This window comes from Anomalospiza imberbis, chromosome Z (genome assembly GCF_031753505.1).
Source record: "Anomalospiza imberbis isolate Cuckoo-Finch-1a 21T00152 chromosome Z, ASM3175350v1, whole genome shotgun sequence".
NCBI lineage: Eukaryota > Metazoa > Chordata > Aves > Passeriformes > Viduidae > Anomalospiza > Anomalospiza imberbis.
The window spans coordinates 62,108,488-62,317,743 of NC_089721.1; the positions used below are offsets into that span (position 1 = coordinate 62,108,488).

General features: G+C 43.4%; 3 protein-coding genes and 2 long non-coding RNA genes across 21 annotated transcripts; 2 read left to right on the top strand and 3 right to left on the bottom strand.

Annotated features, from left to right (window-relative positions):
• Positions 1–2,308: 2,308 nt before the first annotated feature.
• LPL (lipoprotein lipase) lies at positions 2,309–20,987 on the bottom strand. Of its 2 annotated transcripts, none has more exons than XM_068176256.1 (10): positions 20,831–20,987; positions 13,894–14,060; positions 13,597–13,776; positions 12,881–12,992; positions 10,909–11,142; positions 10,428–10,670; positions 9,234–9,354; positions 8,329–8,511; positions 7,037–7,141; positions 2,309–6,079 (listed from the first exon to the last, which is right to left on the bottom strand). In XM_068176256.1, exons 1-10 carry the CDS (start codon positions 20,892–20,894, stop codon positions 6,034–6,036), a joined length of 1,455 nt encoding a protein of 484 aa, XP_068032357.1. In that variant the 5' UTR covers positions 20,895–20,987; the 3' UTR covers positions 2,309–6,033. The 2 variants fall into 2 exon arrangements, with proteins under 2 accessions (XP_068032357.1, XP_068032358.1); XM_068176257.1 differs by having other exon boundaries at positions 13,894–14,057; positions 20,831–20,986.
• Positions 20,988–32,855: 11,868 nt separating this feature from the next.
• On the bottom strand, positions 32,856–174,716 carry PSD3 (pleckstrin and Sec7 domain containing 3). Of its 16 annotated transcripts, XM_068176218.1 has the most exons (18): positions 174,584–174,680; positions 173,868–174,342; positions 161,878–161,986; positions 148,124–149,192; positions 145,710–146,090; positions 131,549–131,755; positions 131,364–131,444; positions 121,536–121,648; positions 118,648–118,706; positions 114,228–114,317; positions 92,061–92,104; positions 83,682–83,875; positions 81,201–81,271; positions 75,161–75,318; positions 74,136–74,280; positions 70,862–71,005; positions 64,389–64,529; positions 53,102–53,221 (listed from the first exon to the last, which is right to left on the bottom strand). In XM_068176218.1, the coding sequence occupies exons 3-18, from the start codon at positions 161,879–161,881 to the stop codon at positions 53,117–53,119; spliced, it is 3,006 nt and encodes a 1,001-aa protein (XP_068032319.1). In that variant the 5' UTR covers positions 161,882–161,986; positions 173,868–174,342; positions 174,584–174,680; the 3' UTR covers positions 53,102–53,116. The 16 variants fall into 16 exon arrangements, with proteins under 16 accessions (XP_068032316.1, XP_068032319.1, XP_068032313.1 ...); XM_068176212.1 differs by lacking the exon at positions 173,868–174,342 and having other exon boundaries at positions 174,584–174,716; XM_068176215.1 differs by lacking the exons at positions 53,102–53,221; positions 161,878–161,986; positions 173,868–174,342; positions 174,584–174,680 and adding exons at positions 32,856–32,909; positions 149,358–149,532.
• LOC137464694 (uncharacterized) lies at positions 41,470–51,639 on the bottom strand. The gene is made up of 3 exons (XR_010994363.1): positions 51,537–51,639; positions 44,124–44,231; positions 41,470–42,759 (listed from the first exon to the last, which is right to left on the bottom strand). It is a non-coding gene; the product is annotated as an uncharacterized lncRNA (long non-coding RNA).
• On the top strand, positions 167,672–169,072 carry LOC137464759 (uncharacterized). The gene is made up of 2 exons (XR_010994403.1): positions 167,672–167,800; positions 168,094–169,072. It is a non-coding gene; the product is annotated as an uncharacterized lncRNA (long non-coding RNA).
• Positions 174,717–197,110: 22,394 nt separating the features above from the next.
• On the top strand, positions 197,111–205,758 carry NIPSNAP3A (nipsnap homolog 3A). The gene is made up of 6 exons (XM_068177464.1): positions 197,111–197,225; positions 199,223–199,424; positions 202,381–202,542; positions 204,117–204,266; positions 204,647–204,733; positions 204,844–205,758. The coding sequence occupies exons 1-6, from the start codon at positions 197,151–197,153 to the stop codon at positions 204,918–204,920; spliced, it is 753 nt and encodes a 250-aa protein (XP_068033565.1). The 5' UTR covers positions 197,111–197,150; the 3' UTR covers positions 204,921–205,758.
• The last annotated feature ends 3,498 nt before the right edge of the window (positions 205,759–209,256 follow it).

A 209,256-nucleotide genomic window follows, 5' to 3' on the forward strand; every position in this document is an offset into this window, starting at 1 on the left:
TTGTTCTTTAATCTTGGTGATTTTTCTATAATGGGTCTATACACATTTTTCTTTAGGATTAGTTTGTTACGGACTAAATATTTTTAATGGATACCCACACAGTGTAAAGCGCTTAAGTGTATACCTAGTCTCTGGTACACACTTCTGTTTTCCTGATGTCAAGAAAATGTGTATTTAAAATCAAAGGAATGCTTAACAGCTCTGTTTTGCAAGTCCTGGTATGGTTGTTTTCACCATATTACAGCATAGTACTGTACAACCTCCTGCAACATCAAAGAGCCCTCCTTCCTTCTTGCCTTTTCTTAGACATTTCTGCTCTTGCTTTTTGCTTCTTGTTTTGATTTTGCTTTGATTTCACTCAAAACTGATGCTGACATGTAATAAAATTCTCCAACATTTAGATTTTTGTCAAGCCTCCTGGCTGATCAAGGCTGTCTATCTGATCAGCCTACTGATTCAGATCCAGGAACCAAACACTCTAGCCACGCTGTTCCTTTTTGTGCAGCTTGGCAGCAGTGAGGAATCTAAGAATCAGTGTAACCATGCCTGGCTTCAGAGCAAGACTCAGCAAGGATCTGAAAGGACTAAACCACCTGAGACATGTGGCTAGTGCACCACACAGAGCAGTGAGCTGGAGCTGTGTGAGAGCATTCTGGAGATGTTCCCACTGCCCCCGCTTGCCTGCAAGAAGGGCAAGGGAAACACTGGAGTTTGACTGGGATTGTGTTGGTCTCATACCTTCCTAGGTGATATATGAGGTACTGAGTATTGTGCATGTCTTTCTCTCAGGTTGTTTTTTCTGGTAGTTGATTTGTTTTAATTTTTATTGGATGCTAATTACATCACTGCAATTATGTGGTTTGTTCTGATGTCCCATAAATACAAAGGTTTTTACTGCCAAGAGATGCTGGCAATATTTGTGAGAAGACATCCAGAGCCGATATTAACCCAGTACCTGAGCAGATCGTGACCTGACATTTATATGCTCTCAGTTTGGAAAAACTGCATAACAGTATGAGAGACAAGAAAGTTGTAGCTGTGCTTTCATTTTAAATCTGGGACCTTGTGCCAGGTATTAGGAAAGCATTCAGAATTCCACAATGTCAACAAAAAGATTATGCCCAACCTCAGTGGAGTTTTGATTGCGTCTCTCATTGAAGGCAGGGTTGGCCCTTTCATCAGAAGCACAGGACTGGTAGCCCTCTCCTTACATACACAGTTACCCATGGGAGAGGTTTCTAATCAAAAAGATTAGAAGTGACTCCAAAGGTAGTTTTGCGCAGCAGCAATTTCTCAGGCTCTGGGAGCAAACCTCAAAATCTCAAAAGCCTGCCAGAGGAAAAAAAAACGAGGGCTGACCAAAGCCTGAGGACCTGGCAAGAAGAACTTCAGAAGTATTTTTTTTTCTAAGTTTCTTTTGAAAAAATGTGAATATTCTTAGCATCTTTTCAACCTGTCCTAGCATAAGAATCTGTTCCTACTGCTCCTAATTTCTGTATTTGGAGTGTCCTTCTTTCACTATTTAGAACATTCCAGGTTTACAGCTAATTGTGGGGTAAAAAAGCCTTTGGTAGATGGAAAAATATGAGATATGCCCTCACTTCCTGGCTCTTTTGAGGACAGTAACCCACAGCCAGGCAGGCTGTATTACTTCTCACTGAATGGTTCTACATGGTGGGGTGATGCACAGCAGCAAATACTCTCCAGTGTTATTGGCAAAAAGCGGGACTGATGATATTGGGTCACTTCCCACAGGAAGGGCCTACAATGAAGAACATGGTGTTTATCTTACATGAATGGTTGGGAGATTATGTCATTGAAAATGCGCTGCACCACATTAACACATGCAATAGCCAAAGTGGTCCCCATTTAGCATCTGCATTTCTGATGTGGATACATTGTTCTACCTGAGTTAACTTGAGCTGTTTCAGGGAAGCATTCTGAGTGTTGCTGAGCAGAGATAGCAACACACGCGGATATAAAAGCATTGTTAAAACAAGCTTTATATGGGATGTTCCGCCATATGGTTCCCTTCCCTTCCTCTTCTCATTTCCTTGTTCTCCTTTAGCCACTGGAGAATGGTAATCCCTTTATTTGCTTATGCGTAAACTGGTGACTTTCCAGACCTGTCACAAAAGACATTTGACTAGATGACTTCTCTGGAAAGATGCAGCAGGAGGAGATGGAAATGTCTTTCCTGAGGATTTTAATACTGCTATGCTTGTACTGACAGTCCGAATACAGAGAATTTTGCACTGACAGCTGTAAATAAAAAGGAAAATACTAGAGCTAGTTTCATTCTTCCCTCTTTCAATATCTGTATTTGACCTTTAGAAACAACACATGCACAATGTCTTGCTCATCCCAAGCAGCAAGATTTGACATTTTGTTCTTAACACACAAAAGAGCAGGCACACAACTATATCTGAATGGAGAAAGCTTGGAAACACCTACGGAGAGCAAAGTAATTTCTGGTTCAAAACATTTCTCAGAATTAACTATGAAAATGAAAATCTAGGCATTAGAAACCTGAGTCAAGATTTCCTCATCTTGCAGGAACACTGGCTAAAATCCTTTTTCTTCACTCTTTCCTACTAGCCAGGAATGTCTCTTTATGTCTGTCTACCCACTGGTTCACTGCTGGACAGTCTACCCCTGCAGCCCATTCCAGAGACTGTTGGCAGGGTGAACAGGGATCATCACCTTTTCTGATGCAGTTAGGCATTGCAGAGCAAGAGTAAAGGGGCCCAGGCATGGCTCTAAAGATGGCTCTAAATGCTCACAGGACACACCTAGATTCTTGTCCCTCCACTAAAAACCATTTCTCTGCTTTACCTAAGAACATATTTAGTGTATTGTGGCTGCTGTGATGTTAAAAGAATAGTTATACCGTGGTGTTTTTAGGAGACGCGATCCCAAGCCTTGTCTTATACAACTGTAGGAGTCCTTCTAGTTGCCTTACACAGACACTGACACAGGGGATGAGCAATGTCCCTAGAACACCCAATTTCAAAGCATTCCAGTCTGCAGATTGGGTTCTTCCTTCTTCCACTGATTCCCTTCCCTCTCCAGTTCTTCTTTGGTACCTCCCTCCATTCATCCTCTCCAACCATCGATTTTCCATGGCACAGCTTCCCTCGGCTTTCACAAGGAATGAAGCTCTGCTCTAGCCAAAGAGCAGTCATCTTTCACCAAGGAAGACTGTTGGAAGAAGAGTTCCCTAGGTCAACTGAGAACTGCTCTAATTACGCCTAATATGATCCCCCATGTACACGTCACTACAATTCTCCTTAATTCCAGCAAACCCTCTCCATTTTCTGGGTGGAGCCTTGCTGTATATGACAGAGCAAACTGTTCTGGTGACAATCACTCTTGAGCTCAGCTGCACTCATGACACATAGTTGAAAGTGATTTTTCACTGTTATTTCCTTAAGCAATGGTGGTGGCAAGAGCCTGGTGCTTTCCTCATGCACCCACAGGGTCAGAACAACTCCATTTTGATAAAACATGGAGCAGAAGCATAGTTCTGACAGCTGCCAAAATAAAAAGAAAAAAAAAAAAAAAAAAAGGAAACAAGCCCTTCAAAGTAAGGAGAGTTCTTGGACTGTTCTCAAGAGGGCCTGAAATTTAAAACCCACAAACTGTGAAAAGCTACTTATTTTATGATGTGGGATACTTTGTTCCACACAGTGATTCCTTGGTGTCTTAATACATGAGTTTTGCATTTCCAAAATGATATGGGGGAGAGCAGTGTAGAAACCACACATACCTTTTTTTCCTAGTGTCTCATTCCATCTTTTCAGCCCAGAATTCAAGGATAAGCTCTGGCCTTCACATAAAAGGTATACAGCAGATGGTTTAATCAAGAGGAAAGTAGTGACTTCAGATTCAGTTTGAGAATTTTATTAAAACCATAGTTTTCTGTTCTATACAAAACTGAGGACATTGGAAACAGTGCAATGTAAGTGGCTTGTTGATAAAAATCTCTGAAAGCTATGTACAGGATTAATACTACACAACTGTATTAATGTAGAGACTTGTCAGCAACTTTAGCAATATATACAAACTACTTTTACACTCATAAATATCTTATTTACAGCTAATAAATAACATTCAAAGCTAAATCTTGTTTCCTTATGAAAAGAACCCTCACTATTTTGTATCCAAATTCTAAATGTGTTTGTATTTGATCCTGTATTAAGAGCTGTCCAGATACTTCACTTCTGAAGAATTTAACTTCGAAGAGAAAATGGCAACAAAATGTGGAATCTATAGGGAATAAATCACTGTATTTATTTTTAGAGGTCTCAAATGCAGTGGCTCAGTACTCAACCCCACCCTCAGTGACTCATCACATCTCTGCTGTAGTTTAATCAAATTTGAAATCAAATGTGAGCAAATTCAGAGCCATTAATATTCCAACATATTGCACTGTTTAAGACTTTTATCCCCAAATATATTAGCAGCTACAGTTGGAAATAAGAAACAAATTGTGCACATAAACACACACACTTTTTTCTTTGCTTTTAAGATGGGATGATATTGGAGAAATCACCATCTCCATGCTGTCTTGGACATGCAGGAAAAGACTACAACACCCAGCATCAACAGCTAACATTACACTTCTCCAAATGTCTACCTTCAAGCCCTTGTACCTCCCCCACATTTTCTTTACTCTCTAGAAAGTTAAAAGAGGGCTATTGCACCTTATATGTTACTTAAAAATGTGGAAGCAGACTGCCTTCAATATACCTATATTTTTAAACTTGCAGCGTGGCTAATTTGAGTGTTTTTCAGAGTACTTCTTGTAGAGCACACAATCAGGCTGCTTTTAATTGGCTCAGCTCCTGCTTCCTGCTGAATTTTATCTCATGGCAGAAAACTAAGCAGCTCCTAGCACTGTACCACAGCCAAGAAACAAACTGAGATGGATCACTGGCAGTCACAGTTCCAGTACAGGGAAGTATGAGCATCCTTGTCAGCTATCAAGTGGATTCACTTGCACTGAAAACTGCATACAGCAGCCACGCAGCTGAATGACTGACACTTGGCGTCAAAGAGCAGAGAAACTGTGACAGTTTTGGCATACATGACGCAAGCAAGCAGGGAGAGGGTGGAGGGTGGGGGGAGATATCTGTTTCCTGCATTTTCTAGTAGCTCAATTCCTCTGCAGTTCCATTTTCACAGTGTTGAAGGCTAGACAGTTGCATTTGCAATAACTGAAAGTATAGATAAAATATTAAATGTCTGCATAAGACACTGGCATTGCTGCCTTCTCCTAGAGCTGTTATTTATTCCAGGGTAAGCGGCATAGAAGTATATAGCTTAACAGATCATATCTATCGCTAAACAGCACTGGCATCTACCCCCAATTAAATACATTCATAACCACAAACTAAAAAATTCATCCCCATATTAAGTCAGTCCCTGACACCTTCTAGTATTACACACAGCAAAGGTGTTTTTTTTTCACATGGGAAACCTACTTATTTGCTAAACACACACTTGAAAAACAATGAACTCTCTCCACTGAACTGCCTGAAAATTCAATTCGCCAAGACACAAAAAAATTGTTTCAAATGACTTGTGAAAAGAACACAAAAAACCCACTAATAAAAAAAAAACCAAAACCAAACAAAACAAAAACAGCAACATAAAATAAAACCAAGTACAGGGCTTTGTTTCTTTTCAATAAATATTAAAAAATTGCTATATAGGATCTGATGTCAAGAAACCTTGTCACAAGGCACCATGATTAAGCAGAATTGCCTATATCTTTTCATCACTCCAAACTTTGGCAATTACTTGTGCAGGTTTCTTTCGTTTTTAACTATTTGGATAATGTATCTTTACGGTTAGTAACTTCATATGCTGAGACTTTTTTTACAAGAAGTCTCTAAAATAGCTAGGAATAGCAGGCAAAAATCCAGCAGCAGATAAATATTTCTATATATTTGGTTCTGAACATCCAGTCCACTATGGGATGAAAAGACTCTTCTCCTTCCCAGTGTGAAAAATCTTTTTTCTTATCACTTAAGCAGATTCGTGAGCAGAATTTTCTTTCAAGGCTTTCTTGGTACTGTGGAGAAAAAAAAAATAAAGGTGATAAAGAAGATGTAAGATACTTGTTCCCTCTTGTCTTATTTTTGAGAATTAAGATTTTAAAACTCCCTACTTAACAGGAAGAAAAATTACATGCTTAGGCTTCTCCTGGCTTCTGCTTGATTTTATGTCAGATGCACACACAGAGGTCTCAAGGCCTGTCCAGTCATTGCCCCAGCATAACAGCCAGCACATGTGCATATTTGTGCAGAGCTAGATCTCAGTCCAGAAGTGTCCCCATGAGGCCATTCACACACAGTAATTGAACTAAAATAAATATAACCACTTCTCTATCTGAAACTTTAGTGGGTAAAGTCCAAAGACTGTCCCCACATCTAATCTGGGTCAGGAAAATTATCGTTAAAAACATTAAAGTGCACCAAACGGCTATTAAACAAAGGCAGAATCTCTGATCCATAGAGATGAAGCTCTCAGGAATTCACTCACCAGATGGCTGCCATCAGAAAACTAAGAAGAGCACCTTCATAAGCCTGCTCTGTTCCTGTACCAGCCTCCAAACCTGCTGCTGGCTGGTACAGAGGGAGGGCCAGTGTAGAAGTATAGAAGTATAGAGCTGACCCAGTATAGAAGTTTAAATGTTCTGTAGCTAAGGGTAAGTGTTGAGACAGAGACTTGTTGTGCTAGTGCCTTGTCTGTAACCCTCCCTAACAGTCCCTCATACTTGGCCACCAAGTGACTGTGAGACTAGCACTTGCTTCTCAGATATGCCAACAACCACACAAGGATAGTGAGCAGAGAAGCAAGCCAAGAGCTTTTAAGCTGCCAAAGTGGCCATAAGCAAACCTCTGGTTAGTCTGAGCAGTGATGCTTTTGAAGCCTTGAGAAGTCTAGTGCACAAGTCAATTAAAGGGGAAATTTAATTACCACTCAAGAGGTAATAAAACAATCTAAAACCAAAAGTGATTACTCATACCCTCCTCTCTTCCTGTTGACGGGCTGCTCCGAGCATTTCACAAATATTGCTGCTTCTTCTCCCTTACTGAGACGCGAGGTCCCATCTCGAGAACAGAACACCACTCTGTGGAATAAATATTGGAAAAATCACAAGACTGAGCCAAACACCCCTTTTTAATCTTAGAAGGAAGACTGGTGCTTGGAAACAGTCTTTATACTTTATCACGTGGGGCACTGCTACTTTGCAAGCCTGTGACAAAGTTATTTTTAAAAGAGAATTCTGTAACAAAAGAAATGCTGTGCAAAACTGGTAATTGAATTATACATGGGCATCAAAGCATAGCCATAACTTCCACTGATCCTTTGCAAAATATCTTCTTGTGGCTAAGACAGCAGAAGTTCTATCCCAAAGTCTCTTGGATCTTTATTTACACCAGTCTTTATGTGAGTTTTTTGTCAGGTGAATGAACTTGGAAGAAAGCCATACTCCCTCACATGTGTGCAAATGAAGTAGGCTGCAATTTCCAGAAAACATGAGCACTCGCTTTTCTATTTATCAGAACTTTCCCCCCCCATATTTGTTCAGCTCTGATAACTGTTCTTTGATCAAGTGACTGACCTGTTTATTCAAAGGAGGAACTTATTATTATTTACTATACTGTGCATAGGACACACATACTCTGTTCTGGGCCCATGTTCTGCAAACAGATCTCATGTTTAGTGAATATGAGTATTTCAAAAGATTCATGTCAAAGCACTTCTGTTCAGGCTTTGATGTTTCAACATTCACGCATTACCAATGTCCTGCAACAGTCACGTGTTTCAGTTTTCACCCAACATTCAGGTATTCAACCCCTAAGAAAAGCTAACTTAACTAAGCAATAAATTCTTGTGCAAGCACACTTTTGGAAGGATCTCTAAAAATCTTCATCTAAGCATGCTCTTTGTGACAAACCTATGCAAACACCCAGCATGAAGAAGTAGGACAGAAATTGCAAATACAATCACTGATGCTCGTTCATGGAGATACTCTCTTGCATATTATAACTAACCTTAAGTAGATACAATAGTGGGATACAAATTAATTACGTGGGAGGAAGACTACAAACTGCAGATCCCAGTGGAAGTAAATGACTGAACCTAGCTGATACAAATGGTGGTTTGATATCACCGGAGCCCTGATTATCATTTATGCTGCACCTATTTGTAACCGTAAGCAGTTACATGTTTGTCCCAGACTGTGAGATACCAAAAATCAGGAAGCACTGTCAATTAGAACTAATATAGCTTATAACAATCAAAAAAAGTTACTTTTTCTGAGTTTCCCCTGACTTCATTCTGATTCTCTGGATGTCAAATGTAAAAGGAGTCCACCAGTCTGACCAGCTGAAGAAGGTGTCTTTTTCCCACAGCAGCTTCACCATGAGCAGGTCTCCAATATCCACTTCTGTGTAAATCAGGAAGGAGAAGGTCTTGTTTGAGGAGACTTCAGGCCTGTGAGGAGGAGAATAAGAAAGCAAACAAATAATAATTAAAAAAACCCTGAAATTCTTGGACAGACAAAAAAAAATAAGGAGCAATAGAACCTGGAATTTTTGTACTCCGGAGAAGGAAGCAAAAACACCTCTACCTTTTGTAGAGGCAAAAGGCTGCAAGGCTGGTAAAATCCTGGGACATCTGCCAGGCAAGGGTTGTCCTCCCCTGTGCTAGTGACTCTCAGAAAAGCCAGACAACCACCACCCATAACCAGTTTACATTCCTCAGAGCAGAAAACAATCTTTGATGTTTTCCAGCTCCATTCCCTGCCAGCCTGTGTCTAGGGGTGTACACACAAGCTTCTGCTTATTTGTAGAGCTGTCAAAGCAAATCCCAAGTCTCCTTCAGCTTCTGCACTGAGACCTTCAGATGCATAAGTCTACTTTTAGGAAAATTTAGCATGGTATAAAGATACTGAGAAGAAAATAAGAAAGCACTGGAAACAGTCTTATTAGGCTGAGTCATAGGTCAGACTTCACATTTCCGTATTTCAGACGTCTTATCAAGAAGAGCTCCTGTAGGATTTGGTTCATTAGCTTCAGAAGTGAATGCAACTCCTTGACCAAGGACAAGAGCAGATTCTGGGACCCAGTAAGTTAGAGTAGCTAAAGCCAGAACAAGTTTTTCAGTTCAGACTAACAAAGTTAGAGTACTTTGCAGTTGTTTCTGTAGCTACTCACAGTGTGAAACCAATGTTCTCACTCTCATCTAGAGTGCCATAGAGAGAGATCAGGAATGGCTGGTTTGTCTTGGTCATGTTAGTCTTTCCAAAGAAATGGATCTTGACCTGGTAATGAAAGACTGAAAGAATACAAAAGAGAATGCCATTAGGAAAACTCAATTTCCAAAGAGATAGCTGGTGACAAAACCACCCTGCCTCACCTCTGAAAATTCTAGCTGGAATATGCCAGCTTCACTAAAATGAGTTTATTTCCCTGCAGGTGTCCAGGGAGCTATTTTTGTGAAAATGTAAATATTAGCAAACAAGCAATCACCATTAAAGGACACCTTTGCAGTTCTTGCAGCTAAACTTTGCACTCAAGCTGCCACTATAATAACCCCAGAGTATGCAGTATCACCTTCGAACCTGCTACTGAACCTTGCAATACTTGATCCCTCTCTTACAGGAGGTTTGGTAAAAGGAAAAAAAAAAAAAAAATCAATTCACTGACACGGCAGGTTAAGCACCAAATGCCAACAGAACACCAGTCTTGCAGCTGCTCTAACAGTGCAGGAATGTGCCTTTTGATTGCTGGTCCATCACACAAAGCACGCTATAAGAATACCATGGTGTATAGCCAAAGCTAAGGATGAAAATAAAGTGGTAAAATCCAACATTATTTTCCTAGCTGGGAGGAAAATATTTTCCAAAATATTGCCAGTTCTCTCTGGCATTGTCCTTCTCAGTCCTCCCACAGCAGCAACTAGAATCAAGAAGTGCTGTGATATTTTAATGAGGGCTGGTGCTCCTCTAGCAAGTGCACTACCAAAGGCACAAACCTGATGCTTGCATATCTTTAACTAAGATGCTCACCAGACTGAGTTCTGCTGATTAATTCCCAAGCAGAAAGAAGTAATCATTTGGATGAAGAACACTGAAACATTTCCAAGTGACCAGGCAGCAGAGGAAGTCTAACTTTTGCTACTTAGAAACTTGTTACAAAATACCTTTCTTCTTGCACTCTACCCACACCTCAAGTTAAGACAACACTTTTCTCCGAGACTTGCATTTAATGGAAAACTACCGGCCAGCTTCACTCCTGCTCACCACAGGCACCAAAGCAGCAATATGCTCATCTGCAGCACCTGCCCATCATGACACACAGCTGAGCACAAGGACCGGTCTTGCTCATCAGTAAGCAAGGAGTACCTACCTTTATAGGGCATCTGAGCACGGGTTTTCAGATACATTTTGGTGTTTCTCTTTGTTCTCACTCTGTTGACCTTGTAACCCAAACTGTTGCAGCGGTTCTTGCGGCAGCTCAGGCAGAGGCCCTTCTCAAAGGCCTCCTTTGTGTTGCAGCGGTAGGCCATGCTTGGCTTTTCTTCATTGAGGAGAGAGTCAATGAAGAGGTGGATGGATCGCTCATGGGAGCATTTCACCAGCTGATCCACATCTTGAAAGAATGAAAATGTGTAATATGAATACACCTGTTCATATAATATTAATCCCTAAGCAATGCGGTCAATAGGCATGATCCACTATGGTGGAACTGGGCTTTACAAGATGACTTTTAAAAGCACTTGAAAGAATATATTCCTGCGCCTCTCAGAGATCTTTCCTTGCAAGACACCTTGCAGGGCTATTCAGGTTTCCCTCAGAATGTTATACGGTTTGTTTCAGAGCAACCTCACCTCCAAGCCCTTTCTCAGCAATCAGACGCAGTGCTTCTCCCAAATTGCAACCTGGCTGGAAACCTCCACCATTGGGATAAATATCAATGTGTCCAACAGGCTTCTGGATCCCAATGCTGCGGTCTGGAGAGCCTCGAGTGTAGGTGTGTAGGACATCCACAAACTCAGCATCATCCGGGGAGAGGCGAGTGAGTTCATCAGCATACTCAAAGGTAGGACCAGCAGGATCCAGCCCTTTATGGGGCAAACCACAAAGAAAAACTGGTATTATTGTCTGCCAAAGTTACTGACATTGATGACAAATGCCAAACTCAGCTGCCACATTGGACCAGAATATTGAGTTTTCCTGCAGACATTACAGATGGATGACTTAAATATGAATGTATACAGGAGAACCAAATGCACTACCTTGAAATGTTGTCACTGTTTAAAAAAATAGAAGTGTATGCAAACACATGGAAGGAAGCCCAGCTGACTTCCTCAGAGCTGTAGCATTTCAAATGGATGGGAGAAACAAGCTCCTAAGTATTTTCTCAGTGTCTTTCTTTCTTGTCAAGAAATGTAGAACTTGTATCTGAAGTGTCTGAAGTATGGAAAACTCTTGCTGACAACTCCATGCCAGGGGAACAAGCGGGAAACATAAATGAGGGCTTCACTGTCTACATACTAAAGGAAAGGGGATTATTATGGTAAACTGTCAAGCTGCAGCAACACTAACATCAAAAAAACCCATAGCTATTCTGCCAGTGAACAAGTACTATCTCCTGTTCAGGCAACTACCTGAGAGTCGGCTGAAGGGACATGTCTTTTCTGCAGCCCTCAGCTGGGGACAGGTACCTGTGCTGTTCACCCACTGTTAGCTCCACTCTGAGCTGCCTCCCCTTCAGCTGTGAGGGCTTCAGGGGCCACATTATATTTCTCCCTGTGCTTTTCCCAGGGAACGGTTCATCCTCAGCACCAAGAGCAACCGTGGAGGCATAACAGAGGGCTACTGACTTGTCAGTAATTTGGCAACCTCAGTGAAAGCAGCAAAGCTGCAACTTAGAGAAAGAAAGGGCAGAGGGACTAGCACTTTGGCCTCTTGAATTTAATCTGCCACCTCTCAGGACTTGACCTTTCCAGATGGGACTGCTCCCTAGCCCACCTCTCAGCATGCCTGTGGATCTGGGATCACAGTCAGGCTCAGGTGAAAGAGTAAAGAGTGCCAGGTGCTAGGATCCCTTCTCAATGGTACTCCCAAGCTCTCTCAGCAACAAAGACACCACAGATGAGCAATTTTCTTAGCCTAATTTGCTGATGCAGGCAATTCCTTTGTCAATGAGATCAGTGCTAGTAGCTCAGCTCTCGAGGTGCTGGCTTGTAAACCAGCCCCAGAGTGGCCATGCACTCTGCCTTGTCTAGCAGTATTATTTCCAGCCTAGAATATTTCTTGAGCCTGTTATGATAAACTTTGTCATAATCCACACTGGATCTCTTCTGTCTCCCTTTGAGCCCATATAAACTTCTTGCATCTACATCATCCCATGGCAAAGGGCTCTGCAGGTACTAAACTTGCTGCAGCAGAATTTAACTCCTGTTCTGTTTCAATGACTCCAATCAGCTGCAAGGAATGACTGCCTGGATAAAGGCAACCCACTGAACTTCTTATGCTGCAAGAGATACTGTGACCTTTGCCAATCCATGGTTTGGTCAGTCCCCACCACAAGCCCCCAAACTACTCCTTTATCAGGGCCTACTCACTCATTTCTTGTAAAGAAGCAAAGATTTTTCACTCACCACCCTTGCTGTTATTTTCTGAATCTTTTTCCAGTTCTACCCCAGAAATATCAGCCCTGTTGTCTTATTAAATCATTAATACATAGCCAAAGTACTGCCAGCAAGCAACAATTATTCTGGTGATTTTTCAATGGAACATCATATTTCAGTATGGAATAGATGCAACTCTCCAGTCTACAGTCACAGGTTTTCTTACCAGTAATTCTGTTGACCTTCTTTTTGGTCAGATTCCCAGCAATCCCAGCAACATGAGCACCTAGACTGTACCCCAGCAAGTGGAGATTGTGGAGAGGATAATTGAATTGCTCCTACAGAAGAGAACAATTTGTTTAAAGTTCAAAGCCAAACACAAAAAACATAAGAAGACACAAAAACTGTTTTGTTAATACTGGGGTTTTTGTTTGAGCCATGAATAACAGAAGAAACACTATACAGTTATCATAATTTTGTGCCATTGTAAATTTCTTGATCTAACTAATTTATGGCCAAAATCAAAACAGGGGAATGCAAAATAAAGGACAGAACACAGGGCTATTTATTTTAGAAGTGTTTTAAGCCACTCCCTCCCCACCAATTTCTGGATCTCCTAAGGCAGAGCACATTTCCAATTGCCAAGGACTGGCTTCTGTATAATAGATACGAACCTGTCTTTCATAGCTACCTCTCACAGAGCCCTCAGAAATACTCTAGATCCACGGGACCCCACAGTAAAGTCTCTGGAATGCAGTACAAAAGGCCTCTGAGTAGGAAATAGCCAGTAGACCAAGCTGGAATTTTAACAGTTCAGCAAAACTACCGTCTGCAAGAGTTTTACTCCATCTACCCAACAGGAGATGATTAACATAGCTGCATCATTGCTGTTTTGTCTCCTATGGCATTACATAGAATGTGAGACATGTCTCCATGTCTTACCTCCATCCAGTCAATAAACGTAGCAACATCCTTTCCCACCAGCCTGGTGTATGCAGCTGACACCGGATAGTGCTGCTGAGCTCGAACTAGCCAGTCCACCACAATGACGTTTGAGTCTGGTTCCCTCTTGTACAGAGCATCCACCAGCTTCGGGACCCAACTTTCATACATCCCTGTCACCTGTTGGTTTTGGTGATTTTAATTAAAATAGGAGATATATTAATATGTCTGTGAGATGCTTCTGCATAGTTTATCATAAGTGTGGCTAAAAGGGAGATTCCTCCCACTTTATCTTACCGTCCACCCATGGATCACCACAAAGGTTTTACTGGTATGATTGAAGTTGCACTGTGCCAGGCTGTTCACCTGCCCAGGAACCAGGTAGCAGACATCTTCATCGGGCTCTGCAGGCGTCCGTAAGGAAAACTTGCTCTCAATTCCTTCAAAATTGTTTTTGCCTTCTGCTATAGGAGCACAAAAAACATAGTAGTGTTTTAGAAGTACTAGGGCAAACTCAGAAGGCACAGGTGCAATATTGGAGAGATATCTGGAACAGTCAAGGAATGGGACGGGTGGTTTTAATTTCCTACGGCACTCAGTGGACACACAACAGCCATGTAAAGAGGAAATCAAAGGGTGAAAATTGCTCCCCTTCTAAGGTCCTGCTAAAGCAGTAAGAATCTGCTGAGCTGTCAGAGAGGTGTGAATAAATTTTGAGAGTCAGTATTTTCCCCATTACATTAAGCAGGAAACCTCTTAGGTATCACAAGAGTACAGAAAACTGCACACAACAGCCACAGATGGTCATCCAGGAAAGCAGAGAGTTACCATACTATTACATATTTTGGTGGTGTATCTTCCACATCACCTGGCCAATAATCACTGCCTGACAAGGCCTTTTATAAATCTGTGTAGTTGTAGTGCATTATAAGCTGTGAAGCTACCACTGTTTTACAAAAGACTAGTTTTAAGTTTCGACCAACAAACAGCAGGTGAGAAGATCAGACACACATCAGAGAAACTGAACTAGCAAACCAGAAGTCTATTTTGGAGTACATTTTCAGGTCATCTGATAACCTACATAAAAATAAGTTGCAGAAAAAAATATCTTTCTCTGCCTGAAGCAGAGGGAAGGGGGCTGGGGAAGGAGGTGCTGATCTTGTACTGGTGGTAGCAAAGTATGTCGTGGCCTGCAAAGATCACTCCCTCCAACTTCCAGCTTCAAAATTTGAAGCCTGTTCCTGCCAAGACAGAGAAATTACTTTAGGCTTCATACTCACCATTTCTTTTGGGAAGAAACTTAAATGTCTCCTCTTTTTATGTCTGATTGAACGCCTAAATGCCTCCATGTATAGCACACCCTGTAATTAACTTCTCAAAACCCAGGCCCCTGTTTGGCAACTTGAGTTACGCAAATATTGATTGCCTGTTTTTCAAGTGCAGCTGAACTTAAGCCAGCTCTGTCCTCCTCAGCGTTGTCTTTCCTGGCATCAAGACCAAAACCTTTCACAAACTACTAAACACACATAAATGAATGGCTCTGAGCCACCATAGGGAACACGTATGGACAAGATAAGGACCTTATGCTAGCATGCAAAACAGATTTCCACTCCCTTTTCCCATTGCAGAAGAGGTTTTCTATGATAATTGGTAGATTTGCATAAAGTTGTGCTGCGTCACTCAGGTGATAAATAACTAACAATTCATTTTTTTCCAAAAGACTTTTTCTGGTCGTGTCATTCAAGCTACCATACACAGCAGGGCACTGACTTATGCCTGGCCTCACTTCAGGGAGCTCTAAATAGTCTGGGAAGTTCTTCATGTGCTTGGAGGGTCACAAAAAATCAGGGACTAATCTCCCTCATCAGGTCTAAAACCAGCACAGAGCCTTGCAACAAATGCTTAAGTAGCAGTCTCAGAGAAACTCATCAGCCATAATCATGGCTTAAAATTGCCCAAGTTCAGCAGGATTATCTCACCTGTCAAAGCACATGCAGGGAAGCAAGAACCATTCACTGAACAGAGGCAGTACTCAGCTTTAGGTTTGACTGTGCTAGGCTGGCTAGCTAATCCAGGATAATTACACTGAGGGCCCCCTTCCTGCCTCCTTCCTCCTAAAGAAAGATGTTTTTCATAGATCTTGCCCATCCTTCTACAAGTACAAGCACTCACATAACAGTAAATATAACATTTTACCCACTAATGAAAGCTAAATTTACCAAACAAACCAAATGTTTGCACTTTTTCTCTATTTCTGCATGTTCAAAATTTCTTTTTGTCACTAACTGACAGTATAAAACACTTTTTTTGGAAAAAAATCTTTAGACCTATATTATTTACTTTTCAGCCAGAAAAAGAAAAGTCCCAAAGGCTGTTTGGTTAAATATCAGCTATAACTTTTCACTCAGCTGTGAGTCAATAAAACCTTGAAAGGAACAAGAACAGCTTTCAATTGTAAGGCATACAATGCTAGGACTTTCAATTATGTATATTCCCTCCTAGTACAGGAAGGTGAAAAAGAATAGTCCACCTGCTCACTAGTTAATAGCGCTTCCTTTCATACCTAGATATCATTTCCCTTCTGGATTAAATTATCTGACAATCATCCAAAATCTGAATTACATTGATATCCTGTCTTGTAGTGTGTTTTCAATTACAAACACATGCTAGAATTTGCATGTAAGTTCAGACCACAGCTCTTTTGAAAACAAATTCACACGAAATTTACAATTCAAAGTGTAGTTAAGGGTACACTTGGAAAAGTGCACCAAGCTTAGAAAGACTGAAGTACAGTGGCACCTGCCACTGAAGATGTGCTAAGTACTTCACACATATTTGCGTGTTTTAATCTAAAAGTCTTTGATGGGGATTTGAGAACAGAAAATCACAGAGATACAGTCACCACCAAGAAAGAAGCAGCTGCAAAGCAACAGCCCATGAGTTAGGGAAATGGCTGCCTGCCATTTCCCTACAACTATGTTGTATGAGGATTAGAAAGTCAGAAGAAATTACTGTTATCATCTTATGCCCTCAAAAAGTGTCATGTTATCTTATGTCCACATATGGTCAGTTCCAGCAGGCAAGAGATACCCTTTGGATGAGGGAAGTGTGTGTGTAGTGGAGTTTATTACAGACTTCTTCATGGTGTGCTCATCAAGAAGGTTTCCTCAGAATTTGCCTGAGTTTGGCTTTGCAAATTCTATACAGTTCAGAGCAGAAGATATCACAACACCTCATGTTGTGCTGCACACATGCTGCAGTACCACCTCACATCCCAGCTTCTGCAGAATACAGGTACACACAATCTGTGCACAGTCACCACACAGCTCAACACCTATATGTACCATGCTTTAAACCTGAAGCAGAGAAGTTCAGCATATCACTTCAGAAAACAAGCATTTCCCACTTCTGCTTTCATAACTCATTGTATTTCTTGGTCTATTAAAAAAATTATTCAGAACCGAACTTTGTCATTCATAGACTTTTGCCACAGACGTTTTCCTCACAGATCTAGAGGGAGAAGTCTCCTTGAATCATGTCCTGAGCCACTGAACCATTGGGCCTCATTCTTACAGTCTTACACAAAGAAGTGCAAAGACAGCCAATGTACACACTCACCACAGTTTAGTAAATAAGATGTTTTAACTCAAGTTAATTAAACCACGGAAAACCCCATAATAGGTAGTTTTCAGCATGTTTCTGAAAGGTGAACAGAAATTTATCTGAATTAAGATCGCATTTCTCATAATATAGATACAGGATCTACATATCAAGAAATACACGTACATCCATTTGAGAAACTGAAGTAGCTTTTTATGACAAAATGCAAGTCCCGTTTCTAAACAAGGCCTTTGAATAAAATAGACTGGAAGTAAACACATGCAGACAAAAAAGAAATCCATGCTTTTGCTAAAAACTACACTTTCCCAGACATAGTTCAGCAAAGGTACAAAGGCATGTGTTGTGTATTGCCAAAGCTTCCAGGCACACAGTTACAAATACAAGTGCCTGTTGGAAAATAAAGTTTTCTGTCTACTACTATGTGCTCACAGTTAGCATGACCGACAAAGGGATTATTTAGGGAACTGAAGCAGAATTAAGAATTAAATGACCAATTCCAGATGGAAGCTGGCTTTTCAGGCTGCATCGCCAAAACTTCACCATTTTGTCACGCTACACAAAGTTTTCTGGTGCTTTTATTACACCCCTACTTGCGCAATATGAGTTTCCATATTTAAAAAAAATAAAAAGCTGTCCTGTGCAGCAAGGTCTTGAAAAGTTCACAGAACTCAAAGAAAGTGGCGGGGTGGGGGGAAGCTTACAAACTGGGAAGTCAATAGTTCTGTTTTTCCTGTCCAAAGTTTGTGACACTTTGGACTTGCAACTTGTGAAATTCAGTTCAGTTAGGGACTCCTATCAATTATCAGTTTTGAAATTGATGACTTGAAGTCAATGATGAAGTCATTTGAAAATGACTTCAGGTATTCTGACACATCAATCAAGAGAATTCAGTCTCAATTTTCTTTCACAGGAATCCAAACACAACTTGGCTTGACTGTGAAACTGTTTACCACTGGTCAGCTGGGTGGAGAATGTGAGTCTTGAGGAAGTAACAACATCTGGAATATTAATCAAAAGTTAAACTGCCCACATCACACCGGTTGCCAAAATAGGATAACAATGCATTTGCCAGAATGAGTGCACCTAAGCTATGGTTTTAAAAACGGAATCTTTGATAAACAACAATTTCCTACCATTGTGCACTCAGAAATGGAAATAGTATTAGCTAGCTGCAAAGATCCTTGGAAATTATACTGCTAGACTGTGTCTTCTATAGCCCACAGAGACACAAATGCACATACATGCACAGCAGCAAACATCTGCACATAACATCAAATATTTACTAGTGTAGTTAATTGGGCTAAATCTTCCCTCAGCCGACAATCAGCATTAGGAACACCCATCAATCAGTCATGCTGAATTCCTAAGAGTTCTGAAGCAAACTCACAGTCAGCTGTAGTAAAGGGCTTATATCACAGAAATGGTTATTGTTCAGTTTGATCTACACTATAAACTGAAAGCAGACTACTGTGTGTTGCAATCCCAGGAAACCTACCTCACAGGTCAGATTACTGTTTAACCTTGCTGCAAAAATATTACAACTTCATGTTTATTATGTATTCCTCAATGGCAGAGCCCTGAGAGTATGTTCTGCTTCACTTCCCAGGTGGGGCCAATAGAAAGGGCAACAACTTTGGGAAAGCTACTGGGCACAAGTTCAGAAGCTAAGTAAGAACGTCCCAGCTCAAGTTTTGCAGCTGGCAAACTGCTGTTCTCTCACTGTACACAGAGATGCCCACCCCTCTCTGTGGTACTCCCTGACAAATCTTTACTCAGCTGCAGCTGGGACACTTGAAGCTCAATCCAGCACATATCTAGCCATCCCTCTGGAATATCTGGAATTAGCTGAAGACAAAATGCAAACACTGTCAGACTTTGCAGTAATACAGAGGTAAGGATGCATGAGAAAGTCCTATCATGCAAGTACTTCTGCACAGAGGAGATTCCAGCAAACTTTTAGGAGTGCTAGTGATCATGCTAATCTCCAGCACAACTTGAGGCCTGAGAGCCTCACCTCTGTGCCTCCTCAGAAATGCATTGTTTCTCAAAAGGCCATGCCACAGCTGCCCTGGTATGTCTATCCCAAACACAAACCATAAAAAAAAGCCAGCAGCTCACATCACACAACAGTGTAAATATGTTGACTCTGGATTTACACTGTTAAAAATAAGGATCTGTACGTACTTCTAGCAATGTTTTTATCTGTTCCTGGAACACCAATGTTTTCTTCACCTAGAAAGTATTTTTCTATGTTGTTTTTTAAATACTCTGGATTCCTGGAGGGCTAGATCATGTGTTTTCTGTGGTTTCAAAAAAACTTTACTCTAGTGTGCATGGAAAAATGTGGAACTAAAGGCTTGAATTGCTTTAGGATGAACACACAACCTGCTTTCATATAACCTATTCCTTAAAAGAAATAATGAAATTATTAGTAAGTCTGTGGCAAACCAGTTCCTGCAGGGATGAAAGCTTTCTTTGGGAAGACAGTTATTTTAATGTATAGAACTTGGATACTGTGATGAAAAGTGGTTTTAATTGTCTGTAATGGCACAAGATTGGATTCAAAGCTAGAATACATTCCTTTCGCTGTACCCTAGCACCCCATCCTCTTACTTTTGAATACTTCCCTTCAGCTACCTTGTATGCAAAGAAGTAACAAAGGCGCCCACAGCAGAAAAAATGGCAGTTTATATATTCCAGTTTAGGACCACAAAGCAGCTCTAAGAGCTGAAGCCACCCTTTCTTCTAAGGCCAGAAAATTTTAAAGACAGATACTATGTGTGGGAGATCAGTGTAAGAAAGTAAGCCTGTCACAGGGCACTGCTAACAATATTTTAAGCGCTTTTTTCAAGCTTGAGGAGTAGTGGTCTCCTGAAGCTAGTCAATTTGTTCATAGCAGCTTCAATTACATTGTGATTAATTGAGAGAGCATTATGAAAATCTAGCACCACTTGTACATCTTCCACTTCCTCTAGCTTGGACAGGATGTCTGTGCACAAGTACGGGTACAACAGGCAGAGCACAAACACAGCTATAAGTGAAGCAGAGAGAGAAAAATCACCCTGTTCACTTTTCCCCTTGTGGATTCTGTTCATTACAGGCTTAACTACAGCTCGAACACATTACCACAATGAAACTCAGCCTTGCCTTGTCTAGGAACAAGAACTGTACGAAGCTGGGATAGATGAGTCCCACAGAGGAGGAAGCCGAGGGACCTTACCGTGGTGCTACTGCTGCGCAAATCCCTTGCTGGGGCAAGGGACTCTCGAAAGCCACCTTGTCTCTGGGAAAAAAAACACATCCCAAACCTCAATACATCGAGCCACCAGCCCGGCAAGTTGTGCCTGAGTTTCGGCTGGGGAACTGGCTCCAGGACTCCACTAACATGATGGAGGTTCCCCCAATGTCGTTCTCCAGCGCCTTCCAAGCCCACTCCGCGATACCCGGGTCCCGCAGCACCCCAAGCTCCCCGGGATAGCTTCACAAAGGAAAGATTGCAAACTGCCCTTTCCCGCCACGCCGGCAGCGCTTCCCCCAAGCCCCCTTTCCCAAAAGCAACAGGCAGGCACGGCAGCTCCCGGGCGCAGTCCCGGCCCCCCGTCCCGGGACTCACCGCCCAGAGCAGCCACCCAGCGCAGGCAGAGACACACGGCGACCAGGAACGCCTTCCTCCACATCTCGCCTCCTGCCGCGGGCACGAAAGTTTCGGCGCGAAAAGAAAAAAAAAAAAATTAAAAAAAATTAAAAGTAGGTTTTTTTGCTCTACAAACTTACGATGACTAAAACAGAAGCGCAGCGGTGGACAGGGCAGCCCGGGGAGCACCCAGCGCCGCCGACGCTGCGTCCGCCCACCTTTATGGCCCGGGCAACATGCAAATATACAAATAAATATGCAAATATGCAAACTACCCTGCGCGCCCATTGGGCGAGCGCAGAAGGGGCGGGGCGGGGCCGGCGCTGCCCGGGGCGGGGCGGGCTCGGGGTCGGGGTCGGGCTCGGGGTCGGGGTCGGCGCTCCCGCGGGGCGCGGGATGGAGCGGAGCGGAATGGGACAGGATGGAACGGCACGGCCCGGCTCGGCGCGGCGCGCACAGAGCCCTTGGCTCCGAGCCCTCCTTGGGCCTGGCTCCCACAGCCCTCCCAGACCCCTCTGGCCAGCCTTGTCCTCGCAGCCAGGATGCGGCTCCGGCGTTTCACCCCCTAGGTCCTTCCTGCCTGCGGCGACCTAGCTCTGCTATGCCTCTGGTGGGGTCTTCCTTCCCATTCCTGCTTTTGCAGCTAACTGCATTTTCTGTACAGTGTTTGCAAGGGGCCTTCTGCTGTTCCCTTGAAAAATCTTTGCCAAGACCTTGTTTTGCCAGCACTCGAGGGGATACAAGTTTGGAGAAAAAATTAATTCACTGGAGACTGCATCTGTGCTCCTGAGAAATAAAAAAATTATCCCTTGAGCTCTTCAACTCTCTCTGCCCTCCTCTCAGAAATGTGGTTTGCACTGAGATCTGCGTTGGCAGCCACTGGATGAAAGATCACTTATGTAAGGACATTAATTTAATAACAATACCAGTTTTCATTTCATTGTGCAGTTTGTTGCCAAAGGCGCAGCTTTATAAAGAAGCTTCTTACACAGGGAATGAGGACTCCCTGGGTTTTGCAATGTGAAGCAAATGGGATTCACTTTAAGGGTAACAGATCTTTTTCATACCAGACACCTTTGGAGACTAAAACATATCTGGCTTATATTAGTGAGATTGTTCAATAAGAGATTGCTGATGCGTAGAAGTAGTTCTGGCTCACCTTTCCAACTTAAGTTTCCACTAAAAGACCAGTAAGATCTATAAGTGAGAATACTTTTTTCCCTATGACACAACTAGAGTTTCCGCCATCAGCAATCCCTATTTATATCCAGAAGGCATCAGAAGAATTTAGTGAGGGTACAAATTGTTCGTGCTGAGACTTTTCGAGACAACTGAGTGGCAGGAAGAGGAGGGGGCTAACACAGTGGGTGAGGCAGGGAGAGAGGCTGGGAGTCTGAACAGGGGATTGGAGGTGAAGGAGCAGAAGAGACCAGCCTTCCTCCCCAGAGGATGGTGGTGATGTGAGCAGGGAAAAATATTTGTGCTGCAGCTTGCTAAGTACTGAGCATATCCTCTGACACACAGTGTTTGAGACCCTCTTGTCAAAACAATAGCAAGAACTTCTTAATGTCTTTCTTTTCCCCAAGTGTGGACTAAACAATGCATTTCTCTTGATCTAATTTGGTTGAAACTCCATAGGGTAATTTCCCCCTTAGAAATCAGCCTGACTCTATCTCGGGTCAGACATCCTTCCTAGAAAATTTCATTCCCTGATGGCAGCATACAGCAAACTAAAATAACTAATACTTTGAGGCAGGCTGTGTCAGGTCACCCTAATCACAGGTGATGCTGCCTACCCATCCGAGCACAACAGAATATGAAGTCTCCTGATTTGCACAACTACATCCATGTCCATGCAGAAAAAAAAAAAAAAAAAACCCTTACAATATTACATATTACATTAAGTTTGTGGGAAAAGAAGTAGCGTAGTTTTAATTGCTTATAGGGTCAGGTAGAAAGGAGCAGTGGCAATGCTTGGCATACCAGCCCTGGATAGATTGCTGGCCCTGTCTGTAAATGCACGGGGCCATTGTAAATCTGTAATCAGATTTACAGTTAACTACCAATACAGTTTGTGAAACCCATCAATTGCAAGGGCAGGCAGTGGATTTACACAGAATGAAATCTAATTTGTTACACTGAAAAGGCTTGTTTGCATAATTTTTTCTTCATGCCCATGCCTCACTTCAAGACATAGTTACATATTTAAGAAAGGGTTATGCAAAGTGTCCAACAAATTACAAAAAAAAAAAAAAAAAAGAAAAGAAAAAAGAAAAGAAAAGAAAAGAAAAGAAAAGAAAAGAAAAGAAAAGAAAAGAAAAGAAAAGAAAGAAAAGAAAAGAAGGAAGATTAAAAACAAAATGCTAAAAAAACTTTTCAAGTGATGAATGATCGAGGAAGGGGATAATTCTAGTTTCTTGGATCTTGAACAAATTGCCTAAGTCTGTTGTAAATGCAGATGTAAAATAATCTGAAATAGAAGGGACACAGCACATTTTCCAACATTTAATAACCGTTTTTTCCCTTGCAGATAATCGTGATTAGATGGAAAAGAAGCTTCATGGCATCAACTCAAGGTGCTTCAGTGCAATCACTAACTGGACTTGAGTTCCTCTTCCTCTGTGAAATACATAATCCCAGAGGGGAAAGCAAAGCTCTGTCTGTAAAACAGAGCCTGATTTATAGTATTCATGGACTCCAAAGTGGGTAGAAGGTACTATACAGTGAGAGCTAAAATACATTGCTTCTAATAAAGACTGGGGAAAGCCTGAACAGTGAAGAGAGAAGTTGCATAACTAGACTGGTACTTGCACCCACAGACCATGTAGAAGGTTAAAGTAAAAACAAGCCAGAAGTGTCTCCAACACAACATGGGCAGCATTGCGGTGCAGCTGTGCTAAACCCCCAGCAAACTCACTGGCCTCACACAACAACAAGCAAGGGGAGAATCAACCAGAAAATTTCATTTCCACAACAATGCTCCAAAGACAGCTTGAAGCACAGTGAGAAGGGAAGGGGGCTGACACAATGTGACACTTCAAATATTTTTGTACTGCTTTAACATAAAAGATTTTATAACTAAGGGTGGGAAGTCTTCCAACAAAAGTATCTTCTTAGAAACAAGTAGAAAACATTCTGGTCTCTCTCTTACTAGGAAATACAAGTATGAAAACTTTTTTTTCTTTCTGTAAATATTTGAATTTTTTCTTTCCTCACTCAGAAGAAAAATAGTGAAAATAAAGCCAAAACCTCAGCATAAGCTTCCATACTGTTTCTGTACTTATAAGTTCAAGAAAACAAAAAAAAAGGATCCTTTTCTCCTACTTTTAATTTTTCAAAGTTATCAGTGAAATGTTTTTTTTAAATGTATTTTTCTGAAAATCAGCCATTTTTAATGAAACTCCAGTTTGAGAATAAAAAAATTATTCTTCCCTGCCTGTTTCAATAAGCCCTAACTGGGCTACAGTAATAACTTTATATGCAGCAGAAGTCCTCTTATCCTGGGTTGAGCTTCTTTGCTTCAAGTAAGGAGCAACACAACATCAAGACACCCAGAGGCTTGAGGGTGACTACTGAGCCTGTCCCACCTACACTCATCAGCAGGTCCTTTTGGTGGCTCAGGATTTGCCTGCTTTTCCACACTGGCAGTGAGCAAGGACCGCTGGTACCTTTCAGAAGGGGCAGGGACAGCCCAGTGACAGGCAGGGGTGAAGGTAGGTGAGAGCTACAGTCGCACCAAAAACTGTGTGTGGTGGTTATCCTGAATCTCCCTAAATGGGCAGATGGGAAAGGTGGCAGCAGGAACAACCTGCGTGTGTGCTTAGGAACATAATATGTGCGCCTTCACTAGCAGTATGTGGAAGAGCCCGGCTGAAGGCATAGAAATACAGGGAGCTATGCAGCAGCTGCATCTCTCACTGCAATAGACAGGACACCTGTTCCTCCTGCTAACTTTTCTGCTTCGCAGTCTTTAGTGTCACATAGGAAACAAGAGGAGGCTTGTGTAAAACAGCCCTTAGCTGTTATGTCTTGCCATATTTGTCCTTTCTATTGCTGTGATATCACTTGCTGTTCTGTTCCCAGGTTGTCTTATCTCACAGACAAGGTCCTCTCACTGATTAGCACAAGGATTAACTCCTCTTCATCCCACTCCAGTGCACTATGGAAGCTACTAACTCCTTAAAAAAAATAGAGATATGGAATAGAGCAGGATGCCTTGCTGTGGTAGTGAGTTGTAGATCCGGTTGTGGATTAACCTCATGCTGTCATTTTCTCAACTGCTCTTTAATTAATTATCACATTAATTGCAGTGCCTGCCAAAGTCAGCTAGTTGTCTTGCCCGACACATCTTGCAAAATGCAATGCCAAGGGAGAGACATTCCAGCACCCTGTTTGGGGTGGCGTGTAGGGGAGTGTAGTCCAAGTCCCCCATTCATTGGCCATGGGGATGGTGTTCTGATCTACTGTGGTCTCCCCTCGCTATTCCTCACGTGGGTGCCAAGTCCTGCCTGCAGTAGGTTAAAGATGACGTTGTCTGAAACTTTTGTGAGGTTACGAAAATGTGCAAGGGCATGGGGGAGAAGGAGAGAGAGAAGGCATTTTGCTTGACTAAAAGTGCTCAGTACTAGCAGTGCTTAGGTGTCTGTAAGGGCAGAAGCAAGTTCCTGCATTTTGCCAGCAGTGTGCCTAGTGGAGAGACTTCAACATCCCCTGTTCTCTTCTGTTCTTCTCCTGCAATTTGCTACATCTATATCTCTAACCCTGGAAAGAGAGCCTTCTCACTCAGGTCCCAGCCTGGCAGTCTGTGTTCCTGCTTGCCAAGGGGAGAGTGAGTAGGATTAGAGAGCAATGCACAGCAACACCACTGTGGGAAAATTAATCTGTCATTTCCGTCGCAAGGAATGTATCAGGGAAGAGAATCCACTTCTCTGGCCTCTGGGCTATCCAGCAAGGGCGAGAATAATTGCAGGCTCTCTGCTTTTCCTTTATTTCAATCTACAAGGGTGACAGATGGTGTGTGGTGCAGCCAAGGCTGGATTCCAACTTGTATCTCCTTCAGTTGCTTGCAACTTACTGAGAACAGATTCATCCTTGGACTGACATTTCCATCTCATCCCAAAGGGGATTTGTTTTAATCTTCATTTAAAGTTTCGGATGACTTAGCATTGCTTCTTTGGAATTTTGCAACTGGTAAGTAAAAACGGCCCCTTGGCCCAACACATCCAAACCCAGTGCTCATGGAGTGAGGGGTGTGCTCCCCAAAGGACAGCTCAGCCTGCCTGCAGTCAAAGCACACTTGTGCAGTGCCTCCAGGAACTACAGAGAAATCCTGCAGTGATTTTGTGCTCCTAACCTTTATAGGTATCAATTTTGCTTCTCATGGACGTTTAAAAGATTTCAAGCAAAGCCTGAGCACAGTAAGTGATTTGCCTTCAAACTATGACCAGAAAACAGGCTGAGTTTACGTACGCACAGTAAAATTTCCATGTCTGATCTATTCTATTTGCCATAAGTAAGCAAACAAGAAATAGTATTTATTTCCACCTACTTCTTTCATTGCATTACTTCACTATCTTGACAAGTATGCTGACATTTTCAGGAACACAGGTAGCTGTGGTCATTGTCCCAGAGATACTCCTGCCAAAACTAATACATGGAAACAAAAAGGAGACACAAAGAAGAGGAGAAGGGGAGAGGAAGGACAAGGGCTGCAGCAATAAGATCTCACTATTCATCCATCAACTCCAAGCACAATGCAAACTATGGGAGAAACCTGAAAAATGGCAGACCTGAGTCCCTGGTCATGGAGGTCTTCAGATCCCACAGACAGGATTCTCCAGATTGGAAAATCATATTTTCCCTGGGGGCCTTTTTTTTAGACAGTTTGTGAGGGAAGTACATCAACTTGGCCTCCAGGTCTCCAAATAAGCCATGATTGTCATCCACAGCCACAAATCTGGCAAAGCTTTTTTCAGTTTTTAAAGTTGCAAAGTGCTCAGTTTGTCACATTTACTGCGCAAGTCATGTGCCTGTCATTGAAGACATTGCCAGAAAACACGCCATAGAAAAGGCATGTTTCCAGCTCCTGCTGGAGTCCAGGGGCACCAGCTCTGCGTACCAAGGGCAGCCTTGGAAACGGGAAATACAGCCAGTCCACTTCAGGGTCCTCTCCACTAGCCAGAGCAGACGCAGAGCAGGTGGAAACTTGGCTGTTTAATGGTCTCTGACACCACCTTCCCCCTGACTCACTGCGGCTGTGCCTCAGCACTCCCGTGGGATCCTACAAGGCAGCAGTGGGGACCCGGGTGAGAGGAAACCACCCTCTGCAGTCCCTAAGGCCACGTGTACGCATTTTACAAGACAGTGAGAAGCTGAGGCACCAAAGATTGAAAAGGCTTGCCCCGAGGCTGTGTCCAAAGTGAGGTGCATAAAGCAACCCAAAGCACAGACTGCCCTCATCAGGGCAGGCCCTCCACTTAATGTCCTTCCTAAGGGATGTAAAACCAGGAAAAAAATAACCAAAAATAAGGAAAAGTATTTTTTCCTCCATCTCCTCTGGAAGACACAGATATCAGACTCTACCACTACTTTTAATCTCCTCTACACTCCCATCTCCCAGAGAGTCTTGGGTAATTTTTGTTTTCACATATAGTGATGAAAAAGTAGTCATGTGTGTTTATTCACAAGTCTGCAGTTGTGCAGATGGCAGGACATCAAACAAAAATGGTTATTCTTATACACCTTCATGTTTTCCTACTATGACAGCCACCTGACTAAATGTCCCTGTGTGTAAAGTTATAAAGAGGCCATTCAAGGGATCACTAAAAGGCTTAGAAATCTCCAAGGATCAGACTCCAGGCATGAATTAGGTAATGGTCACATTAGCAGAGCCTGTTTTTCCAAGGCAGCTGATAACATTGTAACTACCAAACTGTGACATAAATTTGCCCCAGGAAACAAGCAAAATAGCTCAGTGGGTTGTTTCTGTGGGAATTTTAAGAATTCCTGTTAAATAATAAAGGACATGTGAACTTGATTTTTGATCTGTCTGATGCCATGAGAACTCTGGGAATGCAGCTCTTTTAATTTATTGGTTCCTTTGTTATTGAGTCCATTTCTTCCTCAAATTTTCCAGTGTTAGGATTCAAAGTTGTTCACATCCTTAGGTATTACTTTATATTGGTGTAAGAACTGAGGCTTCCAGTCCATTGCATGCAGGAACATAAAAATGCATTTTTCGACCTAAGGCAAACAAAAAGAATTTTTTTTACCTAAAACTCGTGGGTAAATAAAATCGTATGAAGTTCCCAGTGAACGCAGTGAGGGGACTCAGACAACTGAGGTGGGACTGTGGAAGCAGTGAAAACTCGCTTTGACTAAGTAGGAAGGTCCCAGGAACGTGTCTGCTTTGCTGTTGGAAGTGGACCCTCGCACCAGCCACCCACCAGCCCCCTAGACCAAAGCTGAGCTTTTGCTGGGCAGAGGAGCACACCAGAGGGTAAGTGCTGCTTCAGCCAACACAATCATGGTGCACCAAGGCCTGTGTGCTGGAGCTAGGCTTTTCCTCTCCAGTGAAAAGAAATTGTTAACTCTCCACTGCTTGGAGGAACATTTACATGTTCCTCCAAGCACTTTCCTGAGGCTTTCCTGAGGCCACTTTGATGTAAACCTGTCAAAATTTTCTTTTCAACAAAATTTCCCACAGACTACCAAGCAGCCCCAGCCTTCTTGGTGCTCAGTCTTACTGCTCAGCTCCCGCTGGATGCCTTAACTTGCCTCCCGTCCAGGACCAAACAAGCACTTTCCCATCTAGGAGCTGTAACACAGAGTTTTATGCAAAAGGCACTTTCTAGCTCTTCCACATGCTCACATTGTTCCTAACAGAGGTGACTTTTTCGAAGGAAATCTGCATTTACCAGTCACTCTGGAGATGCTTGGCTGCTTGATGCTTATGCACCATGAAGGCCAAAATGAGAACTCTCTTCAGTAGCAGTCTTGACCTAGACGTGATCCTGAGTTCACCTCTTGGAAATGTCACTAAACCTACACTAAGTGCTGCTGCAGAAAATGTGACGAGAGGCTGGGAATGGGGACACTGCCCCTTCCCACTGGACAGGCTGGCTGTGCATGGACCCAACCCATGCATACCTTGTGGTCATCCACCACAAGGAGAAGCAGAGGTGCATGCAACTGTAGTCATATCCTGTGGTTTTCTAGAAGTCCTACAGTTGAAGTATGGGGTTGAACTGACTGGCCTGAAAAGAAACTACAGACACTACAAACAGCAGAAAGAATAAATACTACTGAGTCTAGCTTAAAAACTGCTAGGCTTTCTTTGTTTTGTTTCAAAGGACAAATGCTAGGGTATTTTTTATTTGCCTTCCGGTCTTTAAGGTTTAACATTCTCAACATCAAACCCTCCTTTGTGGCCATGAAGGCTAAATATTTACTCATCTGCAATGCAAGCTCTGAGTCATAAGCAATTGCGGGACTGGAAGGAGAGTCTTACATAAACTACCTGCTTCTATGAAATATGCCCTCATTCCTGAAAGATTCAACCCCTTTTAGGACTAGTGAGCAGTTCATAAGCTGCCACTTTCTCTTGTTCGCTAATCTCTGTCTTTTATAATTTATTTATATTGGTGAGCAAATTAGTGGAAAGCCACTCTCTGACTCCTTCAGTAGTTCATATCTGGGTATTGTGGTTTGTCATCTCAGCCAAGCAGGGTTGGGGTTTTTTTAATTGTTGTATTTATGCCTGTATTTCTTTTCCTTAACTGTCTTGAGAGAAAAGAAAAGAAAAGAAAAAAATTCTGAAAGGAGCTTCCATTATCGAACATGGGAAAACCAGTTCCTATATAAAGTTTTCCTTTCACAAGGGAGATCTTAAAAAATTCTTTCCTTGTGTTTTAGGGGCATTACAGGACTTTGATTAGAGGGAAAAACTACCCTGTGAGTTGCTTTGCAAGCAATTGAAGAGGACAGTCCTCCACTGTTTGGTTCTGGGCTGTCACCTTTATTCCTTCCCAAGATAAAGAAGAGACAGACAACAGAGCAAACAAAGCTAATGGATTAAGGCAAATTTGGGGCTGATTAGGCATGGTAAAGGAAGGACTCAGTGCTCCATGGATAATTCCCGATGAAACAGCTGCAGGCTTCTCTTTTGAGGCAGAAGTAGAGCTCAGCAAAGTATTTTCAGCCTAAATAGTTCTTGGCTTTGAAAAGTTAGCTATGACTCAATCACAGTATTTTGCACTTTTGGGTTGAATTAACTAAATTGCTCAAGATTAAGAAGTAATTCCATCCAACCTTTTTGTTTTGACACTTTTAAAGCAAAACACAGCTTTTAAAAATTTCTGGTTTATAATCTTCTTTTAAAATTGTTTTTAAGGAGTAAAAATGGAAATGATCACCCAGCCCTTGAAATTAAATTTGAATAATGAATTTTTTTTTTACTTAATTAGGCTTTATTTTATTGATCACTGGTGGTTTTAAGAAGTATTTATGTTTGGTCTTAGACAGGAATGTTGGTTCTTTTTTCCAATTTTCGTTTTTCTGAAGGAAAAAAAAAGTAGCATTTGTAATTTTTGATATATTTTTTTATCAAAAATGAAACCTATATCCCCAAAAAGTAATTTCCACAATTTTATAATATCAGCATAAACTTTAAAATTCTGGAAACAGAATCTGAAAATGCAAATATATGAAAAATATAAATTATAATTTATAATTTGGCATCTGTGCAATTGTTGCACTGCTCTCTGTGAAAAAAGTATTTTCTTCTGGAATAACACACTAAATACCATTTAAGTCAGCTCTAATTAGCTACTAGTACTTTGCAATACGTGGCAAAGAAGGTTTCCTTACAGTGAAACAAGACCTTCTACTATATGGCTTTTTTCCTGGCCAGATTGCCCTCCTTCTACAAAGATGGCTTTACATGTGTGGAAACAAAGTCTGGTATCTCCTTGAAGAGGAATTACTGATTATCCCAATATGGTTTGCAAGGGAACAGGCTCATTATTCCCAGCCCAGCCTGTGGGTAGGTTTTGGTACTGCTGAAGCACAGGGCTGGGAGCACAGATTAACTCGAGCAGGGAACAGTGTAAGTTTCCTACTGGGGGTCTGCTGAAATATGTCATTGGGTATATCTGTGCATTGTTACTCCTTCTGCTGACTTGCTGATGCTCAGTGAGAAATGCCCTTCCTCAGTTTTTTTACCATGCTGGATGCAAGCATAGAGAGCAAGAGACTTACAGCAATTGTATATTTCCTCACTACCTGTCATCGAATGATCACACCATGCATTGTGGAAGCTAAGTTTCCAAAACCTCTGTAGGCTGGGTTGCCGCAGGAACAGGAGAAAGGAAACAGTCTGGAGGAAGAGACTCTCGAATCCTGGAACTGTAAGTGAAATTTATAAGGACAATTCCCTCAGAAGTTATGGCCTCCAGGATCACGCGAAGTGTGTAAAAGCTGATGAATCCAATGTGTCTAGAGGCACATATTCCCACGTGTCAGCCAGCAAACTAGTTAGTCAAGTAGAGAGATGTACCTGCCAGACTTCCCCACAGCACCTATTCTGGAGGCAAAATTTTGGAGTGTACTTAGAGTGGTATACCCTGGTCCATCCATCAGCCCCTGTTGTTTACAGCACTCCTGTAACATCCAAACCAAAATTCAAAGTCCTGAGGTGCATACACCAACCCTTGTGAAGCATGCCATGAAAAAAAAGATTCTGAACTTCCAGTAACTCCAAACCTACAAAAGACAGAGCAGATTCATGCAGATGATTGCCACTTTCTATGGAAAATAATTCTTACATATTACTATGACATCTTCTTACACTTTTGTATACCACAAAAGTGGCTTCCGATCTACCTAAAAGGAATTCAAGCAGGATTAATTCACTAGCTCTGTGTGTAATGGCTGTGCAAGCTGGAAAGATGTCTCATCTTTTAGAACACTCCATATATGTGGTCAAACCAGGGGACATGAAAAAAGATTTGTTTCTCTCTAAATTTAAAAATCCTGCTGAGAATAAAAATATATACATTGTAAATTCATTTTTTGAGTTCTCCCTCATGTGACAAAGCCTTCTTTAATCTGCTCTCATAGAGGTCTGTATTACAGGAATACACCCCTTTGTCTAATCTTTTCTTGTGCTGATCACTTTTTTCCTGCCTCATTCTCATTTAACATCCCTCTATTTCAACACAGTAAAGCCAAACTTGTGCTTAGGGGTCTTTGCACTTGGGTAAACCATCTCAGTAAATAACTGCATAATAACCCAAGAGGAGAATCAGGCCTATTCCCCTCTAGCCTCAAACTTGCTTAAACCCCAGCCTGATGTTTTGTTCCAAGGCCTTACACCATCCTTTCTCTATCTACACCCACATTCACTGGAAAATTAACCTCTTCCCCAAAGATAGAAAAGGGCTATCTCAGTCCCTTGGGGGTCTAATCATGACCTTTTTAAAAGTTAGAGACCTTTCCTGCATGACACAATACCCTGGAGAGTGTACACAGTTGGAATTGTATGAACTGTGCTTGCACTGCAGCCAGCCTTGCCAAGTGATTGCTAAATGGAACTCAACATCCACCGCAGATGATTATCTACATCCTGCAAACACCATCTCTCTGTGGTGAACCTGGGAACTGGTGCGGCTTTGGAGACAAGTATTCGAGACAAGGTTGATGTGCACACCACAGACTGAAAACACTCCATTGTAAAACTACTCCTTGAATACAGCTGCAGCATGCCCTCACCACCTTCTGAGACTTCCCATTCATTTCTTCGGTCTGGGCATTTTGATTGTCTCCAGTGTTGGTATCTGTTTCCACGTAGGCTTATGGGGGCAACTCACTTGACTATTGGATACCTTTCCTGTGAAACCTCATCATGAGTTTCAAGGAGGGCCTTTGAAGTGCTTCATGCCCTTATGCAGAAATGTCCTGATCCAGCACAGACTTACTACAGTGAAGCATTTCTGTGCATCTGACTGGAAACACATCAACCTCATAAGACTTTGGCTGACTGAAGACCACCCAGTGAGGTCTGCTGAGAAATAAGCAGAAAACATGCCTGAGTATCGTATTTTGCATGTTTTACCCCCTCTTCCCCCACAGAGGGCCAGTACTCACCACTTTAAGCCCCTCCAAGCCCTGAAATGCCATGGCAATCAGCCAACATGGCAACCCTTCCCACACACATGGTCAGCCCTGCAAACCCCAAGAGAGTCAACTGGAACAATTCTCTGGGAGAAAGATGACTCTGCTGCTATTCCTCCACCTATTCAAGTCCCTACCACCAACTTTTGGCAGTTGTCTTCTAAATTTTTCCCTTGCTCCTTGTCCCTTAAGAATATAATTCAACTCCCAGAAAGTCAAACACAAGCTTTAATTCAGTGAGAAGAAAGTTCCAGTTGTTTTTCTTAGATTACACACAGGATCTGATGATCTGGAAAACAAAGCAATTTTAGGGCCTCATCAAAATCAGAGAGTTATCTCACTGTACTCTATGTGAAATTGGATGTCAAGACACACATCTCATACTAAGAGATGAGAGGTTTCACAGTTTCTTACAGGAGTCCTTGACATGCATTTTTTTCTAAGCTGGGTAGCTAAATCCGTTAACTATTATGGATGAACTCCGCATCACTAGACAGTATCAAAGGCAAACAGGCCATTAAGGAAGGAACTGTCTGCAGGAAAGGCATGGAAGCTCCTGTATGTCTCAGGCTGGGTGTTCAGACATGACTCTTAAAAGGACACACAGCTCTAGAAAATCTGCTACTGGTTTTCCATGTCCTCGATAAGGAGCTCAAGAGTATTTCTTTTATACCAGGTGAGAGTGGGAAATACTGAGAAATTAAAAAAGAGTTGGTAGCCCCAATACATACATCATTAGGTACAAAAGATAAAGGAGGAGCTCTCTGGCATCTACTGACAAGAAAGCAAGTTAAAGGTAAAGGGGGTGCAGGCAGTCCCGTAAGTCTGTATCATAAGCAGTGAAATGTGAAATGTGAAAGAAGAAACAAAAATCTTCAGACAGAGGATCATCATTGTGCTACAGAAGCATCCAGACTGTTGTGAAAATTCAGGAAAGAACAGCATGAATTGGTTAATTTTGCAATAGGACATAAACTCCTACCATTCATCCCTAGTGTACAGTTAGGAAAAAGACAGTATTACACAAATTACGAAACATATTGCTAGTCCTGATCTATTTTAAATTTTCTTGATTATTACTTAAATTAAATGCAAGCTAAGAAGTTCAGAAATATTTCTTAATATGTTTTTGCCTCAGGAAGGTCATCTGCTGCAGGAGAATTTATTCCAATGGGGTTCATCAGTATCTAACAAACACACTGTTAGAACAATTTACTATTTTACATCCTGTACATCCTTCTCTTTCAGCCATCAGGTTCTCACTATAACCAAGTTGACCCTAGATAAATTACTATACTGTAGATAAAACAAAGTCTTAAAGCTACTTGAAGTAAGCAATCCCTGTCCTAAAGCAAGTAATCCCAAATCCTACCCTCAGTTCAGATATAATGTTCAATATTGAAATTGTAAAATACTCTGGAGTAATTCTTTTTAATATCTTTTCTCAGAGGCATCCCCTGCAGGCCGTGGTTATGGGCATTTCAGGTCTGCAGGAAGGAACAGATGTGGCCTTTCAGTGAATAGTGGGTATTATTTTTGTGGTGAGCTGTTGAAGAATTTGTGGCCCTCAGGAACTGAAACACATTTGTACAGTCCTACTGAGATGCTGAAAGACTATATGACATGATCCTGGAAGGAGAAAGGATAGCATAGGGCAAATCTTAATTTTAAACTTAATCTGAAAGACCTCGGTCACTAAAACTGCTAATGCATGACACACACGCTGACACAAAATGTTCATTATGGACAAAAGATCTTGTACCACTTTCTCCCGTGCTGGGGCCACAAGCACTATCAAACGTGGTGAAACATTTCTCTATGCCTCAGTTTCCTCCCTTGGGTCTTTCATCTGCCATACTCTGTGGGAGTCACGTTGAGATTCACAGCACTACACAGCTGAGGTTCTTGGCCAATTGGTATTTCTAGGAGAAGAGCAATCACAGGCATATTCAATGTACATTCTTGCACTGCTCTGAAAACACACAGCTCCTTGCCAAACACAGCCATGGCAACTCCTTACCAATAGCTAATATGGCCTTAGAAGTACTTACTCCTGAACTGAAGGAGAAAACCCTTGAAACCCAGTTCAAAGGAACTCCATTTCTCATGCCATGATTTGATAAGAGGTTGGGTCTCTGGTTTTGTGCTCAAGAAAACTAGACTGTGGCAGCAGCTCTCTGGCTACAGAGGGCAATGCACAACTTTCCCAGACATTGTCCCAGGGAAGGCTGTGAGAAGATCAGAGAAAAGAATGATGAACAATTCTTATCTTCACTTGCTGCACGGGTTGTTGTGAACATGCAGAATGTGTTATGGAGATTTGTTTACCAAAGGGTGGTTCTTTGACTGGCCAATGGTGATGGTGTTTGGACTGCAGTTGTGGCTGTTGGTGGAAGCAATGGGTTTCTTAATAGGTATAGTATAATAAAGAGATTGATCAGCTTTCTGAGAATCATGGAGTCAGTGCTAATTATTACCTGGCTGGGGGCCTGCGATGACACTAGACCTCATGGACATTGAAAAACTCTTTCACTATATGCGTAGCATGTGAAATAGTAGAAGGAGGACCCTGGTCTCAGACAGCACTTCCAAGTTGCTGGCGCAACCAGCAGCATCTGGCACAACTCAGGTCAATGGCAGTGCGTGGTAAGAGGCTATAAATGGAGGAAAAGATTTCTGGAATTCATTGACTAGAGGTACAAAACAACCCCAAGGCCCTTCTCTGTGGTATATGCTGACCAGCTTCTTCTTTCTTCTAAAGAAGAAATACCCATTGGCTATACATGCAATAATCACATAGTCTTTCAGGGACACACACCATGTTAGAACAATTTGTCATTTTGTATCCTTTTCTGCTGCTGGGTGGGTTTTTTTTTTAACTTTCAGTACTCAAGAGAGGTCCTAAGGACATATCAAAGAGCTGAACAGGCACCCAGCCAAGTCTGAAGAGGAGACATCACATGTTTTGTGCTGCTGCTGCCTCAGAAGGACTCTCTTAATCAAAGGAATAGGCCTGTCCACAGCAGACTAACCAGTGAGATTTGCAGCCAAGTCCATTATGGCCACAGATGGAGGAGCTGAATTCCCTAACTGCAGACAAAAAAAAAAAAAAAAAAAAAAAAAAAAAAAAAAAAAAAAAAAAAAAAAAAAAAAAAAAATTGGTGTAACATAGAATATGGAAATTATGAGCCCAGAGGGCTAATTTCCTCATAACTCCTCCAATGTCAGAGAACAACAATATGCAAGAAAAAAAAATACATATCAAAGGGCTAGCTACCAAAGCTGTACCCTGCAGTCAATAGTCTGTGAATCCTGTGGGCCCACAGGTGCCGCACCAGATCTGCCTATATTGAGTGGAGAGTTTGAACACCCTAGAACCATCTAAAATGTTGCTGGGTACATGTGTTTAGGAATCTGAATCACTCGCAAATTTTCTTTGAGAGTCTGCAACCAAAAATGGTAAAGTGACCACGTAAGAAGGCAGTCTGAATCCGCTCAGGAGAACATCCCACAGCTTGTCATACATCGCTTTCTGAGAAGAATAGATGCTAGTGCTTTGCCACAATTTAAAAATAAATCACGAAAATGTAATGTAAGTAGGCTCCCTAGAAATTATATATAATGGAAACAAAAATGTTTTAATTCACAGCGAACATCACATGATGCTTATTATATTTGTCACTCAGAAATCTTCATTCTGGAACAAAGGAATATTATGAAACAACCTGAAAGGTATTTAATAACAGTCATCTGATACAGAAATGTATTCTCCATGCCTTGCTCTTGCTGCACAGCTGATGTTCAGGGGCCAAAATCATCACTTCTAGTCAGCAATTTGAAGCAAGAAGTAGAACATATAACTTTTCAGGTATGGGTGAAGAGAAAAAGGTCCTAAAGTCACTGTCTGTGTCCTCAGGAGTTCCTGATGGGGTGTTTCCTACACGGCTTAGGTTCCCTGGCCAGATAAACCACACTCCTACTCCAGCAAGACCAAGAGTGGCATCTCACTGGATCAAGGATCCCAGTGGCACAGGAGAGACTACATAAGGTCTGGTCCATTAGAGCTATTTGAACTCCTGAAAGAGCAGACATGCACCCTACCAAGCTGTTCCTAACCAGAAAATAGGGACAGCATGTAGTAGGAGATCACTGTAGAGCCAGGAATGGCTTGTTTGCCTTTGCCATGGGAGATTGCATGATATGCAATCAATATTCCGTATTTGCCTGATATTCCATATTTGTGTCAGATGCCATGCATAGTTCAGAAAACAGTGGTTTACCTGCTGTGCAAACAAAGGCAGAGTCATCCTGGGTACTGGAGCTAAAGCACTGGCATGTGGTGCTGTACAGTGTTCCAGAGCCAAGCTGCTCAACATTTCTGTGCACTGTCCTCTGGCAGCAGGTCTCCCCTCAGCGTGGTCAGAGCATAACACATGAGGAGGCACAATGTGCACATCCCAACCTGCTATGTGATGACACAGAAATGGTTGGATAAAAGATGTTCCTGGACCTCCACTTCCCTGAGCCAGCATGAACAGCAAGATGGTTATCCCCTTGCTTCAGACAGGTATCCAGGGTGATCTTGGGCATGTTGCATATCCTACCCATTTCAGCAGTCCTCTAATGAACACAACAAGGATATGTCTTCTGCTCATAAATCTAATCTGGTGGTATTGAGCACTCTGAGTCCTCCAGGAGACTCCTTGCCCAAAAAGAGATAAGAGAGGCTGAAGTTTACCCTGGAGTCATGTATGTGTCTGTGTAATTTTTCCTGGATGCAAGACAACATTGAAGGCATTTTGCATTTAGATTTCCAATTGCCTTTGTGCTGCTTGCCTTTCTCCTCATACACCACCCCTCTCCCAGGAGCCTGTAGGGAGTGATCTCCTGGGATGACACCATAGCCATCCCCTGCCTGCCAAGCCGTCTTTCCTGGAGTGCTGATTCTCAGCAAACCTGCATTTGCAGGGCCAGGAACTTTCAACATCCACTTGGGAAAATCTCTCCAGTCTTATTATGATGAAGAGATGATGTCCCATGTGCTATATTTTCAGGACAAGAAATGGTTATCCACAGGGAGAAAGATGGCAAGGCCCCATCTTTGTCAATCTGTGCCACGGAGTGACATAACATGACAGCAATCAGGGTTACAATGCAGCACAACATGGAGCTGTAATTGCCAGTGGCACGGCTCCGTGGAGCAGACTGCATCAGCACACCACTGCAGCAGTGCCAAGGTCACGGACTGCTGTTCTATCATATCATATGTAATCTTACCATGCCACCTTGTTTTGAAATTTATCATGTTATGGCATAAAACTACCTAGTTCTTCTGCTCCTGTAATTTCACCAGGGAAGCACTAACACAACTTCATTCTTCTTCTTCGGGCTAGAAACAAGGCTGATTTCCAGCCAAAATTTAGATGCTGGATTTGGAAGCTGTTGCAGTGTCGGGAAAAGCCGTGACTTTCAAACTAGGTACTACTTCTAAAGACTTGGCCAAATGTTTCGCTTAACTTTTGGGCATTTAAGAGAGCAAGCAATGCCACCTACTGGCACCAAAAAGGAAAACTTAACTACTCCAGTGGGTTGGTGTGATGAGAAGATCATAAAGGAGAAGGCTGTCAGGGTTCTTCAGATGGTCTTTTGCAGCCAAAAGTGAGGCAGAGGCCAATAGGAACTTTTCTCTTCACAAGTGTTACTTGGTTAAGTTCAGTAGGAAACACTTAGAAGTTGAGTCACTTGCTTCCACCATTTGAGAATGAATAATGAGAAAAGTAGCAACTAGACCAGGTCTTGATGTGGAGCCTGGATGCCAAGGCAATCCCTGAACTTCCCCAGAAGGTGAACATGCAATGATTAGGTGAAATTACACACTTGCCTAGCAATATCTGTGGATGAGTGCAAACTGGGCATAGGAGAAGCCTCTGAAGAAGGCAAGAATCTCATACAGTTTCAGGGACTGAAGGATCAGGACTTCATTTCAGAAGGAGAAGTCATAAATGGAAATTTTAGGCAATGTCTCAAACACTTAATGGCTTGGTGGATGGGCAGGTGAGTAATTCACTCTCATAATAACAGAGATGCAGAGAGATTTGCAAATGATAGGCTTAGAACACATGAAGAGAAATAACAAAGCCTGTAATTAAACTACAGGATATCCTTGAAGCAACCACCACTGTTTGTGCGGGTCCCCCCATCCTGTGTCCAGCTATAAGGTGCACCGAGGTAAGCATTTACACAAGAGTTAATGCATCAGTGGAGAACAATTCCAAGGTGTTGATTATTTCCCAGTCCAGCTCACTCTGACATCCAAGGAGCAGAGGATGCAAAAATCCAAGAGACTACTGCCAGGAGCCAAGCCAGAGAAGGTCAACTGGTGTCAGAAATGTCCTCTGGCAGAGCAAAGGAGAGTGCCGGTACTGAAGAAGCCCTGGCAGGGCAGACTCCCTACCTTTCCCTCAGCAGTGGCCATCCTGCTTTTCCGTGACCCTGTTAAAGGTAGCTCTGACCATTGTGTCAGTCCCTGTTGCAAGCACAAGTGGTGCCACAGACACCCACCTCAGAGCCAGGCCTATGCTCCTGGCTGCACTCAAGAAGGACTTTCCCCCGGTTTGTCAAAGTTTCCTTTCCCCATCCTCCTTTATGCCCATGGCATGGATAGTCAAGCTGTAGCAGGGATATACACAAAGCCAGTATGTTAGCACAGGACATGAATGGGTCCTTCATTCCTACCTCTGACTCACTGGCTGAGTGAAAGCACAAAAATATTTGTCCAGTTTCTGATGCAAAAAAATGAGTACAAGTTCTAGAAAAGGGTGTTATTCTTTGTCTATCTCCCATCTTCCAGGAGATGCTGCTCTCTAAGTACATTATCATAAAACAGGGCTTTTGGTGGGTGTATTAAAACAAGGTCTACTGTTGCTGCACAACCGTACCCTTCTGACTATGCCCCATGCTCAAACAGAGACAGATAGCACCATGCAATTTGCAAAGATCTGAGACAACTAGACACACACAGGGAAAGGGGCTGCAATGACCCTAGGGCTGTGACCAGATTGCTGCAGAGGTGACACATAGAGCACATCAGTGCTTGGACTCAGTGATCCTAGAACTCAGTGATTGTAGAGGCCATTTCCAAACCTAATGATCCTGTGATTCTATGCTGGCTTCCAAGACAACATACCGGCTTTTGTCTCTCTCAGTCAGAGGCTTGTCAGCATTTGCCACAGCATGCCAGAATTCCTTACGCCCCAGAAGTCCTTCTGGGCGGCCACCATTCTTCCAGTGCCTTCAGGTCCCATTGCTTTCTGTTACTGTCACCAGTGGGGTGACATTGTCAGAGCTGCCTAGAACATCTGGACTAAAGCAGCAGCCAGTGATGATGTACTACCACCAACAGGGTCTTTTTCCCAAAAGGTTTTCATATGGTGAGCACTGGGAGTTCACAGCCTGAACAGCACTGCTTATGAAACCTTATGATCATAAACCTGTAAGGAGTGCTCCATCTTTTGTGTTGAGTCCCCTGTCCCATACTCTCCTTGTCCACTTCTGTGGCCTAGCCAATTGTACAGCTGGAATAATCAGTAAAAGTGCTGCTAGGTCCATGGAAAATCCTTCTTGTTGCATTTTAGACATACAGAAGATCAAGCCTTAGGACATCTTGCTAATGGTTGTTTGCATTGACATGGAACAGGAAAAAGCCCTGAGGGGTTGCAAGTAGCAAACTCAGAAGCGCATAGAGCAAAATAAAGCACCGAGCTGTGACAATGAGGTGGTGCCACAGAAGCAAAGCAGAGCAGTATGTGGTACATGAGACCCTACCAGCTGCCGTCAGTCCTTGCAGCCAGTGTATCTTTGGCTGCCGGTGTACATTCTGCTCTCTTTCCTGCAAAATTCACGATAGAATTAAAACATCAGTACTTCATATGTACAGGTTTTCTTCTTCCAGTACCCAGGCTGGATCCTGCCCTGTGTTTTTTCATAATTTTTCTGCCTGTCCTTAATAGAAGAAATCAATACATGAGCACTGAAGTAAAACTGGCCCCAAGGAGAAACAGAGAAACACTGAAAGACCTCAGTAACTAGAAAAACGAGTAACACATAAGAGGTTACATCATTTTACACAGTGCAGTGTCTTAAAATTGTACTACAGCCATAATTTAATAAACTGAACTCTAAGTCAAGTGCATACAGATAGTTTGTTGTTGCTGAATTCCCTGCTCAGGTCTTGTTAATATTTTGTGATACTAGACCCTACAGAAGTTAATAATAAATTAGAAAAGAGTGCAATTAATTGCTGTTTAAATGGCTGAGATTGAAGACATCTGTATAGAAGCATTCACCTTCTTCCCTACCACCTGTTCCTGAAATAATTAGTTGCAAAGGAAAAAAAAATAACAAGCAAACAAAAAAATTACAAAATCTGAAAGAGTACAAGTCACAGCTTTGCTAAGACTTGCTTTATTTTCATGTCAGGTTCAGTTCAAATTCATTTAAGCATAGGCTAAAATTACATTGAAGCAAAAGGAGTTGAAGTAATTCAGAATCAGCAGACAGAATCATTGTAATAAAATAATTTATCCATGACATGCAGTGGATTTAGGCAGTGGTTTAGAAGAGACGGATTCATTTTCCTTCTCTGCCATATTATTTCCTGCATAGGCTAACACTCCTGGACATAATAGGATATGTACCTCACAGCCTAGATGTTTTAATGCTACTTCAAGTCATTGTGGTACAAGATGAACCATGCCTAAATGTACTGCTTCATTTCCAGTCCAGAGATGGACTGGGCATCCAACTGTAGTAATGTGGTAAGTCACCTAAACCTAAACTAAAACAATATCATACAGAGAGTGCAGGTTAGCAGGTGTTTACATACTGCCAGGATAAGAAATAAAGTAGTACAGTAGTAAAGAAAACCCAGACTAAGACCCTCATGAGCAATGGAGACAGCATGCCATCAGACACAAAAAACTCTCCCTGGATGCAGGGGGAAGAGGAGCAGAAAGATCCCCCTTTTCCTTGCCCGCAAGTCAACCTGGCAGAGCTGTGGCTTGTCTGAGCCACAGCAGAGCCCTCCACTCAGTGTCACTATCCAGGCCCTGGGTGATGTGCCTTACACACGCCAGTCTCCAGCAAAAGCATTGACTCTCAACAGCATTTAGGCACAGGCTCCACACATTTAAACAACTGTCTCTTTCATGATAGCACGTTGTGGGTAACCCAAAATGTTTTGTATTCCATATCTATCTGTGCCCAAAAATTTTTAGTCTCTCTAAGACCCTGCAGCCAGGACATGAACAGGTGGAACAGGTGGAACTGTGTGGGGGGAGGGGGCTGGTATTGCAGGCACTTTAAAAGTCTGCTCAGGCAGGCAGCTCGGCTTCTTGTGCCACATTATTTTTGCTTTCTCACTTATATTAACTCATATTCGTTCCTTATTGGTGGAAAGGGATTGGCTGAACCTATAAATGGAGGCAGCTCATTTGAGAATATTCTCCTTTAAATTGTCTAAGACCAAGACATAGCATTATGGGCATGAAAACCCAGGCTATTCCCCCAGTATTACCTCTGCCCAGCTGTTGTGCTCAACAGTCCATCAATCTTGTTCACCTGTGAGGCTTGCCAGTGTACTGCCTTGTTGGGCTGATGTTTATGGATGTGTTGAGCTGCTGACAGACTGAGCACAGCACCTACTGCAGTTCAGGAACTCACTTATGATCTGACAACACCTAATTAATTCCAGGAGGAATCAGCTGCAAGCTATCAAGTATATACTGCCCATGGAAAGACTGAAAATCATACATGTAGACACCAAAAATCATGCATGCAGAGATGTCTCCAGACCTAACGGGCAAGCCATCCAGCCTTTACAAACAGCCAAGCATGGGCTCATGCTGATTGTTTCACCACCACATATTTTTCCTGAATTTGGGAAAATATTTCAGTTATGATGTAAGAACAAGAAGTTCTTTTCCAAAGAACTGCATTCCTCAGTTCTTTGAAAAAAGCCAAGGAATAAGTAGTTCAACGCAGTGCCAGCAGAAATAATATCACCTACATATTTTCATTGCTGGGAGCAAGAAGAATCTCAGGGTCATCCATCTGGAGCAAATTCACCCAAAGACCACTGTGGAGCCCAGAAAAAAATGCAATGTTCTGTTCTGGCTATCAGCACCAACTATTAAGAGCAGTTTTTCTGCCTCTGCAAAATCTCTGCACAGAGGCAAGGGGCAGGACAAGAATTGTGTTTCTGCACCCCATGTGAAGGAAACCAAAGGTGTAATAAATGTGTCTGTCCTTTAATGCCCATGAGTAGGAACATCGAGAAAACTAGAATGAGCATTTGAGGCTAAAATCAGAGCAGGTGCCTGGTACTGAGAAACGGTGAGAGCTCAATCTGTTTAGCTCTTTGAGAAATAACTAAATAGGCTGTGACTGCACTGCAAAAGCACCTCTGCAGGACAGAAAATTCTGGACTGGCTGTTTAATCAAGCAGAGAAAGGTACAATAGGAACCAAGGCTGGAAATTAAAGTCAGATATTTACAAGGGTGAAATTAACCATTTGTGGGAGGTAACAAGAGCAGCACATTTAGACCCCTTCTGGGAGTGCAAAGCTTGCTTGGCTTATCTATTGTAAGGACATGCACACTATTGAGACAATGCAGGCAATGTAGTGCAAGTCCAAATGGTTGCATAGCACCTCCATTGCACCTTCCCCACCTTTGATTTCATTCACATTAGACACCACAGGAAGTGAGTGAGACTGGACTGTTCAGTAGCACCATTACCAGCAAGCTTCTCTTTAGCCATTACAGCCCATTGTAGCATTTTTCAGTTATAGCACGCTATCTCCCTTATGGGAATTTCTTGATTTCTCTTCTTACCTGCTTTTTTAAAATGATAGAACACCTCCTGGAGCACTGAAATCTTACCCATGTTTTTTTCCCCTCATGGCTCTTGCTATGCTTTCCACACTTCTGCTCTTAGGAGAGCAAACCTTCATTCCCAGTTCAGCCCAAAAAAGTGAGAGGACACCTACAGTTAATTTACATCTAAGTGAGCATTTGTGAGAGTAAAGAATAAAGGTATTACTGTGCAAAATGGTTCCTGTGGCAGCACTAATCAATAGTTGCTTGATGGATTGCCTGCCAGGAGTCTTTCAGGCACATCATTTCAGCTGCTAGACTTTCTGCTTGCTCACTGCTTAACAAAATAAATAGACATGAATCATGATATTTAACATAAAGCTCCAACTCAAAATCAAAGCTGTTTAAAATGCACAGTGGTTTGCCCCACTCCATCCCTCTGTTCCTTTGCTCACAAACAATGTTAAGTCCCAGCTTTTCTGGAACAGGCACAAAGCTTGAATGATAACCTCTTCACCAAGAACTGCCTTTTCTTCTGCAATCAGTGATTGCATTCTCTAAACAGCATTCCATTCCTCATTGCCTCCTGAAAAAGGAGCCATTTGGAGAGAAAAGAATGGAGATGTAAGTCCATGTAGCTGATGGGAGGCTGGTATTTCATGTATGGCTTTCTTAGCTGCTGTGATGCAATGGCACAAACTGTTCCTTCTACTCCTGCACCCATTGTGCTACAAATCTGAAAGCTCCCACCACTGAACTGTCTCCACATGCAACTGCATCAGATTTCAAAATATAAGAAGCAGCAAGGAGCCCAATTTTTCAGAAGCAAATGGCTTCTCAGTAATAATGAATAAGTGTTTGGCTCTCCAGAAGATCCTGTTTCTATTCAGAAACATAGTTTGTTTCAGATTTTTTCTTAATCTGACTTTTAAATGGATAACGCTTTTCTTGAAACCCTGTACGCCTACAGACCACTAATAGCCTCAAAAAGGGTGAATAATCATAGCATCAACTTTTTTTGGCCAAAGAGCAACATCCAGCTCCATCTAGCAAGTTCTGCCCCCTCTTCTATCTTGCCAACCCCATCAACACCCTCTGGCACAACTTGATCAGGTGGGAAGCTTGAAGTGATGTAGGATGAATATTCAGGCTCTGAATAATGATTCATGTCTTGCTGGCACCAACACCAACAAAAGACTTCCAGGCCAAGGCTTGGGGCAAAGGATGGAGGTGCCACTGTTCCTCCCATCCACCTCCTGCTTCACCTTCCCCCTGCAGTCTTTGTAAGCCTCCTCTCCCACTCCCTTGTCCTCTGAGAGCCAGGAAAACTTGTCATGCTCCTCTGATCCAGATTTTTTCACAGCACTGAGTTTTGATTCTTGCCCACTGCTCAGTCCTTCAGCCCATTCTGCCTTTCAATCCCTCTAATGACAGATTTCCCTTGCCATTCTCCCAGAGCACCACCACCCCTTGGACTGTGACCAGAGTTTTTGTATTCTGTCAGGACATTTTGAGCTCTACTCTGGCCCATTTAAGGGGGTCCTGCCTTTTCCCCCCACTCCCCATGGGCATCCATGGCTGCAGTCACCAAGTCCTCATCCCTGCCATGCAGCCACCCAGAAGGGAGGTGAGCTCTTCATCTACCTCTGGGGAGCATTGCTCACTACTGTTCTGATCCTTCTGACTCTTCCAGCAGCATTAGCAGAGCAGCACAGGCAAGTGCCAGGCAGGGTACTTGTTCTGCGAATGGCACAGATCACACAGTCCCCTCCCTGGCAGCTGAGTTTGGGGGAGACTTCCCAGTTCTATGCAACTCAGGGCAGCCAGGAGACTGCCACTAGTGGGAAAGCTAACAGGGAGAAATTTGGGTGCTGAATGTTGGAGCATCAACAAGGATGAACCCAAATAATCTGGGCTCAGATGAGAGCAGATGTCTAAGCAAAACAGCATTGCAGCTGGGTACCCACAGAGAGAGTCCAGGTAGCTGGGAAATCCACAGAAGAATGATGAAGAGTGAGTTTGGTAGGAAAGAGGTAGTGCGCCCTGTTGCAGCTCAGGATTTTGGAGCACAGCACTACACACTGGCATGCTGTGGGGCAGCAGAGGCATGCAAGACCTGGATGTTTCTGGGGCGATGCATGCTTAGTGCCGGGGGCAATGTTATTTTGGAAAGTCAGAGGGGAAATCTGACTTGGAAAAGTTGATGGGTTACAGACATAGCTCAATTCCGTGAAGAAGAAAGAGGGACTTTCAGCTTGAAATCTCTTCCTCTGCAGCCCCACTTCACTGTCCTCCACTTATAAGGGAGGCACATGGAAAGCCAGTAAGAGCATAGCACTGGGAGATATCAGAACTATACACTGCTGGATGGAGTTCTTGTCTTATTTTTGACAATGCTACACATATCTTATGGCTACACGGTGCATGAAGAGCACAGCATGGCACCTCTTTTTCAAGTGAAAAGCAGTTTAACTAGGCACAAGATGGGTCCCTTGAGAAACTTCCACTGGGGCTTTCCAAGCTCAAATGTTTGGAAACTACAGGGTGATGCTCTCTGGAACAGCCTTTGCAAAAGCCATGACTGCACGAAAGCACACAATGCAGTCAGTCAGCAAATCTGTTGTCATCATGCAATGACAGAAAAGTGCCAATAATAATAACCCCATCCAGTGCTTTGCAGACTGAGCAGTGCTGGCTCTATCACGTTATCAACAAGGTCATTCCTAGCCATAGTATTAGGGATTATTTCTTATTTGCACCATGCAAGGAAAAATCTTGCATTCAAAACATTTTGTTATAGTTTTGGAAAATCCTTCCATTTCCAGTATTCTTGTCCCTCTTCTTCAGCTTAGTTGTCATCTAATGTATTAATGTTTAATAATTTCTGTGTTAAAGTCTTTAAATTATACATAAGAATTCAAAACCAAACAGAAGAACTTGAATATTTCATGTTAAAACTAAATGCTTTATCATTGCTCATAGAGTGAAATTAATAAGGAGACTGTGCCAATGCTGTATAATTTACACTGTGCTTAAGCGGAAAAACAGAAAGGCTCTGGGGCTTATCTCTGTTTGAAGTTGTGCTTTCCTTTTCTTACCTGGCAGGATGGAAGTGCTAGGGCAGAACTGCTAGGGCAGAGCTAACTTCTACCCCCAATCAAAAGAGCTCCTATTTTTGTTTATTGTGAGTAAAATCAGCTTTAAGAACAGTTAACAGTAACAATCATCTGATCAGAGGCAAATAGTCACAGTGTTTTGTTTTTCTCTCTTTACTAACTATTTTGTCTGCTAATCTTCATGCTCTGCAGCCAGTCAGTGCGCCCTGACCCTACTAAAATGTAATGGCAAAAAGTCCAATAAACCTCCACCCCTGAATTTCATGGGCAGTTTGGGCATAAATCTTTGAAACAAATCCACAGTCTGGAGGTATGGGAGGCCTACACATTGCTTAGCATAGCAGAACTCTGAACTCAGATGATGACTGCAGTACTGGTGACCACAAACACATCTGTTGAGTTCTACCGCTTGCTCCAAAAATGGGGTTCTGCACTGAGCTAAGAGAGCTGCACATATAATAGAAGTGTTAGTCAGAATTGCAGAGATTCAGACAGTTGCTGAAGCCTTCCCTGATGACAACTCATAACTAAAAAAGCTGAAAGCAATAATGAAGGATAAGACTAAGAAGGGATGATCTTCATAAAGGAGGTAAAGCTGTCAAAGTACTGGAGGCGGCTAAAAAAGGAGTGTGACACAAAGTAATTCATTGCTTTTTCTAGAAAAAGGGAATTCACCTTCCAGATATGCTCATAAATTCCTGTGTGACCCAGTTACTTAGGCTTTATGTGCTTTGTTTTCCCTGTAGAGGACATAGGGACAATAGCTCACAGAGAAGATACAATTTAATGTGTTCAGTTAGAACAAAAACAAAAGCACTAAGGGGCACAGATAAGCAAAGAATTACATATTCCAATGACACCAGTAATACCAGCAGGCAGAACAGTAACAGCAAAAACCACAGTAGCATTACACCATTCAAGGTGAGACAGTGCAAGGACTACAGAAATTTATCAGGCCTCAAGGCATACATGCTGAGGAAATATGGAATAAAAGTTGTACTTCAACAGGAGGTACCTGAATAGAAAAGAAGGGGTCATGGGCTTTTTTCCTCCCTTCTCATTTTAGCATCCTGTGGCAAAATCAGGGTTCCATGGAGTCAAATGAGAAACCTGAAAATCCCATTACTTGGTGCAGGATTTGGTTCTCTTCATCTTTTTAAAGCCATTTAGATGAGAGACAGAACAGAGAAAATTAACAGGGGAAGTTTTTGGGGTTTGGCACTCCAATGAATCAACAAGTTTTTTTCCCAAAAATGCTCAATTTTCAGCTGATGAAAGCTAGTACATATTCTCTCTCTTCAGCACCCGAGTGATCTTTCTTTAACTTTTGGAAGCTGGGGTCAGTTGCCCCAAATGTGATTTCACCAACTAGAATTTTTAAGTCAAACTCCTTAAATGCTTGAATCAAGTGGACATTTAAACCCCTCAAATTCAAGGAATCAGCCTTGGTGAGTCAGAGGGAAAAGACTACTCCTGTGATTGATCACATTAATGACTCAAAGCTCAAGTACACATTTGAACAAACTAAACTGTCCCCAGGGCTCATAAAACACCATGCCAGGTGTTCTGCATTAAAGTCACACCAATCTATGAAAGCCAAGCGGTTTGGAAAATATTAGGATTAATGTTTATTGGTATTGAATGTACATAGCCAAAGCCCCTGCCCTGAAGACTTTACAGTTTAAATAGTACAGGCAGAACTGGCAGGCACACATGCGGCTCTGGCCCTGGTCTGCTCCTGGGAAGCTGAAGGAGGTGGGGAACCTCTCAGGCTCCTGGGCACAGAGGCAGATCACAGTACAGCTGTGCTGGAGCTGATAGCTAATAGGATATTACAGACCCTTCTCTGTAATCATGAGAGGCTGGGCCCCAGACTGCACCATCAGCACATAGGAACTCCCTGCAGGACTTTTGCAGCTCCTTACACTTGGCAGATGAGGCCCTGTCAGTCATGCTGCACACTGAACTAAGCATCAAGACACATTTGATGATTCACGAGTGCAGCAAGAACTCAGAGGGCTGCAAAATACCTCCAGAGACTTGTTTGTGCCAAATTTCTTAAGTCTGAATTAGCTAAAGACGTGAATCAAATTGCTGTGGAATTTAAAAACGAGATTGAGCTTTTATGTCCATATTTTGAAAAGGGAATTATCTTGTATTGCCCTGGAAGGTACATGGAGGCCACCCTGCCTCTGAACTGGGAGGTCCACACCAGTCTTCAGTGCAGTGCAGGTCATCCATTTTAAAAACAGAATTACCTCACTTGAGGTGTAGCTATCTAGTCAACCCTTTGTGGTAACATCAGACATGGGAGTGGGGCAACCTTGACTCACAGTGGAGCTCAGCCGTTATGTTCACAAAAATTTTCTCCACTAAATGCCATTGTGGGTTCAAAGGACAACTCATCTTACCTTCCTGACTGAGTTTTATCAAGCCCTAATAGAAACAAGAAACCAAATAAAAAGTGAGCAGGCAAGTCAGTGTAAACCAAGGGTGCCCACCATAACAGGCAGATATATATCCTGGAAAAAATGCAACAGTCCCCAGTCTTCACACACACGGCAGTGTAAATACGATAGCTTTGAGATCTAAGCACCAGATTGATTAGAAATGTGATATCTCAAAATCCCCAGTTCCAATGCTTGACAGCTGGATGGAGCCCAGTGCCCCAGAATGGAGAAAGGCACAGTAGCTCACTGACGTAAAGCCATACTCCAAGAGGAGCTGTTACAGATGGAGCTCCCAAGAAGACTGAAGCTGGACCAGAAGCATGTCTTATTGGCTGACTGGGTTCTTCACAGAAGAGGTCTCCCATCTACATGCAAAAATTCCCTTTATATTGCTAACGCCCAACACATTGGTCTCTCAACCACCTTCACGGCACTCAGAGGGTTATGTGCTCACCTGCAAGGGAACAAGCAGCTAGGGATTATGTACCTTGAGCAGCTACCTCTGTGGCTTCATGCCTCTTCTCAGTTCCCAAAGTTGGATGTTCAGACCCCAAAAAGGATCTAGTGAAGGATGGCCAAAAAACTAGCCTGAAAGGAGTTTGGAGAGAGAAAGAAAGCAGCTGAAAAGGAAAACACAGCTCTGTAATGTTTCAATGTACCAAGTCCCCATCATCTGCCTACATTTTGCCCACACACCATTTAATCAGCGTGCCAGGAAGCCTGGCTCCCTGCCAGTGGGTATGTGGATTCTGACAATTTGTCCAAAGTGCAGTCAGAAATTGCAGCTAAAAGGAAAGAGCACTTCATTTTTTAATTCTGCATGTGTATGTATATGGGCTTTTTTCCCCCCATCAAACAATTACAACCTCTGACTGCCGCCCACACTGCAGTTGCCTGAGAAACGCAGCGTGGGTATGGCTGTGGTAACAGGACTCGGGTTTTACACCATTCTTGCTATCATTGGCTGGCTGCAAGGCCCCCACAAAACTGTCCCAGCAGCTAGACATGGAAAATATTCCTGTCCCAGGCACAGACCACTGCAAATTTCTGCCAAGGTGAACATCTCTAATGTCTTTATTACTCAGGTAATTATGCTGCTAATGGCATTGGCTCCATCCAGCCCTGTCTCAGTACTTGTACTTAAAGGGTGCTCAGCACAGTTCAGCCCAGCATGGGATGGAACAGGAAGCAGAGCACACCAAGAGCTGAGTGTCACATATACTGTGTGTGGTATTGGCTGGACAGGAGCATTTTACACACCTGCCCTCACAGCAGCATCCTGCCACCTCCTCGATCAAAATAATTTCTTCTCAAAGGACAGGGCACATGTCTGTGCTGAAGACTGCACTCAAAGCAAGTGTTCAGCAACACACATCTTGGTTTACAAGTCCTGAATGGAATTACCCTGAAAAGAAGAAGTGTGTTTTTTTTATGCTGGACATTTGGGCAGAGGAGAGGGTTGCCCAAGCTCACTAAAAATATTCACCTTCCAAAGAGCTGACGGGGCATATCTACACTGCACTTCTGAGTGAGGTAGAATAGAAAGATGATTTCTGTCTGAACAAAAAACATTTTCTTGGAGAGGAAGAAAGCAAACCATATCCACCCCCTTGAACCACTTTGAACAATCGTAGTATAGTGATGGTAGAGAACAAGCTTCAGCTGCATTTTGGGTTTTCTTTCTGTCCTTTCTGCAAAGACACACCCCATCCATCATATCCATCAGACAGTGCACAGCCCCAGAGATGCTGCTGTCTTCCAAGCTACCAGGTGCAGGAAAGAATATCTACCTTGGCTAACTCTGAGAATTTCACAAATGAAGGCCAGTGCACAGCATGCTTTCCTAAACCTATGGCAAGCCCTGGCAGTATTCAAAATGCCTCTGCAAGCAATGGGGGAATAAGAACTTTTCACCAAAGAGCACTCTAGTAAAGGGAGTGGTTAGGCAGCCTTCAGAAGCGCCTGGTCCTTTCCTATTAATGGATTGTCTTTTACAAGTGGTAAATGAATCTGTGTACTGTTCAGTTGCCTCCCATGCTTTTTCTTTATAGTCTTGTTCAGTTTTTATCTTACCTCTGGCTTTCAAACAAATCCTCTCCCTTTGAGCAAGCCCTCCTCGCAATCTTCTTTTCCACAGAGTTTTCAGTCTTTGATGCTATATTCTGCTCTCTTCTGCCATCTGTAAGTTTCCCCTGCATTTTAAGACTGTGCATCATGAAGATAAAGGCCCTTCAGTACCTTTACACATGCAGACAAGCAGTGTTAGCTGAGAAAACAGCACTTGTACACTATGAAAGTCTTTCCCTGAGATTGTAACTCACAGACCTCACTTTCCCAATATGTCATTTCTATGCTGTTTGCATTCTCGAGACTCATCTTATTTAGCTTGTGGTCTGTGGTCATTGGCATAATTCAAATATTTATAAACATTCCTGTAAGCGTCCTTGCAATGGTCAATGTGTAGTGGCTGAAGCAAGTTAAGACTAGGTAGGAAATGTTGTTTCCCTCAATGTAACTGCTACTTCAGGAAGAACTCCCTCCATTTAGATTGCAAGGTCAACATGTAAGTGCTGTAACAAAATTACAGGCTTTAGTGATTATGTGACACACTACTAAGGAACTGGTTAATCTATTAAGTAATCAATATACTGATTATCAAACAAACACACCACTACTGCTAATCTGCAATTATACTATTTTCCACCCTATTACACACAATTACTAAAAGTGCTTATTTCACACTCTTAAAACTTATGAATCACATACATCAACTATTAACTTACAAATCCATCATTTTACCTCTTTATATGACATATCACCACAGTGGAAATCTATCCCTTCGAAGCCTATGCTCTCACAGCAAGATTTTCAGACACGGTCCTCCTGAAGGGAATTCCTGCAGCAATGCATCTGTAGGTGCCTGCACTCCTCCTTTCAGAAGGTTCCCTCTTCTTTTGTTCTTTATCTGATTTTTTTTTTTTTTTTTTTGCTTTATTCATTACTGTTTCTATTTCCTGGAACAACTTTTTTGCCACTCTTGTGCCTCCCCTTCTCTGACCAGGTTCCTCCCTAAGACACACCCCTTGTTTGTTTATTCTCACTGGCCAAATTCAACAAAACCAGTCCCAAAGTCTGAACTTCCCAAGGCTGTTTTTGGGCAAACTCAGCCTTTTATTATACCCTGCCTGGGAAGAGGGGACAAAAACATCCCCACAAACTTCCAGTTAATAACAGCAACATATTACCTCCACATTCTCCAAGGCAAATAAGTGTACTTAGTCTTGATTCCTTCATCTGATCCCAGTTTAGCTCCTTGTCTTTGCATCTTATTGTGAGGTGCAAGCCATCAAAACAAAAACCCACATCATTTATGTACTGATCTATCCAAAAGCTAGCTGTGGAATGGGACCAGAAAAAAAATGTCCTAAAATGAATGTGACCATGACACAGAAAACCTGACAAGGTGGATAGCTGTTTTGCAGTAATTCATGTTTTCTAGGATGGCCCCTTTTCTGGAAGAAATAGTTAACATAGTGGCTGACATCATTTGAGAAACATCAATTTAGTAGCAAATATGGAAAGAAATAGATGCAATGTGCAATGACCTGAAAAATGAAAACCTGGGTTATCACCACGTGATTTCTCTTCCAGCTCTACCTTAAAAGCCACTGTGTATTTTTGCCCTTACCTTGTAGATTAGGAGGCCACTGCAGCACATCAGTGTTCTGATGGGTAGGAACTTTCTTCTCATTTCCAATCTAGAGATAATCATGACAATTTCAGACCAAACTGTGCATTACTTTAGGCTAAGTCTCTTTCTCATGCTACATTATTCATAAATATAAAAAAAAAAGTGTAGCTGCTGTAGATTGGGGAGGTTTCTCCTGCATACACAAACTAGCCTTTTCAGTCTTCCTTGATAATTATATCCTGTACTTGGAAACTTGAACTGAAAATGGACAATGAGGAGAATATAAATGCATTTGTCTTTCAGTTTGCACCTGTTCTGTCATTTTGTTCTAGCTCACTGCATTGTGAGAAACGTGATGTGACTAATGATTCCAGGTAGAAAAACACCAGAAAATGCTCAGTGTTGACTCTGTCAGCTAGAAAGAAATAATAAGAAAAGATGTGGTGAGCAGTACTGACATTAACATTCAGACACAGTTCAAACATTCATTTGTGCTTGGAGAAGGCATTTAATACATCTTTGTAAAATACTCCCACCCATCCTTACCACCACTTTGTTTAGTCTTTTCATTAAAAACGTATTAATCCAGAAGACTGCATTGGAATAAAAGATCCCAAGGGCTTTGAAGCAACCAGGATGGTACAACAGTGAAAAATCTGATACCCTAAGGCATAGTGTGAAAAAAACAAACAAACAAACAAACACACACAGAGCTATCTCAAGTGTGAAAGTCTTACCATTCATCAAAGGCAACATGCTGAGGAAAAATATAAAGAAAACAGTCACCTCAAGATAGTCAAACATTCACAGAAATCTTGGTAAGAAACAACATGTCTTCCTTATTACTGTTGCAAGTACAAGCTGCTAGCCCTATTGTAAATTTTAGGCATGCCCCACCTGTACTGAACACCTCCATCTGCCCTGTGACCCACTCTCCACACAGCGGACTAACCCCCCATGTTGAGTTATGTCCAACCCAAGAACTGCAAGCACAACACTGTTTCCTGTGTGTTGTACAGAGTGCTTCTCCTCACTTTCAATAGGCATAGTTTCTTAACCAGTCCCACCTCTGCCTTTTTACACTCCATCTTTTTTTAGTGTCTGACTCTTCTGCCTTTCAGGGGTCCTTTCTTCCTATGTGTCATGTCAGCAGCAATTCCCAGCCTCAACAGTGACCTCCTCATATAAATGTTGAGATCAACTCCCAGTCATTTCTGAACAGCTGTTTGCTGCAGCTTCACTCCTTTATTCCACATGCTGGTAAACCCATTTTAAATCAGTCAATTCTCTTGCTGTCTCTTCACAGCAAGCAGTGGTAGCTCTGCAGGCTACACACCCTGACAAAGCTGGAAGGGATGCCACCTCTTGTACAGGTGCAGAAAGAAGAAAGATGTGCTCTAGCTGCCCTCACACAGGACTAATGTGCACAAATTGGCACTGGCTCCATTGTTTACCCCAACTGCAGGTCAGATCCAGACTGTAAGGCAGACAGTACACATATGCTTCAGCTCAGGAAACCGTGAGACTACTGACTTCCAAGAGTCAGACATAGGACAGCCAGCCACTGTAAAGCCACCTTTTTGTTCTTACTTGTAGTAGCAACTGTCAGGGTTCAAATAAAAAACATTCAGCTGCAGAACGTGAAATACATTTGGTTTATTTCTTTCTAAAGTTTGTACATATACATATATCATTATACATATGTGAGATCCTTCAACAGGGTTGCTTGAGTTCAATGACAAAAATTATTGGGAAGCTTGCAGGCTCTTTGTTGCCCGTAAGCAACATTTATTCCAACTTATAAAAACACAGAGGAACAGAGTTATAGTAAGGAACATGGACACAAGAGAGAAGTCTACTTTATATCTCACAGTTTCAATACATCAAAGGCAAATTATTTGTCTGTATACTGTAGGCTTACTTTATCAGCAATGATAAAATAGAGGAAAATATTTATATACAGTCACCTCAAGTGAAAAATAAAGCAATGTAAACTTAAATTCCAAAATATTATTTTAAATGATATAACAATATCCCCAAAAGTCCTTCTTCCAAGGGGAAGAGGACTGATTAAGTACCTTCATTTATCAGGAAATAATCACTCTAGTACCAGATACATGAAGCAGAATAAGGGAGGGCATCCTGTGATACCTGTAGGAAAGAGTGACAACTCTGCTTCAGGAAAGCATCTCTGTGTAAGCAAGTATATGTTTGAGTCCTTATGGACATCAGCAGCACATGGAAAAATCTTCCCTGAACCAGGGCTTGACTTAAGTCTGCACAGTTCTGACTCCATCCACCTAGTATGCTTTTCTGGCCATGCCTATTCCCAGGGACAAAACAGGGTGTCCTGGTGGTAGGATAGTGTCAAACCTGAGATGATAACCTCCTCAAGAGTCAGAACAGCAAGTTCCATGCTGCTGGGAAAGATTTAATGGCTACCTCAATGTTGTTGCTTCACAGCAGACCAAGAAGTTACCACAAAGCGGTGAGACTGGGACTGTCTCTAGTGTATTACATGAAAAACACTCCAGCAATTCAGTGATGAGGGTGAACTGAATGCAAGAATACCAGAAAGAAGGTTCCTACACATCACAGAAGCGACTGGAGACCACCCAGAGGAAAGGTCTTGCAAGGACTGTTATCAGGTCCTGTAAGGTTAGTTCTGCACACAAGAGATGTATAAGGTGTATGTATACGCATGTGCAAATTGTTTTTCTGCATCACCACTGCTTAGAGTTATGCTTCCCATTGGCTACCAAGCAACATTGACTGAAAATTCAGTCCTGCTTCTCAGCCTAAGGGAAAACAATATAGCAACAGCTCAGGTGGAGGGTAAATGACACTTCTTAACCACGACTCTGAAACTGACAGTGCTCACCCACATCTTTCCATCACCATGGAGGGCAGGAAAACTAAGGGAGAAGCCCAGTACCTGAAAAAAAAATTACTGGACTACAGCTTGCCCAAAGGGTGGTCTCCTTAATTTAATTCTGAGCTGCAGTTCTCCGTTCTGCAAGGCGCAATCACTCTTGCTGTGTTCCACTGAAGTGTAAAGGCATAGTTACACTATTGAAGTTGCTCAACTGCTTCAACCTAACTGCATGACAAAGAGTTTTACAACTCCAGGTAAGAATCACACCCTCAGCTTTTGCTCTCTCTTTCCAAGAATAATGCAGATCATACTATTGTTGCCCTTACTAGAACGCAACAGGAAAACTCACCAGGTTTCCCTACATCTTTTTCCTCAGACCAGCAACTTGTTAAAAGGTTGTTCAATGCTGTCAAAAGAAACCTCTGGGAGGCATAGGAGATGCCCAAGACAGATATTTCGACCCTTCTGCTCTTCTCTTCCCTACTGATGAGCCACTTGTCTGGAAATTTGAACAGTTGTAGAAAATAAACCCCTCACTACTGCTGTACTGCTGTATCTGTAGGAGACATCACAGGCACCTGTCCTTCTTGGACACTTCGGACATAATGTCCCTTTGCTGAATTTTCACAGAGCAAGGTCAACATTTTCAGAAGTAAAGCTGTGTATTAGATCCCCAGAGCACGATTTTCAGAAGAAGTCAGCATGGATGCTCCTTGTACAGGCATCAGTTGATATAAACAGGGAGAAAGTCAGCCCCCTCTTAAGCTAGCAGAAATTTCCAACCAGTAGCTCTTGCTTAGACTCTCAAATACATGCCTTCCTTTCAACATGCAAAACAACAGGCAGCCCCTGGTGGACAACACATGAAGATCAAGGCAGCTCAAAGTATACCTTAAATCTGCAAAAGCTCTGATAGCTGTTTAACCTCATTTGAGAACAATTAGAACAACAAGCATCCTAACAATATTTGCAGCTGCTGAAGTGCTTTGACCAAATAAGCCTCAGAAAAGAACAGCAGGTTCTGCAGTGCTGAGCCATAGAAGCCATATTATACTTAGGAATACACAAATCTATAGGCATCACTTAAACATGTTCACCAAGTAATGTAAGTCTCAGAGTGTACCTCACACAGAGGAGTGATTTCAAAGTTTTTCAACAGCCAAAACACTCTGTCCTTTTAGCCAAATTATAATTCTAGACTCAATTAAGAGGACACAGTTGTTATGAATATGTACAAATTTTAAAAAAAACCCAACCACAACCCACCCTTGTTCTCATCCTACAGTCTTTCAGAATCTGACAGCTCTGAGTATGAGATTTTCATAAGTGTGTAAGTTAAGACTTATATTGCCAGTAGAATTTGCCCTGTGTGGTGACATAGACTTGATAACATTTATCTCCCTCTTCCCAGCAAGAGCCTAAGAGGAGTTGGAGGATTTTGTGTCAAACAAGTCTTCATGGCAGCTTAACTAGCTGCTCTGTCACTACACCATGATACTCTATTGGCCCAAGCTGAAACTTTGCCTGTTTAGACAAAAATTATCTTCTTGTGCTAATCTCATTCAGGTGAGTTACAGATAGGATCACTGCTAGAGTGGCTACTAATTACAGTGGTTTATGTCAGAGAAAAATTCTGCCCTTGTGGCATGTTGCACTTTCAATGCTTGCACTGCTAAGTGATGTACCTTTATTGGCCCAAATAAACCTCTGGCCTGTACCCCAGCTAGTTCCTGGCTTGCTTTAAAAGCAGATGCCATGGGAGGCCCCTCATTGATTAAACATCAATAATTTTCATGGAATAATTAAGTGTTCAAAGGCAGGCAAGAAAGAATGCCTTGGACTAGCCTAAATTTGCTCCTTCTGACCACAAGGGCAAAGTCAGGTCAATGATCCAACCTTTATGAAAGTTCTTGCTTGCATTTGGTAAGGGATGGGCTCTAATAAATAACTAAAACACAACCTTAATTCAGCTGACAAAATATTTGAGCAAGGGACATTCTCTCAGGCAAGGCTGCGCCTGCCTCCTTTCAATGTTCAACTTTATGTTGCCATCAGCAGAGCAGATACTCCCAGATGGCATTCAGACTTTTTCCAAGGACCTCTCCTCTTTGCTCTCATTTAAACCAGTCTTCTCACAAAGGGACTGTGGTACCCCTGGATATGGGTGCTGCTGTCACAAGGGAGAAAAGCAGCAGGTGGTAAAGACAGTTCCTCAAGCAGCACAGACTAGAGGGAAAAGGAAGCCAGCATTTCTCATTACCTCCAACACTGAGGTCAACACTAGAGCTCACAGTCTCTAGCAGGTGACCAGCCATGGAGGGTGGCACTGGCTTCTTCATATAGCATCATTGTCCTGGGCACTGATGCTCAGCTCAGGTGGTAGCATTTCTATGAAGGCTGACAAAGCCTCTTCGTCCTGGAGCTCAGGCCTCCACAGTGAAGCTCCAGGTAAAGCAACCCACTATGCTACATCTGTGCTCTCTATGGGAGAGAGGAGAGGAGAGGCCAGACATACTGCTTTTATATGCACTAAAAATATCCTTTAAAAAACACAAGGCTGCACACTATCTTTTTCTGAGACAGCTTCTATGGTTCATCCCTCTAGGCAGTCTAGATACCAGATGCTGAGAACACATGCTGACGCGCAATGATTGTGCTCTGACGAGAAATGTGGACTTCTTACCTGGCCCCACAGAGCAGATGTGACATCCCAGAGTCTGGGGAGAGCAATACTGGAGAAAATTTAAACAAGCAGCAGATGGTTTAAGATTGTAAGATTGCTTGGCATAAGATGTGTATTCTGCCTTTGACCCTGCAGAAGCAGCCAGTGTTTCCAACAACCTGGATTCTAGAAGAGTAAGAATATTGCAAGTGTCTGGTCTAAGTGTGGGAAGGGGGACTTTGCATCTCTGCAGCATACAACTAGAGGATCATGGCAGTCTAAAATTCAGTCTCACACCTCCCAGCTATAACTGTGGCTGGAAACACAGGCTACTGACAAGCAGAGTGTAAAAGCTGTTCACAGGGTTATCCATTCAATGCAGCACTGCTTCAGAGAAGGTTTTCTCAATGCAAGATGGGAGAGTCAAATTTTCTGGATTTCTGCAAGGATGGAAGGAAACAGACCTGTTATACAGAAGCAGCTGAGGTGCTAATATGACAGATAAGAGCAGCTTGTCAGAAAAGGAGGAGGAGCTGTCAGACTAACTGCAATAAGACCAAAATTAATTTTAAAATGGAGAATGCAGACACAGTAAGCAGTAAGCCATCTGCAGAGAAAAGCCTTTCCCATTTTCAAGGAGAACATTGCCATACAATGCCCCCAAGAAGCCTGATGATAAACATGTCATCTCTAACTTCTTCCAATACCATAACCACATCTTCACTGAAAGGCCTACTCTAGTCAAGCAAGAACCTCATTTCCCCATTGGAGAAAGGCAAAAGTTTTGGCTTTTTCAAGACAGAAGAGCAACCAGCCTTGTTATCTGAAGGCATTGGAGCTGTGAAAAGTCACTGAACAATTCCAGTCCCTGGAGGTCTGTTAGGCAAAACTCCTCCACAAAGTAGGGCTGTGCAGAGCACAGGTCCCCAGGAGAGCCCCTTGACACAGACAGACTGCAACCTGGGAGCAGGCAGGATCAGAGAGAAAGTATTTTAGTGAGGAGCTGTAACTAATTATTAGAAAGTTTCTGGTAACCATTTCCAAGTGACTGGCTACAGATGAAAAACTCTGAGTCGGCAACACAGCTGAACAGCATTCCCACACAACTCTGCTGCATTAATCACTCTGCTGGATGACTTATCTCTCTACATCAACTAAAGACACAACATAAATACTGGATTTAGAAGCTGTAATCATGTTCATGCGTGATTTATCTGCAAGATGCAGACAAACACACAGCTAGTCCAGGGAGTCTTTTTGCCGCCGCTGATGAACAGAATCCATCTGAAACAGTCCCCTGCATCGTGCTGAATCATAGAGGAGAGTATGGTTTTGGCTTCAGGAGAGTTTTTACCTGCTTTGGTTGCTGGGTGGGGAAAGGGGAAGGAAGTTTTCCCCTTCTCCATCAGCCTTCTGCTATCAGATGCAGACTAGTGGGGCCCTTTCCTGTCTCTCCTTCCTTAGTTGGGAATAGTAGACAGTTCAGCCGCAGGAGCCAGCAACGCTTCAGAGTCAGGTGCAGAACCACTGCAGCACCTTAAGAAAGGGGAAGTAAGGAGGTGATAGCCTTAGCCTGCTCCCCTCTTTGGATTCCTGCTCTCTACATGCAGGTAGAGGCCTCGCCTGAGCAATGATTGCACACTGGAGCAGGAAGGGTGACAAGGAAGGATGACACCTCCCTGCATCACCAATGCAAAGGCTCTCCCACATGCACACATGCTCATGGCGGCCAGCCAGTAACTCCTTACACTGAGCACTCCCAGGAAACTGCAGACTGCTCCAGTGATTTGCAGCTCAAGTCCCAGGGGCGGGCTGGAAACCAGCAGAACATCCTTACATACTGCAACCAGAGCTCCTGAGTCACTGCAGTCAAGCACTGATCTCCCCTAAAGGCAAGTATTTAAGCAAAGAAAGGCAGGGTGCAGGGTACCATGCTAAGCTACCTTGTCAGACTCTTAATGGTGCTACTCAAGGAGATGTACCACTTAGACCACCTGAGAACCTGCTCTATCCCTTACAGTATCATCAGGAGGGAAAAAATGAATTACAGGACTGATTGGTAGATGAACCTATTCCCAAGGGAGGGCAGGAGTCTTAGACTTTCACAACAGGATCACATTTCTTTCTTGTTCCCCAAAGTGTGCATTTCTACACAGGTGTCTGGGATGCTTATAAATTGTAAAGCAACAAAGGAAAATGGCATTAATTAAAACTGGAGCAGAAACTATAAATTTTGGGTAAACTGATTTGCACACCTCAGCAGCCTCAGCAAGACTGCTCTAAGCTCAACAAATGTTTAAAGACTAAAAAATGCAGTGAAAAAATGCACTTGATACACTCAGATGAGACCTAAAAAAAATACCCTATTGGTTTACAAGTATACATGGAAATAGATAATAAATAATGAAAAAACATCTCTTTTGCAGTTCACTTTTTGATTTTTCCTATTGCTTCAAATAATCTTTTCTGCAATGATTTTGAAGAGGAATTACTCAGTTTCTGTGTCAAAGCTGGAAAATGCATTTAACAGAAGTAATTTCTTTTTGAGCTCAGCAATTTAACTGGAATTTTCAGCAACGAAAATATGTTTAAAGCCAGGGAAGAAGAAAGTTAAATGTCACCTCTTTGCCTTTTGAAGCACTGCACTCCATAAATACAAGAGGTTTGCCAAGCATGTTGTAGCCTGCCTTCAAAAAGATCATCTACTCAACCCAACCCTGACAGCCAAGCAGGGCCATTTATGTATCTGCACCTTTTTTGGGTTTTGTTTCTGCTGCATGTATCCTATTGGTATATAAAATAACTCACAGAATGACGTACTGGTTCTAGCCTGGATGGAGTTAATTTATGCAGTAGCTCGGCAGAAGCATGGCTTGGACTTGATGGTTATTCTATACTATCTCATGTCACTTTCCAGGAACAGGAGAAGATATCCCTTCTGGGTCTGGGTATAGGGAAGTAAGTGGTTGGGTATTGTTGGGCTCTGTGTGGTGAGCATTCTTGAACACTCTGTTTTTAATACTGTTGTTGTTTACCATTCATTTTCTTATCTCATTGCCGCTTCCAGTAAATTGTTACCTCAACCTGTGATCTTTGCCTTTTAGGCCTCCAATTCTCCTCTCCAGCCCACTGCAAGGAAGAGGAGGGGAAGGAGGGAGTGAGCAAGGGCCATGTGGTTTGGAGAGTCTCAGTGGGAACACTAAATACCACTCCTTAATCATAACAGAGAGGTCTACTTTTCTTCCCAAAGGTGCATTCAGCATTCCCCAACTGAATTTCGTATCTCTGTTCTGCTTGTTCGTTTTCAACCTCCAAAGCATGACAAGCAGCTGCAGGGATCTGTGTTTGTTTCCCCTCCATGAGCTGTTGATCTACCACTCTTAATTACTCCAAATAATCCCTCCCAATGAGCACTATCATGCTTCTCTCCACACCGAGTCTCCCCACACAATAAGCTGCACCACATAACTTTGGCACCAACAGCAGAAGACATCTCTCTTCAAGAAGAGAACTAAATGTTAAGTCCACCTCAGTCAGAATGCACAACTTCTAAAACCCCAGCACTTGGGAAGCACTGCCAATTTCTACTCAGGACTCTGCAGCTTTTAGCAACGCTGCCAAGGTTAGGAGCCAACCTCCTGACTTTTAGCACAGAATGGCCACTGTCAGTGGCAGATGCTAGATGAATGCGCATCCCAACATCACTCGTGAGAACAGTCTCATCTGGCTTTGCTGCTAGGCTGCAGCTGCAAGGATCAATTTGCCTCAGAACCTCACATCTGAGAGTGGAACACCATTGTTACAGCCAACAGTCAGCACAACACCAGGAAAGCTGTTGCACGATGATACTCAGTACTGGAGGCAAGTTATGCAGTGCCTGTTAAGGGCCTTTTCTCTTTAATCACTCCTAGTTCTGCCCACTGGACTGGCAGCTCAATAAAACTAGATGAATTGACTTGGACCCTTGGGAAGCCTGACAGAACACACATCCACTCAGGCAGCAATTTTTTTGATGTGTGGTCCTTTGACTACTTGGGCTGAAAGCACCAGTGCATTTCTAAACAGTCCTTGCATGGATCTTGACATTTCTCTATGCATCAAGAATTGCATTCAAGAAGAAGGCTGTCCTTGTGCCAGGCACAACAGAATGAACAGCAAGGAGCAATTTTCAACTGGCCCTCAGCATTATCTCCCAAGGTGCTCTGTGGTAAAGACCAGTTTGGTAGTACTACTTCATATAGGGAATGGGTGACACAAAATGGGAGAGACCTGTCCAAGCACACCCTGGGGGCCAGTATAAAAATTGAGATTAAAATTCAGTAACAGGTTAGGTAACAGAGCCATGACACTGCCCAGACAAGAGGGGCTGAGAAGCAGGAAAATTATTTCTATGTAATCTTTCTGCTGTCTGTGCCTGAAAACTGCTGGCCACCCCAAGGGTCTTGCAAGTATGGAAAGACCTAGCCATGGTGGTGTCTCTCAGACCTATATTCCCCTTGGAAAGCCTGGTACAGGGTATGCAGGAACTGTGAGGAAGCACCAGCCTCTTCCACCTATATATGAGCTAAAGAAGGAAAATGGAGAACTGAGGAGAATCCCATTCTGAAGAAAAAGGGCAAAGTGCTTTGTCACTACAAGAGGAATTGAAAGCAGCTCTCTGTGCACACCAACAAGGAAACCCCTTGAAGGGGAAGCAACAGGACACAATATATCATAAGGCTCTATATAGCAGCTAAGTGAGAGCGTATAGTTAAAAACTACACAGAGGCCCTTTGTCTTTAATATATATAATTAATATATAATGCTAATGGCTGACATCTACAGCAGCCTTCTCTGCAAATAAATGTGAAGCCCAGATAGCCATTCCAACTGGGTAATCCCTAATCTTCCTGACTGCAGAGACAGCATGGTTTTGGATGCCTTCCAGCCTGCAAACTCAGGAGAAGGCTCTCTGCTTGAAAGGAAGCAAACAAATGATTCCAATGCCGTTATCTTGGCATTGCCAGAGGTTTCCAGGTTTCATTCCTTTACACTCGCGAAGTGTCCAGGGTCAATGCAGTAACAATAAGCAACACTGACTATTTACTGCACCACCTGCTGCTAAGTACCAGTTCCAACATGCCCCACATTGTCAGGAAACTAGTGTTCCCTGCACCCTAGCCTCCAGTCAGCCTTCTGCAGCTGCATGTTTGCACAGCTTTTCTCACAGCTACAGCTCACATTCACAGCACTGCAGCACTTGTCCAGTTATTTTTCCCACCCACCACGTAAATAAAAGTGACTTGAGAGATGAAAGCCACATGCCGATGGGAGGAGATAAATGGGGAGGAGACAGAATAAACGTCACAGCGCTCTATCCCTTCCCCAGCTCCTTTAGAAAGAGAATAACACAAAAAAGTCCCAATGCTTCAATTGCTAAATGATAAATTAACAAAGCAAAGCAAAGCAGGAGCAAAGACATCTCCCACAATCTGCACAGAAACAGCAAAATATACAATAGAAAATGTCACTAACACCCCATTCAGGCAGATGCACTTATTTTTTGTGAATGACAGGTTATTAAATGAAAAATTTTGACCACCAATACTTTGCTGCATGGCTGTTCCCCTAGTTGTCATTTCCACCCTAAGTGACCTTCTGCTTAATGCTGGGTGTTTCTGGCCTGTAGTCCTTCCTCTCTGAGACATTGCGTTTCACCTTGGCACTAACTGGAGACTCCTGATTCAAAGAAGGACTTGAGTGGGATTTCTTCAGTCCTGGCGCATCGTTCTCTCCTCCGCTCAGCAGCTCCTTCACTCCTTCTTTCAGTAGGCCAACATAAATCTCATAGCGATTTTTCTGGGAAATGAAAAGAAAGGCTCAAATCAGTCTGGAAGAAATTCTGCAGGGGCACATGAGAAACCACTTAAGTAACTTAATGCTTTCTGCTGGCCTTGAAAGCCAGGAGCACAACATGTATGTGAACAACGGTGCCTAATGTGGATATGAACAACAGTGGCTAATGTAAATTAAACAAAGAGGATTTCAGGCAGACTGAGGCCTGGGGTGCTGTGTAATTAGAGGCACTCAGTTCTGCAACACACAAATTCCGATGCTCTGATGAGTGGTGGCTCCCATTCCAAGTAACACCACCAAACGAAAGCTTGCTATTTTAGTCATGTTGAGACCAAAGCTGTGCTCACACATACTGAGATCCTATGTGCTCAGGCACACATGGAGATGCACTAAACTAAGGGACAACAAAAATCCTGCTCTGCCGCAATCCTCCAGTCCCACCAGCAGGTCCCGCTTTTCCTGCTTTTCTTATCAATGGACGATAAAACCAAAGTAGGGTCTAAGTTCAGCCTGTATCAGCATGGCCACCACTAGGCACGTGGGAGAATCTTCTAAAAGGCCAGACCTTAACAAGAAGGAGCAGATGAGAGGGCTATGACAGCAGCATGGCATGTTTCTCTGCTACATCACTCACAGGGAATGATGAAGGTTGCTGTCTGGCCAGACACTTGTATTTTTCAACTGGAAAAAGTTCACTTTACTGTCCCCTCTGCCCAAATGGTCCTTTCCTGGGCCAGAGTCTTCCCTCTCCAACAGGAAAATTTCATTCTGTTTGCTACAATTGCATCATTTTCCAAGAAGCAATTCAGCAAGGAAGAAAATGAGGGTACAGTAACAGAAGACCCCTGAAGGGTCTCAAAAACAGATGTTGGGGCAGGAGGTCCTGAGAATAGAGCAATCCACTTCATAGGATTTATTTAATAATCTGTCCCTGATATATCCACTAAAGACATGGTGCAGACATTGTAATTACAGCAATCTCAGTGTGCTGGGAGTCAGGGAAGGTGGATGTAAATATCTGTACTGATTGTTAACTTGTATTTGAAAGTGGCAAAACAGCAGCCAAGCTATTATGTTCCTGACAGAGAAACAAGTATTTAAGAAAATATTTTACATTTTCTAATAAAATAATAAAGTTCTGGTAAAAACATTTATTTAAGGGCAGGAATTCAAAAAGCTTGGTAACCACGTTGAAGTGTGGAATATAAAGGGAGAAAAAAAAGAAGAAAATGTGACTGGCTTTTGAGAATCCTTTGAATAAACAAACCCTGATAGAGGAGAATCATAACAGAATCCTCCTACAAATTAAATAAATAAGCATTCCTATGACTTCCATATCTGGAGATGGAGCTCCACAACGTGAGAAACAAACACATGAAGCAGGTAAGATGTGTCATTTAATAAAAATGGAAATAGAGAAACAGCAAGAAGAACCCTGACGATGATGCACTGAGCTGATGGATGATTCATCCCAAAATGAACCAGACGCTTCTGCAAAAGGCCAGCCAGTGCTCTTAGCTTGGGAACGGCATAATATCATGAAATTGAGAGGGGGGCTTTACTGTTGTACGGATTTATGCTTTTACTGGTCCAGTAAACATTACCAGAGTCTCAAGACTCGGCAATCAGAATGGAAATCCAGGACCTGCATGTGTGCAAATGGCCATTTTTCCCTGGACTTTGTGGGCCCTTTATTTCTATTACAATTAATCAACACACTTCTACTTTGATTTCAACCACAACAAAGTTGGTCTTTTAGCGACCTGACATTTGAAGTTAGGTAAATGCTAGTGGAAATTTTGCCTTGAAAGAAATTAATTTGGAAATTTCTGTCAAGAAATAAAACCACAGAAATTGAAACCATTCAAAAGCTTCTGCAACATTATCTCTAAAGAATGAATGCACATAATAAAGAAGTATTAGGTAGCCACACATCAGTATTCTGGCTTCACCTCTCACTTGACAGCACTCAAAAGATCTTTCGCTAATTATAAATTTTCTGCAATAAGCAACAAATTTTTTGCAATCTGATGCAGTACTTCCTCAAAGAGAAGGCAATGAGAGCTGTTCCTTCCATTGTGTGTATAAGCAAAGACACCATCAAAAACAAATGCTACTGGCTGCATACCTGAACAAGGACCAGTTACCTCCTGGTTCACCTCCCCTCCATCTCATTTGTCATTTGTCAGGAACAAGAATGAAGGCATCACCAGTGTGTAAACAAAGAGAAATTGTACAGAAAAGGAAAATGGCATCTTCCTTCCTAATGGTACTGTGCTGCTACCTTAGGGACTCACAGGCCCTTTTGGTGTGTTTCCCAAGATGTGTCAGCATGGCCCTTTGTACACAGACACTAGGTTTAGCCTGCTGTCTCAGCCTGAAAGAGACAGCTACAAAATCCTACCTCACCTGCCCCTTGCCCTTTTCATTTAACCTCATGCAGCAAGCTCTTTCACCACTCCTGCCAACCCTGATAGGGCATTGTTCTAAAGGGAAGTCTTCCATTCATGAAGTTTCCATTCACAATTTTCACACAAATCAACATTTAGGTTTGGTTTGGGATTTTTACTGCCTCGCAGAATAACAGAATAAATTGAGCTGGAAAGGGCCCACAGGGATAATCCAGTCCAGTTCCTAGCCCTGCACAGGATCATCCACAAAAATCACACCATGTACCTGAGAGCATTGTCCAAATGCTTCTTGAACTTTGTCAGGCTGGTGCTGTGATCATTTCCCTGGGGGACCCTGTTCCAGTACCCAACCACCCTCTTGGTGAAGAAGAACCTCTCTCCAATGTCCAGCCTAAATGTCCCCTGACACAACTTCAGGCCATTCCCACATGTCATCACAGACAGATCAGTGCCTGTCCCTCCTCTTCTCCTCACAAGAAAGTTGTTGACTACAATGAGATCTCCCCTCAGTCCCTCTCCTCCAGGCTGAACAAACCAAGGGACCATAGCTGTTCCTCATACTGATTCCCCTTAAGGCCCTCCATAATCTTCGCTGCCCTCCTTTGGAGGATTTGGGGCTTCATATCTTTCTTACACTGAGGGGCCCAAACCTGCCCCCAGCACTCAAGATGAAGCTGCCACAGCTCAGAGCAGAGCAGGACAATCCCCTCTCTTGCCCGGCTGGTGATGCTGTGCCTGATGCACCCCAGGACAGAGCTGGCCCTCCTGGCTGCCAGGGCACTGCTGACTCATATTCAACTTGCCCTTGAACGGGTCCCTTTCCATGGCACTGTTCTCCATTTCCTCATTCCCAGGTGGTCCATACACCCAGGGTTGCCCCATCCCAGATGCAAAATCCAGCACTTTCCCTTGTTGAACTTCATACAGGTGGTGATGGCCCAGACCTCTGATTTTTGAAGGTCTCTCTGCGAGGCCTCCTTGCCTTCAAGGGAGTCAGCAGCTTCTCTCCATTCTGTATCATCTGTAAACTTGCTTAGTATCCCTTCCAGTCCTGTGTCCAATTCATTTATGAAGCTGTTGAAGAGCACAGATGGAGCCCTGTGGAACCCCACTAGTGACAGATCACACCAGTCTGTTGTCAGTCCCTTTGTGCCTGACCCGTGAGCCAGATGCTCACCCACCACATGATGTGTTTAGCCAGCTGTGGGCTGGACATTTTCTCCAGAAGGGTCCTGTGAGAGACAGTATCAAAAGCTTTATGAAATCAAAAACAGATTGCATTAACTGGCTTCTATTGATTAACTAAGTGGGTTATCCTGTCATAAAAGGAAACCAGGTTGGACAAGCCTGACTTTCCTCTCATGAAGCCGTGCTAGCTGTGATGATGGTTCCAGTGTCCTCCAGGTGTTTTCCAGTACTTCCCAGAATAATTTTCTGTAATTTTACCAGGCACTGAAGTGAGACTGACAGACCTGCAATTTCCAGTGTCATCCTTCTTGCCCTTCTTGAAAATTGGGAAAACATTAGATAGTTTCCAGCCAACGGGGATCTCTCCAGACTGTTAAAATACCATCAAGAGTAGTTTTGTGATGACATCAGAAAATTGTTTGAGGTTTCTTGGATGAATCTCATTAGGCCCCATATATTTGCAGGGATCCAGCTGGAACAGCTGATCCCACACAACTTCAAGGTTATACGGGAGCTGATCATTCTCACAGTCATGGTCCTTCAGCTCAGGGCACTGAGATCCCCCTGACATCCATACTGCAGACAGAGGCAAAGACTGCCTTGCCCATGTCCCTGTTTGTGAGATGACCATCCCAATCCTGTAAGAGGCTGATGTTACTTCTACACTGCCTTTTGCCATTATTATATTTTAAAACACTCTTTTTAAAACACTCCTTTTATCCCCCATAGTTCTGGCCAGATGCAACTCCAACTGAGATTTGGCCACATGAATTTTCTTGTTACAATGGTGAGCAGCATCTCTCTCTGATTCTTCCCATGCCACTTGACCTTGCTTCCACTCAGCATACACCTTACTTTTTTGCCTTAGCTCCAGAAGAAGATCTCTGTTAGCCTTCTGCCTCATCTGTTTGACTTCCAACATTATGGAATTTCCTGCTCTCATGACCCTTGGAATGGTGTTTTGGTAGTTCAACATGGCCTGTGAAATCTGTGCTTAGTGTGAAGGTAACACAGCACAGCAAACCAGCACCTTGAATTACCATTTCTCCCACATAACTGAAGCTGTTGCCACAACTTGCCTGCTTAGATGAGCACTCGTGCAGAGCTGATCACTAATCTGAACTGCATGGCTCAAATGCTGTTCGAGACTCTCACTCGTGAAGAGGACACCTTTGTTTCCTGGGCTATACTGGTTCTGATTTGTAATGAGGTACCTGAGGAATATCCTTAAAAGATAAAGGATATTAGCCCTGGTAAAATTCACAGAAACAGAAAAAAACCCCACAACAATCTATTCCCTCATCAATCTTTCTATAAACTTTTAACATTCCAGCCTACATTTCATCCTAACTCGCCAAGCTTTTAAAAGTGATAGAAAATAAACTTTATGTCAAGAACCCAAAGCTAAGAAAATGCTTGATCTTCCAAGTTTTACAAGATCCCCTCCAGAGAGAAAGTGTGTGGCTTACTCTGCACATCTGAATGCTCTGTTCAAAACTAACTGACACTGTGCCATTGATCACAATCCTTTGATCTTGATTGTTCACCTGTCAACTTCCTAATCCACTTCATCAGCTTGACTACAAGGTTTTTAGAGGTAACAGTGTCAGAATTCTTGTCAAAGTGAAGAACAAACAACATCCACTGCTCTCCCCTCGTCCACCACACTAAACATCACAACATAAAAGACTATCATGTTGGTCAGGTTATGAGTCCTCCTTCATAAAGCCATGTTGATGGACATTCCTACAGCAAAGTGAAACTCAACACAGTGGTTACACAGTGGTTAACTTTCCATAAAAGCAAAAGTATGCAATGATTTAAGTCCAGGAGTAAAAAAAGTCCCTCTACCAGAAACTGACAGCATGGGGCAGAAGGCTTACTTCAGCTCTGGAGGCTTGTGCTGTGCTGCCTCCAGCATCAGCTCTGGTGGTCTCATCTGTCTTACCTGCTCTTCCTCTTTCTCAGACTACATATTTTCCTTGCCAGGCAGTGCCTATTTAGAGTAGGATCCTTTCAGACCCAAGGCAACATTGACTTGCAGTCCTGGGGGAAACAGCTCAAAGGTGTAGTCATAACAAATACCAGACATCTGCTGGGTTGCCGATTCATTCTCACAGTCCTAAAATGTGGCATTCACCACTACAGATAAAAGCTGCTGTCAGATACTCAAAACAATCCCCTAATGCATCTGCCTAAGTTGCATCACTCAACCCTGTGATCTTTAATTCTACCATTTTCCTTCTCATCCTGACATCCATTTCAATGGTATACAACACATATGGCTCTGAGAAGGGAGGCATGCCAATGAAAATAACTTCAGCATATCAGTTCCTTCAGAACCTACCAACGGAAGACAATTACCATTATCTGTATTCCCGCAGAACACAGTCATTCTTTAGAGACTGAGGTTCCAATACACTAGGCAACACAGTTTTACAACACGAGACACTTTGTGCATGAAGATCTTACAATGTCATCAAACAGGTACATCAGGAAGGACAGGAATCTTGTTTCTATCCTCCATATTACAGACTGGGAGCTAAATTCACTAAGGAAATTCTCATCAGAAAGAAGACCCACATCCCAGCATCTGCAATTGCTGTGACTTTTCTGCCTAGCAAGAACACACTTCCTGGGGATATAAAGTGAAAAATGCAGAACTTCAAGACTGCACCCCAAATATAAGACCATCCATACCCAAGAGGTAAAAGTAATAATGTTTCCCATATATACCTCAAACTCCAGATAGTGGTCCTTCAGTTTGTAATCATCTACCTCCTTGCCTTTGAGCTTCTTGTCAGGAGGATAGGAGCGATGTTCAGCAAGCTCAGTGGCGATCTGCTTCAGCTTAGCTTCATGGGACTTCAGCTGTTCATCCTTCAGAAACATATTAGGCACTTAAGTGACAGAATCTAAAATATCCAATAAGCAAAGAAAAATAGAAAGGTTCCTGTACAATAATACCTCAGTTTCTTTTTCTTAGATTGATAAGGTCTGTCATCCCAGAGTGCTGCTACCAAAGGCATGCTCTCTCAAAGGCACTCAAAGTGGCCAAGCTTGCAGAAAAACTCAGCAGCTAGCAGATGCCACGCGGAAGGAGAGCAAACTTGTCATCCATTGCCTTGCTGTGAGCAACGGAAGCAGCTTGCTGCCGAGCAATACTGACAACATGACACTTTTGCTTTAACACATTTTTTGTAAATTAATTAAGACTGTTGTGTATGCAGACATACCAAGGGCAGAATGAGACAGGTGAAGGCCCTGCCTCAGGTCATTACAATGTAAAAGGAATTCCTTCCAGGATAGAAAAGACATAGAGCCAAGGCCCCTCCTTCTATTTCTGCACTGCCAAAATCTCTCTGGTGTGTGGTTTCTATTTGTTTAGAACAATACAATGCATTCAGAAGAGGAAGGGCTGTCTAGTCCCCAAAAAGTATCTCATTTTGCTAAGCTGCTACCAGCTTTTATCTCACTGTACAGTTGGAAAAAGTGAGGAGCTGCTACTCCCACTTTCTAGGCAATTTCCTTTATCATAATCCCAGGCCCACTCACTTCCTCCAGTCCATCTGTCAGCTAACCTTCCCTCATCTCAGAAGGTTTCCATCTCCTGCAGGATGGCCTTCTGTCCATTTCTAGGCTTGGATCTGAAATTATGTTTGAATTAGGTAAGTCCAAAATAGAAAAATGATCATGCAGATATTGGTGAATTAGCCAAAAGCTAGTACCCAGGTCAGCACCTCGCCTCAGAAGACGGAACAGCTGACAGTGTTGTCCCTCAGTGGTGGGGTTCTGAGCACAGCCCACAGCTCAAATGAAGCCCACAGCTTCAAGCCTAGCTCAGATATGTCTGCACTGCACTGAGTCACACTGGGGACTGAGCCTCTTGGCTCGCTGAGCTGAAGCTGCGGAAAACAGCAGTAAGGGGGAAAACTTCTACAGATGATGATAGCAAAGACCCAACTAATCTTGTGTTTCAATTCTTTTGCAGGAGTACTGAAGAGAGAAACATGTGGGATAATTTGCCTCTGCCTAAAAATGGTAGGGCTCTACAGAAAGACTGCCAAAAATTCTTGTTGCTGTTAGTTACTACCCTAAATGTGCATGCTCTCTCATTAGTGCTCAATCACTCTTTACATTGTGCTGATTCCCTGGTCCCAGGGACATCCTGTGGTAGTGAGTTCTACAGCCTGATGACAGGAGGTCTTTGAGCAGCTATTAATACAGCACTTGTCATTTCCAGGGCACCAGCTTTGGAGTTTTTGTGTGTGCTGCGCATGTTCAGAAAAAAAAGAAAAAACCCAAAACCCTAGTAGGTCTTTTCTAGACTGGTTGCTCCTTTATATATAGCTTTGTCACATCCCTCTTTTGGTGGACTAACCAAGATCATACAGTGCTCTGTTTCCGAAAGAAAATCTGGTACAATGATCTTGCACAACCTGTCATCATGTCCAGCCTCTCTTCCTTACCCATGCTAGGTCCTCACTGCACCTCGACTTCTGGCTGACCAGGAACAGACCCTTTGAAGAAGTAGTGTCCATCATGATTCATCCTATAAAATCCTAAACATCAACCACAGGCATCTGACAATTTGTATTTTTTTTTTCATGAGAAAAAGCCTGCTGGCAGCTTTTCCACACTGACAGATGAAAGCAGACATGTTTCTACTTGCCTTTGAATTTAGCTATTTTGAACACTTAACATTCTTTTACTTGTCTAAAACAGCTTATCTTATTCCATTTTTCATGTCTCTCCTTCTTCAAGATACAAACCACAGGGTTGATCTATCTTTTCCCTTTCCAGATTAAATGGAAACAATGAGACTGGAAAACAACATGCTAAACGGAACTATCATACAGAACAATGAGTAAAAAAGCTTCCCTTGGTGACTGGGAGTAAATTATGGAAGCCCCATACTGTATTTTTTAAAAGGTATGCATGAGCAAAAACTAAAACCAAAAGGATGAGACAAGTTAGTATCATTTTTTTACATAACATGCTTTAAACTTTAACCCAGAACAAAAAACGGTAAGTCAGTCACCACATTGTAAGAAGAAAGGCTACTGTCATGGAGAGAGAAAAAGCACAGGCAACCTAAAACCCCCACACCCTTAGAGAAACACAGATTTTGAGACAGTGGTTTCTAAGGATAGTTGCTAAGCTTTGAAGACAGTTAAAAAAAACCCAACAAATGCATTTAAGAAGCAATCCACCATGGGCATATCACTTTAAAAGCTACAGGAAGATGTCATGAAGTACAATCTCTGTCACTCTGTCAATCTCATCAACACAATCAGTATCATGTTCCTGCCAATGCAGGAGGAATTCCAGGCAGGCATTGCATCTCCCAAAATACAAAAAGCTATGGGCACAAGCATCTGACACAGTCACTCTGAGACAAGCAGAAAATACATGCGTTTGTGCAAGAAGCGGTAGAGCTGTGAAACTCCTTGCCACGGGATGCTAAAAGCTTATGTGATCACAAGAGAGACTGAAGAGATTAATGTAAGACACAGTTTATAAATATATATTATACAAGAAATTTCTGAGCTGATAAATGGAGTCTGGAAAATCTAGTGGGAGAAATATAATTGATGCTTGTCTGATGCATCAAAAGCTTTCACCTTTTATCAATTCAATAAGCCAAAGACCAGGAGTACGTCCACTTCTTCTGAAATGAGTAGCTTTCATAAACACTCAAATCCAAAAAACCCCATCAATCAGTATCTGAAATATCCTCTGCAGGGCCATAAGCACAAGAAGAAAATTCATTATCTAATCCTTTATCTATTTTCTTCAAAAACATAAATCAATTGTATTTGAGTCTGTTCCTCTTCTCCCCGCCACTTCGAATCTTGCGTGAGGAAATGAGCAGAGATTTACTATGCAAGCCTTCTACTCCTAGGACTGCTAGTGGCAACAGTTATAAAACAGTGACAAGGACCACCATCCAGTGTCCAGCCAGAAAGAGAAATCATCATCACCTACCCTCTATATAAAAATGTCTCACCTGAGATAGCTTTGTTGTGGTGGCTGGCAGGAGTGGGCGACTGAACTTCTTCTGAGAGCCAATGGCTGCTGGAAATGGTGGTGCAGAGAAGACAGCAGCCACACAGTTAATCTTGTTGATCCAGGTCTGCATTTCTTCTTGGCTCCTGAGGAAGCAACAAACATTAGGCACTCAGCCTTGCTGACTCAGCCTCATCTACCTATTTCCATCCCTTCTATAGTATTCTAAAAATTCAGAATAACCAAAACTAGGCAAGTCTTGAGAGTCTGCTCTGTCTTCCTGCCTATGTTTGCAAGCAGTTAGTGCTAAGTAACTCGGTCACAGGCTGGCTTGTGGTTTGGTCCATACCCTAGCACACATCTTTCCCTAATCCAATCCCAGTAACACAGCTGACAGAGCCAACTAATGCCCTGATTCAGATATATGTCCTAAGGTCTCAGTTGTGCTGGACACCACAGATCTCTAGGAGGTTTAATACGGATCTCAGTGGAAAAGGGCTCAGAAGCAAAAGGTAGGTCATCTGTTATGTCTGGATATCACAGCATGAAAAATCATTCTGTGTATTCTATGTATCTGAATCAATCATTTATCAAATCATTCTTGTATTAAGTAGTAACTTTGTTTCTAACCACAGCATAGCTTCTAGAAAGCCATCCAGCTAGGACTTGATGACATCAGGAGACAGACAATCCAAGGCTACCTTTGGTCATTTGCTTCAATGATTAATCATCCTGACAGTTATAAGTTTATGCCTTGCTTCAAAATTGAATTTCCTGGAGCTTCAGTTTCTAGCTGCTGCATCTTGTTATGCTTCTCTCAGCTAGATTAAAAAGCCTCTTAAAACCTGATGTTTCTTTCTCATGCACCACTTGTGCACTCTAATCACATCACTACTTAATCTTATTTCTGATCAAATAAACAGATTGAACCTCTTAAGCCTCTGTTTTAACCTGCCCAGGCAGGAATTTATTCCTCCTTCAGCACTGCTTTCTTTCCTCAATGAGTGGCATGAGGCAAGCACTTACTGGGCTTGGAAAAGCAGGACTCTCCAATCTGCTGTTTTAAGCTTGAGGACATTGGGTTTCTTCTCATAGTCTGTTGCCTTGGATGCCAGCGCATGGTGCACACTAACCGCATTCTTCAGATCTTCCTCCGACAAAGCCTTTTCTGGCTTATATTCATCCTGCAGGAGATAGCAGGGGAAAATTTAGGGCATTTAATTTCTGCATGTACTATTCCTTTTTCCTTAACCTAAGGAAAAAACTCTTATTCTAGAGTTCAGAAATAGTAATAGAGTATATGAACTAAGTGCAACCTGACTTGTGGTTTCCACTACCCTTAACATGTTTTACTTTCTCTTTCTTTCTTTCTCTGTTTTGATGTCTTTCCAAGGGAGAGAAGTAGTTCTAGTACCTGCATGACAGGAAGAGATGTAAGCAGAAAGTATTTGACTATGACAACAGCTGTGGATTATTTGTCTTCAAGAATCCTTCATAATCAGCTCCCCACCTCCACTGCTCAGCTACTTGTGTTCTCAGCCTCCACTGCCTGATTTTAATTTTTCTCAACCAATTACCTTTGTAGATGCTCTTAGGCAAGCCCTCACACACCACAGAAGACTCCTTACCATGTGCACAAAGAAAATTACAGCAAACTCCCTTACATCTCTCTAATGATGGTCTAAAAATGGCAAGCACAGCTCTATCTGGGTTTCTGACACAGTAACTGTACCACTCCTAACACCAGATGACAAAAGCAGGGACTCTTGTTTGCAAGCTTCAGGCTCTAAGCAATCTTTGATCTTCTGAGTGACGGAAGCTGGACAAGGGCATAATGTAGCCACAAGCTCCATCCAAAGACCACATGACTATAAATGGCTTGGGAAAGCCAGGAGCTTTTTGAAAGAAAAGTGATTTTCAAGTAAGGCTGCATCACTTTTTTTCTGAAGGGCAGGCCAAAGCACTCTGTATTTGACTGCATTTCTCCCCCTTAGTGTATCACGGAAATCAGTCTCACCTGGAATATGCACTGAGTGTGACAGCTGCAAAGCAGTGAAGTAACTCCCTGCAGGCATTGTAACTATTGATCCTGCACTTGAACACAATTTATGAGATGAGGTTTATCAGGAAACACAGTGCAGGATGCAGAATGTGTGCAGGGATTGGCAATAGCTTCAACATCCCGGAAGGTGCCCGCCTGAGAGAAGAGCTAGTTAATGTGCATGAATTCATTTACAGAACTTTTCTGGCAGCACACCAAACAGGATTGCAGCCAGAGGAATCCACACCACTGCCAAAGGTATCTGAACTTTCAGCCATGCTGGTCTGGGGCTCTCCAGGTTGAGTTTCAGTGGATAGGGAGTCACCAGCTGTGGTGACCATATCTTGGAAGATGGGAGAAAACATCTTGCTCCTCTGCCATGTTGCATCCTTTCTGATGGAGGTCCTGCTAGTGCAGGCAGGCCCACAACTTCCCACACTGCTGCTCAGACACTTAGAAGAGGCAGCTACCCAGCAGTCCTGCCACACCACCACCTCTATCTGGAGCTAAGGAAGGGCACAACCCACCATGGGTCTGGCAGGCCCAGCAGAATGGCAGAGCATTACTGCACAGGTGACCAAAGGGCAGCTGCCAACCTAAAGATCTGTGATATGAGGGGTTTACAAGGACTGGCAGTGAGCAAAGCTAAATGTCCTTCCTCTCTCATCATTTGAGACTCAGCAAGATTTGGAGGCATCTGTCTGTCTTGAAGGATTTTGTCTATGCCCACTTAGGGCATTTCTTTAAACCTTATTCAAGAAGTCTGGCATACCCTGTCTTGAAGATGGAGGAGGCAAGGCCTCAGATCAAGCCCTTTCCTGTAAGGGGTCACAAGCTGATTTATTTGGTGGTAGTTTTGGGGGAAACGACTGGCTCCATTGTCCAGGAAGACTGCGAAAATCTGAGAGCCAGGAAATGAAATTAGACAGGCCTCAGACATATGATACTCTATCTTACCTCATATTACTGCCTAGAGACAGTGTCAGCTATCACTTAACTTGTTGCCTCCTAGCCTCCTCTGTGAGTTGCATCCCATGTCTACAACTTACTCTGGTGACTAAACCTGTTTCAGAAGAAGTCCACATTTGGGCAGTCCCAGAAGCAGCCCTGGCTGATAAGCCCTCCTTTCCAACACAAAGCATTCATGGTAATCTTTGCTAATCCCACCAGATCAGTTGGCTGCAATCTACCTCGACAGCTGGGCCTCTGCCAGCTTCTCCAAAGGCACTGATCAGCATACCGGAAATGTCTCCACATAGTTTGCGAGCCTCAGAGAAAGCTGCAAGGACATGAATTTACTGCCAAAATTCCTTCTCCAAGGCCTTCAACTCTTTTTGACTGGTAGGGAATGCTAGGGGAGTAGGAACATCCATTTTTGCCTAAGCCGTCAAGGACAGTCTGTGTGATGATGTGCTGATGTGAGCCTTCAGACTGAGCTGAAATGGAAGGTAAGTCTCTAAAGTTAGACCTAGACAGTGGCAAGAAATATATGGAGCCAGAAAGAAACTATGATTTGTCAGCTGAAGGCTGATGTGAGTGCTGCATATAATGCAATGGCATGCTGAAATCATGTTTCTCAAACTCCTGGAGAATGACTTTCCCACATCTTGATGACCCAGAGTAAGCGTATTTCTAAATACATTTTTGGTAAACCAGAGAATGATTTGTCTTTTCTTATCAGTTACTGTACTATAGATGGATATCTCCATGCAGCTGCATGTGACAGCTACAAGATTCTCTTTCAGAAAGTGTCACTACCAAACACTTTACATCAGTCTGGCCTTTCTCTATTTTTTTTTAATTTTTAACAGAGGAAATTTGACAAAATTTATATAAAAATACCTGAAGCCTGTGAGATTATGAGGTGCCATATCAAAGAACAAAGATGTTGCAAACCTCACAGAAGAGTCCAAACAAAACACGGAGGTTTCTGTCATGCTCTGTTCGCCCAGAAGCAATTTCTAGAAAGGAAGTGAGGTCAGCCTTATGTCCTCTCCTTATAAGCTTCTATTGTGTATGCACATCACATCCCATGTCAGTCCAGTGAACAGACATTCTGTCAAGCTGCTACTTTGCAATTTCCTCTTGCCATGAACAGAGGGCAGGAAATTAACCTTGGCCTGAGGATGCCCAGAGATACAGCCGATGTCCCTAACATGTCAAACTTCTTATTTTAGATGATACTGCGCAGGCATGTTTAGTTGGCTAATTGTGAACATTTCCACTGAGCTCCTCCAGTGCCCTCTATGCTCACTAATTCAGAAACCATCTCTCCTAAATCACTTATTTAAGAACAAAACAATACGCACCAGAGGAATTGGCACTGGAATAAATCCAATGGGAAAAAAAAAGGTGGGCAGGGAGACAAGGCTGTCCAGAAAAATCCTCAGTAAATCTCAAGTGACCACCATTTACAAAACACTCTCATACATGGCCTTTGACAGCAAAACAAGGAAAACAGCAATGCAAGCAGAGAGACAGCAGAATTGGGATTACACTGCTCACTGGGGGATTCACAGCTGCTATGAACACTTAATATTTATATTACAATAGTGTACTGAGGGAACAGCTGAGTTACAGATGAACACAGAAAGCAATACTGCAGAGGTTTGTACGTGTGTTTTTGTGTACACAGCACCTGTACACTGAGATTTCTCTCTATCCCACTTGAATAGTGCAATGAAGCCACCATCACAGATGTCATCTCCACAGGTATATAGGGAATGAGAGAAAGAGGACGTGCTTGTGAATGCACCCCACCCTACTGCATTATGTCAGCTTCACCTTCTCTATAATCAGGAGAGAAGGTCAACCGATACAAGGCAACCCTTTGACCAGGACTGTTGCCAGGACTATTTCCAGAACTACACACTTCTGCAAAGAAATTAAATTGTTCTAAAATGCTTCAGTACTTCCTAAAATTAGGATAATTTCAGTCCCTACAGAAGGAAACAGCAGCTCAGCAACCTTTACTATATCTACTTGGCCTAGCTGTGTATTTTTAAACTCTGGCACCTTCACCTTCTATGATACTACATCCCTAGCAGAGTAAAGTTTATTTGAGTGCTGAAGGAAAGCCCTGGTGGACCCTCTAAAGCTGAAATCACAGGCTTTTTCACAGCTGTAGCATGTGGCTGAGCAGGGGCCAGAGGCACCCTGGGGAGGCTCACAGCTGCCCCATCACTCTTGGAATGAGTTACCTCCCATCACACCCTTCTGTCAACCTCTCACAGTGCAAAAGCCTTGCTTGGCAGTGTGCTACAGTTAGATGGCTTCAATGCAATGGATGGCTCCCATGCAAATGCGAAAATGCAGCTCTGCAGAGTACTGCCCCGTAACCACTGAATTCAAGTGCTCTGACAAGTGCAAAATACACAACTAACAAACAAATATGACCAAGAATTCCAACAATTCATTTTGTTCTGCAAAAATGCGGTCATATGTGGAATTACTCCCTGCTTCTGAAAACATGGAGGGTTACAGGGGGGAGGGCAGCATTCTGAAGAAAATGTGCATGCTACATCAGCATCTCTACATTTTATTAAACAGAAAGCATTTTCAACTAATATGCCAGCAATACTCATAAAAATATTTAATTAAGGTGCTAAAATAGACAGTATACTCAGTTCTTTCCCTTGAATATCAAATAAGAAATTAATTCTTGTATCACAAAAAAAGAGTCTTCTTTCTCAGAGAACCATGCAGTTTTTTCAGGTGAACATTAAAGATTACTTGTTTCAGAAACTGAAGCAGATGAATCCACTTTGGTCATAAAAGGGCAAGTACAAGCCTGCCATGAAGGCACTTTAGTAATACCTGAACGTATTCCCAGCAAAAGGACTTGGGATTCAGCAGACTTGGTTTTAGTGTCTTGCACTGTCTCTGAGCATATCACATCCAACTTTCAGCCCAAATCTTCTATCCTGACTGCAGATTGTTTTATCTGTTTCAAGATTTCAGCCCCCTCAAAAAGGTACTGCACCCAGAGCATTCACCTTGTAAACCTCATGCTATAATAATCTGATTCAAATCACTCTTTATTCTCAAGAGACTAATCAGGTTGGCTCCAGTGAAACCAACAACTTCAGAAAGCCACAGCAGGAGAGGAGGAAACAGCAGTATGTATTTGCACTCCTGATAGTCACAAAATTGTCAATTTTTGAGTGAGACTATAGAAGAGCTTTCAAAGAAGCATACTTCTGCAATATAGGGCAGTCTGGACAAGCAGCACCTATTCCATGAATATTTCATCTATACTGGAGGGCAAAAAGCCTTAACAACCTACTTAGCTGCTGCCATTTATTTGATTTTGACAGTTCTCACTCATATGTTGCATTTTATGTTCTAACATTGGAGTTAAAAATGTACTATATTATATTTAAGCTTGCAACAAAAGGCTTGAAGGGTTTAATCTGACTTTTTTTTTAGACATTTAGACATCTTGCTGTCAGGAAGCACATTTTGTTAGAAACCAGTCCTTTCTTGCTTTGTGGAAAAAAAAGTATCCTTTTATCCTTCAATTTGGCAAAGGAACAGAAGCTGCAGATTCATACCAAAGCCAAGCTGTTGTTCAATTGTTTTGCAGCTCGTCTTGCAGGCATTGCAGAAAAGTGTACTGTGAAAAGGTGGGAAAGGAGGACAACCTTACAGAAGGGGAAGTCATATGTATGAAATGCAAAGTTAAAAGCAGCCTAGAGGAATGTGTGCACAAAACAGAGAGGTGACACTGCTGGTGAAGCTGGCTGTTATTTTCAGCTGTGTGAGACAGCAGTGGCATATGCTGGAACTTACAGGGTGCACATGTGGATGCAGGCAGTGGAACTGAACTCGAAATTGTGAAAAGGGACACGGTGTCAATGCGAGGATTCACGCCTGAATGTCTGTGTTAATAAGATGGGGGTAGGGAGAATTGTCATGCTGTGCATCCGAGGCAAAGGAGCCTGGAGGTGCGCTGAGAGAGTGGAGAGGATGCGTGCTGCTTTATCTCTCTTTAATTAGTTTTCAAAAGACAGTGATTTCCCCTACCTTCTGCAAGTACAGGACTGTTCCCTTCAGCACAGCGTAAAAGGTTTTCCAGCCTCGTTTTCCCCGGGGAGCTGGAAAGAAAACAAATGAAAACCCATTTAAATCAGATCCATTTTTATACTTTGTCTACGCTACAGGAGAGCTACATTAGTCCTATGTTAAACCTCCTTTGAACTATCTTTTCTAAAGGACAATGCAACTTAGCACAGCGCCTGCATGTACCTGCTGTGAGAGAGAGTAATACAACAGCCCTGATGACAGCCCTGGACTCGATCAGAAAGGAACAGCAGCAATGCAGAAAGCAGGCCACAGAGAGCCACAGAGATCCAGTCTTTGTGCTCTTGAAGACAGGCAGATATTGCCCCTGCACAACTACATCTGAGCTCTGCACCACAGCAGTTTTCAGAAAGAACCAGTCTTTCTACATGCCACAGCAGGCTGGCAGGAACTGCTCAGAACCAGTGGGATACTACACAGAAAGCAGTGTCTCCCCAGAGCATCATTCCCCTTTACTGCTGCTGCAGTCCCAAGGTGGCATTAAGAAAGGATAAGGGTGCCAACCAAAATCATATGTAAAACACCCAACCCCACAAGAAAGCCAGTTTGATGTTGAAGAACGTAACAGAGACAACATATCTAGCCCATAAATTCCTAGAGACAAGCAGTGGCGGAGGGAGGGAAGTAAATTCAGCCTCAAGTCTGAAGGATCCAGTCTGAAAATCAGGTACGACAGAGGGAGAGAATTAGGCGCAAGCTGTACAGTCACAGCACCAGAGACCAGAAGCCTACATGTAAGCTCACTCCCCACCAAGCATACATCGCTGACCAGTATCCATATAGTATATTACTGACACTATACTGAAATTAATACACAGACAACTAAAGAATGACACTCAGAAAGGCATCCCATTCTGATCTGAAGACAGAAAGTGAAGATGAAGAAGTTACAAGTCTCTTGTCCCAGAAGTGAATCATTCTCATCTTGTAAAACAATTTGTAAAACAAATTACTTCTAATTGGCATTTGTTCAGTTCAGTTTCCAGCCACTAGCCCGTTACATCCTTCTCCTCTAAGTGCCTAAGTGCTTTAGCCCTCAGAACTAGGTTCCTGAGAAAATACAGATGAGCATTCTAGCACATCGCTTCATTAGAAATCCCACACAAGCTAATCTCTGCCCTGCAAGGACTCCATTAGAAAATGAAGTATGAAAAGGTCTAACTAACAAACAAACAAAAGAAGTTTTATTAGCACCTGGAAAGCCAGAATGCAACTTCTTTGAAGAAGACAGACCTTTAAATTGTACAGGAACTTCTGAAAATGTGGCCCTAATTACATTACTCATAAAAGAGTTATCTCCAGAATGCCAGTGTCCAGTGTGCTAAATAATGAGCAATTCTGGTATTTATAATTAAAGAAATAATTTAATAAAGGCAACCAGATACAATTACTTATTATGGTTGAATAAGAAGATGTTTAATAAAGACAAGCCTATTTAGAGTATCCAGTCATCACAAAGAATTAGGTCAGCTTGATTTTGACACCTCTGTCTGAATCCAGTTGTCCAGCTGTTAGCTTCCATCTTGAAAATACTGACCTCCAATTGTACCTTCTGAAATAGACTAGCAAAACATGTGAACACCAAAGAGCTTAGCCTAGGAGAGACTGGCTGTTACTGGAAACCTATCATGAAGCTAGACTTTGTCTTTGGGATTTAGCCTACCAATGTGAATCATGAGTAGGCAATCATCAACAGTTACTGGGGAAAACACAGATGCTCTGACTAACCTCAGCTTTTTCCAAGATCTATAGACAACAAATGAAGATATATAAACAACAAAACACACACAGGTGCATCAGAGGCCCTTGATGATTAGTGCCCCACAAACAGAAGATAGCTGAAGTAAGAGACACAGCAGGATTATTACAAGAAAGGGGCAGGGAGGAACTGCATAGTAAAAAGCTGGCTGTTGCCAAAAGCTGCCACCGTTCACTGGATATGTGATCCAAGGCTGGGAAAGTATGGAAGGGAACAGTATCTTCAAAACAGAGGTAAAGAACAGCCTTTCTTCAAAGACAGACCCAGAGAGGAGAGGAGAGGAGATCTGGAACAATCTGGTGTCACATAAGGAAAAGGAGAATTATCAAATTACTGCAGAACTGCTACTGTAATTCACTTGAAAATATTTTCTATCTGTAAAGCACTATATTAAGTTTCTTTTAGCCCAAAAATTCACACTGCTTTGCTGTATCACATTACTTCTTATACTTATGCATTAGAGCTTCTGCAAATGGGACTGAACATTGTAAATTCTAGCCTAACAGTGAGAGTGTGATAATCCAGTTGTTGTGTTGCCTGTTACTGCTGCTATTTCCCCTAATGAAGTACCACTATTCACCTTTAGAAGTACATGGGCTCATTGGTAAGTGGCATTGTGAAGACATAACGAGAAAGTAACACATTAGGATTGAAAAATTACTCACTTTTTTTTCCATCCATATCTGCATGGATTTTCCGGGCCAGAAATCCAGTTTTATACACGGCAGCATTGGGGTCATGAGGGATGTCCAGGAATGGGTTATTTGAATTGCCAATTCGACTGACAGCCTTTGTCTGGTTCCCATTATCCTGTTCAGCGGTACCATCTGAGTGAGATTTTTTTTTCTCTTCTTCATCCCTTAAAAAGCAGTGAAAATCATGCATGAAGGACAGACTGACGAGCAAAGTTTCATTTCAGCATTTTTTGTCAAAATATACCTCTCTCCTTATAGGGGGCCATATTTAGGGAGAAATCTAGAAATATATCAAAATATAGACATATTATAGCAAAGCTTCAGTTCACCTACTTCACCAGCACAGGACACAGATTTTCAAAAAGCCCAAGTTTCCATTATTGTCTTGAAAGATAAGACTTCAAGAGTGTTCTGTGTCCTCCAACTTTGCCTATTTTTAATTCCATGTATTTGAGTGCTAAAGTGGGAAATATTTGCCTGCTGGGTTAGGCAGAAAAAAACCCCAATTCCTTCATGAGCCCATTGTAGAGGAATTTCTGAGGGAAATGGGTCACGATCTGGATGTGTGTGATTCATATGTTTAAAGTGAAGGTTGAGCTACCCCAGCCTAGGCCTCAGATGTGGGCCTGGGCGAGGCCTGGAAGCCTGTGGTGCAGTTAAGAATAAGTTTGTAGCGCAGTCAGAAATTATGTCAAGGTATAACAGAAAGTACTGAGCTATCTAGGTGTGAATTAGTATAGGTCTGCAGTGTGAAACTTTGTCCACCTTAAGACAGGAACAAACAATGTCTGCTTGCCAATGAGAGTGTGCTCACGATTGTAAACTATCTAGAAGTGTATAAAAACTACTGTCTGTAAACAATAAAGGGAGAATGTCAGATTAACCATATTGGTTTGGATCTGCGTTTGTTCCTGTCCAGCCACCCTTTTATTATTAGTCCCTGTTGCCCATATTTAGATGAAAATAATTTGAATACTACAGAGCACTGCGGTTTACCCCTTCACTTAGCATATGAAACACAGACTCTACCTCTTTTCTCCTGCAGACTAGTATAAAATTAGTAATTTAAACATAAAAACGACACTAGGTGAATTATGTCATCTTTACTTTGGAAACAAAATGCTGCTGAAAATGTTACTTTTAGGGCAATGTGTTCCACAGAGCTCCTGGGGACAACAATGGAAGTCACAAGCGTTGCCTGACTAATAAATACCTTTTTGCTTATCACAGGCAAAGGCTAAAAAGGACTAGGCAACCTAGAAAGTAAAGGGTGTCCATCACAAGAGTAGGACAACAGTTTTCAGAGAACAGGCCAGATTACAGAGTAGCCCTTTATCCTTTGAAATCTGCATACATTCCCCTCCAGGTGCCTGGTGTGTCAGGGAGTATGAAGGCTGTCATTGGAAAGTGGTAGCAACGCCTCCTGAGATCAGCATCTGATTTAAATTTTTAAAAAATCATTTGAGCATAATGATGGCTAATATTGCCAACCCATTGGGGGTGGACCTTAACTTGATGCCTCTCACTCGCAGATGACTGGCAGAGAGAGCAAGCTCAAGCAGATCTTCCAAACACATGTCTGTGCTCAAAGGCTTGTATTATGTGACGATTAGCAAGGCACACATCAATCCAGAAGCTCCTTTAGGAATACACTGCTACCATGGTTGCTTATGGGAATGACCATTCAAAAAAAATGTCCTCCAAGACCGCAGGCTACAGCAACGAATCTATCTTATCCTCAGTTCTGCTGTTGCTGAGGCTCATTATCACCCTCGACAACTGCCTGAAAGGAGGTTGTAGCCAGGTGGGGGTTGGCCTTTTTTCCCAGGCAACCAGTGTATGATGAGAGGACATAGCCTCAAGCTGTGCCCAGGGAGGTTCAGGTTGGACATCAGGAGAAATTTCATCACTGAAGGGTGGTTAAGCACTGGAACAAACTTCCCAAGGAGATGGTGGAGTCACCATCCCTGCAAGTGTTCAAGAAACAAATGGATGTGGCACTTGGTGAAAGGGTGATGCTCAGTTAAAGATTCCACCTGGTGATCTTGGAAGTCTTTTCCAAACTAGATGATTCCAAACAAAATTATTCTATGAAATGGTCTTCAGGGAAGTAACTAAGTCTAAGGAGGTAAAAAGGCTAAGAGACTGGTTTGACACTAAGGCAAAAAAAAAAAAAAAACAGAAACCTGGGGGCTGTATTAGTGAACTGTAGTAGCAGGGAATGTTCTCAAGCATTTGACGTTGATCACCTCATATAAATTATTGAAATATAGTCAGGAGGTGCACCATATCTTCATGATGTTGTCTTGCAAGGTCTCCTAATTAAGAGGAATGAAACTTTTACTTGAAGATTTGATTCCTGCAAGGAAGAGCAGTCCTTGCATCTTTAGCCTACTGATGTGTGCTTTCCCACTCCAGCATAGAAAGTTCTACAAAATTTTTTATTAGTCAAAGCAATAAGGACTTCTTCAAGTATGCTTTAGTTGAAGCCCTCTCCCAACTGAAAAGGTGTAGGCATTTCTGACAATTCTGTTTGTCCCCACCCTACACGGGTCTAGTCACTGGCGGCTGGTAAGTCTGAACCACTGTGTGTTATATATTTCTTACATATATGTCCATTCCAGAAGCAAATTCTCTAACATGACTCTGAGACACTTAATCCAGACTAAAATCTCTCAAAGGGCATAACATACAGGCTGATTTGTCCCACAGAAATGCCTTGTGAATTCTGGGATTTCAGCCAAGGACACAGCAGATTTCTCCTTGTCTGCAGAGACGAACTGCAGTAAAAGGCTTAGCACTTTCTTGGAATAAGCTATCTGCTTTGGAGCTATAGGAATGAATTACTGTATACTGATCAACTGTCCTGTGGGAATATACTAGTGCCCTTAACCAAGCAGCCACAGTGGTGTGATAAGCAATCCTGTGGGGGATCCTGGACACCACTAAGAGCTGGGAGCAGTGCTCTTAAACTCAGCAATTCTAGGGTAGCTGTTAAAATAGGAATTCCTCAAAATACATGGTGGAAAGGACAAAATAGCATCTGCTGTCACAAAAGCTGGGACCACTGAACAAACCTTCAACTGGTTTTTTGTTCTATCATGAAAATGGGACTTCTTTGAGACTCAGAAGCTTCAGGCATTTCTGAGAGCTGAGTGTTCTGACAAGACGCATGATGGCAAGATGCACAAATCAGTCTGCAAGAGGCAATGAAGGGAGACAGAGGGGCAGGAAGGACTCATTACAAGCAGGAAGTGGATGAAAACCAGGGGATCCAGGACTTGCTCAAATGCTCAACTCCATGTTACTTCAGTGGTCAAACATAAGAAGAAAGCAAGATGATTTGGAGGAATGTCGAAGTAGCAAAAAAAGTTCAATTAGCTTTCCCTCAGGTATATTACAAAGCTGGCTGAATAGATAGGTCCCAAATACTGTTTATCAGGAATTTAACCATCTGAGCTTATTTCTAACAAGCCTTTAGGGTACTTTTGCAAGAAAGAACTGCAGAAAATCCTGGGGGGTGCCTCTGGATAAATAAACCTGAAATCTGATCTTTCTTTAAAACCCTAAACTGTGGGGAGTGTACCACCTCACCTGTCCACCCTCAGATGGCTCTCACAGATCATCCATGTGCTGTAACATCCCCAGTGTGAAAGCCTCCAGTGAGGTGGGTAAGAGTCAGTGGCAATCTCTGCGCAGGTATGTTCAGAATCATGGACACGGTGTCACACAGGCATTAGCTCAGGTCCTTTTGAAGGGCAGGACCACTACCTCTCTTTTCCATTTCATACAGGAAATAACACAATCCTTGTGCCTTTAGGGGAAAACCCCACAATAGTCCCAAAACACCTTTCAGTATGCAAAACATCATCATGAAGGTTCAATTAGGCTTGCAGAATTCTTACAAGATTTTCTGCCCCTGATCAGCAGAGGAAAATCATTCCCTCCTCTGAGTCTGGAAGCAATTGTTCTGGTGACTCCTCCCTGATGACTGAAAAGGGTTGATAGCTGCAAAACTTCTTATAAGTCCCACTTCCCATTCATAGGAAATGGGACCAAGAGTGTCTCTTCTCTGCAGGGTACTGGTGACAGGAAAAGGTTTACAATTTGTAGAGTTTCTCTAAGATTCTGCTTATGGCACATGATGTTTGCAAGACTTCCCAAAACAAGAAGCTTCGGTTCCACTTCTGTAAGCTTGTCTCATTGGAAAAGGACCTAAAGAAAGAGCAGCCCTCTGGCTGCCCATGAGAACCAGCACACCAAACCCAGGACCTGATTGTGCTATCACTTGCAGTCACAGCATTGAAAAAGCAATGTTTTCCTTCCCAAATACATGATAACTGACAACTAGAAAGAGTTTGTCCCTTATTCTTAAACACATAGATGTGAAAAAAATGAAAATTCAGATGTTGCCATTTTGGTAAAGAAAAGCATTTTCTGCCTCTCCCAAGAAGACTCTATACAAGGAAGCCCCATTTCTGTCTCCTGGGAGAAAAGCATCATCCGATTCTCTCAGTAACAAAATTATTTCTGTACTATCTATGGTCTGATTTGAGGCTTTGCCTCAGAAAATTCTGAAATGACTGATCTAGAATGATGTGGTCAAGCCCTTCATTTTTAAAACTGCTTCATCTCTGCATTTGTTCAAATAGCAACCTTATATGACACAGCAGAAGTTTGAGTTCATCTATTTAAATATTGCAATTGAAAAAAAACCCTCAGGTTTGTAACATGCATCCATGAAACTAACAGCATCTGTATTAGGAAATTGACTTGAGAGAAGTTTTGGTATCTTTCCCAGTGGGAAGAGGGAAGAAAGAGAACCAGGTTGAATACCACCTGACCCCACCCTAAAATCAATCAAGAAGTTGCAAACAGGAAACATCCTAGAAATTAGGAGACAAAAGTTAATTATAATAGGGAGAGATGTCTCAGTCTGACCTAGAAAAAGGTGAGCTTCAGCAGAAATGTCTTTATAACTACCCTGATCTCAGCATCACAGTTTGATTTGGCAGCATCTCTTTCCCACCATCACTATCTGAATTACCTGTTTTGTTTTGGCTGAAAGAAGATAATTTTTCAGTGTAGTTTAGATAAACAAGAAAAGAATATACCATGTCCCTGTAAACTTCTCTGGTTAGAGAAGTATATAACTGGCTAGTTAAAACCCAAGTGATTCTCCTGAAAACTACACTGTTCTGCTGAGAGGAGGCTTTTGGGACAAAACCAGCTTAAATGCAGTCATTTGGCTTTAGCAATTTTGTAAGCAGTCCTTTGGGAGTTCATGTATTAATTCTAGATCACCTATTTCAAGATGATGATTTTTTTATTCCTATTACTTTCAACAGTAAACAGACACACTATTACAAACAAAGGAAAACAAAAATGGCCAGCATGACATTTTCATGTAGACATCATGTAAATAAAACATAACTTAGCTCTGGCACTTTTGTAACCAAATGGATTTTTCTTTTTCAGCTTAAAGCTGACAATGATCAGTGTGGAAGCCAAAGAATGAGAAACACCTAAAAACCTTGGGATACAGTATTAGAGACAATGAAGGGATGTTAGGAGGCTAGGCAATCTATCTCTTTCCCTCTATGGCTGGATCCCCTCTTCTTAACGCATTCCAGACAGAACAACCAATTCAAAGAAACCTCCAATGAAAGCATTTCTGTACTTTATCCAGGCAAACCTGTGCCTTGGTTTAAATACATAGAAAACCTTTTTAAAGGCTGATTTCAAGTTTCCCTTGTTTCAAATTTAAGCCCATCCACAACAGACATGAAGAACAGCTCACACCTTTGGGGCTTGCAGTGTGGAGCAGAAGTGCGCTTTCAGGAAGCCACATTCACCAGTTCAGTGTAAATTCCAGGTCAGATCTCTTTATTTTACAGATTATGGTATGTGATTCACTTTTAACTTTGTGGAGAACTTGAACCAGGCACTACTGCAGAAGAACTGTAATGCAATTCTCTCTTCACAGCTGTACTCGTGCTTTCCTGTTCAAAAAAGATAAATGAACGCTCCTACTGAAAGTCTCTGGAGCACATCTGCTGATTAAGGTGTCAATTCTCGTGATTACAAAATTGAAGTCAATAGTAACCTTTTCTCTGTGTGGGCTTTGGATCAGACTATAATTCTACTGGATATGTACTGCAAACTGTATAAGATAACACACATAGCTCACAGCTAGTAAGACAAGGATTGGATAGCAGTCCTTCCCCATCTTATGTTTCATCATTACCCTTTCCTGCCTATGGACTCACTGATAGCCATTAATCCACTAAATAATGTACTTCCAGAGCAGCTCTTAAACCTTTGCTTAGCTGATGAGCAAAGGATCCTAAAGGATTTCTGGCTGGAGGAAAGGCATTCATTCCTTCCAAATGCCAGCATTGCAGGAGAGCTTGTACTGGGGTTTGCAGTCCTATCTTCACCTTTGCCTCACCTCCCTCTTCTTACCCTGCCAAGTGCATCAGGGAAGCAAAGGAATCATCTTTGGAAGGGAGACAGGATTTTCTTTGGTCCCACCAGAACAAAACTGACCATGCTTCCCTCCTATTCAGCTTTTTTTGCAGATCACAACAGTAGAGCAAGAGAGATATGTGCCTCCACCCTCAAGCTCAGGCAGTCCCAGGGCTTCTTGGAGTTACTACTTTAAACCAACCACACATCTCTATAAAAATGAAGAGAAACATCTTCACACTTCCTCTTCCAGCCAGTACTCTCAGCTCTAAAGGTACTGACTATGCCCAGAATGAGCTTTGTTTCTCATCATGAAAATTAATTGTAACATTAGTACTAGCTACGTGTCAGTCTCAGACTGAAGCAGACGATTGGCACCTTTCAGCATTCTCCTGTAAGAAAGTAGCTTTATATCCACCCAAAGCCTTATTTAAGAAAGAGTCTGAATTATACCTCTTCCAGCCTGCTTGGAATTTTCCCCCAAACAAAGGACACAGACCAGACTATGTAAATGTCAAAGCAGTGACCACCTATATAGGAGCAAGATCTCATAAATCACCTTGACTGAGGTTCATGGGAGCAGAGCCAGTCATAAGCCAGTTCCCACCTGGAGGCTGCCCAAATGTATTAGACACGGTTTAGCTTCTTGGCAAGAGCTGGAGGAAAATTCTGACATTGAGAAAGTCACATAATGGATTCTGCTGGTTCTAAAGTACCTGTGACAGTGTCTGGCAAACAGCTTTGGTGTGACATGTAAGATTCACACAGCGTGTTCTAGGTCCAAGACACAGTCTGTGAAAATGTCTCCCACTAGACTTTTAATGCTCATCAGAGATGGCACTTCTTGCTGATTCTCATTAAAAGCACACCTTCTTTACTACTCTGACACCACCTAACACATTTCTGAATTGGGACAGCAATCCCACTTGGAACCAGCTGCCCTTGTGAGGCTGCACACGCTAACAAGAAATTTGTTTGCAGATCATGAACTTAAAACAATGAAGATCAGAAGCCACTGGGCCTGCAAGACCTATGGCACTTGCTAGAAATTCTAGCACAAGAGATGCAGGAACATGCATTCCAGACATATATTGTTCCCAAGAAGGTGAGGTTTCAGATATGTAAATATGTGTAGGAAAATACCCTTGTATAGTTGAAATATATATAAGACATAATTTTCCTATTTTATACCAAAATCCACTGCTCTGCAAGTGCCAAATCAGAAGCAGACACTTCTGCACTTTCCTGGCATAACTAGACCACATGAAACCTAAGCACAGAGAAATGTCAGTTTAACACTATCAGAAACTGAAGCTTTTTCTTGTCTGCAGCATTTACATAGTTAACAAGTGTTAGCCTGTCAAAAGCAACTAAGGATTGGAGGGAGTGATATCAGACTTTGTCCATTTATCATCTTTCACATTAGGTTGTTTTCAAGTTATCCATAGTTAATCAGGAGATAAACCAAGACAATAAACCAACAGCAGGAAACTCAATCCAAGAAGTGTGTTTCTATTCAGCAGTTCTGACACAATGAACAGAAAGATAAAGGGAGACGTCAACTTCTGTTTTATTTATGCAGCCATAGAAAAACAGAGGATTTAATTTCTCTCTTTTCAGGCTGAAGTTTCCTACTAAATGAAATGTCCTCTTTTCTTACAAATGCAGTTGGCTCCTATTATTAACAACTCCCCTTGCTGGAGAAACAGATGAGGTTGCATTGCCAGGTCATTCATTAGCAAGAAAGCAAACTCATTATGTACGTTGGCTATCTTCTACAGGTTTTGGAGCCCACACAGACAGTGACACAGGACGTATAAACAGATTACTACACAGGTACTACTGTTAAACTTCTAATTTCTACAATAGAAGTATACTTACACTGCCCATTCCAACTTCTCATTCTTGATTGAATTGTAGAGGGCCTACAAAGGGAGAGAAATGAGATGGAATTATTGTTTGACCCCTCCTACACATACATTAATATGCTGAGGAAAGATACCCAGCTAATATCAGCAAGCAAGTGGTCTCTGATCAAGAAAGTCCTGTACTGCTAACGGTAATGTGAAAATCTTCAGCAGAAATTCCACCTAAGAAAAAAAAAACTGAATGTGTGTTTTGAGATTACAGTCATTTTCTCAAGCAATATTTTGGGGTCTGTGGTTTGTGCCTTTTTAAGAACACAGAATCATGAAATAGCCATGGAAGGGACCTTAAAGACCATCTAGGTCCAACACTCCTGCCATGGGTGGAAGCACCTTTTACTAGGCCAGTTTGCTCAGAGCCTCATCCAACCTGGTGTTGAACACTTCCAGTGATGGGCATCTACAGCTTCTGTGGGCAACCTGTTCCCGTTCTCACCACCCTCACAGTAAAGAATTTCTTCCTAACATATACTCTAAACCTATTCTCTTTCAGTTTGAAGCCATTGCCCCTTGTCCTTTCCTTATATGCACTTGTAAAAACTACTTGTAGGCTGTCTTCAGGCACTGGAAGGCGACAATTAGATTACCTTTATGCCTTCTCTTTTCCAGGCTGAAAAAAAACCAGTTCTTTCAGCCTGTTTTCATAGGAAATGTAGTCCATCCACCTAATCATCTTGGTGTCCCTGTTCTGGACTCACTCCAACAGGTCCATGTCCTCCCTGTGCTGGGACCCCAGAGCTGGATGCAGGGTTCCAGGTGGGCTGTCTCCAGAGCAGAGCAGAGGGGCAGAATCCCCTCCCTCCCCTGCTGCCCACACTGCTTGGGATGCAGCCCAGGACACGTTTGGCTTTCTGGGCTGGGAGTGCCCATGGCTGGGTCATGTCCAGCCTCTCACCCACCAGCACCCCCAAGTCCTTCTCCCTAGGGCTGATCTCCATCTGTTCATCCCCAGCCTGTGCTGACACCAAGGGTTGTTCTAACCCAGGTGCAGCACCCTCAACTTGGTCTTGTTAAACCTCTTGAGATTCCCATGCACCCACTTTCCTATCTTATCCAGGTCGCTCTGGATGCCATCTCATCCTTCAGCTGGGTGTCACCTGCAGATTTCCCGACCGTGCATCTGATCCCTTCATCCATGTCATTAATGAAGATATTAAATAGTACTGATCCCTGGATGAATCCCTGAGGGACACCACTTGTCAATGACGTCTATCAGGACATTGTGCCATTGACCACTACCTTCTGGATGTGACCATCCAACTACTTTCTTATCCGTCTAACAGTCCATGCATAAAATTCATCTCTCTGCAATTAAGAGGCAGGCTTGTTGTGAGGAACTCTGTCTAAGGCTTTACAGAAGTTCAGATAAATGACATGTGTCGCCCTTCCCTTGTCTACTAACATGGTCAATTCAAGGCCACTGGGTTGGTCAGGCAGGACTTGCCCTTGGTGAAGCTGTGCTGGCTGTCTTGAATCACCTCCCTATTTTCCATGTGCCAGAGCACAGCTTCTAGGAGGATCTGCTCCATGATATTCCCATGCAGGTGGTGAGGCTGGGAGGTCCCTGGTTGCCAGGGTTCTCCTTTCCACCCTTTTAAAAGATGGGTACCATGTTTCCCTTCTTCCAGTTACCTGGAACTTCACCAATACAATGGTGAATTCATGACTACAGTGATTTTACAAATACCATGGAGAGTGGCTTGATAACTACATCAGCCAATTCCCTCAGGACTCTGGGATACATCTCACAGGTTCTAATAGACTTAGGTACATTTTAGCTCTTCAGGTGGTAATGAACCTGAACTTTACTTAGTTTGCAAAAGCCACAAGACTATGGCCTAGAAATTCGAAGTCCAGTCTAATTCCTGACAATCAATGAGATCTTTTGGTCAATGACTTTAATGGGGACTTTAAGATTTCACCATATGGGCCAATCTGTGAAAATCTGCCAGAATAGCTATCCAAAGTCCCTGAGCCTCACAGACACCTGAATGCTTTCTCAGTCACACACCTAGACATAAACATGTTCCGTTTCTAAGTGCAAAACAGCAAATTAATGTTAAGCAACTTTTGTGCTTGAAGATCACTATCTTGGACTGCTGTCCACTAACACCATTCCTCTTTCAATTCATAGGAAAGGTGCCCAGTAAGTTTGACACCAAAGGTAACAGGTCTGTTTTTGATACAAGCCTGCAAAGAAAAGGGTCTAAAACCTGACTTAAGACTGGATGAGTATCAGACAGCCGAGATGGATTTTTTTTTTTTTTGAAAGAAAGTACATATATCAGGTGGATAAGTATGCCTTATTTCAGCCCTCCACAAGCTGATGTATACAACACATAAACCCCTGGTATTAACAAGCTAATGAGTTCTTCAAATAGGTCACTTAACTCAAGTGAAGTATTTTGGTATGGAATGTCCCTGATTCTCACACGTATAATCTGCATTTGTAATTCACCTTATATACATAGCTAGATTTACTCCCTCTGGCACATAACTCCTACACAGCCTCAAAATATGTTAACGTGTAGAAGAACTGTTGATGCCCATGATTAGCAAAAAGTAGCACATCAAGTATGAACAAGGCTGAAAATCACATACTATAATAGCTATGACATGATGCTCAACAGAAACAATAACATTTAGATAGCCTTCATGCTGACCCAAACCAAAAATAATTTGGAAACTGAAGAGTTGAAATTAGTCTTGTGCGTATGCCACAGCTGAATTCACATGAGCAATACCATGAGCATATCCCACTCTTCATCGAGTCACCCACTGGCTCCTTTTTGAATCTGGAAGTCTTATTTCAAGATCCTTAATATTCAGTTCTGTAGAAATCTAGCTTAACTGAACCATACACAAGCAGGTCAAACATTATGGTATAATTCACCTCATGCTGATGCTACACAGGCAGCAACTCTTGGTCACAATGTTCCAAGAAAGTAGGTTTCTCAGAGTAATACAACAGATATGAACACAAAGAATATTTATGCCTCATCCTACTGACACTGAGCTAACAAAGAGAGGTCCTCACCACTAACTTGAGCTTCACTGTGCCATTCAGAGAAATAAGATTAAGTATTTCCAAGTCTGGAATTTTCACTGTTTCTACAGAACCCATCTTCTCTGAAGTTTTATAAGGCGCTCTGAACCAAAGGCAAACAACCAAAGGTGAACAGATGGGCATATCTGACAATTTGCAGGCACTTGCTTAATTTTCAGGTGAAAGCTATCAAGAGATTTTAAGACCACTCTGCAGAAAGAAAGCAAAACAAAGAGTTAACATTTTTCCTGCCAGTTCAGCAGAATAAGACACAACTCCATTTTTGTACACAAACCAAAGCTGATACTGGTTTCTGCAGTCACAGAGCATTTCTTACATGATTTGGCCAAAGCCGCTTGTCTTATTCTTAGACTTGCTCTTTTCTTCCTGCTATCACTAAAATATTCTCTTATATTTTGATCCAGAAAATGACTCCAAATACAAAGCAAAGAGGTTGCATACTTCCTCTAGCTTTTCAGAAGTAATATTTTTTTCCTCATCTAGCTCAATGTGTTTCAGAAACAGCAAAAACCTGGCTTGAGGAAACACATTTGTTGCCCTCTGGCCCAAATGCCAACACGACTGGGTCAAAACCTCTGAAAATTAACATCTGCCCTGTGCAGGTTTTTATGAGACTTCACTGCTAAGCACATCTCTAGGGATCATTGCAGCCAAAGAGCAGAACACACAAAAGCAGCAGTCCAGATTGGTGCAGGGATAACAAATGCCCCAGGCTTTTGCCTTGTGAAAAGAGAGCTATGTTTGTCCCAACCTTTACTAATAAGCCAGACATCATCTTCCTTCTTTAGGGAGTAACAGACACCAAGCCAGTCATATGGCACACATCTGACCAAGGACATGGTGCCCCCCACAGACCATCAAACAGAGCCTGTAAAAAAGTTTCTGGTATTTACAAAACAGAAAGAAAATTAGAGAGTATGCACAGCTTAGACAGTTGTGTTCTGTGAACCTGTGCATATTCTGTGTGTCTACCAGGCATGTTCACTGGGACCTCTGCAAGCAGACCTCTCCAGGGATGCAAATACATGAGTTTTCATGCCTGTCCCCCAACCTACCTCTCTGGCAGAGACTGCTGGCGAGGCTGCGCACTTGCTGCTGGACTCACCAACCTTTCAGAGCTGCTGTATGTCACTTCTCCAAAACAATTTCTATTTTAACATTTTCCTTATGTCTACCTGGGCTCTCATATGTTCCAGAGAAGCAAAATTTCCTCCTGCCATGTTTTGCAACCAGAACCATACATGTACAGCACAGCACCTGCTCCCTGATTTACCTCATGGCTACTCCCCAATGGCCTGATTTAGACAGTAGCTCTTTTCAATAGACATTTTTCCAGAGTACGACTAAATCAAACAAACTTGGAGACAAGCACTTAAATACTTCACTCAATTGCAAAAAAGTTCATCAGAGATTATGGCATGGTCATGACTCTCAAGGTACTTAGCTAGCTGCAAGGACAGATTTTATTAACTCGTGTTTACTCTCTGGGAAATGAAAAAAAAAAAAGCAAAAATAAAGCTCTAATTTAAAACACTCTTACAGATTGACAACAATCACTACTTCCTACCTGCTAGCCTGGGAAGTGTTTGGCAAATTTGCTGTGTAAGCCAGAAAACAGGAGGTTGAACCACAGCAGTGAATGACAGAATGAATATTGCATATATGTCATCTTCCAAGCTGGACTGATACCAGTCAGAAAGAGGAAAGACCTTCTATCTCCTTTGTCACCCAAGGCTATTCTGAACAGGATCTAAATCCCCAGATATCAACTACTCAGCAGTGTCTGACTTCAGTGCTTTGACTTTTTGTCCCTGCTCCTTACAGCTTACAGCTTTCCCCTTTCTTGTAAGTGTTGATGTCTAGGTACAGCATACCTCAGGCTCTGCATGGCTATAAACTCCGAGAAACAAGTGCGATTCTGAAGGCAGAATAAGAGAAATTGACTGCCGCATAAAGCAGAACAGTAGGCAAAATCCTAGGCACCTTCCTTGTTTTAACTCCAGTGCTGTTTCCTACAGCTCCAATCTGACCCTTAGAAGACTGGACTGTAAAAAATGAGATTTGTTATGTGTTTGTGGGATTTGCTTGACTTTGTTCATAAACTAGGCAAGAAACACTTTCCTCTTTAAGTGGAAGGCTGTAACTCTAAAAAACTGCTGAATTCTCCCCACCCCCATTTCCCCTTTGGTAAGCAAGTAGGTCCACAAAAACCCCAGATTTTCACAAGCTCTCACTAGTTGGTACTTTTATTCCAATTGGAAAGAAAAGCAAAACTATGGAGAGTGTGCTCCCGGAAACTCTGGTTAATTTCACAAATTTACCAAGGTAAAAAAAGCCATTCACCACCCTCATCTTCCTCAAAATCTTGTCACATGCACGAACCACTGGACCCATTTAAACAGGCTGCTCTTGTCACCTGCCGGCTGCCAGTGATGCTGTGAGTCAGCCTCTGCATGCAGAAGCACTGCACAAAAGAAAGGCACAACCAGGTGTGTACACAGGGACAAAGACATAGCAAATTATGCAGATACTGAGAGTGGTAAATCATCTAAGTTACAAGTAGACACAGGGCCCCCAAAGCCTGGCCAGCAGGGTGCAAGATGCTTGAAGAGATCCCAGAGCACTGTACAATTCCTCCCCTCAAAAAGCAAAATAGGGCTGGCTCTTGAAGAAAGCTACTGATTTTCTGTTTGAAATAGCCCATGCAGAAAAGGCTGCCAAGAGGGAAAGGAATATACCACATGTTTTTTACACCTGCTCCACGCACAGAAGAGGAGCCGGAAACACCTGCTGTGAGCCGGTAAATAGGCAAAACCAAAACTAAGCTCACAGAGACAGCAGGGATGACCCAGACTGTCTTTTCCAGTTGTTGTCTCCCACAGTCTTTGCTTGCATCCAGCTCCTCCCTGATTTTTGGAGCCATTGTTGGAGGAATGACCATCTGATCATTGCAGAGGGTAGCCTGGGTAGCTTTTGATGCCCTCAGAACAGGGATGCACATGTGCTCTGAGCCAAGCCCTTGCCACAATTCCCTGCTGCCACTTCCAGAAGCAGCCCTGCCTGGATACATTTCTTCACCTCCAGCTGATAATGGCATGGTTGACTTCAACCAGCAAGGAAGCCCCAGAAACACCTGATGGCAAAGACATGTTCAGTCTTTGTAGTCACAGCACCTCCCCCAGTCACTCAGCACCTGTCCATTGGCTTTGCCCTTTGGAGCTGAGCAGTCAGATAGGCATCAGCTCCGGCTGCTGCCATATGTGCTTTACTGGAGGGAGAAAAAACAACTGAAGTAGTAGAACTCTACAAAAATAAAACAGGTTCTAGAGGCAACAGATACCAGACATCACAAATGTCTGCATGGAGTCCTAATAGCTGTTAATGTGCTCATCCTTTGGACCGGGGCATAGCTCTGTCTCGTTGCCTTCTGCCAAGTCTGCATGCAGAGCTATATTGGTTGCTATATACCATTCGTAGCTTGCTGTTTAGATCACTATCTGAAGGCCAGCCCTCACTTGGAATACAGATCTATACTACTCCACCACCTGCTATTTGCCACCCTCCTTCAAAAGCCAGATCTTGACATTTTCTCCTGTCCTCATGCATGGATCTGTAACACCTGGCAAAGGGAGGATAAGATCACTGAGTGCCTGTAGCTCGTTGCCAGATTCAAAGCCCACACACCCTCAATTTCACATGCATTTCCCCCCCTTCTGATGGGGATGCAGCAAGGATGCCAGAATAGTACGCCAAGAAGCCTGTGCATTAGTGCATGGCATCACATGTCTGCTGATATTGCTCTCAATTTTAAATTCCACTGGTTTGTACAACAAACGATCTTCTAACAAGCCAGCATACATTATTCATAAAACAGCACAGAGCTGTTAAGCAGCATATGGAACTGATGAATGCTGTTTTGGTGTAGGAGGAGATAGGGTTGATAGGAATGTTTTAGAGGGAAGGAAAGGAGATCATTTCACCCAGGGAATTTCAAGTGCGTCACCAACTGGAGAACATTTTGAAGAGAAACTCCTCTGTTAAAAATCTGGTTTGTATAGAGAAGGAGGGGGAGGGGGAGGAAAAAAAAAGGAAATAAAGATTGTGCCAGATATATTATCGTAACACAGAAAAGGATGGTTAGGTGTGGCTCCTGAGACCCAAGAAATTAATGCCACACAAGAAATGCATCCTCTGTATTAATACACACAGCTTGCTTGAATAGATTTTTTTCTGTACTTGCTGAAGTGTTTCATCAGTGTTATTGTAAAGGCAGCATACTAAATTATTACAGAAAAATAGCGAAAAGGCTATAGAAATACTTCTTGATAGTGGAGCACCTCCACAGCCTATTTTTACACAGCCTATCTCAAGCTGTTTTATTGGCCCTGTGCATTTGCAGGCAGGACAGGTGCAAAGTACTTGGCAATTCAGTCCCTGCCTGCAGGAAAAAAGTCTGTCAGAAAAAGAGACTACAGAGCATGCTGGGTCACATGGATGATCCTAAGATCCTTTGACTCACCTTGCATGTAGTCTGGACTTGAGCCTGCCCTCCACAGAACAATGGTACAGAATTCATAGCATTCTTTTCACAGGTTCTTCTGCTGGCCTAAAGCTTTGGTACCTGCCTATAAGACACATTCAGGATGTATCCCCCTAGTGAAGCCTGTCCACATAGAGGCACTACCTGATGTGTGTCAAGGAGATAAAAGATACTTGGGCTACCTAGCTTCTCTGACACTGGCAGCAGGCAGACCTCATCTGCAGGCACCATGATGGCGCTTTGTTCATACTAACTAAAGCATGAGGATACATAATACTCTCTTGCTTACCAAAATAGGCTGAGTCATATAAGTGAAAAGTAAAAGAGGAGTATGTTTCTGAGGCACAAATGGTTTAAATCTATCTCCTGTACAAAGTCAGCTGAAGCAGTCACAGAAACAGGTCTTGAGCATTGTAATCACTTTATATGAGGAGCTGATAAAATACAAGGCAGTCCAGACACAAAGAGGGAGACACACCCACAGAAACATGAAGTCTACAAACCAAACCATACTTAAGACTGAGGAGATCTACATGGCATTGGTGTCCAGGAAAGCCCAGCCTAGAACTGAAGACATTTCCTGAGAAGTGATGCACAAACACATATGCACAGTTACACTAATAAAAAGAGCTCCTTTGCCATACTACAGATTAACAACCTCGAGGTTCTTCCACCAACACAACAGTATCAAAGAGCCAAAGCTCAGTTATAAATTGGTTCTCTAAATCAGCAATGTCTTAGCAAAAAAATGGGCAGACAAAGATCAGAAGGGGGAACAGAGAGATGGAAATAACAGGACTGTCCAAAATTATGACACCAATCTCTTGCAGAGCCACTTGTCATCTTATCAGCCAGGCAAGCACCACTGAAGGGAATGCAGAGATCTTCTCAGCCCTCCATAACACAGCTTTTACGCATCTCAGACGCCCTACATATACAAAAACCTTTGCTTGAAATATGGAAACAGTACAATAAACTGAAGCGAAGCTGCAGTGTTCTTCCCAGCATACTGAGAAAGGCAGGAAAAGAAGTGGATATCTCTCAAATAACAACCTACAGCACCTAGAAGGAAGAAGAGTGCATTCCACAGAGGAATGAACACAGAGCTTTCATTACTGCAGTAGTTAACTGTGTCAGACACCATCCGTGGGAGAAAGTCCCTGCCCTGAGGATGCTACACCATGCATAGACAGTAGACACAAAGCCTGGGAGAGGAAGATAATAGAGGTTAAGTAATTCATCCAGTGTCAAAAGACTTGAGTTCTCTTTACCATATGCAGGAGAGTTTTCTTGCATAAATCCTCCCACCAATTACCGTGCAATTATTCCCATGCTTAGGGTGAAAGTGATCATGGGAACAGGGTCCCAGAGCACCTGCAAGATGCAGCCTTTACTTTGATATTTGTTGGAAAAGCATGTGCTGCATCAGCAACAGCCTGAAAATGATGGCCACGATATTTCTCTGCCCTAACTCAGTAATACACTATTTCTTAGATATAGTTTATAATGTCCTGAAAACAGAGGCTCACTTAATTGAACTGAAAAAAATACTTGACATTTATTTCTGGTTGCAGTACCCTGTGATTTAAGTTACACAGCTCAGGCTCTAAAATGTCATACAACCTGTAAGCTAGCAGAGAGTGTTTTGCTAGGAACTACTGTGCAGCACTAGGGTCTTTTCACCATGGCAGAGGAGGTTTCTCACAGAACAGATAGGAGATTTAGGGAAGGGACACCACAGGAAGATTCAGGCATGGTACCTGCTTTGCATGCACATGGACCCAAGACACAGTTAAATGGTTGGCTGATGCTTTGAAATATTTCACCCTGATTCAGCACACCTTTGCAAATGGTTGCATCTTTTAATACCAAGGTCAGAATCAACCGGCAATAGGAATGAAATTAGAAGCATATTTTTGTCACTGCATAAAGTTCCTCTGACCCTTGGAGACATGGAGCACCTTTGAGAGGGAGACAGCTCTTAAAGCACTTGCCAGGGGTTCCTGGGTGCCTCTCCATTATTGTGTGGGAGAGAGGGATGAGGAAAAAAAAGAGATGTTGCATGGTGTGGGGGCTGTTTGCTTAGGAACTGAATAACTGGGCTGGGCTGGGTGAGGAGATGCTGCACACAGTCACTGTAGCAGCTGGGAATAGCCTGTGCTACCAACCATTACAATACACTAATGTATTCCTATAAATGCACAAGCAATGCCTTCCTAATAAATACTTGACAGCAGTTTAATCATGCATGCAATTTAGACAATATTTTCACTAGCACTCACACCTACTAAACCACAGGGCTGTAGATAAAGACTAAAAATTATTTTTCTATAGAAAACAATTCCCATTAAACAAATAACCCCAAGGACATCACCTGCCAACTCTGGCACATTTCCCAAGAGTAGAGCAACAACTAGCACAGTCACTAGCAAGTTCTCCCTGTTTACTACTGCACCAAGCTCAGTGACAGGGCATTCAACCAAGACCTGATCATTATAACACCAGAGCTCTTTCACCTTCAGGTCTCTCCTCATATGCAGAGATTTTTTTCATGACCTGACAGCAGTTTTGTGATCACTGCAGATCATCCAGAGCTCTTAATTCCTGAAAAGCGTAACCTTTTCCCAACACCAACCCCAAGCCTAAACAAGCAAAACACTACTAATATTTAGTCATTTACCTTGCTTTCTTTAGTAGAAAACTCAGAGGAGTTGGAGATTTTCATAGATTTTGACCGATGGGACTGCCGCCAGAGAGATTCTTCTCGGGAGTATTTCACCGAACCTGTGGCTCTCACCCGGACTTTGCTGGTGCTCTGAACACTGTTAACTCCAATCATTTCCAAAAGTGAGTGGATGGGATGGGAAAGAAGAAAGCTAATGAAACTTCCCAACTGCCAGCAGAGGAACTGGAAAATGTTACGACTGGACAGCCCAAGTTCAAGCAATCAGTGTTTGCTTAAAGCACACTAGGCTGTTTTCTCCAGCATCTTCAGGCACAGTGTTTGGAGCTAGCCTGATTGTTCCAGGCATTGCTCACGTCACTGGATGGGAGAAAAAAAAAAAGAAAAAGAAAAGGAAGACGCTGATAGAAACTCCTCCCCTGCTCTGCTCTGCTCCCCTCTCCAGCATCAACTCCCCCTTCACACACACACCAACAGTGAGAGGGAGAGAGGTGGAGAGAAAGATGCTGGTACAAATGCCAGTAGATCAAGCAAGATATTCATTTTCAGTTCACGCAGCCACACTTCCCTGCCTGCAATAGCCTGCCATGCTCATTATTGCCTGCAATAACAAAGAACGCTGTAAAAAGAGTCTTCAATCACCTGCCAGAAGCTACAGGCTTCTGGATGTAAGAAATACTGATGGATTCTCAGAGCACTGGAGAAATGAGTGAAAACCTACAGCACCATAACAAAGTACTGGCAAGCCCCAGAGAGACAAATCAGCAAATTTCCACAACTCAGTATTTGCACTCACTAGCCAGAGTCCTTGGGGTGCCTTTCCAAAGTGCAAGACAGAGCAAGACCACTTCCACACTCTTAAAGGGGCTCAGGGGAAAAGGGATGATTTTCCCAAGGTGATAAGTGCAAACTAGCGGCAGAGTTGTGAACAAGCACCTAGGGACTCATCTCCTCACTCGGCAGCCAGGAGAGCTGTAGCCATACCCCCACACAAGCAAACCACATGCTCCAGTGGCTAACCCCACAAATTATGCAGCTCCCAAGTGGCCCTCTGTTTCTCCCTTGTGGCAAACTCGTACAGCCTAGTGATGGGAGGGCCACTACCACTGCCAGAGGCACCACTCCAACCCACATGAGCCTGGCTCCAGAGGCTAGGCACGCTCTCTGTGCCTGAGCCACCTGCCTTCATGCAGGGGGATAAGGGGAAACCGATGCCAAAAGGAGCTGGTACTCTTACTGAGGGGTGGATGCACTAAAAACAGGAAAAGAGAGACATTTACCTCAATGTTGCAAAAGCACCATCATTTCTGGCTCCTGGAGACCCAGAGTGCAGCAGACTGTGCGTTGCCATGGCAACGTGCTCCCATGTGAGAGAGAGAGAGAGAGCGAGAGATTGCTCTGCTCTACTCTGCTCAGCACAGGATCGTGACAGCTGCCGACACACACTGGACAGGTGGAGCAGCTTGTGTGAGCAGCAAGGGAAAAGTGGACAATGGGGACATTGTGCCAAATCCAGAAAAGGCAAACAGTTGGTGCAGAGGGTGCAAGAGGAGCTGGAAGACTCTGCAGTAAGGCTAACACCAGGTTCAGCAACCTGCCCCATACCACCGTATCACAGGCAAGAAGGCAAGGACAGCAGCAGTGGTGCTGGGTTGTGGAGGACATGAGGGCTCTCATCCCATTCACACTGACACACACAGGGAGCAAGTCTGCACACAGACAGCAATAAGGCAGCAGTGCCCTGGCATGCTGACATGAATGATAGGTATGTATCCCGTGCTGAGATACTTCAGACAGCCAAAAGCTGGGTGAAGAAGCTCCAGTCTCTATTCACATCTGAATCCTGTTCCGTGTCTGCTAAGCCATGTGAAAGCAAAATTGCTTACCCATTGTCACGTGCCCAACAGCACCCAGGGGTAAATAAGATGCATATGAATTGAGTGGACTTTCCCCTGGTTACATCTTCCCAAGAAGATGTACAATCAGGAATTTACATCCTTACAGGGCAAATAGCTAGACAGCCACATGATGGTCCTTTGTGCACTTTTGCTCATAAAAGATGCTGCTGTCTCTCCAGCATGCAGCAGCCTTTCTGATAGCATTAACCCTTTGCTAATGTTGTTCCCAATGATGCTACAAAGTGCGTATCATTCTCACAGACTAAAAGGTGTGGCCCCTGCTGAAGGACAACAGTGGAACAGGTTATCTAAACAACAACATAAAAACTGTCCCCAGGGTAGGAAACTTCTAATTCCTCACACAATCTGCCTCCATTATGCTTGAGGCACAGATACCTTCCCTTCTGGCCAACAAGAAAAATACATTTTCATATCCACCACAGTCAGATCTAGCAAGCCTATCCCTACCTCACACATTAAGATCAAATCCAAAATGTGCCCCTTTTTTACACAAATCTGTCATTGCTAGAGGATAACTGAAAGGAACCTTTTTCTCTGGCAATAATCATGCTCTGAGTTACTTCTGCCACTTCACTAAAAAGGTTTTATATTACTTAACCCATGTGAAATTATCCACTGCTTGTGCGAAAGCTCTTCAAAGAAAATCTCTTCTTAGAGTAAATTTGCACTGCAGTCAAACCGCTCCAGATGAGCTAAGCAGCAGGTCCTGACAGGTGCTATGTAAATGGCCACAAATGAGTCTCTATCCTAGCAGCCCCCTGCCTAGCAGATTATTCTTGCTCTCAGATTCATAGGGCCAACTCCCCAAGCACTCTCATCATACCTGAAATAATTATACTCTCTAAATATCACACAGACCTAAGCCAGTGTCAATTACACAAAGCAATTTTATTATTAAATACAAGCTAGACTAAATCAAAGTAATATTTCTTTTCTCTTGTGTTACCCACAGCACCATCACTGCTGCCTAACTGCAGCAGTTCATCTAGCATTCTCTGAGCTGAAGTTAGCAGATCCTCAGGTAGGACAGCAACCTTACTTCAGAAAGGAACAAGTCTGTTTCTGCAGATTCTCAGTATCCTTGGAGTCCAAAACTCCAAGGATATTCTTTATTCTTCTTTCTTTAGTGTTTTCTGAGAAAATACTTCTCAACTCACACTCTCCCGAAAAGAGCCTCCTGAGAGAACATATTTGAAGCCTTAAATATCTTCAGACTAGGGATTCAGTCTTGATTTCATCAGTGTCCCTGATTTTCATCTGCAAGTAATAATACAATCTTGTACTCCTGACTGAGCCAGTATTCTGTGTACACACTGACTGTTATTCTGGGGAAAGGCCAGACATTAGAGAAGACCCACCATTTTAGAAAGCAGTATGCACACAGGATTGATTTATGTCTGTAACTGAGCAACAGGAATTTCTGAGGGAAAAGTGTTTTGTTAACATAAATAGAGGGATAGAAGGGACATTTTTAAAGAGGGGCTGAAATAGCTGTGCAGTATCAGAAAAATCAGAGCTGACCACACCCAGGGGACCCTCCAAGTGTGTCAAGAATTCAGAATCTTCCTCTTGTTCAGAGGTCAAGCAAAGAGGTGGTAGGAAAGGGGTAGAATGTAAATATTCATTTAGTCAGTGACACAACTGGGGTGACCAAAAGGACTGTGACCCCATATAGAGACCTTCCCTATCAGTTCCTCTAAGGAACAAACCATAAACCAGCAGGAAAATTTAAAACTTTGAGTAAAAACAAATGCAGGAGCAGAAAACCAGAGTTACTATTATTCCTTCCATCCCATCCTTTTAAAACTATACAAAAGTCTTTCTCTTGTTGTAAGGCACTATGTCAGACCCCATCACCCATAGAGGAAATGGGCAGCTGTTCCAGCTTACCCTGAAATAAGCTCCTTCCCATCTGTCCCTCCCACCAGTCAAGTTTCCCTGGGAGGCAAAACATACTCAGTCCTCGCTTGGTCTTCCTAATGTCATTCAGCGAATCAACAACACAAGAAGAAAAACTGCAGAATTCAAAGTAAAATTCAATATTGGCTTTTGGGGTACAAACCTAAGGACCACATTACTGTATCTAAAGAACTCCAAAGTCCTCAAACAGAGTCACAAGAATCCATTAGAATAATTTAAGCCTGATGCCAATAACAAATACAAACAACACAAGCTGACAAAATACATAAACACATGCATATCAATTACTTAAAATATACCCTCAAAAGCCAGTAACATATTTGTGCAGCACAGAAAGGCAGAACTACTTAATACTTCCAATAAATGCTGTTTGTTAAATAAACAACATTAAATCTTTCCTTCATCCTTCATCTTTCCTTCTTTCATGTTTTTTTTTTCCTTCTCCCCACAACAGGAAGGAAGGGGAAAGTCAATTCTGATGGATAAGCTACTCTTATACAATGGCTACAGAACTAGAGCTTAAAACTGATCAACAGTAAAATTCCTGTAATATTAAGATAACAATTTCCGAGGTTTGCTGACTAGGGGGAGCTGACAATCAAGATTAAATGTCTCCTGTGAAGAGCAGAAATACTAGAGCAACCACTTAATTTCTACATTCGCGAGCAACCAGATCAACAGGAATCCTAGCAGGGTAACAGCTGGAATGATGGGAGAATGATAGATGACTGTATGAGGGCAACAGAACTATTTCTGGTTTAAGTTACATGAGAAGAAGGCTAAAGGAGCATCCACAGCCAGCAGCTCATGGTCACAGCACAAGTCTTTACAACTGCCTTTTTACATCAATAAGAACCTAGAAGTGAGCAGAATGACAAAACCATAACAACTGTTGGAAGATCAAAGAAATCCTGGTATCACTAGATCTCTGGGATCCACACTGCATCTTGCGCCAAAAGAAACCACTCCTAAGGTAAGTGCCCTACTGAGAATTACAGGAGATCACAGCTTTAATGAAAACAAGCCATTGGATAATAACAGGGATGCAAAGAAATCATGCACCCTGTAATCCTGATCAGCACTGCAAGTGAAGAGATGTCTTCAGCCATCTTAATGTTCCTTGCAGCAGATCTGAAAACAGCTGTTTCACAGACTAGCTGTTATACTTCCTGGCAAAGCACTATAGTATCCGAGGGGAAAAGTTCCTCTTCTTGAATTCCTCCTTTTAGGAATTATCATCTGCTGTCAACAGAGCTCAGAAAATTAAGTGAGCCATACAGTAGGCAGACTAACACAGACCACCAAGTTCCTTAACTTAAAGCTGACAAATTTAGCTACAGAAGAGAGCAGCACTTCGAAAAAATCCATAAAAGCATCAAACCCCTAAAATTCTGCGTAAGTGTGACAGAAACCCACAGGAAAGTGATTAAAGAAGTGATGCAAAGTCTACAAACTATCTCAGATCAGCTGCAAACAATCTCTGCCTCTGTCCCTGCAGTAAGCATGCTTTGAGTCAACATCACTGAAATAAACCACTCACCCTAGAGATCTGCATTAAAAACAAAAAAGGGAAGAAAGGGAAAAACAACCACCCTCCTAGGCTTCTCTCTGTCTCAAATAGCAAACACAACATCAAAAAAAGGAAAAGAGGAAAAGGAAGGGGAGGACAAGGAAGCCGGGGAGGAGAGGAAGTGGGCAAAGGAAGGAAGAAGGCAAAAGGATGGGGGCTAAAAGAAAGGGAGGGGGCACAATAGGGAGAAGTGTGAGAAGTGATGGGGAGAAAGGAAATTTCAGGCCACTCTAAGATCCACACAGTTTATAAGTCAGTGTCAGGTGCGGCTGTAGGCATTGCACTATGGAAGGGGGAAAAATAGGCATAGACCTTGACATACCTTTTCTCCACAATTCCATATACCTATGTAGTCATGTCCAGCTACCTTGCCCCAAGAGCAAATTAAATCCTTCCTACTCTCTTGACACCTTCCAGAACCCATCTGCCAACAGGACAGAAAACTAGTGCCTTGGATTTGCCCCATATTTCTTCAAAGATCTTGTGAATACTTAATCATCCAAGAAAGAGTGACTTCGGAAGGAAACTAAATATTCCATTTAACCTCACAGGAAAGGAGAAAAAAAAATCTGAATTTAAGGAGCAGCCTAATACTCTTGTTTGAAAGAAAATATTGTAACTGGGTCAGAGAGAGAATAGTCCAATACTACTTGAAAAGTGTGGTGACAAACAGAAGGAATACCAAACATTTATACAGCAATAATCCTAAAGCTCATGGACGGAATGTTCTCTCTTTTTTTTTTTTTTTTAACTACGGTATAAATTATATTCGTACTCTTCCTTCCCTTGAGATGCAGCACAGAACTTAAATTTCAAGCAGATCAGTGGGTGGAAGATCAAAGAATGTTTTTCAGAATTTGTTTTCTACCTACATGGAGGTGGGAGTAATAAGTCATAGGGACCAAAATGTATGTATGACAGTGTATTAGAGAATTCCCAGTCTGAAAAGAGCCCAAAATTCCTCTTTTAACATGGCAGAGTGCATCATTCCTGGAGACTACCAGTCTGTATCCTCCACACTTGACAACTGACATTCATCCTTGGGACCTGCTATGCATTTCAGTTATAGCCAGAGACAAGTTGATGGTCTTGGCTAACAGACTGGAGAAGTCAAACATCAAATAATTCCCTTGTGTCTGATCAGCCTGGACAAGACACTACAGACAGCTTGACTCCACAGATGAAAATTAACCCCTCAAATGTTCATTAAGAGGCTGGTATTGAGCCACATAATTGCAGCCAGAAGCAATGGAAATTCTTAGCTGACTCTGCTTGGGTTTCATTCCTTGCTGACACCAAAGCCTGGTAGGCTAGGTGAGATCTTTTGAATAACAATTAGAAAGTAAAGAGGTGAAAGGTTGAAGGAGCAAAAAAAAATTCAGAGAAATGTAGATTGTCAAAGCAGAACAGGTCCATCCTGAAATCCAGCCTGCTTCCTAAAATAAGCAATCCCTTGTAACACCTCTAGATTATGCAAAGCAATCCTAATTCTTGGATCACCTTAAAAAATTTTTGTTTTAAGCCTTGTTCAAAGTTCTGCTTTTCCTGCTCAGAGACAGCTGGTATTAGGCTTTTGCTATTATAAGGCTTTCTTCAACTCAGTATCTGGGTTTGACTTGAGAAAAAATATATAGATTATAGATTTTTCTTTTATATGCACTGAGGTAAGTTCCTGAAATGCAAAAAGAAACTATATTTGCATTTCAACAAGGCAGGAAAGTGTCAGGAATCGCTGTAATTCAAGGGACAAAAGCAATACACACACACATCATAACCTGGTCCAATTCTCCGTTCTGCACAGGCATGCTTTAAATGGTTTTTGCTCCTGAATAGGACAAATGACAACACCCAAAAAACCCCAAGCTGAAGGAAACAAAGGTTATGATGGCAGGAAGGTTCTCAGCAAGGATGGAGAAGAGTGAAGACAAGCCAGGTGTTCCCTACAGTCACCTACAGTTTCCTATAGATCTGTGGCTCCTCTGAAAGCAAAGTATGCTTTCACAAACAACTGTTTAAGACAAGGACTAACAATTTCATCCTGCGTTCCCTGACTTTCATACTGCCAGATTAGACTCTGCTGTCTCCTAGCAGTTGAAAGGGGCCTTCCGTAACCAATCTTCTATTTCATACAGGTAAGAAATGGCCCAAAAATACTATTTCCAACAGAAGTATGTTTATGAGAAAAAACTTTATTTTGGGGAAGAAACAAGGAGGCAGAGCTCTGTCTTATTCAGTGAAGCAAAGATACTTGGTCCTCTCCTTCCTCTGCCTGCTGCTGCAGGGTGTTACAGCAGTCAATGTGATCCTCCTGGGGTCATTCTGCCATGCTGTCACATGCTCTCATTTCCTCAACTTCATCAGGCTTCCCTCAAAGGTGGAAATTTCTTGCCAAAAAGCCACAAAATGGATGAAGTACAAAGACTGCTGATGAAAGAAATTAGGGTACACACAACCGTCCAATTAGTGTGAGTTCCTCTCTGTAAAGGGGAGCTGAGGCTATGTAGGGAGAAATTAGCCACCTGATGCTCATTCTCTCTGTAAAATACCTGAAATGACTGGAATGGATGAAGTAAGATGCCAGTAATTCTCTTTAAATTGAGTATTTGCTTTGGAGGGCTTTCAAAGGGAATTAAAAAAAAAAAAAAAAAGAGAGGGAGAGCGAGAGGAGTCAGAAAGACAGTGGCAAAAACACCCCACAATTAAAGTGCAGGGAACTGACAAAAGTAGAAAAAAGTGCAGTAGAAATTAAAGTGCAGTAGAACTGACTACTTTGCAGCTTCTATAGAAAATTGTATATCCCAGGAATCCTAATCAAGAATTCAGATCATTTAGGAAATTAAGGAGGATGGTGGGTTCTTCAGAAGAGTTCAGCACCAGCAACTCCAAGTTAATTTGGTCACTTCATTACAGTGCTTCTGCAGGAGATAAGGCCTACCCAAAAAACAGCCTTTGAGAAAAAGCAGATCTTTTATGCAGGATTGGCATCTTACCTCCATCAGCAGCCCCTGAAAGGATGAGTCTAGCCAAGTGCATCCCAGGTACCTCAGCATGATGGAGGTTCCCAGATGGTACAATAGGTCAGGGAAGAGCTACCACCTCCTACCAAAAGACACGCAGCCATTTCCCTACTTCATGTCATGAGGCAGCACCACCACCAGTCAGCCCATGTCAGAGTTTGGGTGATGCCTGTGATTCCATGAATGAAGTGTGTTGGACACTGTAAATGCAGAGGACATTTACTTACACAGGACAGGTGGTACTTTACACACAGCCTAACAACAGAGTACTCCTCCCACAACACTGCCTAACAAAAGCAGAGATCCATTTCCTCAGTGATGCCTTCTTGCAGGCTCTCTGAAGACCACAGAAGACATCTTCTCTCTTTACATATGAGAGACCTTGTTAATGCTACCTTCCTGGAGTGGATTTCCACACACCTTGTCTCAAGATGACAAGAGGAAAACATTGTGGCCAGCACCATAGCAGCACTTTATTTGTGGGGACCACACTGCCCTCATGCATTGAAGAAAGAATGTACAGCCAAAATTAGGCTCTTTCCAAGCCAATCTCCTCCTCATTCCAGAAAATCTTGTGAAGCCCAGCTCTGAAGAAGGCTGCAATTACACAGTACAATTCCCTAGCATATAATTGTGAAGATGGTATCACTACAGAAGATTAAAGCTGGTGTGAGCATGTGAGAAATAAACCACTCCTACACTGTCATCATGAGGTTCTTGACGCTGCCAAAATGTCAGACTGATTTTGTTTTCTTTCCAAGGAGGGAGATCCTAGCCATGGCTTCCCTTTCTACATATATATGTGTGATGAATACATGAATATTACAAGTAGACCCCATGAGGAGAAGTGCACTTTTAATCACAGTTTGGTATATTTGTCTTTATGAGTCCCAACTGTAAAAGCAATCTCGGATCTGACTAAAGGAGTGAGGAAAAAGGCAATGAATCTTTGCGTAGACAGGTGTACAAAAGCAAAATGTTTTTCCATGTTAAATGAACAGACAACAAGACACAAGGTGAGTAAGATCACATTAGCATTTCTCATTTCTACTTTCAAACCAGAGTGAAATAATTTGTTCTCAAGGTACAACTAGTGACACACAGAGAATCAGGTCATGAAGGCCTTGTGATTTGTACCTAAAGTGTTCTCATTGTTGGAAAAAAACTTAATAAAACATAGAGATAGCTCTCCTATGGATGTGATTGATCCAATGTCCCAAGTTTTCTGAGGATGATCACACAAAAGTGTGTCCCTCCTCACACGTTAATATCTGGCCCTTAATGTGCTATTTTCCTATCCAGACAAAACACTCAGAGACACACTCCACACTCAGGGTGAAGGGATTGACTGAAGGCAACGTCTGACTGATGCCTGTCAACCAACTGTCCTGGATAGCACAAGCATTTGCCTTTGCACCCCTGACTCTGGGAACTGGATCCACAATAAATGCTGCACAGAGCTTCACAAGCCCTGGATGAACACTCAGCTCTCCACAGCCTTCCTTCCTCTCCACCACTGCTCAGGTTTGCTCTGGGGCTCAGCAGAGTTCCAGAGCCTCATATAAGGGTGCAGCAGGGCCACAAGGAGAACACGGAGAGACTGCAGAGGCAGAAAAACCCACTTGCTTCACCACAGGTCTACATTAGTCACCAATGGGTGCTCAGGACCTCACTCCCACAGGGACACACTGCCACCCTGTGGAAACCACTCTTCCTCTCCCAGGCAGCTGGGCAAGGATGCAGGGAGAAGGTTTGCAACCTCACCCATGCTCAGTGGCTACACAGCTAATGCAGCAACAAGCCACATGCAATTTGGTGCTGTGCTGAAGAGGTGATGTGAATTTAATTTATTGAGACTAATGCAAAAATTTATTTCCACTAATTCTTTCTAATCGCACATTTAGTGGCAGCATGGCTGCTGTGAACACAGTAGCACAATTACTGATACTCACTCCGCTTCCCTTCACTAATAAAAAACAAGGATCAGTTTATCAAATCTTCTTGGGTGCCAACTCTATCCCCAAAACATCAAGGCAGCACACAGAAAAGGGCAGAAAGCCTGAAGCAACATGGGACAACAACTCCAAACTTCTTCCGTCCGTCTACATCCAAAAAATCCTGAGCCCTGGTATTTGCTTTGGGTGAAGAGTCAGACATCCCTAGCATTAGCAGGTGAGCACTAAACACGAAGGTACAACCCCAATTGCATAATTCTGTCAGCAGGAAAACAAACAGCAGGTGAGCACCATTAGAAGTCTCTTGTCAGTACACTCAGGTTATTTAAACAGGTTATTTAAAATAGTCTGGAGATCTATTTATTCAGTAAGGGCTGTAATTAGCCTGCAAATTAATCTCAACACATCCTTCTATGGCAAATGGAGAAATGAGATTCCTTGGGGGAAAAAGTAATTTAAGTGTAGCTGCTGACAGATATACAGATTCAAAAATTAAAGACATTAAATCTAAAATGTAATATTGCTTAGTAAGAACTGAAGGAGGAGGGGCCAACAAAAATCTCCCTGAAGAAGATGAAGATGATGAAGAAATTGCCAGTACTAAAAGACAAACTCCGCTCCTTTCAACTATGCAGGTATATCTGTATTTCACAATGATCATGACACAAAACTCACACAAGAGATAGTAACTCATTTGGTTCGCTTCAACAGGCATTGGGTCAGCTCTCAGATGTGGCAGCCTCTTATTTTTATTTCCATTACAAAAAAATAAAAAAATTATGAACTCCAGTGTATGCACACCTGTCTTCATTTAAACACAGTGCTGTTTCATGCTAGCAATCAGACAAAAAAGAAGCGAAACATTCTCATTATTACTGACAATAAAACAAGGTTTGTCCTGCTCAGCCTCTTCCCCCATTCTTCAGATTTAAGTCCTGGCACAAACTTAATGAACAAAAGCTGAAGCAACGCAGCCTGTGCCAGATAGAACATTATAATCTGAAATTACATCTCCGGCTCTAATGTGAACACCCCAAAGCACCTTTGATGAAAAAACACACACACCTTCCAGATTGTACACAGAGATCAGGCTTAGCCTTTAATGTATTCGCATTCAGAGCCAACTGGCTGCTTCTGTCTGTTGTAATCAGGAGACAGCACTCTGGGTTGGCATAACCACAGGAGTTTACAAAGCACACAACTCTGGGGCGAGACCTGCCGCAGCTCAGTTTCACCCCTCTGTGCTGCAGAGAGTCTTCTTCACTGTGAAGTGAAGGCAAGAGGGAAAACAAAAGAATAAACATTATATATATATTATGTATGTTCTGGGAGGAGAAACGTGCCCATCACTTGTCATGTTTGACAATTAGGATTCAGAAAATGCAAGATGGGTTTTGTTTTGAACCATCTTTCAGTAGAAATGAAACCCATGTTCTGCAGTTAATTCCTTACCTTCAAGAGCCCTCTCGGGAAGTCTTTGCCATCGTTCATCCCCTGGAGGTTAGCAACGAACTCCTGGCAGGTCATCTTTTTCCCAATGTTCTGAAAGGAGTGTCAGAGAAACACAACATCATATTCCTGCTGCTTTCCATAATGACAGGAACAAGCAACATCAGATTAAATGCATCTTCCTGCTCTCCCTTAAACCTAAGGCAGGCAACACTAAGAACGCATTCAAGAGATTACTCACAGATGAGCATCCTTGTATGCATATAGCTAGAAAAGGGAAAGTACTTTTGTACCCAAATGCCCACATACATCCCCCCAAAAAACCCCAGCTTAATACTGGGGGTAATGAAGAGGACAATGATGAAGATCTCTGGTATTTGTATGGTGCCTTATATCCCCATGTCTTCAGAAGCTCTCTCTGATGGAAAAGTCTCTGATGGAAAAGCTCTACTTAAATCTGCTGTGGGGCACTGGGAAACACGTGACTGAGGCCCTTTCTACACCCTTCTCTTACAATTTCAAATGCCCCCTTTCAGTGGCAACTGCCCTGAGGTGGAGTGCAATGCCCAGACGTGGCCATTACTTTTTCTAATTCACAGGCTGAGGCTGCTTTGACATTTCTATAGGCTCGCTCTCTTTTCTCTCTTCCTGTCTAAGTCTCAGACTGAAAGTTGCCCAAATAAGCCACAAACAGAAAGAACAGTTTTGCTGTTCCTACATGTTTGTGTAAGAGCCAAAGTATAACCAGAAGTTTGAGGCTGCCCTAAACTACTCTTGAATCTCTGCCTCCATCACTCCTCAGAGAAAGTGTCTGTACTCAGTCCCCAGGAGCTAGAAGGCCCCTGCTTAGCATGCGGGGAGCCTTGTGAGTAGGCAACAATTATAACACTGCATTGATGAAAAAGGACACCAAAGACATCTGAGAAAAGGAAAGAAACCTGAGATGAGCTGTGAAACGCGGTATAGACAGAGGGGAAAATAGGATTCTGTGACAGTCATGGTATCTTTGATGATAGCACCACTATCAGTCAGAAGATGAAGTGAAGACTTTTCCACTGTCAGGGCATGTTTTGTCTGTAGAAATACAGCAGAAGAGCTCTCTGTGAGCTTTGTCCTCAGCTAGGAGTAGGAGCCCAAATTAACACAGGACTGGAGCCCAAAGAAGGGCACCAGTTGGTAATACAGGCCATTCGATGTTATGAGTTACATGACAATTTAAAGTGCATATTCTCTATTTCCCTTCCATAATGTATAATCAGGAAAACCACCAAATCTTGGCCATCAGCCTCACCCTGCCAATAAGGAACAGCCCATAGCCTGCAGCCAGCACAAACCCACAGAAAGAAGGCAAGCAGTAACCCTGGAATAATTCATGGCTTCCCACAACAGGATGGCTCCTGACAACACAGATGGCCTGTAACCCTGGCTCTATGGCTGTAAAGCTTATAGAACACAGCTTATAACTTCAGTCTTCAGGTTCAGGCTGGAGCTAATCTAGTTGACTTACAAGTGCTTTCCTTTCTTTCTGCAACTTCAGCCTACTTCTATTTATTTCCTCCAAGCAGCAGTTGGCAGCTTTCCCTTGCTGACCAAAGCCAACAGCAATGTGGCATTGCAGACAAATGGCTGTTTTGCTGTAGGACCAAAGCTTACATCTCCATACAGTCCCACAGAGGTTCCAGAAGATATGCCTGGTGGTCTAGTGTCCTGGCTTGTAAGATAAGCATATATTCTATTTGCCATCTTTTGGAGGTGGGCAGCTTTCTTATCTCGTCCAAGAACAATGTCTCCCTCCAGGGAGATATCTTCTGTTAATGGGCCATTGAATGACTCACTGCGTGACTGATGGGGTTGCATCATCCCATTGTGAGATGCTCCACCCAGAGGGAGGAGCCGAGCATCCCTACCTGCATAAAATCAGCATTTTTTGAGACATGAACTCAGCCTCTTCACTGGATTCCCAAAGAAGCAGCTTCTTCTCTGCTGGATTCCCAGAGGAAGACCAGGCCCATCTACTCTATCACCAGACCTTCAGAGATAACTACACCCTTCTACAGGACCACCGCTTCAGCAGCATTTCATCTGCCACTCCAGGACGAGCAGCCACCACTTAATTGGAGTATCACCAACACCCTGACTCCTCAGGGTGTCAGGCTTCTGACTCTATCAGTAGTTTTGTTTGTACTAATTACATTTTTCTTTATTTAGCTTTTTTTTCCTAGTAAAGAACTGTTATTCCCATTCCCATATCTTTGCCTGAGAGCCTTTTTATTTTGAAATTGTGGTAATTCAGAGGGAGGGGGGTTTACCTTTTCCATTTCACAAGAGACTCTAGCCTTCCTTCACGGACTCCTGTCTTTTCAGACCAAGACATCTAGAGATACCTCAAAACTCTTTAGCACCAATGTGGGTGATGACCTCTGTGCAGAGAAGCAAGCGTGCATTTCCAAGACACACCTCGCAGAAACTGTTTACTTACAAATAGAAGTGTGGCAAGACAGAGAATATAAAGGGGATTAAGTAAGAGTTTTTGTACAAGAGTTAAAGTCAAGTGTGAACTGAAGGCAGAGCAGCTGCATTACAGCCCTACAAGCAGTGGAGCTGATTGTCAATTAGAAATGTCTGTGCTTATGATCAGTATGTCACTAACAAATAGAGCTCAGTGTATAGACGAGCCCTGTGACTCATTTGCTTCCTGCTCTAGCAGAATCCTGGTAAGGATGGGGCAAAGCGTTATCTTTGTTAGGAAACAGGCAATTAGGCATATCTGCAAGAGCTGCATTCCAAGTCAAAAATGCCAAACTTACCACCTATGTGGAAAAATGCAAAGGAATAAGAGGAAGACCAAATTTAGAGGAAATCAGAAAGGTTTGAGGGAACATGATGACACACCCAGGGACATAATACAAGTAGGAGTCTGGCAAATACTGCAGCTGCATATACGTAACAACACACTGCCAATTTCCAGTGGGATAAGTCTCCAGAGTTACACACTGCAACAACCAGAGTCAGCAGCAGCAGCAATGATGGGTCAGAGCCAAATCATTTATTCCAGTACCTACTGAAGACAGTACAGCCCACTAAAGCATCACAGGGAGCAATGGGAACTGCTGTCAGGCTAATGTGTGACCATTATTTGGTCTCCCTCCCTGGACTGTGAAGCGAGACAGACTGTAAAGCAGGAGCCCCAGGCTGCTCACCACTCTGGGGAGTGGGATACCTGTGCAGAAAGACTCAGGTGTCCTCAAGAGAAGCCAAGTGTGCTAAGAGACAAACTGCGGCACATTCCTGTACGCCCCACGTCCAGTCCTGTCACACATGACTTGCACACCCTTCAGTAGGGAAGGCTAAGCCTTCAGAGAAAAAAATTCTTCACAACTCCCTAGCACCTCTTGCTTCCACAACCTTCAGACAAAGTCATTCAATTAATGGGAGGTGGGTCTCAGAACTCATTGTGAACATTCAAGTTTTGGTTTTATTACCTGCACCCCACAGGGGCTAAGCAGCCCTTTGAGACAGACCCAGGATGCCTCCATGTCCTGCTGCCCAATCCAACACCCTTGATGTGTAAGCGTTCCCAACAGACACCCTCCTGGGAGAGCCCTTGCAAGTGCAGTGAAGGGCCAGATAGAAGTCCCACAGCCATGTGGCGGAAGCCACTGCTTTTTCATACTATATTGCCATGCTCCCTGTGTTTTTACACACTTCATCCTAACTCCAGGGCAGAAGAAGCCTCCCATCAGCATGGGAATACCTTGTATAGCAGGTGTATTGCACCATGGGTGCTGAAATACCCATCCTAAGGCTGCTGGCACCCTGCAGCAGAGTGACTAAGAGGACTGACTCAAACCAGAATACTATTTCACCCAGGCAGGCAATGGGGAGAGGTGTGCAGTACAGGAACACAGGGTTCTCACTCAGCATGCACACATCCCCTCTCCATTCTCTTGGCTCTGAGTAAACCCATCATTTGTCTGTGCAAAACTCTGCTTCCACCAGACGTGCCCCCTGCAACTGAATGCCCACAAACATCACTTTCGCTTTGTCACCACCTCGAAACTTCTTCACCTCCCATCTATATTCTCCCTTCCCATATGTTTGTACATATTGCGAAGGGGAAGCCAATCCCAGCTTCCCAGTCAGAGCCTACTGCAGGAAGGACGGTAAGCACGCCAGAAAGATGGCCCTGAGGTCAGGGAATATGCTCAGACATTATGGCAACGCCAGGCAAAATGCCAGCTTACACATGGCTAATCAAGGCATGCCAGAAAGGCCTGCCCAAGACAACAGCCTGGGAGTACAGCCTTCTCACTGTTTGCTGTCTGCAGGAGCTTCAGAAAAAGGCCAACAGTGCAGGGACTGCCACAATACTATCCAGCATGGCATGGATAGGAGCGGTCTACACAAAGCTGTGCATACTCACATGGCCATGGAGGTCTGTGTTCAGCAGCATCATGGCACATGTGAGACAGTGAACTCCATCTGCAGAAAGAGAAATAACCAGAGTCACATGCAAAACCACATCTGGACCTTTAAGAAGCTGAAATTGAGACTCATAGACTAATTGAGTCTGTTCCCTTCATAAGAATCTGTTTTAGCAAGAAATATACATAATTAAATAAATGAACAATGAGGTCATCACACAGCTGCCAAACCATAACAGTCTTTCTTTCATCTTTTAGTAACTGTCAAAACTGTCTTGCAGCACCCATGGATGAGGCAAGGAAGACAGGAAATCACGCTATCACTCTTAGCTTGCAAATAGCAATATTACAGTCTGAATCAACACCTTCTTCTTCATTTACTTTAGTGCAGAAAGGGAAAAGTAAAATACACTAGTTCATGTGTAGAGGCATGGGTGCAGCAGGGTATCCTGTTTTTCTCCCCCTCTGGCTTACTCCTCATTCAGAGCTCAATTAGACCTAATTTTGGAGAAGTACAGTCAGTTACTTATACTGCCTTGGCTGTTGGGTAGAGAGTACTTCAGGGGTTTCTAAGCTGGTCCTGCGGCCAAGGCCCTCAGCAATAAGCCAGATTCATAGAACCACAGAATCGAGTTGGAGGACTGAGAGACTGAAAAAAAGATTACTGGCTCAAAACAACTGGAATGTATGTGTAGAGGGAGCAGCTCTGCAGAAAATGGGATGGTGCACTGCTCCACACCCCACTCTCTGGAGCCTCTAGTTCAGAACTGCCACCTATCACTGGCACACTGAAAGCAATGCCCCACACTCTGCCCTGGAGCCCCAGTCAAGCCCTGGGGTGGCCAGATGACTGGAAGCACTTCCAGGGGTTGCTTGCCACAGGAAGCCAGCGCAGACTCCAGGACGTGTGGTTGTGTCCCTATTGTCTTTGGATACCTGAAGCCACACTAGGATCCAGGGTAGTAGCTGTATCTTGTTTTTTTGCTCTTTCATCTCTTTTTCCTCTTTTCTATTCCTAATTTCTGTTTTCTGAAATGGAATGAGTAATTAAGATTGGATGAATAAAGTCATCCAATTGCTAAGTCAATGCTCTGTGAAATGCTTTATTTTGATTGAATGTTTTAAATTCCTGATTTTCTAGGGTTTGCTAGGAAAGTTTGGTTGTGAACATTCTGTGAACTTTTGTCAAGTTCTTCTTTGTGCCCAACTCAGGAAAAAAGTATTAGTAGTACTTTAAACCCTTTTTGAATAAAAAGTAGTAGTAGTAGTACTTTAAGCCCTTTTTGAATAACCCTTCCAAGCAAGTTTAGAAGGCACCCTACAAGGATAATGGAGTTCAACTTGTGGGTCTGCACAAAACATCCCTACAAATCACACCATGTGCTTGAGAGCATTGTCCAAACACTTCTTGATTTTTGTCAGGCTGGTGCTGTGATCACTTTTCTGGGGAGACTATTACAGTGCCCAACCACCCACTGGGAGAAGAACCTCTCTCTGATGTCCAACCTAAACCTCTGCTGACACAACTTTAAGGCATTCCCTCAGCTCCTGTCACTGTAACCACAGAGATCAGTGCCTGCCCCTCCTGCTCCCCTCCTGAAGCAGCTGTAGACTGCAACAAAGTCTCCCCTCAGTCTCCTATTCTTCAGGCTCTGCAAACTATGTGATCTCACTGCTCCACGTTTGGCTTCCCCTCTAGACCCTTCTGCATCTTCATATCCTTTTTCAGGATACTCTCTGATAGGTTTGTATCTTTCTTATATTGTGGTGCCCAAACTGAGCATAGTACTTAGATCCTCGGTTAAGTGTGAAGGATTCAAATGCTTACTCAGTGTCCGAAGTCACAATATCCCTCTTGCAGTCTTGACTAGAGTAAGGCAGCCACATCATCAGGCAAGTCATTATTTCACTCTGGACATGACGCACTCGTTCTACCTGACTGCCTACAGTATCTTGAAATAAGAAAGGCAATAGGCAGTGTACAGACACAGCACAGAAGCAGATCCTGTCTTACTCCCAACTCTTTCCCTCCCCTGCATGACAGCCAGTAAAGGTGAAGAGGTGCGAAGTGCCCAAACATTATCTCACTGCAACAGGGGTAGGTCACAAAGCAAGGGGTAATAGGGTGCAGTGGTACCTCCAAGTGTAGCAGCTCTTTCTCACATTTGAAACTAAACGTACAGCTAAACCGATGACTGTCTTCTTTTTCAGCCTCCTCCTTCAGTGTGTGATCAGCATGTGCTACAATCACAGGGCCACAAGGCTCTGCCAGCATGTCTGTCTGAACACAGCAGTTACGCCAACAGACAGTTTGTCCTCTTCTGCAATCCCAGTTTTCTCAGGTTTGATCTATTTGCTTATTTGTTTCCATCATTTATTTCCAAACTGACTGAAAACATTGGCAAGGGGGAGCACTCTGACTGATGTCAGCTAGTCGAGATGAAACCATGCCAGGGTCTGCATACAGCACGCAAAATTCACCCCCACAACTGGCAAGAACTGGCATGCCTGATGCCAGTGTATGCAGATACAAGCGCTGAATGGAGCACGGAAAGCGAACAGCCTCTCTTTCACCTGACATGTAACCTACTCCTGTCCATATGAGTGCCGCTGGAGTACAAGCATCCACACACCAAAGCCAGCAAGACCAGAAACTACAACTGAAGACAAATCTGGAGGTGCCACAGTTGAGGATTTATACTGAGGACCTATTTATATTGAACACCTTTCATGCTGAGAGTTTTGATGCTTACCAGAGTCATTCTTTAAAGTGGTACAGCAACTAGACAGCTTCATTTTCCAGGCATACACCATATGTGTGCTATTGAAAGTGAGAATAAAGGAAGACAGCAACAAGCAAAGACCTCAGTATCAGAAACAAAGTTACCTTGAGAAGAAATGGCATTTGGGTTGCACTGGTAGTATCTGCTGGAGAAGTGGATTAAAACTCTCTCTCGCTCCTGAGTTTCTCCAATAAGTGAAAAGGCTTTAAAGAAACTCCTAAAAGAGCAGTGGAAAAAAAAAGTGAAATTAAGGTAATAAATCTCTTTTTGCTTCACACAGTATACAGAGCAAAGCAAGAAGCAAGCATCACAGCAAGAAGTACATGAACACACATTCAGTTCCAAGGAGCCTTTCTAGGAAATTGGGCTATCATTCTTCGTGTAGTTAACTCCAACATTTTAGTAATTGAAAGAAGATTTAAATTACCATTGGTCTCAGCCACCGAATATACAAAATAATAAGTAATTCCTATTTGAAAGAGCTGTTCTTTTAATTTTTTTTCTATGGGCAAGGGATTGGAACATGTGTTTTTTATGCATTATAAGATATCCAGGATGTTCCCTATTCTCTTCTAATTGCCCGCCACCCCTGCACCTTTTAACTTCACTCATTAGTACTGATCTCCAAATCAGAGAAGCTACTCCAGTGGTGAAGTCAAATAAGCGCACAGCACTCACAGCTAACACCAAATGTGTGGTCATTTTTTCGAATGGCCAGGACCACATCAGCCGGGGAGGAGTGTGACTACTTGGACCTGCAGAAAATATCTGAGCAAAAGGGCAGAAGACTTGCAACATCTTCCACTGAGCTTCAACAAGAGGAGGAGGCCCTCCTGAGGTTCTTGCTCATGAGAGCCCAGGGTGCAGGGCTGGTGCACATGTGGGCACACTCACTGGATACAGACATCAAGTCTGTGCAGAAAGGTGGGGAGGACACACATCTTTCACTTCTATTCTACTTGACCACACCTCCTCTTAACCACACTGCTGTTCTTCACGCATAGAAAAACGCATCTCACAGCCAAAGATGACCTCGTACATTCATTTATCAGGATGCTTCTAAGAAAATACTGAAAACACAAAACTTCTGTTTCTGAAGTAAGAAGACATACAGAATGACTAACAGGCAATTTTTAAATATCCCATTAGACGGAAACTAACACCAAATCTGAGAGGAATGGAATATATTGCTGGAATATTCATATCTATCTAGTCTTGATGCACAAACTTTAATTTTTTTTCTCTCTGATATAAGGTCAGAGACAGGCTGTACTTTCAACAATCTCACACCCACACAGAGTGTGATCTGCATGGTAATACCTTAATTTCACATGTAATGTATTTCAAATAATCCAGTGAATCTTGACAGGGTTTCTGACCTTCCTACTTTGTGTTCCTTTCCTGGTTCTGGCCAAAGTTCATTTTTAATATAAGGGCTGATGTTACTTCTGATCCTCTTGAAGGGACCTCCAGGTCATATTTACAAGAAGTGAACAACATGTACTATTACTAGAACTACAGAGGCCCCAGCCAGGTAGAAGAAAGGGCCTGCTGTATTGTGTTTTATGTATTTTGGTTATCATGTTCTGTATAGTTGAGTTTGACAAATGGCTCACTCCTGTACCCCCTCTTTATCCTAATGGTATTACCCTTGTCAATCCCTCTTAGGTCTGCCCCTTGGCTCAGCAGAAGAGCTGAGTCATTCCCTTGTCCCCTCTCTGGTGCCTTGTCCGTCACCCGATGCCCCATCCTAATAATCTGGAAGCTTCCATCAAGGGCGTTGAGTGATTGGGCGAGGGCCAGGGGCCCCTCCTCTAACTTCCTCTGATATGTTATTGTTCCTGTCTTTCATCCCAAGAGTCACTCCCCAAGCTTTCCCCATTGGTTGTTAGATAATCCCTTCCCCTTTCCACACCCCCATTTATAGGTTGCTGCTGAGGCCCTGCCGAGGCTCTCGGTTGGTTTTCCTTGGAAGCAGTTGGGCTCATAAGAGCCGCCAATAAACTTCTGGACTATAAACCCCTGAGGAGAGTCAGCCTCCTTGCTTCAGTGATCGCTGTCCACCACTCCTCCGGAGGCTCTCCCAGAACCCTGCGGGAGCACACAGGAGAGCCCTCTGCCGCTTGTTGTGCCCTTCTAGCTGGGCCACTCAGATGAGCTCTGAGTGCGCACAACAGCAAGGGCCAATCAGATCTACTGGACTGTGTGGCTCCAGTGCTCTGGCACATCAGACACACCAGAGTGTAAGGCTTTAGTTCACACCGGCACATGATGTACCCTGATGCCATCAAGATATGTGGGGACACAATCCATCTCTTTCTCAGCGCCAAGGGGATCCCAACAGCTGACAGCACTGGAAGGTGGAGAGAGCATGACTTGAAATGAATGGGAGAAGCATCCTACTGGCCCAGAGGCCCTATGCATCCTTAGCATAGGTTACCCCAAAAAAGTGTATTCAAGGACCCAAAAATACATTATTAGGATTTTTGGAGTAGCTGCTGTGGAGACAGAGGAAACGAGACAGCTGAACACCTTGCCCGGTGTCTGAGAGGACCCCTCTGTTCAGGGACTGCTGAGGGTCGAAGAACAACAGGTACAATCGCTACCACATCACTACTGCATCATCAACAATACTGCACCACCTGGGACACTGTGACCCCCAACCAGGAGATGATCCATGAACTGGAGATCCAGGGAGTGGTCAGAAAGACTTGTTAACCTTTTAACAGTCCTATACGCTCAGTGTGTGAGCCCAGGGCCCGATAGATTTTCATGGCCTGAATGAAGTCACACCACCACTTAGTGCCACTGTGCCCAATATGCCCAACATGCTGGGACTTCAGTATGAGCTGGAGTCCAAAGCAGTGATGCGGTGCCACCATCAACATTGCTAATATGCTGTTCTCCATTCCTTTAGCAGCAGGGTGCAGGCCTCAATTTTTTAACTGGAGGGGTGTGACATACACCTGGAACTGACTTCACCAGGGGTGGAAACAGAACCCCATTATTTATCCTGGACTAATCCAGACTGCACTGGAAAAGAAAGTGAGGAGAAGGGTGAGGTCCTGGAATACTTGCAATATGATGCAATATGACAACATGATCATGCAGGGCAACACAGCAGGAATTTTGAGAAAGGGGAGAAGACAATCCAAATCCGCCTGAAGGCTGGTTTTGCCACACACTGAAGTAAGATCAAGGGACCTGCCCAGAAAACTCCATTTTTTTAGGATTTAAATAGCAAGATGGATGTCACCAGATTCCAATGGACATGGTCACTAGAACAGCAGCTATGTCCCTTCCAACCATCAAGAAGGAAACACAAGTTTTCCTAGGCACAGTGGGATTTTGAAGGATGCATATTTCAGATTACAGACAGATTTTAAAACCTCTCTATCAAGTGATACCAAAGAAGAACGATTTCAAGTAGGGTCCTGAACAATAATAAGATTTTGAACAAATTAAACAGGAGATTGCAGTAACCAGTCAGGACACTACAAGATGTAAAAAATATGCTCCACAGTGCAGCCAAGAAGAATGGTCCTTCCTGAAGTCACTAGCAAAAGGGTACATGTGGAGATTGGACAACGACCCCTGGTGTTCTGGGGTTGGGAATACAAATGTTCCAACATACAAAGGATCTGAGACCAGCTACACCCCCACTGAAGGAGAGGCACTGGCAACTTATGAAGGGATTGGAGCTGCCTCAGAAGTGACTGGCACCGAAGCACAGCTCCTCCTGGTGCCCCAGCTGCTAGCACTGGGCTGGATATTCAATGAGAAAGTCCCTGCAACACATCATGCCACTGTGGAGTAACTGGATTACTCTGAGCCCACAGTAAGCTTGAATAGGAAACCCCAATCACCCAGGGATATTGGAAGTCATCACTAATTGGCCTGAAGATGAAAATTTCAGACTACCACCATCATCAGAGGAGGAGAAGATGATACACTGCTGAGGAGGCCCCACCATAAAATCAGCTACCTACAAATTAAAAGGAATACAATCTCTTTATTGACAGTTCCTTTTGTATCACAGGGACAAAACAAAACCAGAAAGCAGCCAGACAGCCCTTTATGACAAGTCATAGAAGCTATTGAAGGAGAAGGTGGATCAAGTCAGGTTGCAGAGCTGAAAGCCATCCAGCTGGCTTTAGGTATCACTGAACAACAGAAATGGCCAGCAATCTACCTCTACACTGACTCGTGGATAGTGGCAAATGCTGTGTTGGAGTGACAGGACTGACAGAAAAAGGCCAGTTGGCAGTCCAGATGGAAACCCATTTGGGCTGATGAAATCGCTGCCCTGGTAGAGAAGTTGTCTGAAGAAGAACATCATGAGATGGACATATGCCCAAGAGTTAGTGCTGAAGAACATTGCAACAATGGAGAGGTGGATCAGGCCACCAAGATTAAAGTGGCTCGGGTTAATCTGTACTGGCAATGTAAGAGCAAATTATTTCTGGCTCAGTGGGCTCAAGATGCCTCAGGTCATCAGAGAATAGACACAACATACATGTGGACTTGTGATCAAGGGGCAGACTTAACCATGGACAATACCTCTCACTTACCCATAACTGTGAAACATGCACTGCAATCGAGCAGGCCCAGCAGGTAAGGCCTCTCTGGTATGGTGGGTGATGGTTGAAACACAGATATGGGGCAACCTGGCAAATTGGTTACATCACACTGCTGCAAACCCACCAAGGCAAGCGCTACAAGTGCTTACAACGGTGGAAACAACCACTGGGTGTCTGGAAATTAACCCCGTGCCTCACACCAGGGCCCAAAACACCATCCTGGGCCTTGAGCTGCAACTTCTGCAGCAGCATGGCACCCCAGAAAGAACTGAGTTGGACTAGTGGGACTCATTTTAAAAGGAGCTCCACAAATACATGGGCCAGAGAGCACAGGATTGAGTTGGTATAACACATCACCTATTATGCACCAGCCTCTGAGAAAATTGAACACTACAATGGACTGTTAAAAATTACATTGAAAGCAATGGGTGGTGGAACCTTCAAACATGCAGATCTGCATTTAGCAAAGGCCATCTCATTAGTAAATACAAGAAGCTCTACAATCAAGCTGGTCCTGCTTAATCAAAATTACTATGCACTGTAGCAGGGGATGGAGACCCTGTGGTATGACATAGAGAAATGTGTTAGGGAACACAGTCAAGACTGGTCCCACCTTTTTGCAAAGGCAAATCCATTCATGGGATTGGTTTTGCTCAAGGACCTGATAGCACTTTATGGGTAATGCAGGGGGACACGGAAACATGAGGTGTACCCCAAGGGGATCAATTTTTGTGTGAGAATGGTCTGTAATGTTCAATTGTACCATACTGTTTGCTGAATGGCACTGCGACTGTATACTGTAACTACTATGGAGTATGAATATAGACTGCTCCAGATATACCAGTCATGAGCTCCTCATGCAGACTGCAGCCAGGTGAAAGCAAGCAGCCTGCCTGCCCTGGAAAACATCTAGAGCAGATAGAACCCACAGTCATGGACTAAACAAACTCAACAGACATCTTGAAAGGACAGCCACTGACTACGGAAATGATACTCATGCTTGCGTTGATACACACACACACACACACACACACACACACACACACAGACAGACACATATATGTAGCTGGGAGGTGTAGGACCTGGACATGAAATAGATGGTACAACATAAGGGGTGGAAAACGTTACTGATTCTGGCCAGGACAGTTAATTTTTGCAGTAGCCAGGAGAAGCATGCCTAGGAGCCTGATGTTATTCTGTACAACCTCAGGTACGGCTTGTGAGGGGGAGGCATCCCTTCTGGGCAGACAGCATGGTGGAGCAGTCAGGGTTTCCACATGGTGACTGCTTGCATGTGAATGATTCACCTCTATTGTACACTCTGTTATTATTATTGTTGCTGTTACCCTTCATTTTCTTGTTTTATTTACTGTTTCCAGTAAATTGTTCTTATCTCAACCCTAGATTTTTGCCTTTTGTGCCTCCAGTTCTCCTCTCCAGATGCCCCATAGAGAGGGGGAGGGGAAGGAAGCAAGTGGTGCATGTTTTGGAGTGTTTCAGTGGGAACATTAAATTGGTGAATACTGTTCCTAAATCCACAACAGCTTCCAAGGCACATTTTGAGAATCAGCCATCTTTCTGTCTCCTACCCCAGTCTGAGCTCTTTCCAGCAACACTCCCTGCCCAGGTACCACTGACCTACACCTTCTCCTCCTCTGTAGCACATTTACCCCCTTGGAAGCTAACTTGGAGAGGAAACTGATGAAAAAATTATTTGGTAAATAAACAAGGCAGTTTCCTCACTCTAAGAGGACAATGCTACAGCCAAGGGCCACAGGGATTAGTTTGTGCCCACCAGAGAACACAGAATACACTGAGCTGGAAGGCACCCAACAAGGATCATTAAGTCCAACTTCTGGCTCTGCACAGAACACCCCTAAGAATCACACGATGTGCTTGAGAGTGCTGTCCATACACTTCCTGAACTCTGTCAGGCTTAGTGCTGCGACCACTTCCTTGGGGAGCCTGTTCCAGTGCCCAATCACCTGCTGCGTGCAGAACCTCTCTCTGATGTCCAGCCTAAGCATCCCCTGACACAACTTGAAGCTATTCCCTTGCATCCTGTCACAGGTCGCCACAGAGAAGAAATCAGTGTGAGCCCCTTCTCTTCCACTTGTGAGAAAGCTTTAGACTGCAATGAGGTCTCACTTCAGTCTCCTTCAGGCTGAGCAAACCAAAGAACCTCAGCCACTTCTATGGCTTCCCCTCCAGGCCCTTCACCATCTTTGTAGCCCTTTTTTGGATACCTTCTGGTAGCTTCGTATCTTTCCTATATTGAAGGAACCAGAACTGGCCGCAGCACTTGAGGTGAGGCTGCTCCAGTGCAGAGCAGAGCAGGACAATCCCCTCTCTTGCCTGGCTGGTGGTGCTGTGCCTGATGCACCCCAAGACAGAGTTGGCCCTCCTGGCTGCCAGGGCACTTCTCACACATATTCAACTTGCCCTCCATAAGGGTCCTTTTCCACAGCACTGCTCTCCAGCAGCTCATTTCCCAGTCTATCCTAGGTGCAGAATCCAGCACTTGCCCTTTTTAAGTTTCACACAGTTGGTAGTTCCCCAGACCTATCATTCATCAAAGCCTCCCTGCAGGACCTCTCTTCCTTTGAGGGAGTCAGTGGCTCCTCCCAGTTTAGTATCATCAATCTTACTTATTATATGTTCAAGTCCTGTGTCCAAGTAATTTATGAAGCTGTTGAAGAGCACAGGGTTAAGGATGGAGCCCTGTGGAACACCACTAGTGACAGGTCACACCAGTCTGATTCACCCCATTCACTGTTGCCCTTTTTGCCTGACCCGTGAGCCAGCTGCTCACCCACCACATGATGTGTTTATCCAGCTGTGGGCTGGACATTTTCTCCAGAAGGGTCCTGTGAGAGACAGTATCAAAAGCTTTACAGAAATCCAAAAAGATCACATCAACTGTATTCCCTCTATCATCTAAGTGTGTTACCTTGTCTTAAAAGGAAATTTGGTTGGATAAGCAGGACCTTTTCCTCATTAAGCCGTGGTGGTTGTGACCAATCACTGCATTGCCTTTCAGGTATTTTTCAATACCTCCCAGAATAATTTTCCCCATTATTTTACCAGGCACTGAAGTAAGACTGACAGGCCTATAGTTTCCAGGGTCATCCTTCTTGGCCTTCTTGAAGGTTAGACAGTTTCCAGTCAACTGGAACCTCTTCAGATGCCCAAGACCATACCAAAATAATCTGAGAGATCACACAATGACATCGACCAGTTCTTTGAGTATTTCTGGATAAATATCATGTGGCCCCATAGACTTATGATGATCCAGATGGAGCAACAGATCCCATACAAGTTCAGGGTCAGCTGGGAGTTTATCAGTCTCACAGCCATGGTCCTTCAATGCACTAAGCCATTCTGCATTGCCTTTTTCTATTGACTTATTTTTAAAAAATATATTTTTGTTGTCCCATACAAGTACTAGCAATTTTCAACTCCAGCTGAACTTTGTCAGCTGGAATTTTCTCTCTACAGTGGTGAGCAGCAAATTTGTATTCTTCCCACATCACTTGACCTTTCTCACATGGGACGAACACCTTTTTTTTTTTTTGTTAGCTCCAGAAGATCCCTGGTCATTCAAGTTAGCCTTCTGCCTTGTCTGGATTTGCCTGCTCCTGTGCCCTTAGGAGGTGGTGACCAGTACTGACGGATTCCAGCACCTTCAGAAGCATTTTCCCAGGGAACCTTACTAACTAATTCCCTGAGCAGCCTTAAGTCTGCTCTCCCCATATGCAGGATTGGACTCAGAATGCACACTGAGAGGAGCTGGAGCAGCACCACATTCCCTCCTGTCATCCTGCAGAGGCTGCAAGAGATGTATTCAGGAGGTGCATGGGCAACATGGATCCAGGGAGTGGACAGTGAAGGAGCAACCCTTCCCAGGTCTCACACTTGTCACTGATGCTGCACAACAGCTTCCCAGAGCTGCGAGGTAGCACAGATCTCAACAGCTGCCCCCAAAATGCTTGATAAACCACAGCTTGTCAGTGAGCCAGCAACAACAGCACTGTTTCCTCTCATTCTCTGCCAAGCATGAGGAAGCATGTCTCAGTTTCCTCAGGCTTTGGGACGATTTTTTGTCCCCAGCTGCTGCTGCATGCTTAAGCTGGCAATTACTGCAGCTAGTTTTGAAACCTCAACAACCCCTTGGCTTCTTTAAGTCCTACATGAGCTTGGGCACATTTTAGAGAAAGTCCTAACTACTAATATTAACAGGAGATCTACAGGGAGCGGAGACCTCCTAAATATGTGCCACAAAGCAGTTATGTGTTGGATTTCACAATTTATAAGAAGGGTATATTTTGCATCACACTTCAGGGGTGCTGAAACATGGAACTGAGCAACACCCCTCCCACTGCCCAGCAGCTCCCACCCCATGCTGAGTGGGTGCTCCAGCTTGGCTCCACTCCCCCTGCCTCAGGACCAGGCGGTTCATGTTTGTGCAGGCATGTTCCATTTCCACCACCTTCAGAAGGCAGGACTTTGTGGGTGCCTTTGATCTGCTATGGTCTCATGGCATCAGACCCCCAGAAATACATTTGCAAAGGAGCTAAGAAGTGCGTGCACACCTTCTAGATTTTCATTAGGAAAAAAATTCCCACTTAAGTAACCTCAGTCAAATGAGTTAAACTCATTTAAATCCCCTCAAACACCAGAACACCAGCAACTGTGCTAACAGGCCACTGCTACAAAAACTTGGTGTTTTGACTTTTGAGAAAAAAAAAAGCACTCAAAAAAAAACATTGTTGAGGTCTAATTCTAGTGTAAAAAGGAAAGAAAATGAAAGGGCTGGGTCTTCAAACCCCCACTCCGACAGTTATCAAACTCACTACAGCTTTTTCCACGTAGAAGCTTTTGCTGTTCTGCACGTTCCTGGATTCCTCAGGGAGACACAGAGAGGGGAGCTGCCAAACTACACCAAACCTTGGTCTTAGTGCACTGCAGCAAAGCAGGGTAAGCTCCAAAAGGCATCTGCAATAGAGTCTGCACAGATCAGCTGTGAGCAACACTGTAATTCCTCACTAGCACCTGGCAAACTACAAGTTCCCTGTTTTGGCAGCAACTGGACATTTTTCTCTAGCTTTTCAAGAACCATCCCTAGGCAGGTCCACCCAAATATTTCACTCTCCACATGGCCACCACTCCAGTAGCACTAGAGTAGGGTAGTACACCAAGCCAAACAGAAGACGAAATTTCTGTCCCCACAATACATCACAGTTCTGTCTTCATCTTATTACATCCCAAAAGGACAACCATGTAAATCAGGACAATACTGCAAACAGCACTGTTACTAAAATAAGAATAAGAAGTCCACAAATGGAATTGTACCTGAGCGAACAGTCCAGTGTCATGCCTGTGAAGTCAAAAAATTTAAGATATTCTTCGGCCACAAGCTTGCTGAATTCATTGCTAAAGAAAAGTGAATAAATAAGTAAAAGTTATCATTCAAGAGTGAACCCCTCCAGAACCATCAATAAGAATGTGGCCAAGCACATACTCATATCAGCACATACTTTTTACCCAAATGTTTTGCCACATCAGAGCGTTTGAACCTGTCCAGATGGTAGAGGCGCTTAGCCAGGCGCCTGGCTGCTTCCAAATTGCTGTTGCTGCCATTGCTGAGGTCATGGCCAAGGGCTCCAGTGGCATCTTTCTCCTGAAGTTCATTGCTCCCCATGGCTGCACTGGAGTCTAACACCACATTCTGCAGGTCAACATTGCTGTGAGATTAAAAGAATATGGAAAGAAGAAAAATAAGACTACATTAGCACTTCCTCTTATAACAGCAGGCAATTAACTGTACAGAGGCAAGATGACACAATGTAACAAAATCCACTTAATTGAAGGAGCAGTGTAGAAGAGGGACATTCACTTGGCAGTCAGAAGTTAAGGGTTTTTAACAAACGTGGACTTTCCTTCTAACTGTGCTATCCTACCCTCAACTTGGGCTCACTTCAGAGAGAGCTCTTTGGTATTATCAGCCTACAGCTGCAACTGCACTAATGCTTCTTGCATTAGTATTTTTTAACCCAAATGCTTGCTTGGCTTGAAGAGGCCTCTTTAAAACTAGGAAATTATCAATTTTCCAGGAGAAATGCAGTGATTAAGCTAGGGTGATCAGTTACTCCAAGCTGAGTCAGAACAAGTCCCTTCCTCATTCTTCCCCAGTTGTCCTGGAAACAACACAATTCCTTAAATCTAAAATAATATCACCAGAACTCTCAGTGGCTTCTGTGTTGCCCATAAGCAGTGGACATCCCATGGGAAGGCACTACTAGAAAAAGCAGTACTCGGAGCAAGGAACCCAGTCTCTCCCAGTGGAGAGACACAAACCATCCATGCCAGCCTGGACAACTCCTTGCTTCCCTCCTGCTCCCTCATGGTGGCAATTATTTCCCTCACCTGCTGCTCAAAGTCAAGATGTTCAGCATGGTAATTCCAGGGCACTTCAGATAAATCATGTATTTACAGATTCCTCCCACCTCTAGTACAATAGGAAGGCTCTGGCTGAGCTGTGTGCCTGCTTTGCTTCTCCCATGAAAGAGGCAAGAGCCTGCCACACCAAGAAGTGCACTCCCACATACACACCCCTGCACAAAGGCAGACTTTTAACTTTAGAAGAGTTTTTCTCTGACACTGGCATGAAATTTTTTGCAAAATCTCAGCTCTATGTATGTGAGTGTGTGCACTTGACAGCATTTCTATTTTTATTTCTGTATTTTTATACTATATAGAAATTCTTTTTACTAAAATGCCATTTACACAGGGATAATGAATGATCAGCAAGGGTCACGCACAGGACTGTGGCAAGCACATTTCTCTCTCTCTCAGGATTTTTATAAAGGTGCACAGAGAGAAGTGAAAGAGAAAACAATTTCTATTTCTGCTCCTTGTTTTTCTCTTGTGGAATGTGTTTGGAGAACTGTTTACCTAGAGCGAATGCCTGGTTGGATCACAGTGGATTGTTTGGGCCTGATGGCCAATCAGATCCACCTGTGTCTGGACTCTGGAGAACAGGGTCACCAGTTGGGAGTTAGATATGATAAAGAGAGTAGCATGTAGTTTTAACTGTCCTCTTTTATATAGTATATTAATGTATCATAGCATAATTATAATAAAGAAATCATTCAGCCTTCTGAAATAAGTCAGACATCATCATTCTTCCCATTGGGTTCACCGACATCTACAACACAGGACAGACATGAGTAGAATAAGTTAAAGATGTCTTTGTACACACTTTAAACAACATACCAGAGCTTCACATACCAATGTAATTTTCAGACTTGACAAGCCATGGTTAAAACAACTGATCACTGTGCTCCAGTAACAACTGTCTAGCTATTTACTCAAATGTCAGCAGGCTACTCATTAACTCCTCAAAGATGAGATTTCATATGAGGTGAGCTTAAAATAAAAAAAAAAATTGTATTCTGCATGCCACAAATCATCACCTGCTTGCTACCTCTCTTCTCATCAATGGTTTAAGAGAAGGACAAGTACAGAACAGCGATTTGCCCATTTTACCTCTGCTTCCATTCTTTCAGTGCTTCTACAACATCAGAAATATTACACATTCACCCTGTGGGTACAACCTCTTTATCACGTATGTGTGGAAAACAGAAATCTAACCTGTTCCTGCAAGAACTGGGGGCTTGCACTGGTTTGCATTTATTTCAGTGTAATTAAAATGGTGATTTAACAAAAGGGAGTCAGCCTCAATGCCTAGTAGGAAATTAATACTGTAAACACAATTCCAACAACACTAATATTACTAGCCATCACTTATCCAAGAAAATAAAAAAGCCCCTCCTGACATTGTGTAAAATGCCTCCTTGGCCCTATCCAAGACTACTAGCAAATGTCTGAAATTCTCTAAATTTGGCCTATACCAAACTTGTGAAGAAAGCAAATGACAGCGTACCCTAACACAAGCCCTGAGCAACACCTTATCCATTCAAATCAGGCACAACCCATTCCAAATTCCCATCTCTAACAATTGACAAGAGCAAGGCATACCCAAGTGAGCTAACAAATCTACATAGTCTTTAATGTAAAAATGTTGCTTCAAAAGCCATGCCAACTAAGAGCCTCACCTCACTATACATCACAGTCCTCTTTCACCACTGCACTTAATTAAAGGTAGTATTTATAGCCCTGAAAGATGGCCAAAGCTGACAAGAAAACATCTGTACCCTGCTAGGAACCAGAGCACTACAAGATTCAACATTACCACAAATCACCAAAAGTTTAGAAAGGAAGCACCAGCAACTGCCACTTAGTGAAATTAAGAGTACAGCACCTCCCAGCTTCTGCTTTGCTTCTAGAAGCCATGGCTGGGATATGAAGGAGGAACACCCAGCAAGAAGGAGCGTGTGCTCTTTCCTCTGTTTGCCAAAACTAGTCAACAGGGCTGCATAAAAAAAAAACTACCTTCCAACTTCTCCATTTTAAAGCTTCATACTGACCGAGGGTGCCCATACATGCATTGAAGAATAAGGGACGCTTCCTTCTACTATTCCAGTAGTTAATTCTGACAGTTGATTAGCTTATTACTTAGTACAAAGTGGGGCTAAGTATGTACTTTTTGTAGCTAGTACAAAAAATTAGTATTAAGTAAGTACTTTTTATACTCACGAAGTATAAAGTACAAGTACAAAAAGGCTGTCAAATCAATACAGGTTGTCTGTAACATAAGCCTCTTGTTCAGGGAAAGGACAGATTCTTAGCAGTAAAGTGAGACTTCAGCTTTCAAGTGGGTTTAGGTGGCTCAAAGACTCAAGTGCTCATGTCACTGAGGGCTTAGGAAATGCAGATGCCCTGTGCATGGATACTGTGCAAGCTGCATTCAGGGCAGCATATTTTACCAGGGTCCAAGTGGTGTTACTCAGGGAAAAGGCTGATGTCCCTTCTTACTTTCAATGCTTTCCAGGTCCATCATTTTCCTTTCACACCTCCGTTTACTAATCTTCTGAACTCAGTAATGCTTGCCTCCCTCTGTAAAATGCTTATAATGAATTCTAATCAAGAGCTAAGAGCAACCAGGGCTGAAAATAGGTCTCTCTTCTGCAGTCTACAGTTTCTACGCATAAAGAATCCACAGCAGCATTGCCATCAAAACAGTGCCAAGAAAGGGCTTTGTGATACAAAGCAAGGCTGGACACAGATTTCTCATGCAGCTTTACTCTTTATCACATGAAAATGAGAAACCTCCACTGAAAAACACAGGCTGAAAAATGTAATAGATTATACTCCCCCTAATCCTAGATTCAAGGCTAAAAGGGATTGTGATGATATTGCTGGTAAATGCCTGTCCAGCAATGGCTGCTGATTTTTATCCAGAGACACATTAATCTCTGCTACCAGAAAACACAGAAAACAGAAGCTACAAAAAACCTCCAGACCTCTCTAGTCTCACAGCACATGAGCTGTGGCCAGAAACCAGGTCTACAAACCGTGGTATTTCTGTCCCCAGCAATGCACTCCTGATGCATCCTTTCTCCTTCTGTCAAAGCATCCCCACACTCCCACGGAATGCACAGAGGCTGTGATCACCATATCCAGCAGAAATTTCAGGAATTCGATAAGCAGCTGTTGTGGTAAATGCAATATTTTCTAACAGTTCTCCAAGCTCATAGATAAAACATGTAAGCTGTAGACTCTAAGCTCTGCCAGGCTTTCCAGCTTTCCTGTAATACACCACAACTGCTAGGCATTTTATACTGTTTTATTCACTTATTCCATCATAGACCAGTTCTACAGTGATTTAGCTCCCAATACCAAACTATCTCAATCTTGCCATGCTCAGCACTTAGCACACTTGATCTGTTTGTGAATATTCTAGATTCACTTCCTGCCCCCATCTCCCATTCCAGGTCCCACCAAAACTGAAACTCTACACAGTAATGTTTGACTGAAGAATGGCTGCAATTTCCAGAAAAAACAAACACAGCAAGGCCAGTAACATAATGGTATTGATAACAGGCATCTCATATCTCAGTGGTCTACCCTCCCAGCCAACTATGCTTCAAGAGGAAACCTCAGCCTGAGTGTGAGTTTATGATGCTTTAAACCTTGGTATGCTCTTAATTTTGTAGCAAATCCATGGAGAAAAAACTCTCTTCTTCATCCCAAGGAAAAAAACGCCTATTAGCATTTTCCTTTATGGAGTAAAGGCACCAATCAATTGGCCCAGCTGCTAACAAAGAAGTGATGTTCAGAGTTGACACTCAGTGGCAGGATGTGACAATTCAGCCTAAGTGCTATCCTCATCACAGCCACTTCAGTGATCCCAGCTTGCCCCTTTTACCAGACTGATGCACAGCATATGCTCTATGGCACACGGACTCCCTGGATGGCTACGTTCCTTCCCCAAGGAACTCTAATTCATCTGGCATACATTTCTGTAGGGAGTGCATTGGTTGCACTAATTGCAGGGGAGCTTGGATTAAGACAGGGCTGGAACCTTCACAGACATTTTGGAACTAGAGGAGGAGGGAACAGGAGGAAAAACAACTTTTTCTTTCAAATAAATGTGCATGCCTTTAACATCAGCTTTACTCCAAGGTAAGCTGTGTCCGGCATTTGCCAGCAAAACCCACCAGAACAAAATGCAGCAATGATTAAAGTAAGGAAGGGTGGAGAGACGTTCTGGCATGCTGAAGCTATGGCCCAAACCAACCTCGTTTTCAGCAAGGGTACGGTGTCCACCGAGCAGCCACACTGAAGCTGATAATGCTGGCCCTGTTGTTTTAAACACTTTCACTCCGAGCCTTCTCCTCCCAGTTCTGAAACAGGACAGCATTCCATCCATAACCATCAACTCTGTCCATGAAAAGCATGCTCTAATACTAGTTCAACAGCCTGTCATGGCAGGGACAAATCAGAAACAGTCAGGTGCCTGTCCCCACTCCTCTGCTCCACCCTCTATGTCCTGCCCTGCGGAAACAAATCACTGGTCTGCAACCCTTCAGAGAGATGTGGCTGTTCAGTGAATGACATCCTTTCACATTTCAGAGCAGACCAGACATAACCAGTGGCACAGTCTGCATTTTGTTTAAAAGGACCTGAAAAGCTGTGCTTGAACAGTCCAGCTCTGAAAGCAGCAGCCCCACTGAAGAAAGTGAAAAATCCCGGCAGCAGTGGGATGTGATGTGATGACTCAGTTCCTGCTACAAATGACCCGACCACACAAACGGGCTGGGAACGGCTGTGCTGCAGTTTTGCTACAGCTCCAAACAAGCTTCTTCGAGACCAAGAGAGAGTGAGCACAAAAGCACTTCAAGCAATGATTTACCTTGCCAGTTACCTTCAGCTGCAGGGCTTGTCCAAGATAGGATGTAGGAAGAGGAGAAAAATAATAAAAAAATAAAAGTAATGCCCTTTCCTAGCAGATGACTCAGTGTGCTATTTTACTCCAATGGTTTAATCAGCTTTGAAGTCCTACGTACGGGTTCTCTTCAAAGACATGCTTTGAAGTAGATCCCTCTTTTGAGGACTGACACAACTGCACTTTGCTGCAACTCAATTCAGTGGGTGTCTCACAAGCACAGCATCAGCCAGGACATACAAAGCGAGGACAGTGTCCAGAAGCCAGAATAACCACCAAGCATCGATTAAAAAGCACCTCAACCTTGTCACATCATAAGGAGAGGAGCAAAGTTAAAAAGTAATAATCCCTGTAATCCCTTATTGGTTATCAATACAATACATATGCAAAGTCAATTTCACAGGCTGAAATGCATACTAATGTTCAAAAATAATGACTTCTTCTTTCCTGTAATAATTTGTCTTTTTCTTTCATTAAAATAATTCCTACTGATTGTAAAAAAGGGAGCTAGCAGCTAAAGCATTCAGAAAATACCATTTCTGTAGGCTTGTATACAGCAAATGCAATTGTCATTGCAGGATCACAGCATTAGAACAAGAAGTCCCACCACATGCAGGGACAGGATTGCAGCCCTTTTGAAAGACAGCATGTACTTTATTACACAGACATGCTGGCCCACTGCCACCTGAAGTACAAATGTCTTGCTAAAAATACTTCAGGTTTGACTCCATTTTGACCTCAGGCTTCATACATCACTACGGCATGGGTTAGTGCTTGCTAATGGACATTCACCACATTAATGTCACCATGCCTAGAAAGTGAAAACCTAGTCCTCACCACAAAGGATATCCAAAGGCTCCTCCCTGCAATGGATATTTCTGACATGCATAGACACATAGACAGGTCTCTTGAAAGCATTGGGACTGTCCCATACTCAGGATCTGATCCACCTGCCCCAACAAAAATAAAAAACAGACCCAACAAATGCACTGCATACCCATGACCTTGCTCAGAAAACACTCAGCCCCTACATGTTCCACGAACCCTCAGGCTCTCCCCTCAGAGCCCACCTGCTCCAGGTATCAAGAGCCACCATCCCTGTGTTGAGCACCCACCTGACCCTCATTCCCTATAAGGCTCTTGCTGGGTTCTCCAGGACAGGACCAAGAGTGGGACGACAGCAGAGGACTTTCCCTTCCATGCTTCAGCTTGGTTTAACTGCTTGGTTTAACTTTTGGGTAGGCTCAGGAAAAGCATATTAACCAGGCAGCTGGTCCTCCCTGGCAGGGAGCAAAACAGATGCATAAAACTACATGTGTTTACACCTTTTGGTTCAGGCTTCCCTGCAAATGTGCAGATGAAGCACTTGAGCACTGGCACTAGTATCACACAGGAGCTTTACACTGAAACCATGGAGCAAAATGAACCACCTGTCCTCAGAATAGTAAATAAAGAAAAAAACAACAAAGAAAAAACAACCACTAACCAACCCACAGCTCACCCAGCTGTGTTAGCAGGGAGTCTGCATGCTCTGCGTGCCCTGTTCTTCTCCACCGCTGCTGCAGCATCACATCTGAAGATACGCATGCCTCTCTATGCCGTCCTGCCAGCTGCCAGGCTCCGTCTCTCTCTATCCCAGCACACACACAGAGGAAGAAGAGACTTAACTGACAGTAAGTGGAGAGGGGCCTGTGGAGAGGGGCCTGACTAGCAGCCAGTCATGGCTAATAGATGAGACGGCAAGGCTGCACTTGGGAACCAGCTCAGAGCTGGCAGAGATGCCTCCGTTTTGGTGAATCAAGCCTTCCTGACCTAAATGGCTTTGACTGTAATGGAGACGTGCCAACAGATGCCAGCTTAAAGCTGAGCTGCTGACAGCTCTATACTGAGGCGCTTTGTGTAGCAAACTGATCAGCTGCTCCACTTTTTTTTTTTTCTTTTTTTCTTCTGTCTCTGTCAGCTCCTGGATTTTTGTTTTGTTTATTTACAGAGGAGGCTGGGAACTGAAGAGGCGAAAAGTCAGTAGCCCTTTTTTTCTGTAAAACAACAGTTTATTTAGGAACTAGAAGCAGCTTTACAAACTTTCACTAAACTGGTGCTCCAAGGACCTCAGCCAAAGCAAAGGCAAACTCTGTACAGCGTATCTCCAGAGCCTTGATAAAGTGATGATACCTTCCTGGAGGGAACAGCAAGGTGAACAGCGTAGCATAATATTTCAGAAGTTATTAGGCTGTGAAATAACAAGGCAAATCCTCAGCTGTCAAAATGCCAGTGGTGCCAGAAATTTACTGTGAATTGTCTTTACCTGGATTCAACATACACCCGTGCCAGCATATTGTGGTTAGCAGCGGCTCAACAACTGACAGATGCATTAGCCCATGTGGCTAACGTAGAGCCCAGCAAATGGGCTCCAGTGCTTGTTTGCTTGCTCACCAGCTGCAGATGCATTTGATGCATTTGCTTTTCTAGGGCAATAACCAATGCCATCCCTCTGAATAACCTTTCTTATGCTGGGCATATGGTTGGCAGCAAATATGAAGTACCATGTTCTGACTGACCTATGTCTCCTAGGTCCCAGAGTCTGCCATGAGCTGAGGCATGTCTGAAGGTGAAAAAACATCCACTCAGAAAAATAGGGATTTCAGCAGATTTCACACTAAATGAAAAAATTCAACTGGGTCTCAAAGTTAATCTTCAAAGTGAAAAAAAACTCTACTACACCTCTATCAGACAGACAAATAAAATGAAAGTATAAAGATTCCATGTTAGATTCCTAAGTATTGAGTCTTGTAACTACATTGAAAAATCAAATACAAGCTACTTTTGACAAAAATACCAGTGTGCAAACTGAAAACCAAAATTATAACTGGCATGCGGGTACTCATAAACTGGGAAGAGACTTAGAGAATCAACCCGGAGAGAGGAATCAAAACTGGATTTATTTGTCAACAAAGTTTATTGTCTTAAGAAGGAATAAGCAGACCAAGTAAGAAACTACTGGAAATGACCTATACACAGAAGAAAAATATCTACCATGGGAACTACTACAAGAGGCCCCAACAAGTAAAAGTAACCTGGTACCCTGGGAATTTCAGGCGACATTCTTGTGAATTTATTTTGAGAATCGCCAGATTGCTTTAGGGAGTTTGTTTTCTTCCCCTCTTGAATACATATGCAACTAAATTTGTGTTTGCATCTCTACGAAAAAAAAAAAAAACAGGACTTGCAGAATTTGCTGAGCACCACCAGTTCTTTGAAGATGATGGCAGGTGGCAAATATTTAGCATTTTTGAGGATTAGGAGTTGCAATACAGATTTTTTATTTTCTCTCTGGATTTACAAAAATCTTGGGCAATGTCCTGCCAACAAGCACAATACTTCCCAAGACAACAGGAAAAGGCACTTATGGCAGGAAAAGAAATGCCATAAGTTTTTTGTTGTTGTTTTGTGGGTTTTTAAAAATTTCTTACTCTGACTCTACCTACAAAGGGAGAGGGAATGAAAACCTGCTGTAAAGTGTGCAGTAAAAGGAAACAATAAAAGAAGTCCAGTCCTTAAGGTCGGGAAGTATAGAGATCGTCATAGAGATAATTTCACACTTCTCATTTAGTCACGCGGATGCTTTGTCTGTGGTATACATAGAAAGCTCCTTTTCCCCTCAGGAATATCTTACTGCTTTGGAAACACATCTCTTTCACCCCACTCTAACTTGGACCACCAATTTCAATCAATTTCCAAATTATTACACCTAGTCCGGGCAACATATACTCAAGCTCGATGTCTTGTTAGCAGCTTGCTAACAATTTTCCTTACTGCCCCTAAAAGTAAGACTGAATTCCCAGACTGGAAGGCTGAGCCTTGCTCGCCTTAATACAGCCCACTAGCATGGGAAGGGAGTAGTGCAGCACCTGGAGCATGGGTGTGGCAGTGGCGACTGCATGCCTCTGCAAGGATAACAAACAGACAAGGGCATCAAACGCGGTCCAAATGCAACGTCCTTATTGTCATTACAATGCTTCATTACACTGGCAGCCTGCGGTTCAGCCTGTTTCATGAGGATCCCAAGGTGCCCTGACACCGGAATGGCTGTCGCTCAGCCTGAAACCTCACACACTACCCCTCCTCCCCCTGTTCTCCGATCCCCTCCTGTGTAAATTTAAAGCTACTTCAGCTGCAGATTTTTTTTTTCCCCTTAAGAGGGTTAATCACTACAGAATCACAGAATATTCTGCATTGGAAGGGATACAAAGGATCATTGACTCCAACTGTTAAGTGAACGGCCCACAACAGAGATCAAACCCGCAATTTTGGCATTATTAGCATCATGCTCTAACCAACTGAGCTAATCTCAGAGAACTTAAAGAGAATAAACTCCACCCCAAAGACACGAAGCGTCCCAAAGGAAGGCAAGCTGCACGCCCTTCTCCCCCAACCATCCCTCCTCCACTGGCCAGGCACAAAGGGCACCTAAGCTATGCCAGGAAAGGGCTACTTGAAAAAGTAAGCCTGCCTGCTCTGCAGGAAGACCCCGGGGCAGCTGACATCCCCCTACCCTAAGGAAGCATGGCATGTGGCTGCAAAGCAGGCAGGTCCATCATACAGCCCTTGCCAGGACTTACTGCGTTTAACCACGGCCAGCAGCTGACAGGGAGGACAGCATGAATGAAATCTTCAGACACCTAGGAGCTCATGGAACTCGCAGCCTGCAAGCTTCTAATTTTTTTTTTTTTTTTTTTTTTTTTTTTTTTTTTTTCAGTTCTGGAGGCATGTGACCGGCCCTCACATACCAGAGTTGACCCCTCCCTAAGCCAGCAATTTCCTAAGAGCGGAGAAGGATGTTACCCTCCCGCTTATTCATTACGAGGCCAGGTTTCCTTGTCCTTATGCATCAAAACCTCGCTCCCTGTGTGAGGTACGCTTTGGATCCCTCCGGACAGGTGCAGAAAGGGCTGTGGTGCTCAGCTACCTGCTAACAGGAGGGCATGGCCACAGGGAGCCCCGCCTCCTCTTTTCCCAGTTGGCACACGGCTTTCAATTTCCAGGTGAAAAACCACCGGCTCTTTGCCCTCAAGTCAGCCATCCCCCTCTGTTCTGGGCCAGGAAGAACTGCTCGTGTTTCACACTGCTCCCCCATTAACCAGTGCGTGCTGCTGTGCTCTCTGAAGCCCCCTGGCTTCGCCTGCCCGGCAGAGGCACGGTCAGCAGCGAGGACACTCCCGTGTCTTGTGGCAGAGTCGGGGAGCGGCCAAGACAGAGCGCTGCGCTGCCTGCCTTGTACGGAGGAGAGGCGGCGTCCGAGGAGGTAATGAGGGAGCCGGCTCACGGCCGGGGGAAAAGTCTCAGGTTTATTGTAAGCTCCGAGGAGCTCTGCGTTCCACGTCCCTGCGGCCGAATGGGAGTTCCATGGTTTTCGTAATCACCTTAAGTACCTGGGCGGAGACAAGGGGGAAGGACGCTCACCGCCCAATGGGGGAGTTCGGGGGAGTGGAAGGCAGGAGGACAGACAGACATACAAACCAATGGGGGAAGGTTAAGGGAGGGACCCCTGGCCTTTGTCCACTCACTCGATGCTCAGGTGGAATATTTTGGGAGGGTGGGATAAGGAGCTGCGTGATGGACAAGGCACCAGGGAGGGGTAGCATTGGAGGAGGGGTGGGAGAGCTCAGGGTGGAACCATTGGGGGAAAATGGGGGGTGAAGGGGCAAACCATTACAGAACTGTTACAAAGATGTAAAAACACAATACAACAAGTGCTGGTACTTGGAAGCATGCTCTCTCCCCAGTCACTTTTTATATCACCGAAATACCACGGCACAAGGCAGTGCTGAGATTTTGGTTTCGGTTTTTGCTCCCCCGGGTTGGCAGTACCGTTTCCGGAAAAGGGGAGGGGTCTCATGCTCCTTGCTGTCCCGCACTGCCACATTACCCTGCTCTGCTCCCAAACCCCCGCACCCGAAATCCCCCCGCTTCCCTTTGCACTTGCCCGTGTCCACATGCCGAGCCCCCACAGCCACCCCCACCCCTCGGGGAGGGGCTTCTCCCGCCGCTCTCCTCCAGGCAGAGGGCGGCGGGAGCCGGGAGCCCTGGCCGGGCAAAGCGCACGGAGCGCGCCGGTGGCACCACGCGCGGCTGGGCACGGCAGGGCGATGCGCTTGCCTCCCCCCGACCCTCCTCCTCCGGGAGGGCTGGACCACTGCGGAGGGTGCCCCCGCTGCTCTGCAGCGCCAGGCAGGGAATTTCACGAGGGGAGGGAAACAGGCGAGAGGGATTGCAGCACCAAGCACGAACGCAGGCTCACAGCACCGTAGGAAACGAGAGCTTCAGCAGCAGGCACAGAGGTGCCATACACGCATCGCACAGACAGACTTAGGTAAACCTAAGTCTAGGATTGCTTCAGGCAACACAACCGCGCGTTCAAACTCCCTGAGCCGCAAGGGCTCAGGAGGCTATTTCTGGTTCACCTGAGCATCACCATGACACACCGCCTTAACCCCTCTGCGATAAACCTCCCGCCAGCTCCAGCACGCACACGCTGCTTCTCACCCATGCGCTCTTAACACCGTGATTCCCCACTGGCTCCAACTAAGTAGTACTGACGACCTGTCAGTCGCCTGTCAGTCACCACACAACATACACGCCTAGTGCAATACAACATGATATTGGAATACTGGAGGAGGAAGGGTGGTGTTAGCTGTAAGATTATTGTTGGGAGGATTATTCTGTTGGGCATACTCGTGGCTAGCCATCCTGCCGTGGTGACATTCTCTACTGGCATATCTACCTTAGGAGAGCCCTTGAGGCTTATTCCTAACAAACCAGAAACACTTTTTTTTCTTTTTTTCTAATTAAGCGAGGAAAAAAGTAAACATCTACTGCTAGTTTATCAGTATGGCTGCAAATCTAAACTAAAACTAATTCCTAGTGAAATCCACATTAGGCAGGTACCTGATGTGGCTCATCTAAGCACACCTTGTCTTTGTCATAATTTTTGTCCTCATGAGCCTTACTTGACAGTATCTTTTAAGTACTAGTTGCTGCAACTACGGAGTAACAGAATCTAGATCTGAATGTGCTGCGTGTTCTCCCATGTCCAGTTTTATGTCAGCCTTTGGTTTTGCTGTAAGTAAGGAGCTGCAAATCTCAGGACTGACCTCAGTTTCTGGCTCCATACAGGTTATTGCAGATTAGCAGTCACTTATTGCCTATTGGCAGGCACCATGCATGCACAAGATTTAAACACCTCTTTTACTGTATGATTGAGGGAAAAATATTTTAAACTTTAACGTCCTTCTGCCTGCTGTTTTAAGAGCAAACTGTACCTTAATCCATAAAGTTAGCAAAACTACTTCTGCTCAAAGGACTTCTTTCATTTTTGCACAAAATAAATAAAACAGATAAAAGATCTCCCACCTTTAGTTCCAGAAAAGCTCTAACTAGACTAGTTCCATCTAAGGGAATAGTCCTAGGACTCTTAGATCCTGTCCCCGGAGGATGAAGACCAGAGACATCTTTGTCACTCACAAGGTCCTTCACCGCTTAGCTGGTGTGTTGCACCCTCACCACTCTGCTTTTAATTCAACCTCCTACTTGGTCTGTGTCTGCCTTTCACTGTCCCCACTCTCTTTAACAGCACACTGTAAGAAAAGTTTGCACACAGAGTGATTTTCTACAATTGTACAGTATTTTCTGACCACTCAGCCTAGTTTTTGCTTCTCACATGACTCTTTCTTTTAATAGGCTTTCTCACCTCTCCTTTTACTTAATCAGAAACTCTTAACCTTTTTTTAGTGCTCACTTCTCTTTCATTAAGTGCACAAACGAAAGAAGCAGCTAACCTGTGAATGTGGTGGGAGCAAAATCTCATCCCAGTAGAAGTAATGTTCTAAACTCCCACTGGCCTCAAGAGAGGAAACACTGTGCCCAAAGGCACATGTTTAACATCCAGATCACAAACTGCATTTGGACAACTCATTTGTGTACACAAAGTGTTACCATTCCTAAAGTTGCAGCCAAAAAATTCAGGTAGGACCTGTAGCTGAACAAGGTTCATTTGTAACCAATAACTAACTCCTCCAGAGACAGGTCCCAGAGATGTGATAATACCAGACAGACTTTTATCAACACATCAGCATTGCCTAATAAACCTTCATAATGTAAATTTGCACTCTTCTTATGAATGGCAGGTTTGGATGGCTCATTTCTCTCCTGCAGTCATCCTGGAAATTATTCTCTGTAGAAAATTAGAAGTGTTAAAAGAGGCAAAACTACACTCTCTGTCAGTACACTGAAGTAAAGAGAGGTTGGGGGAAAATCAGCAGGCACACAGAAAGCTCACCCACTACTTTTACCTTTCCAGATGAGGGACTTCTGTGACATCTCCTTTGAAGAGTGTTTCGCTTGCATCCCTTAAGCCATTGGCAATGCCTTCACCACATCCCTTCACCTTTCTGTCAGGCACATCTGTCTGCCCCATGGCTGATGTCCTATCTAAAAACTGTCCACCCTCCTTCATGCGCTGCTGGATCATGGGAGTGAGTGGTATCTCAAAGCTGAAGTAGCTATCAGGCTCCGAGTACAATGTGTCCAGAGATTCCGCACTGTAGTACAAAGATGCATTGTCTAGGATGTTTTCAAACTGTGAGCTGTACAGATCAGTGGAGATGTCAGAGTGCCTCTGCCCAAGGAAATCTTCGTATCCTCCTGTGGCAGCTTCTCCCTCCTCCACCATCCTGAAAATTAACCAGAAACAGCTCATTTCAGTTTGGGGGCAAGGTTCAGACTTTGGGCAACCCTTCTCACCTTCCACTTTTCTGAGCAGAAAGGTTAACGTAGCTTTACGCAAGAGAGGGCACTGCAGATAAAATGCTGGTTTTTCCTTGCACTATGTCTCTTTATGACTGGCATCATCTTCCTCTCCACGGACATAGAAAGAAACAATTTTCTGGGTAAAAGAAGAGGGCTGGGAGACATCCTAATAATTGTCTAACTGATCCGCTGCTTACGTGCAAAAGAGAAAAGCACAGTGTGCAAGATCTATCCTAGCACCAGTGCCAAGCCAGAGACTGCACATGCTGGAGATGTGTATCCAGATGGAGCCTCTGCCCCTGAAGGATAATTTGCCAGCTCTGCAGTTCTAGGACTAGGGTCTTCAGCAAAAAGCTGAAGGAAATCACTCCAAAATGCAAAGGGAAGCACGTGCAATTAAAAATATGGAGCCTGGGGAACCAGATTTGAAGGGAGAAGACTCAGCCTGCTTGCTGATGCAAGGAAAGGTATACCATTCCCCTGAAGAGTTTTCTTCTCTGTTGCTCCTTAACATGCCAGAGGTTAGGGTAGCCAGCCCAAGTAATCCCATGCACTAGCCAAAGCAAAACTCCACAGATACAGAGGTGCAGAGGCAGGAAAGCCTCCTTTGTAGAGATGTTGTCTCAGCAGCACACACCTCTCCAGGTCGAAGTGGGCATGATTTGCCCAGAGCGCACCAGTGGAACCTTTTGTTTTGTCAGAGATGTGCATCAGGAAAAAAAAGCAAGCAAATCAGGATGCAAAGCAGCATGCCATTCTTGCAATATGTACTGCTAAAATTATATAAACACAGATAGATAGATAATACAGAAAGCACATATTGTAGCATTTATCCTCCTATGATTGACATGGTCTTAATGTTTTTATTATCCAACCATTCAGAGGTTGTCACAGTTTTTGTACAAACTCTGAACGAAACCAGAAAATCTGTTCAGGTGCGTATGGCCAGGCCTGCATGACAACTGTATTTAATTACATGGTGTCCTGGTTTAGGGCAAATTTGGGAGAAAACCTCCAAAAAGGGCCCCCCCAGAAAGCAGACCCACACAGCCCTTTCCCCCCAGTCAGTTCAGGAAGAATTTCCTCAGAGAGAAGTGGGAAAAACCTGTTTATTTAATAGGCAAAGCACTCGCCAGCACAAAAAATGAACAATACCAGATGACAAAACTCATTTGTCACTCTGAAGAGATGACAAATTCAGAAAACCTCTCTGGGGAGTGGTCACTCTGTTATCAGTCCCTCCAGCACTGGGAAAGGCTGCTGCTGCCCACGGTAGACCCCGGTGGGCCACAAAGTGAAAGGTCTCAATGTTTCCCCGGGCCCCACTCTGGAGCAGGTTCAAATGGATCCAAGAAAAAGGAAAGAAAACCAGTCCAGGGAAACTTGGACTGCCTCAGCTAGCTAAATGAACTAAAAAGCAAGGAAGAGCTGTGTTCTGCCCCGTCCCTGCCCAGACAACACAGTGGAGTTCTGTGTCCAGCAGACTGTGGAGAAGTGAGTGCAGGCTGACAACAAAACTCCATGCTTCTTCTCCCCGCCTTCGCTCCCAGAGCCTGTCTTGAAGGCACAGAATAGAATATCCAGCATAAACAGAACACATGACTGGTGATATGAGCATCATAACGTCACCCTAGGACACATGGCATGTCCAGATCCCAATTACACCTGCTACAGATGCTTCATCACATGGACATCACTGTGCAAACAGCAAGACTTCTGATCTTTATGTTTCAAAACCTGAAATGGACTGCAAACTTCAGTAAGATGGTGTGAAGTGGCTTCAGTACCAACTTCAGGCACTAACCAGCTACGTAAACCAGTACTGTAAACACCACAACCACAGGCAGCAGACAAATATTGCTGCTTCTTAGGAGCTCCTAAACAGGTAGGCACAAGCCACATGCCTAGACAAGAGAACCCCTGCCTTACCCCTGCTACCCTCTTAGTACCAGCTCACCTGCCCTGGCCTCCTGCAAGCACAGCCATCTCCTCCTCACCACAGTTCTTCCTGTCCTTCACAGACACTTCATCCTTCCCGCTTTCTTCGAGCAGTGGTAGAGGAGTGGCTCCAGAGGCAGCAGGTTCCAGCTTTGGGTCTTCACAGGCCTCACTCCAGTCACTCTCTGGCAAGGAAGGCAAGCCTGGGGAGACCATTGGTGACACAGGGTGGCTGGATGTTTTGGGGAATGCCTTCCTGTCCACAGACACAGAGTCCAGCAGTGAGTGCTTCTTTCTTCGCTGCTCCTCAGCTTTTTGCAGCCATAAGATCTCCACACCTTGAAATTCTACATGTTTACTCACAGCTGCCTCTTTAGCAAGCCTTCTCTCAGTACCTGTTTGCATCTTGCCTTGTCTGTACTCTGAAAACTCCTCAAAATGTGTCCCCCTCTCTACTCTGCTGACTGCTTCCAGGTTTGTCACAGATGGCTTGTGACAGCTTGGTTCCTGAGCTATGTGGACCTCCTCTGCTTTATTACTTATGGCTTGTGAGGATTCAGACTGCTTTTCTCCAGATCGTACTGAAGCCAGATCTTTCTCTATGATCAAATGCTTTTTTTCCTCAGCTGTTCGTTCAGATGGAAGAAGCATGTCTGAGAGTTTTTCTTGGCCTGCTGGAACTGGTTCTCTGGCTGCCTGCACATTTTGCCTGCCAGCAACACTCTTTTTTTCCATTTGCGTCTCTGAATCGAGAGAAGTATTTGCTCTTTCTTGCACCGTTGTTGCTTCTAACCGTAGAGAGATTTTCATTATCTCTGTCAGATTACTCGTGGGTTCTTCTGAGGTGTGAAGCTGCACTGCCCCTGCATCAGGTCTCAAATTATCAGCAGGAGCTGCGCACTGAGGAATAGGCCTGACATGGTGGTGACTGTTCAGTCTTTCTGGACTGCGTGTTACAGGCTCGGCCTGGCACGTCGATGGAGCCGATGGAGCCGATAGCGCTTGTCTGCTCGACTCTACAGTGCCGTACTCTGGAAATTCATTGATGATGGTATGAGGAGGCAAACTGCTGCTTCCACGGCCACTACCTGCAAAGTAAAAGGAGAGAGACCCTGGATTTATCTACCACAGGCACAAAGCAAAAAGTCTGATCTCTCTCTCTAGCCTGCTCCTAACAGAGTAAAAAAGCTCTCCCCTGCAGAGTAAATATCCGAAGTTGGTTTTTTAACTTAGGAGTTTTTGGGCGGCCTTACTTTGGGAGTCTGCAGGACAGAGGAAGGAATGCCAGAAATGTCTGCTACACTTCAGAAAAGGTCCCAGTGGCACACGAACAGTCTGAGGCCTCAGGCCAGGCCACAGGCCAGGCACACAGGCTTCAGAAAGCAGAGATTCAGATGTCTGACATGCATCCATACACAGCAAGCACCACCCATGATGGTTTTACTTAAAAAGAACACTACACATGATGGTTTTAGGTTTATAGGTAATTTGCATTTCTAAAGGTGAAACACTGGGAAGATAATCAGCCACACCCCTTATGTTCTGCAGCCTTGACAAAGCTAATTGGCTAAATTACAAAGTAAATAATGAGCAATTCAACTTTCTGCCAGGACTACCCTCTTCCTTTAACAACTCAGGTAGCTGAAGGTCATGTTGCAGTGATGGATGCATACCAAGCAATTCACATTTTCTACTGCAGCAAGTAGCTGCTGCAGAAAAACCTTGCTACCCCTCCCTTCTTATGCTTTTTCAACGGATGTAAACAAAGCAGGAGCAAAAATGGGTGGTCCCATTTTCCAAGCATCGAGCACCCAGTGGCTCCCATTGTTTCGAGGTAAGAGAGAACCATCTGTCCGAAGGGACCTCAGGGATCACATAATGACAGATAATTGGCCACCTTATATCATAGCCCAAGGAGGAACTGAGCTTTTGGGGGAAAAAAAACTCTAAACAACAATTAAAAAGCCAACCATCAACAGCTGCATTTGTCCCACTCCTTTAGGAAAGAAAGAAAGAAAAAAAAAAAACTGGCTGAGAGTATAAAAGTGTTTTAAATCAAACTGCAGGGTGGCCAGATCTAAACACCTACTTTGAAAAGCATCAGGGGTGACAGCTCTGAAACCAGACACCAACTTGAATTTGAATGGTTTGGTCCCAGGGTGCATCTCTAGGTGCTGCATTGCAAACTGATCCCCATCTCTGCTCCAAGCAGGCTGGCCACGGTCTGTTTCTGAGCAGAAGCCATGTAGCTGTGGTTAATGATAGGCTGAGTTCAAAGTGAAAGAGAGGATAATCTAACACAAGTTCAGAACTGCATTAATATGTCTACCTATATGCCAGTGGCTTGTTAAGATAAGCAGAAGCTCACACCTGCCAGTATATGCCAGTATATCTAGCCACAGGGAAAATACCACACACTGGGCGTGGTGCAGGATCAGAATGACAATCTTGGACCCTGCCAAGCCTCAGAATCTTCCCCAGTGGGTTCTCCAAACATCTCCATGCCATTGACTTAATCACTATATAATAAAAACTCAGCTTCATCCAGACAACTTGGTTGCTGTTCAGGACAGTGACTGGACAAAGCAGGGACCTCTTCTCTGCTGCAAGGTCCCAGGGAGATGTAAGGAGCAAGGATGCCCTGTCCACAATTGCATCACCAGTCCATCTTCATGGCAAGGTTTCCAAAACACAGGTGTGGGTGCACCCACAGTGCTTTTCCTAAGTGTCTGAAGCAGCAGACAAACAGTCCCTTTGCACACAACTCGGCCACACAGCACTTGCGTGCATCTCAAGCCCATACTTTTCATGGCACAGGCACTAGGCTGCCACTGTGGGACACTTCCACCAGTTCAGACTTACATATGACAGGGATGCTCTGTGGTTACAATGTCCCTACACCTGCACCAGAACAACCTCAGGCAAGCAACCCCAAGCTGCTTTCTCATCCCACAATCCTTCTTTAATGCCGAAGCTTTAGTGCTTGCTGCTCTCTCAGCATGGTCTAGAGGAGGGATTTCTTAGGAGAGGTAATAGGGAGCATGTCACTATAGATGCTAACATAAACCCTTCCTGGTAGACACATCCACCCACAGCAATGCTTAGTGTGTGCCCTCAGCACTGTGGGACAGCACTTGGCCAGGCCACCGCCCAGGCCACACTCTGGCTGCACTGCATGAAGAAAGGGAATACACAGTGCCCCAAGAGCTGGGATCCCCCATGCCTCACTCCAACCCACACATCTTGCCTTGTTGGAAGGAAGACTGGAGCCTCAGCCCTGGCCTCCTGTGGGGCTGGGAGGCAGCCAACGTGCTCCAGAGGCCAAGCCCTAACAAGGCACCGCACACAGATCCTGCCAAGGGGCCAGGCTCGTCTCTGCTAATTGCTATCTTAGCTTCTGAACCAACACGAGGGAAACAGAGGGGGCCTTATTTCTTGTGGTGAATGCTAAATGCTCTGCTGCGCATCCCTCTCTGCCTCCGACAGCCACTGCTAATGGTGGAAAGAAATCTTGAGCAATTTTCTGATTTACTTCTCCTCCTGAACTTCATAGTCTGGCAAGCCCATCAGACTCCAGAAGAAGTACAGATACAGAGCACATACCTGCACATGCAGGCACAAAGAGGTGTCCACAGGGAGGGAGAGTGCTTACATGTGTTCCCTTCTGCCACACCTGCAAGCTGTGCTCCATCTGGGCAAGAGAGTAGCGCTATCACAGTAGAAATCTAAGGCCTTTTTTGAAGTGAGACTCAGCAGCCGTCCTCTGGACGGATTACTGCTGCTGCTGCCACTGCTGTATGCAAGCACAAGTCAGTGGGATTCTTGCCTTCATGCAAGAATATTGCTTAATTCTCTGTCTGATTTTAAAAAAACTTCCTATATTACATCAAAGCAGTGCTCTGTTGCCATTATATTAGGTACCACCATGCACATGACTGCCAAGGTCTCTATTTTGTGAAGTAAACCACGACCAATCCACCACTCTCTTCCAAAATTGCAAAGTCTTTCCCTTTCCTCAGTTATTTCAAGTACAAGAGCTTAGGGGAGCTTGAGCTCTTTAAGGGAAACTCCTCCTTTATTCCCATCCACCACCACAGCATCATGTCTTGCTGCAGCTACTGGCATATCCTGTCCAACCCCATCCCCCAATATGACTGCATAACAAACAAGGATAGAAAGACAACAACAAAATTTAAGGACTGCACTGAAGATGCGCAGGGAAAAAAATACCCATCACCAAACAAACAAAGAAAGGACACACACTTTCAGGTAACACAAATTTCTACTTTGCATTGAAGGTGGCTTCTTTCAACAAATGAAAAAAAAAGGAAAGAAAAGAAAGAAATGGATAGGGAAAAAGCTAATATAGAAAGGGGGTGAGTGACTAGAAAACTGAGACAGGGCAAATATAATCTAACAGCATTTGGCAGCCTTTCTGATGACTAGATGTTGAAAGAATTAATGACTTAAATCAGGCATAGATATGATATTTCATAGGTAAATAACCATTCCATGTCAAGCAAACTTGTCTACAGCATAATAAAAGGAAATTCTAGGAAGCAAAACACAAGTTAAAAGCATAGACAGACATTTTGTTTACAGGTACATTCTAAAAAAGAATGGTGTGAGTGTCTCTCTCTATACAGTATATATATATATATATATATATATATATATATATATAAAATATAGCTTGAGAAATTAGATATATTTGCTTGAACAGTCTCCTTACTCACAGAGGTTACTGTAGCTCCAGCAGTTACCCATTGGTCAAAGAAATAAAATGCAAAGATCATCAGTTTATCTATAGCGATACCAGCTAATTCAATTGCTGCTGTTCTAGTCAACTGGAATCAAAATAGTTTCAAATTTCCTGGCAGCTGCTGCCCTGCACTGCACACAATGATGTAAATGGATGCTTTCTGAGTATTATGAAACTGATGGGGGAACTGCAGTCTCATTCAGTCTATCGCAGGAGCTAAGGAGTCCACCTTGGCAGCTTGCACGGGGAAAAAAAAAAAAATTTCCTCCAGCAAGGCTGCCTGACGGCATGCCAGGGATACCAGGGATACGTCTGTGCTTAGCTGCCGTTTTTGTAACTGCGTCGGTAAGGGGAGAATGGGGCAGAATGGCGATGCTGAGAGTCATGTGCTGGTTTTGGAATGCAGGATGCTTTATGGCATTTCAGCATTAGTGAGCTGGAAGCATTCACTAAGCAGCCCAGTCATCCTGCATTTTATGTCTCTGCAGCTCCTTGTGCCGATCACAAGTAGCACGTGGGTGAGATTGCATGCAGCATCATATCAGTTACGCTTTCCTGGTATTCTCACCACCATTTGTAAAAGGCAAATTAGGGCCAGTAAAAAAAATGTATGCATTAAGATGAGACAAATCTCTAGGTGACAGAGTTTAATGAAAAAATCACAGGATTTATGGTATTGTATCACTACTGCAGCCTGCCAAAAAGGAGGTTTACACACATCTCCTTGTCCTGCACTGCATCATGTTACAACTTCTACAGTCACTAAAACTATTCCAATTGATAAAGCAGCCTGCTCCTGCTGAGATGGAGCAGCCGTCCCCTATAAAAGGGAGGGACAGTATGCACAGCCTCTGACAGCCTTGTGCAGCAGCCCTTTTTCCAAATGATGTCATTCTCCATACTGCGATAGGTCCTGCCTGGCCAGCATAGCCGAAGCCAGGGGATTAACATAATGCAAACACGGGGCTTTTGTAACTGGACTGCAAACATCCACACCAGACTGGGCACAGGATTTTGTGCAGCTTGCAGACCCTCCAGGCTTTTGGGCAGTTTGCTTGCTCCAAAAAGGAGAAGTGGAGCCATGTCTTCATCCCGTTGTAACGTTACAGCAGCATTATGTAAAAACAACAAGCTGATGGAAATGGGGAAGCTGACTGAAAGTGAGAGGCAAACAGAGGGAAGAGGTTGGAGAGAGTTGCTTAGAAATAAATCCTGGTGAAATGCCTCTGTGCCTTAGCAAACATGAAGGGAAGGTAGAGGGGAATAGAAGTATGGCAGAGCCCTTGCAGAAAAACTGACCATCTTGGCTGAGATCCCTCACCCCAAAAAGAGACAACCAGAAGGACTCCTAGCTGTGGTCACTGGGAGGTTTGGCACAGAGCCTAACAGCATACACAGGCTGTGTGCTCTTTGCAGTCCATGCTTGAACAGCCAGACAGTGGTGTGACAGCCAGTGGCTCAGGGTTACCCAGAAATTAAACTAATTGTTAAGGGGAAAAAAAAAATAACCCCCTGCACACAAGCAGGGGCAGTATGTTGCTAAGGAAATTGTACACCCACAGCTTCCTGCACACTGGAAGAGATTCACAAAAAGATACTGCCCACCACTGTTCTTGTGTAGTTCCCTAAATTCTGGGGATTTTAGGCTACCAGAGACAGTGCTAGATGAAACTTCAGTTTACCATAGGACAACCATGCCTGTGCTAGGTAAATCTGTGACGAATCTCTCTGCTAGCCAGTGCTGGAGTCTGGTAGGATATGATGATGATAAGTTGTTATTGGTTTGGAAAAGAGTGAGAAAAGCCACTAGGATAAGAATATAAATCCTGTGCATTTAGAAAACATGTAAAATACATGGGTCACTTTGTGCCTCTTTGAGAGTTTGTGTGGATTTTTTTACAACTGCACAAGTTCTAGCCCTATTCCTGACGGAAAGCTTTATGTAAGCAATACTGTGACTTGGTCGCATATTTTCCCCCACAGATTTTAACTACTTCACAGTGGTAAGCAAGGTTTGGGACCACTTGCATAACCCCAACTGCACTGAAATAAAATACCTGTAGCTTTTCCCCTGGTTACAAGAAGGATGGGACCTTCCTGCAGTCACTCACAGGCCTACACTGAGTTCAAAACAGGACAAAGTCCAAAACTAACATGCAGCACGTGCTGCGAGGATTTAGTGTGAGGGATTATCCACTACAAATTGCTGTATGGGCCACAGATGGTCAGTGAGATAGCTCAGTCCCAAGAGTCATTACCCTGGAAAGCAAAATGGTAGAGTGGAACAGCTGCTAGCATGAGCAGTAACAGGAGGGAATACAAAGGGACTATATGGACTCCTTATCCTGACATAAAAGTGCAAGTGGGTCTTAGAATATTTAATACTCTTTTCTTCTTTGAAGTCCCACACTCTAGAATTATATGGCTGTGAGAATCTCAAGTTTTGATTTAAGACTTATGTTTGGAGAAGTCTGAAACCCAAAATGTAAACAACAGATCCCAAAAGAATCTAAAATTTTCTATTTTTCTGCTGCTGTGATTTAGAAAGGAAGTAGCTAACAGATTTTCTAAGTGTAGATACACACAGTAATTAGCAATAATTACTTCAAAAGCTCTGTAAGAGCCTTCACCTGAAGAAAAAACTTCTGAAGCAGTAACAACTCACAGCTGCTTTGACACTTTGAGCATCTACGATGACTTTACAGCCTCTCTAAAGTCCCTTATAATTAATGTTCTATATTTAAAATACTGTATTTTTCAATATTCTTCTCAAAGCCCTTGGAAAGTTGCTTTGTGCAAGCAACAACTTTAACAATCCATCACTTGTAAGCACAGATCTCAGAAACTCTGGATTTCTGTAGATCGAGAGACCAGGCACACCTGCAGAAAAGGATGTCCTTTACTACATTTCAGAGTTTGGGACCAGTTAACCAAGCTGAGAGTAGTCTTGCTAGGCAGTTCTTAAAGCATCCCTAGGAGATGGATCTCAAGATATGTGCCCAGCTAAAACCAAAACAGGACACAGAGGGACATGTGCATCTCCCAGGCTCCAAGTGTTTGTTGCCGAACGTGCCATTGGACATTGCCTAATAACTTTTCAGCAGGCTCTCACAGCCAATGAGACTCCCTTCCTCCGGAAGCTGAATAGAGTTAAATAAACAACACGGGGATCTAAGGCAGAAGGTACTTGTTAAAGCAGTGAACTGTGAACAGGAAAAATACATGCTGTACCCTGTGTTACACTCTGTCAGTCCAATACCAGGCCAGAACTGCACCTACCCACATAATTTTATTTAAATGCCTTCTCTGTGTGCATATCAACAGCAAGTTAATATGCATCATTTCCTTCAGAAAGCGTAAGAAATGAAGTAAGGCTACAGCACAGTAGAGGGTTTGTGTTGATGTGCTGCAGATCTCACCAGATGATGGGGCTCAGGCCGAGGAGAGGACATGGTGATAGGTAAAAATGCATCTGTGTCCCACTGTACCTGCCCATAACAAGCAAAGCCAGCTGGCTGAGCCTCTCCTGTTGTGCCCATTGATCTGTCTGCCATTTTCTGTCTGCCTGATGGAAGGGGATGACTTGACTGCCTCCAGGAAAGTGTTGCTGAGTCCTGCCAGCTTCAGCTAAATTCAGTCTGTACCACATGTGCTCAGAGCATCTGATGTGGCCAGACACTGACAGACTGCCTGCATCACCAGGTCCACCACATATTTGTGTGCTCACATCAGCGTGGCTCTCAGCTTCAGCCAACAGAGCACAGACAGGGAGATATTTACTGCCTTAAGTCTGGCATTTCCTAACTTCTGAGTGCTTAATTCTGCACCTTTAAAAAACAATAAACAAACAGTCCATGTTTTAACGATTATTTGTACTAAAGTCTTGGCCTTCAAACAACTCTGTTGTTTAGAAAGTTGAGGATGTGGTAATCTCCTCCCTACAGCTGTAGGTTATGATAACTTGAACTATCCAGCTTTCAAGTTGAGGTCACAAGACATTCAATTTCCTCCTGTGGCACAAGGGACTTAGCATAATGCCTTGTGCCCCCTTCAGCTTTCCTCCCCCCTGGAATGGAAACCCAGACATCCATCACACCACACCTGACAGATCCAGAGCATGCCTCAGCTTCTCCCAGCCCCAGGAAGCAGGACTCAGAAATTCAAGAGATAGATAGTTCCACCTCTCCACCTCTGCATCCAAGGTGTAGAGCACAATGCTGTCCTTTTGCACCAGCATTTATCTTTCCATGTGCACAGTTCTCATCTGACAGCACTATAAGAGCTTGCTGCTCTTCAAAGCATCCAGAACAACCTGCTTTACTCCATGTTGGAGTGAAAGAGGAGCAGTCAGCATAGCCAGTGAACATGCTGGTACCAAAGAGGTAATCACTTCCTACAGTGCACAAACTAAACTGGAAAAGTATCTTCTAATACAGTACCTCTGGAGACTTAAATTTAAAAAGTTAACCTTCTTTTTGCATCACTGCCAATCAGCAATGCCAAACACTGGGGATATTTATGAGAAAACTACTGATTACATACTATGATTTAAAAACTCCTGCAGGACTTTCTGACTTGTATGCCAGAAAATGCAGTGGGACACTAGAAACAACATAATCAACAAGCTGATAAAGTCAAGTATGGACAACAGGATGATAGAATTTTAATTATCGGGGAGAGGGGTAACACATCTCTGAGCTTTCTCCTTGTGTGTGCTCCTGGTAAACACTGCAGGACATCTGATGTGCCAATCCTTCACTGTAATTAAGCAAAATTAATGTGAACATCAGGCAGTCCTCCAACCCTCAGAAAATGCAGTTTTGCATCTTTTAAACAAAGCTGCAGAAGAAGATACCAGATCAGGGAGCCCAGACTTTCAGGACTGCCTGGAGATGGAAAGAGCAAGAGATGAAAATATGGCAAAGGGTGGTGCCTCAAAATGGAAAACAACAGGGTTGGAGCACTGGGCAAGACTACAGTCAGCAGTCTGGGCTATCACGAGAACAATGTAATGAGTGCCTGTGGTCTAAGGGCAGTTCCTGCAGTGAGGACCAGGAAGGTGCCACTTCCGTGCAATGCGAGGGGGATGCAGCAGAGCTGGTCATGCGTGCCTTGAAGGAACAGAGCAAATAAGCAAGGCAGAATGTATGTCAGTGTTGCTCACTTTACACAAAGATACTAGGATAATTTTCTTAAAGTTGTTTAAATCTGAAGTACAAGAACCCTGAAAAATCTTTACTTTTACAAAATAGCAGCCATTGTGCTCCTTCCTTTGCTCTTGAAAAAAGTTCTAGACATTCGAAAGCAAAAGCAATCATTTCTTCGAGGTATGTTGCATGGGTCAAAGTATGTGTTTCATTTTCTTTCATGTGTCAGATCTGGCATTGTTTGACCCATTGCAATGGTGATTCAGCACACATTGCCAGAAGAAAATAAGCCCTTTTTTTAGAATTGTTCTTTTGGCATTATTTTGGGAGGGTTTGTTACAGTTTTTGCTGGCTTGAGCTTGCTAAGCACACAGATGAGCCCAAGAACTAGCATGAGACAATCGGTGGCAGCGTGTGTCTGGGACCATCTCTTTTGGCAGAAGCAAGATGTTAAATTAGCTCAGTTGCCTCATGACACCCCACTGAACACACAACAGCAAGTGACAGGCTGTCCAAAAAGCTATTTGTTTCACCAGGAATTCAAAACCAAGCTTCTTCCAGCCGTTTGCATAGCAACACAGGCAGTATTTGTACAGGGCTTTTTTGTGAAGGATGAGATTAAACCTCTGATACACAGGAGGGATGAAAGCTTTCTCCTCTCAGAAGCATCAGAGAAAAGATTGTTTATTAATCTTAAGAAGCTATTTTCTTCCTAACAACAGTCTTGGATTTATTTTCTCATATAACAGGAATTTTGGGGTATTTGGCCTTTGTGTTTATTTAAGGAATTATTTTGTAGTATCCCCCACTTTTTTCGCCAAGGAAACACTTTTAAGACTAGGTCATGTGGCCGTGACTTTTTTTTCTTTTTGGTATTTGAATGTGTTAATGGCAAAGTCATATAAATCAGGCCTGTAGCACAGCCAAGCCTGAAGAATAGTCTGTTCAATAGAGATTACTGTTTCCACGGCAGTTTCCAGAGGAGGAATGTATATTTCCACATACAACAAGCGGCCTTTTATGTCAGTGAGTCTGAGAAGAGGTCTTGTCCAACCCAGCTAAATTCAGTTTCTAAAAAACATTTTCTTTTGCTGGAAGGCAGAAGGCTGGGGTTTTGCCAAGGAAGGTGGCCAGGCTGTGCAGGGCCACGTGGACAAGTGTGGTGCATCCTCCCTGCTCCCCCAGTGGGAGGGGTCTGCAGGGAAATGTGTGGTTTTGAACCCTTCCGCAACAGGAGGGTCCCGGGGGCTTGGACCTGCTTCTGCTCCGAGTAATGCATCCAGGGCAGGAGGATGGACAATGGACAAGAGAGGAGAGAACCCAGACAAGAGGCATCATGCATTAAAGACAAGAGCACATTAAGGCATCAGTGATCACAAACATCCCAGATAAAATCAGACTGAAGACAGCAAGGAAAGTGTTTTACATGGGACAGCTTTATTAGCATGTGAGTATCATTGATGAAACACCTCTTCTAAAGCCATCTAACTTTTTATTTTCCCCCCTCTCATCTGAAAATGACCAGCAGCTTCAACCTGGAAGGTAAAAATCAGTACCGAGCTTATTAACAAAAGCTGCCATCTCCCAGGTGAGTAAACAGAAGTGTTTGACACACTAGCCCCCAATTATTGTTCTTTCTTTGTGAATTGGCTTGTCTGATGCAAGTGTTCTAGCACTTAGTCAAGACATGTATAAATCCTCAGCAGCATCAGCAGGGCTACGGTAACATGGCTGTGGCCAAAAAGGAAAGGATGAACCAGAAGAAAGAAGTAATTAAGCCGTTCAGCAGCTTATATGCTACTTTCTGTTTCTGAGGCCAGCCATGACACGGGTCAACTGCTTTAGGTTAGATAAATTAAAGTTCAGCCGAACTGCCCACAGTGACAAGTTGTTTTCTTGATCGAGTTTAAACACCAACATTTCTCCTGGCCCTGCCCCTGTCACTCATTTGTTTGAAGTATTTCATACTTTGACCCCTAAAAAGAATGTCTTCTTTTTTTAAAGGAAACTTCAGAAAGTAGCATTTTTATTTGGATTTTTGGTGGTGTTTTCTCCCTTCCCATCTTACACAGAGAAGAACAGAACAATTTTCAAGCATAGCCGCTTCCCCCAAAAGCATATATCATGTCATATTTGACATATATCAAATAAAAAACCACTATTATTTGGTGTACTAAAGCCCTGAATTTGCACTACTGTCCCCTCAGCCACCCTGTCCTCATTCACCTCCAGTAAATAAGCAGTTAAAAGCTGAAGAAAAAACTAGAAGGGGCAGAACTCCTCTCATTTATCTGTGGTGGCCAAACAACTTGTAAGAGAAGGAGGAGAAGGAGGATGCATTTGTCTGTGACAGCATGAGGTCAGTCTGGGTAAGCACAATGTCCCCCAGTTTTTGGGTACAATTCACAAATGTTGTATGTTAACCACTGTTAAATATTCACAAACCCTCCTGTGAGGGTCCCTTGAAATCACTCTCATTTTGCTAATTGTTAGCCCCTAATGGTAGTTTCTCATTAATAAAGGAACAGGACAAGATCCGGAAACAAGGCAAGAAGCACAGGAAAAATACAGAGAAGCAGGCACAAAAGTCAGTGTATCTGGCTTACTCTTTACCACCCTTTATTTTAGAGCTCAATACTTAGCTTGGAATACACGTCATATTTGATAATTTGTTTTGGTGATAACAATAGATTCACTTGGATTTATTAGACATAGCATACTTTATTTAATACCAATCTCTGGATTTGTACCAATGCCTGCTGACAGTGCTCTCACACTGTGTCTTTCCAAGCAAGAAATGAGGTCATCGTGATTCATGTAATAAACTGATACACATTTTGTGGCAATTTGGAAGAGTTTTTAAAATTCTAAATGAGGTCCTTTCGGTTTGGGTTTTTTTGAGCGTTTTTCCTCTTTCTGGAAATTTGGATTTTTTTCCACTTTGCAATTAGGATTTCCCAAGTGAAGACCAAACTTTATAAAATCCAAGAAGAAACTCAATTCTGCTTCTTTATTCTTTATTATTATCATTATTATTATTAATATTTTTTCCTTACTGAAGTTGAGAAGCATACACAGTTTGTTTCTGAACAAAGTGCTGCCCTTTTCTGGCAAGAAAGGAGTCTTCTTTAATTAAGTGACATTCCAGAAGGTTTGCAATTAGAAAGGATCAAGGTACAAAAAGAACAGCCTGAGGAAATGCTTTTTCAAAAAGGGCAGGGCTTGTTGATAATTTTGTCAAGGCAAGAAGAATAGCTACAATAACTACATTTCTTTTCTCCTAGGCTTGGGCTCTTAAAAGGTAGAAAATGCCCTATATTTACAAGAAGACAACAGGAACAAGACAGATCCTTAGGCATAACATTAGATATTGCCCCTGGACTTCTGGAATCACTGACTACAGAGGGCAGAGCAGTTTGGGTACCGCCTCAAGTATCTGAATTAAAATTTTACCTACCTCTACCTGTAGAGAGACCACAAAGCACATTTCTGGAAGGATCTCCAGGCAGAAATGGCCATGTTTCAGCATGTGCAATTGCAGAACTCATGGCTGAATAACTCCACTGCAGAGAAGTGCAAGGACTCCCTCCACCAATGTGTCTCCAGCACGAGTCCCTGCTGTCACATCATGGTGGCCCACATGAGCCAGAAAGAAAGGCAGAGGTATAAGAGAGGGAACCACTGTCATTTTCTGGGGCCAAACCAGCAGGATCCTATGGTCCAGTACTTGTGAAGGGCAGCATAGCACAGTGAGTGAGCCCTCATGGGGTCATTAAAGAAGCAGCTTCTGCAAAACTTTCCTGAGTGGCTTAAGATTTGTTTGGTTTTGGTTTTTTGCACACAATAGTAATAAACAGCACTTACCCATTCCTGAAGGCTTCTCTTCTTCCAAACCAAATAAAAATTCATATTTGGCCTTGGCAACATTCTGGGCATGAGCCGATATGTCATTATCCCACACAAGTGCTTCTGCCTAAAGTAAAAATAAACAAAGCTTATATACCTTTTAGTGAAAAAACAGCAGAAGGAACACGAAATCCCTTCAGGCAGCATTTTTAAAGTATTTATTTCACTCTGTCACCACCAAGATCATCCAGAGTAGACCTGGGCCAACTCAGGGAGCTTCTTAAGAGCTCACCTCTCTGTCATTGAACCCAAGAATTTTAGTATTAAGTACAAAGACCTAACAGAGATGTGAGAGCACCCAACCACTCTTTACCCACTTTTTAGCCAGCTTACCCACTGAAAGGCCAGCAGCACTGGCCAGCTATCTCAATAATACTGATTAGGGTTAAAAATATCAAGGAAATAGTATCAGAAATAGCAAATTTGAGTATGTATGTTATAAAACTGGAACCCATGAGAAAACCATAAATGAGGCAGGCTGTCTCTTTGAAAAGACAGTGGGGTAGAGAAAGTGAGGCGCAAGGACTACAACAAGGATGATTAAAAAGGGGAAGAAGTATAAGGTATGCAAACATGTACTTAGACAGGAGTAGTGTCTAAGGGTTCCTGTTGGGCAGCCCATGCATGACCACAACTGTCTAGGTCAGGACAAGAGCCCAACTTGGTTTTACAACCATACTGCACAAGTCAAACCTGCTTATCTGGCCAGGAGTCAGGCAGAGGACACAGGGTGGTGAGCCCAGTAAGCAGGGGAACACCTGGAAGGGTGAATGGACAGATGGATTGAGCAACCGGTTCTACCCAGGTCTGGTGCCCCAGCACCTTCCCACAGTTTCTTTCTTGTAAGAAACACTTTGACAGAGTAAAGATCCAGTTTCTCAGAAGAGAGAAAGGCTACAGGACTAAGATCAAAATACTTTTCTGAACAGGTAAGGACAAAACAAATCTCTAAGCTAAAGCATATGCCAACAATAAACTGTTGTGCAAAAACTGTCTAGAGTCAGCATAAAGCTTCTTCCCAGCTGGGCAAGATGGAGCTCGTAATTCTTCTGTTTGAAGTGACAGATAAAATAAATCACTAACTCTATAAATTCTTCAGTAAACTTTATATTCATATGAGGCAGTCAATTGCTGTGGCATAGCAAGCCATGGCATGGTTACATTGGTGAAAGCATTAGCTTATGAAAACACTCTTTAAAAAACAAAGTTAAACGGAACATTCTGTCCCCCAGGACAACAATAACTTTTATGCATTTCAATCAAATACCTCAGGATAAGCGTCAGATACAAACAGAAATTCAAAGTACAAGGGACACATAATTCACAGGAACATATAGTCATGGCTCTTTAATCAGAGATGGATGGAATCGCAAATCCATATATTCCTCCTAGGCCATCTGTCCAACAATTGTATTTTCTTCCAAGAGCACATTGATGAATAGTTATCTTCCCCATGCTCTAGAATGGTTTTGCTCCAGGTTCCCCTGGCCTTTTACACCCATTTCTTCTCCTGCCTTTCTGCACTGTGCCAGTTCTGCAAGATTTAGTCCAACACCACTCTGCCCTAAGTCAACAGCAGATCTTACACAGGGGTCTTGGACTAATTTATTTACCATTCACTAGATATTCACTAGTCCAACTACTTAGGGCTTCCAGTATGTTGATGCATGTGCTAACACCAGCCTACCTAATCCTTTGGTAAAGATGTGATGGAACAGATAGAGGGCTTTCTATCACAAAGGTGACTATCACAAGCATGATAAAATGAGCTTGGAAGAAATCACCATGTCTGTCCTGCCTGCATTCATTCACTGGCAGGGAGGCAGGAAGGGCTAGAAAAGGAATAGCTGTAGCCAGAGCACACAGGAGAAGGCTCTTTGTCTGCAACAGCTTAGACAGGAGTAGCTTACAAAGCCAGACAAAAATTCGGCCTACTCAGATGCATGTGAAGGGATGGGATGGCTAACAACTAGCTGGTGCCAAATCCCAGTGACAGATAAATGAAATGGAAAATGAAATTAACAGAACAGTCCAGTTCCTGAGCAGTAAGGAATTTCTGGTCTATACCCCTCTGGGACACAGCTTCTCGATCCCTCAGCCTTGCTCTTTGAGATTTCACAGACATCTGCTGCACTGAGTATCCCTGCCAGCAAACACGTGTTCCAAGGATCTCTATTTGCCTGTACCTTATTGTAAAGCAAAGAAGAAAACTCCAGCTCACAGTACCCTCTGCATCATCCAGTAACAGTCACAAGTAAATTGTAAAATTAATGGCGTTTCAGTGTATAGGCCATCATTTATCAGAGTTAAGTGCCTAAACAGAGGCTGCATGATCCTAGTCTTTGCATCTGAAAGGGGTAACTTGATTGTCAGAAGTGCTCAACGCTGCTGATGAAAATTAAAGATACTGGCTTGTGTATGGGAACAGCTGTATTTAACATCTATTTAGGTTGTCAGAGCACTAAAAGATGTATACAGAAAGTCCATATCCAGGCTTAAGGGTAAGTTTATCATATTTCATCCAAACAAGACATATTAAAAAAGAACGCAAGAGCAGGAAAGAATGAGGATGCTTTGAGGTCACAGTTAGTTTTTAAGACTATTGCTTTACCAATGTCCAAATCAAGAGACAACATGTGTTTTCCTTTCCTTCTTTTGATCTACCACTCACCTAAGCTTTGCAGGAGTCAAAATGCCCTGAAACGAGGAGCCCAGAAATGGGCTGGACAAACATTCATGGTGCTTCCAAGCCCCATTAGCAAAGATTAAATACGAGCAAGATTGAAAGGGATATAAAACTCCTGCTTAAGCCTTCTCTCTCAGCTCAAGGGCAAAGAAATCTGCATCCAGGTCAGCCATTTCACAATTGCTTCCCTCAGATGGCCTTAACCACCACCTTTGAAGCATCTCATCTTTGTCACCGCTGAAGAGGGTGACGCTTACGAGCATCAATCTCCTTAAATCAGCCAAGCTGAACATACATTTCTCATGAGCCATATACATATTATTTTTCAGTCCAGTGATGCTCTGGGCAGAGAGGCTGCAAGCTCCTACCCATTGGTGCATCACTCTTGCAGTGCTTTCTGTCTATTTGAACATGTTTGATCAAGCCTAATTCTCTAGATCATAGCTCTTGGTCAGGAGTTAGGAAGGTTTCATTTGCCTCACAGTGAATTTTAGATAACATTTATGAGGCTGCATTAGTTTGCACTTGGCAGTCCTTACCCCTCAGACCTCCTGCCAACACACTGGACCAGTTTCTATTGACCTCACAAAAGGCACTGGCATGGGTCAACAGAGGTCCCACCTTGTTGGCCCTCTGTTTCATGTTTAGGGAGCAGAGAGATTCTTTAAGATAATCCTGTGGTGCTCATGGTGGTTTCAGGCCAGCACAGGAATGAAGCTGCTGAATCTGTGTCCCAGCACTGTATTGAACAGCAGCAGGATGCTAAGACCACAGGGTTCCTGCTACTCCAGCAGGAGCTGACAAGGACAGATAAGCCAGCCCAGCAAGAAGCACATACACTGCCTCTACTCTGTTGTCTGGATGTGTGAATGGAGCAGCAGATCAGTATCTGCAAGGAGAAACTGTTCCCACAATTCACCCCTGAGAGGTGTCTTTAACTCCTGGTGAGAGCTGGGTGCTGCCTTTCCTGAAGCACAGTTTCTTTGGATGAATTTCATTTCAACTCATAAGCTCCCCTCAAACTGCCCTCCAAAAATCCCAGTGGTTTTTACATAGGTATAGTGAGTCATAAAAAGCTGAAGAAAATGCTTCTCCTTTCTCCACAAAAGAAAAGCACTAAAGCATCCTCTTTTGACTTTTACTGAGGTTCTGGTTGGGACCTTTTCTTGGGGCCAACTGGTTTTGTCTTGGGGTGCAGTGGCGCGTTTTGGGGGGGGACCCTCCGGGGGTGTCCCCAGGGGGATCCCCCTAGGTCGCGAGTTCGCTGGTAGCAGCAGGCAGGCAAGGAGACTCCACACGGCTTCTGAGGGTGCTCATTAGATGAGGGGTTATTGGGGGTCCTACCCTGGGAGGCAGCATGGTTTCTGAGGGAGAGGGGGCGGGAAGGAGAATGAAAGGAGAGGGGGAGAGAGGGGCTGAGAGAGCACCGGCCAGGAGAGCGGCTAAGAGAGAGCGAAACGTCCCCCCGGCACACTGAACAGGGAGATTCAAAGTGGGCGCAGAACAGATTGGGCCAATGGGATTACAAACACAGGATACTGCAGGGGAGAATCACAGGCTTGGAATAAACCATACATTTTCCAGGGGTGAGACAGAGCATACCATTTAACTAAAATATAACACCACATTGGGGCCTTTTTTTTTAATCATACTGTCTTGGGGTGAACTTTTCCTCCTAACCTGTCTCAAACCAAGACACATACCTTACCTACACGTCGGAGAGCTTTAACTGAAGAATATCAAACTCTTGCTATCTCACCACCATTTTCAGCTGAGCTGACAGGAGAGCTGAGCTTTGTCTCAGTGGAAGGGGATAACGCTGTCCACAGCTGCTGTGACAAGCAATGGGTCAGTCTGCGCACAAAGAACCAGTATGAACCCGTGCCTCCTGAAGCATTCACACTTAAGGTCATATATTTTTTTTGGAAATGTCTAATAAGGAGGAAGTATTCAAAGAAGCAGATAATTAAATGGCAACTTCCAGTCTGGAATTTTTCAGACTCCCTGAGAGGACAGATGCTGTTAAGACAGACTCACTCCTTGCACGAGTCCTGGGAAAAGAGTGCTTGAGAAAAAGCAGAACAGGATGGGTGCTCAAGCAAGAGTCTTCAGGAAGCAAGAGTCAGCCAAAATTCTGGACAGCAAGAGACCACTCATCCTAAGGGGAAACATCAGCAGGAAGGGACCTAAGGACCATTCATGAAGAACTGTTAGCTGGGAGAGAGAGGTGAACGTGTCCTCAGGCATGTCTCCACAGCTAAGCCATATCATGAAGAAGCCTCAGTTTTACATGCTTTCGCATGTGTATAGCTCTGTTTCTCAGAGCTTCCTGCCTTCCTCCTCAGCTATACCACCACTGGATGTCAGCTCCCTGACAGCAAGCAACAGCCCCTACACTGGAGTGACTTTTGGAGGTTTTGTTAAGGCTACTGGGGAAATGCTGCAGTATTGCAAGAAAGTAGAAAAAAGCCTTGAAGAATGCCTGTAAATCAGTCTACTACAGAGAACTTCACAGCCACACCTGGACCATTTCTAATCCCAGGCTGTGCTTCGTCTCCTCTCATTGTTTCACCAACATCTCTAGCAGCAAAAAACTCAATTGCCTGTCAGCAGCCTATTAAATACCCTGATACAGTGAGTATATGCTCTCAGCAGGAATGATGGAGAAGAAGGTTTCCACAGATTTTAAAACCTACAGCAAGTTGCGATGTCATGGGCAAGTCTTTACAGAATCCTGCACTGAGAGCTCTGCCACTGCTGTCGCATGATCCCTGAGTGGCCAAGAGCTCAGCAAGCTTCACTGTTTTTGACAGGTCATACCAATTGTTATGAAAAGACTATGCCTGTGAGCTTGTCTTAAATCACTTTCCTAAGTAACAGGATTAAATGCAGAAAGCTGGCCTTAAAATAAACTTGCTACCTGGTAAAACCTAGTGCACCAACATCACAGGAAGAGTGTGGGTGCTCACAGTAAGACCACTGGGTAGGCAAGGTTTGTAGTTTTTAATTCCATGTGACCTCATACACCATAGCTGTGTTTTCCTTATACGTCACCACACTAATACACGTTTGCAATTCTTGAATTAAAGCATTAGTAAAATAGATTAAAATTCAAAAAAACAGGAGCTTTGCATGGCTTAATCTCAGCTGGAGTTGCTAAAACTTAATACTAACCAAGGTTTTGAATGAGAAGAAGTCTAAGCCTGAGTTTTAAACTAATTCCTAATTATCAGGAGTTGCAGGGAGATGTACAGAAAGCCAGAAGGTGGGGAGGAAAGAATTGGCTTGTGTGAGAGCACTGCCTACAGCTGTTTTCCAGCTATAAGAAGAAGAAGAGAAGTCGGGATTTTAGAGAGGGTCACATAAGACTTTTCAGCTACAAGGCAACTGAGAGATGTGGCAGAGGTGTTTGCAGTGATAAGGGGTCTAAAAAAAAGCAAAGAAAAATCAGTAATTCAGCACCTTTTTTTTTTAAATGCAACAGCCAGAAGACAACAAAAGAAGGTATTGGGAGTCAGCACCACACCAAAGAGGACATGGTTCCTGGTACAGTTTGTAGTCAAAACCACCAACCACCCTGCAAAGCAATCTCACAGAAACCAAAATACATAGGTACCTGACAAGGGTGACCAAGTTCAAGGGATACAAATCCCTAACAATATAGAAATCACATCCTCCTCATGAATCTCTAAGCTGACCTCTTCCTGGGCATCTGCTGACCTCTTCCTGGGCATCTGCTGACCTCCATGACCACATACATGCTCCTGGGCTAAAGCGGCCTTGAATCCAAACCAGTGCAGCGAGTCACTATTACCTGCTCACAAGGCTTTGGCATGGCCGTGGACTGGACAGACCTCAGGTTTGGTACCATCCAGCCAGCTCCTCTTGAGTCCTCACCACATCACACTCCACAGCTTACCCCAGGGATTCCCCAAAAGGCACCAGGGCACTGCAGGTTTCCTATGCCATTATTCCCAGCACTACAGGGTTTGTTTACTATGAGCAGCCTCACAGGAATCAGTCAGGCTGGAGAGAGCAAAACTGAAAGGGTGCAGATAGTATCAAAGCTGCTCTCCCTTTGCAAAGGCAGACTTCACAGAAGTTCAGTGTCTAAAGAGATGCTCAGTTCAGAAATGAAGCAAAAGACTTTCTGCTGAGGAAAAAACCTGGGAACAGTGACAAAAAAACTCAAATTAATGCCTTAGCAGCAGTATCAAGCAGGTAAAATTTGTTTCCAGTCTGGTCACCTTGTTTTAGACCTGCTCTTGAGTTTCTCCCCCCTTAAAGAAATGTTTGCTTTGTTGTTTAGTTGAAGTTGTTAGGAAGCAGTCAGCTATTATACAGAATTAAATGCTTTCTATTATGCAAAGGCTGACACTGTCTGAGCTGTAATTGCATGGCTGTGAACAACACATTAATTCAAAGTCTGTATGATTATACTTTACCATTAAAGGTCACTCAGCATTTTGTATTTGTCAAGTCAGTGATTTTTGATGCATGCTGAATGGACCTCTGGATATCTACACATTATTTCGAAGGTATGTGCAAGAATCAAAACAAGTCCTCTGAGAAGAAGACTTTAGCTCACTGCTTGAACCACTGTGTTCTTAGACATAATATACAGAGATGAAGAAAAACACACAAAACTTTTATAAAGTCACAGTGCAAGTATATTCCTGAGTTATGTCAAAGAGCATTGGGGTGGGGGTGTGATTTAAGAAAAACTGTGCAAAGACAGCATCTTATATCCAGAGAATTCAGTGATGCATGCAGTAGACATCTTGCATTTACTGTTTTTGTTCAATCTGTTCCAGTATATTTAGCAAACTGACAGACTGCTTAACTTCAGCAGGTAGTGTGCTTCCATCATCTTCAGGCATCTCAGATGGCAGGACAATGTTTAGACAGGCTACAGGTCTGCTCCACATGGATTTCTCCTCCATGGAAGCTAAAATTTCAATGTACCTAAATGTCTCATGAGCCTACCAGAAGTTAGTTCTGTACCTTTAAACAACTAAATTCTTTCCAAAACCCTAGCCAACATCTGCTGTCTCTTGAAACTTTACAGATGGCATCCTTTGCCATGTGCTGTACATTCTTTATGTCCAGCTAAATATACACTGCTTTTATGGATGGAGGGATGGGGTATTGGGAGAGCTCATCTTCATTTTTCAAATCAATATTATGAACATAGTTTAAGGTAGTCTCTCCAAGTGATTAAAACACTCCATTTCAGTGAATTATTAAAAAAAAAACACACACAAAAAAAAAAGCCAACAGACAAAAAAACCACACCACATCCAGCCATCAGACCATTCTATACTGGAAGAATTAACATTTGCAAAAGTGTAAAAATCTGCATTTCCTCTGTGGCAAGCACAAACTGTAGAACTACAACACAGCAACAGAGTATGCAAAATGGGTATGTATCTTCGACACAGCTTACTGATTCTGCATGATTATTTAATATCACATATTTAAATTAATTTTACAGTTTTCATTTAGCAGTTTTTTCTGAGCCTTACCTAGATTTAAGAGAAGTTTTTTGGAACAGAAATTTGAATGAAGTTTGATCTGAGCCATCTTATCTCTGGCACAATTAAGGCAGAAGTGAGAAAATACATCAACAAATTTCTCCTGAGGTGCAGGCACTGGGGGACTGAAAATATCGTTGCAAAACTGTATGCTTGCTAAGAAAGCGCACCTTAAGGACTGACAACATTGTCGGGCAGCTATGGCCCCGCAACTGGTCAGGAGCCAACAGGCAGTTCCAGCTGTGGCAAGAAGGCAGAAGACATCAAAGATGTTACATCCCCCACAAGGAGCACAACATAGGCCAGCTGGCACTCGTGTCCCACTGGTGGGGAAATTAATACCTCTTCTTTTTTCCTCATTAAGTCACAGCAAGTCCACAGACAAGACAGCTGACAGCAATCAGAACTTGTTGGTACTAGAATTTGTTCCCTCTTGAGAACAGGGCTTCCCTGGGAAGCATTCTTCTGTTAGCACTGACATGAAGACATATCCCAGGCTTAAGCGCATCTTGCCATCACACTTGGCATTCATTCAGCCTGTGAGATACAGTTATTACTCAAATGACACTTTCCATTTGAAAACTGTTGTAAAAAAATAATGAGTACACTTTAAGCCACCTCTTCCACTGTGCCATTTCATGCCAAGAAGAGAAAGCAAGCCCCACTCATGGCTTCCGCAAAAAGGGAGGCCTGTATTATGTAATCTGTGCCATTATGTTCTTACTGCTCCCAAGCTACTGCATCACAGTTTCAAGACAAGGGCCTGCTTTCAGTCACAGAATCATAAAATACGCTGAGTTGGAAGGGACCCATCATGATCATCAAGTCCAACTCCTGGTCCTGTGCAAGACAGTCCTTTCACCAGGCAGCAAAAAGCTGCTGTGGCTATGACTTGATGCTCTCGGTGAGCACAGCAGAGACCAGTGTGTTTCTGCTCTGGCAGGCCATCCTCAGAAGCCAGCTCCAGCCTGGTTTCCTTTGGCTTAGCCCAGAAGTTGCGATACTGAAAATCTTTTGTGCAGTTAGTAAAGGGAGTCACACACTTCCCAAAGCCATCTCTGGTGGCTGAGGTACTCAGTGGAGGTGGAAATGCAGTGCTCACACTCTGATGGACAGCTTGATCACTGATGGACAGCCTGATCCAGTGCCCAAACAGGTTTTTTTACTTACAGCATCCAGGAAGTACAGTCAATTCAGAAGCCATTCAAGCTTCAAGGGCTAGATAATACCCAAACTCTTCTGATTCCTGATTCAACCCTGTAGCAACCAAGCCCGCACCCAGAGGGCTAGCTCTCACTCCACCCTGCTTTTAAGTATCATCCGCAACCTGCCTTGCTCATCTCTGTAATGAAGAGAATGAATGTTTGGATGCATTAGCATCACAGGAGTCTGTGGTCTCGAACAGAAGCTGGCAAAACAGCAAGAAACATCTCAGAGCAAGGAGGAGCAGCACTCAGAGAAAGTATCTGGAAACATACTGCAGAAGGATACTTCAAACAGCGCCATTCCTGAGAGGCTTGGAACACTTAAATCCAGAATGAAAGTGTGAAGCAGACACTTTGAGCTGGTCTCAAAAAGATTTTTCATCCAAGAGAAGAAGATTATTTCTAACACACACACAACCCCCGCCCCCCAATTTCACATCACTACAAACAGGAAAATAAGGACTGGAAATAGTCTTTGGGATCACGGGGTTTGGCAGGCATCAATCCATTTAGGAAGTCTAGGACACAAATTGCACAAGACCTAAATTTGTTTATCTGCAGACTCACTTTGCTGTATGGTGACTGCCCAGAGAAGCTCTCTAGCACACATCCCCCTTCTCAGCCAAACTTCCAGAGGGAAGAAGCCACACACAATTTTACAACCCATTAGGATGCAATGAACCACTCAGGTCACAGAGCAGGTCTTAATGGGACAGGCAGATCGAGAAATCCCTGCTCCACCAAAAGCCAGCTCTCCATCAGGGACCATTTGCAAGGAAATGTCCCTTCAGGGGTGCTGGGTGGCATATGTCCCTGCTGAGCTTAGGAACATTACTCCCACTCACCACTTTGCTGGGTGAGCTCAGCAAGACTCTCACCAAACAACTCTAACAGCTGCTACACCCTGGGAATCCTCAGCATTCACAACACAGAGCTGATCTGGAGAAGAATATTCTGACAGCCCCGATCTTTGAGTTCTGGCAGCAGTTCACAGGTTTGTCCAGCCTCAGCTGAAGAACAGCAGCTTGGCAGATGGCTCCCCAGTACCCTGGGGACCCACCCACCTAATACTATCTCCTCCCTCCCTCCTTTTCTTAGGCTCCCTTCACTAGGCACTACATTGTGCTACCTCGAAATTACATTTAAATCAGCACCCAGCAGTACCCCAGCCTCTTGCTCTCTTAAGAGCCTTGCAAGCAGAAGTTCTCAAAAGAGAAACACAAGCCTCAGAGAAACTCATGCCTGAGAAAAATCACTCCAGCCCTTAGGTCTGCCAGCCTGTCTCTCCATGCAGCAGGGATGGTTTCAAGCAATCAGCTACTGTGCAAGCACAAAGACAGTTTATCAAGCCATGGCCCAAGCACCCTTACTTAGTACTGGTGGCCTTGTGTGGTGTACAACTTGTGCTGCCTAAATGCTGAATCTTCCAGCACTTGTCTCAGAACACACACATCAAGGCAAGTGCCTGCAGAGATGCTCCATGGCACTCTTGCAGCAAGCCTACCTCTCAGCCCACAAGAATCAAACCCCAGACCATGTCTTATACTAAAGCTGCAAAATCAATTGCCAGTTTCCTGGTGTGATGGGCAAGAACAGAAAGGACTGTGTTGGTGTGGAGGCAGGGAGGGAAAGTACTCTGAACAACATCCATGTCCTTCAGCTATGCACCTTGACAACAGTAAAGAAGGATTTGCTGGGAAAAAAAAGCTGCTAGCACATTCATTAAGATCCTCACTGCTCTTTTCCTTCTCACTTTGATGGCACAGAGATTAAACTGAAAATTTAAAATTGGAAATAGTAAATCAAACAATCCACTTAAGCACGAATAGCTCTAGATAAGCACTTTCACACAGGCCAGTCATGCAAGAATTTTCTGTGTGGATTAAGAAGTCCTAGCTTTTTTGTTTCAAAACTTGTTTCAGATTTTGAAAACAGCAACATGTAAGTCTCCTGGATTTATTTTTATCATCACCACTACCACAAAGGATGTTCTCACACTCCCCAATTAAGCAAGGCTCTAATTGAATGGGATCATTTGCACAGGGTCTCCTACCATGGTTAACCTCACCTCTCTCCCATCAAAAGTATGCCCCAAAACTAACTCCTGTGAAAATCAACAGAGCTAGGACAGATTCACTGAGCATTAAACTGGTAACATCTGCTGAAACACATCAACTAAGGATATGACTGATGAAAAAGCATCTGGAGTAGAAAGAGGCTTCTTTCTACTAGCTAAACCAGAAAGGCTTGGATGACTCTCAGCAGCCTATTACAATTGCTTCAAGATCTGGGTGGGCAACCTCCAGGTTCATTATAAATACTGTATTTGACATTTTGTGTGAGTGGCCCTATGCACAGACAGAATTAAAGTGTGACTGAAGCTACAAAACTAAGAGTACTTGCAGTTGCCTATTACACACCCAAAACACTTCAATAACATATATATGTGGCTTTGCCTGACAATATATTAACTGGACCCTGTGACAGACAGGTAATTGATGTTTATAACACATAAATACTCACCTATCTGGGAGTTAGCAACTTCAGTGGGTTTGTGTGAAGATCAAACTAATTTCAACTATATGTTTATGTTCCCATTGAGAAGTGTAGCTCTAGTTCGCTGGAGCAAGGATGAAGATAGCACCTCAACTGCACAGGAGCATGCCTGCATAGTTTTAATATACTACAGCTTTACACTTTTGGTGAAATCATCTCAACCCCACTCTTGCCCTGAGAGTGCAATGCTGCTACTCAGCCAAACGCTTTTCTGAAAACGTCTTGTTTAATTCAAGAACCAAGAGAGCGAGCTTGTCAGTGCAGCAACAGTGCTGATGTGTTAGACAGACAAGTTACTTGGAGACACAAGCAAAACGAACTGCACGACATGCAGGCTCGGGGTCCCAGCCCTGAGTGCAGCTTCCCTGCTGCAGATGGTGTCCCTCGGGATCTAGCAGTTACGAGCACAGAAGTGGGCTCCGAGCTTTTTTCTCTTAGGGCACTGTGAAAAGGATTAAGAAAAAAAATAAATAAAAATAAAAAAAAAAAAAAGAGGGGAAAAGGAAAACAATAAAAGGAAAGATGAAAAGGGATAAGGGAAGAAGGAAGAAAGAGAAAACGTAACAAAAAGAAGACAGAAATAAGAAAAAGCGGGGGGGAATCAAAAATGCAAAAGTAAATGGGAAAAAGTGCCTCTGGCTGAGCGTAACCCCGCACCCGCACGGGGATACGCCGCCCCTTACCGCACCGCCGGCTCCCTCCATCTCCCATCGCCGGCCGCGGAGGATCGCAGCCACCCTCCCGCCGGGCCGGGCCGCGCCGAGCCGGGCTGTGCCGTGCCGTGCCGTGCTGTGCCGTGCCGTGCCGTGCCGTGGTGCTCCCCCGGCCCGCAGCGGAGCCGGGCAGCGCGGCGGCCCCGGCGCGGAGGGCGCGGAGCGGCGCGGCCCGGACGGCGGGGCCGGGCCGGACCCGGCGGGGCGGGGCGGCGGCCCGGGAGGGCAGGGCAGGGGAGACGGGGGCGGGGTGGGCGCGATGAAGGGGAGGGGAGGGGGGGGCCGAGTGCCCCACGTGCTCCTTGAAAAGGTTTTAAATAAATAGAAGGGAATTATTTCAGGATTAGCCAAGCAATAGAGTGAAAAGCGCAAGCTAGACCGCGTGCCCGCAGCAGCGGCGCTGGTTGTTGGCAGAGAGAGGGAAAAAAAAAAATATAAAAAAGAAGGCCGAAGCCTTTCCCAGCCCCGGGGCTTTCTCTCGAAGTTCTCCTTCAAAAAGCAGAAGAGAGCAGATGTCTTTGGAGTAACCACCTATCTGAACACTCGAAACTGATTTTCCACCTTTGTTTATTTCACAGGTCACTGGAAGCTCTCTTGAACCGTCAGGTTTTACAGCACTCAGCCACAGCATTAGAATTTCTCCAACTAGGACCTCTGAGCCTTGTTCTTTTAAGTAAAAGTGGGGTTTCCCTATCAAAAGCTGTGCTTTAGAAAATGCTCCCAAATCTCATTAGCCCAGTTAGAGAAGTTAACTGCACAAGTAGCTGGCAGACTGCATAAAGGAGGATGTCAGTTTCTGTAAGTTCAGTATATCTGTGCTTTGTTCAGCAGCAGCTGAAAACTTCTTTGATTTTAACCAATCAAGCTTGAGGATAGGCTTTCTGGAACAATCTCTGAGGACCAGGAATCACTGAACACACTGTATGTTTGCTTCGTTTTGAGCATGGGTAAAAAAATCTGTGTGTTAGGTGGTAGGCAAGGTTGTTCTCTAATGCTGTGCTCTTCTGAAAGGCTTTGGACAGTGCTGGTGGTAGAAGTGCATCACCATGAAGTCACTGACATAAGTGTACCACACCCAGACAGAGCAGCATCTCTGTGGCTGAGAAGACAGCCTAGCTCTGCCTTGTTCCCCCACTGGCCTCACAGCTTAGTGCCAGAGCCACTCTTCCTGCCAGCACTGGGCAATCTCAGCCCTCCTTCAGGCCCATAGGGAAAAAAAAAAATCCATTTCCAACAGGATAAAAGTATGTTCAGGCATAAAGCTTGAAGCACTGGGCTCTTCCAACTTTTCTGGGGGTTCCATCCAGCAGCAGCTCCCCATGCTCTTCCCAATAGGGCTGTGGCATGCATAGTTCGCACTGCTTCTCTTAGACTGAACCCACTATTTCTCACCTCTTCCAGCTCCACGTTTACCCAAACAGTACTGCCCCTGCTTTACACCCACATCACCTGGCAGCAGACTGCACTGCTTTTGTCATCTGGGTGCCAGTGGTGTACACTGTATTTCAGAAGACATTCTGCTCTTTCCCTACAACTTCCTCTCTCCCCATCCTAAGCCTCTCACCTGCTCCCCAGCACCACAGGCTGTCTTCAACCATCCATCCCAGGAGCAGCACAGGACCTGCCCCCTGCCTGCACAGCAGCGCTCCAATCCAGTCGTTTCTGTCCTCTGGGAACAGGTGTTTGAAAACTTGTCTTTCCATCCCCTGAAACAGCTGGCAAGGGTCCTGAAGAGGTCTCTGTGATGCATCTCCTCCGTGCCCGTCCTCTGTGGCTGAATTTCACCTACAGGTCTGGGGGATGTGCTGAAGGACTTCACCCCTCTCCCCCAGCCACAGCTGTGACGCCAAACATGTTTTGGCCCCACCAGGGTTTTGTCCCATCTGTCAGACACCCTGGGGGCCCTTGGAGCCAGTGTGGGGGCACAGGCTTCAGATTCCCCATCTGTGCCACATCTGAGATGGCTAATGCAGTGGAAAAAGAAACCTCCCAGTGCCTGGGTGTCCGAGGAGTTGATGCACTCTGCCTGCCTCTTCCCTGACTAGCTGAGGTCATGCAACTGCAGGCCAGGAGGCAGCTGGGAACAAAAGCAGGGCTGGAGTCATGTCCCTTGCAAGACACATCCCCTGCCCTGGACACCTAGGTGGCTGATGCAGCCACTGCACTCCAGTTTGGAGCTTCCTGCCTGCTATTTGTGTTGAGAAAAATTTGACCTTTTCTCTCTTATCCAGGAATCTGGCCTGAGTCAGCCAGACATTTAGGCTGCCAGGAATATGCTCTGTGCCAAAGGACTGGGAAAGGAGAGCATTTGCCAGCCTGGGGCAGGATGGTCCTGCAAGCCTCTGCTACATTGGCATCTAGCTCTTGGTCAACTTCATTGCAAAGGAGGGTGATGGAGTCCTGAAATTGGCATGATCTGGTGTTTCTTACACCACTGATCATTGTTTTCTGCAGAAGGCCCATATTAAATCCTAAAACATTTCTGTGAATGGGCAATCAGCAGAGAAATGTTGTGGGGTTAGTACATTTGTGAAGGAAATCTGTATTTTTTGTCCAAATGCTTGATATAAATTTCCAGGTAGTTATATTAAAAAAAATAAAAGTCACAAAAAGCTGACACAAAATCTGGCAGCTTTCTAAGCAGTTATGAGATACATATCACAGTTAGAGATCACTCTTAATTGTTAAAGAATTTAGTCATGAACGTACAGCATGTACGTTTAAACAACCCAAACAGAAATTAAAAAAAAACCCCAAAAACTCAGAAGATGGCAGTCAAGTCCAGCCTGTGCAGTGGCTAAGCTGCTCTGAATTCCCCAGTGATGCTATGGGCAATGATGGGGAGCAGGGAGCCAACACTGGGCAGGTGATGTGCATGGGTTCTGGGCTGAGGTTGAGCAGGGCATGGGAAATGGGAGACAATCTCAGAAGCTAGTGGCTGCAACAGACAGAAGTGTAAAAGCAGCACAAGGGACAGCTGGAGTCCACAGCCTGGATAAGGGGGATTTGTGTGAGAAGTGACCAAACTGCAAAGGCAGTTGCTGGGGGTGTTTGGGGGAGTGGAACCTTGCAAAGCCAACAGTGCTCTAGTAATGCTATCAGCTGAGATTGCCCAGGTCACAGTATTGAAAATATCAAGTTTGGGTATGCCAGGTAGCAAAATTGGTACTCAAGGCAAAAAAGTAGTTATGGCAGACTGCTTGTTTGCAAAGAGTCTTGAGTAAAAAACAGGAGGTCAATAAATAGGAAAATGGGTATGACAGGCAGCATCAAGGGCTGCCAAGATGTCAAGCAAGCCCACACTTGACCACCAGAGTGGGAGCAGGGCAGCAAACCAAACCTGGTTTCTGACTATAACACATGGATCAAACCTGCTTCTGGTCACAACACAGGGGTCATAGGATGCTTTCCCTCATCAGCAGGGAAGCACCTAAGTGGATACATGGATTGAGCAGTGCTGTGTCAGTGCCTGTTCCAGCCAGTTGGCACCAGTCCTTCCCCTCTTCTTTATAAGACAAACTTGTCTGGGTCAAAAATTCATAGCTGAAAATACCCTACCTCACTATACCACCCCATAATGAAGAAAATAAATAAGAAGGAAAAATAAAAAAAGGAGTGTATTAAAATCAGTGTTCTGCAAAGAGTAACCAATGCATAAACTCTGTCATTTTTTGCCAATAAAGTTGCTGTCTTGCTCATTATTCTCCTCTCACAGGGAAGTAATACGGGAAACTCACTTCCAAATAATATTTCCTAATTCAAAAGGCAGAAAACCACAAGTAAGCAATCATCCAGGTACTCACCATAAAATTTCAAATCAAAGAGACCCTCTTTTGTCTTGAGGGAGAGGAAAGCTAGGGATATAAAAAATAATATCATTAAAAAAGCCTAACCAGAAACACCACTATCTACAGATGGAAAGACAGAGTTAATAATTTACTAGATTTTCCTCACGTGTCTGGATTTTCTAGAAACAGCTGGGAAAACTTTTTTTCTATTTTACTCAGTCACCATCACAACCAATTTTTTTTCTGAATTAAAGGTGGAAAAGAAGCTGCAACACCATAAAGGAGAACAGCAAACTTGGAGGTGAGGTGCAGAGTAAGAAAAACAGCATGTGTAAAGATGGTAACCTTCCTGTTAGGTTGTTTTTTTCCCTATTAGCTTGTTTTAAAGAGTCAGGTATAGTAAAGCCCAGGGTGACAGCTACGGCATGAAATGGGCCAGTGGACACACTGGCTAGTTAGCCAGTTTCACTGTGAGAAGGTGTATGCTGCAAGCCACGACAGTATCGCCATTCTTCACTTGGCTTTTCCCTCACAGGTTGTCAGATTTGTTTGGCCTCATACCCAGAGCTCCTGACAACTTCCCTTTTATGGGTTAACTGACTCTTGTCCTTCTCCTTCCCTCATGGATAATTCTCTAGAGTCTTGCTATGGTCAGGAAACAATCCAGAGATTTTGATTCACTCCATCCTCCATCTGACATGTTCATTGGGAGGAAAGGAAATGACCAACATTCCCTGCCCAGGGAGCCCTGTAACTATCCAGAATTAGACCATTTGATGGGAAATCTCAAATTTGTTATTCTATCCATCAGAGTTTGGAGATCTCCAATTTTATATTTACTTCCAAAACTGGGGACTTCACAGTACCTCCCCTGCTGAGTGAGTCTTTTAGAAATCTCCTTATTAGCCCAAGTCAAACTGAAGAACACAGAAAATCCTGCTGAATATCCCTGCTTTGGAAGGTTCTTTGTTACCTCATGGGTCTCTACTGTCATGTCCTCTCTTTATCTTAACGCTTACTCTTCGCCATGTCTAGCAAATCTGTCGCTTTGGCCTTCTCGGGCTGCAGGGTCTGAAATCAGCCCATCTGCAGGGGGTACAACCTTCTAAATAGGCTGCTGTCCCCTCCCCAGCAAACAGCCACAGCTTCTGGATGTCCGTGTGGAACTGATGAACCCACAGCACAGACAGGTCATTAAATATTTTCTTTGCCAGCTCCCTCCAAAAGTGGCAGTCCAATGCAGCAGTCATGGTGTAACCTAGGGCCCCTACTAAAAGTTTGTCAGAGTAAAGGCCATGAGGAAGGGTTCCAGCCAGATTGATGTTGGCCATGTTCTTCCCAGGCATCTCCAAAAGTGATAGAGAAATAGCTGGTTGTTCCAGGGCTACCAAGCCCTAGTAAGTCCTGCTCCTACTGCTTCCCAGCACTAAGGGTACAACCTAGCCTTCTCCCTGGATGGGGGAAAGCCCTCCATCTTGCTCCTGACAGGCAAGCAAGAGGCCAGGTCTAGGAATTCAGGATACTCCAGCATGGGGAACACCAACAGTGGAAGAAGGGAAAAGGAAATTTCAGCCAGTTCCCAGGAGCTCTGTGTTGTTTCTCTGTCTGGATCTTTGCCACATTAGATCATTAGATGGAGTTTTCTAGGGATCAAATCACCAAGACTCTTTCCCTTCCCCCATCTTGCCACATAGAGGGTAAAGAACAGAATCACATTTTGGTTTCTTTGCAATGTTATCCATATGGCAAAGATAGATTTGGTATTAGGAGAATATAAGGGAAAGGTTCTTTCACTGTGTCATGGTTTAAGCCCAGATGGAAATTAAGCACCATGCCGCTGCTCACTCAGCCTCCCCCCTCTCCTCCCTCTCCCCTGTGGAATGGGGAGAAGAATCAAATAAAGCCTGCATGTTGAGATAAGAAGACTTTAATAGTGAAAATAAAGGAAAATAAAATAATAATGGTAAATAAAATGTTAATAAAAAATAATCAAATAATGTACAATGCAATTGCTCACCACCCACTAACTGAGACAGGCCTCGCCTTCCTGAAACCAGATCATCCCCCCTTCCAGGTTACTCCCCCCAGTTCAAGTACCCAGCATGATGTTTGTGTGTGGGACATTCCTTTGGTCAGTTCGGGTCACCTATCCCAGCCACGCTCCTTCCCACGTTCATTTGCGTACTGCCTCCCTGGCAGAGCACAAGACAAAGGAAAAATAGTTTTTGATTTAGGATAACCACAACTTGGCAAATAACAAACCATCAGTGTGTTATCAACACCATTCTCATGCTGAATCAAAAACCAGCCCTCTAACAGCTACTGAGAAGAAATTAACTCTGCCCTAGCTTAACAAGGACACACTGCCTTGTACTGAAGAGCATGCATCGTATGAGAATCATCAGCCCCACAAGTCAATCTGGCAGGCACATCTCCTCCAGCTTTTTCCCAGAAGATACAGTGCCTAGTAGAAAAGCAAGGGAATCATATAAGGAAAGAGACACCTTTCTTTCTCTGGCTGAAGCACTGAACCTTATGTTCATCTGTTGAATCCGATTATCAAAGGCCATCTCAAAATAAGTGAAAAACCTGTGCCTAAGCATGGCTACTCTTAGGAGTCTTCCACTCAGAGCCCCATCTGCCCTAGACTCACTGATTCCTTCTGCCATCTCTACTTTGTGCCTGCATTTGGTAACCAGATGGATTCATTAGTAAAGTAGCACATCTAGTCTATCAGCCACAGGAAAAAAGAATGTTTTGCATAAATATCAGCAGTGGTGTTCAAAAGTGTATTAAAACACACAGGTGAGGAGATGCAGTATTTGAGCAGAAGATAAATGGTCCAGGTGGTCTTTTACCCTCCTGAACAATATGTGATTCTACAGAGCATTATTCTTTCTATGGAAGCCTTAGCCAGTCTCACAGAAATCTTTCTGGTCTTGACTTCCAAAAGGAGATGCCAAATACTGTAACTGTATGGTATGCTATCATCAAGGGAAGCATACATTTCAAGCCAATATATGGTGGCTTTGTGGTTTTGGCTTCCTTAGACCCTGGCATATTCCTGTTGAGTCTCCTGTACAATTTTCCCTTTTTCATGAGTGTCTTCTTTATCCTGCTACAGATGGTTCAGAGGACTGAGACTGCACATCAGATACAACGCCAGTGAGACATGAGGGGAAATGAACATTTATTCAGTGGCCCTTTTTTTGGCAGGTTAGACAGCAGCTTTTTACAGGATTATCAGCATCTGGAAAACCCAAATCAGAGAAGGACTGCTGCAGCTACAATTGTGTGTCACACTGACATGCAACAAGCAGAGCTGGGAAAACGTAAAGCATAACACCCCACTCTTCTCCCCAGAATGAGATAATTATGGCCTGTAACTCTGGCATGTTCATAGAGCAGCCTCTGGCTGAAATGCTCCAGTCAAAAATGCAAACATTACTCTGAAAAAAAGTACTAACAAGATCACTTCCTCTGCTTAAACAAATCTGCAGTGGATGTTGACAGCAGAGAGCTAGAAATGCATGGGCACATCCACATCCATCCCCAGCTCTGCCCAGCCAGTGAGCACGAATCAGTCACAAATGACAGGTGGAAAGTTAAATGGGGACAAGCCCATTTCACTGGGATGGAGTGAGCCAAGCCAGTGTGAACAGATCATTATTGGCTTTGGTCAGAACTGGAAGGCCTCAGCTGGCAGATCTCTCAGCAGATTTTCTAAACAAAGGAAAACACCATTAATTCCCACAGCAGAGGACAGGAGCCAAAACTGAAAAAGACTCGAGACAGAAATATCATGTGTCAGCCAGAGTGTGACACCAGAGACACCCACTCTTGTGATGCAGCACCATGGTAACAGCCATTGTCTGCTGTGCAGTGGGCTGTATCACCAAGCATGGGGGAGTATGGTGTTTTCTTCTTCTCTGGCTGGTTTCTTGGGACAGCCTGCCACACAAGGCTGCTGCACATCCTACTGGGCTAATATCAGCCTGGAAGGGTCATCTGAAGGGATGGAAAGCCTTAGAAAAGCAACAGCCCTGAGGTGCCTGGGAGGACAGAGCAAGAAGGGAGGCATAGCTTTGCATCAGGAGACAGGGAGACTATGCCTGGCATCACAAACTGAGTATGTGGATGGACAACTGGCTGCTGGGGAAGACTCACATCCTCTCTTATCATGCAAATTTCTACAATTTCCTGCTCTTCTCCAAAGTTGATTCTCCAAAGTGGATTTCCACTAGACCTCCTTTCAAATTTTTCATCTCTGTCTCTTCCCTCTCCAAAAATCAATGTCAGCATGCATCCTCTAAATGTCTACTGTCTCCTGTACTACCTCATTTCCTCACAACCAAACTCCATCTCTTGCTCCTTACAGCCCTGGTCCCTACAGCACTCAAACCCATACCCCAGCACTGAAGCTCTCAGTTACTCTGGTCTCCTGCTCTGTAGCGCTGCTGCCCTATTGGTGAAGAGTCCCAGGCTCACTACCATACATCCCAACACTCATGCTGCCTATCTCCTTAGCAATCATTTATCTTATTAATATTGCTCTTTCCCCAGCTAATTGTTAATTACCACCCTGCTGATGGCCTGGAGCCAACACTTCATCAATGACATGGAGGCACAGACTTGACATTTCATATTACTTGAAGTAGCAGTAAAGACATAGGAAGCTCCTACCTGCCCCACTCTCATTTGTTCCTACCATTTTGCAGTTGAGTCAAATGCCACATTTAACCAGGTGCACCCTTTGCAGACAGAATGCTCTACCCAAGGAGCATCACTTTTCATTTCAACCTTTTTTCCCTACCTTTTTTCCCCTTGAATTAGTTGCTCTTATCACCTCTGCTCCCCCTACTTTTTGCCTCAGCCTTACTCTTCCATCAGCAACTGGGTAAAGCAGGTCTCACCTGCTCCTGTGCTATAGCCTGCAGCATTAGTTTTCACCATTGCATATATCTTCCTCTGTACCCCAGATGCCTGCACTAAAAGTCAGAGTAGCTGCTATACAGCATCTATCTCTCCCTTCCCCTTATTTCCAGAAAATCCTTACTAGGAATGCAGAAGGCATGAAATGCAATACTCTAGCATGGAGATTCAATTTCCTCCAAAGCAGGTTTTATCTGAACAATCAAAGGTGTTGGTGGGCCTTGCCTGTCATTTATTGGTCCTTATCACCCACCACAACCATGGATCCAGCATCTACAACTGGAATAGATGTGCTGCTCCTGACTTCCTCAAATCCAAAAATCCTTATTTATTTTGTTTCCAAAATCTTGATTATTTTCATCCACTGCTATATTGACTTCTTACAATTCCATCAATCCAGCTTTACAACTCCCTAATTATTTCAAGATCAAACCAACTCAAAAATCAGCCCAAAGGAAAAAAACTGCTCAGTTCCACAAGTATGTGTTCTAATCCTTCACAATTTTTTCCATTTATGTATTTTTAATTAGAATGCTAGATTTTGATAGCTAGGTACAGTAGCAACATGCTGTTTTCTTCCCTTTCCTTGATGTCAGAAATAGTCTCTTCTGGCTTGAAGAACTTCCTGGATTCTTGTTTTCTGAGAGAAGCAGAAGATGAAGAAGTATGTATGGTGAGTAATGATAACTATCTGAGACAGTTGTGGGAGGTTCATTCAAAGCCTGCTAGAATCAGTGGAAAGCTATCACTGCCTGCCTTGGCCTTTGGAGTCTCTCGTGGTTCTTCCCAAGCTTTGGATTTTCAATGGCTGTCTTAAAAGTAAATTTTTTGTCTGATTTTAATCCTACTGAACACATGCAGCCTTCACTGCCTTAAGTACTAGTAGCAAATAGTCAGCTGTGCTCAGGATAAGGCTGTGTGCAAGTGCGTTCAAGTACAGGACAAGCAATCTTAATTATAGTTTTTCATATGGTAGGCTTGTCTGAAGTCCAGAGTGCACACTCATGAGTTAATCCTCCTACACCACTTGTCAAAAATGCAAGCCCTAGCAATCTCACTTCTCAGATTAAACAACCAAGGTAGAGAAGTTAAATGACCCGATCAAACCATAGATGCATGGGAGTGTTACACTCAATATGAAAAGGCTGCTCTTTGCATGGCAATAAACCAAATGTCTCTCAGCCAGGCGCCTCTCAGTCCCTATTAAACACATGGTTCGGTCCCACTGGAGGTAGTCACATACATTAAATTAGACAGACACACCACTACTTCATAAATCCAGGACCCAAAGGTCTTAGATCCACATTCACATTTTTAGCTGGTCAAGAACTACATTGAATGCATCTACATTTGTAGTGGTCACAAAATAGCCAGCCAGCCCAGATGCCTCAGGAGTGAGCTCTGTGGAATGTCAGGGAAGGCCTGAATTCTGAATTTCCCCACGTTGCCTGGGCTTGTTGGAACTGGATGGAAAAAGATGAGAATGATATTCCTGAGGCACTCAGCTTTGTTCCTGCATCCCCCTTCTTGAATGGGGAAAATCTTTCACTCAGCGAGCTTAGATTAATAAACCTCACATCCTGGATTTGAGTTTGAGGGGATTTTCTGAATTGGATGGAAGATTTTTGTCTCTCTTTGCAAGTCAGTATTTGTAAATGTGTTAGTGTCTCCCTTGATACCAAGAAAAGATGACTGTTTTCTGTAGGTAAAATACAAAGGCTCAGCTTTTCCAAAGAACTCATCCAGCAGTTCTTTAGATACACCTATGAAAAGCAAAGAGATTTGCACTGGATGTTAGCAAAAGCCAAGAGTACAATGGAAAATCCTTCTAGTTCCCATTATGGGAATGTGATTATTACTGAAGTAACTTACTTAAATAATGGCTTTGATCTCTAAGGAAAACAAACACTGCAGACTTATAATGACATACAACTACCAAATCATCTGGTGGCATGACAGGAATTGTTTTTGCATTTCCTGCATTCTCCATGCATTTCCTGCAGGGAATACATTTTTTGAATGGAACATGTACATCACAAAGATAGTATTTGTATTCAGGCTATGGACCTCAAGCCATACAGCTGCACTTGATGCAGCCTGAGATTTTGCAAGTACCTCAACAAGGGTTTCTTCTGGACATGAAAAATTCAAATACATGACAAGACTCATTGTGCTATGTGCACTGAGGTAACCTGACAAAAAAGATTGTCAAAGGACTTTTAGACTCTTTAGGAAGCCATGTATGAAATTAATAAATGCCAGAAGATCTCTGGGATCCAAGCACTACTTTACAAGACTTGGCAGGGGTTGGGCATAGACTCCAGCATTTTAATCTGGCTTAAGTATGTGGCTGCAGATCCAGCAGAGGAAGGTAGCGGAAGTGAACAGAGGGATAAAATCTGCCTTAACAGCCACCACAATCATGGGTTTTCCTATAGATCAGAGTCCATAAAAGACTTTGCAGATTGTAGTATACACACCACACAACTCTACCTACCACTAATGACTGTCAAACCATCAAGTTATTCTCTAAGACAAAACAAATCACTAGGCAAAAACTCCCTTTATGGACTGGAGTCATATTTAGGATATGGCACTATGTATTTCAAATGGGATTGCAGTGCTAGACTGGACAACCATGGAGAAAACTCATACGATTGGATTGCACTGGAGGATGAAAGTCATCCTGAAAAGGAACACAGTGGAATGCTTTCAAAGACCACCCAAAACTATTAATGTAAGTAGTGTGTACCCCGTGAGAAAGAACTAAATGTGGACAATGCTTGCTAGCATTGCTCCTTACCCAAAAAGTTCACTGTTCAATCTAAGTGGTATTTTTTCGAAGTCTATGTTCAACTTCTAAAATGTTAATGACAAGGAAGCTAATAAAGGTGCCCTGGAAGGAAATACTTGGTACTGAGGTTCTGTGGTTCCCCTCTTGCTATATCCTGATACCCACTGCCTTAGCTTCTCCCTCTAGTCCCAAAAGAAGGCAATATCACAGATGGGACCAACCCCAGTCCTCTGTACTCGGTCCTGCCCTTCAGCCACGAGGGTGTCTTCATCTCCTTTGCCCACAGTCTGCTGAAGCTGTACTGATAGCACTGCTGAACACTGAACCACAATCCAGCCTGGACAGGGAATTTATATTCATCAAAGATTAAAAAAACCCTATAAATATTAAAATATAAACATATTCATATAGTGTGTGTTCCCCCAAGGAGTCAGCTGGATTCACGGGTTTTGCGGTGCAGGCTTTCTCTTGAGTCCCTAACTCGACCAACACACAGGCAGCAACAATTTGATTCAACAGTTCTTGTTTTAGCTGGGTTTTCTGAGAAAACAAAAGCTTATGGGGTTATGCAACCTGTTATCTGTTTGTTCATCTGTCAGCTTCCCATAGCAACGTTTGAATTGGTTAGCTAATTTCAAACAAATGTATGACAGAGGTCTCAGGGAAAATTAATTTAATGGAAATCAGCCCTTTATTTATGCTTGTTCCAAGCCAAAGAGGGAGAAGTACACCTCTTTGGGCAGCAGTCAGTATTGGCCAGAAATTTACTCATCTAGGTATTTTTTCCCTGGCAAAGGTATCCAGCAGGACACAAATGGGAGATGGGAAATACTGACACAAGTGCAAGAGATATGCCCAAAAGAGTGAATTTGTAGGAAGAGAGACTTCACAAAATGTTACCATTGGCCAAAGTTCCTCAAGATACATGTGCCCTTGTTAAGGAAAACAAGGCCATAATTTGGTGTTTCAATACTAACAACACAATTGGTCCCTTTCAAATCCTGCCTACTCTAACTAGAGGATTCCTTCATTCTCTTTGCTAGCAGAGGGAAGAGCTCCCAGTTACCAAAGGGCAGCTCTTTGGTGAACACCCGAGTTGCTGCCCCAACATCACAGATAAAAAATAATTAAAAGATCAGCAGAGCTGAGTTATGGCACAGCATTCACTTTTTTTCACCCTTCCCAAAGTCTGCATCCATCCCAGCAAGAAATTCTTTATAGCCAATAGAGGGCAGAGCTGCATTGCAATGTTTAATCTTGAAGCATCCTTGATTGTTTTGGTAGTCATTCAAAATGTAGAAGGCTCAGAGAAAAAGGACTGGCTCTTGACAGTAGCTGCCTGTTATCAAACCACTGTAAAAATCTTTAGATATAAACACAAGTTACTTTCTCTCAGAAATCAACATTATCTCAGACAAGATGTATGGGGGAAATCTGGAAAGTCAAGTAGTTCAAAAATGTCATAGCTTTCTTTAGTCAGGAAAGAAAAGGCTACAAGCCATTAAGCATTACAGGATCTCAGGGTGATTAACAGGGATGGCAACACATGGGTAAATTACTTAGCATTTGGTCAAAGTGTTGGCCAAGGTTTTACAAACTGGTATTTTTGGTCCCAAAATGTCAAATAATGCCTCAGAGTAGGGGGCAGAGGTAGGGGGCTAGGTGCAGACTGAGGGCTATCTTTAGATTGTTTTCCCATTGCCCTTGAATGCTGCATGGACCATGTACATCTCATGGACTGCTACTCTATAGTCCATATTTCACAGGATAAAGATGCTAATCTAGCCCATACCAGCTGTGTGAATGCATGAACACTATTTTAACCATCCCTATTATTTTTGGGCCTGGATATCCTTCTTTCTTTTCATGTAATCTTTTCAAATGTGTTACTATCTTAACAAATGGAAAAGATCTAATCTAAATTTCCCCTCCTGTAATTTCAGCCAGCTGCATTTATCTTAGGAGAGAGAACAGATTATACCTTTCTCTCCTGAAGCGCTCCTGTAATTACATGAACAAGGATCGTATGACCCCCAAGTTACCTCTTCAAAATTAAAACAACCCTGGCTTTTGTTCAGCATTCCTTGTAAGTCCTGCTGCCTGTGTAACTTGTTTGTATTGAGACAGACCTAGCAGCCAGATAAAGCAAAAATGCAACAGCCTACCTTCTCATTAGACCTGAGCAGTGATTACTGAAGCTACCAAGTGTGAGGAAAATGTTCCATGCTTGTAGACTATAAATTTTTGGGACATGGAGCTAGAAGTACCTAGATTCAAACTCAGGTTCTGCTGTTGCCAGTCTATCTTCTAATCTTGGGGAAATTTAATCCCAGTTCACAGCTCCTTCACTTGACAGACAGCTCTAGAAATAACAACTTGCTTTACTGAGCAAAGGATGACCACAGTAAGGTTGTGCAGATGTTGTAAATTCTGGTGAAAGAGCTCACTGTTATTAAAGACTTCCAGGAAGACAGGTGTCCTCTTTTAGAAGTTATTTCAGGTTTTTTCTAAAATATTCCAGGCGTTTTTAAAAAATCAGGGTTTTTCAAGGGGACAACATCAAACCATTGGGATATCAGTAGCTTCCAAGTAAACATGGGGAAGTTCAGGACTTCAGAATACCAGGAACCCCCTGGGTAAGTATTGATATTTGAAGCTCTCCAAGTGAATGATTAAACCAATTTGCCTAATGTTTCAGTGACCCATGTGTTTCCCAGTATCAAGCCATCCAAGCCTGCTGGGAGGCTCTCTCTATAATAGGTGTATTCCTTCCTAGAAGTTGATTACAATTAACAGAATCCTTTCCAGTGTAGGCTGTTGTTTCTATTCTTGTTTCACTGTAGGAGAGATCTACATGGAATCTCTAAAAACACTTACTGATGGGACTTTTTCTCCAGACTGGAACTCTACATAAAATCACTTTCCCTTAGTTGTGCTAGCTGAGAGACTACATATCAAAGCTTCATACACGTTTCCAAGCCTAAAACAAGAAGGATTTGATTTGTTCTGGGCTTAATACATTGAATTCTAACAGATATGTCTCTTCAGAAGCATTCACAGAGAACACAATTTCAGAGCATTTTCTGAAACTGTGTGGGCATATTAAAAGACACCAATTTCATTTAACTCTTTATTGAAAGAATGTCCCACATGAGTAGATGTAAGCAAGCAAAAAGAAGCCTGTATTTTTTTTTTAAAGGGGGTGGACACTGATGTAAATTAGCAATCCCCAGGTGAGTCAAGCCCCCTTGCAAACATTCTTCACATTGCACATCCACTCACTGCACTACAGCCACTCCTGTGTGATAGCTGGAGTGCTGAGGTTTATTCTCACAGCTCCTCTGCTTAGTACCACTCTAGGGACTGCAATGAGGATCATGGTAGCAGAACTTGTCTGTTCTGCTCCCAGTCTCCATCCTCTTACCCCACTGGGTTATTTAACTGAGCTATACCCAGCTCAGCATGTTTAACCTGTGTTCACCATAGCTCACTTACAGGTAGATGAAGTAGTTCAGCCTTCAGCTCTGCCCATTGCACAAACATGCACACATCAGAGGGACAGAGATGGGGCTGGCACTATGCCGGATAGATGCTGAGGTAGTTGACAGAGTACTGCTGCAAATTTGCCCTGTGTGATTAGCACCAACCTGCAGCTCATTAGCCTAAAGATAAGTAGTGCCTCCTGAATTTTGGCAAGAGACGTATAGCAGGGAACTTCTCATCTTGCAACGCGGCGTCTCTCAGTGTTTTCCTGGTCCCCGGGCAGCTCCAGCACCTAGAGCAGCGCCGCCTCCCTCCGGGATCTGGGATTGCCACCTGTTTCCAGGCTTGGCTCCGTGCCGCAGTCTGGGTGGGGGTGCCAGCGGATTCTCACCACTGCGAGCGAGAGACACCAGTAAGGAGTGAAGGAACGTCCGGATTCCCCACGCGTGCAAGGCTGAAAGTCTTTTATTGCCGCAGGGAGCTGTGCCGAGGCACCACAACCTGCTCCCAGCTTGCGCGTGAGGAAACACGGCCTCGGGCACTCCGAGGTGCGGGATTATATCGGGGAGAGAGCGAGGAGAGCAGGGGCCTTCCTGCCCAATGGGGGCAGGCGCCGTGGCGACGACGTGGACCACGGCACCCAACGGGGACACGGCCGGGGCAGACCCCGGGCTCTGGGGCGGACGGGGGATGGGAATTCGGCGTGAGGGGCACTGAACCCTCCGGGCAGGATGGGGAGTGGTCACAGGATTGGCTCTAACAGCCAGGGACCCGGAGTGAACAGCTGCAGTGGGGAGGAAAGGGGAACAGACACAGGGCGTGCGCGGGGGTACACAGAACACAGCTAGCTAAAAGATCAGAACCCCTAACCTAAACCCCAAACCGCGATGTAACATTGCGATACCAAGAAAAGCAAGTCTTTTAAGGCTTGATGGAAGAGGAACCAAGGCAGAAGCAGACTCCTATTATCAGTGTTAATTTCAATGCAACTTCAGGCAAAGGAAGCTTTGAAAGAGGTTATTTACAAAGAGTGGAAGAAGGAATAATTTTTCCAGGCAAGTGGGACAAGGCTGTTTTTCTGCAAGAAAGAGATGTTTATCTAAGCAATGCATCAATAATTAGGAGAGGTGAGCTTCTGGAGTTATTAAACCTTGCTTAGAAATCTCATTGTTTTTGGCTTTTCATTTTCAAAAAATCTTCTAGGAGAAGATTGGCTTCTAGGAGGCCAAGTGCAGCCATCAGGGAGTTCCTTTCATTAACACAGGCATTGGGACTTTCGCTGCAGGCTGCATGGGTCAGTGTCATAAGTAGCATTACTGGTATTACAGTGGGTCACAGATAAAGAGATAAAGAACAAAATTCTTAGAAATTAGATGCTTGCTGTGTGCCAGCGCTTGTGGATCTCCACCCAGCTTGATGTGTCTCACAGTAAATGAGCAGTGCTGTCCTTAGACTTGGGACAGTGCAAGGGTCAGTCACACCCTCCCCACACACTTTTTATGTCTGCAAAGGACTGTGTCTTTTCTCCACCTGTGGGCTGGGCCTGCCATGACACTGCAAGGTAAGAAGCTGCCTTCTCCAGTCAGCTGTCTTACAATGGACTCTGTCTTCCTTTATAAAAATCTGAGACAAGGGGCATTTTTGCTTGATTCCTTTATGACATAAGGCCTCAGAAAGATTAGGAGGTTAGGAGGCATGATATTGTTCCTCAGATGAAACCACTCAGGCTTTCTCTAAGTTAATTATGGCCAGGTCTCTGTGTAGAAGACAGAAAACATGGAACCAAGGAATGGTGGGGTGGCCCTTAAATAATGATCTGTGGTACCCGGCTTTACCTGCTTTCATACAAGAGATGTTAGAGCCTGTCATAAAACAATATTTAGCTCCCATCTTACTTCTTTTCAAGAAAACATGGGTTCAGAATCATGTCCAGGAGTAGAAAGACAAATTACTTCTTGGTAGAACTGCCTTATTAAGGTTTAAAGCTTAACATGCTTCAGTAATTTCAGAGCTAGTGGGAGGTTAACAAAGCTTAGGGAGAAGGATGTACTGCTGATAGTGGACAAAAACAAAGCACAATTTATGTACCACAAGGACTTTTGGAATTACTCCTATGATAAGAAAGAAACTAATAAAGCAAACACAGCAACTGTGCTGAGATAGCTCTGACTGGGTAAAAAGTAATCCTGGCAGAGGGAGACGGGGACCACTGATTCACAGCCCATGAACTAAAGGAACTTACCGACTGAAAAGAAAAGAAATCTGCACATGTGAACTAATTATTATGACAAGAGAGATAATAATTTAACCAGTAGAAGGTATTATACTAATAAATAAAAGAACTGTGTAACTTGTAGCAAATGAACTGTGATTTCTTTGTTTGCTAAATTGTACAACTGGTGTAAAGTGTTGATGATTGGGAAGCCAGCCTTTTGGGGGTCACCACCTAGCTAATACTTTGCACAAACTAGAATAAAGAAATAGAAATACCTTGTCTCAGTGTATATGTTGGTGCTGCATTTGAGACAAGAAGAATACAAGTGCAACTTTGGCTAAATCCTAGAGAAAATCTCACTCTGCTTCCAGAAGAAAGCTTGTCATTCACATAAAGGAGAAGCAAGTAAGAGAAGCCTGTCGAGAGTTTTAACTAAGGAGAGAGGATCTAAGTGATTTATCAGCATTGTTTAAGGTCTTAATTTTATTAGGGAAAATGTTAATTGAGCTAGTTACTACCTGTGAAGTAAAAAGTCAACAAGCTAGGTCTTTCTCATGTAAGCCTCTGTCTCATGTTGAATCCTTTCAATGCTCTTTGTAGCAAAGGCCTCCCAGTTCTCAGCTGCATTGTGCTTTAAATATCTACAGTGTGAGAAGCTCCCTTATGTCATCCCATCTGTGAAGACATGCAAGCAGAGCATTAATTTTTTTCCCAATTAACTAAAAATGGATTTACTAAAAGGAATATTTCACTCTCAGCTTTTAAAAATATCACTTTCAAAGCCCAAGTAGATATTCTGAGAGGAAAAAATGCAATTAGAGTGGTCAAATAATAAGCATAAACAATTAATACCATTTTAAAATATTGCAATATTTTTGGCCTGTTGACAGGGAAAAGTTTTTTTTAATATATATAATTCAGAAGTTTTGAATAAAACCATTTGTGCAAAAACAAATGGAAAATTTCATTGTGTGTGTTGTCTTTAACTGGAATCATGTTCTTCTTCTGGAATCATTAAACTTTTACCAGTTTCTGAGGAAATAAAAAGAAAGGAGAAATCCATTAATGAAGTGTGTAAGAAACAGGCCTCCTTAAAAAAGAACAGGGAACATATATTAATGTTTTCTTTTGAGCTTAATTCAAATGGACATAACAGCCTGCTACCAGGTTTGTGCTATGGCTACTTGAAAGATGAGCAGAGAGCATTTTGATACTATAGAATTTATCTCCTTCAAGATTTGATATAAGCATTAACACAAAGTGTCGTGATGACAAACATCAGACTTAAGTGTTTAAAAAAAAAAAACCCAGGCAGTATGAAGCAGCTTGCTAATTCCCTTCCACATAGCCATAAGCATCTGCTTTGCCCTTCTTTTTTCAACTGTGCAGCTCTGGAAGACAGTCTCTCAGCCAGGCCAAGAGAGCTGATGGGCTCCATGTTGGCATGGTCAGGGAATGTGTTAAACCTCAGCACACAGAGTGTGGAGTGGATAAATCCAGAGGGAACAACATAGACCTGCTTCTCAGAGAGACAAAGTGCTACATTGTTGTTCTGCTGCCTTCTCCAGCAAAGCGAAAACATGGAACCAATTTTTTCTGTGTTCATTCACTGCCTGGTAGGACACCTGCATATGACTCTGGTTCAACCATGTCCCCAGGCCCTAGGAACAAAGAACACTAGTGTGACTCTTACCCCTGCTAAACACAAAGATAACATTGGTTCTTTCAGGCATTCTAATCAGTTCTACACAATAAATATTTATACACAATACAGATTGTTTTAATGAGATGAGGAATGCATACTGGCTAGGAAAAACAGGGAAGAAAATACAAAGTTTGCTAAGTTGTTATCCACATTTTCATATGGAACAGCTGAGCAGATAGAAACCAGAGGATATTTACATGTTCTGGCATACTGGGAACATACCAAGAGGCTGCATTACATTCAGGAATGTTGCCTTGTGTGCATAGCAGGAAATCACTTGTTGCTTGCTCACACAGCAGCAGATTGAGAAAGAGGAAGGGAAGCACTAAGTATGAGATTTGTGAAAACCTAACAAAAAAGCCTGTGTCTAACAAACTAAACAAGCTTGTTGGACACCTTTCACAAGCCTACAAACAGCACAGCACTATGTAATGGAAACCCTACTGCTACTGAAAGAAAATGCACGGTGCATTATACCCTCCTGTAGTTTTGAAAACTGCCTTTCTGAGAGAGGAATTCAAGTGGAAAGATTTATGGAGAAATAGAAGGAAATGTCATTGTTTTATCATTCATTCAATAGCAAATTGGAAGATGTGATTTGCTGGAAGCAAATAGGAACATCCTCCTAGCTAAGGAACAGGTATTGTGCTTTCGCCTTTTCCAAAACTCTGAGTTACTTTGCGTTTAAGCAAACATCACAAAGGAAGTTTAAGCTGCTTTGGAAAGCACTGAACCATTTGGTACCTTTTTTCCATTACCACCATCTCACGTGGAGTATAACTCCAACCCACACTTTGCCCACATTCACAAGACACACACAGATGAGATTAAAAGTATTTCCTGTTCACTGGGAAAATGAGAATGGATGAAATTGTTTCATGCAGGGATTACAACATGCACAAATCACCTTCTTACATTTTGTCTCCATGGAGCTTTGGCTTCCAATAGAAAGAAATGTTTTTAATAAACCTCTTGTACTTGGGTAGCTCTGTTGGTCACCGCTACATAAATTGAACATAGCACATGATTCATGAATTCACTATCAAACTAAAAACATCCCATAAAAAACAGGATACTATTCAGTATTAATTCTTCCACAAGATTAACACTGTCATTCCCATATGTTCAGTACCATCTGTGAGCTGTCTGTGAAGCACAGCTCCCATTCACCATTCTGTGTATTGGTAGACAGCCTTTTGAGTAGCTGACAGGAGTTGGAGCTACAATCCTCTCTCTTCACCACTGTCTCTGCCTCATCCACATAGAAAGACAAAGATACCCATGGACTTCTAGAAGAATATGAATGAGAAAATACCAGGAAGTATAGCAAACCCAAATTCCAGGTAAAATCGCAGAGATAAAAGAACAGTCTTCTCAACAAATTTTCTCTCGGTCACTTCCTTGACTGCAGTTTTCTCAAACTTACTTGCTGTGTAAAATCATTTGTTGACTTGTTTCAGGGAATCATTTCAGCCCTTCATTGAATTCCAGCGCAGTTTTGTACATTTTAACTCTGAACTGTTTAGAACTGTTATGCTTAGTTACGAAAATCATGATCACCTTTTTATTCCCCAACTACACAAAAATAAATATAAAAACAAAGCTTCTTCTTGGCTATTCAGGTTAGCAAGAACAAAACCTGCTTTTTATCACGAATCACTTCAAATCCTGGCTTGTGTGAACTTTACTGATGAGAAAGCAAACACAGAAAATGTTCAAACAATAAAAATAAAATCTCTTAGAAATGTGAAGGAATATTCCACTACAACATGGTTATGAAGAGCATTACTTCAACCATACAATGAGATGAACAATGGAGAAGTTTAAATATTTTGGATTTTGCCATCTCATTCTTTGCCTTCAGCTGAAACACAATTTTTCATAAGTGAAAAAAAGCCCTCCCATGTTAAACCAATTTTAAACTGGCAACAACTGTGTCAGTAATCACACTTCATGTCATTCTGTGATTATGTGATTTTACTGTAGAAATTCTGAGACTTATTTCATGCCATATTGCAAAAAATCTATAACAAATGTAACCACTTGCAAAATAATATATAACATATACACAATGTAGATCCTTAATTCTTTCCACAATACTCTTTTAATATGTTAGAACAACTTTTTTGATCTTATTTTAATTTATACAATCTTTCTTCCTGAATTTGTCTTTAACAAAATGAAAATTTGTTTATTGTGAGAAGAAGCTTGAAAGCTCCATAGGCATGAATTCATAATTGCTCTTATCACATTAAATTCCATGCAGAGACCCTCAAAATCAATTATTTGGTGTAGAAGAAGGAAAGTGCTGCCCCTATTAAGAGGAATCATAAAAGATTACTTGTAAATTTAGGTAGTCTTCCATAAAGTACCCTTTTCTAGGAGCTGATTTTTCTCCCAAGGTAGAACTCTAGATTGCACTGATAACAGGAGAAATTTTATCTTTATATTCATCTTAGTCAATATTTGACCCTGCAAAGATACGGTGTCAGCAACAAATCTCATCCCTTGGTAACTGTGTGTTTGGAAGAAGTATGCAACTGAGCGCAGAGCTGTAACCAGTTGGGAGTTCCTGTTGCTGTGCGCTGCTGGCACCTCTGGTTTCACCCAAAAGAATGCCACAGAAGAATGTCATGTGACTTTCTTATGGAGGAGAACTGTTGATGAAGGATTTGTATCTGCACAATTTTAAGTTTGATTCTGCAAAGGAGGATCAGTGTGATCAGTTTGAAGTTTGGTCCTGGGGTGTGGGTGATTTTACTGAGTGGTTTGCCCCAGGGCAGCCTGTGAGGAACAGGTCTCCTCAAGCAGCTAGGATACTTTTTATTGTATTCAGGTACATGGGCAGAGGCACAGATACCACATTTCAGGCACCCATGCCGGGTAATTTAAACGAGCAATTCTCAGCTGCTACCCCTAGTTACAGCTAAGGGATGGTTGATTTTATTCTCAGTAGCTATTACAGGGCTGTGTTTTGGATTTGGAATAAGATTGCTGTTGATATCCCACTGATGGCTTGGTATTTTGCCAAGTCGTGTTTATCCTACGTCAAGGACTTTTTTTTTTCCCCCCTTCTCTCATGCTCCGCCAAAGAGGCGGATGAACGTGGGAGGGAGCGTGGCCGGGATAGGTGACCCGAACTGGCCAAAGGGATGTCCCACACACAGAACGTCACGCCAGGTATTTGAACTCGGGAATAACCTGGAAGGGCGGATGATCTGGTTTTGGCGAGGGGGGTCTGGCCCAGTCAGTGGGTGGTAAGCAACTGCATTGTTACGCTTGTTGTTGCCGTTTCAATTATTAATCTCTTATATCAAAATACCAGTTTTAATTCGATTCTCCTCCGCATCCCACCGATGTGGGAAAGGGAGGGGCGGGGGGAAGCTGAGCGGCGACCTGCTTCGTCTCCAGCCGAGCTTAAAACCACGACCGCCGTGCCTCCCACATCCGGCCCCACGCAGCCCCCATTCCGTCCAGCGGCGGCCCGGCGCGCAGGCGGCGGGGCGGGCTGCAGAGGCGGGCCCAGCGCCTCCCCCGCCCCCCGCGCCGCCCCCGCGGCGGGCGGTGCCTGTGGCCGTGTCCGGGGCCGTGTCCGGGGCCGTGGCCAGGCCGGGCCCGCCATGCTGCCGCCGGCGCTGCTCCGCCGCCCGCTCGCCGCCGCCGCCCGCCTGGCTCTGCCGCGCGCCGGCCCGCAGGTAGCGGCGGGGGGCGGGGCGGGGCGGGGACACACCCTCCGCGCGGGGCCGGTCGCTGTCGCGACACCGTCGGTCGCGAGCCTGCCCGGGGTGGCGTGGGATCCTTTGGGATCCGTGCCCGAGTCACGCGATCGGTGCTGTTGGAAAAGACTGCCGTGATCGGCGAGTCCAGCCCACGCTCGAACAGCGCCGCCCTGTGAACCGGACCGTGGCACCAAGTGTCACGTCCAGCCGTTCCTTAAACACCTCGAGGGACGGCGACTCCACCACGTCCCTGGGCAGCCCGTTCCGACGTCCCGTCATCCCGTCTGTAAAGAATTTCTTCCTGAGGTCCAGTCTGAACCTTTCCCGCTGTAGCTTGAGACTATGCCCTCTTATCCTGTCACTGTCTTCGGCCTGCAAGAAAATGTCGACCCCCCTCCTGGTTTTACTCTCATTTCAGGCAGTTGTAGAGGGTGGTAAAGTCACCCCTGAGCCTCTTTTTCTCCAGGCTAAACACCCCCAGTTCCCTCAGCTCCTCCTCACAGGACTTGCGCTCCAGACCCTTCACCAGCTCCATCGCCCTTCTCTGGAACAGAAGTGGTCCTGCAGTGTCACAGCGTCTGTCTAAGCAGCAGAAAGCTTCAGGGCCTCTCATTTCCCACAGAAATCCAGTGTGGAATGGGTCGCTCGTGCAGGCTGCATACGCAGTCAGGATCCTGCAAAGGTTCATGGCAGCCCCAAGGAGCTGTGGTTCATGGCAGCCAGTACTGGATGTGTCACGCTGCAAAACGCCATTGGGGAACAAGAGCCTTTGGTTTTCACCTTCTGTATTCGGCGACCTGGAAGTGCAGCCAGGTGGGAGGGGTCAGGCTCTTCTCCCAGGTAACAAGTGACAGTGTTAGGAGGAAGTGGCCTCAAATTGCCTGAACCAGGAGAGGTTTAGATTGGATATTAGGAAAAATTTATTCACTGAAAGGGTTGTAAAGCACTGAAACAGGGGAGTGGTGGAGTCACCACCCCTGGAAGTGTTTGAAAACAGGTAGATCTGTCGCTTGAGGATATGGTTTAGTGGTGGACATGGCACATCTGGATTCATAGTGGATAGGATGATCTTAAAGTAATTTCTAAAAATAAACAGTTCTGTTCTGTGGCTTGAGTTGCATGGTGCTCATGCCTGCAGATTCATGTGAAACAGGACATGTCCAAAATCCATCGTGTAGCTGCCCCTGTGCAAACATGGCCTAAAGCCAAAGCTGTGTTTTGGCCCTAATTTTTCATGTTTTATTTTGAGAGGTGAGTAGCATGTTCCAGGTTATTGAGGCAGCTGCAAAAGTACACTTAGTCTGGGATTCCCAAAGGGTTTTATCTAATATGAACAGAAAAACTGTTCTTGATCAGCCCTTGGGAAGCAGCCAATAAGGGGCTAGGAGGTGGACTTAAGCAATCTTGTGTTGGAATGAATCACTCTTTCCTAAGTGTTGGTATTATCTTTTTCTTTCATTTGCCAATAATTTGTAATTTGCTAGTACTGGTATATGATTGTCAGTAGAAAAACACGATGCAGTAACATGAGTTGGTTGGGTAAGCACAGCACAGGGAGATGTTGGTATTGCTTCCTCTTTGGAATCTCAGCAGCCTTGCCTTTGAATAATGTGTTTAGCCAAATTCATCTTGCTGGTGACTTCCTGATGAAGAGGTTGAGAAAAGGAAAATCCTGCTTTGTTATGAGCTAATAATTAAACAGTTGAGTGCATAAAAAAAAAAAGTCACATTACAGTCTGTTGCCTTGCCAAAAGGAGTGGCAGCAAATAATGCACGTTGGAACTACTTCCAAAGAAAAGTCTCAAAAGGTACTTCTTTTGTAGTGGACGTCATTAAGTAAGCATCCCTTTCCCAACCTGCAGTAACAGATCCTTCTGTACTATTGCATTAATTAAAAAAAAAAAAATTAGACAGTATACAACTTTCTGGCTTGAGAATTATTTTTACTATTTTTTCTTACTGTTTTCTTTCAGGTACGCTTTGCCACAGGGCCCAGACAAAATAATGGCATTTTCTATGAAATTCGCACATATGATATTAAGCCAGCGAAGATGAAGGAGTTTTTGGAAATGGTCAACAAGTACTTTCACTTTCGCACAGCTCACTCGGAGCTGGTGGGATTCTGGTACTCAGAGCTGGGAGCGATGAACAAGGTGTTCCACATTTGGAAGTACGGTACGGTCAGCATCCCTTTGCACTGCTCTGCTCTCTCTGTGTCCCCTGTCTCCTAGGCAAGAAGGTGAGGGGAGTGCTTACCTGGCTTTTATTTGTTGCTCTCATTGTAAGGAGGTGCTCCCACAACATTGCTCCTGTACTACTTGGTGACAAGAACACTTCAGAGCTTGTCAGGACAACATTGATGGGTTGGGATGAGAAAGTTACAAGTGTTCTTGAACAGCAGTCTCTGTTCAAAACAGGTATAATAGAGGAACTGTGGCAGAGTGTTTAATTCATGGTAAATATTTTTAACTTAGGGTCAGTTCCACAAATGTCTTGAAACTTTCAAAATGAATGGAAAAAAGGAAATATGCACACATATGCAGTCTCTGTGTGTTTATACATATGTATGATTGTTCTTGTATTTTAGCTCAGAGTACCAGTCACTCCCATAAAAAAAATGAGCATGCACTTTGCATGCTTAAACTCCTGGTGCAGTGGGCCTGTACTGAGTTAGGAAGCCACTCCACCAGGTCTGACTTCTCAGTCATGTAGAGTGTTTTTGTTGCAACTTTAACCTTGCTAGCAATATGGTTTTTGCAGTATGATCAACTCTTTATCTTGTTGGAGTTGGTGCTGACATGGAAGGTGCAGGTAAGCCAAAAAAAGCTACTGTTATGCTAAAAACTAGGTGTGCTGGCTGTGCTTTTTGTGGAGCCCAAGGGAAGTGATACTTGTGTTATGGAGAAGTGGGAAGGCACACTGGTATAATTCCCCCTGAACACATGCTGCAGTACATGTTGAGACAGCATGCTCATGGAAGTGCAGTGTGGTCACAGTACCTGTTTAGATTAAAGGATCACCCCTTTTGTTTTGGAGGGATGAATTGTGGAATCAGAGAATTGTTTGATTCCTCTCAACCACATTTCTCAGGGCCACATCCAGCCTCGCCTCTAACACTTCCAGGGACTGGGCATCCACAGCTTCTCTGAGCAATGTGCTCCAGTGCCTCAGCATTCTCACAGTTAAGAATTTCTTCATTATGTCTAATCTAAATATTGTTCCATCCCAGGCAGTATTTAAAGCCAGGCTGGATGGACCTCTGTTTGGCAGGTGTCCCTGCACATGGCTGGGGGTTGAAACTGGGTGATGTTTAGAGGTACCTTCCAATCCAAACCATCCTGTGATTCTAAATCTACCCTTTGTCAGTTTAATGCCATTCCCTCTTGTCCTATCACTACATGCCCGTATAAGAAGTGCCTCTCTAGCTCTCTTATAGGCTCACTTTAGGTGCTGGAATGCTTTTGTAAGGTCTCCCTGGAGACTTCTCTTCTTCAGGCTGAATAGCCCAAACTCTTCCAGCCTGTCTTCACAGGAGAAGTGCTTGAGCACTTGGTCATCTTTGTCACCTCCTCTGATGTCAGTCATACTTCCCTCATCCACCAAAGCTGTAACTCTGTCACAGAAGGTGAAAATTAGTCAGGCACAATTTGCCCTTAGTGAAGCCGTGTTGGCTGTCGTCAAACACCTCATGGCCTTCCATGAGCCTTGGCATAGTTTTCATAAGGATCTGCACCTTGATCTTGTCAGGCAGAGGTGAGACTGACCAAGCTGTAGTTACACAGTTCTTCTGTTCCTTTTTAAAAATGAGCTGCCATAACTTCTCAAATACGATGAATTGTGGCTTAGCAACTTCCTCATTCATGAGGACCCATGAATGTATCTCATTGAGTCCCATTGATTTGTGCACCTTCACGTCTCTTGGGCGGTCTCAGACCTGGACTTTTCCTACAGCAGGTGGTTCTTCATTCTCACAGTCCCTGCCTCTGCTTTCTGTGACTTGTGTGGTCTGGCTGGAGCACTTGCCAGTGCAGACCAAGGCAAAAAAGAACATTTGAGTGCCTCAACATTTTTCATGACCTGGGCAGCCATATCTTTCTTTTCCTTAAGAGAGGACTATTCATTTGTCAATATTTTGAGTTCACTTGCATTTATAAAATGTCCTGCTTCTCAGAACATTTTAGTCTTGGCTATTGTTACTATCTCTAAATTTAAAAAAAAATTTAAAAATCTATGGGAAACCTTTAAAATGCAAAGCTAAGAGAAAACCTATACCTTTTGTTTCCTAACAGTGTTTTACATGTCTAATTGTGGTGGTTCCTCCCCCGACACTGAGACCACACTATGATCTGATAAATGAACAAACTTTACAACATCCTTCCTCCTTGATTCATCAGATCCCTGCTTACATAATTTCTATATTTACCTCTTAGTCCCAAGATAATGATATTTCTCAAGGTTCTTCCCATTTTCAGATGCTGGATTTTTCTTTTGTAATATTGGGGGCTGTCTGCATAAATATATTGCTTAAGATGCCACTGCAGCCTAAGCAGTTGAAATTCACTCTTAATTAAGTTGATTTGTTTTCCATTAAGGAAAAAAAAAAAAAAAAGAAATGGTTTCGCTTTTGGGCATTTAACATTTTTTTATGTAACTGAAACATAAACATTATTTCTACACTTTTAATATCACTTTATATAAACCAAAGCACATTTATTATTTTTTTCTTGGTAGGCTATTACTTCTCCTGATTTTTTTCCACTTCATTTCCATATCCACTGTGCTTTCTCCAAATCTTATCCTTGGTAACTGTTGCCACATGCAGTAGTCCCTGCAATTGCTATGTGTAAATCTTTTTAAGCAGTAAAACTGCTTAACTTATTTTAACTCTTTTGTAAACTTTCTTGGAAAATTTCATTTGACTTGAATCTATTTAAATCTGAGAGCTAAAGCAGATTTTAAAGGAAGTTTTGCAGAATTTAAAGGAAATTTACCACATCTGCTTTGAGCTAATATGATGTCTAAAAATACCGGTTTCAAAATTAGATAACGGTAGTTTGCAGTTACATATTTTGATTGAGTCTGACATGACATCATGTGCATTTTTTCATGTTTTTTTTTTCCTTCCTTACAGATAATTTTGCCCACAGAACAGCAGTCCGGCATGCACTAGCAAATGACAAAGACTGGCAGGGAAAATTCATCTCTGCGGCTCTCCCCTTGATAGACAAGCAGCACAATGAGGTTGCTTATCTGGTGCCCTGGTGTCAGCTCAGGAAGCCTTCAAAGGAAGGGGGTGAGCTTATATTTTCTTTTGCTGATTAAAGTTACCGACACTAACAAAAAATGGCTTAAAGTTTAAACCAGGTATTGCATAGTTTTATGACCCTTCACGTAACAAATGTACATACCCACGTGGAAAAGGTGACATAACACAGTGAGGCACGGAGTTTTTCAAAATGATTTTACATTAACATACGTCAATAACTGAATAAAGCACTGGTCATCAAGGTTGTTAATGATCAGGATTGTGATTTGCTAACTGAATATGCAAAACAGCAGTGCCATAGTAGTGGTCAGAGCAGTCATCCCAGACTTCCTTTGTCTATCCATCAGTGAGAGGGCATTTCCTGGATAATCATTGTTCTCTTTCACAAAGATTTTCCTCTTATCAATTTACTTTGATGTTACTGCTTCTTTCACATAAAGTTTAAAAGATTCCCTACTTTTTTAAAGATATATGAAAGTCAAACATGAGGATCTGCTCCTTGATCTTGCCAACTACAGAGGTGAAACTGAGTGAGCTGTAGTTCAGCAGTTCTTCCTTATGTCCCTTTTTGTAACAGTCATAGGTTAGGTGTAGAAGGCATGTCTCTTTGTATTTTAATTCTCTCTGTAGCAATTTTCATGTTAGTAATACTGACTCTTCCCCAGTTTATGAACATTGGCAGGCTTTCTTGCATGAAGTAAGAGGGAACAGACCTTGCTTCAGCCCTCAGCACATGTATAACTACATTAATCTTTGCCCTTTATTTCCTTTATTCAAGATTTGGAATTTTATACTGCTGCTGTTGAATTTGAAAGCAGTCCAGTTTTCTCTGAAATCTGGAGAGACAACTTCAAACACTGTTGTAGTTTATCTCCAGCCCGTTGTTGGAGAGTGACACCAGGCACTGCCAAGTAGCAAGTGTCTGGCTTTCTGTTACTGTGTCAACAATTGTGATCTGAAGTAACCACCTGAACAGAAAGAAGACAAGTAACTTTTACCAGGACTGGAGTTTTTTTGGCAAATTATGCCATTTCTCTACAAATAAGGGAGATTGCTTGGCACAGCAGAGGTGCTAAACTAGTCCTGGTTTGTTGGTTATGCTGTCAGATCTTACTGTGACCAACTGCGAGGAGTCAAAGGAGTTTGTAATGTCATAAACCACTTCAATACCAGAAAACATCTCCTGTCTCAGAAAAGACATCCGGCATTGCTCAAGGAGACACCCAAATCCCTCAAACAAGCATGACCACTTACGGTATTTGCAAAGTAGTCTGAATATCCCGAAGTCTACATGCAGCATTGAAAATTATCAAGTTGGGCTTTGTGTGAAGCCTTCTGTTCTTCAGGGCCCTGGTACTTAGATTTACACTTGAACTAACTGCTCTTAGTGAGCTTGTGCTCTTGTGAGCCTCTGGAAGGTGTGAGTTCTTGTGCATGTTGGGAGGAAGGGGCAGTTTCCTGAGTTTCCTGCTGTCCTCAAATGACAGGGAAACATCATATTGGTCTCACAGCAAATACACTGTGGCCATGAGACATGGTTCAAGATCTGGGATATTAATTTGTATTTCCTTCCTTGTGGTAGTGTTTGCCTTTTCTTCTAGGTGTATATGAATGGGTTACTTTCCAGATGAAGCCTGGTGGGCCAGCATTGTGGGGTGAAGCATTTCGAGCTGCAATCAATGCTCACATCAACACAGGATATACCAAGCTGATCGGTGTTTTCCACACAGAATATGGATTACTTAACACAGGTACTCATCAATTTCTGATTCAGACTTTGGCATAGGAATGGGCAGAGGCAGAGGGGCAGGCCACCGTCCTGGATCAGGATTGGCCGGCTTGCTGAAAACCTTGGTGTGGATCACTGAAGTCCTGTAAACAGTCCTTGAACCCAGCTTTGTGTATTGGGTTATAGACTTAAGCCAGTTGCCCCAGTCTTAAAAGACTCTCAGATCTGATATTAAACCATGCAACGGCTCAGTAAAAGATCATCCCACCACTGGCATACCTGGAGAATTATTTCTGATAATTGCAAGGCATGTAACAGATGAAGGCAGATTGGTAGGACTTAAGAGTACGTGTTGTATTGCAGCATAGTAGTGCTCAGCTGACTTTATTTATACTTTCTCAGTCCATGTGTTGTGGTGGAACGAGAGCCCAGATCACCGGGCAGCAGGAAGACACAGTGCCCATGAAGATGCCAGAGTTGTAGCAGCTGGTAAGACATGATGAATCTAGAGAACTCACTTGTGTTACCTGCATGCATGCTGAGAAAAGTATTACTTTTCATTGGAATACTGTCTTAATTAAACACATATTTAATTTTAGTGCGTGACAGCGTCAGATTCTTGGAGTCCCAGCAAAATGTGCTTCTGATTCCTCTGCAATGCTCACCGCTGAAGTAACCTTCTTCTAAAGGATGTAACTGATGGCAGAAGAGACAAGATGGAAGTGCTGTCAGCAAGTGACATGGACCCCCATACCCTCATGAGTTGAGCTGTTCTTCAGTTGACAAAAAATGGATGCAAAATGATGATCCACTAGCAGTATAAATCAGCACTCTGATACCAATTGTTAAACAGAAGTTTATGATGATGTTCCTACATCTCCAGGACAAAGAACTTGAGCCATATCATGACACAAACCATGCGTCACCCACCTTCTATTTTAATCCTTAAGTTCTTCATAATTTTTTGCATAGCTAGATCACTTACCAAACTGAGAAAGTGCTCTTGTCCAACATTCCAGCCAGGGATGGTATCATTTTTATGACATACTTTGATGCCTCTTATAATTATCACATCTTAGTTATTCCATACAGTTTTAAGAAGGAAAGCTCCCACATATATCTTACCCAATTATGTTTTAATCAGACTTCTCACTGGCATGCTTTATATTAATTCTGAGCAATGTACAACATCAGTGTTGCTGGAATTGCACTTAAATGCAACAGTGGGACTGATTAGGTAGTGTATCCTAATGAGCCATGAGACTTTTTTATAGTAACTTGTTGTGGCTCATTTCAGCCTTTTCCTTTTTTGTTCATTAAACACTGCCTCAAAAGTGTGAGTTACCCACACAAGCTTTAGCTTGGGTATTTTAATATTTGTTTAGGGTGCTAAAGGTGATTAGGCCTTCTTGTTCAATTGGTCATCAGTCTCAACTGATTTACATGTGCTGTCATTCTTTGAAATACTTTTTGTCAGACCGTCAAAAACTAAATAAACGGTCATAAAGCATTAATTTTTAGTGTTTATGGCTCAAGCTCTTACTCTTTTTAAACTATGAAATGATAAATCTCATTCTCCAAGTACAGTATTCATTTTGCAGTATTCATTTTTGGTCAACAACAAATTGCTTTAGAACCAGTAAGCTAGAGTGAATAGCAGTAGGGCAGAGGGCTGAGAAGTCAAACTTCAATTTTGTATACAGTGGTACAGAGCACCCTCTTCTGCAATTTATAGGTATGGACTGTAAATTGCAGAGCACATGGGAGGATTTTCTACATGTTAATCATGGATCTGCAATGAGCAATTGAGTACTGAAGTATCTTAGTTCAGTTTACCTAATGATTATTGCTTCTTTAAAGTGCATTAAGAGCTTACGGAAAGCACTAAAACGATTTCTAGGCCATTCTGTTTGTGTCCAAGTGGGTGCATGGGATGCGGCTGCTGTAGTTAAGGGAGCGTACCAGGTCCCAGCTGCTATATTCATGTCTTCATACCCTGCTCCCTCCAACAAAGCCATGTTTAGCATTCTCAGGGTGGAACAAACACTACTTCAGAGACCCCTGTCTTACATTTTACAAATCATCTTTTTAAGGTACAAAGAGCTGATGAACCAGTATATTGTTCAAAACATTACCTTATAACAGTTCTTTCAAATGAAGATTTTTCTTTACTAACAAAAACATGGGCTGAAAAGTGGGGAGAGAGAGTTAAAAAGACCTTTTTTTAAAAAATTGAATGCAAGAATTATTTCACTGGGGGTTTTTGGTTGGTTGGTTGGTTTTTTTTTAAATCAAAACTATTTTCTGTAACACCAGCACTGAGAGTAAAGAACATTCAAGATGTTAGAGGTGTGCTTTATCCTGAAGTGCCAGCTAGACACTAGATCAGAACAGAAAACCCAGGAAATTAAGAGGCCTAGGCGATCATCAACCACATGAAGTTCAAAGTGCCAGATTCTGCACCTGGAGTAGTGCTGTGTTCCGTTGTTTCCTCCCGGCCCCCGGGCAGCTCCGGTGACTGGAGCTGCACTGCCTCTCTCCAGGACCCGGGTTCACCGCTTTTCCCGGATGCGGCTCTGTTCCGCGGTCCGGGTGGGGCTGGCTGCGGTTTCTGCCGCCGCAAGCGAGGGACTCTGGCAAGGAGGCAGAGGAATGTCCAATTCACTCACGAGGGAGGCTGAAAGTCTAATGGCCGTGGAAGGGTCACAACCCACCTCCAGCACCCGCGTGGGGGAATATGGCACCGAATTTTGGGAGGCGTGGGGTTTTATCAGGGGCAGGGCAAGGAGACCAGAAGCCCTCCCACCCAATGGGGACAGGCACTGTGGCGATGACAAGGACCACAGTGACCAACGGGGACGCGACAGGGGTGGACCCTGGGCTCTGGGGCGAACGGGGTTGCGGGATCGGGATGGCAGACACCAAAGTCTCCGGATGGAACGGGGAGTGGTTACAGGAGTGACGGGCTGAAGCTCCAATAGTAAGAGACCCGGAGCGAGCTGCCGTGGCGGGGTGGGGGGAACACGGGGGGTGCGCGGGGGTACACAGAGCTCGGCTAGCTAACACAGATTGGAACCCCTAATCTACACCCAAATCCAGGATGCCACAGGGTAAGGCAGCCCTGGGTGTAGAGGCAGGCTGGGGAGCAAGATGTTAGAAGGCAGCAGGAATGGGCCCTGGGGGGTCCTGGTTGATGGCAAGTTGAACAGGAGTCAGCAGTGGCCTGGCAGCCAGGAGGGCCAGCTCTGTCCTGGGGTGCATCAGGCACAGCATCACCAACCGGGCAAGAGAGGGGATTGTCCTGCTCTGCTCTGGAGTGGCCTCATCTTGAGTGCTGGGGGCAGGTTTGGGTGCCACTGATGTCTTTTGGGACTACCTAAAAACAGAGGCCAGACAAAATTAAAGGGAATAAAAAGCAGTTATGTTTATTGAAGGGCCTTCAGATACATTTCAGACAGATGAAATCTATTGGGTGGCTACCCCCCCAGCCCTGCCTCCAGGGGCTACACCCAAAAATGGATGACAGGTCACGGGGCTTTCATACTTTTTTATGTTTGGCCCATTTGCAGATTGGGGGTTAATCTTCCAATTACACCTCTAGGTAATGAAGTCATTTACCCCAAGTTTGCTCCCCCCAGCTCACTTTTCTTTACATTTCTTAGGAGCTGAAAGAGTAAGGGGTCCTTGATTCCTAGGCCTGGAGAGGAATTGTTTTGTCTGACCAAAATGACACTCTATATGGAGTTTATACACTAAAGAATTGCAGGATTACAAATATATGAAAAATAAAAAAGCTAAAATCCTAAGGCATCATTACAATGCAAAAAAGATATTAAGCCATTAGAGAGGGTCAACAAAGATGGTGAAGCTGAATGAGGAGCATCTGAGGTCCCTGGGTTTGTTCATCCTGGAGGAGATTGAGGGGAGTCCCCACTGCAGTCACAACTTCCTTCTGAGGGGAAGAGGAGGGGCAGACACTGATCTTGTCTCTCTGTCACCCAGTGACAGGACCTCAAGGAAGGACCTGAAGTTGTGTCAGGGGAGGTTTGGGCTGGGTATTAGAAAAAGATTCTTCACCCAGAGGGTGGTTGGGCACTGGAACAGGCTCTCCATGGAAGTGATCACAGCACCAGGCCTGACAGAGATCAAGAAGTGTTTGGACAGTGCTCTTAGGCATATGGTGTGATTCTTAGAGATGATGTTGTGCAGGGCCAGGAATGGGACCAGATGATCCTTTAGGGTCTCTTCCAACTCAGTATATTCTGTGATTCTGTGAAATTTTAATTTGCTTCTTATCTCAGGATGAGTTTTCCTGATGAGTGTAACTTCAGGAATTGGTTAGGTACTGGAACTTGGTTGATGGTGATACTGTAGGCACTAGCAGACAACATTTCAGTATCAGTCTATCCTTGAGCAATCACACCATTATTCTGCTTTCATTTGTAAACTGCTGTTCAAAGTCAACCAAGTGTATAGAGCGTTTTTAGCAAGGAGGAACAACTTGCATATCTGTAATAAAAATTCAGAGGCAGGTACTTGAGTCGGGGTTTAAACATCCAGAGAAGTTCATTATGCTTTGCAGTTGGATTTGACAGTTAACCAATCACTTGCTAGAGACCTTTTTATTTACTAACTTTAAGTTTATTGTAGCACTTACCTTTAGTAAGTGAAGATAGTATATCTACTCCATACTTGTTTTTAGAGCTACTGAAATCTCACGCAGCAAAGTTAACAACAAAATAAAACCAGGCAAAACTAAAAGCTTCTAGCAGTACTCCTTGAAATAGCAAACGTAATAATTACACTTGTGAAGACCAATGGTGGTATAACAACTTTATTTTTTTACTTAATACAAGGCAATTAGAGTGCCTTTTAATACTTCACATAACAGATATTAGCAAATACAAATATATATACTTTTTTTTTTTTGCTTTTAATGAAAATGTCCATTTAAGGATTTAACTTAGAAATTTCAGTTGTGAAATCTCTCTAGATTTTTGCAAAGTTAACGG

Excerpts from the sequence above, each read along its gene's own strand:
- LPL (XM_068176256.1), bottom strand. The coding sequence starts at position 20,894 with ATGTGGAGGAAGGCGTTCCTGGTCGCCGTGTGTCTCTGCCTGCGCTGG. Across the intron at positions 14,061-20,830 it reads CTGGGTGGCTGCTCTGGGCG|CAGAAGGCAAAAACAATTTT; the intron begins GTGAGTCCCGGG and ends GTGCTCCTATAG. Across the intron at positions 6,080-7,036 it reads GTCAACAGGAAGAGAGGAGG|TACCAAGAAAGCCTTGAAAG; the intron begins GTATGAGTAATC and ends TTTTCTCCACAG.
- PSD3 (XM_068176210.1), bottom strand. The coding sequence starts at position 149,517 with ATGGATGCATGTCAGACATCTGAATCTCTGCTTTCTGAAGCCTGTGTG. Across the intron at positions 146,091-148,123 it reads CTTGCAGGAGGCCAGGGCAG|GATGGTGGAGGAGGGAGAAG; the intron begins GTGAGCTGGTAC and ends GTTAATTTTCAG. Across the intron at positions 131,445-131,548 it reads GCAAAACATTTGGGTAAAAA|CAATGAATTCAGCAAGCTTG; the intron begins GTATGTGCTGAT and ends ACTTTTCTTTAG.
- NIPSNAP3A (XM_068177464.1), top strand. The coding sequence starts at position 197,151 with ATGCTGCCGCCGGCGCTGCTCCGCCGCCCGCTCGCCGCCGCCGCCCGC. Across the intron at positions 199,425-202,380 it reads GTTCCACATTTGGAAGTACG|ATAATTTTGCCCACAGAACA; the intron begins GTACGGTCAGCA and ends CCTTCCTTACAG. Across the intron at positions 204,267-204,646 it reads ATATGGATTACTTAACACAG|TCCATGTGTTGTGGTGGAAC; the intron begins GTACTCATCAAT and ends ATACTTTCTCAG.